Raw genomic sequence first — 288,358 nt, forward strand, 5'->3', positions numbered from 1 at the left:
TGGTTTCTTATAAGGTTAAAGATACAATTACCATATAACCTAGGAAATACCACAACGAAATATTTACTCAAGTGAAATGAAATCTATATTAACACAAAAACCTTTTTGTGAATATTTACAGAAGCTTTATTTGTAATCACCTAAAACTGAAAATAACCCAAATCTCACTCAACTAGGAATACATAAATATGCTATATTACATTCATACAATGAAATATGACTCATCAATAAAAAAAAACACTTTACTGATACACACAACATCATGAGAAAATCTTAAATGTCTTTTCTAAGTGAAAGAAGGCAGACTCAAAAGACTATATGAACAACTCCATTTATGGGACATTCTACAAAGGCAAAACTAGAAGGACAAAAAATAGACAAGTGGTTGCCACAAGCTGGTGATGGAGCGCAGGGAATTCACTAGAGTAAACGAACTTTTGTGTATCTTGATTGAAGTGGTCATATGACTACACACATTTGTTTAAATTCATAGGACAGGCCACTAAAAATTGTAAAATTATACTTTAATTTTTTAATAAAAAAAGTAATGATTGTCTATAGAGTGAGGTGGGAAATAAAATGGAAAAAGCAGGAATAGAAGCAGCTAAACTTCCCTGAATATAACTTGTTTTGTGTATTTACTTTGGAACCATGTAAATTTTTACATAAATATAAAAAAAATTTTTAGGGGCACCTGAGTGGCTCAGTCAGTTAAGCCTCTGACTTCGGCTCAGGTCATGATCTCATGGTTCGTGAGTTCGAGCTCCATGTCAGGCTCTGTGCTGACAGCTGGGAGCTTGGAGCCTGCTTTGGAGTCTGTGTCTCCCTCTCTCTCTCTGTCCCTCCCATGCTCATGCTCTGTCTCTCTCTCTCTCAGAAATAAACATTAAAATATTTTTTAATAAAAAAAATTATTTTATTATTTTTTAAATATAATTTATTGTCAAATTGGCTTCCATACAAACCCAGTGCTCATCCCAACTAGTGCCCTCCTCAATGCCCATCACCCACTTTCCTCTCTCCCCCACCCCCCATGAACCCTCAGTTTGTTCTCTGTATTAAGAGTCTCTTATGGTTTGCCTTCCTCCATGGGGGAAGGAAAGGGGAAATAAAAAAATTTTAAGTTGCATAAAGCATTATCTAAAAATCTGTCAAGAGAAACTATTTGAAATTACTTTAAAGCATAGTAATTTAACTCTACACATTTAGTGAGATATTCCCCAAAGGCAAATATAACTCATATTGTTGATAATAGTGTTGGTACTTTTATTCTGAGACTATAAGAATAATGAGGTTAAGTTAAAACCCTATAGTCATGAATTAATTTGGGAACTGTATATGTTCACTTTTGGGTTTTTTGCTTCCATGATGCTTGATGCTTCAGAGATAGAGAGAGAGAGAGAGAGAGAGAGAGAGAGAGAGATAGGTAGAGATGGAGATATTAAAACTTGTCTTACCAGGTGGCATGTAGGATTGTGTCCTTAGACACAAGATGAACTTAGATGAACTAGGCCCTAAATTACAGAAGAGCTTTTAAAACTCTAATTCCTGGAAAGTTTATTAATAACTTCTCTTTGAGTATTCCACATCCAAGAAAGTTTCAGTGTTAGTTTATGTTTCTTCTTTTAATCCAAGTTATAGTTAAAGTAATCCTTTTAGGGAGCTTCATAACAATCTTACAATGACAGTGCTTATTATTATCCTTATTTTGCAGATGAAGAAACTGAGGCACAGAGCTCTTGAAACTTGCTCAATGAATTAGAACTATCTAGTGAATTAGCAAATCAGAACTATCTCAGATTTGGAAGATAGGATTCCGCATTTTTAGACTAGAATTTACTTATCCTGGGGTGTTGAATATTTCCTATTTACATGAAAGAAGAAACAATGAAATGCCATAGGATTTTGGTTAATGCTGTTGCATTCTGTTTAGTTTATCAATCAGAAACAGATAAACTTTTATGATGAGGACCTTTAATCAGAATTTATAATTTTAAGATCAGAAATAACTAAGCATTAAAAGTAAAAAAGGAGAGAGAGAGAGAGAGAGAGAGAGAGAGATACTGTAGAGCTCAGAAACAGGGGTTATCACTCCAATAAAGGGCTGTAAAATATTACCCCAGCTTCAAATATTTGGTTTCAGGAGGATTTAGTTCTCAGTGAGGACACCCTTTTCCCACCAGTTCCTTTCTGGTTCCTTTCTGGTTCTTTCCTTAATATGTAACCTTCTTCGTATATCACAAGGGATATAATATTTAAGTTACTATGCTTAGCATTTACAACTGCACCCAAAACCATAGGATACCTAGGAATAAACCTAACCTAAGAAGTGAAAGTTCTGTACCTTGTAAACTATAGAACACTTCGGAAAGAAACTGAAGAAGACACAAAGAAATGGAAAAACATTCCATGCTTATGGATTGGAAGAACAAATAGTGTTAAAATGTCTATACTACTCAAAGCAATCTACACATTTAATGCAATCTGTATCAAAAAACTACCAGTGTTTTTCACAGAGCTAGAACAAACAATCCTAAAATTTGTATGGAACCACAAAAGACCCCAGACAGCCAAAGCAATCTGGAAAAAGAAAAGCAAAGGTGGGAGCATCATGATTCCAGACTTTAAGCCATGTTACAAAGCTGTATTCATCAAGACTATGTTACTGGCGCAAAAACCGACACATAGATCAATGGACAGAATAGAAAACCCAGAAATGGACCCACAACTACATGGTCAACTAATCTTTGACAAAGCAGGAAAGAATATCCAATGGAAAAAATACAGTCTCTTCAAAAACTGATGCTGGGAAACTAAACAGCTACATGCTGAAACTGGACCACTTTCTTACACCATACACACAAATAAATTCAAAATGGGTGAAAGACCTATATACGAGACAGGAAACCATCAAAATCCTAGCGGAGAATACAGTCAGCAATCTCTTTGACCTCAGCCATAGCAACTTCTTATTAGACATGTCACTGGAGGCAAGGGAATTAAAAGCAAAAATGAACTATTGGGACTACATCAAAATAAAAAGCTTCTGCACTGCAAGGGAAACCATCAACAAAACAAAAAGGCAACCTACTGAATGGGAGAAAATATTTGGAAATGACATATCATATAAAAGGTTACTATCCAAAATATATAAAGAACTTTTACAACTCAACACCCAAAAAACAAATAATCCAATTAAAAATGGGTAGAAGACATGAACAGACATTCTCCAAAGAAGACATTCAGATGGCCAACAGACACATGAAAAGGTACTGAACATCACTCATCGTCAGTGAAATACAAATCAAAACTACAATGAGATATCACCTCATATCTGTCAGAATGGCTAAAATCAAAAACACAAGAAACAAGAGGTGTTGGCGAGGATGCAGAGAAAGAGGAAGCCTCTTGTACTGTTGGTGGGAATGTAAACTGGTCCAGCCACTGTGGAAAACAGTGTGGAGGTTCCTCAAAAAAAAAAAAAAAAACCACAACTACCTACAATCCAGCAATTGCACTACTAGGTATTTACCCAAGGTATACAAAAATACAGATTCAAAGGGGTACATGCACCCCAATGTTTATAGAGGCATTAACGACAACAGCCAAACTATGCAAAGAGCCCAAGTATCCATTGACTGATGAATGGATAAAGAAGACGTGGTATGTGTGCATATATATATAATGTATGCATATATATATATATATATATATATATATATATATATTAGCTATCAAAAAGAATGAAATCTTGCCATTTGTAACAAAGTGGATGGAGCTAGAGCTAGAGTGTATTATGCTAAGCCAAACAAGTCAGTCAGAGAAAGACAAATAGCATATGATTTCACTCATGTGGAATTTAAGAAATGAAACAGGTGAATATGGGGGGGGGGCGGTCAGAGAAAGAGAAAGGCAACCATAAAACAGACTCTTAACTATAGAGAACAAACTAAGGGTTGCTGGACAGGAGAGTGGGTGGGGGGGTTGGATTAAATGGGTGACAGATATAAAGGAGGGCACTAGTTGTGATGAGCACTGAGTGTTACATGTAAGTGATGAACCACTAAATTCTACTCCTGAAACTAATATTACCTTATATGTTTACTAAGTGAAATTTAAATAAAAACTTGAAATTACATAAAAAAGAAAGTAAACAAAAAGCAAACAAACAGAAAATGCCGAGATAAAAATTTCTTTAGTTGAACTAAACATTTTAATTAAACCATGTGCCTTATAGAAAAAAAGCCCGGTTACGGGGTTATATTCATGGAGAACCCCACCTAGTTATATTTTATCTTCATCTACATGACTCTAAGTAAAATTACAATTAGTTCAAATATTAGTACCAGTTGTATGATCATAATTTCAGTTATTTGAACAACACAGTCTCCCAAGTTCTAACTGCCTGACTTCATACTCTTTCACCTCCTCCCTCTTTCCCTGTCCCCTATATATATTCTTCTGCAAAAGCCATCCTCTGCCCCTTCTTTTTTTATTATTACTTATTTTGGGGAAAGCGCAAGTGGGAGAGGGGCAGAGAAAGGGGGACAGAGGATCTGAAGCAGGCTCTGCGTTGACAGGCTGACAGCAGTGAGCCTAACGTGGGGCTTGAACTCACAAACCGCAAGATCATGACCCGAGCCAAAGGCGAACACTCAACTTCGCCACCCAGGTGCCCCTACCCCTTCTTTCAAGAGGCCTAAACCACCAGGCTGGACTGCAGTGGCAGCCATACCTATGATGACAGCAGCATCAGCAGTAAGACTTTAGTCATCCGGAATTTAATCTCAGCCTTGTGTACTCCACTTCCACTATAAACCATTGGGAGCTATGGACACATATCCATGTGTTGTTTTGTTTTGTTTTCCTAGGGCAAGCCAATAACCACAGCATAGCAGCGCTTTTAATACTAAAACAACAGAACCTACAAGCTAACTTGTAAATTGAACTACCTTGAACTAACTTGTTTGCTTGTTTACACTATGATAATACAAATAGAATTTTCCTGGTAGTTGCTTCACAAAGAAAGAAAAAAACACCAAGGTAGAGTTACATTGTTACCATAAATAAATTTTTAGTACAGCTTTGTAAAACCTTATTATAGCTAATAGTCAGAACTAGGATAAAAATACCCAGCTATGAAGAGCTCTGCATTATAAAGAAGGCATTCTCTACAAATGTGCTTCACTAATACATCATTCAGATTTTATTTGTTCCTGTTGATTCACTCAGATGGACACATTTCCGCATGTTTTAGAAGCACCTAAATGCAAATTTGGTAACAATAAATGCCTAATCACTTTGAGACTCTTTAGATATTAAGCATTTCGTAACTTTATTTCATCGACTACCATTCACTGTAGTCTAGCTCACAGAGATGGTTATGTTTAACTTTGCTTCTTCATTAATGTGGAACAGAACTTTTTAAGCACATCCTTAGTCTTTCTTAAAAATTTTTTAATGTTTATTTATTTCTGAGAGAGAGAGAGAGAGAGAGAGAGAGAGAGCACGAGCAGGGGAGGGGCAGAGAGAGAGCAAGACATAGAATCCGAAGCAGACCCCAGGCTCTGAGCTGTCAGCACAGAGCCCAACATGTGGATTGAACTCATGAGCTTTGAGATCATGAGCTGAGCTAAAGTCAGATGCTCAACTGACTGGGCCACCCAGGTGCCCCAAGCATATCCTTAGTCTTTGAGAACATGTGAACATGTGACAGAAGTCATGGAAAAAGCTAAGATAATTTTAATCAACCTCTTTCTTAACTGTCAGACAAGTAAAGATGCATGGGCAGTATAAGAAGCATTTTTCACTGGTGTCATTCACAAGCCACACTGACCCCTACCTAGATTGTAAGATAGTATCACCAATAATGAAGTGTTCAGATCCAGTTAATACAAGAGCAGGGCCGAGACCAGAGTGAGGTGTATGAGATACCTAGAGTGGAAAATCTAAAGAGGTGCTCATTGCAGCACCCTGAGAGTGTGTGCATCCTTAAAATCTGCACCTATGTGTCTCATTTGTCTTACTCCAGTCCCTGCCCTACACAAGATCCCCAAAGTGATGTTGGCTGTAGGAACCAAGGGTGCCCGATCTCCACATTCCATAGCTGAAACTAAACTGCAGAATCAATCTTATCTCTGGTAGAAAGGGTTTACTCATCTTCAGCACAGTGCTTGGGAGACTCAGCCATTTCCCTTAAGTGACCGAGATCAGCCTGGTATGCTTTTCAACTAAGCTAAGACACTGCCTCCTTCCCCCCCCCCCCCAGTGCCTGTATGGTAAGACCCAGGAGTCCCCCTTCCAGATACCAGAGCCCTGCTTATAAACACTAGTCCAAGATCTCAGGCCTCGTCACCTTCCGACAGAATTCCTGATGCAACACACCTACTTAGATTACAGTATAACCTCTTCTTTGATTTTACCTCCTTGTTATTTGACTCTAGAGCCTGGTCCAAATCCCACTCCATGCAATTTCCAGTTCTGTCTGCTGCTGAGACCACCCTCTAGGTGGCTAATCTAGGCTCCTTATAAGTCTGTGGCTCGATGTGTCACCTTTCAATTGGCATCCAGTAGCCCTACCCCAGCAAAGTGAACAGAACTATCTATTTATTGTGACAACCAAAAATGCCTCCAGCCTTAGCCCTGTTGAGAATCACTGGAAGTAGAAGATAGGACCTATTTTCAATAAGAAACAGGCCAAGCATTTTGGAACCTGGTTCTTTCCAATCCATTGGTTCATAAATCTTGCTTGTGTCAAATTCATTTTGGGGAACTTCTCTTTTTATTATTTTTTAGTTTTTGGGAGAGGGTGCATGTGAGGAGTGGAGAGAGGCAAAGGAGAGAGAGAATCTTTTTTAAAAATTTTTTAACAGTTTTATTCATTTTTAGAGACAGAGAGACAGAGCACGAGCAGGGGAGGGGCAGAGAGAGGGGGGGACACAGAATCCAAAGCAGGCTCTAGGCTCTGAGCTGTCAGCACAGAGCCCGACACGGGGCTGGAACCCATGAACCATGAGATCATGACCTGAGCTGAAGTCGGCCACTTAACTGACTGAGCCACCCAGGAGCCCCAGAGAGAGAGAATCTTGATCTTGCTTGTGTCAAATTCATCTAGGGAACTTCTCTTTTTATTGTTTTTTATTTTTTGAGAAGGGGGGGTGGGGGGAGAGAGTGTATGTGAGCAGTGGAGAGGGGCAGAGGGAGAGAGAGACAGAATCTTGATCCCCCGGCCCTGGGATCATGACCTGAGCCAAAATCAAGAGTCAGACACTCAACCAACTGATCCACCCGGGCATTCATCTGGGGGAGCTTATAACTTACCCTTTTAACACACACTTAAATAGTGCTTACTATGTGTCTTAAACTATTTAAACACCTGACAAACATTAACTCATTCAATCCTCATAACAACCCTTTGAGTTAGGCATTATTATTATTCCCATTCTACAGATTAGGAAACTGAGGCTTGAAGGGTTAATGACTTATTTACCCAAAGTCACACATCTAATAAATATAAGCCTAAATTCAAGCTCAGCCCTTTGGGTTATAGGGTAAATGGTAAACACTATGTTATGCAGCAGACAACCATATCCCATTCCTAAAGATTTGTTTCAGTAAATCTAGGGAAAGGACTGAGATATCTGTATGCAATATGAACAAAATTTTGAGGTGACTTTGTATAGTTAGAAGGGCACCCACCACCAGCACTATTCCACACCTCATTGGGGAGAGACAGAAAGGAGACTTATGTGGCTAGAAATGTGTGTTATAATATACCAAGAAAGCAAAGAAAAACAGTGGTTGGGGGCACTATTCATTCAAAACCTTGGAAGACAAGGTAATAATACACCTCACTTTCATAAAATAGTCAACGGTGAACTATGTATTGTTAAATGGAATAAAATATATTAAGAATGTAGCATCAGAGGAAGAGAATAGCATTAATAAACATGAAATTATCTTGTTAAGTAGATATATGACAGCAATGGACTTAAATGAAGGAAGAACAGCCTTGCTGGTTGTATGGTGAGATACAGATAGTTCTGAACCAGTCAGGCAAGACAAATGATACCAGGTAACCCCAAAGTGTGATTTTAAGCAATGCAGTAATTATAGCAGCTGAGGGGGGGAAATAGACACGACTGGATATACATGAAAAAATAAGATAAAATGTGAAAGAACTTTGAAAGCAGTTTAGCACCATACTAATATAACTATCACCACTTTGTTTAGTAGTAGGTCATCTTAAGTGGCCCCCAGGAATAGAACACACACAACAACACCGAAACCAAAACAACAGAAATATCCAAACCAGGCAGAGCCATAAGCAACAATCCACCACCAAAAGGGAGTGAGCAGCTGTAGACCAATCAGCAGTATTTCTGACTACTCAGTATGGAAATAATTGAGTCAAAGAGTAAACTCAAACCTGAACCAGAACTTCTACTCTGCCAGCCACTGCCATAGAAGGTGGAGTACAAAGAAGACCAATATACTGAGAACTTGGTTTCTAGCATTATAGAAAAGCTTCACTTTTTCCTGCAAGCACAAATTAAAATCACACCCCATGTGTCAGGAAAGGTGTGTTCCCAGGTTCCCACCATCTCGGCTATATTAAACCCTAAAAGTGTTGGAGAACCAGCCAGGAGGTGAGTTAAAAGAATGCCAAATTTCAGTTTTTAATTAATATAATATTTGGTAATAAAAATTTTAAAAACTATTATCTGGAGCACCTGGGTGGTTCAGTTGGTTAAGTGTCCGACTTTGGCTCAGGTCATGATCTTATGGTCCATGGGTTTGAGCCCCACATCAGGCTCTGTGCTGACAGCTCAGAACCTGGAGCTTGCTTCTTTTTTAAATTTTTTTTTTCAAATTTTATTTATTTTTGGGACAGAGAGAGACAGAGCATGAACGGGGGAGGGGCAGAGAGAGAGGGAGACACAGAATCGGAAACAGGCTCCAGGCTCTGAGCCATCAGCCCAGAGCCCGACGCGGGGCTCGAACTCACGGATCGCGAGATCGTGACCTGGCTGAAGTCGGATGCTTAACCAACTGCGCCACCCAGGCGCCCCTGGAGCTTGCTTCTTATTCTGTGTCTCCCTCTCTCTCTGATCGTCCCCTGCTCATGCTCTGTCTCTCTCTCTCAAAAACAAGCAAACATTAAAAAAATTTAAAAACTATTATCTTGTGAATATGCCCTCAAAACTTTTTTCCCCTTCCCCTATGTTCATCTGTTTCATTTCTTAAATTCCACATATGAGTGAAATCATATGGTATTTATATTTCTCTGACTGACTTATTTCACTTAGCATAATACACCCTACCTCCATCCATGTCATTGCAAATGGCAAGATTTCATTCTTTTGATAGCTGAGTAATATTCCAGTGTGTGTGTGTGTGTGTGTGTGTGTGTGTGTGTGTGTACCATATCTCCTTTATGAATTCATTAGTCAATGGCCATTTAGGCTCTTTCCATAATGTGGCCATTGTTCATAATGCTGTTATAAATATCAGGGTGCATGTGCCTCTTCAAACCAAAATTTTTGTATCCTTTGGGTAAATATGTAGTAGTGAAATTGCTGAATCATAGGGTAGTTCTATTTTTCACTTTTTGAGGAACCTCCATACTGTTTTCCAGAGTGGCTGCACCAGTTTCTGTTCCCACCAACAATGCAAGAGGGTTCTCCTTTCTCCACATCCTCACCAACATCTGTTGTTTCCCATGTTGTTAATTTTAGCCATTTTGACAGGTGTGAGGTGCTGTCTCCTCCTGGTTTTGATTTGTATTTCACTGATGATGAATTATGTTGACCATCTTTTCATGTGTCTGTTAGCCATTTGGATGTCTTCTTTGGAAAAGTGTTCATGTCTTCCACTCATTTCTTAACTGGATTATTTGTTTTTTGGGTGTTGAGTTTGATAAGTTCTTTATAGATTTTGGATACTAACCCTTTATCAGCTATATCATTTGCAAGTATCTTCTCCCATTCTGTAGGCTGCCTTTTAGTTTTGTTGACTGTTTCCTTTGCTGTGCAAAACTTTTTATCTTGATAAGGTCCTAATAGTTCATTTTTGCTTTGTTTTCCTTGCCTCCAGAAACATGTCTAATAAGAAGTCGCTACAGCCAAGGTCAAAGAGGTTGCTGCCTGTGTTCTCCTCTAGGATTTTGATGGTTTCCTGTCTCACATTTAGGTCTTTCACCTATTTTGAATTCATTTATGTGTATGGTATATGAAAGTAATCCAGCTTCATTCTTTTGCATGTAGCTGTCTAGTTTTCCCAACACCATTTGTTGAAGAGACTGTATTTTTTCCACTGGATATTCTTTCCTGCTTTGTCGAAGATTAGTTGACCATATAGTTGTGGGTCCATTTCTTGGTTTTCTATCCTGTTCCATTGATCTATGTGTCTGTTTTTGTGCCAGTACCATACCATCTTGATGACTATAGCTTTATAATGTAGCTTGAAGTCTGAAATTTGATGTCTCCAGCTTTGCTTTGCTTTTTCAAGATTGCTTTGGCTATTGACTGAGATTCCACCAAAAAGTTGCTAAAACTGATACACAAATTCAGCAAAGTCACAGGATGCAAAATCAATATACAGAAATATATTGCATTTCTTTTTTTTTTTTTAATTTTTTTTTCAACGTTTATTTATTTTTTTGGGACAGAGAGAGACAGAGCATGAACGGGGGAGGGGCAGAGAGAGAGGGAGACACAGAATCGGAAACAGGCTCCAGGCTCTGAGCCATCAGCCCAGAGCCTGACGCGGGGCTCGAACTCACGGACCGCGAGATGGTGACCTGGCTGAAGTCGGATGCTTAACCAACTGCGCCACCCAGGCGCCCCAATATATTGCATTTCTATATACACCAATAATGAAAGATCAGAAAGAGAAATCACACCAAAATCCATAAGATTTACAATTGTACCAAAAACTATAAAACACCTAGGAATAAACCTAACTTAAGAGGTAAATGTTCTGTACCTTGTAAACTATAGAACACTTAGGAAAGAAATTGAAGAAGACACAAAAAAATGGAAAAACATTCCATGCCCATGGATTGGAAGAACAAATAGTGTTAAAGTGTCTATACTACTCAAAGCAATCTACACATTTAATGCAATCTGTATCAAAATACCACCAGCATTTTTCATAGAGCTAGAACAAACAGTCCTAAAATTTGTATGGAACCAGAATTTCTTTAATATGAGACATTATAATGGAATTTATTAATACTCTCCAGAAGTATGAAAACATTTTACACTCAGCAACATAGAAAGGCTATTCTGAAATATAGACACATGTAAACATAGAAAGCTTATAGCTTCAGTTTTACATCTCAATCCCAGGTTGAAAGCAAAACAGAAATACAAACCTTCACCAGCCCAGATCTCAAAAAGCAGTTCTATTTCCCAGTGGGCACAAAGTTCTTAATTAATTTGAGCTCACAAAAGACAAAAAGACCATAAAACTGGATTCTCTTTCATCTCTCTTCTAATAGAGACTAGATCTCCATCATGCAACAGGTATCTTCAAATGTTTATACCATAAAATCAAATTCTCAATCACTGCTGCTACCAATGTATAATAACTTATCAGACATGCATTAATTAGAAACAAAAACAAATTTTAAAAAATCAGTAAAAAGTAAAAGTAGACAGTTAACTTAGTTCTATAACCACTTTGAATTTACTCTAAGAGCCAATAAAAGATACGCCTGGGCCTAAATAACTCTGAGGTGCACTTCCTTAGCCATACAATTTCACTCCCTCAGTTGAGTACACATCAGTTGGCATCTCCATGGAAGCTTGAGAGTTCCTATGTTGAAGTATAATTTTCAAATATACAAAATTATATCTCTCATGCAAGTATAAGATGAACATATGTCATATTACTCAATTTTATTCATTGTATTCAATCTAATTAATGAAGGAACAGATGTCAAAACAACAGTTTATTAAAAATTAGGCATATATTAATAAATAAATCATTATTAACTGCAGAGTTAGATGTAAAACTGATTAATTTCTTACAGAACAATCAATCACAACCTGTGGCATTATCTGGTCCACCAGATAGAAATTATTTGCATCTCTGCCACAAAATTTACAAGTTAACCTCTGTTCCTGCATAATTGTAAAATAGCCCAGTCAATAGAAAATAAAGTTCAGAAAAGATATTAAACAACACCTCTTAATCTCTTGCCTGTTTACAAGGTTTGGATAATTTTTCTCTAAGGAGACACTGTAAATATTGCATGCAACATACTTATACTAAAAATTTATTCATTTATCAGAAATTTATATTTAACTAGGCATCCTATATTTATCTTTTAACCCTAATAAGTAGTTAGCAAAAATTTTACCAAGTCTGTAGCGTTCCGTTGCCAAAAATGTTATTTATTAAATCTATGCCTAGTTTCATATCCTTCTTTGCCTAGATAATAAATAGGAAGTGGTATTTTTACCGCTCTTCTATTCTTTATATTTACCACTGGGGGGCGCATATAACTCACAATCCACTGGATTCCAGCTCGTGTGGTGGCCACAGGAGCTTTTCCACGTCAGCTCCGCTAGGGGACCGTTCAGATACCACTCACATTTTACGAACGTCCTAAGCAACTGTGCGCACGCGCACAACTGCTCCCAAGACAGAGCGGGTTTGCGCAGGCGCTCTAGCAAATGCGCGGCCGCTATCGGTAAGACTGATGGGAAAGTGAAAGGAAGGGGGTGGGGGCCGCTGGGAGCGCGCATGCGCTGAATTGGAGCCTGTTGGGTAGTGGGAGCTAGTGGGGTGGTGTATCCTGAGTTCACCGCGCTCTGTGGAGATGCCCAGCCGTGGGTCTCAACCCGAGGAGGGCGCTGCGCTGTCCTCTGCAGATAACTCGACCCCGCACAAGGAGGATCTTAGCAGCAAGGTGAGTGTAGGACGAGTCGCGAAGCTTCGGACTGGGCTCTGCTTGACTCCAAAGAAGATCCACCGCGCCACATGGCCCGCCCTCGACTTTGCCCTGAGTCTTAGCACTTGGCAGCCACAGTTAAAGGGAGATCGTGAAATTTGCCCCAAGAGTAGACCCATTTGGCAGTGGGACAGAGGCTTGGTTGAGGTCTTTTCTCTCTACTCTTTGTAAACCATTAGAAATACGGCCCACCCCAGATCCGGATGCTACAGTATTTCCCATCTCAGAAAATGTCACCACTATCCATTCAGTTGTCCATGCCAATAACCTGGAAGCCATTCTTGACGCCCATCACCTACCAGTTCTACTTCTGAAGTTCATTTCAAATAGATCCCTTCATCACAGTGTACGCTCACCATCCTAAACGAGCCATCTTCATCCACCATCGGGAATCTTCCATAGGTTTCCTAACCACTCTCTCCGCATCCATCCTTACCTTCTTCCTATCTGTTCTCCACTGTAGCTAGAGCAATAATCCTGAAACGTGTATCTGATGGTCACTGTTCTACCCAAAAAGGTCGGGGCTGGGGGGGGGGGGGCGGGGGGAGGGCTAAGCAATGTAAATCTTAACTGCCATAAACAAAAATATACTGGAGATGGGAATGGTTATAGCCATTCAGGTATTAGATGTCCTAGATTTTACTTTAGTTTTGTCCTAAACTAACAGTAACATCTCAGGCAAGTCACTCATCTCTCCGTATCCGTTTCCTTGTTTGAAGTAAAGTGAAATGTATAATGTACGCCCGTCATTCCTAAAATGAATGGGGAAGCACTGTTCAAACGTAAGTCTGAAGGTTATACAAATTTGGTCTTGGAATTCAACTCAAATCTAGCCAGTTACTACACTGACTGGAGAAACAGAAGAGTACACACCCATAGGGAGTGCATTTTCTTTTCTTTTTTTTTTTAATATATGAAATTTATTGTCAAATTGGTTTCCATACAACACCCAGTGCTCATCCCAAAAGATGCCCTCTTCAATGCCTATCACCTACCCTCCCCTCCCTCCCACCCCCCATCAACCCTCAGTTTGTTCTCAGTTTTTAAGAGTCTCTTATGCTTTGGCTCTCTCCCACTCTAACCTCTCTTTATTTTTTTTTCCTTCCCCTCCCCCATGTGTTCCTGTTAAGTTTCTCAGGATCCACATAAGAGTGAAAACATACGGTATCTGTCTTTCTCTGTATGGCTTATTTCACTTAGCATCACACTCTCCAGTTCCATCCATGTTGCTACAAAGGGTCATATTTCATTCTTTCTCATTGCCACGTAGTAGGGAGTGAATTTTCAAACCACATACAACCTACTCCAATTGCTACCATAGCAAGCCATTTATGCTGATGTGTGACAGATCTGTGAGGTGTGTGAGGTAGGACAGAGTTTATAAAACCTGCTTTTAGAGGCACTGATAACACAATGTAATCAGTCATGTTCACAGTATAACTGCCCTTGCTGAAAAGAGTTAGAAATTCACTTCCACTTAGTTGTGCCCTAGCCTACTAATAAAAAGTGAGGCCTAGTTCAGCAGTGCCAGCCCTGTGCTAGTCTTTGAAATGTAAAGAGGAATAAAGCCAAGATGGAAAGTGATAACACCTTAACAGCCCCAGGTAGGTCATTTAGTACTACTTGTTTGTTCTGCATGTGTGGCTGCACTATTTATACATGAATCATGGAAACCATTGACATTTGAGAGGGAAGAAAAGTAGCCTACTCCTTATGACATTTGCTATTTGTAAAAAATAATAATAATAAAAATAAAACATAACCTAAAAGAAGTCATTAAAAATACTCTTGGTGCTTATTGTCTATTTTAAATAAAAGGTGTAAACTTAGTTTAGTAACTCTGGTCCTTGCATGAATGCTGGTTACCAACACTAAACCCTCTGTCTGGGTTCAGTGGGCTTTCTGACACCTATCAAGTATAATCACTGTTTCCTTTTTCAACTTTCCCCCAGGCACACCCTCACACATTGCTGTTGGAAAGAATCTATATGTTCACAGACTGCCCATTTGGATAGTCAGTAAATTATAATCCCATATCCCATCTCCAATTTTAAAGGGCCCTCAATTGAACATACTTGATAGCCTCTGATTTAAGAAGTTTTTCTTTTATTTCAATAGATTAAAGAACAAAAAATTGTTGTGGATGAACTTTCTAACCTGAAGAAGAACAGGGTGAGTTATTAGAGTAATTCTGAATTGTATGTGGGAGAGTTTGATTATATTAACTATATACTAAAGTTACAAGAATTATATCTAAGATTTATATTTACATTAAAATTTGCAAGTTGTCAGCATTCTTTTTAGTTACATTGCAAAAGTGAAAAGTGTCCAAGATTTTATACACATACATACTTATATGTTAATTATAGTTGATAATATTTTATTCCCATCATATACAATTCACATAACCTTTGAACCAAAAGGTACTAATTATACAACGTAATCACTAATGGTATTTATTTTATACTTGAATTTGGTGTTTTCTTTTGAAATAAATAACCTTAAAATATATTAAGGAGACTATTCCTGTAAGTGAATGTGGATAGTTGTTGAAAAACAAAAAGGATAAATTGCTTCTCTCTTCCTCACATTTTTTACACGAATCTGCCAAATATTTAATATGGTTATTTAATGACAATTCCATTAATGTATCTATAAACAAGCAAGCTACTGCTTTATGTGTAGTAATACTGTCAAAAATTACATTTTAAAGTTCAGGAAGAAATTATTTTGAGCCCTTTAAAATATTTGATACTGACAGGTTGGTTAGCCCTTTCTGATATTGTCACTTAAAGGAATTTTAGAACTTAAGTCACAACTGATACAAACTTTCTAGAGGGCAAGTTGGCAGAGTATATCAAAGCCTTAAAACTATGTAGCATTTTGACCCAGTAGTTCCCCTTATAGGAATTGATACTTATGAATCATGGGATTATACAAAGATTTAGTTACAAAGAAATTCATTACAACTTTGATTTCTAAAGTTGGTTATACCTTAAATGTCTAAAACATGAAGACTTAACCAAATAAACTGTAATGTTATACCCATACAATAATGTTGTAAAAGAATGTTTATTGATAACAGAAACTGTTCCCAATATGGTGTTCCTTGATAAAAGCAAGTAATAAATCTGTATTTATAATAAGAGCCTTTTTTGTTCAAGAAAACTGATATGGTATATACAGAAAAAAACATTTCACTTCGGTGTTAATGGTAGCAATTTCTAGATGGTAGAATAATGGGTGACTTTTGTTTACCTGTAATTTGCTAAGGTATTGTTCTGAATATACGTTACTGAAGTTTAGGAATACATACTAAAAGGATTCAGAGTTTCGACATAACACTTTTTAGATCAAATCATAATATTAGCCTAAATTATGTTTTGCAGAAAGTATATAGGCAGCAACAGAACAGCAACATATTCTTTCTTGCAGACCGAACAGAAATGCTTTCTGAAAGCAAAAGTAAGTTTATTTGGTATATTATATAGAAATGCATGGAAAGTCTTTTCTAGGCTTTCTGTAGAAAATAATAGTAGTGCCTAAATTATATTGTCTATCTGAATGTTTAAATCTATATCTGAAGATTGGATGGTGATATAGATATAAGTAAGATTAATGCTGTGGTTTAGTTTTCTTCAAGTTAGCCTAAGAGTGTTAGAAAGCTATAATTATTAATGTGTGCTGTAGAATTTTAGATAGATCTAGGTATGAAAATTTTCTACAACTTTCTCCTTTTATGACTTTGAGTGCATTACTTTGGGACTCAAAAGTTTTGTGGGATTTAAACAAGAAAGGGAAAAGAGAACCTGGGTGACTCATTTTGGTTAAGCATCCAACTTTGCCTCAGGTCATGATCTCATGGCCCCTGAGTTCAAGCCTGCGTGGGGCTCTGTGCTGATATCTTGGAGCCTAGAGCCTGCTTTGGATTCTGTCTCCCTCTCTCTGTCTCTCTGCCCCTCTCCCTCACTCTCTTCCTGTCTCTCAAAAATAAATAACAAAAGTTAAAAAAAATTTTAATTAAAGAAATAAATAGGAAGGGATGTATAAAGTTCATAGTCCAGTGCCTAGGCCAAAGTAAGCATTTAATAAATGGAAATTATTTTCCTAAAAGTTAAACATTGTCATCAGAAGCCTATTGTAAATGATTATTCACACTAACACAGTGCATATAGTCAAGTGCTTTGATCTTGGTAAGTAGCCTATGTTGCTCTATGAATTACTAGGTGAAGGTCCAAGAATTTTTATTTTACTTGATGTATCTTCTCCCCTCCCCCCACAGATATATTGGATGAACTGAAAAAAGAATACCAAGAAATAGAAAACTCAGAGAAGACCAAAATCAAGAAATAATATTTTATTTTATCAAGAAATAACTTGATTTCACATAACAATGTGTGGCATTTGCTGTTCTGTAAGCTTTTCTGTTGAGCATTTCAGCAAAGATTTGAAAGGGGATTTACTGTATAATCTTAACCGACGGGGACCCAACAGTAGTAAACAGTTGTTAAAGTCTGATGTTAGCTACCAGTGTTTATTTTCTGGTCATGTCCTTCACTTAAGAGGTGTTTTGACTGCCCAGCCTGTGGAAGATGAAAGAGGCAATGTGTTCCTGTGGAATGGAGAAGTCTTTAGTGGCATAAAGGTTGAAGCTGAAGAAAATGATACCCAAGTAATGTTTAATTATCTTTCCTCTTGTAAGACTGAATCTGATATTTTGTCACTCTTCTCAGAAGTCCAGGGTCCTTGGTCTTTTATATATTACCAAGCATCTAGTCATCATTTATGGTTTGGTAGGGATTTTTTTGGTCGCCGTAGCTTGCTTTGGCATTTTAGTAATTTGGGCAAGAGTTTCTGCCTCTCTTCAGTTGGTGCCCAAACATCTGGAGTGGCCAACCAGTGGCAAGAAGTTCCAGCATCTGGAATTTTTAGAATTGATCTCAAGTCTCCTTCCATTTCCGAATCTGTGGTTTTAAAATTGTACCCTTGGAAATGTATTTCTAGGGAGAATGTTATCAAAGAATGTGTTAATAGCCTGACTCAAATTTCAGCAAACTTGCCAACATTTGTATCAGTGGTAGCAAATGAAGCCAAACTCTATCTTAAAGAACCTGTTGTTCCTTTAAATATGACGTTGCCAGAAGCTCCATTTGAGATTCATTGCAGTAACATTGCTAGTGTCCCACCTACCAGGGAAACGCTTCAGGTCTTTCTTACTGATGGACACAGGAAGGAAGTAGTTCAGCAGTTCATTGATGTCCTGAGTATCGCAGTGAAGAGACGTGTCTTATGTTTACCTAGGGGTGAAAACCTGACACAAAGTGAGGTTTTGAAAAGTTGTGATAGGAAAGCAAATGTTGCAATCCTGTTTTCTGGGGGTATTGATTCCATGGTTATTGCGGCCCTTGCTGACCATCATGTACCTTTAGATGAACCCATTGACCTTCTTAATGTGGCATTCATGACTAAAGAAAAGACCATACTAACTGGTTTTAACAAAAAGAGGAAAAAACAGAAAAATCACTGTGAAATGCCTTCTGAAGAATCCTCTAAAAATGCTGCTGCTGCTGCTGCTGCTGCTGCTGGTAACAATGATGATAGTTCTGATAAACAATTCAGTGTACCAGATCGTATCTCAGGAAGAGTGGGACTGAAGGAACTACAGGCTGCTAACCCTTCCCGGACTTGGAATTTTGTTGAAATTAATGTTTCTCTGGAAGAACTGCAAGAATTAAGAAGAACTCGAATATGCCACCTGGTTCAGCCCTTGGATACAGTGTTGGACGATAGCATTGGCTGTGCAGTCTGGTTTGCTTCTAGAGGAATTGGTTGGTTAGTGACCCAGGACGAAGCAAAATCATATCAGAGCAGCGCAAAGGTATGGCACAGAATGTCTACTCGAAGAATTTCTGAGACCTAATTTTTACCCTTTAAAGCTATTAGCATTTAGATTGCAAGAACATAGCGTATTTTAATTGCATTTAATCTACAATGCAACATAGAAGACTTTTTTAAAAATTGGGCATATTTTACTACTTTATGACTTGCCGTGTGTTTTTTGTCTGAAGATGTTATTTTTGAGATTATAATTTTTTAAGCTTTGCTTTTGTCTTTATCATATATCATAAATATGGATTTCTGTAAACCGTTACAGGTGGTTCTTACTGGAATCGGTGCTGATGAGCAACTTGCAGGTTATTCTCGTCACCGTGTCCGCTTTCAGACCCATGGAATGGAAGGATTAAATAAGGAAATCGAGATGGAACTGGGTCGAATTTCCTCTAGAAATCTTGGTCGTGATGACAGAGTTATTGGTGATCATGGAAAAGAAGCAAGGTAATTCAGATTAAGTGTTGTGGGTAATTTTGTAAACAAACAAACAAACAAAACATTAGCCTGTGGAGATTATTAGGGTCCTTTCTTTGGAGACCACTCAAATGAGTAACAGTAGCAACAATAATATGTTGGCTTTATATTACAAACACCGTCAGTCAGAGGGAGAGTGGGGTGGGCGGGGCAGCCAGAAGAGCACTTGTTGTCCAGAGCTCATTCTGAAAGGAATGTCTTGGCATGACTGTTATTAGTACCACAGCGAAAAAGACTATAAAACCGAGGTAGTGAAATGCTGAGAGAAAGTATTTAATGGGTTTGGTTTTGTTGTAAATGTTTACTTTCCTCCCAGCAAGAGCATAGGCCCTACCTCCACGTTTTGCCCTCCAGTGTTAGAGAACCCAGCTTTGTCTCTAGGGACATATATGCATGCTAGATCCATGCTGATGTAAATGCTGGTTCCAGAACTGGATTCCCCTCTGCTATGTGTGTTTTGAACTCAGTTTGGTCATATGTTGCAGGTTACCTAAAACTTGCCAAGAGATCAAGGCATTTACATATGTATACTTTTTTTTTAAATTCAGGGGTTTATTTTTACCTAACAGTATATTTATGGTGGTAGTGAACAAGTGCTTGAGAATAACTTTTTAAATTATTAAGGATAAAGAAAAATGTATTATAGTTATAAAAAGCAGAAGTTTGTTCAAGTGGGTTAATTTATTAAGTGGTAGTTTATTAAAAGGGTACAGCATGCAAGAACAGGGAGTCCAAATCAGCTTTGTGAGAACATCATAATACACCTACTCTAACACTTCACCATTTCTTACCTCTATTTCAGTTTCTTATATATATATATTATATAATTTAAATATATACCACAGTATTAAAACTATAAAAATATTTTCCTTTTGAAGGATGTGTATATTTGAGAGAGAGCAATATTCAGTCCTTTATTTCAGGTAGGTCAGAGAAAAGGGAATTTATTTAGTTGAACAGTTAATTCTAAAGGCCCCATATGATACCCTCAGGTAAAAGTGCATATGAGGAATGTTTAAACAGCTAATAGAGAATTGTGATTTAACAAATACCCTGATAGTGGGTGGATATAAATAATTTATTACTAAATTAGTATACTTTTATTTATTATTTATTTATTATTTATTATGCATTTGGCATGCTGTTAATTCAGCAATCAATTGATTAGATTATGCTATATATAGATTTGCTTTTGCGATTAATTCATTTTTATAAAATATTTCATATGACGAATGCCTTACCTTTTCCAGTCTCTCTACTGGAGCTAGGATAAAATTTAATAAAACAGAAACACTACTGTAACAGTATTGCATATTAAGGAATTGGCAGGAGAGTATTAAAGTATTTTAGGGGCGCCTAGATGGCTCAGTAGGTTAACCATCTGACTTCAGCTCAGGTCATGATCTCAGTTCGTGAGTTCGAGCCCTGTGTCAGGCTCTGTGCTGACAGCTCAAAGTCTGGGGCCTGCTTCAGATTCTGTGTCTCCCTCTCTCTGTGCCCCTCTTCCACTCATGGTCTATCTTTCTCTGTCTTTCAAAAATGAATAAATGTTAAAAAAAATTTTTTTAGAAAAAAAAAGTAAACAAAATAAAACAACACAGAATTTTCTAGGAAATCAGGGAAGCCAAAGGGCAGAAAGTTAGTTTTTTAAATCTAATACTTTATTCTGTTATACAGATTTGTCACCATTTAAATGGGTTGAATGTAATTAAATAATTTTGATACTGTAAGATTTTACCATAAGTAAACGTTTCACAATTTCAGGATTATAGAGTGCTTCTATATTGATCTCATATTCATTCTCTTTTTTTATGATAAAGAACAAACACAGATGGAATAATTGACCTAAGACCATACTTGTTTTCAAGGCACTGCTAAAGATTCCTTGTGAAACAATTTGAGATTATTTCTTACCATAGGCCTAATGTATTTATTTTTCCAGGCAAAATTTATTTTGTAGTATATGTATTAAAATTAGTCACATGAAACATTTGTCAGTGTGATTAAATTTTAGGTGTGAAATTGTGTAAATAACCAGAATATTTTTAATTGAGAAAAATAGTGCCATAAAAAATTAATTTGATGCTATAAATTTTAACATTGAATAAAATGCAAAAGAAATAATGATAACAAATTGGGTTTTTTTATGTAGTGGTTATGTTTATTTATTTTAGATTTCCTTTCCTGGATGAAAATGTCGTCTCCTTTCTAAATTCCCTACCAGTTTGGGAGAAGGCAAACTTGACTTTGCCCCGTGGAATTGGTGAAAAACTAATTTTGCGTCTTGCAGCGGTGGAACTTGGCTTAACAACCTCTCCTCTTCTGCCGAAACGGGCCATGCAGTTTGGATCCAGAATTGCAAAAATGGAAAAGAATAACGAAAAGGCATCTGATAAATGTGAAAGGCTCCAGGTCATTTCCTTAGAAAACCTTTCTATTGAAAAGGAGATTAAAACATAATATTTCACAATGTAACAACATTTACTGAATGATGATTATGTAAAAATAAAACACTCAGCTGCTTTATTATTATATAATGTAATGGTTTTAAGGTTCATTACATGAATTTATATTTAACTATATAGCTTAATATAACCAAGTTAGTCAAATTGACGAGAAAATGAATACTTGAAAGAATAGTTGGGATGTTTTAAACTGTGATATCAACATTGCTTTGAGCTCTTACATGGTAATGTCCCACCAGCAACAAAAGAAGGCAGCTTTTACTGACTCTTGTCATGGTAGCTACACCCAGAAATAACTCAATTTGTCATTGTCGTCAGGGGCCTGGCTTAAACAGGGCCTTCTTTGGCAGAAGAGAGAACTCAGGTTTACAGAAGCTAAGCAATTTGCTTGAGATTCACACTCCTGAGCAATACTTGGTACTTCTGTTACATCTCTTTAGGCAGCTCATTTTCTCAGTCAGAACTTGTGACTGTTTTAAGCATTCTGTCCCACACATCTGTGCCTTCCTCTCTTTGCCCCATTCTCAGCTCATGACCTGAGCTTTTCACAGATCAAAGTCATCAGGACAAGAAATGTGTCCATCCACCCATCAAAAAGCTGTGCCTCCACCTGCTTTCTGTATCCCAACCCTTGCGTGTCTCGTCAGCCCCTCTTTTATAGGATCCTTCCTATCAACGTTTAAAGGGGTCTGGTCTAACCAATGTAAAATGCACATACCTAGTTCTATATTTTCCTCTGCTTACCATCTCTTGCCTCCTATCCATACTCCACCCTCTCCACCTTTTCAGCTCCACTCCAGCCTTACATCTGCCCACATTAGTTGTGACCACCATACCAAGGTCACTGGCGTCTATCCCCAATTAGGGCTGACACCCTTTCTGGATCTGTTCAGAGTTCTTCGATTCTTTTAATCTTAATGGGAAAGCAGTTTCAGGATACTGACAAACAGAAGTCTGTCGGACACTTTCACATGCCCTGAATTTATCCCCTGGTAAATGCAATGTCTAAACCATATTTAAATACTACTTTAATGGCTTTCATCCCTTTACCTGAAGGCAGACAACTTCCAGTATCTATGTGGTCCTGAGCACCAAACTGACATTGCTCTTTATCAGAAGTAGATAAACTAAGAGGTTTGCCTAGTGGCCTAGATTTGAATATAGTAACAATTTTTAATAGTAACAATATAGTTCAACACTAAAAACATCTATCTATATTGTGATGACTATGTAAGCAGGCACTACTTTATGACCTTTACATGTATTGATCCAGTTGAATCTGTAGGGAATTTCCAGGTCATCTCCAGCAGAATACTTGTGTGTAGGTGTTTTGTTTTGTTTATTCCTCAGAGGGCCTGATTTCTTTTTAGAACCTTCTTACTACTAAATTCCCTAAGCCTGGGATGAGGATCTGTGTTAGTCCTTAAACAATTTTTCCCAAGATTTGAAACAGTTGGAACAAACCATCTAGGTACCTGAGCAAAAAAACTTTTAAGTAGAAGAATTTACATACATTGTTCATAAGTGCAAACATGCAAATCTCTTAAAGAAGCAGTGATTTTTTCACATCCCCTGCCCTGAACAGCAATCATAAATTTTTAATACTACCTCCATAGCAGCTGAAATAATGGCATGGTTGGACTAAGAAATTCTGCCCCCAAATGTTATAAAACCACCTTGTTGGCAAACTCTGTGGAAAAGTTGAAGTTATCCCCCTTGAGGTAGCAGCAACAGCCAATGAAGTTGGGCATTCCCCTATTCACAAAACACTTCTCTTGGCTTCTGTGACTAATCTTGGTTTTCATGACAGCTGTCTCTGTGTTCTTTGGTAACTCCATCCTCTCCACCCAACCTTTAAATATTAAATTTCTCAGGTCTCCCATCCTAGGTTCTGAGCTTTTTTTCTCAGTTCTTTCCCTCAATGATTTCAGCCACCCCCTTGGCTTTTGTCACCATAAGACTGCCCAAATGTATGCATCTACTGCAGGCTGCCATTCTAACCCCAGTTGTATATCTACAGCATATATGGCATCTCTACTTGGGTTCTCTTAACAAATATATCAAGGTCGGTATGTCCACAGCTGAACTCTTAATCTTGCCTTGATCTCCCATTTCTCCTGACAAATTTGGGTGCCACCTGGACAACCACTCTCTTTTTGAACACTCAACCCCCATTCAGTCTGTTGCCACTTCATTATTTCTCGAATCCATCCACAGCGCTGCATCTCCGCTGCCACTGCGCTAGTCTGTACCTAGCATCTACTGCCACCAACCCAGCCTAAACTTTTACAATGAAGCTCAGAATCATCAACTCAGCGACCCGGGTGATCTGGCCCTCATCTGCCTCTATGGCCAGTTTTGTGCCCACGACTCTCTAGTTCTTTAACCAAGGTTTTGTTTGGTTTCTCAAAAAGTTCAACTTTCTTCTCAACTGGATTCTTCATCACCTGTTGTGCCCCGTATCTGGAAAGCTATTTCTCCAACTCCACTTGGATAGCTCTTTTTCATCTTCCAGGCTCAGCTTAAAATATCACTTCCTCTGGGCACCCCTTCCGAGCCCCTGGTCTTGGTTAGCCTTCCTTCATGTGCTATCATTCCATCTCACATTATCACCCTGTTTCAAAATACTTGTATGATCATCTGTGTAACTGGAAGCACCTTGAGGTTTTGTGTCTGTCCTGCCCTCCAGCGGTCTCCAACTCCTGGCACAGTGCCTGGATCATAATAAACGTTCCATAAATACTTGCTGACTGAAAGAATGATGATGGAGGTAGGATTCCAACTCAGGATTCCTTCGGGGCCTGGAGCCTCCATCTCTGCCACTCTGGTTTTGTGTTTTCATAAAGACAAATCGTGAAAGGGAAAAGTAATGGGGAAGCACGGTGCCCAGAGCACGCAGCGGGACTGAGTTTTAAAGAAGGGAGGGGCCGGGACACCTGTACGGGAAATTTCAGCAGTGCCGGGAAATTTCAGCAGTGCCGTGTGACCGCCCAGCGGGGGAAGGCCCTACGCGCGGGCAGGCCCTACGCGCGGGCGGACACGGGCGCCCCCTTGCGGCGCGGCCGGGCTATCCTCGCGCCAGAACTACCGGCTTCCACACGCAGATCTCCCGCTAGAAGCAGAGGACGCCCGGGAGGGTCGACAGAGTTCGCTGGGCAAGCAGCCCTCCGCAGGGAGTCTCTTCAGGGAGAGTGCCTTCAGATCCCACCCGCAGCGGTTCCCCCCTGCTCTCGCCCACGCGGGGCTCCGGACGGTGGATTCTGGCCCAGGGAGAAGCCATTCGAGACGGCCACCGTCCCTGGCCTCCAGGAATATTCTAAGGACCAGTGTGGACGCAGTCTCCCTCTCCTGGACAAGGAAACAATCATTTCAAAGTAGGTTTCTTCCCTTCCCTTGTCCTTGCCTTTTTCTCGCGTCCATGTGGGCATAGGTCTTGGACAAACCTGGCTTGGCTCTAATTCCGAAGGTATGAAACCATAGGCACATTCTGTAAACTTCCTAGTCTCCATTTCTGCGTCTACCTAGTGGGGATACCAACGCCTATCTCAAAGAGCTGGGTTCTCCAAGTGTCCTGCCCGAATTAGCAGTATCGACATCATCTCTAATCTTTCAGAAATGCAGATTCCCTGGCTCACTCCAACCGACTGAATCAGAAATTCTACAGCAAGTTCCAACAACCTGTTTTAACAAGCCCTAGAGGTTTCGATACAGGCTAAATATTGAGAATCACTATATAAGAAGGGCCAATTAAATGAAATAAATAAAATACTATGTAGAAAGAACTGGACAAATAGTAGATGCTCAAAAAATAGTGCTTATGATCATTATTTTTCCAGGAACAGAAAGGCATTTAGTTACATAGAAGCAGAAAGTTAAGCAGGCTCTTCTTGTCTTTCCTTTTCTTTTAAGCAGGTCTTTATTTTCTTGCTTTAAAAAAAAAACTGAAAACAAAACAAATCTACAAAAAGCCTTCTCCAACAAAAAAGGAATAGATACGCAACAGTAGCTTCTCTATCAACATTTCTTTTTGACATACTTCTTAGTGTCTTTTGACTTCTTTTGAAAAGCAGAATATGATTAATGTTAAAGGCATTTTCTTTTAATGTTTATGTGTTTTGAGAGAGAGAGAGAGAGAATGCGTGGGAAGGGGCAGAGAGATAATGGAGAGAGAATCCCAAGCAGGCTCTGCTCTGATAGCACAGAGCCCTACATGGGGCTCAATCTCCCAAACCATGAGATCATGACCTGAACAGAAATCAAGAGTAGGATGCTTAACTGAGCCACGCAGGTGCCTCAAGGTTAAAAGTTTTATTATTTTATTTTAACTCAAATTTCAACTTTCTTATGGTGCAATTAGCTTAAGATTGAAAATTGTAATAGAACTACCATATGACCCAGTAATTCCACCTCTGGGTATTTAACTGCAGAAAATTAAAACACTAACTCAAAATGATATATGCACCCCCATCTTCACTGTAGCATTATTTACAATAGTCCAGATATGGAGACAACGTAAGTGTCCATCAGTAGATGAATGGATAAAGAAAATGTGGGTAGTGTGTACAACAATATTCAGCCATAAAAAAGAATGAAATATTGCTATTTGCAACAACATGGATGGACTTTTAGGGCATTATGCTAAATGAAATAAGACAGAAAGACAAATACTGTATGATCTCACTTATATGTAGAATTAAAACACACACACACACACACACACAAGTTCATAAATACAGGGAACAGATTGGTGGTTGCCAGAGGAGAGGGTTGGGGGGTAGGTGAAGTTTGAAGGGAGTCAAAAGTACAGACCTCCAGTTATAAAATAAATGAGTCATGGGGATGTAATGTACAGCATGACAACTACAGTTAATACTGCATTGCATATTTGAAAAGTTCTGGAGATAGCAAATCTTAAAAGTAGGTATCACAAAAAACAATTTTGTAACTATGTATGGTGTTGATGTTAGCTAGACTTATTGTGATCATTTCAAAATATCTACAAATATTGAATCGTGTTGTAGACCTCAAACTATTATAATATTGTATGACAACTGTACCTCAAATGTTAAAAATGTTATTAAAACAAGACTGAAAATGTAATGGTTGATCATGAAACAACCTAATAAAGGTGCAGATTTATTTCTTGAGAAATCTAGCTTCATTACCACGACAAATTTCATTGCCTTTTTCTTTTTAGTCCTTGCAGAAACTTCAGAAAGGACACCTACAATTAATTAGAAATGTTAAGATTGCCCAAAAAAGGATTACCTAGATTTGATCAAATTCAAGATGAAGAAACCTACCTGGAAAACTTATCCGTACAGAGAAATGCTTCTGTTTTTTTTGAAAAATATGATCGGAGTGAAGTACAAGAGTTGCTAACTACTGCCTTAGTCAGCTGGTTGTCTGCCAAAGATGATGTCCGCTCTCAGTTGGACATCCCATGTGGAATTATGAGTCAAATGAATAATGTCAGTTTCTCCACTGCAATCCTTCTGACTCCTGTGGACCCTGTTGCCCTCTTAGACTATAGAGAAGTTCATCAAATTATAAGGGAGTTGGCTGTTGGAATTTATTGCTTTAATCAAATTCCCTCAATCAGTTTAGAAGCTAATTATGATCAGAGTTCTTCTTGTCAATTACCACCAGCTTATTATGATACCAGAATTGGGCAAATTCTGATCAATATTGACTACATGCTGAAAGCACTGTGGCATGGAATATACATGCCCAAAGAAAAACGAGCCAGATTCTCTGAATTATGGCGAACTATCATGGACATTGATCCAGATGGGAAGCCTCAAACAAATAAAGATATTTTTGCAGAGTTTAGTGCAGCAGGTAAGAGAATTTAATATGTTTTATTAGAAGCCATCTTTTTAATTTAGTAATTTATCTTTGGCTCAGTTTTACGTATTTAGTCACATTTCTTAAAAGAGATATTTTGAACTCCAAAGAATCTTTTCAATAAACCTTTCATTTTTTTCAATGGCACCAAAATTATGTTTAAGTCTTGTGTCTTTCATCTTAACCTCCAACTTCTGCAGAACAGATCAGATTTCAAATACTTGATAAAGAGTTTTCAGTTTATACCTTTTCTTACACAGCCTAAGTAGGAAAATCAGTAATAGAGTCAAGAGTAGAATTGGAATGCAATGAGAAAAATCTCTGAACTTGAAAACAAAATGATTGCCAGTTTGGTTAGTCATCTATAATGCCATTTTTGTAAATCTCAAAAATGAATGATATTAAAGTTGAAGTTAAGGATCAATGGATCAATGTGCATCAATGATCTAAGCTTTGGTATTTTAGTAGCATTTGGTTTAATAAGTATTTTTGGTTCACCTAATTTTTAAATTCCTTCTTTTTTTTTTATTTTTTAAAATGTGTAGTTATTTTTGAGACCGAGAGAGGCGGGGGGAGGGGGAGAGAGACAGAGCAAGAGGGAGACAGAGTCTGAAGTGGGATCCAGGTTCTGAGCTGGTGGTACCTGTGCATCTCCTCAGCATATGTAAATTTTTTATTCTTAAAAAAAAAAAAAATCCTGTAAATTCCTTTGTAGCAGGCCAAATGGAATGGAGAGTAAAATGGAAAATGTGTGCTCCAGACAGTATTCCCAACTACTTTCGCTGATTAAATATATCTAATCATTTTCTAAATAGATTTCCAGTTTGTGGGCACAGGCTTAAAGAGAAGTCTCAATTCAGTTAAAAATGTACTAGAATTTCACTTGACTGGAGGAGAGAGCACAGTAATAGATTTTATATAGATTTTAATCTCATTGGAAACTGGAAAAGGATGACAATTTGTCTTCAGGAATAAAATGTCACTCAGACGCTTCCTTTCTTGACTATTCTGAGAACAAATTTGTTGATTTGTGTATTGCATGTAATTGTTTGCACTTTATGGGGTTGATATTCAAAATATAAGATTTTCAATCTTTATTCAGTGTGTTTTTTTATACATAATGTTAATATGGCAATAAGTTTCTGCATAACCTTACTAAGGAAGAAAAGAATATTCTCCCCTAATTAGCCAGATTTCCCTTGGCTAAAAGATCTAATAACAGAAGCTTTTAATGGTCAATTAGGTGGAAAAGAACCACTTTTTATCTGAATTGTACATGTAATTGAGGAGAAAATTACCTGAAAAAAAACTTTAGTTTGTCAATATAAATCTGGTTACTAAAGCAAATGCCCTGAAAACAAAATTTATTGTTTCTTAGCGTCTCAATAAAATGTGGAAGAATTGTGATCATTTGAATATTTAATACAGTTAATGGTAAGGTAGTTTCATGGAGTTTTCTTATTTTTCCTTCTGTCATTGATAGCTAAATAAAAAATTATACATACACATACAAAATATACATATATATGTTCATAAAGGACTCTAGTTTGATTTATTTGTTTTACAAATATTCACTGAGTTTTTATTTCTAGCTTAGACACAAAAGTAAGTCTGATGTCAAGAACAAGTAAACAGGAAGCTTACATACACATAAGCTCCATGAAAAAGAAGACCCTTACCTGCCCTGTTTATCCCTATATGTTTTGTGCCTAAGATAGTCCCTGATACAAAGTAGGCATCAACAGGGGCGCTTGGGTGGCTCGGTCGGCTAAGCGTCCGACTTCGGCTCAGGTCATGATGTCAGTTCGTGAGTTCGAGCCCCGCGTCAGGGTCTGTGCTGACAGCTCAGAGCCTGGAGCCTGTTTCAGATTCTGTGTCTCCTTCTCTCTCTGCCCCTCCCCTGTTCACGCTCTGTCTCTCTCTGTCTCAAAAATAAATAAACGTTAAAAAAATTAAAAAAAAAAGTAGGCATCAACAGATATTTGTTGAATTGAATTAACTGAATTGAGTTGAATTGAATCAATGAAGAATTAAATGGGAACAGGGGTGTTACACAGCTTGAGGGGATTTCTACCATTACCAGTTGATCAGATTGGAAATTAAGTCTAGCATGGATGTCCCAGAGGGATTTAATAACTGAACTGAGGGAGCAAGTCCTCAGCAAGCATGTCACAGATAGATAGATCAGCTCAAAGTTTTGACTAAAGTGTCCAATCAGGATGATGTACAATGACTACAATTGGATGGTCATTCCCCAACCACCACATTCAGAACTATACACCACTGAACACTTCTGAATTTGGGCTAAGATTTAAACCACAGAAGTGTTTGTTTACTACTTTTGCTACTTACTGTATCTACCACTGGACTGCTGTGAAGTTCAAGTGCCTGAGAATAAGATTTGCTTGATGGCAGTGAGGCAGCCTGACTCACCTGCTCTGGGTTGGGTTTTCAGAGATGTTTCAGGCTCTGTAGCCTTACTGTACTAGCAAGCAGTACAGTCTCTTGAAGATGGTATTTCTGTGTCTCAAAGGTAGTTTAGATAGCTAATAGCTCTCATTTCCATGCAGGGTAATCAACTTCTGTTGAGAGCAGTCTCCAAGAGTAGTGAGTATAAGGCAGAAATTCTCCTCCTGTGGGTGAGAATTATTCAATCTGTGGCATTGGTGGAGTAAGGACTAATGCCACCTGGCTTGGTGCAGAGTACCATAGGATTGGAGGGTCACTGGCTTCTGAAAGATTATAGCTATAACTGGAACTAACAAATCCCTTCTTGTTGTTCAAGTATTTGAAGTGAGAAGGCTGAAGCAATGAAAAATATTGCCAGTAATATCTAGTGAATTCCATTCATTTCTGCATTCCCTTGACAGTTCCCTCTTAAAGAACACTGACACTTTGGCATGACGTAGCTGCATTGTTGAAGAGAATATGACATGGTCAAAGTCTTAAAAACATATTTCAGTGTTTTCCTAGAAGTACTATCATTGCTGGTAGTTTACAATCTCCAAGGCTAGATCAGGTAATGTAAATTAAGATGTCATTTTGGTAGTTGATGACACTTCTATCCTGGAAGTTGTCCACTAATCCATTTGCTAATCACTGGAAGACAGCAGGGAACATTGCACAAACCAGATGATGTTTCTCTGTAATTGAATTGGCCAAGGTGTGTCTGGGAAACTAAGTTGCACGGCTTGCCTTTCCTGATCGAGATGATGGCAAGAGCTTTATGAAGATTTGAGCTCTACAGATGTTAAGGTTCAGCAGGAATTGATAGTGGTTTCCAATGATGTTTGAGACTTGACAATTCTGACAAAAATTGGGTTTGCTTTTCTTCCCTTTTTACGAAGATTACTTGGAATCATCATTCCCACCTGGCATTTGTCAAGCAAGGCAAGGGCCAGAGCTGAGAAATTTGGTAAAGAAACAACAAGCCCTTTTGAGAGTCACATATTTAGGTGGAAACTTTCATCATAGAAGTCAAATTCTGGAGAGTGATCTGGGTTAGAGGTACATACTAAGGAGTCATTCACATATGAAAGTCTGAGAAGCCTTTGGATCATTTGGTGAGAATATCAATAATAATAAGGGACAAGGCCATGATAGGAGGGAGCATACATCCTACTGTGTAATTAAGAACAGAGGGCTTCTGCTTAGTGGATGACAAAATTGACTATTATCATGTGACTTCATAGCCCACCATCTGGTCTCTTCAGCCCAACTATTGTACCTGAGGCTACCCCAATAAGGATCCTCTCACAGTGATGCTCCTGGTTAACAGGATCAGAGACAGGTAGGGACGTTCTAATCAAGTTGTAGGGGGAGTGGGGGAGCACCCAGAGACTAACTGCCTACATTTTCAGGGATGATATTAAAAATACTTAACCACCAGTACAGCATGATCACTGAGCAATAAGAACAGACATCAGCCATAATGTTGGAGTAGGATCTCAGAGACCTCTTGTTTGTCATAGGTAGCCTTTGCTGGATCATGAAGCTTTCCAGGAGATCCCAGGGGAGGGAGGTATTCAAACAGCTTGGGGCTATAGCAATTCAGTTTACCAAACAATAAGAAAGGGATCAATATTTTTACAACCGATGTGGCCATATTGATACATGTCAGCTAAATATCAGCTCCAGACAGTTCTACTTAATTCTCCTTTCCTGGCTGGGAACCCATGTCTAGACTAGTTGTGACTCTGATCCCTTTTTCACTGTATATGAGTGAAGCTGGAAATCTTTCCAAATTCAGTCACTCCACCACCATGTGCCCTTGGGGAAAGTACTGTTACGTTAAAGCACTTTGTAATATTGGCTGTCAGGCCATCAAAGATGAGCATCATACCAAGACGGAGATTTTTTTCTCCCTTACTATGCTTGGGAGTCTGCTGAAGCACCAGCAGCATTAGCATGCTTCAGGCACTGTAACAGTGGTGTAGTGCAAACAATGGTATATGACCAAGCAGAATGCACACTAGACCTTTACGGGAACAGGAACAGGTACGGGCTCCCCATCATGCGCCACATTTGGAACATCGCTGTGAAATCTTGCACGGCCCAAGTGTCAGACTTGGGGAAAGGAACCCAGACTCTTAGACTGTGGGGCTTTTTATACTTCATGATCAGGGAAACAGCAGGTCAGAGGCCAGGTACAAAGGCAATGTGTATTAGCCTAGATTACCCCAAAATTAGAGCCTGAAATGGGGGCTTAAATCAGGGTAGATTATAGGAAATAACTCTAAGGAACAGAAGTGGGGGGCAGGAAAAGTGAATAGAAAAGGAGGAAACATCAATCCAAGGATGTGCTGCTGAGCTTTCATTAAGATCCATTTTGTAAGGACTCTGAGGAATCCCATAGAATACACTTCAGAATTGTCAGCCCAAGGGATGGAAGAGGGCAGTGTGTATCTCCTGACTCCCCCTCCTGGATTGGTCAAAGCTTGCTCCCTCACTTTCCAGATTTGTTCTTGCACTGGAATGACTGGATGGGTTCCATCAGAAGTCTAACACAGCAGTGGTAGAGAAGTCCCAGGGTAAAAATAAGAGCCATGTGGTGCATCTGAAGCAAAGCACAGTTACATCTTTGTGAAGCTGGTTAGGGCAACAACAGCTAGAGTGAAAAATACAGTCTGGGAGGAAGTGAGGTAGAAGTGTCTGATAAACAGAGTGACTCATGGAACCTTGGCCCCAGCTCTATCCTCAATGTTTGAGGTAGAGAGGGAATGCCACTCCTCCACTGACTTGACCAGGAAACTGGGGTCCAAGCCTTGTAGTTGTGGCTATACAAGGGCAAGCTAGCAGCAAGAATTTCTATATCATCATGCATATTTGGGGAAGTGGCACCTCCTCTCTTGGCATGACTGAGAGACTGGGCTCAAGTCTTGCAACTGCCCATGTCACTGCTCTCAGAAAATGATAGCAACAGCAATAGAGAAGGAGAATACCAAACTCCGGTCATATTATCTAGTTTTCTGTAGGGGATTTTAATTTCTTGATCTGAATAATTCTTGGATTCTTCAATGTATTACATAAGGTTTGTAGGATGAGAGGAAAGAAGGAAAAACATATGTTTGTGATAGAAAAATGTGGGAGTGACTTTTAGTTAAGACACACACACACACACACACACACACACACACACACACACAAAAGACCTTGTTTAATACTACAACTGGAAGTGAATTGGGTTTGTTTTTTTGGTTTTGTTTTTTATGCCTCTGCTTATTCCCTGCCCTTTTATCTGTAATGCCCTCCTCCTGCCACTTTACCTCACCCTTCCCCATTCTTCCCCAGGTCATTGTTTCCCCCTTGTCAAGACTTGATTCAGACACAGCCTCCTCTGTCCTATGCACACTGTATCATTTTGTATTGAAATTACTGATTTCATCTCTGTCTCCTGTACTAGCCCTTAAGCTCCTCCTCAAGAGCACAGAAAAATGTCTTTTTTGTTTTTAAATTCTCAGCACCTTATAGCGTGCTTGCAGATAGTAAACTTTCAATACTTGTGGAAATTAAGTGGTTAATAACAATAGAATGTGAAAGAAAAGGTATTGAAGGAGACTCTTGGGCTTCTAGTTTGAGGAACTGATAAATAGAATCATTAACCATGGCAGAGAATGAAAAGAAAAGCAGATTGGGGGGAGATCAAGGATGAATTTAGTTTGGGAGTGCTTCTGTGACGTTCAGATAAAGATAAGTACTAGGCATTGAAAAAGAATTGAGTTCAGGAGCAAAAAGCAGGGCAGGAGATAAGATTAAATTAGCATAGTATAGAGGTTAAAACAATGGAATCTTGTGTTTCCCCTCCCTGTCCTCCAAATTCAGTTATATCCAATTTTTCTATTAAATCCTTTTTCATTTTCTACATTATGACTTTGTACATATCTGATTTGTATAACATGCTGTGATCACACTTCCTCTAATAACTTTTTATTTTTTGTGGCATGAACTGTGTCATTAAAACAAATTAGTTCAGTTTTCCGATTCAGCCCCAAACTTTCGAACAGCAATATCGAACTCCTCTCAGTACAGCGAAATACCAGGTAGCGCAGCAATTCCATTTTTTCCCTTAGCGATGTCTCAGTCCACACCTTCCTTCATTCTCCTATGTTCGCGTGAACTGACTGGTATCTTTTCCAGGCAATTTCTCTTCCGGTTCTCCAAAATCCTTTCTCCCTTTCTCGACCCTCGCAGCCCTGCCCGCCCGCCCGCCGTCCCGCCTTTCCTCCTCCCCTCCCCCTTCCCGCTTCCAGTCCCGGTCTTTCACCTGAGAGGTTTTCCTCATCTGTGTGGAAACACTTGCAATTTGTTCTCATTTAGAAGTGGGGCAGGAACAGGGCTTGCTGACTGCTACCACTGCACTGTAGTGATCGGGAAGAAACCCTGCCCCTTCACTGGGGAGCTTCTCCCCACATGTTGTATTAGTAGGTCTTTTCTCTTTGATCCATCGGTTTCCCGCAGACTCCCGCCTGGAAGGAGGGCGAGACTGGGGCCAGAGGAGGGGGAGGGGCTGAAGATGTCCCCCTTTCAGCGCGCAGACTCACTTTGCCGGGTTTTCAGCTCAGCCTCTCCTCCCGGCCTTCAGCGGTGCTGCTCAAACCTTTTAGAGAGGAAGGGGAGGGGCTGTGCTGTCTGGGGAAGACGATCGGGGAGTTTCACTGCATCAGTTCAGACTTCGAACCAATCTTTTTTTTTTTTTTCTCTTTTTTTTTTCTTTCTTTTTTTTTTTTTTTTCTGCGGCTGCTGCTTCTGTTTCTGCTCCGGGGCCCCCCTCCCCCTCCCCTCCTCCTCCCCCGTTCTCCCCCTTCCCCCCGTAAATCTGACGTGACGATCTGTTAGAGATTCTACAGGCTTCCAATTTCTAAGCCTGTGGGGACTTTCTGTGGGGAGAACTGACTTGCTGCCTGTGCCACCTCAGGCTACAAAGTTTTAGGCGTGTCAACAATATTCTGGCTTATGTTTAGATTTTTTTTAAGCTGTCAGAAATACTTTAATTTCTTTATAATTTCTTAAATTTTGCAAAAAGGAGGTGAATCATAGTGGTCATTTAAAAATCCAAGTGAGGTGTGCCTGGGTGGCTGAGTTGGTTAAGTGTCTGACTCTTGATTTTGGTTCCAGTCATGATCTCGCAGTTCGTGACTTCCAGCTCTGCATTGGGCTCCGCACTTTCGGATCTTCTGCCTCTCTCTCTGTCCCTCCCTGCGTGGGCTCGCTCTCTCGCTCTCTCGCTCTCTCGCTCTCTCGCTCTCTCTCTCTTTGAAAAATAAATAAATATTTTTTAAAAATAAAAATGTAAGTGTATTCTGCTTTTTTTTGGAGGGTTTTTTTTTTTAATAGATTTGAGGAAGGAAAAAAAAAGGCAAATTGATGTCTCATTTACACGTCTAAAGCACGTATGTTACAAACGCCACATTTTCTGTGAAGTCATTTTGTGATTCTAAGCAGTTTTCTCAAGCTTAGATTAAGGGTAACATTCTAAGTGTAATTGTCTTTAAGAAGACAATTTGGCAGCAAGGAAGTCCTTAATTTCACCATAAATGGGAAGAAAATGTAACAGGAAATTTGTCATTGATAATAGAGAAAAATCGAGTTTTAATTCTTATTTATTTCATCACGATTAGTTAGCAGGAAAGTTCTTATTGTATATGTTTAGCTTCTGTTATCAGCAAAAACAAGAAATGTGTAATAATATAAAGCTTGGAAAAGAAAATTATACTTTTGGCCAAGTGAGAAACTGATGCCCTGTTTAAAGGGAAATCACATTTTCTTGTTCTTCCTTAGTTAACCCTGATTAAATATGGGACTTAGGTTGTTTCCATGGTATGGTGTTTCTTTCCTCCAAAGACAACGGAAATCTATTCTAATTCTACAAGCTTCCATCTTTCTTTACTCTGCTTAGTTAGCACCAATCAACCTGCTTTTCATCTTTAATAATTTTTTTGGCATCTCATCATCACTTTGTCACTTTAGTAGGATTTCAAGATGAAACCCAGTGTTCAATACACTCTATTTATCCAGAAGCCACATATGATGTTTTCACTATCCAAAATTTTTCTTTTTTACTGTTAAGGTTTGGTTGATATTACAAAGGATCCGGACTTTAATGGAATCTATGATGAAGACATGAATGAAGATCCAACATATGATCCCAACAGCCCTGAAGAAAAAGCTGTTTTTATGAAATATGCTGAAAATATTATGCTAAAATTGACATTCAGTACCATACAAGTTCAACAGTGTGAAAATGTTTTTATATTTGAAACAGCCTATTGGCTTACTAATGCTATAAAATGTAATCAGGATTATCTTGATATTTGTACCTATCAGAGACTACAGCAAAGATTATATCTTCAGAAAAAGGTTATTCAAAAACACTTTGAGAAGAAAACAGACCTCAGAAAAGGGATAGGATACCTAAAGTTAATATGTTTTCTGACCCCATTTCTACTGAGTTTGAAAAAGAAGATGAAAGTTCCATATTTAGATAGTCTGCTTCCACTTTTTTCAGGTAAAAGTATCACCACAGATCAAATATAAAATAATTATATGTGTGTGTGTATATATATATATGTTAAATTTATATTTAAATTCAATTTTGTCTGTAGTATTTGAGTCCACTCATGTAACCTAGCTGTAGCCTGTTAGAAAGAAAAAACAAAATTTAATGTCTCCTAAGTAGTTAAAAATATTTGGTATATGTACATAGTACTTGGTATACATTTATACTAATTATAAGGGCTATTGGAAGACTTTAAACATGTTCTGAGAAAAATAGGGAAATAGGCCATGTTCATGATGGAACAACACTGTGAATGTATCATATCTGATTCAAATTACTCTATCAATTCAATGTACTTCTTTTCAAAATCCGTATTGTGTTTTTCACGAAAGTTTAGAAATTGATTCTGTAATTAATATGGAGCAGTACAGGATCATGAATGGTCTTACATTTCTGAAAAGGAGCTGAAAACATATTTTAAAACTTTACTAATGTGTCAGCACTATTATACACAAATAAACCAATGTAAGAGAAGAAAGCTGAAATAGGACCATACTTACATGGAATTTGACAGGACTGCAGGGCATACTGTTCCTCCCACCCAGATTAACACACAATTTATATATTTTCATTGGTGCCCAAATGTGCACCAATTATGGGAGCAATTATGGGAGGATGTCAGCCATATCTGTAATGTTTTATTACTTAGATTATTGGAAGCAAATATGACTGTTAATAGTTAAATCTAGGAGGTGGTATTAGGGTGTTATATTATTCCTTGTACTTTTCTGTACCTTTTACCTTTCTCAAAATGCATTATATACTTTTCATTAATGAAACCATATTCTGCTAACAAGTCAAAATATTGAACAAATCTAATCCTTACTGGACTTTTAGAAAATTATTATTATTTTTTTTAATAAATGTTATATGTGGATTTTATTACTTTCCAAAAAAGTGAGCTGGTTTGATTTTTTTTTTTTTTTTTTTTTTTTTTTTTAGTGAGAGATACCCACCTATTTCTCATTAGTGTCTCTTTTTGCCTAAACTAGCTCAGGTTAAGTTTTTATTTATTTAGCCAAAGATTCTCTGAGGCAGAGTTTCAAATCTTTTCTGACAATTGGAGGTAAGATACTAGTCTTAAGCTCACACATAGAATAATGTTTTAACTAGTCTCTTGAAATGTCTGTACAATGAAACTACAGAAAATGCCCAAAATGTATGATATATTTTCATGTTTAAAATATATACTAAGACTGATTTTATAGACTGTAACTGCCAAGATTTTCAGTTAATATGGAGTTTTCTTCAGTTGGTTTATGTAAATGAGAATCCAGATCTCCAAAATATGATTGTTTATATGCTGTTTTCACTTTTTAAATAAAAGTTTCTTTTTATTTTGGAGATGACAAGGTCAAGACAGAGCGAGAACTGCCTCCATTTATTTATGGGCGAGATTTTAAATGCCAGCATTTTCACTACAAAGAGGATCAATATTTTCATGTTCATGGAGGAATTGAATTTGATATCAGCACACCTTCAGTTGAGAATGCTTTGGAAGACTTTAAGGTTTAAATTATTATTGTTCCTGAAATGGTTTGTCATTTCCCAGCGCTTTTATCTCATTCTCCATCCATAAAGAGTCTCTTGCTGGCACAGGCACTAGGCAGCTCTCCAAATGATTATCTTCCTAACTCACTAGTTTTTTCATACATTATGTAACACACATGAATTAAGTCCAACTACCCTAAGGTAGTATGTGAGGTGTCAGAGATAAAATGACAGATAAGCTAGGTACAGCTATCTTCATAGAATTTATAGATCTCAAATGGACTATATTTGCGCTAAAATTGTTGATCAAAGAATACAGTAGAAATCCCTCAACATTCACTATACACTTTCCTTGAAGAAATCTTCCATTTTCCTTGAAGATTAGTATTAGAACAGAGATCCTCTAGAGTTTAAGAACAATAATTTCATCTAGAATTTAATATAAACATTATACATTTGAATTGTCATTGCTTTTCTACCTTCTTTATATTTTCTTTTGTATTTTTTCCTCCCTCCTGAAGTAGGAACTGGATACATGCAAATATCATTAGGGTTTTATGGGATATTATATTAAAAATTTATCATTTACGTGTACAAAATTTCATCTAAAATAAGCCATAATTTTTTTTTCTTTAATTTTTTTTTTCAACGTTTATTTATTTTTGAGACAGAGCATGAACGGGGGAGGGGCAGAGAGAGAGGGAGACACAGAATCGGAAACAGGCTCCAGGCTCCGAGCCATCAGCCCAGAGCCTGACGCGGGGCTCGAACTCACGGACCGCAAGATCGTGACCTGGCTGAAGTCGGACGCTTAACCGACTGCGCCACCCAGGCGCCCCTAAAATAAGCCATAATTGATGGGGCACCTGGGTGGCTCAGTCAGTTGAGCACCTGACCCTTGATTTTTGGCTCAGGTCATAATCCCAGGGTCGTGGCAGGCCCCATGCTGGGTGTGGGGTCTGCTTAAGGTTCTCTCTCTCTCTCTCTCTCTCTCTCTCTCTCTCTCTCTCCCCCCCCACCCCATCCCCAACTTGTGCATGCATGCATTCTCTCTATATATCAAATTAAAAAGAAAAAGCTATAATTGTTTAGACTTATTTAAAGATATGTTTTTAATAATATAACTCATATTTTAGAATAATTTAGAAAAAATACGGGATTGTGCTGCTAATACATTTGTAGAAGATTTAGGATACAAAGAACATTACTCAATACCCGTCATGGAACTTAACGGAAAAAGGTAAGGAACTTTTCAGTAATTATTCACAGTAGTGACAACCTGTTGAAAGTTAGGAGAAAACAAGGAGAGTGTCAAAGTGCAAAGGCTAACTTAATACCTCAGCATGGAGATCCTAGCACAATAACGCCTGTGACTGAAATAGAGAGTCAACAAAATAAATAATATATTTATTACTTCATGCACTTTGTTACATTCTGTGTAATAATCTTTAGAGATAGTGATTAGTTCTTATAATTAACATCGTTATTATATGGGAATGGAGGTGAGGATCAAATCCTATGAGCCTACTGAAAAGCAGTGGACTCAGCAAATACCCCTTTAGTTCCATAACAGATATGATTTAAAATCCTCTTCCTCTGCTGGGTCTTGTTACTCCTGCCAATTTTTGAAGCAGTGTGTTTTTCTTAGTATTGCTAGGATCTTTATGTCTTGTGTTCTTGGGTTTCCATGTCTTGGATAACTTCAGTATCCAAGTTTTTTTTCAGTTTTATTTCAGTTTATGGAAAGTAGAGTAGGGGCATTACTATTAGGAGGTAGAGACTTGAGATTTAAAAGCATATAGGAGAGGTTTTTTTGTTTTCTGTTTTTTTAACACATGGAAATGGTTTAGAGACCAGGACCAAGTCTGGAACTCTGGAGAATAGCATCTTTTAAATAGGGAGATGCAAAAGAGAGAACAAAGGAGTTGAGAATGATATAAGGAGGAGGACCAAGAAAGTACAATAGCATGGAAGCCAAATGGGGAGGAATTTTTAAATATGGAAATAGATTAAAAGCATCAAATTCAACAGAGAAAAAGGCCAAGTCAACTTAAGGCTGAAGACAGCACTCTAAATTCGGCAGTGACTTGGGAAGAGGATTAGTTCTGGCTTTAGGCTATGTTTAGTGAGCTGAAGGGTGAAGTTGGGGAGAGTTTATGTGATGTGAAGAAGACAAAGATTACACATTTCTCCAAGATGCATGGTCGTGAGGAAAATAAGAGAAAGGAGGCAAAGGGAGAATCAGGATAAACAATGAAAGGTGGGTCTTTTCATTGAATACTGTCTGGATGCACACATAGTACTAGAGATGAAGTCAAAGACCATGTGGCTAATGACTTCCATGATTTTGGAGGGAATTAAGTAGTAGACATCATGCCTCTAGAATGGACAGTTGGTGTGCATCTCCCTCGAGAAGGAATCCCTCATTCAGGGATCCAGCAACTGCTGACACATTCCATGTACAACACCTGCCAAAGTAAATAGTATTTCAGAAGCACCTCTGAATAACACTTTATCCCCCCAGGCTCCAGTGACTAGCTGGACACTAACGATCCTGAGGATGCAGGGAGGCAGCTGAGATAAAAGCTGTACTTGGTGAGAGGTTGTTATAGGTTAAGGAGTATGGTTGGCATAAGCCCACTGTCATTGAACAGTAAGAGATCCAGTCAAATTGTTTCAATGGGATACTATAGTAGAATGGTTCTCTAGTTTCTGACTAATGCACAACATTGGTCATCAATGTTGGTGAATTACAGATAGATGGATTTGAATTTGCAGACTTGCAAAGGCAGCATGAGCTTGTTTCCCAGACCCAGGCAGCATGGAGTAAAAGTAAAAACCACAAGTGGAGTAATAATCAGTGTTTTCTTGGTTCCTGTAACAATTACTAGAGAATCTTCAGTTCCATAATATCCACCCCTACATAGTTATTTTAGGAATCTCATATGCCAATGGATCAGCTCTCAGGTACTGTGAGATATCTTCAGTTTTCCTCTTTCCTGTCTGAGCAATCTGTAATGATCCACTCCTGGGCCCCTGGAGCTCAACAGACCCTATGAAGGCAACTCAACATTAATGCCATTGTTGTCTCTGACATCATTTCTCCTGGTTGTGGATCTGGGGTCACTTCTGGAGCTGGCTTCTCCCTATGCCTGCTAAATACCTTGTATCAACTGTGAGGCATGTTGAAGCCAATCCAGTGAAGTAAGTATTTCTTTCCCAATTTTATTGGTTTCAAGGAAGTGCTACCTTGAACTCCTAATAATTTGATGCAAAAACAGCTCTTTTAGTCATTTTGCTAACAGTTCTTTTCTGTGATGTAGGGATCATTTCGTGAATGATTGAAAACATGCCATGTTAAAATCTCCCCTCTTTGATTTTAGGGGCATTGTTAGTGGACTGAGGTCTTGAGTCTTGATGTTCTCTTTCCTCAGAATGGTTTATCTCCTAGGAAACCCCTGGTCCATTATGAAAATAGGGTCAGTTCCACTGGCCCTCCAGGCATGCCTGAAAACATCTAAATCCTAGATTCATTTTGGTTCAGGTTGGGCCCTCCTACCATACCAGAATCAAAAAGTAGGGGCCACAGTCAGATACCCAGGATTTGGGTATTCCATTAAAATACAAGAACTCATGAATTATTAAGGTGACAATGACTGGAGCAAAAAGATTAATTTATATCAGTACCAAAATGTCCTATTTTGGGGACAGTATACCAGCATCATGATGTTGCTGTGATTATTAGGAGGCAGGTCAGAAATCAACTTAATGTGACAATGGTGTATCAGGGAAATGTGGTCCTAGAAGCTCCTCAAAAACTGGGTGCAGATTCCCAGGTAGAAGAATCTGAAGGGAGCTGTTTTAAAAGTGAGGCCCCCTTATAGTTCCTGCTAATATCTACACATAGGTTTTGAGTAAGAGCAGTGAGATGTCCCTATGCAGTACTTGAATGAATTCTCCCTCAAAGCACTGGCCATCTGGGCTTTCTATGCTTCCATAGAAAGGGGGCCAGTGCAGATAGTGTATCCAATCTTGGGGGGAAGGGGTCACAAAAGTCTGTGGCCAAAGACTTTCTCAGGGTATAGCCACCTTCACCACCTCTTGCTTCTCCAGTTTCTAGGGTAAGATAGCCCCCTGCTGGTTCTGGAAGCTTGATTTGTATTGGATAAGTAAATTGAATTTCTAGAAGAAATCAACCCACATTCCTTTGGTATTTGTTAAATTTATACATCTGTTCCATTGCCTGAGCAGTGATCTAAGAGTACATCACTAAGTACCAGAGCCCCCAAAGGTAGTCAGCAGCTTCTGACCCCATAGCAAGTTACCACAGCCAGAGGCAGCTCCCTGAAGTACATGAAAAGATAGAGGTTGCTGGCACTGGGGCTCTATGATGTGGAGCTGGGCCACTGAGAGACCAAAGGACATCCTTAGTGTGATCTCCTGGGCCTGTATCCGTGGAGGCAGTCTTATGAGACTTGGGGTATCTGTTTGTGGTGTCCACTCTTAGCAGCATGTGTGACACCAAGGGAAGGTGAGCTGTTTTCTTCTAGGTATTTAGTTTAGTCATCCAATGTGAATCAAGCATCCGGGTCTGATTCAGACAACCCCTTAAGGTCCTAGAGCCTATCATTGCTGTGATGTGAAAGCCTTCAAATCTGAGTAAGATTCAGAATACCTGCTCCTCGATTTAGAAGCAAGTCCCTAGTGATGAAGTTGGCACCTGTACAAGTTGAGGCCCATGACAGTTCCACCACCTGGACTGGTGCTGTCTCTGCAAGGTGTGGGTAAAGATGGCCTTTAGTTTATATTTTTATGGTCTAGTTTCTCTTGGGGCGAGAGGATGGTAGACAGGAAGAATGACAACCTCAAATAAATGCAAACAGGTCCTCAAACATGCCTTCATCCGTGCAGAAGTCTATATTATTCAGAAAACTGAAGTGGAAGTAAAGGTCAAGGAAGAGAGGATATTAGCCTCTGACCAGTTCATAACATAGCATTTCCCTAAGACTTTCTTTTTCAATCAATACAATTTAAACTACATTTTTGTACTTAATTATTATAGAAAAATAAAGTTTAGCTAGCATAGAAAAAAAGTAGCAAATTACTTCAAAGTCAGAAAGATTGATCTTTTTTCTTTATTTTTTTTATAGCTACTATGTGATCTGTTTTGAACTTGAAACTTTCTATCATCAACTATATAAGACAAAGTGGTGGGGAGCCATAAATGAAATCGTGAACAATCTGAAACCAAAAAGACTTCCACTAACAGATGCTCAATTACATGAGCAATTTAAGAAAAAATTTGGCTTCAAAAAAGCTATGAAATGCAAGGTATTTCAGTAATCATTACATAATTTAGTATAGGAGGCTATTATAGATAATATGTTATTATAGGTAAGTATATGTCTCAAATTTTTATTTTAGGGATAACTTGGGTTAAATGAAGTTTTCAATATGAAATAAAAATTCCACATTTTAGCAGCTTAGAAGCCATACAATTCTGGATAATAAATTTCTGGTAGGGTTGCAAAACAATCTGTTAATGAACTGGATTGTGACCAATCTTAATAAAGGTTAGTATTTATTGAGTGCTTATTTTATATGCCAGGCGCTTTATAAATCCTTTTAACAAACTTTTTCAAGGTACTAGTACTGCTGTTGTCATTCTGGTTTTACAAATGAGAAATTTGAGGTGCAGCCAGGTAAGGATCTTTCCCAAATTACACAGCTAGTAAATGGCAGAGTCTGGCTTCAGTCCTGGGAACCTAACCTGAGGAACAAAACCTGGCATTCTGAATCAAATCTTTGTATCTGTTTCAACAAACCTTGATGCACAGCTTCTGGAACTGATAAATGAAGTGGTGAGCTCACCAGTTTCAAAGGACACACTGGCATTTATTTACCATTTATTTGTTTCAATGTCCATAAATTTAAGAATTGAATAAACTGTTCATTTAATTTTAAAATATTAAGTGGTCAGAATGTTTCAAAGAAGAGTGTAATATTTTTACCTCTCTATTCTGAGAACTAGAACAAAGAAGACAAATTGTATTTCTGTAGCTATGTAATTTTAGTTTCTAGATTTCTAAATTAGATTGTTCTTAAATCAGAAAAGGAACCCAGGGATCTTCATTTGCTTAAGTATTTCAGGAAGCAAATTTTCCCATTTTAAGCATCTACAAAGAAGGAGCTATAATTTCTCCCTAAAAAGTGGGGGGTGGGGAACTTCCCAAAAATATTTTTTAAACTTCTCAATGTTTCTTAATAGTTCTAACAACTTTAATCATTGCCCAGTGAGACACTTTCAAATGGAAAGTGAAAATTCTACTATGACTGAGCACCAATCATGTAATTATATCAATACATACTTATTAATTATATATTAGTGTTATATTTATTATAAATATATTAATATATGTTTATCGTCCTTTTTTTCCTTAAACCAAAGTTTAAGGAAACTTATTTTAAAGAAACTTATTCTGGTGCTCTTAATCCTTTTAGAGCATCCCATTTGGTATGAAGTCTGCTGTTGAAAGAGGATTATCTGCTGTTTTCCATACATTTAGCCGTAAAACCTCAAGCTTGACCATCAATATTTCAGATGAGGCAGGCTATGCCATTTTCCATCATGCTGCTTTACACAACAGAGTTTCTATTATATGTCAACTGTGCAATGCTAGCTTCAACGTCAACCAAAGACGCTTTGTTATGTCTAGCCAAGGTACCATAAAGTTTAAAACATCTAAACTGTTTTTCTTTTACCTGCTCCTACTCAGAGTTAAGAAGACATGTTGATTATAGAGCAAGATAAAAATTTGGTATTGTATCTAGAGCATAGTTGAGGTTTGTGTTTCCCTTATTTCAGAGAGGCTCTTTTCTAAGTGTCACTTATTGCTCTCTCATATAGTATTATTTATTTCTTTATTGTGTCTCCCTCACTTGAACATAAGCTCTGTAAAAGGCAATGATTTGCTTTACTTTGTTTGCTATGGTATTTGAACGCCTAGAAGAAAGCCTGGCATTGTAGGTGCTCAGGAAGTAGTTGTTGGATGAATGCATGATTGGATGAACACAAGGTAGCATTTGATAATCACTGGCATAATTAAAACACAGTGGTGCACTATAGAAATTCACAGAAAAGGTAGATAAGTAGAGATCCCAGTAGAAGATCCATTTTTATCCCAGAGTTCTCAAGCAGGGAATAACTTCTTCACAATATATAAACTTAAATAATATTTAATAACAAAAAATTCTTATAATAATAATTGTTTTTAATTAATGGCCCCTTTAAAGCTAACCCTAATTTTGACTTTTAAAAAGCCACTTTTTCCTGATTCTTAGGTAGGAATATATATATATATATATATATATATATATATATATAAAATATATGTTTATATATATATTCCTATTCACTGGAATAAATTTAACCAGTATAAAAATAATACTGTTGAAAATGAAAGCAGAAGTTCTCTATAACTGAAAAGGGAAATACAGATTAAATATCAGGAATGGCCGATAAGAAAATTGTGATTTTATGTTTTATCTTATATTTTATATCTTATATTGTATCTTATAATATTTTATATCTTAAAAAGCTGTGTTATATTTTCACACACCAAAACATGTTCTGCTTTAATCCTATTGGCTACTAATAAATTATGTACTCTTATCAGTATAATTAATATGTTTTCATATTAAGATACTTCTATTACTTGATTAAAATAGCACAAATTCAGTTAAATTTAAATATAACAAGTAGCTTATTGTTTAAAGATACATAATATTTTAAGCCTTTCTTGGTGTGAAATAAATCTTTGGTAAATTAAAGTCTCTCATTCATCCTGTGGCTTGGATTTCCATTTGCTAAGAATTGGATAGATTTTGACATTTGGAAAATGTATAACTCTACTGGCAACATCCACATATGATGACTTACCCAACACAAAACTGCACCAATTGTTAATTTTGACCAGACTCTAGAGATGCAGCATTCCAGGTCTGCTCTGCCATGATGCCGGCTGTGTGAACCAAGCCCAGGTGGCTTGACCAAAACCTCCACTCAATCCTGTCGTTGATATCTAAATATAGCAATTTTATTCTTATTCATATGAATCTATTTTGACTAATCTAGGGAACTCATATATGTTAGTAATCGTACTTCTGTGTGTATTCCCCTTTAAAACAGAGTCATCAAAAATGGATGTGAAAAAAGAAAGAAATGGTAAGATATAAATAAAATATTTGGTGCATTTGAAAAGAATATTGCATGTATCAAAACTCTTCTATAGTATATAATCTCCAAAATGTTCTGTTACATGAAAATGTCACATAATGATATTTTCTATATATTTTGAAGTCTAAATTTTTTCTACCCATGGTTGTTTATTCATATTCCTCTTAAGTCTTGTTTTTTTTCTTTTTTCTGTTTTTTACTGTGGAATTTACAGTTACCTCTACTTATTTTTTAAAAATCAATCCCCAAAGTAGTTTTTATGCCAAAAAAAAAAAAAAAAAGCAGTTAATATTATTTAGATATGCTGCCACCTAGTGACAGTAACAATGTATTATGAGGACTGAGGAATGAGGCATTCTTGACTGAGGTGAGAGATTTTACCTAAGTAGTTTTTGTTAAATGTTAATTTATTTAGTGTGGGGGGGGGGGAGGGTCTGGTGCTGAGAGAGAGGGAGAGAGAAAGGATCCTAAGCAGGCTTCTCACTTTCAGCACAGAGCTGGACACAGGGCTCCATCTCACAAACAGATCATGACTGGAGCAGAAATCAAGAGTCAGACACTTAACCGACAGAGTCACTCAGGTGCCCTTGACCTAAGTATTGAATATGGAAAATCAGAAAAATTTTTAAAGGCTGTACCTTCCATATCTGTATCTAAAAGACTATATACCTTCATACTCTATATAGGATAATTCAAGGAGGGTGTTTTTTTTTTTTTCCTTCAGGTTTTAGGCATGTTTAATAGATCAACGACAACCAACTTCAGCTTGATTTATCCCCAGAATATTCAGCTAGCAACACAATGAACCTGACATGAAAGTGGTGAATCCTAGCATGATTTAGCCATTCTTCCATGTCAAGAGTTTAACATCTTTTTTAAAATTCCAGTATAATTAATGTACAGTGTTATATTAGTTTCAGGTGTACAATACAGTGATTCTACAGTTCTATACATTACTCAGTGCTCATCATGATAAGTGTACTCTTTAGTCTCCATCACCTATTTCACCCATTCCCCCCCCCATCCCCTCTGGTAACCACCAGTTTGTTCTGAATATATGAGTCTATCTTTTGTCTCTTTTTTTCTTTGTTTTGTTTCTTAAATTCCACGTATGAGTGAAGTCATATGGTATTTGTGTTTTCTGATCTACTAATTTCACTTTGCATTATATCCTCTAAATCCATCCATGTTGTTGCAAATGACAAGATATCATTCCTTTTTCTGGCTGAATAGTATTCCATTGTGTATACAGTAAAACCTTGGTTTGCAAACATAATTTATTTTGGAACCATGCTTGTAATCCAAAGCAGTTGTATATAAAAGCAAATTTCCCCATAAGAAATAATGGAAACTCAGATGATTTTTCCACAACCCAAAAATATTCATACAAAAATGATTACAATACTGTAATAGAATACAAAATAATAAAGAAAATATAAAATTAACCTGCACTTAGTTTGAAAACCATCGTGGCTGGTGTGAGCGAGATAAGAGAGAGGAAGGTTATTGTGTAGGACAACTTTTACCATCACTAATGGAATCACTGCTATCTATTGACTCAATGAAATCTTTTTCTTTTCATGCAACTTTAACAAGGAACCTATCCAATGACACTTGATTTTGCCTCCTTTGAGAATTTTGTGGAAATGTGATGTTACATTGTTGTTAAACAGATTCATCGGTGGTACTCTTACAGCCTTATTCAGGTGGTGGTTTTCTACATAATTTTGCACTGTTTCCAACACTTTACACATCTCCCTAATCTCATTTGAAGTGAGGGATTCCTCTGCCTTTTTCTCCTCCTCTTCACATGAGATGCAGGCATAGACTTCTTATAAAATCTTACAATTTTGGCCACTCACATACCTCATTCGTACTTTTCGATGATTTCCTTCTTAACTTCCACCACAATCATCTCCTTCTTACCGCCTTTCTTTTCAACATTTTTCTGCACAGGGACCATTGTATATGCTTACACAGATGTTGAATATAGTACAGTATTAATAAACTTGTCATATACTGTATTTAATGTAACTGGCAATAAGGCAGCAGAGGAAAGGGTCTATATCTGCAGGCAGGCTGACCTAGAATGAAGCAAAGTATCCATAAGCTTACTATTGGATGGAAAAGCAAAGGACTGTCCATAGGTGCTTTGAAGTGACAAAAAAATACACTGTTGGTGCCAGTTGTGGGCACCTTCCAACGTTCTGAAAAATCACTGATTTCTGCCAAACACTGCAGCCTGAGACTGAACATTCGAGCATGGGAGATGATCACCCACAATCCCACAGAGGGAGAGAGAGAGAGAGAGAGAGAGAACCATTGGCTTAGTTGTGATCATGTGATATTTGACATCACATACTACTCGTATTGCAAGACATCACTTGTTTATCAAATTAAAATTTACTAGAAACGTTTGCTTGTCTTGTGGAACACTCACGGAACAAGTTACTCCCAATCCAAAGTTTTACTGTATATGCATACCACATATTCTTTATCCATTCATCTATCAGTGGAGACTTGGGCTGCTTCCATATTTTGGCTATTGTATATAATGCTGCAATAAACATAGGGATGCATGCATATTTTTGAATTAGTGTTTTTGAATTCTTTGGGTAAATACCCTGTAGTGTGATAACTGTATTATATAGTAATTCTATTTTTAATTTTTTGTGGTTTTCATTTGCATTTCCCTCATAATTACTGATGTTGAGCATCTTTTCATGTGTCTTTTGGCCGTCTGTATGTCTTCTTTGGAGAAATATCTGTTCATGTCTTCTGCCCATTTTTAAATTGGATTATTTGTTTTTTTGGTATTGAGTTGTATATGTTCTTTATATATTCTTTTTTTTTTTAATTTTTTTTTTCAACGTTTACTTATTTTTGGGACAGAGAGAGACAGAGCATGAACGGGGGAGGGGCAGAGAGAGAGGGAGACACAGAATCGGAAGCAGGCTCCAGGCTCTGAGCCATCAGCCCAGAGCCTGACGCGGGGCTCGAACTCACGGACCGCGAGATCGTGACCTGGCTGAAGTCGGACGCTTAACCGACTGCGCCACCCAGGCGCCCCTGTTCTTTATATATTCTGTATATTAACCCCTAGATCAGAGTTTTCAACCAGACAATAGTTTCTTCAGACAACATAAGCCCCTCCAGAACTTCCCTAATTCTAGTATGTCTTAGGCCAGTGTTTCTCATCCTCAGCACTGTTGACATTGTGAGCTGGATAATTCTTTGTTGTTGGGGGCTTTCCTGTGTACTATCAAATGTTTTGTAGTATCCCTGACTTCTCTACCCACTAAATGCAGCAACCTCCACCCCAGGTCTTACAAACAAAAATGTCATCAGACATTGCAGATGTTGTGGGGAGGGCACTTCATCCTACTATTCTGGGATAAACTTTCAAGTACAAAGGAATCATCCAGGGATCTTGTTAAAATGAAGATTCTGTTTTAGCAGCCTGGGTGGGTGCCAAGATTCAGCATTTCTATTAAACACAATTTCAAGTAGTAAGAGGGGGATATAGGATAGTACTCCTGCCCCTGGATTGTGCTGAAATATTTTTTGGAGGGAGGTGGAGAGGAGAAGGAGAGGGTGAGTGGGGAGACTTCTGTGTGTGTGTGTGTGTGTGTGTGTGTGTGTGTGTGTGTGTTTAAAAAAACAAAAAAAATGTTGAGGTCATTTTGATTTTTTTAATTTTATTTATTTATTTTGAGAGAGAGAGAGAGAGAGAGAACAAGCAGGGGAGGGGCAGAGGGAAAGGGAGATAGATAATCCAAGCAGGCTCTACACCTTCAGCACAGAGCCCTATGTGGGGCTCAAACCCACAAACCATGAGATCATGACCTGAGCTGAAACCAAGAGTCAGATATTTAACCAACTGCACCATCCAGGTGCCCCTTGGTGTTTCTCTTGCTGAGAGCAACCAACAGCCTTTCATTGACTGAAATAAACCAACATATTCTATAGTCCTATGATTAGGTCTCAGTCTTTTGTGAGAGCCTGTGCTCCTGGACTGTGAACTTCACATGTCTTTGTTAGTCCTCTCCCTGACCTTAGCTGTGTCAGGATGGATGAAGAGTGGCTAGAGTTGGGTATTTCCCTTCCCATAGGTAGGTTAGGCTCTGGTATAACAGTTTCTCCCGAGGCCAAGCCTTGTTAAGGAAAATGGAATGCTCTGCTATATCTCAAAATGGTTCCTTTTTCCCTCCCCCTGCTAGAAGCATGAGGGGATTTTTCTCCAATATCCATTGTGAGATCCTGGTCAAACTCCAGGAGTTAAAACTCACTAAAGCATGGGGACCTCCTGGGACTGGGGCCCCCAGAGTTTTAAACTCTCAGACTTATCACAATGAGCTTCCAGCAATTCGTCAATTATAGTTCAGATTTCCCTACTGTTACTGAAACCCAAGTTCAGCTGCCTGCTGCTCGAAAAGCCAATACTTGAGGGACACCTGGGTGGCTCAGTCGGTTAAGCATCTGACTCTTGGTTTTGGCTCTGTCATGATTTCAGGGCTTGTGAGTTCCAGCCACACATTGGGCTCCATGCTGACAGTATGGAGCCTGCTTGGGATTCTCTCTCTCTCTCTCTCTCTCTCTCTCTCTCTCTCTCTCTCTCTCTCAAAATAAGTAAATAAGCTTAAAGGAAAAAAAAGCCAATACTCAGAGACAGTTTTGATTGAAAAGGAATCTGAGCTTTATTCAGGAGGCCTGCCACTAAGAAAGCAGACTCTTGTCCCCCAAGGCCAACTCTGAGGTTTCTGCCTCACCCAGGGATTTTTTTTTAAGGAGTCTATGGCAGTTAATCAGTAAATCAACTACAATGGTCCATAAAAGTTCTTAATTACACACAGACACAATGGTGTCAGTGACAGATGTTATCTCAGTGCTTGAAGGTTGTGCAAGGTAGTTGTGCAAAGGGGTCTGGTTCCTTACTGCTCAGGGGTTGTACAGGAGGGTCTGATTTCTGTTTTGTGATGTGCAGAAGCCTCTGTTTTTTCTAAGAAAGAATGCATGATCTATAGATTACAAAGAAATGGCAATCACTCACATGGGCTAAGTAAGGGTGATTGCTAAAGCTTAAAGACTACTTGGTTGGCTGGAGGGGCCCAGGGGGCTTTACTACTCAGTGGTTCTCGTGGAAGTTTCTTTTCAGTAAATTTTGATTCTCTGTATCAGCCTGTCCATATCTTCATTTTTGGAGGCAGTGTTTTTGCCCTGAGACCTCACTTCTCTAAAGGATCTAAGAAGCATTGTTGATTTTTCAGTTCGTTTAAACTTTTTACTTGCTCTTAGGACATAGTGATGATTTATGCGCCTTCCATGCCTGACCAGAAACTGGAAGACTAAGCAGTGACTTTAGGTAGATAGATCAGAGCAAATACTGTAGATTACCAAAGGCTGTGATGTAAAGCTTAGATGAATAAGTCAGGCCAGAGGTCATTGGAAGTGTCTTGAGTTGGGAGAAAACAAGTGCTTCACTGAGGAATTACCATTTAGGCTGAGAAATAGGAGTTAGCTGGACCCTGGTCAGAAAAGCATGTGGGAGAAGGAAGCTCTCAGACAGCAGGAATAGCCCAAGGTGACTGGATCATTCATCATCCAAATAAGGGAGACTTGAGAATGGAAGAGGCACTGTTAATCATTATGCTCAGGCAACAGGCATAGATGAGTACTTTCCTGGGCAAGCTGGGTCGTGTGGCTGATTACTCCACATTTGAAGAGAAGAAGAAGGCCCAGATGAAGAGAACAAGTTGTGTATGTCATGGGTGTTTTGGGGTGAGGGAGGTAGCTGTTGGTTCAGGTGAATTGGAACCAGTGGATCCTTTTCCTGTATTCATGATCAATGACGTTTTGAAACCTCTGAAGCGTTTTAAGCAAGGAGGTAAAAAGATCAGATTTATATTTTGAAATAATGGATTGGTGAAGGGCAAGAACAAGGTGGGGTACCAGTTGGGCGGCTTGGAGTGGGGAGGTGGTGGCAATAAAGATAAGTTCTAGAGATATTTGGTCTTGGCAATGGACTGGTTATGGAGATGAAATGAGAAGGAGACACTAAGGAGTCTTTCAGGTGTCTGATTTGTAGAACTGGCTGGATAGTGATATCCTTCACTGATTTAGGCAGCAGTGAAAGAGGACCAGGTTTGGAGGGGAGTTCAATTCAGAACATGTTAAGTTTGACGTGGTGTGTGGAGACACCTCGTAAGAGGTTAGAGATAAAGATGTGGAGCTTGGAGAAGAAACACATCTAGAGACATAATCCTGGGAGTCACCGACTTATAGGTGGTAAATGAAGTCACTGCGAAGATAAAAAGGCCAGAGACAGAGCCCTAAGGCTCACGTAGGCGTCAGGATAATGAGAACGTCCCAAAGGAGACTCTAAAGGAGTAGCCAGAGAGGTAGGAGAAAAATAGGAGATTATGGTATCACAAAAGCCAAGGGGGGGGGGGGGAAACATTTTAAAGAGGAAGAAACTTACTGTTGAGAGGTAAGATGAGAATTGAAAAACACCCACTGGATTTAGTGACATGGAGGGCTTTTGTGAACATATTTTTCTTTGAATTTCAAAGGATTTTACCTCTTACTACAAAACATTTAAGTAAAATGGAAAATAAACAAGAAATCACTTATTTGATATCACAAAACTATTTTACACATTGAATTTTTCAAATATTTAATATTTTCAATGTTATTTATTCTTCATTTATAAAGAAGTACTAATTTTTAATGGTCAGACATCCTGAATTAAAGAAATCTAGAATTGCCTAAAATTATACTTTTTAATGCTTATCTTGCTTATCTTTTATGATATAAAAGCTCCAGATAAGCACTAAAAAGCTCCACAGATGGATATCAAAAAGATATGTTTTTAGATGGACATTTTAGATCTTGACCACCTAAATAATTGTCCATACATTTTAGGTCCAACACCTCTACACCTGGCTGCACAGGCTTGCTCACTGGAAACAACCATCTGTCTCCTCTGTTTCAAAGCTGATTACACACTTTCTGAAAAAAGAGGTTGGATGCCGATTCACTTTGCTGCTTTCTATGACAATATTGGCATCATCATTGCTCTCTGCAGGAAGGATCCTAGTTTGATAGAAGCAGAGGCGACAGCTGAGTAAGTTATTAAGCATTTGTAAAAACATAAACCTCTGCTTTCATGGCTTGCCCCAAACACTGACAGTAAAAGGAATGGTTGATATGATCCATGTGAAAGGCTATGTAAGGCTTACCCTCTGGTCCCTATCTTCTTCATCCACCACTTACCTCTACAATGTATAAAGAGAGAACTGCCATTGACCTATCCATGCTATCTGAAAGAATAAGAAGTAAACCCTAGGAAGTTTTTGCTAAACTTTTCTTAGTGGTTTGGTTCCACAGACCAGTTTATCAGGTTAATTACTTAGCGCTCTGGAAGAAGCCTGAGACTAAGGAGGAGAAAAGTTGCTCTAAATTGGAATCAACCCAACCAGGAAACAGCACAAGATTATCAAAGGCTGTAGATTACCAGATTATCCAGACCAATGTGGATAGGCCTCAGATAACAGGAGAAACATCTAATGGTATACAGAAGAGAAACACATTAAGAAGAAGAAAATAACTACGGGGGCACCTGGCTGGCTCATTTGGTGGAGCATGTGACTCTTGATCTCGGGGTTGTGAGTTCAAGCTCCACATTGGGTGTAGAGATTACTTAAAAATAAAATCTTAAAAAACGTTTTTTTTTTTTTTTAGAAGAAGAAAATAACTTTGAAATAGAGAAACACCCCAAATACAATTTCACAATTTAGCTTCTATTTCGCAATTCTCTTTCATAATTTAGCAGAGGACCAAACTTTAAGATGGAGGTGTAACTTCTCCTGAAGGGTACATTCTTGGTTATAATTGAAACACAAAGTTATCATTTTGAATCTGAACATGGTTTAGGCATAGTTTCATTCAGATATTTCTGGGTTTTCAGATAACCTGGCCATTATGATTAAGTGAAGAAATTAATCCTCCCTCTAGGTTGGGGCAAAGATGTATGTAAAGAAAGCTTTCAGGAAACAATGGTCTCTGGCTAATAGTTTCTCTAAGAGACTCTGGAAAGAGCCATGGAATATAGAGACCCGAATCAGCTCTGCTCAGTCATATTGTGACAATGTCTTTGAGTGGAGCGGCATAATGATTAGTGGGTTGTAAAAGCTCAAACAATTGGATATCAGAGGTGGAAGTAAGAAGCTATCTGTGAACATAAGGAAAAAGGAAAGGATTCATAGAGAGGACAATTACCAAGGTCAGGATCTGTGTGGAGCTAATGAAGAGTGCGACCACGCAGGTGTGTATGAATATGGAGCCCAAATGAAGGTATGACAAGGAACTGAGAGATCAGAACACAGATGGTAATTAGCATGGATGTTAAAGTCACAATCCAAGGGGCATGTTGGTGAGGCAGTTCAGGAGCTAAGATGCTGGAAGAGCACCCTGCAGGGCAGGGGGAATGGCAATATGGAACTGAAAAGAGAAATACAATTTATTGGGTAGTATGCCTTTCATGAGGAAAATCAGAGTGATAGTGTTAAAGTAGAAGTAATCTTTATTCCTACCACTGAATAGGATAAATAAAGCAATAGAACAGTCTTATTAAAGAACAAAAGGGAGAAAGTGAAGAGATGTTTACTCATAAAAGACAAGAGTTTCTCTAGGACCCAGGGAAAATGAGATAGAGGAGAGAGAGAGTTTTGGGGCTAACTGGGCAAAGGTGAAAGAAAGTTCAAGGACAGGCAGCAAGAGAAAGAGGGCTTCACAAAGAGAGAGGCATGGGTATAAGGATAAAAAGTAGGCATGTGACAGTGAAAAGAGAATGAGAGGGAAACTATGTATCGAGACTGTGCTAAGCACCTTATTCATCCCTTACACTAACACTGTGAGTTGAGTGTTGTTATCCTCATTCCTCGACAGATGAAGACAATAACCCAATTTGCTTAAGGTCAAACTGCTAGTGAGTAGATCTGTTAAGATACAATCAAAGCCACTGTGACAAACATATGCCAAAATATTGTAGTTTAAACAAGGTACACATGTAACCTTCCTCTTGTTGCTTCTTCACATGTGGCTTCCGTATCCTGATTCAAAATGCCTACTCTTGCTTTCATCGTTATGCCTGTATTTTAGCCATGAAGAGAAACAGAAATGCAAAGTAGTGGCACATTCCTTTTCTCTTTAGGGAATTGCCCAGGTCACTTCTACTAACATCACGTTGGCCAAACTTAGTCATTGGCCAATAGGCATCCATAAAGGAAGCTGGGATGTAATATTTGGCTGGACAGTCATGTGCCCAACCAAAGATCTTCAGTATCTAAGAAGCAGATAGTGGGATTTTTGAGAAAATCTGTTAGTTTCTGCCATGATGAGGAAGCTGGGATTTGAGAACTGGACATGAAGAAAAAAGAAGTGGCTTGGAACACTCCCTGGGCTCAGTTTCACTATGTGTACAATGGGCTGATGATACTTGCCTTGCTGTTTCCTTCGCTCATAGAGTTGTAAGGATTAGATGAGGTGGTGTATTCTAAGAACTTTGAACGTTATCAACTTCTAAACAAATTATAAGGTGTGATAATTAAGTTGGGAGGGAAAGTAGGGGCAAATACTAAGGACAGCCAAGGCAAGGGAGGCAAATCTATTTACATGTGGAATATATAGAATAATACCATGTACTGAAGAGAAGGTGATGATATAAATCAATATAAATCAGCCTTCCTCCAACAGCAATGTGAATGGCTTCGCAAGAAGTAAATTTGACACTATACGTGTGCTTAATTATCATAATATGTTCCTTGATTTTTAGGAATCAGTGTACTCCACTGTTGCTTGCTGCCACTTCAGGAGCACTGGACACTATTCAATACCTATTTTCTCTTGGTGCTAACTGGAGAAAAACAGATATTAAAGGAAACAATATAATTCATTTATCAGTGCTAACCTTTCATACAGAGGTTCTCAAGCATATAATAGAGTTAAATATTCCTGAACTTCCGGTTTGGAAAACTTTGGTAGGTGAGTGCACAACACATAATCTCTTTATAAAATAAATGTTCTCATTATTATTCAGCTTAATCGTTGATACTCTGAAATAGAGCAAATAAAATAATACATGCATCATATTTTAAACAGTTAAAATCAAAAACTGTTTAGTTAAAAGCAGAAATACAAATAATACTGAACTATATTTTGTGTGTTCAAAAGTACTTTTTTTTTTTATTTTTTTTTAAATTTTTTTTTTCAATGTTTATTTATTTTTGGGACAGAGAGAGACAGAGCATGAACGGGGGAGGGGCAGAGAGAGAGGGAGACACAGAATCAGAAACAGGCTCCAGGCTCTGAGCCGTCAGCCCAGAGCCTGACGCGGGGCTCGAACTCACGGACCGCGAGATCGTGACCTGGCTGAAGTCGGGCGCTTAACCGACTGCACCACCCAGGCGCCCCACTTTTATTTCTAAATTAAAATCAAAGAATAATAACTCACACTGTACTTTACACAATTATATTTATTTTTATTTTCCAACTTCCTCCAAAAGTCCATCTATCCTCCTTTCTGTCAAAAAAGCAAATTAAAACAAACAAAAAACAAGGAAAGAGGAAGAAAATTAATTAAAGTGAAGAAAACTCCCTCCGATTTATTCCTTCCTAATTTAAAAGACAGATTCAGGGGCGCCTGGGTGGCTCAGTTGGTTAAGTGTCAGATCCTTGATTTTGGCTCAGGTCATGATCTCAGGGTGATGAGATCAGGCCCTACATCAGGCTCCATGCTGAGTGTGGAGCCTGCTTAAGATTCTCTCTCTCCCTCTTTCTCTGCCCCACCCTGGTTTGCATACATGTGTGTGCACGCTCTAAAATTAAATAAATAAATAAATAAATAAATAAATAAATAAATAAATAAATAAAACATAGAGTCAGCAACATTTTCCCTCATATATTGCTATATGTTTTGTGAAAATTTTTGCTTGAGATGTTGCTCCAGATTTTTGTTTGGTCTAGCCTGAAATATTATAAGGATAAGGGTCTCTAAGCCAATTGAATGCACAAATCTGATTTTACTATCCCTCAAAACCCCACTAAAATTACACGGAGCTTAACTAATAACATTAGCAACAGTAGGAAATAAGCATTCAAGAGAAAACAGGAAAGGAGAAACTAGCAATAAAATGTTGGAAACAGGCAAGTCTTAGAATTTAGCAGACTGGACAAATCATCCCAAGCTGACAGTGGGAAATCTGAGGACCTCTCAGACTTACACCATAAATCCTCACTAGGGACTCTGACTGAGAGCACCAGCCTAGGCCAGAAAGACCGAAAGATGCCAAGGCAGGAATTCTCCTCAACAAACAGGAAACTGGGAGTCTGCACCAAGAGAAAAGCAAAGGTGATTTCAAAGATGACAGCAAATGAAGTCCCCGAATGGAAACTGTGTACCTGGGCCAAAGGGATGTGGGAGGAATTACCGACAGGTACAAAGAAAACTAGGCAGATGGAATAAAATAAGGTTCCCAAGAAAGACAAAAGTAAGAAAGGAGACAAAACTGTAGTACGCTGCAATGCTTACCTGTGAATAATACCTGCATAGGCATTATAGTATAAGTATGGAATATTCATTTAACTAAATACTATAAATGTGGGGAAGGGGAGGGAGAGGGGTGGCAGCACAGTGGTGGAAGAGCTTACTTCTCATTTACCATAACATGAAGTCAGTCGATGATGTCCAAAATTGACAGAGCAAATGGTCATAGTGTATATAAGCATTTAGAAATATGGAGGTATATTGAAAGTCCAAAGTGGTTATATCTGGAGAGATGAACTCAGAAAAGCAGAGGGTAAAGAGAGACCAGAAAAGGATACTTCAATGTGGTTTCTTCTTGTACAATAGACGTTGTTTAGAAGGATATATATTTATTTGCATTACCTCCACATGAATTTATAGTATAAACGCATTTAGGATTTTTTGAAGTTATCTTCTTCATACTCAGGAAATGTATAAAGCTGCCTATATGCTTTAATAGATACTAAATTTTTATTGACAATAATGTAGTTTACTTTGCCATTCTTGAAAGCTTACGCTTAAATTTTATTGAACAACTGATTTCAGGCAAGAGAGAAGTGTACTGTTTCCCAAGTAAATTTGAACCATATGACCAGTCAATCCAAGTCATTCAGACCAAGTATTAAACATTTCAGAATTTTTCTACTAACTGTATAGATTATAAACCTCAGAGATTATGGGCATTTGCAACCTGTTCAGCACCCCTCAGAAGGCCATGCACAGAGGGAATTTAATGAATGCATTTGGTGTAATAGTCATTATCTCAACTCACAGCTTCACTTGGCCTGTACAGAAGCAGATCAATCATTCCATTCCCTCTTCTAAAATTACAATATGCGTTTTTCTGTTGAATGCTTGCCAGAAATGTTGCAGTGTGAAAGCTATAAACGAAGGATGATGGCTGTGATGTCCTTGGAAGTAATTTGCTTAGCAAATGCTGGATACTGGAAATATATTTTGGATGCAGGTGACGTAAAATCCATTTACTGTCTTTTGCTTACACTATTTTATGTAGAGCTATAATTATATTCAATCGGTTTAAAATCTATTTTTAATTGTAGAGAAAACTTTTTAGTTGATTTTAAGTTTCTATTTTTCTTTTTTCTAAGGTTATTACCTTTACCTGACGATATATGTAAAATTTTTAATTCGAGTATATTTGACACACAGTGTTACATTAGTTTCAGGTGTACAACATAGTGATTCAACAACTCTATACATTATGTTATACTTACCACAAATGTAGCTACCATCTGTCATTGTGCAATGCTATTACAATACCATTGACTATATTCCCTACGCTGTGGCTTTTATTCCTGTGACATATTCATTCCATAACCGAAAGTCTGTGTCACTCACTCACACCTTTACCCATTTTACCCATGTCTCCACCCCCTTCCCCTCTGGGAACCATCAGTTTGGCCTTGTATTTATAGGTCTGATTCTACTTTTTGTTTGTTTTGTTTTTTAGATTCTACATATAAGTGAGATCATATGGTATTTGTCTTTCTCTGACAACCTTATATTTTATTTCTCATGTGGAAACTGCACACAATCAAAAAACGATATAAATTCTACTTCTCTAAAACTTTGTAAACTTAAAAATGATACTAAATTACTGTACTACATTTTATATTTACTTTCAATTAGAAATTATCCTTATTCTGTATTTACACAATTTATTTTTTAAATTAAAATGGGGCAGCTGGGATGGCTCAGTTTGTTAAGCGTCCGACTTCAGCTCAGGTCATGATCCCACGGTTTGTGAGTTCGAGCCCCGCATCGGACTCTGTGCTGACAGCTCAGAGCCTGAATCCTGCTTTAGATTCTGTGTCTCCCCCTCTCTCTGCTCCTCCCCCAATGCAATCTGTCTCTGTCTCTGCCTCTCAAAGATAAATAAACATTTAAAAAAATAGCAGGGTTTTGTGTATGGGTGTGTGTGTGTGTGTGTGTGTGTGTGTGTGTGTGCTGAGCACCAGGTATTGTATGGAAGTGTTAAATCATTCACTATATTTACAACTGAAACTAACATTACACTGTATATTAACTAACTGGAATTCAGATAAAAACTTTAAAAAATAGCAGTTTTTGTGTCAACCCTGGGTTTGTCACTAGCTCTGCATTTAGAATTTAAGTTAATTGCTCGCCCTCTATAACCCTAATTTCCTTGTTAATCAAATGATTCCTACCTCATTTGGTTGTTTTGAGAATAGCACTTTCCAATATAACTTTCTGAAATGATGGAAACGTTCTATCTTCATTGTCTAATATGGTATCCACTACTCTAATGTGGATATTGGGCATACATAAGATGCTCCATAAATATTTGTTGAATGAATAAATAAATGAATAAAAAAATTACAAGTAGTACCCTAAAACTAACCTTTAGTATTCCTAAAAACATGTACAAAAATCTGTGTCCAAAAGGTAAACCATAGATAAATAAGTCATGAGGGAGGTATCATTTCAGGTAGATAAATAAATAAAGCCCTGATTATACGGTTATATTTTCCAACATTTCTTGTGTCTCCAGATTGTGCTCTTTTCTTTCACAGTGAACTGATATAACAAACATCCGACTGAAGCCAATTTTCTTTTTTCACCATGCCCAGTGATTTCCATCCTTGAACCAATTATAATTAATGAAGCTAAGGTTGCTTTTTACTAGATTCAGCACTTTTTGTTTTTCAGTTGCTTGTAAAAACTATAGGTAAAATATAATAAAATGCTCAAATAATTGTACAAATGCTGCCACACAAATTTAAAGAAATATCCAAAACTGAACTGTATCATGTGGTGGCTCAAAGAATTTATTCATCTATCATTTGAAGCTGAAAATCCATGGTTCCAAGGTGGCTTAGCGTTACCAACATGAAATAATAGGCTTGTGTGCTGTGTGAAAATCAGACGTGTGAACATGAGAGCTGCTTGAATTATGGAAAAGACAGACAGGTGAATTCATATGGTTTCAAATTATAATTTTATAAACATGTTATAGAATTATTTGCTAATTGTTCATATGGCGATGACCACAGCCATTATTTAAATCTTATGATAAATTAACTATAAATGGTTACAAATAATTCATGCTTTTTCTTGATTTCTTTATTGCAGGTACCATTCCTGCCTTAATTAATCTATTAAAATGTTCCAAAATAAAATTACAGTGCAAAACAGTTGGGTTATTGAGTAATATCTCAACACATGCAAACATAGTGCATGCTATAGTAGAGGCGGGAGGCATTCCAGCTCTGATCAACCTACTGGTTTCTGATGAACCTGAACTACATTCTCGCTGTGCTGTCATTTTATATGACATTGCTCAACTTGAAAACAAGGATGTTATTGCCACATGTGTAAGTTCTTTTCATAGAATATAGTTTTGACTGACATTCCCTGGGTGTCTCAGTCGGTTAAGCATCTGACTTTGGCTCAGTTCATGATCTCATGGTTTGTGAGTTCCAGCCCTGTGTCGGGTTCTGTGCTGACAGCTCAGAGTCTGCAGCCTGCTTCTGTTCTGTGTCTCCTTCTCTCTCTGCTCCTTCCCTGCCTGTGCTCTGTCCCTCTGTCTCTCAAAAATAAACAAACATCAAAAAAATATAAAAAAAAAAAAGAAGCTAGAAAGGTACATACCCATGTATTATGCAGTGGTGAAATTCCCAGGGAAGAAATCCAATCTCAAAGAAGATGGCAAAGAACAAACCTGCCACAATCCCATGAGTGCTAAAAGTAAACAAGAGCAAGATAGTACCAGAGCAAGCACAGCAAAGGACATGAGCTTCAGCAGAGGTATCCGGGTCCCCTCTCCCTTTCTCCCAAGCAACACAGTAGGCCCCAGTGGATGCTATCCACACATTGGGTTTTTGATGTACCTGAACAACCTCGAGCCTGAGAAACCTATCACTTTGGTAGCAACCAGTAAGCAAACCTGTTGTTTGTCTAAAGGGAAATGTTATCACCACACCTTTCAAGGTTACCAGCTACATAAAAATCCTGAGGCTTGGCCTAGGTGAAAGAGCTGGCATAGTCTTGATACGCTCCAACATGGGTAGGAATGCAAGAGGCCCAGGGAGGACTATTTCTCAACAGAAATGATCACCCGAGATAACACAGAAGGCAGGGCAAGGGCCTACTTAGCTCTAGGGTGTGGTTGCTTCTTTTTGTTTATGAGAGGGTATTATAAGAAATGCTACCACTTTGGCTATTTCTGTCCTGGCTGGAAAATGCAGTCCAACTGTACCAGAAAGTTATTTTTTGTGAACACCAAGCAATCTTTGCCATGCTGCATTTCCTCAAATGAAACCCACTATATTGTGTCTGCTTATGCTTGATTTAAGATCTTTTATGAGATATTTATAAGATTATTTTTATTGTTTTCTTCAGTAGATGCTTCTTCACCATGGATTGAATAATTTAGCATCATAAAATGTACCTTTTTTTGTCGAGTGTAATACTTTTTCCCTGAATTCTATATTGTCCAGAATTATGTTTGTGATGTTTCCTTTGCACTCTCATGTTTAATTTGGCTCTGCCCATCCTTTTTAACTTTTCTGAGTCATTTCCTGTTGGTTGGTTTGTTATCTTTGGGAAATATATTGGAAATATAGACACCCCAGACTCACCTCTAGAGTTAGTCTTTACTTTTTTAGAATTTATAATCTCCGGTTAATCTAATAATTACCCAGAATTGGGATAAATGTGTCCCTTGAATCAGCATATTTAGGTTATGCTTTGCCACTCACTTTGTGTTGAGTGTATGTATTGAGCTCATTTATACTCATTGACATGACATGGTTAACCTTAGTTCTGTCATAGTTTGTTATTACTATCTTTTTAACTTTAATCTATTGTGTGGTCAGTGTTTTCCTTCTCTTTTTATCTTTAAAGTGCAGGATTTACATGTCAACATTCATTACCTGTATTTCCTGGGACTTGGTATAACTTTTCAACATGTATATTCATCTTCTTTTATTTTTATTTTATTTTATTTTTTTTTTCAACGTTTATTTGTGGGACAGAGAGAGACAGAGCATGAACGGGGGAGGGGCAGAGAGAGAGGGAGACACAGAATCCGAAACAGGCTCCAGGCTCTGAGCCATCAGCCCAGAGCCCGACGCGGGGCTCGAACTCACGGACCGCGAGATCGTGACCTGGCTGAAGTCGGCCGCTTAACCGACTGCGCCACCCAGGCGCCCCTCATCTTCTTTTATTTTTAGAATGCTTTCCTGAATTCATATCTTTAAGTATTTTTTTTTCTGTAATATTCTTTTAGTCCATTCACACGAGGACTTTTTGTAAGTTTATTAGATGGCAGATTCTATTCTAGATGTTGGGGTTATAACAGTGAACAAAACAAATAAAACCCCAGTTTCATGGAAATTGTATTCTACTTGGGAGTAGCAAGACCATGAGCAAAGCAAATAAAACAAACATATATGTTAGGTGAAAATAAGTGGTAAGGGGGGCAATAAAGCAGAGAAAGGGGAGAGGGGAGCGTGGTGAAAAATTCTTCAATAAGTATTTGCATTTGAGTGCAGACTTAAAGTAGATGAGAAAGTGTGTCATGTTTTTCTGCTGGAAAGAGTATTCTAGGCTGAGGAAACAAGTGCAAAGTTAATGGCAGTTGGAATGTGCCTGGTATGTTCAAGGAGCAACAAGAAACCAAAAGTAGCTGAGGGGAGAGATACAGGAGATGCTCAGCTGGGTTGGGTAATGGTGGGCCACATCACGGTTGTGGGGGCAACTGTCAGACACCTTGCTTTTGCTCTGAGTATGTTAAGCCATTGAATGATTTTGTTCTGGGAAGTTCCATGAAGAGATTTAGATCTACCCTCTATTGAAATAGGTGGGCAAGAGTGGATGTGTCAAGACTAATTTAAAGCTATTATAGTAATCCAGATGACAGATAAAGGTATCTTGAACCAGGGTAATAATAGTGAAAATGGTGAGAAGTGATCACATTCTGTATTATATATTTTTTAATGTTTATTTATTTTTGAGAGAGAGAGAGAGAGAGAGACAGAGTGTGAGCAGGGGAGGGGCAGAGAGAGAGAGAGACACACACAGAATCTGAAGCAGGCTCCAGGCTCTGAGCTGTCAGCACAGATCCCAATGCGGGGCTTGAACCCAAGAGCTGTGAAATCATGACTTGAGCCAAAGTCGGACGCCCAACCAACTGAGCCACCCAATCGCCCCTACATTCTGTATTATATTTTGAAAGTTAAGTTCACCAGGATCTTTGGGAAAGTTGAAAGATATGGAGGGACCTCAAAGGAGACTAAGAAGGAATGGCCAACAAGGTAGGAGGAAACCTGAAGAATCTGTATCAGCCAAATGAAGAAAGTGTTTCAAAGAGGAAAGAATGATCAATAGTGTCAAAGCTATTGTCAGGTGAAAGTCAAATACTGACCATTGCATTTATTTGCCTGAATTAAATGACCAGCTCTCTTTGGGAACACTAATTATTTGCATATTATATTACCTTTTCCTGGGGCGCCTGGGTGGCGCAGTCGGTTAAGCGTCCGACTTCAGCCAGGTCACGATCTCGCGGTCCGTGAGTTCGAGCCCCGCGTCGGGCTCTGGGCTGATGGCTCAGAGCCTGGGGCCTGTTTCCGATTCTGTGTCTCCCTCTCTCTCTGCCCCTCCCCCGTTCATGCTCTGTCTCTCTCTGTCCCAAAAATAAATAAACGTTGAAAAAAAAAATTTATTACCTTTTCCTGCCTTACATAGCTATCATTTTTTCTCTCGTCCTTTTCCACTCATTGTTTCATTTTATTTCATTTTTTTCCTTAATCCTGTCCTTGTCCCTTGCTATGTTTTTCAGCATTGTTTATTTTTGTGTGGATTACAATTTGGCTTTTATATTTCTCCACATCTTTCCTGAGCTTTTCCAGCTCTCATTTCTTCTCCCCTATTTCAAAAATATCTTCCCTGAGCTCTGATGTATCTCCTGTGCACTCTTGTTTTATAGAAGTGATTGTTTCATTAATTTTTTTCATTGATAATAATGTACCACTTTAAGTTAAAATCTCATCTATTTTTGTGGAAATATTTTTTTGATGAACATTAACCATTTGTCGTAAATTTTTCTACTTTTTTTCTTAAATATATTTGGACAGATGCTGTTCTAGTTCTGTTTTGATCATTACTCATTTTTGAATTAGGTAAGTTCTTTCTCGTCCTGCTACTTGCAGGAAGTATATGTGGGAAAGGGTCCAGTTCTAGGCTAGCAAGCATATGACTTATGCCACAGAGTTGTATGCATGGGTTCTTTCAGCTTTACTTTTCCCTAAGCCAACAGAGACTGGTGCATAGTACCTCACAATGTAAGATTCTATTTCCTCCACAATGCGGAGTCCATCTCTTCCTTTTTACCTCACCGAGAGTCTACTTCTTCCAAACATATCTTGTCAGTATGATTCCTTGTCAATCCTTGCCTTCCTTCATTTTTGAAACATTATGCCAAATTGACCCAGGAAAGAGCCTGCTTCCATCCTGTATATACCCATTCCTATTATTTCAGACAGGGAATTGTGTATTTCTTTTTCTGCCCCTCAAGGTCAAGGGGCAGAAGGTCAAGGTCTGCCCCACAGACAACTGTGGTCTGCCAGCATTTCCTATGGACAGTGGCCATGGGAGAGCTCTCTAATTCTTGCTGGTGATTCACACAAACTTATTGTGGTTCAATATTACAGATGTCTCCTAACTTTATTGAAAATGAGGTTACATTTCTGTTTATCTTCCTTAGTGTTCTTGCATTATTTCTGTTAGTAGAGAGAAATGCCACCTTTATTCCATTTAAAATTAGGAATTTATATTTAAAAATATTTTGTGTTGCACAAATATAATTACCAATTACCAGTACGATGTTTACAATGGCAAATATTTCCAAATTGGCAGTGTATTTAATTGATCTTACTCAATTGCTTTACTTTTTAGACATTTATTAAATGTTACAGTGAACTTGTAGCCTTAACTTATTTTGCTGTAGAGGAGACTATTTTATGCTCAGAGTTAACTGTCATTTAATGTGACATGCCAGTAGAGACATTTGTTTATGGGCAACCATTCTCTCCTATGTAAGCAGATATTTACAGCAAGACAGATTATAGACTTACATTTTTAAATAAAGATTGCATAAATCTTAAATAATTCTATTGTAATTAATTTTTTGTTTCCTTATCTTTAGAATGGAATCCCAGCTCTGATAAGTCTCTTGAAGTTAAACACAGAAAATGTGCTAGTAAATGTAATGAACTGTATACGGGTATTATGTATGGGAAATGAACAAAATCAAAGAGCAGTGAGAGACCATAAAGGCATCCAATATCTTATCACATTTCTGAGTTCAGATTCAGGTGAGCCTCGATTTCTATATTATTTTTAAGTGGCTGGATATACTGAGTGAAGCAAATACAGGTTGGACTTGCCTTATATGAAGACATGTCCTGTTATCTTAGAGTGCATCTAGACATATATAATATAAACTAAACATCTCACTCAAATTCAAACACCAAATTTATAAAAGGAATTGACTCTCAAAGGTATAGTTTTTATAAAAAAAAAGTTTAACTGGATTTCTCTATAAATGGAAATACTGGCATAAATAATGAAAATCATGCAGTTAATATGCCCAGGGACTTGAGTAGATGACTCCTTGTATGAAAAATACATATATTGATCATTGGAACGTTTTATAAGTTACAACAAAAACTTCAGGTTTTCTGTGAGATATTGGTATCAAAATTCAAAGTCATCACGTCTTTAAGCTAATTATCAGACTCTGAAGTACATATCAGTTCTAAGAACATCACAGGCTATGATGTACTGCAGGTACTCTTGCAGGTACTGCAAATGATCTCTTAGGTTCCATAAGTATTATCTCATCCCAGTGAGCATACACATAACAGGGTAAGCTTCAAATCCATGGTTTTCCCCAAATTTGAGAGGATAAAAAATTGGGGAAAAGCTTGTCCTTTTTTTTTTTTAAAAAGGAAATAGAGCTTATTGGGGAGCCTGGGTGGCTTAGCTAGTTAAGCATTTGACTCTTGATCTTGGCTCAGGTCATAATTGCAGTGTGTGAGTTTGAGCCCCACATGGGGCTCTGTGCGGACAGTGCCGAGTCTGCTTGGGATTCTGTCTCTCCCTCTCTCTCTGCCACTTCCCCACTTGCTCTCTCTCTCTCTCTCTCTCTGTCTGTCTCTCTCAAAATAAATAAACTTTAAAAAGCTCTTTTAGAAAAAGTTTATTGAATACACCATAAAGGAGTGGCGGACAGGACAGCAAAGGAGAGACTGTCTGCCAAGCTTGCCCGTTTGTCTTCCTGCTTAGTTTATCATCTTTCTGGTCTAGTTCTCTAGGAGTAAATACAGAAAAAAAATACGTTGGTTGATATGTAATACAAGGTTATGGATAAAGGGGTTGTTGCAGAAGACTTTCTTTTACTTTAGAGCTTCAAAGTTAAGGAATTATCATCTTCTAAGAACCTCTCTCATATAGGGAAATCATTTGAAAGTCCTTTCCCTTCATCACAAATTCCTAAGGTCATAAGCTTGCCCTCCATCAGTAACTATGCTCTACTTTATCATTTTTAAGAATAGCATTAGAGATTATGTATAGAATCATCCAATCACTATGCACTATGTTGTACATCTGCAACTAATATAACATGGTATGTCAATTATACTTCAATTTAAAAAAGAATAGCATTGGGGCGCCTGGGTGGCGCAGTCGGTTAAGCGTCCGACTTCAGCCAGGTCACGATCTCGCGGTCCGTGAGTTCGAGCCCCGCGTCAGGCTCTGGGCTGATGGCTCGGAGCCTGGAGCCTGTTTCCGATTCTGTCTCCCTCTCTCTCTGCCCCTCCCCCGTTCATGCTCTGTCTCTCTCTGTCCCAAAATAAATAAACGTTGAAAAAAAAAATTTAATAAAAAAAAATAAAAAAGAATAGCATTAAAGAGAGCCAGCTTTTATGCATATTTTAGCCATAGAATTTCTACTTGTTTATAATTACTCTTTAGTTTATTCTTTGTGTTTTATCACCTAAAATTTAAATACAGGGACTACTTTTTCCCTATCCTTTTTCATCTTCCCAACCCCAGATGCTAGAACAAAGCACAAACTGTAGAGAGAATTTGAATGAATAATAAATACATTCATGAAAGAAACCTATAGAAATAAATTGTTGAAATTGTTTCTTTTGGTGCTCTTGCCTTATCTAAATGAAAGTAATTCATCCTACACTATAATCTATATTATCTCCGCATTCCAAGGAAGATAATTTTTGGGAAAAAAAGGAAATTATTTTTTTCTCTTTGTTTATAACTTATAAGTACTTCATTTATAATTTTAGTGCTTCAACAAGTAATTCTCCTGACTGTTAGCTGGTTTGGCAAGTTGTAGGAGATCACAAAGGAATTTTGTTAATTCCAATATCCTCTTAAACATTCTCAACTACTCTAAGATCTCATGCATTAAAGTAAAATGGCCCCAAAGCAGAGTCACATGCAGTTTCTTGAGACTATGGATTCATTAACATCTCCTTAGTCTTGACCCCTACCTCCAGGAGTTCCTCAACCTTTGCTGAGTTTGGTTTAAGCCTTTGCTTCACCCATCTTTAGCTGCTTATTTCACACTCTTCCCCATATGTGTGTGCCTGCATGTATATTCTCATTCCTACAATGTGTCAGATTTCATCTTTTCTGTGGCACACAGTTTTCCTGTTCTGTGTCATGAGGCCACCATGGCAATTGAAATATGTAACAGAAAGTATACAAAATACTTTTCAACTGCCAACTATCTGAGCAAAACTTAAAGAGCACCTCATCCTTCTTAGAATGGTTATTCACACATTTCACTGCAGAAATGTTTTCTCCAGACTCTCCCGGATGTAATACATAATATATGCACTCATTATCTTCTAAAATCTGAAAATTTCGGAATTCTGTTTGCAAGAGTTTTAGATAAAGATTGCCTCTACCATTAAGCTTCTTGCACCTCTTTTTTTTTTAACATTTTAAAAATGTTTACTTATTATTTTTGAGGGAGACAAAGCACGAGCGGGGGTGGGGGGGTGGGGCAGAGAGAGAGGGAGACAGAATCTGAAGCAGGCTCCAGGCTCCAAGCTGTCAGCACTGAGCCAGACGGGGGGCTTGAACCCACGAATTCATGAGATCATGACTTGAGCCAAAGTCGGACACTGAACTGAGCCACCCAGGCACCTCTTCTTGCACCTAACTGTTAACGTTGGCAGTTCCTTGGGCATCTGTTCTTGGTTTGCTGCTTTTCCTTTTTCTTTTCTTTTCTTTTTTCTTTTCTTTTCTCCTTTCTTTTTTCACACAGCACATTCTCTCAAGCAATTCTATTTACTCTTCAGAATTTTGTTATGGTTAGAATCTATTCTTTCTAGTCCTGTATCCAAATCCCTGACCTCTCTGAGCTTTAGAGCTAGTTTGGATTATTGAGGAGCTAAGACAGCTCTTCTTCCTTTAGAAGAATTGATAATAAACACATGAATCAAATAGAGATCAAAACTTCAGACTTATTGCTTGCTTTGAGAAAATAGCAAACAAATAAAAACAGTGCCCAAAAGAACCCAAGGCATGCATTTGCAATGACTCATTTTCCAAATTAAGAAATTATGTAACTCACTATTCCTTTTATGGGGGAAATGAGTAACATGCCTGAGCGGGATGTGAGAGAAGTAATTTCCACTTTTTGAACTGACATAGCAGTAAGGGGTAAGAGAAAGAATAATCCCTCCACATTCTCTTAATTTTATTAACCTATTGGGCTTAACAACATTCCAAGTGTTACTAGAGTGATGTATGTAAAATGCAAATTGATCATATCTTTTCCCTCCTTTATTTTTTTTAAAGTTTATTTATTTATTTTGAGAGACAGCATGAGTAGGGGAGGGGCAGAAAGAGAGAGGAACACAGAGAATCCTAAGCAGGCTCCACATCACCAGCACAGAGCCTGATATGGGGCTCGAACTCATGAAACTGTAAGATCATGAGCTGAGCTGAAACCAAGAGTCTGACACTTAACTGACTGACTGAGCCACCTGTCCCTCTTTACTTTCTTTTAAGTCATTCCCTAGCTCTTTGTCAGCTAGGATAAAGTTCAACTTTCTATCATAGTCTATAAGTCCTTCTAACCTTCCAATTCCAAAGGGAAATGATCTTCCTATCACTCCCTTCCTGTCTTATTTTACTCTAAAGTAGTATGGAACCTATTGCTATTTCATACTTCTGGCTTTTGGCTTACTCCACCAGGTCAAGAACTTTTGTCTTGTTGGTTCATCACTGTTTCCCAGTGCCTAGGACAGTGCCTGGCATATAGTAGCTCCTCAATAAAGTATTTGCTGAAAAAACAAATGACTGAATGATGAAAATATTCATAGCAAAAAGTTAGTATATTTGATATAAGTGATATATATAAATTGATATGAACAATAAGGGCTTACTAGAGAGAGAAAACTAACCCAAATAGTCTATGAAAGAACAAATGCTGGATTGAGTCTGCCTGTTTGGATACAAAAATGACTTCTGTACATTTTTTGACTTTTTGAAACATATGTCTTACATATTAAAACACACACACACACACACACACACACACACACACACACACAGGATCTATAAGGCTACCAGGGGGAAACTAAAATTGAAACCAAACAGAATCAACTGTATTTCAAATTGATGACATAAAGATTTTAAAAGAAGAAAAAAATGAATACAAGTGAATTTTGACATAGCACTTCACTATATAGCCTCAGTCTAGGGGAATAAAAAAAAACCTGCAAACATATCTTGAATTCTTCTTAGTGGATTTGTATTTCATAGTGATATGGATGAAACAGCTCTGAACTGTTAAAGTATTAAAAGTATTGTAGAAATGAACATGTGAATAAATATGTTGATAGTTTTGGGTTCTCACTGTGAAAAGAACTGTAAGAATGTAGGAAGGCAATAAAGAATCCTGTGAGGTTGGATTGGAATTGGAACATTGGAAATACATACATTTTCCTAATCTTGTCTAGTAAGAGTCTAGAAGAAATGATACTTAAGTAGCAATGAACACATCTAATACTCAAATCTTGATTTCTAAGTACCATTCCTAATTAAAAGGAACCAGAACTTCTTGGAAAAATGGTTTATTTCAGGGGTAGAGCAGAGCAGGAATTGGTGAGTCTCAAACATCATACTGTGACAGAAAGTAAAAAAAAAAGTTTAAAAAAATGATGGATGTCTATCAATTGTTGCTAAATCTTGAGAGAGTTCTCAGATTTATTCTTGAAACTTTCCTGTAAGTTTTAAAGAGAACAAGTACAACTGGTTAAAAAGCATATATGAAATTGTGTAGTCTCACCAGTAACCAAAAATATGAAATAGGAGATACATTTTTTTGCCTATCAAATTAGCTAAATTTATGTATTTATTCTTAATGATAATATCTATATTTAAAAAGATACAGCAACATTGAAACGCTCATACTCTTGATTATGAAAGGCTAAGATGCAATGGTCAATTTTGGAAAGTAATTTAATGTGATATATTAAATTACTCCAGGAATTCCTGGGACACTATACTAAGGGAAGAAACAGGAAGGAAAAATACCTTATGTGCCAACATTTCTCCTAAACATTGTTTAAAACAGTGAAAAGTTGGAAACACCATGTATTTTTTTTTTTTTTTTTTTTTTTTTTTTTTTTAATGTGAGGTTTTCCTACCACTCAGTGTGCCTGACTGGCTCAGTCAGTTAGGTGTCTGGCTCTTGATTTTGGTTCATGGTTCATAAGATTGAGCCATGTGCTATCAGTCAGGAGCCTGCTTGGGATTGTCTCTCTTCCTTTCTCTCTGCCCCTCTCCCATTCACACTTGTTCTCTCTCAAAATAAATAAATAAACTTAAAAAAATGTGAATGGCTAAGGAAATGTAATACATTCATTAATGAATATTTGGGAGACGATGTTCATAAAGAAAGGGAAAATGTTTTACTTGTAAATTAAAATGCAGGATATTGTGCTTATAGTACAACTATATAAAATATGTCCAGAACATTATTTAAATATGTCTTTTCACTTAAAAAGTGAATGAGAATAGGGCACCTGGGTGGCTCAGTTGGTTAAGTGTCCAACTCTTGAACTCTGCTCAGGTCATGATCTCAGCGTTTGTGAGTTCGATCCCCATATCAGGCTCTGTGCTCTTAGCACAGAGCCTGCTTGGACTTTTCTCTCTCTCTGCCCCTCCCCTGCTCTCTCTCTCTCTTTCTCGCTCTCTCTCTCTCTCTCTCTCAGAATAAATAAGTAGGCTTTTTTTAAAAAAATAAAAGTTAATGAGATAAACAAAATATTTGTGTTTGGGTGGTAAGAATCTGGGTGGTTTTATTTCTATTTTTCTTTATTTTCTAAATTTTTACACACTCTATAAGTTTGATTCTATAATATGAGAATCCAATGATAAGTTGCATTTTTAAAATATTTTTAAAAGATTTATTTAACTGTTCCTTGGATTGATTTGAAGATGTGTTGAAGGCTGTATCTTCTGCAACGATTGCTGAGGTGGCACGTGACAACAGGGAAGTTCAGAACGCTATGGCTTCAGAGGGAGCCATTCCTCCTCTGGTGGCCCTTTTTAAACGGAAACACCTTAGTGTCCAAGTGAAGGGTGCAATGGCTGTGGAATCACTGGCGAGTTACAACCCATGCATACAGAGAGAATTTCTGGAAAAATCATTAAGTAAATATCTTTTAAAACTCCTCAAGGTAGGAATTTTTATGATTACTTGTCATTTTTCTTAGACAAAGTATTCAATATTGAATTTTGTAAAGTGAAAAGAAAACTAAAACCAATTCTAGAATAAACATTTTATAAAACATTCCTATAGTGTTCAATCGATGCTCATTGAAAGAATGGAATATATTTTTTTAATAGGCATTTCAAATAGATGTTAAGGAACAAGGAGCTGTAGCCCTTTGGGCCTTGGCAGGACAAACCCTGAAACAACAGAAGTATATGGCAGAACAGATTGGATACAACTTTATAATAAATATGCTTTTGTCACCATCAGCTAAAATGCAGTATGTTGGTGAGTTCTTTTCTATGCATCCATTTGCACAATGTAAAGCAGCACACTGAAGTGTCGGACATGTTTCTTGCTTTTCTTTACCAGGAGGTGAAGCAGTCATAGCTCTAAGTAAGGACAGCAGGATGCATCAAAATCAAATATGTGAAGGAAATGGAATTGCACCATTGGTTCGCTTACTAAGGATCAATAAAATAGCTGAAGGCACACTTCTGAGTGTCATCAGAGCAGTGGGGTCCATTTGTATTGGTTTGTAATTATTTCCTCAATTTTTAAAATATCAATAAGATTCTTCCCTTCCTCTCTGTTCCCATTGATAGAGCCCTAAATCATATTTAATTTATTCAAGGATTACCATTTTTTTTTATTTCTCCAAGACCTTAATGAGTAAAAGTGGTATAATTAATAATTTTATATCCATTTTTCCCTTTAACTCTGGTTATAAAGGGTAATGAGGACAATGATCCTTGGCTATTTTTAGTTAAAAGAATCTCATTTTTTTTTTTTTTGAGTGTAAGAGAAAAATATTTCTTCTTTTGAATTTCAAGAACTGTATGTTTTATACGGATTCTTAATGTTGGGGCACATTTTTCAATTCCAGTCTTTTTCCATAATGATTCTTTCTTTATAAAGTGGCCAGTAGGTCTAGTTCCTTTCATTGCAAAGGAGTTAACCTTTTGGGATATCTGTAAAAGTGCTGTCAGTGGTTGATCAACCAAAAATAAAAAATTTGGGTTCTTTGCTGACCTTCATGAATGTGTGGGGCTGACTGTAGACTGTTTCTTATAGATAAGAAAAAAAGCCCTTTTTTTTTTCTAGTTGATTATATTTCCTCAAAAAATAGTCTAGCTGAATGAAGAATGTAGGAATTGGTTCCAAAAAGATTTGTTTCTCCTCACTTGAAAAAACTACCTTGCAGAAATTCATTAAACTCCAAGGCAATCAGTCAGACAAAATAATGTGTCTTTTTTCAGTCCAAACCTCTGGTATACATTATAGATCTTTCTAAAATTTTAATAGATGATAACATATATACAAAGATACCTTGTGTGTGTGCGCGCATGTGCAATTGCTTCTCATTAGTTCACTTCAAAGCTGTCTACATTTGCCATAGACAAAGGATTCTCCAGTAGAACTACAGAAGAAAACTCATTTCAAATTTACTAGTTTAGACTCGTTATATACACACACACACCTTCTTTTTTCTTCCTTATCATGTTCATGTTTTCTTCTATGGTCTTGAACATATGTAATATATTTAAAATGGCTGTTTTAACTTCTCTGTAACTAGTTCTAGCATCTATATCATCTCTGGGTCTCTTTCTATTGGTTGATTTTTTTTTCTTGATTATGAACTATATTTTCCTACTTCTTTACATACCTAGAAAAATTTAAATGTGGGTGTTTAAATATTGACATAATTTACATACAATAAAATATTTAAATAAAATATATAATAGCATAAAATATAAAAATACATTCAACTGGGGGTGTCTGGGTGGCTCAGTTAGTTAAGCGTCTGACTCTTAATTTTGACTCAGGTCATGATCTCACAATTTGTGAGATTGAGTCCCACATCAGGCTCCGTGCTGTCAGCACAGAGACTGCTTAGGATTCTCTCTTTTTCCCTCTCTCTGCTCTTCCCCTGTGCATGCTCTGTCTCAAAATAAATAAATAAACTTTAAAAATACATTAAACTGTACAATTTGATGAATTTTGACATATGCTTTCAGCTGTATATCCATCACCACAATCAATGAACATAACCATCACCCCCAATGGTTTCATTGTGTGCCTTTGTAATCCCTCCCTCTTTATACTCCCATTCCCAGAGAACCACTGATCTGTTTTCTATCATTAGAGATTAGTTTGTATTTTCTAGAATTTTATGTAGATGGATATACAGGTATACTTTTTTTCTTGCTTCTTTCACTCAACAGTTATTTTGGTATTTATGCATATTATTTTGTATACCAATAGTTCACTTTTATAATGCTGAGTAGTATTCCATTGTATGGTATGATGGATAATTTTATGCCTTATGATATACATACTTATTACCTACCTACCTAACTACCTACATACATATCTTGTTGGTTCTGTTTTTCTGGAAAATCCTGATTAATAAAATGGATATTCTGTGATTTGTTTATCCATGCACCCATTGATGGACATTTAGATTGTTTACAGTTTCTTGCTATTGTAAATAAAATTGCTATGAACATTTGTGTATAAGTTTTTGTACAGACACAAATATTTTCATTTTTGGGGGGTAAACACCTAAAAGTAGGATTGCTGGATCATATGGGAGGTGTTTGTTTAACTTTTAGAGAAACTGCCAGATGGTTTTTCAACATTGTGTTTTAACTTTGCATTCCTCCTAGCAGTGTGTGAGAATCCAAGAGCTTCACATACTTGCCATCACTTAGTATTAGGATTTTAGCCATTGTAGTTAGTGGGTGTGCAGTAAATCTCATTGCGGTTTTAACTTGCATTTCCCTAATGATTAGTGATGCAGAACATCTTTTCATGTGCTCATTTGCCATTTGTATATCCTTTTTGGTAAAGTGTTCAGATATCTTGCCCATTTTAAAAATTGTGATGTCTGGGGGGCGCCTGGGTGGCGCAGTCGGTTAAGCGTCCGACTTCAGCCAGGTCGCGATCTCGCAGTCCGTGAGTTCGAGCCCCGCGTCAGGCTCTGGGCTGATGGCTCGGAGCCTGGAGCCTGTTTCTGATTCTGTGTCTCCCTCTCTCTCTGCCCCTCCCCCGTTCATGCTCTGTCTCTCTCTGTCCCAAAAATAAATAAACGTTGAAAAAAAAAATTAAAAATTGTGATGTCTTATTGAGTTGTAAGCATTCCTTATATATTCTAGATACAAATCCTCTGTTAGATGTATGTTTAGCATATATTTTTCCCAGTCTGGGTGGGTCCTTCCATTTTTGGGACAGGGTCTTTTTATTTTTTTATTTTTTTTAATGTTCATTTTTGAGAGAGAGAGAGAGAAAGAGCCTATGTGAGATGGGGGAAGGGCAGAGAGCGAGGGAGACAGAGGATCAGAAGCGGGCTCTGCACTGACAGCACTAACAGCAGAGAGCCTGAAGCAAGGGCTCAAACTCATGAACTGCGAGATCATTACCTGAGCTGAAATCAGACGCTTAACCAACTGAGTCACACAGGTGCCCCTGTAACAGGGTTCTTTGAAGAGCAAAAGTTTTTAATTTTGATTAAGTCCAGTTTATTGATATTTAAAATTTTTTAGTTCATAAGTTTTGTGTTCTCTTTAAGAAACCTCTGCCAAACTCAAGGTCATAAAGGCTTTCTGTTTTCCTCTGTTTAGCTATATGATCCATGTAAGTTAATTTTTGCATATGGCTGACATTTATTATTATTTTTTTTTGCATATGGCTATCCAATTGCTTTAGCCCACTTATTGAAAAGATTATCTTTTCCTCCACTGAATTTTTGTGGGTCTATTTCTGGACTTTTTATTCCATTCTATTTACATATTTGTCTATCTTTATGCTATACTCACTCACTGTCTTAATTATTGGAAGTTTCCAGTAAATCTGGAAAGCAGGAAGTATAAGTCCTTCAACTTTGCTATTCTTTTTCAAAGTTGTTTCAAAGTCTCCCAATCCATAAACACTTGCTTAGGTCTTCTTTAATATATCTCAGCAATGATTCCTAGTTTCCAATACACAGTTTTTGTACACATTTTATCTTAGGTATTATTTTTAAATCATGCATAATAAACTTTGATTGAATGCTGGACATTGTGAGTTGTAAACTGATAGATGCTGGATTTTATGGTCTTCCTGTAAACAGTTAGGTTCTGTTCTGGCATGTGATTATCTTACTTGGGATCAGTTTGGTCCTTTTTCAGCTAGCTTTCAAGCTTTGTTAGCACAAGTCTAGAGTAGCCTTTACTCTGGAACTAACCTAACTCCACTATTAGGATGATATAGTTCCAAGGACTCAATTCCTTGTATAATCCCTTGAGTTATGACGTATCTGAACTCTGGCCATAGAGCACAAACCATTCTTAGCCCTGTGTGAGCTGTGAGAATTGTTCAGCTTACTTCTTATAGTGGTTCTTTTCCCAACCTAATGGAGTTTCATCTCACTATTAATATGTGAAAATTCAAAGATTTGAGGGTATTCTTCTTTTCACACCACCATCATCTTATCATAATCATTATTATTAAAGCTATTCATTCTGAGGGGACCTAGCTACAGAACCTTAACCCTGGGAAATCTCCCTGCTTACTCCTTTTCCACCTACTCTGAAGTGAGCAATCCCCTTTCTGTGATTCCAGTGTATTTTTCTCCACCTCTGCTAAAGCACTTACCGCACGTATATAGTTGCTTCCCCTATAAACTCCTTGGGGGCAGACATTCTAATTTCTCTTTTTAGTCCTAATTCCTACTTCAACTCCTGGTACATTAGGCATTCAATATCTGCCAGCTGAATCAAGAATATTCATGTGGGGCCCCTGGGTGGCTAAGTCAGTTAAGTGTCTGACTCTTGGTTTCAGCTCAGGTCATGATCTCAGGGTTGTGAGATCTAGCCCTGCATCAGGTGCCATGCTGGGTGGGGAACCTGCTTAAGATTCTCTCTCTCTCATTCTCTCTCTCTCTCTCACCCTCTTTCCCTCCCTCTACCTTCCCCCCTACTCTGCTCACAAGTGGGCTCTGTCTCTCTAAAAGAGAGAAAGAAAGAAAGAAAGAAAGAAAGAAAGAAAGAAAGAAAGAAAGAAAGAAAGAGAGGGAGGGAGGGAGGGAGGGAGGGAGGGAGGAAGGAAGGAAGGAAGGAAGGAAGGAAGGAAGGAAGGAAGGAAGGAAGGAAAGAAGAATATTCATGTAATCAGTGTCTGTGTATATTCCTGGGTGGTCAGTGGGGGACTAGGGACAAGGAAACAAACATGTTCTTTGCTCTTTCTATTACCTGCAGTTCCTTCAAACTTCCCCAGATGATATTAAGTAGGTGACTTCCTTCATTGTTCAGAGACAGGTCTGATCTTGTATTTATATTTAAGTATATAAACCCTCAGTGTATGTGTTGTGATTTTTGATGGCAAAATAAAAGAATTACAATTATTTATACATGTTCACTAGACAGAGATGACTTTTAAATTGAAATTAGGCCTACAATTTAAAGTATTATGTTATAAAAGGAGACAGTAAGGTTATCTTTTTAGTATGTGTATTTAAGGAATCTAGAATTTTTAACCAGGTGATTTACTCTAGTCATTTTTATAAAAATAATTTTTTATGGAATACAATAGCACCTGTAAAGTACTTTGCAAATAAAAATCTTCAAAAAGTGATAGCTATTATACTTTTATTCCTTGATAGTCTAGCATTCTTATTTCTTTGTTTTGTGACTATTAGAAAAACATCCACATTTCTAATAGTAATTTTTCCATGTTTATTCATTCTGCCTTTTAAAAAAATTAATTCAGGGGGCACCTGGGTGGCTCAGTCCGTTAAGCATCCAACTCTTGATCTCGGCTCAGGTCTTGATCTCAGGGTTATAAGTCTGAGTCCCACATTGGGCTCCATGCAGGGTGTGGTGCCTACTTAAAAAAAAAAAATAATTCAGGTAAAATAGTGTTGACACAGCATTTCCTTTTGTATCTTAATAACCATATTATGCTAGAACACTTTATCAGCCAAATACACCAAGCTATTTTTGACCTTACCATTTCTAAGATAGAAAGAAATATTATCTTATTGACATGTATGTTCTTATAGGTGTTGCCCATACAAGTAATCCCATCAGTCAACAATTTGTTGTAGAGGAAAATGCCTTTCCAGTACTTATTCATTTACTGAGAAATCACCCTTCTCCTAACATTAAGGTATATAAATGGTTTTAATATTTTTTCTGATACAGTAAAAATTAACAGAAATATGACTTTCTGAGAATAAACTGTATCTTCATGCAAGTTCACAAGTATACTAGAAAAATTTAACCTATCCTAAAAGTTTAAAATAAAAGAGTTGCTTTATAAATATAGTAGTAAAGATAAAGTTAATTTTATTAAAATAATAAATTTTCAAATAATTAAGTCTTGTGTCCTTACTCATCAAAATTTTATTCCTCAGATATTTGGTTATTCACAGAATTTCTTCCCTACTTCCTCAGATATTGATTGCTAAAACTGGGTGGGGATGATGAGGATATGTGATTTATGTAGCAAAAATTCTCAAATTTAAGTGATTCCTGTCAATGTTAACCATCAAAACAGTCCTACCTCTACCAACGTGAACATTACAAATATCTTACAAGCTGTTTAAGAGTCATTCACTCTTCTATTTACTTCTAGTGAACTGCCTTTAATAAAATGACATTTGCATATATTCAAATCCTTTGGAGATTTATGACATCTAGAGTTGGCCAGGCAGGAAATTATAACAACAAAAAATACATTTTCTCTTCAAAATTAGGTATGAGTTCTGCTGGAAATGAGAAAACAGAAATATGTAAGCAAATACAGAATTATTTCTTTTAAGGAATGTGTTATCAGAAAAGATGTTAGAAGTTATGCAGCTTTTCTGGTTATGAAAGAGATTATTCTATTATAGGAGTTGATTAGGGAAACGGAAGGAACATATTCTTGCAATTTTTTGGCTTGAATTATATGAAAAACTACACTGACTTTCAAAGTACAAATAAATTTCAGAAGACCATGGAATTTGCCACATAAAAATACATTTTTATTTTAAAACATGCATTTTCATGTTTTAAACAGTTTACTTTTATTGTGCCCATCCATATTTCAGTATATGCTTTCAATGAGTTCTTCAACTTGTTAAAAACATAACATCAATACATTTCAATACTTTTCTTCAAATAAGATGCGATAGTAAACAAAATACTTTTGAAATAATAAGCATGCTGTTCAAATTCATAACATTTTTCATAGAAGTGCATAATGTAATCTTAAAAAACTTATCTTGAGTCCCGAAAATAAACAAAGTTCATTTACATCCTCCTAAAAGGCTTCAGAATGTGAATTAAATGACCCTGGAACTAGAGCAAAACTATTCTTCAGGACTACTTCCCAGTCTTGGGAATTTTTTCCTTAATTGATAGGCCTTCCATTGAAGCTTTAGAATTCAATGGTCAACAGCTAACAAGCAGTTCAAAACAGTTTTTTATTCCAGGCCAGGATTTAAAAAAAAAAAAAATTCTCTTTTAGATGTGGAAAGGATACAACTATGCACTTAAGATAATACCTCCTCACATTTCCTGCTGGCTCTGGTTGCTCCCCCCACCTCTCAAACGGAGCTTTGTGTTGGTGATGGCACACTTAGGAAGGATATTTTCCCAGCTGTTAAAAATTGCTAGGGACATTGCTTCGGACATTGTAAATGCCTCTCTATTATTAGAGAATTGGAATCAATGAATTACACAGTTGAATTAGTATATCCCATACAAATGTTTGTATAATGAAATATGTCATTTGACAAACCATGAGTGAAACATAAACTAATTTCTACATACTTAGGTTGAAGTGGCATTTTCCTTGGCATGCATTGTCCTAGGGAATGATCTGTTACAGAATGAATTACAAGAAAATGAAGGATTTAAGTATGCCGATGTCCTTCATCTTCTTCACTCACAAGATAAGGTAATGCTTTTACAAAATGTTAAAGCTCATGTAGAATGGTTTTTAGACCATATCCTCAAATTATGTCTTTTGCACAGCAATATTTAAATATATTACATAAGAAATGTAAAATCTCTTTGGTAGATCATTAGTTTGTAATAATGAAATATTGTTCCATATTTTTCATAGTTGACTTATTTCATCTTTGAAAGGTAGCAATTTTTTTTCTATCTATTTATTTATTTATTTATATTTTATATTTTATTTTTTATTTTAAAAAATTTACATCCAAATTAGTTAGCATATAGTGCAACGATGATTTCAGGAGTAGATTCCTTAGTGCCCCTTACCCATTTAGCCCATCTCCCCTCCCACAACCCCTCCTGTAACCCCCAGTTTGTTCTACATATTTATGAGTCTCTTATGTTTTGTACCCCTCCCTGTTTTTGTTATTTTTGTTTCCCTTCTCTTATGTTCATCTGTTTTGTCTCTTAAAGACCTCATATGAGTGAAGTCATATGATTTTTGTCTTTCTCTGACTGACTAATTTCACTCAGCATAATACTCTCCAATTCCATCCAATTCCATTCCATTCAAATTTCTTCACCGGATTATTTGTTTTTTGGGTGTTGAGTTTGATACGTTCTTTATAGATTTTGGATACTAACCCTTTATCTGATATGTCATTTACAAATATCCTCTCCCATTCTGTCGGTTGCCTTTCAGTTTTGCTGATTGTTTCCTTGTTGTGCAGAAGCTTTTTATTTTGATGAGGTCATAGTAGTTCATATTTGCTTTTGTTTCCCTTGCCTCCGGAGACATGTTGAGTAAGAAGTTGGTATGGCCAAGATCAAAAAGGTTTTTGCCTGCTTTCTCCTCTAGGATTTTAATGGCTTCCTGTCTTATATTGAGGTTTTTCAATCATTTCGGGTTTATTTTTATGTATGGTGTAAGAAAGAGGTGCAGGTTCATTCTTCTGCATGTCGCTGTCCAGTTTTCCCAGTACCACTTGCTGAAGAGACTGTCTTTATTCCATTGGATATTATTTCCCGCTTTGTCAAAGATTAGTTGGCCATTCATTTGTGGGTCCATTTCTGGGTTCTCTATTCTGTTCCATTGATCTGAGTGTCTGTTCTTGTGCCAGTACCATACTGTCTTGATGATTACAGCTTTGTAGTATAGCTTGAAGTCTGGGATTGTGATGCCTCCTGCTTTGGTTTTCTTTTTCAAGATTGCTTTGGCTATTCGGGGTCTTTTCTGGTTCCATACAAATTTTAGGATTATTTGTTCTAGCTCTGTGAAGAATGCTGGTGTTATTTTGATAGGCATTGCATTGAATATGTAGATTGCTTTGGGTAGTATCGACATTTTAACAATATTTGTTCTTCCTATCCAGGAGCATGGAATCTTTTTCCATTTTTTTTGTGTCTCCTTCAATTTCTTTCATAAGCTTTCTATAGTTTTCAGCATATAGATTTTGGTTAGATTTATTCCTAGGTATTTTATGGGTTTTTTTGTGCAACTGTAAATGGGATTGACTCCTTGATTTCTCTTTCTGTCACTTCATTGTTAGTGTATAGGAATGCAACCGATTTCTGTGCGTTGATTTTATATCCTGCAACTTGGCTGAATTCATGAATCAGTTCTAGCAGTTTTTTGGTGTAATCTTTTGGATTTTCCATATACAGTATCATGTCATCTGCAAAGACAGAAAGTTTGACCTCCTCCTGGCCGACCTGGATGCCTTTTTATTTGTGTTGTCTGGTTGCAGAGGCTAAGACTTCCAATACTATGTTGAATAACAGTGATGAGAATGGACATCCCTTCCTGACCTTAGGGGGAAAGCTCTCAGTTTTTCCCCATTAAGGATATTAGTGTTGGGTCATTCATATATGGTGTTTATGATCTCGAGGTATGTTCCTTCTATCCCTACTTTCTTGAGGGTTTTTATCAAGAAAGGCTGCTGTATTTTGTCAAATGCTTTTTCTGCATCTATTGAGAGGATCATATGGTTCTTGTCCTTTCTTTTATTGATGTGATGAATCACTTTAATTGTTTTGCAGATATTTAACGAGCCCTGAATCCCAGGTATAAATCCCACTTGGTCGTGGTGAATAATTTTTTTAATGTATTTTTGGAGCCGGTTGGCTAATATCTTGTTGAGGATTTTGCATCCATGTTCATCAGGGAAATGGGTCTATAGTTCTCCTTTTTAGTGGGGTCTCTGTCTGGGTTTGGAATCAAGGTAATGCTGGCTTCATAGAGTTTGGAAGTTTTCCTTCCATTTCTATTTTTTGGAACACCTTCAAGAGAATAGGTGTTAACTCTTCCTTAAGTGTTTGGTAGAATTCCCCTGGAAAGTCATCTGGCCCTGGACTCTTGTTTTTTGGCAGATTTTTGATTACTAATTCGATTTCCTTACTGGTTATGGGTCTGTTCAAATTTTCTATTTCTTCCTGTTTCAGTTTTTGTAGTGTATATGTTTCTAGGAATTTGTCCATTTCTTCCAGATTACCCATTTTATTGGCATATAATTGCTTACAATATTCTTTTATTATTGTTTTTATTTGGTTGTTGTGATCTCTCCTCTTTCATTCTTGATTTTATTCATTTGGGTCCTTTCTTTTTTTCTTTTTGATAAAACTGGCTAGTGGTTTATCAATTTTAATTCTTTTAAAGAACCAGCTTCTGATTTCATTGATCTGTTCTACTGGTTTTGTTGTTGTTGTTTATTTGTTTCAATAGCATTAATTTCTGCTCTAATCTTTGTTATTTCCTGTCTTCTGCTGGTTTGGGGTTTTATTTGCTGTTCTTTTCCCAGCTCCTTAAGGTGTAAGGTTAGGTTGTGTATCAGAGATCTTTCTTCCTTCTTTAGTAGGGTCTGGATTGCTATATACTTTCCTCTTATGACCTTTGCTGCATCCCAGAGGTTTTAGGTTGTGGTGTTATCATTTTCATTGACTTCCATATACTTTCTAATTTCCTCTTTAACTGCTTGGTTAGCCCATTCATTCTTTAGTAGGATGCTCTTCAGTCTCCAAGTATTTGTTACCTTTCCAAATTTTTTCTTGTGGTTGATTTCGAGTTTCATAGGGGTGTGGTCTGAAAATATGCATGGTATGATCTCGATCTTTTTGTACTTACTTAGGGCTGATTTGTGTCCCAGTATATGGTCTATTCTGGAGAACGTTCCATGTGCACTGGAGAAAAATGTATATTCTGCTGCTTTAGGAGGAAATGTTCTGAATATATGTTAAGTCCATCTGGTCCAGTGTGTCATTCAAAGCCATTGTTTCCTTGTTGATTTTTTGATTAGATATCTGTCCATTGCTGTGAGTGGGGTGTTGAAGTCTCCTACTATTATGGTATTACTATTGATGAGTTTGTGATTGTGATTAATTGATTTATATATTTGGGTGCTTCCACATTTGGTGGATAAATGTTTACAATTGTTAGGTCTTCTTAGTGGATAGACCCCTTGATTATGATATAATGCCCTGCTGCATCTCTTGATACAGTTGAAAGGTAGCAATTTTAATGCTTAGAGAGCCAATAAACAAATCTCTTCTGTCCTGGACGCATCAAAATTTTTCTTTTTGAAATTTTATGAAATTTGAAATTTTATGACCTTTCAACTCTCAGTCACCCACTATTCTAGTGGTGCTTCTCAAACTTTGTGATAAAGGAAAGCCTTCCCCCAGCAATCTGTAATGGGTAGGATAATTAAAACAACAAAAACTTTAAATTTTGCAATAATTTTAGGTTTTCCAAAATTTTGCAAAAATAGTAGAGTGTTCTAGCATATCCTTCATCCCACTTTCCTGGATGTCAACCAGCAATTAACATTGATACCATACTATTAACTAATCTGCAAACTTTATTTAAATTTTGCCAATTTTCTCAGCAGTGTCCTTTTTCTGTCCCAGAATGCAATCCAGGATCTCACATTACATCTATTTGTCATGTCCCTTTAGTTTCCTTCAATCTGTGAAACTCGGTCCTTTGTTTTTCATGATTTTACATGTCTTCCATGATTTTGACATTTTTGATGAGTCCACACCAGTTACTTTGTAGAATGCCCTTCAATTTGAGTTATCTGATGTTTTCTCATGATTAAATTGAGGTTATGCATTTTGGCAAGAATACCATAGAAATGATGTGGTCTTCTTCATTCACCTGCCTAGTGCATCATTTCAGGAGGTACATGGTGCTGTTATGTCTTATAACTGGCAATGTTAACTTTGGGTACTTGGTTAAGGTAGTATCTGCCATATTTCTCCACTGTAAAGTCACTGTACTTCCCTTTTTTAATAAGTATCTTAAGGTGAGACATTTTGAGCCTATGAAAATATTCTGTTTTGCATGTACTTTTGCTCAACAATTTTAGCATCTACTGATGCAGCAATGATTACTGTGGTATTTGGCTAACGACAATTTTTTTTAAAAGTTCTCCTTTTTTTTTTTTTAATCAAATTTATACTTAAATTCCAGTTAGTTAACATGCAGTGTACTATTAGTTTCAGGTGTACAATGTAGTGATTCATCACTTACGTACAACACCGGTCCTCACTACAAGTGCCCTCCTTAATCCCCATCATCTACTCAACCCATCTCCCCACCCACTTCCCTTCTCATCACGATCAGTTTGTTCTCTATAGTTAAGAGTCTGTTTCTTGGTTTGCCTCTCTCTTTTATTCCCCTCTATGTTTGTTTTACTTCTTAAATTCCACCTATGAGTGAAATCATATGGTATTTGCCTTTCTCTGACTGACTTATTTCGCTTAGCATACTACTTTCTAGCTCCATCCACATCCTTGCAAATGGCAAGATTCATTCTTTTTATGGCTGAGTAATATACCATTGTATATATACATATACACCACATCTTTATTCATTCATCAGGCAATGGACATTTGGGATCTTTACATAATTTGGCTGTTGTTGATAATACTGCCATAAACATCTTTCTAGATTTATTAGTTGGTATTTAACTATAAGGAAGAGCTGTTCCTTTTAAATTCGAATTCCCAGTTTTTGTAATCCTGATGTCAACCATTTTGTCGACTGTCATTGGTCCATGGGCCATACTTTGGATACCACTAACCCTAGAGAAATTTGAGAACTTTTGTTGTCTATAGTGCATTTAGCAATTAGGGAAGAAAACTGCCAACTGTCAGTTTTAGATTTGGGAGGAAGAAAAGAGGGCTATGGGGGAGAAATGAACTCAAAGCATTATTTATTAATATATAGATTTCTACTGTACTGTGGTATATGAAAAAATGGAGATGTGCTGCTGTAATAATATGGGGAATATAGGGTGAGGAGACTGAATTTGTGTCTGACTGACTCTTTAAGCCACCTTTCTTCTCTCTCTGTTCATTCCACATTTTATTCTCATTGCTCATTCCTCAGGGACACCCTTCTCCTTTTTCTTCTACTACTCATTCTGCTCTTAATCATTCTCCTTTTCTTCTCAGCCTGTTCCCACCTGCTTCATTCACTGGACCCTGTTCTTTTGTGTATTCCTAATACTTTTCTTCTTGCTTATGGCCAGGTGACTACTTTGTGTGTACATAATTTTTATTATGGAAAATTTCAAACACATACAGAATAAAAAAGTAGCACAATGAACTTAAATATTCCTATGACCCAGTTTCAGCACTTATCAATTCATGGCCAGTTTTATTTAATCTATATATCCACTTGCTCTTCCTATATTATTTTTCAAGAAAATCTCAGGCATCATATAATTTTATTGGTAAATATTTTAGTATGCACATATAGCACTTTTATGTAATGATTAACACCGAAAGAAGAAAACTCGCTAAGATTAATGGTTCTCTCTGTACTATACTGTTCAAGCAAAATATTAAAAATAAGATTTAGTGATAAAGTTCTATCTTTTGGGTCTTTCTGGAAGATCTACCATACTTGTTCATCTTTGGCAAGTGAACAGACTCTAAGAATTGGCTTTTGCTCTGTTTGCCAAGTCCCAGAAAATTAAAATGTGATTTTTAAATCATCTTTCTTTTGTCTCCCTCTTAGGATATAGTACAGAATTTTACAAATGAACTTATTTTGAGAGATGATAGAGACCATCCCACAATGCATAACATGTAATATATAGTATGCTATACAAGGAAGTTTTGACTTATCAAATTCTACTTTGAAATGTTGAAATGAAAATAAAAATAGGTTAAAACAAAAAAGTTGAGGGTTAGTGAAATTATGGAATTTCCTATTGCTGTTTAGGTATTTATTTGCACAATTATTAACATTCCCTCTGAATATGAAAATTACTTCTCTCTTCTCCCTGAAGCCACAACTTACTTCTCTATTTAATCTGTTCAATGACATCCTGGGTTGACTCTATTACCTGTTTTCCCCAATGATGTCATGTTTTACTCCCAGAGATAAGAATGTAATGTATTTGGATGGGCGAGAATTCAAAATCTGTTACCTTGAGTAACATAATAAATGAACTAAGTTAAAGATAATGCATGTGGGGCACTTGGGTGGCTCAGTCAGTTAAGTGTCTGACTCTTGATTTCAGTTCAGGTCATTGTCTCACCGTTCGTGAATTTGAGCTCTGCATCAAGCTTTGCACTAACAGCACAGAGCTTACTTGGGATTCTCTCTCCCTCTCTTTCTGCTGGCTCTCTCTCTCTCTCTTAAAAATAAATAAAAATAAATAAACCTAAAACCTGCCTTTTTGAGTTAAAAAAAGAAAAAAAGATAATGCATGTTTCTCCTATTTCTAGGATGTTTGTTTAAGAGCAGGCTATGCATTAACCCTTTTTGCCTTCAATAATCGCCTTCAACAATACTTAATATTGGAAAGTGGAATAATGACCATATCAATTTTTGAACCTTTTCTTGAATCAACAATTGAAACTGAGAAGGCAATGGCAGCATTTCAGGTACAAAACTGAAGTTAAAACTTCAAATCCATAAGTGTCTTTTTAGTCAAAAACTTGAAAATTAGAAAAAATTTTAATCTGGAAAAGTGTTTACTGATTTGTAAAATTTGCAGTATTTTTCACACCAGCCCTTTCCACCTCATAAAATCCCTGTTATTTATGAGGATATCTTCATTTTACCAGCACTTTTTGCCTTTGTACCTTACCTGATGCTTATAAGAACCCTGTCAGGTTGATGGGCAGATAGTATTATTTTTATCATCCACATATTACAGGCAGAAAAACATGGTAGTATCCAAGACATGTTTTCTAACTGCAGATCTTTACCTGATCACACTGGTTCTTCAACCCATGACAACTAGATGTATATGGGTTCTTCTTATTCTCTCTCTTCTTTTTCTAGCCTATAACATTTAGGAGAAATATTTTCTATGAACCCATACTTCAAGAATGGAAAACCTGCAAATATTGTAGGAAGAATGCAATGGCCTACCATGTTCACTGCAGTAATCAGATAGGGACAAGCACTCTAACTCACACCCCTGCCACTTGCTTTTCTTCTACTGAATAATACCAAATTACCCCTCTAACCTTCCTGAGAAGTAGCCAAAAAACATTAAAGCTTAATTAGAGAAGCCAAATAGAAAACATTCAATGATTCTATGCTTCTTTTTGTTTTCAGATTATTATATTAGCTAAAGTCATTATAGACATGGACCATATTACTTTGTCTGCAAGAGGTGTCACTATTTTAGTGGACAGTCTGTATTCAGTTCATTCTACCACTATTGTCTTGACAGGTAAGAAATAACTGGAAGGTAGTTACATAAAATAACTACATAAAACTATTTTCAAAAATAATTTTTTGTAATCTGAGCAATAATAAAATAATAAGCCTGATACTATGTCACATGGTTTGAAGAATGAGCTGGTACAAATCTACATGAACTCCACAGTAAGCCTACATGGAACAATGGGAGTCTACTCTGCACCCCAAAAAGCAGCAGGGTAACTCTGAACATGGCCTTTTTGATTTCTTACTTTTTCAAACCTCTAATTATTTTTTCCAGAAAGAAAATGAGAATTAAACTATGAGCTACCAACAACAAAGTTTACACACTGATTTATGAAAGTAATGGCAGATTTATACTGCTATACTTCTGTCTGGTTTTCTTTTGATCAACTGTTCACATTTTGCTAACATTTAAAGAGTTCCCTTTGTTGCTATGCAATATAGCAAAGCAAAATAGTCCAACAGAGTTCTTGGCACACTTAACGCTAGTTGTGTAACTGTATCTCCTCCAGAGCTAACTTTCAAAATTAATAATAAGCTAATTGACTTGATATATCACTTTTTTTTTTAAACGTTTATTTATTTTTGAGACAGAGAGAGACAGAGCATGAACAGGGGAGGGGCAGAGAGAGAGGGAGACACAGAATCTGAAACAGGCTCCAGGCTCTGAGCTGTCAGCACAGAGCCCGACGCGGGGCTCGAACTCACGGACCGTGAGATCATGACCTGAGCCGAAGTCGGACGCTTAACCGACTGAGCCACCCAGGCGCCCTGATAGATCACTCTCAACACAACATGAAACAGTATCAGGATGACAACCATGTGGAGTGACTACTACCAAAAAATAAATAGTTTTTTTGTTTGTTTGTTTGTTTGTTTGTTTTAACTGAAATGGATCATAGAAGGTAGGAAAGGAAATCATACTTGCTGCCATGGAATTATATTTTTACTTGAGATGGAAGGAAAATTCATGCAAACACAAACTTTCTGATGGAAACTAGGACAAAAACATGTTTAAAAGAAATTATTAAATACTTTTTATCTAAATAGCATTCTTAATTCAAGTCATAGTAATTCTATGGCTCTGAGAAACAACTGTAGTGGGTTTAAATTTTACTCCACAAACTCTTTTGTGCAAGAAATACCATATTATACTAGCTTTCACATATTGTCTCAGGCTGGTAGGAACTCAATCTCAAAAATTACTGGGCCTTTCTCTGCACTCCACCATCAGAGTCATATGCATCTCCAGAGTCTGGGGTATCTCAAGCAAAGCAGGATATTCAGGCTGCAGATATAATGTAAAATAAGTGTCGTGCTAAAGGTCTAAGTCATGGTTCCCAGAAGAAGCTCCAAAGGCACAGAAGTTTTGCAAAGACTAGGATTTCTGTTGCCAACTGTCCAGTTTTCCTATGTGCACTACATAACCATTCTCCACTCAAAGCTCCTGTTCCTATCATCTCCTTCTTAGTCTTAGAGTCTCTGACTGCCTCCATTTGTTCCCCATTTCTTACTCCTCATCTTCAGAGACACCTCTCTTCCTTTCTCCTTTTCACCTAAAATAATGCCTTCTATACACATAGATTTTAAAAATATATAAGCCTGAAAAAAAGGTTATCTTAAGACAATTTTTGCTCCAAGCCATACAACCCATCCCTCCCCATCCTGAAACAATAAATACAAAGGCCTTGGTTTATAAAGAAGGCCAGAAAAAAAAAAATACAAGATCAAAAACCCAATGAATACCTCAATAAAGTATCCATCCACATTTATATGGGTGGATGCCTTTATATCTTAAAATTTGTGTTGTACTTTTTCCAACACAGCGACAATATTGTGAAAGAATATCACATGAATGCTTTAAAAATAAAACACATATTTGAATGAAATGGTTGTAAGCTGGTAGCTGCACATTTATTTTATTACTGAATTACCTTATTTTCAACCCCCAAACATTTGTTTTTATGGCAAAAACTTCAATGATTTTAAGTTTAAGTTAGTAATACATTGCTTGGTTTTAAAATACCATTAAGCTCTTAACTCAAAGCAATCTGGACTACAAAGAGGACATACTAACTTTTTATGGTAGTTCAATCATTATGTTCATAGTCATTAAAAAAGTGCTAAACCTCAGGGGTGCCTGGGTGGCTCAGTTGGTTAAGCTTTCAGCTCATGTCATGATGCCATGGTTCATGAGATTGAGCCCCACATCAGGCTCTGTGCTGACAGCAGAGAGCTCTGAACACAGAGCTACTTGGGATTCTCTCCCTCCCTCCCTCTCTGCCCCTCCCCTGCTCATATGTGCTCTCTCTGTCTCTTAAAATAAATAAACTTAAAAAAATGTAAAAATGCTAAAGCTCAAAACAAAATATATTCTGAAGCCATGGGGATAAAAACCTCTGATTTTCAAAATTCCCCACTCTTAGATAAAGCTAATTAATTTTTACTGTTTGTGACAGAAAACCAAATCACAATTTGGGGGAAAAATTTCCACATTTAATATATACATGCTTCTTCTCAGATCTTCTTCATTAACAGAGATGTCTTGTGACTCAATCCTTTTTAACAATATGTGCAAATGAACAAAAGTACAGTATATCAGTTTATATCATTTAAATAACACAAGCATTTTTTTTCTTATTTGTAGGAAATTTAATAGCTAGCCTGGCTCATTCTAGAGCTGGTATTCCAGAAGCATTTGCCACATTAGGGACAATCCAACGGCTCTGCTATCATTTGTATTCAGAAAAAGAAGAGGTAAAAACAAAAGTCTTTCTATAATTGAATATTCTAAAAATGTAAGTTGCCTCTCACTTTTGTGGGCTAATTTCTCCACAGGTTAAGTATGTTATATAATAGTTCATGTTACTAATACAAAATTAGAGGAGTTTTCTAGTACAGTATCTGCCATCCACAATTCTGTTCCTACAACATGTGCACATTTAACTTCAATAACTTAAGATTCAATCTACAAATAAGTACACTGATGATATAGAAATTGGTAATAAAATATTTATAAAATCTCTCACAAAAACTGGTTAGTTACTAACCAGTGATATCACTAAGTCATTTCTATGATTATTTGGAATGCATGAAAATGGAATCCATTGGAGTTTTCCTTATCTGCCAAACAGGATTAGAGATGACAGTGTGAAGAAGGCTGGGCTGGCTGTAGTAGTGGTTTGCCTCTAAGTATTCCCCTGCACTTCCCCCCTCCAGGTCTAAGGTAGTGTTTCTCCAACTTCAGGGAATATAGGAATTACTTGGAAGACTTGTTACACCATAGATTGCTGGGCTCCATTCCCAGGGTTTCTGATTGAATATATCTGGTATAGGCCCTACAATGTGCATTTCTAACAAGTTCCTAGAAGCTGAAACTGATGGATAGGGACCATACACTGAGAACCACTGTTCAAGGTATGGAAGTTATATGGGCATATAAAGCAGTCAGATGCCAATGTAGAGACCAGTATATGAATCCTCTGTTACCCGGGATGTGTGTGGTTTTTGTTCATTCTATGACAGTTCTTAGGCCACCACTAACAGATTTTCTAAGAACTGCCCAGGAATATAATTTAATTAATCATATGAGTAACTTAATTACTTCAGGGTCACAGACTGAGGGTATTCCCTTTAAGAAAGGAAAGATCTACTTTTTCTGTTTTTGCCAGTGGAAAATTGAATTGCTTTCCTGAGTGTCTTATTTTAAACTTGTTTTTATCTTATCGTCTCTTATCTGGTTTCCTATTATAATCAACTGAGCTGTTTTAAAAAATTCCAGTGTCCAGACTGCACTCCAAAATAATTAAATCAGATCTTCTAGGGTTGGTACCTAGGCACGAGTAATTTTCATAACTATCAAGGGGATTCCAATGCACAATCAAGACTGAGACCCACTGTCCTATTTCAAACTCAATGGTTCTTACTGGCTGCATATTAGAATCACCTGTGGCACTTTTAAGAAACAATACAAATGCCCAGATTCTACCCCCAAGCGAGTCTGATTCAGTTGGTGGGTTTTTGTTGTTGTTGTTTTTAACTGCTGGCGATTCTAAAATGCAGTCCGGACTGAGAACAACTACTAGTAATTAGTGGCAGTTGACATCTCTCTCTCTGAAAACATCGTTGTTATGCGTCCATGTATAGATTGCCATTGGTTGACACACGTTTGTTAAACACAGCTGCAAAGACTTTCTTAGGAAATGTTTAATGAGAATATGTGTTAGATGTTTTAGCTCAATGGAGGAACTGTTTCTTCACTTAGGTTCGCACAGCTTGCTCCTGTGCTCTTGGCTACTTAACTTACAACGCAAGTGCTTTCCGCATCCTATTAAAGGAATGCAGAAATAAGCCTAATCAGTTCCTTCGATTAACAAATAATATCAGCAGAGATGCAAGTATTAACCCAGCATTTCTAAAGGAATTTCAGATGCAACAGCGAGTGGGACTTCCTGCATTAAGGTATTGTGTCTGTATTTGTGAAGTTGAAATTATCGATAAAGGAACTTGTAAGAAAGTTTAAGGAAGCTCAAACAAGGGGAACTATTTTTGTGCCTTGTATACCAAGAGATAAACTTCATTCTAAATGTCCACTGCCAAAGCCTGTTTTAATTCTGATTTTGCAACAGAACTTCTTGTGCCGGCATGAACACAACCAGATCTTGGGGATCCTGTTTGGCCAAGATTATTCACATTTCAGAAAGCTTTTTGGGATTCTGGTTGCCTCCAAGTCTGATCCAGGAAGCCATTTTGGGGATATACTTGAGAGATTTGAGCTGACCAGGAATACCACCATGACCTTGGCATCAGATGGGACTTTGGAACCTGATTCAAAGTTAGGCCAGACTCCCAGGATAGAAACAGCTAAATCAGACTCGGTGACTGGAGTTATGGCAAAGTCTGAAAGGCATTTATTTACTTGGAGGATTTTGCTTCAGTGTTATAGTTTCATTATAGCTTAAGCTTCTGCAAAAGGGAGAGGAGAATCTCCTTAGAATGGATACATTTTCTTTTCTTTAGTAGATGTAGCTGCATTACAAGTCTCTGCAACTAGCACTATTTATGTGTAGGAAACAGAACTATTCAAGGTACAGTATTAACTCTATAACAATAGAAAAGAATAAGATCCAATACATCATGGTTCTATAAACCAATTTTTAGTACATCTTCATTTTAAGTCTTTGAAAAACTGAAAACCCAAAACTGAGTACCTAATTTTATATAATAAGCCAGGGAAATCTAAATTAAATTGCTATAATTGACATTTTTAAAAAAAAATTTTAATGTTTATTTATTTTTGAGACATAGAACATGAACGGGGGAGGTTTAGAGAAAAGGAGACACAGCATCCAAAGCAGGCTCCAGGCTCTGAGCTGTCAGCACAGAGCCCGACGCAGGGCTCGAACTCAGGGACTGTGAGATCATGACCTGAGCCGAAGTCAGATGCTTAACCAACTGAGCCACCCAGGCACCCCTATAATTGACATTGTTAAAAATAATATTTACTGGCTCAAAAATCAATTTAGGATAAATAATGAAAAGTATTATTTTACACAGTAACTCCCCCAACTAGCCTACATAGCAACTTTTTGGGAATTACAAAAAGATGTCCCTTCCTTGGGTACTTTACTGTCATCTACTGGAAAACAGGTGTAAAAACCATACCAATCTACAGTGACCGAGGATGAATGGCAGCCCCTGGAGCTGTGAACACCCAACTTTTAGGATTCTACATGTGCTACCGAAGCAAGCACCCAACTTTTAGGATTGTAAGTAGTGACCAGTGGTCAGTAAACTTGTAAGAATGATTAGCAGGTGAGGTGAAGCTAGTAAGCAAATAATAATTACTCCCATAACTAACAGTGTTAAGAACTCTCCTTAGAGTATTTATATGGGCTATTCCCTTTAATTTTCATAACAACTCAGTGAATGAGTTTGGTTAAATGAAACTATAGGAAATGTGCTAAAAGATTATTAAAATCAGTTTGGAAACTTTGGGATAGACAATACCCTTCCACAAAATATTCCTTGATACCACTACTGGAAAGTATAATGATTGTGGTTGGGATCATGATAGCATTTTTTTGGTGTACATATCACTTCTCTATTCCCATGCCCCCATCCAGCCCCAAGAGTAGCAGATTAGAAAAGTCTTTGTATATGGAAATTTTGAAATATGGAGAGACATAATTTTACTGGTGTTAACTGAACCTGTATGGAAACACTCTGAGCCAACATGCTAGCCTAAATGTTACCCTGTAGCCATCAAGTTGGCATATGGACAGATTGAAGCCTATGCCTCATTAAAGTGGACAGCAGCAAATGTTCCTCATCAAATTGGCCAGTTATACATTTGTGATAACCACCTTTAATATATTAGCTTTAGGCAAGACTTAAATATTATTACCAGGGAAATTCTGTAACTATGTTACACATACAGGGTGATGATTTAAAATAATTGCTTTTAGGGGTGCCTGGATGGCTCAGTCGGTTAAGCGTCTGACTTCAACTCAGGTCACGATCTCGCGGTCCGTGGGTTTGAGCCCCGTGTCGGGCTCTGGGCTGATGGCTCAGAGCCTGGAGCCTGCTTCCGATTCTGTGTCTCCCTCTCTCTCTGCCCCTCCCCCGTTCATGCTCTGTCTCTCTCTGTCTCAAAAATAAATAAACGTTAAAAAATAAATAAATAAAAAATAAAATAATTGCTTTTAAATCCCTACACACACACACACACACACACACACACCCCTATATTAACTAGGTACACCTTGTTTGGCTTGAAACACTTCATTGGTAAACCATTGCTTTGAAAATAAAGTTTAAATTTTGTGGTATTCTTAATAGCTAAAATGACCTTTCTCCAACCTATCTTCCATCATATATCTCTAGATACCTTTAATTCCAACCATGCTAGACTACTTAGTATTCTCTGAACATGCCATGCTGTTTTATAGTACTGTAATTTTTCATATCCTATTCCCTCTGTCTCATTCATTTGAAGACCTATTTTCTTCAAAACCTAGCTGAAGTGTCTCTTTTCCCATGAAGTTTTCACTGATCACTTCAAGCAGATTTAACGTTCCAAATGTTTGAGTGATAAGTGGGTAAATGAGTGACTGAATATAAAATACCTACAGGTAACATGCATAGTTAGTACAGGTAACATATAAATTAGGCCACTGGGTATGGAATTTATTGCCTGGGTGTACTAAAGTCTTTATATATTCCTAGTTTTTGTGATACATGTTTTCCTTTTAGTCTAGAGAAAAATGGAGGACCATCCATAACTCCTGTCTTTAAGAAAGGTAATTGATTTTTCTTTCATCTCTGAGGTACCTCCTAGATGTGACACTTTACAATTCTGTGTTCCATTTCTAAAAATTCAAACTGTAGAGGTTTACCCCCTAAAAAGTTTACCTGTAAACTCTGCTTTTGTCATTCTGTATACTTAAAATACCTTCCCATTTATAAGACCATGTTAATCATTTCTTTCAAGGCCTTTCCTACTATATCACTTGACATAAATCCTTCTCTGTTTGCTTTTTCTCATAAGCCATGCATAGAAATAGGTCATTATTGAAACAACATGTAAGTATGGCTTAAATTACAATATTTCTATTGTTTTGTTTCATGTACAACTTATCTGTGGGTTCTTAGGGCAGAGATCACATTTTTTCCACTGATTACAGTTTTTTTTAATTTTTTTTTTTTTCAACGTTTATTTATTTTTGGGACAGAGAGAGACAGAGCATGAACAGGGGAGGGGCAGAGAGAGAGGGAGACACAGAATCGGAAGCAGGCTCCAGGCTCTGAGCCATCAGCCCAGAGCCCGACGCGGGGCTCGAACTCACGGACCGCGAGATCGTGACCTGGCTGAAGTCGGACGCTTAACCGACTGCGCCACCCAGGCGCCCCTCTACAGTTTTATATATATTTGGCAGATGATGGCTGAGTGACTTAGGCCTGTAAAATCAGAGCCCAGATCTTATAAGGTTACTATTAGATATGAAAGAGGGAAAAGAGGGGCGCCTGGGTGGCGCAGTCGGTTAAGCGTCCGACTTCAGCCAGGTCACGATCTCGCGGTCCGTGAGTTCGAGCCCCGCGTCGGGCTCTGGGCTGATGGCTCAGAGCCTGGAGCCTGCTTCCGATTCTGTGTCTCCCTCTCTCTCTGCCCCTCCCCTGTTCATGCTCTGTCTCTCTCTGTCCCAAAAATAAATAAACGTTGAAAAAAAAAAATTAAAAAAAAAAAAAAGAGGGAAAAGAAATTTACTTTTTTATTTCATTTATATACTTAGTGCTTGTTCATGTGTGTTTAGTGTAGGACCAATATCAGCCTTGGTATATTATCCTATAATCAAAAGCAAGGATAGAACCATTCAAAAGTCACAATCAGTTTGTAGGTGTCACAAATGGAAAGGGAGAGAAAAAAAGAGAATACAAGGACAAGAGAGAACTTCACTTCTTCAGGGAGTTTCTGAGGAAACCTAGATGTGTGGGGGAGGCTATATTTCTGAATATCATGGGTAGAAGAATATTTTTTGTATAGCTTCTTTAGTGTAAGAGTAATTTACATAAAGGAATAAAGTCAATCCCATTTTTTTCTTCACTTTAATATTGGTTTCTAAATAGCAATCTGTGTACCAATAATGGTCTGATAATGTTTTCACGGGTTTATGATAACATAAGAAAAAATAAGGACAATATAGCAAGTTTCTGATAAAGTTAATTTCATTCAATATTAAATGTGTCATTTTGAGATAGCGCCTTTTATAGTTTCTTTTGGGTATTAAAATATCTCTTGTTTTATAAAATTGTGTTGCTATTTGTTCTTTTATTAGTCTCAACTTGGCATAATAACAAGCTGGAACCATATTTTGGCCCCCACAAATTTTTGCACTCTGACATCCACAAGTCTGGAAGCTACTGATCCATTCTCTTACTATGTTTTAGTGATTTGGACAGAATAGAACTATACAGAACCAAGACCAATGAGAATGTATCTAGGGCTCTTGGGCTTAAGAAAGAGACATTTAATTGTGCCTCTCTCATTTTTAGGGAAAGAGCACCGAAGAAAATTAAAACCTAAAATTCAACCAAGAGATTCTTTGACTTTGATACCTCCTGTAACAAATTTCATGGGACTCTTCAACACAACAAAAAAGACCACTGTTTCTCACAATGTTTTTTCCTTTTCATCTGCAACTTCATCAGATATCACAGAAGTATCAAGACCAAGAATAGTGTTCTTGAGCCAACTAGGGAAACATGTGCAGAAAGCTAATCCAGAGCCTACTGAAGGCTAATAAAAGCATTAGAATGAACGTATAGAAGAATTCCTGAGCAATCTTTTTAATTTTTTTTTTTTTAAGATTTTAAGTAATCTCTATATCCAACATGGGGCTCAACCTCACCACCCTGAGACCAAGAGTCACATGCTCTACTGACTGAGCCATCCAGATGCCCCCCAATTTTTTTACCTTTAATTTTAATCTAATTGTGGTAAAAAACATATAACATAACTGAGTAAACAGAGTATTTCAGCGAATTGCCTTTTACCTGTACTATTAGCTAACTTTGGTAAATATGCTTGCCCATATAGAGTTCAACGTTTTTCCCTTCCTTTTCCTTTTCACCTTTTCCCTTCTTTCCCTTCCTTCCTTCCCTCTGGCCAAGTACTTATTGAGAGGCCTACAGATATGGAATGTTTCTAAAAATTGCTTTTTCTTTATCTGTAGTTTCTCTTATTTATATCATGAACTCAATGTTAACAAGTATGCTTGTATTGAAGCACCCGTAGCAGTTTTGATACTTAAAAATTTTAAGAACTTAGATTATAGATATCCCCATTTTATAATATTTGTGACAGCGGGAAGAAATTTTGGTCAATTTCTTTCCATAGTTTATATGCACTCTGATTGTGTTAGCCACAGGAAATACTGATACTGCTTCTTTGTGAATTCAGGTTCATATGATACAGAATACAAATTTAAATGAAAACTGTGAATTCACAAACTAATAGTTTCTTCCAAATAATATTTACAAACCAATTCTATCATAGCTATACTTCAACAGCAAAGAATACAAAGTTGTATAAATATTGACTGTTTCTATATGTTCCCTCATATAAAGTATATTTTTTTATTCTCGAATGGATGATCCAAAAGCAGTATTCTATGATTATAATTCTTAAAAAAAAAAAAAAAAAAAAGGAATTACTTATGGAATTTCCCAAGAAAGAGGTCACCTTAAGGCAGGATTAAAGTAAGAAATCTTTTCATTTTCGATTTTTATCCTTACCCCCTAGTTTCTGAACAAAGCAAGTCTTTGAGTAGAAAGCTAACAACCTGGTCCAGTATGGATGATGTGACATAACTCTTTACTGGTAAAATCTCTCAAAGGACATTAAAGTCAGCAGCATCATCTTTATGTTCAAAGCACAGGACATTTAGTTACTTTAATCTAGGCAGAAAAAAAGTGATAAACTGGTATAAAGATTCAAAATCAGAGGAAATTATCTAAAAACAAAACCAAAAACCTTTACATTTCATTTACTTTCATTGATTAAATACAATTTCTAAAATAATGGATATAAGGGGCGCCTGGGTGGCACAGTCGGTTAAGTGTCCGACTTCAGCCAGGTCACGATCTCGCAGTCCGGAAGTTCGAGCCCCGTGTCAGGCTCTGGGCTGATGGCTCAGAGCCTGGAGCCTGTTTCCGATTCTGTGTCTCCCTCTCTCTGCCCCTCCCCCGTTCATGCTCTGTCTCTCTCTGTCCCAAAAATAAATAAACGTTGAAAAAAAAAAAATTTTTTTTTTTTTTTTAAAATAATGGATATAAATATATGTGGTCAACTAAAAAGTACAGTACACACTAGAAGGATTACTTAAAATCTCAGATGGGTTTTAAGAAATGTATAGATATCCCAATTGCTCCAGGGAATATACGTAATAACATATATTTTCATAATTAATAACATGCATTCTGTTAGAGTCACCTTTTGTCTTCATTTAGAATTCTCTGATTTGACATGACTTTGACCTGGCTACATTTCTAAAATTTCTCTCTCATTAGTAAAGTTAGGCTAATGTTTCAGCAGGAGTCAAAAAAATAGCTTCTACTGGTAACCACCTTTTTGCCAGGGGTGAGGGTAGGGGCAGGGTACACAGAAAATGGGTGAAATAAGTGAAGGTGATTAAGAGGTACAGACTTCCAATTATAAGATAAATTTGTCAGGGGATGAAAAGTACAGCCTAGAGAATATAGTCAATAATACTGTAATAACTTTGTATGGTACAGATGGTAAAACTATACTTATCATGGTGTCATAATACATATCGATGTTGAATCACTATGTTGTACACCTCAAATTAACATAATATTGTATGTCAATTACAGTTCAATTAAAAATAAATAAATTTAGGGGCACCTGGGTGGCTCAGCTGGTTAAGCGTTCAACTCTTGATTTCGGCTCAGGTCATGATCATAGGGTTGTGGGATTGAGACCCACGTTGAGGTCTGTGCTGGATATGGAGCCTGCTTAAGATTCTCTCTCTCCCTCTCCCTCTGCCCCTCCCCAACTCACACGTGTGCTCTTAAATAAATAAATATATTTAATAAAATAAAATAAATAGAATATAGTGTAAAAAAATAGCTTTTAGGGGCGCCTGGGTGGCGCAGTCGGCTAAGCGCCCGACATCAGCCAGGTCACGATCTTGCGGTCCATGAGTTCGAGCCCTGCGTCAGGCTCTGGGCTGATGGCTCGGAGCCTGGAGCCTGTTTCCGATTCTGTGTCTCCCTCTCTCTCTGCCCCTCCCCCGTTCATGCTCTGTCTCTCTCTGTCCCAAAAATAAATAAAAACGTTGAAAAAAAAAATTAAAAAAAAAAAAAAAGCTTTTAGTATCCTGATATGAGAAGATAGAAAGATCTAGGCCTGTATAATATGGGGCCAGGATTTAACAGAATCATTGTATATCGTCCAAGGTTTTCTTTCTACCTACCAATAGCAGTACATTCTTTTCCCCACAAGATGTTTAATTTACTTTTGATAATAAAAAACCTATACTACCTTATAAGACTATAACATATTATTTGTCTCTCAGAAGACCAGGTTAAACATCAAATATAAGAAAAGGAATAACATAAGAAAGTCTTGATGAACAATTAATATTATGTATCTTCCACAATTTGATATACAAAAAAAATCACAACTTAATGTTGAAATCCTACCTTAAGAGATTGTTTGAAAAGCAAAAATCAAATCTTCAATTTTAATCGTGGTACTTTTATGGCAGCTTCTCCAACTTCTTTTGATATATCTACTCCAAGAGGACATCTGCATCACAATCAGGTAAATCATATTATTTCAAATATTTGCATCCTGATCTGTCACTATTTGCTTTGAATTCTGACAAACAGTATACATATCTAATGTACAGTTAATCATATGTGATGATGGTTCTTGAATATAAATACAGCAGGAATAATGGGTGAAGAAAAGGCCAGTTTCTTTAACAAGAACTCTAAATTTCGTAATTTTTTAAACCACTTTGAGGTATAGTTGACATGTGAAAGGCTATACATCTTTAATGTATACAATTCAATGAGTTTGAGGATTGAGAAGTTTTTGAAAGAAATAGTTCTACTCTCACTGTAAATAAATAAAAACTTGAAATAAAAAACAACAACAAAAATACCTTATAATTCTCTACAAAGCTGAAAGGGTAAAAACAGTTCACCATACAGCTAAAGTCAAATCTACATCCATTCCTACTTTAGAAATTCTCCAGGTTTTTACTGATTCTTCTTTGAGGTTTCAAAAGCTGGGTTGTTTCTTTTTCCACCTTCCTCTGTCGCTACCGGCAGGAGAGGTCTTAGATCCAACCCTCTTTCTCTGTGCTTTCCCAGTAAATAATTTTGGCCTCAGATTTCTGCTTTTTAGCAACGTTGCCCAATGTAAGGCTTCAACTGGACCCTAATGTGAAAAAAGTCATCACCTCCAGCCTCAACACTGCCACAAGAAGGCAACACTGGATCAGACATTATATTCTACCTGAGGGTAGGCCATCATCATAGGAGATTCCTTCTGACACAACTAATTAAACTCTGTTCGTTTATAGTCTTAATACTCTGTGGTTCATGTAGCAATAGTTATGGACTAAAATACTGAAAAGTTTTAAAACATTAAATGAAATCATATGGAAAATAGAATTATAGATTATGAAACATAATCATCCTTTACTATTTTTACTATTCCAGAAATAACTTAGACCAGAACTTGATAACAAATTGAAACACTGTGCTATTCTTTGGAACTCTGATTTGGTAGAGGAAATAAGGCTTTCAGAAAGTAGCTATCTCTTGGCCATTTTTCAGCTGCCTGTGGAGGAACATACTCACAACCCAGTCTCAGACCTGACTGCTTTTTACACATTTTTCTGAAGTTTCCCAGCATACCAGCTGGTCCTGAGATTGCTTTGATATTACAAAAGTCCAGGCCATGGACATGGTTTCCATTCTGCTAGTAAATGAGGGTATTCATCATCCCTACCCACCCACCTATTTCTAACCTATGATTTGTCAAAATGTTTATGATTTGATACTGTAGCAAAAATATTTATTAAGAAATTTCATGAAATAATATAATCTTTATTCAGGTACCACCAGAATATTGATGAAAACCTCATATATAAAAGGCTTTGAATTTTATACTGCAACTTGCATAGAGATTATAAACGGTACTACATACTTTGGTTCATAGCGGATGCCTTCTGTGTTGTGTAAAATGCCCAAGCCAGCACGCAATCTTTCAATACCATTCCTAAATAAGAATCATTAAAATAAAATAAATAGACCAGGGTTTAAAGGAAGAAGACTTAACATGATGAAATAGAAATTAATATTTACATAATTATGAGTGAAGCACATATATCCTGTGGCTTACCATGCGATCATAATGCCATTGTCAGTGCACAGTCTGGGAGGAGGACATAACAAAGTGCATTGTGTTGCATTTGTTACAATTTCCAGAGCTTTTCGGATATATAGGTTACTTGCAACGCCTCCAGATACAACCTGAAGGAATTGGGAAGACCCAAATCAACAAATACTACATAAGGATATGAGCCAAACTGTTAGCTAAACCTGGGGAAAATACAAGCATTATACAATAAGAAAATATTACATTTTGATAGGTGGGGAACAGGCAAGTGATATAGCTATATGATAAAAATTTGGAGGAAAAGAAAATCAATAATTTCAATACCAGCATCACTATTATTTTTATATATATTCTTCTAACATTTTTCTAATTATAATCATAGTACAACAATATGTTAGACCCTGTTGTTTTTACTTATAAGCATTTTTTTCATTTTATATTATTCTTAAAAAGCTATTACCTTTGATATTCACATAATATTCTATTTTGTGAATCTACCATCATTTAAATATTTTCTCATTTTATAAGTTTCAAAAGGATGAAGTTTAAGATACAGTTAAACAGGAAGTTTACCAAGGCTTACATGCAGATTTAAATGGATTTCATCAAAGGAACATAAATTTCAAGGAAACTAGCTTATTTTTCTAAAATAAGAGTAACAGTTACTGTATTTCATTTCTTATTGCAAACCCACTTTTAAATTCATTAAGAGGCAGCCTTGGAGTTTTTTGCCACACAGTCTATAAAGATGTCCCATAAAGCTGACATAGAAGCTGTACGAGAAATGGCTGTTAGTTTTTATTCTGCATAATTTCATTCTGTCAGGGCTAGCACAGGACATAAAGATATCATATTCTATGCACAGGATCAATTAAGTACCTAGAAGAAAAATAACATACTATAAAGTGTTACTATTATTGTTAGAGGCGATAACAAAACTTACCAGCACTGCATTACTTTGAGATAACAAATCTCTCTGCTTGCAAAACAGAATGGCACGATGTGTTCTTTTTGCAATGTGGCATGCTGTTGTGTGCTGTACTGCAGCAGCAATGTGTGCAGCTGAAGACAGGATTTGCCCCTTCTGGATCCCTGCAGAAATGAATAGGTGTTTTTAGGCACAATCCAGGATTACTTATTTTTCCAACTCTACAAATTAGAAATATACCTTCCTCTTTTTCCTTTTGTGTTATTATCTTATCAATAACATGTTGAAGTCCAGTAAAAGAAAAATCACAATTTTTAGCTCGTTGCATGGGAGGTTTGAAATCAAAATGCAGTTTATTTCCTTGTTTGGCCAAATGTTCTATAGCTTTCCCACCACTCATGGTAGAGCACTCGGGATGTTTTATCAAAGAAAGTCTTCTTGCTACCTTTCAAAAACAAACAAAAATTTTGTAATGAGTCATAAAATGGCTCATTGTGAAACCAAGGTACAAAGGAAATGAAATTTACTAAAACAAAACAAAACAAAACTGGATGAATAAGACATGCTATACTTGTACAAATATGGACTATAGCTAGCAAGCCAGTAAAGACAGACTTACTCCTGACAACCTTATCAATAGTGGCCAATCACTGCTTCCCTATCTACCCCTGCTCTTCTATTGGGGATGAAAAACAAGTTTGAAGTTCACAATGACCGCTTAATGATAAACTTCAAATATTAGAACCTGCCCATTTCTTCTAATCATTTCTGCTGTTGGCAGCAGGATTTTTGCATATAGCAGTAGGCTCTGTACAATCCAGAAACAAAGAAAAAAGAAACCTGCTTGGTAGTGGTGTCAACAACTGTGATGTTTAATCACAAAACTTTGTGCATCTTTAATGTCTTTATGTTATCTTTATGTATCTTATTTCACATTTTTATAGTACTTTACTTGGCAATTTCTTTCACGTCTTTTTTGATTAAAAACATAACTGCATCTGCAAACTATTTGAGCCTTTATGTACTAATCTAAACCTCTTACCATTTTATTAATAATGGGTAAGAATCTTTTATAAAACTATGTACTACTCTTTTTCTTTTTTTCTTATTGCATATAAATTTTTTTCAGTCTAATATGTTTATCAGAAATATTTAGATAAATGGCAGTGTAGTGCATCTCTTAATATTTGATTGAAACAGACACCGTAACAGAAAAGAGAAATTAATTCTTTAATAATTACCTTGTCAAGCATGTCACCTGGTGCTATGTCCAAAGATTTTCCCAGAAGCAGAAAATCTGAAACTCCTCTAACTAATGCCAATAGACAATGACCTCCAGAAATCAAAAGAACTAAAAAGGGAAATTCTACTTTATTTAATAACCTAATAGTAAGTGCATGAGCCTCCATATGATGAATGGGAATAAAGGGTTTTTTTAATTGGTCTACCAGTTGTAAGCTAAATGATAAGCCTACGCCCAAGCTTAAAGCAAGTCCTGGTTTGACGGTAGTTGCAATTGCTGAGAGTTCACTTGGAGAGACTTTACTGGTAGAAAGAGCTTCTTGCACTATTCGTTGAATATTTTCTCTGTGAAGCTGTTGCGCTACTGGAGGAACAATTCCACCTGTTCTGGGGAAAAAACAAACAAACAGCTTTTTGTAATTTTAAGATTGTGAAAATAGACTAAGAAAAGTTTTGTATTAGGGCTGAAGGCATGTTTTCAAATTAATCATTATATAGCTAAAAATGTTAGTCATACATTCAAATATGTGTGCCTTATAATGCAACACAATATAAGAATTCAATATGCAGGGATTAAGGGTGTAATGTCTCTGACTTCAAAATTGTACACAACAAATTCCTATGGATTTGTTAATATACGGAATCACCAAAATAATCTTAAGAAGCATTCTAATGAAGATGTCTTGAACAAGAAAAGGCCAGGATAAAATTGGATTTTAGAAAAATTATCTCTCTGAAGACAGGGAGATTTTTTTTTAAGGTTATTATAAAAGTATTTGTGTAAGATGATTACATCTTATACTATGTGATCATGGGAAGTGAAAGAATGGGGAAGAGAGCCTTGAAAACTGTTAAGTTAGACTGTATATAAGGGGAAAGGGGACCAAGGCATCCAAGATGATTCAGATATTGAGCTGGAATGACTGGGAGAAAAGAAATACTAACAGAGAGAAACATGAAGACAGTTTTGTAAAGAAGGTGAGTTTATTTTTAAACATGTTGCACTTGATTAAGGTCATGGCAGGACAGTAGACAGCTTGCAACCTTGAAATACAGTGTGGGAATCTAGTGCTTAGAGCTGATCGTTTTGATTTTTGGTCTATGTAGGACAAACAGTGGATAACCACTCCAAATGTCAAGAGTAAATAAGTAGTTGCTAGAAAAAGTTTGCCAGAATGAGACTGACTTACAATCATAAAGGCAGAGCAATAAAATATAGGGTCTACAAAATATACCTCTAACCTCAAAAAAATCTTTGAATATTTGATGCTGCTAGTTCTAGACACAGAAGTGAAAATCCTAGGGTGCCTGGGTGGCTCAGTCAGGTAAGTGTCTGACTCTTGGTTTCGGCTCAGGTCATGATCTCATGGTTCATGGGATCAAGCGCTGCATTGGGCTCTGTGCTGACAGTGTGGAGCTTGCTTGGGATTCTCTCTCTGCCCCTCCCCCACTCTCTCCTGCATGTGCACACTTTCTCTTAAAATAAATAAACTAAAAAAAAAAAGAAAGAAAATCATCAGTAAGAACATTCAATTAATATTTATTTAACTGGGGTGCCTGGGTGGCTCAGTCAGTTAAGCATCTGACTTCAGCTCAGGTCATGATTTCGTGGTCCATGAGTTCGGGCCCCACGTCTGGCTCTGTGCTGACAGCTCAGAGCCTGGAGCCTGCTTCAGGTTCTGTGTCTTCCCGTGTCTCTGCCCCTCCCCCTCACGCTCTGTCTCTCTCTGTCTCCCAAAAATGAATAAACGTTAAAAAAATTTTTTTTTAATTTATTTAACAGTTATAATATGTATGTATTGTGTCAGGTAATGAGGGAAACAAACCATCTTATTTCAACACATCCACATAGTAATACTATTTTCTTTAATTTTTTTTTTTTTTGCTGGTTGTTTTTAGTTTGTTTGTTTTTAAGTTTATTTATTTTGTTAGAGAGAGACAGAGGCAGGGAGAGAGGGAGAGAGAGAATCCCAAGCAAACTCCACGCTGTCAGTGCAGAGCCGGATGTGGGGCTCAAACTCATGAACTCTGAGATCATAACCTGAGCCAAAATCAAGAGTCAGACACTTAACCGACTGAGCCACTCAGGCGCCCCATATTTGCCTCGGTTCTTCAGAGCTACTTTTTCTCTTATATTCTTCAACTCTGTTAATGGCATCAAACCTCCTAATCACTTGGGTTTCAGGTTTCATCTTTATCTCCTTTATCTCACTGTCCACATTAAATATATCACCATTCCCAAGCTCAAAAACTCTCATTATCTCAGTCTATTCAAAGTCTACTAACTGCAGTTCCCCCAGACAGATTTTCTGATCCTTGGAGTCTATTCTATATTGTATTACCAGAAAATAAAGCACAATGCTGACCCCATAACTCTCCTACTCAAAAGTGTTTACTTTATTGAAATTTAGGTGACTTTAAGTGCAAATCCTCTCCCTCCCACTTCTTTCTTCCTTCTCCCACTTGCTTACCTCCCTTCCTTTCTGGGCATCTTCTATATATTTTACCTTCAAAGGATTATGCTAGCTAAGGACCAGAGACAAAAGAGATGAATAAAACCATGGCTTTATTCTCAAAAGAATTAATTTGTACACAGTATGGAGAGTAGGTAATTGAGTGACCAAAAAGCTAACAAAGAGGCAGGAAAACCATCTGGCCTCAAAGCTGGAGCCAAATGTTGCCAGGAAACTGTAGGATTTCAATAAATGCAGAGATGAGCTGTGCAGATGGTACCATAGTTTGCTTGCCTGTGTATTCCTCTCAAGTAACCTATGCACTAACTAAACTGAATGTCCGGTATTTTCTCACCTCTTTGCCTTCACTATGATGCTTACTTGTACAACAATATTTTTTTCATCTCCATTTATTGAAGGCCTATTTTTCAAGGCCACTAATACCTGCAACATATCAGATGCTACTCTGGGTATCAAGGCATGGTATAGTGATTAATACAGACACAGCCCCTGTCACCATAGAGCTTAGAGTCTATTGGGGGAAAGAGTATACATAAGTAAACAAATGTAAAAATTATCAAAAGGATGATGAAGAAGATAAGCAGGGTGAGATAACATGCAATTAACATGGTAGGAGTACTTACTTTAGATAAAGTGGTTAGGAGAGGCCTTTCTGTGCAGTTAACATTTCCACGTTCAAATGTCCAGAACTCTCAGAAATACTGAAAGAACCATGGAACTGGGGCATGGTAGTAACACTTACTGTTTGCACTGGTTTCATACTTTATGCTGTCTTGTACTGTATGTTGTATGTTTCCTTTCAGGTCTATATATGATGAGATTAGGTGAGGCTCCTTGAAGGTAAGGACTTTCTAGTACTTCACCACGCCTTATTAATGCCTGCTGCAGTCCCTTTTACATAGTGTGTAACTCTTAGAGGCCTATTCTGTCTCTTCACATATATTATTTCTATTATGCTCCCCACAATCCTGTAAGGGAAGCATTATCTTTCCCATTTTACAGATATGAAAACATAATCTGAGAAGGTAAGGAACTTGCCTAAAATCAGAGCCAATACCAAGCACCTAATTCATAATTCAAATACAGGTCTGTGATCTCAAAATACCAACCTTTTTCACTACGCAGATGTTATAAGTTGATGGCCTGAAGGCATATTTTATCTGTTCAGTATTTTAATATAGTTCAAGCTAGCTACTAATTTTAAAAATCTGGAGATATTACAGTTACATTCTGGATTTCCATTTTCTCTAGAAAATTCTGATGATCAAATAACACAGGGCCTACATTTCTGCATGGCAACAATTGGCTGGAGCTGAGTAGTGACCCCCTCCAGATATCTTCCACTTTATATCCAGCCCACTTATCTATATAACCCGACTAGTGGTCCTCTGCAAACAGATGAGTTTATAAACCTTGCACCATTCTGTGGTTTAATACAGCAGTATATTATTTATTTAAGTGTCAACATGAGTTTTATGTATACATGTGAATAGGAGTTTTTTTTTTCCAGTGATCAACACAGGTTAGAGGTAGGGTCATACTCTCCAAGGACTTCAGTCGAGACCAAGAAACATACAGGTGAGCAAAAGAAGAGAAATTACTGAGGAGAAATTATGGATAAATATCGGAGTTGGGAATGAGTTTAGGTTTTTTTGGCAACAGGATTAGCTAAAGTTGGACTTTATTGTGGAGAGCCTTAGAAACCAGGTTGAAGGGCTTCAGGTTTTCTACAGCAGTTATTAGAAGTTTTCACACAAAAGAAATGAGCTCTTAAAACTGAGCTTTTATATATACTGAGCTTTTAGAAAAGAATTATTTTATTTTACTTCCCCCCCCCCCCCAAATTGGGAACTACAAAGAAAATGTCTACTTACTTTAAATGAACTTCAGTTTGGGAATGTATTGCTTCTCCCAAAACATTTCCAGTTTCATCCACCACAGCAGCTGCCGTATCATCACAACTGGTTTCAATCCCCAATACTAGTTTATGAAGAAATACTTTTCCAGGACGAAAATTGAAACTTCTTAAAAATTCATAAATTTCCCTTCTTGATGGTTTAGAAAAAACTCCTGCTGCCTTATTCAATATTAGCATACTTACTCTATAGATAATTCCTGGAAAAGAAATGAAGAAACAATTATTGGGAACGGACATTGACCACTAACCCATTTAGGTAAGCAAAATTCTAAAAAACTTGATTCATTTTTCAATATAATAATTTTGCAAAATTATAGGAAAGTTTTGGAAAAGTTAGCAAAAATTTTTAAAGGCTGTAGCAACCCATTAATATCAATGACAGTAGGAATGAATATAATGTTCTTTAAGGGGGAAAACAGGGAAGTCAGATATAAAATTTTTTAGTATTACTATCACGCTGTTCTTAGCAAACTATTCATTATTTTTTATAAAACAGCTAATAGTCGCATGGATAGTTATCTGAAAAGTGCTATTATTTATTGTTTGATAGCTATTAACTAAGATAGAATTGGTTTTAAAAAATAATAAAGGCAAGACAGAACAGATAAAAATAAATGCATTCTATTTCCTGAAAATATCTTTCAAAATAAAATTTGATAATTTAGTTTGAAAACAAGAATTCACATTAAAGACACACATTTTAGTCATCTACTTTGGAAACAAGTGTTCTTATGAAGCTCATCTTAAAAGAACCACTTCTTATCTAAAACAACTGCAACCTAATACCCATTTTATCCATTAATTTCAATTTCCTTAACTCAATCTCCATTTTACCACAAGTTTATCACAATAAGGATCTCCCCCAAATCCCTTTTCCCCCCTCACATAAAAGCAGTCCATCACTAAAGCACCCTGGTATCTTCACACTTCCAAGTATCTAGTTTCATGACTCTAAATCATCTGTCCTAGAACTTTCTGGATGCTTAAGTAGGTCCTTTCCCTACACACTAATGGACAAAATGGGTAAATGAGAGAATATTGGAATTTTTATTGTTCCACTGGGGCAAACGGCATGCAGGGATGAGAGTGATGAAAAACCTCGCAGAGGGGAGTTGTGGGGAATGTAGCACAGAAAGACACACCTGGAGAACTTTGCAGTCACAAAACCCACGCAAGGCTGCCTGTGCTGAGCATTTGTCTTTGGGCCAAGAAGACTCCCAAGTGAACCCAGGGAACTCGGCCAGTACAAATCTCTGTTGTAGGAAGGCGAAGGGCTTCTACTGGAATCGTTCTTCCAGGCACACGAAAGAACCAGTAAGAGAGGGGTGAGCAGTTTCACCCACCTTCCTCGTGAATGACAGTAGCTAGTAGAGGCGTCCTTTTCCTAGCAAAGTCAGTCGCTGCGTTATTGCAGGAGGCAGAGACCGACCTTGTCGCCCCGGAAGTGATGTCATCAACACAGTCCCGCGTCTCGTCTCCAGGACTAGCTGCTATAAACCTAGAGGGCGTTACACTTAATTCAGTTAAAAAAAAAAAAAAAAAAAGTATAAATGCTGTCTTTGTCCAAGATTCAGTGCGTGTACTCACGCGCTTCCCTTAGATTTGTAGTAACAAGACTTTTATAACATCGCACGGCTAATGACCGATCTAGCGGAGGCCGAACGCAGATTTGTCTGACTACACAGCATTAAGTTCTAAACACTACGCTACACTAAAAGACAATTTTGTTTGTCTTTGGCTGGAATTTGGACGCCACTGTGAGAAAAGGATGGAGATTATTCGTCATTCCATTTTAGAGGAACTATCATCAAATCTAAAAGTTGTGGCCTGAAACAGCTAGTACTTTCAGAAGCAGAGTGGAAAGTAGGGACGACACCAAGGACTTGATTGTACAAGGTTCCGAGGGAACGGAAGCGCTTCTGATCGGATAGTCTAAACCGTTACTCCCGCTTTTTGGAGTAAAAGGTGTGGGGCTAGTCCGTTTTTCTGATTAAAAAGAGGAGGAGATGGTACATATTCACTTAACATTAACAAATTATCCTATTTTCGCAATGCATTGGATGGTTTTTGCTTACTATGTATGCAGACTTCAGAGTAATATGTACTCATATTCTTGGACCTTTTTCAATTTTTTTAAATTACTATTATTGGTATGTGAACTTGTCATTTGTATGAATAGATTTATCTCAAAAGGCTCTCTTCTTCCCTGCTAGACCTTAAGTTTTACCAAGCAAGGACTTCATATATGCAAGGTTCGATAGGCTGTCACGTATATCTGCATCTCGAATGGCAAGAAGCTCTTGGTATAAAAGAAGTGAATCATGGTTGGGAAGTCACAGTTAGAGTCTAGCAATAAGACACACACACAAATATATATATTCATAATTACCAGAATGTTATTGAGGTTTTTTTTTTAGGTGGAACTGATGCTTTCAAAAATTTCACTTATGGTAATAGCAGCTAATTAACAATATAAAGTGGCACTTTTGTTGTTCCAGGCAGTGTTGCAGATTATTTAATCCTCACTACAATCCGGTGAGGTAGCTACTGTCCTTATTTTATAGATGAGAATTTGATGATTTGCAGATCACACAGCTAGTAAATGCAAAGCTAAGAAGTTAGGCCATATGGTTCTGGAAACTTGTTTCCTTAATTTCTAGAAGAAAAAATAACCCATGTTTTCTCTAGTATATGTGGCTGACCCACAAAAAGGAAAAAAGAAAAATTAAGACCAAAAGGTGAAGAAAAATTAGTTATCCTAATTGCAAATGATTTGTTAGAGGTTATTTTATATGCTGAAATCTAGTCTGAACATAAAAACTTTCACATCTGGCATTTTTTGCAATTTGAATTATGTTCAGCAAGTGTGTCTCAATGCCCTCCTGTGCAAGAATGTGTCAGGAGTTATCCCTTTTGTATGTGTTGGAATCACTGGTAGATTCCTCATCCAGGAACTTGTGGCTAGTGTTGAGTCTTAATGCTGCATTATGTGAAACAGCAGAGCTCTAGGACACAGTAGGGAGGAATTTTATTCTTCCTTTGATTGATTTCATGTGAGTAGCAGAAAGAAAAGGCACTTATACTAATACCACATATTTGGCAAGTGAAGGTATACATTTTCCATCTTCTTTATTGTACTAGAGGAAAAATTATTGGTGGAAAGGCACTTATGCTCTCTGAGATCTGAGCTTCCATACAGATCATTTCATAGTTTGAATGCCACTGGTGGACATTCTCAACAAAATATGACCTAACTACTGTAACTTCCACTTGAATCCAGAGTTCCAACTGAATTGAAACATGCTATTTTGTCAATGCTATTGCCCAAGTTTTCATTTGTAAGCTTTTGAGGAAAATTAGATACAGAAGAACCTTTACAATATTCATTTCCTAATTATGTATTACTAAATTGGATTTTATTTTCATTTACCATGTATTTATTGGGTTCTTCCCTTTCAGCTGGGAACTTTATTAGTTGTTGGGGATAAAAGATAAGATTCACTCCCTATCTTCAAGGAACTGAGTCTAATGACGTAATTACAATACAGCATTATTGTATGCATTGAGAGTGGGAAGTTGCTGGGAGAAGATGGTGTAGCTTGCCACAGATGTATCCACAGCCTAGCAGGACCTGGGTGTGATTACTGGGTTTCAACATCTCATTGTCTTCTAGGCTTGAAATTGGTTTATCAGATCTGGAAGTGACTGGACTCTGGGGTGCTGAGTCCCATGCTCCATCTGCTAAGAAACTGCAAAAACCATAACACTAATGTGTTAATGTATGAGAAATGTAATGATGGAGCTAGGTTACCTAAGCTTGCTGGTCCTTACTTTCTCTGTATTGAGCAAATTACAATGAAAGCAGAATCAAATTACAATCAGATTGTTTGGTAAATATGGAATGAATGCAATAGAAATGAGTTTGGCGCTTCTAATGGTTAATGTTTCAGGCCCGATGCATGTTTCCATTTGAATCACCTGTCTTACATGCTTCATGGGTTGGATTGTGCTAAAAATACGCTGTCATTTGCTTTCTTTCTTTTTAAAGAGCTTTTTTTGTTGAAAAATCTTTGATGTGGAACATTCTTTCATTAATGGTAATACTGTCAATCAGGTCTCATCCTTGGAAGATATTTTGCTTTTTACCTTAGTTGCTTAGCCACTATGCTTATTTTACAAATTTACTCAGCTGATTTATTTTATTGTGGTGAAATACATGCAACAAAATTTATAATTTTAACCATTTTTAGGTGTACAGTTCAATGGCATTAAGTATAGTCACATTGTTGTGCAACCGTCTTTACCATCCATCTACAAAACTTTTTCATCTTCCCCAACTGAAACTGTACCCATTAAACACTAATTCTCCATTTCCCCTTCTTGCCAGCCCCTGGAAACCACCGTTCTTTCCCTCTGACTACCAAGTACCTCATATAAGTGGGATCATACAATATTTGTCCTTTTGTGACTGGCTTATTTCACTTATTAGCATTAATGTCAAGGTTCAGCCAATGTTGTAGCATGTGTCACGATTTCTTTTAAAGTAGACTAATATTCTATTGTTTGTATATACCACATTTTGTTTATCCATTCATCTGTCAATGGTCACTTCGGTTCTTTTCACCTTCTAACTATAGTGAATAATGCTTCTACAGACATGGATTGTATAAATATCTTTTCAAATCCCTGCTTTCACTTCTCTTGGGTACATATCCAGAATTGGAACTACTGGATCATATGGTAAATCTGTTCAATGTTTTGAGAAATTGCCAGATCCAAACGGTCTCAGTTTTCAAGTGTGTGGGGTATGTATATTTTTGGCAGGGGAGGGAAAGGGTAAATTTTTTTGTTACTCCCATATGTTAAGTGCCGTAACAGAAACATAGGATTTGATAATTCATAGGAGGGACCTATGTTTCAAAGCAGAATCACTGTATAAGGTTTTTATGTAGTATGTGGTATACTGGTATTTTCTCAGAAATGCCTGTTAAGTCATCTGGCTTTTCTGTTCCCATTTAAGAAATTGTAACATGAATAATGCATGCTTATCTTCTTGATAATATGCTCAAGTTTTTCTTTTTGGTTTTTTTTTTTCAGAATCTGAATGTTTTCCAAAAAGTGTTGTCAATAGAAATTTTTTAATACATTATTTGGAAAATCAGAGATTTAAATACTATAAAATTCCTGTCATAAGAAGAGTTCATTGTACAGTGTTAATGCAGTTTACTATAGTTCTTATAATTGATAATTTATTTTTATCAATATAATTATACAGTTAGAGTGAACATAGTGATAAAGTTGGCCTATCTGCTAAACTTAGAATTGTATAGAACTTCAGTGCTACAGGCTGAGCCACTTCCATAATGATTAGTTGATTATTAACGGCTTAAACGAGTTAAGAAATGGAACTAAACTACTATGCTTAACATAGAATCTGAATATATTTCTACTAAACTGTTTTACTTATGAAATATTTCAGATTATGAAAGTGTCAAGAATACTATAATCAACTTCTGTGAACCCAACCCTCATTCAAGAGAAAAAATATCACCCAAAGCAGTTGAAGCCTTCTGTATGCTATTTACCTAAGATATTCAGTATTCTAAATTTGAGTTTATAATTCTCCTGTGTTCATTTGAAGTGAAATGAAAAATTTTAAACCCCAAATATGAAACTACCTGCTGAATCATTTTTAACTGGAACTGAAATTGTGGACTAAAATAAAAACCTGAGGCCTTTCATAGCTCTTCTTTTTGACATTAGGCAAAGTGAAGGTTTATCTTTGCTATTCTCTTACCTACCTTCTTTCCCTGCCCAGTGCTACTCCAAACTCCCTTCTAGATTGTTTTACTTAGACCTGTCTTCCCAGTACTGCATCTGTTTACATTTTCTACATCAACATGTAATATCCATGAAAGTAATTTTAAAATTACTTTTATATCTGTCCTATTAGAAGGATTACAAAACTGCCCTGGTCTATACTGGGTTGCTGTATTTGTCTTCTTCAGGATTAGCACGAGTATTCTGGCGTCATATTTACTGGTAACATATTAATAAAGAAGATATAGGAGAAATATATTGCATGGCAGTCAAGATTCAACTTGAGCTAGACAAGATAAATTAACAGGTTAAAACCTAACAAGATGGGGTTCCACAGGAAAAAGAAATCTTAGACTTGGCTTAATAAATCCATTAAGTATGTGAAGGGAAAGCCATCATTTAATGATACTACATGTTGGAGAGTTGAGGTTTCGTGACTGTAAGGTGAATCAGTGGTATGTGGCTGTCAAAATAGCTAAAGTATGAAGTTATATTAAAAAGGGCGGGGGGGGGGCGCCTGGGTGGCTCAGTCGGTTAAGCGTCCGACTTGGGCTCAGGACATGATCTCGCGGTCCGTGGGTTCGAGCCTCGCGTCGGGCTCTGTGTTGACAGCTCAGAGCCTGGAGCCTGTTTCAGATTCTGTGTCTCCCTCTTTCCCTGACCCTCCCCTGTTCATGCTCTCTGTCTCAAAAATAAATAAATGTTAAAAAAAAAATTAAAAAAAAAAAAAAGGGCAGGGGGGAGGAAGGGAATCCAGAATACGGAAAGTGGTACTGTTGTAGTGACACCACATCTTATCACCTCCTGTAGTTAGCTCTAGTGCCATATAATGAACTGCAACTCAGAACAGCATTACCAGGATAGCAGGAGAAATTTGAAACAGTATCAGTTGGAAAATGGTGAAGGCTCTGGTAATGTTTATTCAGTGCTGCTGATAACAGTTTAAAAGTTAAACAATTGAAGCCTTATGTAGAATAAGGATAGATTTTGGCTCAATTTAAAACAAGTTATAAATTCCATTACAAAAATGCAGCCTTGTAAGTTTAAATCCTCTTTTATTAGCATTAATGCAGAAATGAATGGTGGTGTGGCAGTTAATGAAAACTCAAGGTATGGTAAGGGGTTGAAATTACATAGCCTCCTAGGTCTTTTCCAACTCTTAGCATCATGTAACTCCACAAGGGTAATTCATGCAAACATTAGTTCAGGAGATATTATGCCCTTTAGGATCCTTATAGTTTAATAGACCATAGTGCCATAAACCTAAGAAATACAGTCCTATGCATAAGAAAAAAAGAGGGGAGGGAAGGTGGGGCAGGTCAAAAAGACACAGAAGCCAACTTGGAAATTACCATTGCAAACTCGGACTTCCAAAGGCCAAATATGGAGGACAATTTAAACAACAAATTAATAATGATGATAATGGATTGTAAACCAAAGAATAAGATATCTGTAGGTCCAAAATTATATAAGTGATTGAATAAATAAATGGAGAAGAGAAAAATCTTCCTTACAGAATCCAATAAATAAATGTAGGGGAAATGAGGCAAATAGAAAATCACCATGGAACTCAACAGTGATAGATGTTGCAGGAAACATTCATCAATGAACGCTGAAATTAGTGGTACTTCTGAGCTCATGCATATTTAGAAACTGCCACCGTTTCCTGACTTGAAATTAGGAGCAATTACAGCATTAGCAGTTAGTTTTGTTCCAAATAACAAGTCATTATGGAATTTTTTTTTTAAAGTTTGTTTTTTATATTAAACTGTTTAAACTTGTGAAATTGGGAAGTTTGCATATTTAACACAACCATTCACCTAGTGTTAAGACCAAAAAAGCATATCCCAAATTTGACCACTACTCACCACTTCATCAGCCATTCCCCTAGTCTGAGCTACCTGTTGTATGTAGTTTGCCAACTATTCCTCCTGCTTCCTATTCCTTTACACTCTATTCTCAACATTAGCCAGTAACCTTTAAAATAAAATCAGATCCCTTTAATCTCTAATATAAAACCATCCAATGGCCTTGTCAAGCTTAGAAAAAATTTGCTTATAACCTTGGTCAATACAGCTCTATATGATCTGACCCACACCTACTTCTCTGACCTCATTTGTTAGCATTCTCATCCTCCTTGTTTATTACTCCTTGCTAGTCCCAGTGGCTGTCTTGTTTTTCCTCAAAAACACACCCTTATTCCTGCCCCAGAGCTTTTAATATTATCATTACCTACACTGGGAAGCCTCTTTCCCCAGATGTTTGTACTGCTTGCTCCTTTAGGTCTAAATATCACCTTACGAACATTAGGGAAGACCTTTCTGAGGTAGACTCCCCTGCCTTTCACCTGCTTAATTTTTTTCCCATGGCATTTATCACTACATGAAATGATATGTATTTTTGACTCATTTATTATGTTCTCCAATTTGAATATAAGCTTATTAAGGGAAAAGATTTTAATAAGCTTATATTCAAATTGGAGAACATATAATAAATGAGTCAAAAATAATGTCTTGCTTGCAAACTGTATCCACAATACCTAAAACAATACCCACAACAGAGTGGGCCCTCTGAATAAATATTTTTAAAACATTATAGGATGAAGAGTGGGGGAAGCAGAAGGCCTGCATTAACAGAAGATTTCTATCTCTGAAGTCTGTGCAAAAAGTAAGCCTTTTGAGGTAAACTTTAAAATGAAGAAAAAGAGGAGCACCTAGGTGGCTCAGTCGGTTAAATACCCAACTTTGGCCCAGGTCATGATCTCACGGTTCACGAGTTTGAGCCCCGTGTCGGGCTCTGTGCTGACAGCTCAGAGTCTGGAGCCTGCTTCAGCTTTTGTGTCTCCCTCTCTCTCTATCTCTCTCCTGCTCGCACTCTGTCTCTTTTTCTCAAAAATAAATAAACATGAAAAAAAATTAAAATGAAGAAAAACAAAGCAACATTTTTAACTACCTTAATGAAATTCAGTTGCTTAAACACAACTTGAAAAATGTGACATTGCTGACTGAATTTGGAGATTTACAATAATCTTACACCAAAGAAAAGTTTTATTCAAGTATAGATTACTAACTAAAAAATACATGGGTAAAAGACAAACATACAAAGGCATATCATACAATGGAGTTCTAAACTCAATACTTTTGAAATACAAAACAATGATCATTACCCCCATAAGTCAGTTTATTGAAACAAATTGATTTTTCAGTTGGTCTATAACTCTTGTCACTCAGTTTTGTTTACAAATGTTACTGGATATTTCAGTCTCATCCCATATCAGAACTTTGGTTTTGACATGTTTACTTCTCAAAGTAGTATGCAGTTATTTTTTGCAACTAATTAATATCAATTATAGGAAGCTTCTCTAAGTCACAAGAATTCAATATGGTTGCTGTTTTGGAAAGAGTTACCACTTTGGGTTATCTACACCAAGACCCATGAACTGAAAGGCCAAACATTAATGAGCAAAATATGGGGAGTGAGAGCAGGGGGACTAAGGAAAGATGTTTTCTTTTGCTGTAGACCTGCTAAAGAAGACTCCATTATTTACTATGGTACTACTGCTAGAGAAGCAGTTTCTGCCAGACCACAGGTTGGCTATATAGTTGTCCACTTTATGTTTCCTTTTCTAAATAACAGCAGACTTTAACAATTAGATTGATCAACCAAATAAGCAGAGACCTCTAAATTACCATATACTCTAACTGTGTGAAATAAATTATTTTCTTAATTGGTTTAGCAGCCTTGTGTCTGGAAAGGCAACAAAACCCATTCCGTTCCAAAATTAGAAGGTTGATTCAGAGGCTGTTTGTAAGATGCTGTCTTCTGTCACCAGTCATGAAGGTGGACCTTCATGAACTCATTAACTAATAAAGGTAACTCATTAATTAATAAATGTAAAAATGACCTCAGTCTATCAACACAATGTTGAGCCAGCAAAAGCAAAAAAAGTACAATCATAAGGTAAGGATTGGATTGTATAAAACAAGAGAGAAATATCCTCCTCTACAAAACAAGAGGAACATGTATGGTAATAAAAACAATCTATAATAAACTTGTAAAGAGATGATTCTGGTTTACAGGTTAAGTCTGCTTAAACTGACCATGACTGAATGATTGGAAATATTCTTCTCCTAACATAATGCCCATTCATTATAAGCTAAGCTGGTCTTGTTTTCTTATAAATCTCTCATTTCTTTGAATTCATCTACTAATCCTTCAGTGTACAGCCATTTAACTTATAAGCTGGGCCTGCCCAGCCTGCCTATAACACCTCTCTTCAGAAAGATACCAGATGCATTAAACAGAGGCATCTTCTAGTAAATACCTGCACTTCAAAACAGCATGTGAAGAACCAGCAACTGGCCCTTCAATGTAAATACTTCTCATTTCACAATATCACGGAAACAGTGCAGTTTACTAACCACTCCTTCCTTACAGAAAATTCAGTAGCTGTAAAAATTTTCTGTTCCATTTCAAAACATTTCAATACTTATTAATTCCAAAGATCCGAACACCATGTAGCTGTGGCATTTTGGGAATTAGTACACTCAGGAGAGAAGCTGTGTTTAGGATGAAGTGAGTTGGATCATACTTCGTATAGAAACTTGCCAGAAAATATCTGTAGAAATAAAAGTTAAAATATATATAACATCTAAAAATGAAATTAATTAGAATTTATTAAAAAATTTAAAGGTAAAAAAAGCCACTGAAACATAAATACCTAAAAACAGGATCACTTTTGAGCACTAAAACAGGAGGGACCAGATGGGGGTCTAAATTCATTCAGGATTTAAAATTTTATTTAATGGAGGCATATATGCACATTTTGCATTTCTGCAATCATGTGAAATGCATTTAAAAGAATGTGTTTGCTACTTAGCATCCTTTAAAGAAGTCTTTCAAACTAGGATTCGTATACTCTGAAATTTCAGGTACAGTTTTGTATTTATGTGTATGTTTCTGAAGAGAAGATCCAGACCCAAAGCATCTATCATAGTCTCAAAGGGTTTGTGACCCACCAAAAGGTTAAAAACTACTGCTATAAAGTTGTGAAAATGGGGTGTTAGTACATTAATACAATTCAGTATCTTTGAAAGAAAACAAGTACTTGGTTGCCTTTTTTTGATGTTTATTGTAGCCAAACAGGTTGATAACCAGTTTAACTGGAAATCTGGAAAACACTGTTGTAACATTCCAGCTGTTTTGCTGTAACTGACCATATGTACACATTCAAAGACATCCAATATCTAAGAATTTGTTTTAACAAGCCTAAGCTACCTTTAGGACCATAAAGCATCAAGTCAGAATGTCTAGTTTTACCCAAGTGCACATCAGAGTGCAGACACATCATTTGGACACTGAGAATATCCTAATATAGACAGGATTTAAGAATAAAACATTGGGGCATCTGGGTGGCTCAGTCGGTTAAGCGTCCGACTTCAGCTCAGGTCATGATCCCGCGGTCCATGAGTTCGAGCCCCACATCAGGCTCTGTGCTCACAGCTCAGAGCCTGGAGCCTGCTTCAGATTCTGTGTTTCCATCTCTCTCTGCCCCTCCCCTTTCATGCTCTTTCTCTCTCAAAAATAAACATTAAAATAATAATAATAATAAAAAATTAAAAAGAATAAAACATCATACTCTACTTGATCACGACTAAGAAGTTAGTCTATGTATGGGTGTTTGTCTAATTGGTACTTTTACAGTACACAGTAAAGTATTCTAGTAGCCTTTCCTCTAAGTATGGTCATTAATTTCTAGTAAGAGGAGATAAATTATCTTGTGTAATATGGTTAGAAAAGAATAGTTATTTTGAAGTATGACTAAAAACATCACACAGAGCTGTATACATCATTTTCAGAGCCATCTATATTGAGAAATTCTATAATCTTCCACCTATTTCACAAACTATAATCAGAAAATTCTTCAAGAATAAACCATATTCTTCAATCTCTAGTTTAAACCCTTTCTTCCAGCTTTCATATATTTGAAGACTGTGTTTATACTTCCTACCACTTGCATTTAGTAAGCTCATTTGATTTCCTATAATCAATATGGGTTAACCCATAACTTGACGTGTTGGAAATAAATATTTTTGGAATGGCTCCTCCTCATCATACTGTAGCATATATTGTATGCATCATACTGTCCCCTTTGTCGTTTAATAGAAACTAATTTTATGTGTAAATTACATGAAAATTACAGGTTCTTACAAAAACCTAGACAACCCTCTGAGGGGATGCTAAACTGAGGTGGGAGTCATGTAATAGCATTTATATGCCGAAGTATATACTGGAAAGAGACGTGTATTAGGCACTAGAAGTTTAGGATTTCATCTGGGCTCTTGACTCCAACCAGTTGCAAGATCTGGAACAAGGTAATGCATTTGAGTCTGTTCCTTTATCTAAAAATTTGGGATAACACTGCATATCCTACCTACCTGACAAATGATCAAATAAGAAAATGTGAAAGCACTCTGAAAAGTATCAATGCTATATAGATGGCTTTAGTGTTGTTTCTTCAGTTATATAAGGAATTTAATCACAGAATATTTGAAATCATGCCTGTGGGTCAAAAATATATTTTTAGAAATACGGATGTTGTACACAGGTACATCTTAGTTGACAATTTTGTGATAGCTGTTACTGAAAATTCAGTATACATGTCAGGCTTTTTACATTAATTATAATGCAATCCTCAACATTTTACAGATGAGGAAATGAGGCTTCAAAGAAATGGCCAAAAGTCACAAAGTTAGAAAGCAGTCCAAATTTAGGGCTGTTTGAATAACTATTATTCCTGTTACTGTGTTTATCTTTGTTAGATCATACAAATCATTTCTCTTTTGACATTAATTTTATATAGGGCTCAAACAAAAATTTAAAAAATTTCCTCAAAGTCCTAACAACATAAAAAAAAAAAAATCTACCACTTTATGATCAACTTATTCTTTTCATTTAAAAATGCCTTCCTTTTTCTGAAATCTACCTTCCCTAAGTCTCAGTTTAAGGAATCCTAATTTAGTCTCCAAGGAGTCTTTCCACTTACTCCAGACTGCACTGATTCTAAATCATGGATATGTTATTATATATGAGCTATATGGTATACAGTGTTTGCTTAAAGTAGATGTAAAACATCCATTATATGCATGCAACAATACTGAGTGTGGAATTCAAAGCAATCTACACATTTATAAATTCTTTGCAGAAATAAAACATTTATAATAACAGAAATAATGCAAAGTGGCATAAATAAGGGATGTGTAATAACTACTAAAGGAGTTCAAAACAGGCATTATTTCTTAAGGTTGGGTGCTAAGGGGAAGACCGCATGAGAAGGCAGAATTTAAATACTGAAAGAAGAGTAGGATAAATTAAGAACGGAGAAGGTATTTCAGGTAGGAGAAATGATTTGAACAAAGGCATAGAAATAGGACTATGCACGAAGCATTAAAAAAAAATGTTGCTTAGAAGAGCTTGACCAGGTGGGAGTTGGGTGGGGGTAAAATATTCACATAAAGGAAAAATAAGGTAGGAACCATTTTGTGGAGGGCCCTGAATGTCAGGCAATAGGAGGAAATTTAAGGTTAAATGCTTTACAGACAGATATTATCTCATTTATTTCTTAAGGCATCCAATTGAATTATGTAGTATTGGCTAGAATTTTATCCATAAGCAAACCAAGTAGGTGGTGCGATAAACAGGATTCAACCCAGGTCTGTCCTACGATGAAAGCCTAACTTCTTTTATCTATAAACTATACAGCAATCTCTCCCAAGGAGCTTGAACATCCAAACTGGGGGAGATGGGTGGTCAATGAAATTCATCTGAAATCACCCAAATCCTTGGTTAGGGTGATTAATCTAATAGTGGAATATAAAATAAGATTATGCATTTAGCTTTCTTGTAAGTAACTTAAGGATATGAACTACAACATATTTGATTTGTGTATCCTAGGTCTAAACATACTGATGAGCACATTATTGTTGTTGTCTCCATGTATTACTGACTGACGTAAAAACAGTTTATCACCAGCTTGTTAAATTTTGTCTGTATTTTATGCTCTGAGTTAGCTATTTATTGGCAGAGGTTTCAACAAATATTCTGTTTCTAACTGAAATTCAACCTAATAAAAGGACAGCTTCCTCTTATCCAATCTTCTTCATACCTAAAAATTTCCATCACTTACAGAATTATTGGAGAAATTGTGAAAAACTTCCGTGAAGATGTAAACTGTACTCCATAGTCCAGCTGTTCCCAATGAGTTAGGAGCCGTGCTTTACCCTGGTCAGGAGTTTCAAAAGGTGTTCCTTTTACTGCATGCAAAAATACATACATCCCCTGAAAAACAAGCAATATCAAATATAAAATTAGTATTTGTCAGTAAGCATTAAGATAGTTCCAGACTGCTTATGGCAGTATGGGTGATTTAACTTAACAGTTCAAGTTTTAAGCTTTCATTACTATTTGTGAAAGACCAGTTTCTTCATAGTAAAATAAAACTTTCAGGGGCATATAAAAAATCTTTGGGGAAAACCAGTAAAAGGTCAACCAAAAAAGTAACCTGTTTTCATCTCCTATTAAATTGAAATGCACACACACAAAAAATGAGGACAGCTTTACATCATTACATTTAGATTTTCTAATTCCCTTCTTATTAGGAAATAGGATTATCTTATCCTTGATGTATAGGAATGTTCAGTGTCACATTAGTAAATCTGATGATACTTCTAAAATGACAAAAACATACAAATTGGTAAATAATAATAAACAAAATTTCTGTATCGGGGAAAATGGGTTTGATAATACTTAATATTAGGACTGTGTTTGTCTCAATGGTTTTCTTCTAAAGCGAGAAAGATGGTTATGTAGTAAGAATAATTTTCAACTCAATTTGCTTTTAAAATCACCACTGTGCCTCAATGGAGTTTCTTTTGTAGTTGTGTTTTTTGTTTTTGTTTTGTTTTCTTTTTTAAAGTAAAAAGTCTTACTAAAAGCCATTCTGTTCAGGGATATGTTTGAACATCTAATTTTGTGATTAGGTAAAAACCAATATATACTAGACTTGTTTCCTTGAGATTATGATATCCATTCAGATCACTGGTAGTACTACATTGCAGGATCACTGTCTGAGGCACCAGTAACAGAATATTCCTGCCTAAATATTATCATGAAACAGTTTTTCCCACTAGAAGTCATAACGAGGTATCATTTTTTTCTATTTCAACTTTCAATAAATGTATGGGAAGAAAAGAAAAACTTGTGATTTGAAATTTTATATTATTAACTAGGTTAAGACAGCCCTCCTTCTCAAAGCTTAGCCTACTTACTAGTTATTCCACTAGGCAATTAAAAAGTTGTTTGGCTGCAATAACACCTAAACTATATAGAAACACTCATGTTCAAATGGATTAACTCAACAAATTTATCAAGTGGCTTATGTGTATAGGACACAGGACATGTATGCATTTATGAAATTGAGTAAAACATGTCCACAGTCTTGAAAAAAACTCAATCTTCTAAGAGACAATGAGAAAAAAAAAAGATATGCATAAGCAATTAGAATGTAGATCAGAAATTGCTATCATAGGTACAATCAGAGTATTCAGCAAATACAAAAGAGGGAAAGGTTCCTTGTTGCTGAGGCAAAAGCTGTGATGCTACCTTGTCAGCTACCTCATTCTTGAAGGTTCAGCTCAAATGACAATCCTTAATGAGGCCCTCCTCGTTAGTAGTAGCCTATGTGCTTATATAGAATTTTATTGAAAATATTTTATTTATAGCACAACATATTGTTGGAATTGTTTACATGTTTATTTTTCCATTAGCCTGAATACCTCAGGAACAAGGGCTGGTATATAGCAAGTATTAGACATTAAGCCAAGATGAAGGTAAGCTAAGGGATATTTATTCTGTAAGCACAAAGAAACCATATTCACATGGGCTTTATGGGAGACAATAAAACAGAAATTACACGCTTTTAAATTCTGAAGAGTATGTGACCCAAAAGGCAAAGACTGTGTTTTTTCTAACCAGGGATAACAACCAGGTCTACTTTCCCATTTAAAAGCATTCAGAATATATTTCACATTTTTAATTGGTTTAAAGTGGGCTATCTTCAAAACAAACTTAAATTTGGAGTCATGTAATTGCTTACATCTATGGCTGGTACGTAGGTCTTTAGTGTGGTGAACTAATAAGTCAGAAGTTTGCTTCTCTACTACGTGTTGTCAATTACCATGTGGCCATATGTTGTGTTTCAAGATCAGTTAGCCAATTGAAAACATAGGGCGGGGGAGGGGGTGACTTCTAAAGTACATTTAATACATGTCTCATTGGAGAAGAGAAAATTACATGACAATACAGACTAATTAATTCAGCAAACATTTACATAAGTCTTTAGAGATATGGAAAATAAAAAGATAAATTCTTAATTATAAAACTATGATAAATAAAGGATAAAAGAATGTAGGATGGGAGTTTTGTAGTTTTCTGGAGGTGATATTTGAGTAGTTTTCCTGCACTAAGAATCAGCCCGGCAGAGGGGGATGGAGAAAGGGGTATTAAAATAGTGGAAAAAGAGCCTAAGCCAAAGCAAAAAAAGGTGAAAGCAAGATCATTTTCATTATTGTTAGAGAAAAATTCCTGTTTGGAGATGAGCTGATATAAGATTGAGTCCTTTTCTTGCCTCTATATTATTCAACTGGTCTTATATGCCACATAATAAACTTGTTATTTTATTATGAATGTAATGGGGAATCATAAAAGAACTTAGAGCATGACTTAAGCATATATGCATTTTATTTATTTATTTATTTTTTTATTTTTTAATTTTTCTTTTTCCAACGTTTATTTATTTGTGGGACAGAGAGAGACAGAGCATGAACGGGGAGGGGCAGAGAGAGAGGGAGACACAGAATCGGAAACAGGCTCCAGGCTCTGAGCACTCAGCACAGAGCCTGACGCGGGGCTCGAACTCACGGACCGTGAGATCGTGACCTGGCTGAAGTCGGACGCTTAATCGACTGCGCCACCCAGGCGCCCCTATGCATTTTAAAAATAACTGTGCCAACTTGGAATGGAGGAGAGTAGAATAGAAGAACATCAAGGAGACCATTTGATCTACTGGAGTAATCCACCTGAGAAAAAAATAAGGGTATAAATTACAGTAATATCTGTGGGGATCAAGTTGAGAGACAGTAAAGCAGAACAGACAGGGCTTTGACTATATGGATATGGAAGACAAAGGAAAAGCAGTTAACCTAAAACTAGAGTGACCATATATCCTAGTTGGCACGGATGGTCCTGATTTATACCTATTTTCTTGGATTAGTTATTACTAGAGTTCCCTTTTACTCTCAAAACAGACTCAGTTTCGATAATACATTATATGAATCACTTTACCTTTGAAGCTATCTGGCTTGACTTATTGGGCATACAGTGGTGCCTTTAGATTAGATAAGGAATAAAGCCAGAGGAACGGGTCATAAGTGGTAAGAGATCAGGAATGAGTTCAATTTATATTTGTTTGTTCTAGGGTAGAAACCGAAAATATGGATAGATGAAGTACCCTAGGCACAATACATAGAATAAAAAGAGATGAAAAAACGAACCTTGGAGACAGCAATATTTAGGAGACGAAAATAGAAGACTGTACAAGAAACAAAAAAGGAAAAATCAGAAATATCTAGGAAAAAGTGATCCCACGGAAGCCAAAGGAAAGGAATTCTAGTAAAAGATATAATTCTTGTCAAATATTTCAGAGAAGTTGCTACTTAAAACTAGTGTTTGCCCTATCAAAGTCCATTGCATAAAATGTACTAAATGGACATTCACTTATTTTTACCACATTATCCTGCTCTCCTCCAGTCAAATTCAAATACTCTTCAGAAGACAGGGAATAAAGAAATACATAGTTAATCTGGATTCAATTAAAAATTTGAATTAATTGTATTTCTCCCCTTTCATTCTGCTTTCATAGGCTGTTAAAGATAAGAAAAGTCACTATCAGTTGTTCTTTTTTTAAACAGATAATTTCCAGGCCTGCATCATATGGTCAATAGAGTCAACTGAATCTCTGATACTTTGTAGAGCTATCCTATAGTACAGAAGACCCACAGTCAACATGAAGAAGCTAAGGCACTATTAAGATCCTCAATAATGTATGATTAAGCTCAAAATTTCTATACTGAACCAGGAAAGTATATTTAAACAATTTAGAAAAGTTTCTAACAAGGATTAAAACCGAAGATGTTTATTAGACTCCAGTTAATCAAAAACCATAACTTCTTCTGAAGCATTCTCTTTAATACTATAGTAGCCTGAATTACAGTATCTTGGAAGTGTTGCTAAAATGGCCTATTTTCTAGATCCTATGAAAGCAAAAGGAGAAAAAAAGGCTTAGAGAAAGGGCCGATGTTTAAATATAAAGAATTAATAGATAACCCTATCTATCCCACATTAGATATGGATATCTTCAAAGTTATCATATATACTAAAAATTACTGAACTGTACACTTTTAAGTCAGCAAATTTTATGTTACATACATTAAAAATTATACCTCAATAAAACTTTTAAACTAAGTGGTGTTTTTCTTTTTTTTAATTTTGTGGTAGAAAAACAAAATTTTTTTTAATGTTTATTTATTTTTGAGAAACAGAGAGTGCGAGGAGAAGGGCAGAGAGAGAGAGAGGGAGACAAAGAATCTGAAGCAGGCTTCAGGTTCTGAGCTGTCAGCACAGGGCCCAATGTGGGGCTCAAACCCACAAACTGTGAGAGCATGACCTGAGCTGAAATCGGAAGCTCAACCGACTGGGCCACCCAGGCACCCCATGTTTTTCTTTTCTTTAACATAAAGATTTAAGCTTTTAGCAAATTGTTTTTAAATACACATAACATAAAATATATCTTAATCATTTTTTAAGTGTACAGTTCAGTGGCATTAAGTACATTCACACTGTTATGCAACTATCACCACCATCTATCTCCAGAACTCTTTTCATCTTGCAAAACTGAAACTGTACTCATTACAGCAACTCCCCATTTCTTTCTCCCTCAGCCCCCGATAAGCACTAAAGCATAGGCTTTTAACCGCTTTATATAAGGTGAAATTCTTACCAGATTATGTATCACATTTGTCAAGGTCCAAGCAACAGGAACACTGAAGAAGGGAATACTAAGTAGAACAATATGAAGCAAGCCAACTCCCAAGGCATATGTCAGCCACATACCCCGGCTGTTCATTACACGGGTATTTGGATTCACCTCACTGTGGGCAACTCCAACATTCATGTTTGCTCTGTAGGAAAGCAATGAAATGAATCAACACTGACAGAACTGGAAACTTAAATACTCTACTCTCACATGACAAAATAAGTGTGTTACTAGGATCATTTTTCTCTGGTTGTTCTGAAATAAAATAAACACACTCACCAAAATATGCTATTTGCAGATCTGCTAATAAAAGCAGTAAATAATTTTTAAATCTGACTTCATGATAAGACTAACAACTTATTTTTACAGTTCTTATTGATAAAATAAGCAATTAAAATCCGTTTCCTAAAGCTTGTCTTCTAGCATGCTGGTTTTACTAAATGAAATAACGGACAGGAAAACTCAACTGAAAGAAAACCTACATTTTCTTATGAGACCAAAGTGAAAGCTCAGGAGCTAAACATACCAACAGAAAAGACCAATATAAAAAAAAGACCAAAGCTGCAGCATTATTTATAACAGCCAAAATATGGAACCAACCCAAGTGTCTATCCACAGATGAATGTATAGAGAAGATGTGATGTATGTATATAATAGAATATCACTCAGCCATAAAAGAGAATGAAATCTTGTCATTTGCAACAACATTGATGAACCTAGACAATATACTGCTAAGTGAAATAAGTCAGAGAAAGACAAATACCATACGGTTTCACTTATATGTGGAATTTAAGAAACACACACACACACACACACCAAAAAAAAAAAAAAGACATATAAACACAGAGAACAAACTGGTGGTGGTTGCCAGACAGGAGGTTTGTGGGGAGATGGATGAAATAAATAGAGGGGATTAAGAGTACACTTATCTTGATGATCACTGAGAAATGTACAGAATTGTTAAATCATTATATTGTACACCTGAAACTAAATAGAAAACTGTATGTTAATTACACACTTGAATTAAAGATGACAAAAAAAAAGTAAAGTAGATGCAGCTAGTCTATTATGAGTAGCCAGACTCTTACATATAATGTAATGTTGTTTCCAAAAAGAGTGGTCAGGTTCAATTCACTTCTTTTTAAATACTGAACCTGGGAGGAACATAATGTGGTGAAAAATTTATATGGTCAAGGGATAAAGCTTGTTTCTGTCCCCTGGTACAGTAAGGTTACAACAATGATTCCTCCTTTAACTTGTCAACTCTCCTTAAATTTTAGTTTTTTTTTCTTTCATTTTCTAAGTTTTTCCCTTTATTGCATTCAAGTGGAACACCAAAGGAGAAATGGATTGCTGGTTCCCAGTTAATTTAATGCTGGCATTTACTTGGTTCTAAGAATCCCTTGAACAAAGTATAACTGTCTTGAAGAATACCTATCATCCCAGTAAAAACCAACCAGTGAGACTGAAAGGGGGACATGGTGAAAGTATATTTGGAACAGCTGATTTAGAAATAAATGAACCCTTTCCATAACAGAGTTGGCACTGAGAGAGGAATTTCCCATAACTGCATGCAACAAGTGTTTCCAGAGTAAAATGCCTCATTCTCTTTCCAAAAATCTATGGAAAACGCACGCATCAAGGTTTATGGTGATGAAAGTTGGTTGCATAAAGAAGCAAAAGTCTCGGGGCGCCTGGGTGGTGCAGTCGGTTAAGCGTCCGACTTCAGCCAGGTCACGATCTCGCAGTCCGTGGGTTCGAGCCCCGCGTCGGGCTCTGGGCTGATGGCTCGGAGCCTGGAGCCTGTTTCCGATTCTGTGTCTCCCTCTCTCTCTGCCCCTCCCCCGTTCATGCTCTGTCTCTCTCTGTCCCAAAAATAAAATAAACGTTGAAGAAGCAAAAGTCTCAAATTTACGTGTGTAAATACTTCTTCTAACCTAAACACATCTACTTTGCATCGTACATTATTTTCATGAGCTATAGGTTATATTTAAAAGATACCACAACTCAAGATACCTTTCCATTTTTCTACAGGATGGAGGGGGAAAAAATAAAGCTCGAAAAAGGCTTAAAATTTATATCTAGCCTGGAAGGCAAAGCTGGTGTGGTACGGACCCTACCCCGGTTCACAAAATCTTTGCAAGAAGGCGGCCGCGCCACTTCAGGACAAAGACTTCCGACATTGTCTGCCTACGCGAGTGCCCCGAGGGCTGCGACCCGCTAGGACCCTCTTGGGGACTCCATCGCCAGCCAGACAACCACGGGCAGCTTTCCCCGAATGCTGGAGCGCCTGGCCAGTGAAAGCTCAGCAAAAGCCGCTGCTGCTACCCCCGCAGGGCCTCCTCCACCCTCCCCGTCCTTCTCAGAGCTACACATCCCGCCAGTACCACGGCAAGACGACGAGAATGTGGGGGCAAGCCTCGGTGGCCACTAGACCCGCACGGCCAGACTGGGAGCCCCGGACGCAACCATAGTTCACTCTCTCCCCTCAAGCCTACCCTGGCCGGCTAGCAGCTCCCTACCTAGCAGCACATCCCCTACAGCCGTTCGTGACCACTCACCCGCCGCCCTACTCCTGGCGGCCAGCTGGGAGCAGAACTAGCTCCGCGGCGACGGCGTCTCTCCCAGGGCGAATGCCAATGATCAACCCCAGCGCAGCGCAGCGCAGCTTGCGGAAGCTTTCAGAGCCGAACGCGCCGTCAGGGGATTGGCCGCGGACAGCGCCAATCCCACGTTCCTCGGGAAGGGCGGGACTAAGTGCTGCGCGCCTAGGGCCCACCCCGCCGCGCGCGCTGGGGGCGAGTCCGAGATCCGCGAGGCTGGGCCCGTGAACCTTGTGGGACGCTGTCAGGTCCGACGGTGGATGGTAATTGCCTGCCTCCCGCGAGCAAGAAGGTAGTGTTGTGTGCCTAACGGGCATTCATTCTTATCTTCTCGTAGTCTCGGGAGTCCCTTCTCCTCAACTTGTCCCGGTCGGCGTGCAAGCGCCACTGGCCGCCGTGTGCCCTCCTCCCCTCCACTAACAGAGGGGCGGGAAGCGGCCGAAGCCAAGCTCCTGGGCGCGCACGCGTGGAGGGCGGTCTTTGAGCAGGTCTGGGCTCGCTAATGTCTGGTGTGGCCATTCCTGACCAAACCGTGTTTAGGCCTTTGTTGCAGCCCATTTCCCAGATCCTTCTGAGTGCAGGACTTAAAGTTGCCTGCCAGGCAGACATTTTAGCCCCGGACAGCCGTAACTCGTGAGTGTGGTTTAGGTTGTATATTGTGGCGTCCTACAGCTGAGGCAAGCAAACTCTCACTTAACCATGGTTTTTACTGGTGTCATTCTGGGTGTATCCACACGTTGAAGACAGGCACTTGTAATACCTGCTGAGGAAATGTGAATTTCAAAAATTTATCTTCTTTGAGAACGGAGAGGAAAAGTTAAGATTATTTGAAATCATCTCTGACAGCGAATTTCATTACCTCGTCAGTTCACAAAGTTTGTGATTTGTATTCCTGAAGTAACTTTCAGTAATATTTCAAAATTAGTGTAAAAGAAGGTTGGTTATAGCTATGTATGTATCTTGCATTTCTATTGGTTCTATGAAACTATTGGGTTATATTTATTATGGTTCTTTTTCCACTTTAGTTTTTCCTTGTTTTTAAAAATGTGTATTTATTTTTTTTGAGAGAGCTGTAGTGGGGGGGGGGGCGGGGGAAGGGAGCCGAGAGAGGAAGATGCCAAGCAGGCTCCATGCTCAGTGCAGAGCCCCACGCTGGCCAGATCCCAATCCAGTGAGATGATCAGAGCTGAAATCAAGAGTTGGAGGACAAACTGACTGAGACCCCAGGTGCCCTACATTTATCATATTTTCAAAGTAAATTATTTCACTGTGTTTCCCTTAAGCCTATTAAGTTCTCTGCTTCTTTTTTAGGTACTTTGTTGTCCTTAAATGACTTTCCTGGAAGTAGTTTCAGGAGTGTTTGATTTCCTTCCCATTAAATATGGAAGACTGATTCCTGATAATTTCACACATTCTATGCTGTGATGTAAGCCTGACTGCAACTCTTTCACTTTTCAGAATGTGTCATTTAGCATATATACGGTGGAATGCTGGCTGTGTTCAACAGGTTATGCTGAGGATATGAGGTTAATATAAAATCTCTGTCCTCAGAGAACTCTGAGCCAGGAGGAAGAGACAGAAAAACAATGGTTAGAATAGCCTATGCTGAGTTTCCGTTAGCTCTAAGGAAAAGGTGCTATGGGAGTACAAAGAAATGCCTAATCTGTTCAGTGGGAGAGGGTTGATGTTGGAGTGGTTAAGAAGGGCTTCCTTGAGGAGGTGATACTTGAACTAAATCTGGAAGGATGATTATAAGTCATTCGTATAGAAAGGGAACCTTGTGAGCTAAGGAACCAGTGAGTGCCACCACATTAAGAGAGACAGGTTGCAGTATGACAGGCTTACTGTGCATTTGTAGAACAGTGGGATGAGGTTAGAAAGATAAAGGTCCAGTTAAGGATTTTGGACTTTACCTGGTTAGCAGTTGGAACTCTTTTTTTTTTTTTTTTAATTAAAAAAAATTTTTTTTAATGTTTATTTATTTTTGAAGGAGACAGAATGCGAGTGGGTTAGGGGCAGAGAGAGAGAGGGAGACAGAATCCGAAGCAGGCTCCAGGCTCCGAGGTGTCAGCATAGAGCCCAACTCAGGGCTCAAACTCATGAGCTGAGAGATCATGACCTAAGCCGAAGTTGGATGCTCAACCGACTGAGCCACCCAGGCGCCCCAGCAGTTGGAACTCTTTATAAAATTTTAAGTAGGGTAGCAACATGATGAAATGTAAATATAGAAAGAACCCTATCATTGGTTGAGATTGAGGCAGAATATCAATAAGGTGGTTATTGCAGTGCATTAGGAGAGAAATGTTTAAGGGCTAAACAGAGGTCATAGGTATAGAGAGGACTAGTATGAGAAATATTTAGGTAGTAGGATAGATAGGACTGAGTGGCAGAATATAGAAAAAGTAGAATTTTTAGGATGATTTCAGGATTTTTAATTTTTCCATGTGAGACTGGATGAGCTGAGCATTGCCTTTGAGTGAAACATGCCAAGATATGCAGGTGTGTATCCATCACAGACTAGTTTTGTGATCATGAATCTTCTGATCTTGTTCTTATAAAACTTTCAAATTTCATTTGTAATAGAGGAATGATAGGGTTGTTGTAAGGACTAATGGGAATTGTGTGTGTGTGTGTGTGTATGTATATAGATATATACATATATATACATATCTATATGAAATTGCTTATGGTAGCTGTTTTTATTACCAAATATGGGAAGATAGTTTTTTTTTTTTAATATATGAAATTTATTGTCAAATTTGTTTCCATACAACACCCAGTGCTCATCCCAAAAGATGCCCTCTTCAATGCCCATCACCTACCCTCCCCTTCCTCCCACCCCCCCACCAACCCTCAGTTTGTTCTCAGTCTTTAAGAGTCTCATATGCTTTGGCTCTCTCCCACGCTAACCTCTTTTTTTTTTCCTCCTTCTCCTCCCCCATGGGTTTCTGTTAAGTTTCTCAGGATCCACATAAGAGTGAAACATATGGTATCTGTCTTTCTCTGTATGGCTTATTTCACTTAGCATCACACTCTCCAGTTCATCCACGTTGCTACAAAGGGCCATATTTCATTCTTTCTCATTGCCACGTAGTACTCCATTGTGTATATAAACCACAATTTCTTTATCCATTCATCAGTTGATGGACACCTAGGCTTTTTCCACAATTTGGCTGTTGTTGAGAGTGCTGCTATAAACATTGGGGTACAAGTGCCCCTATGCAGCAGTACTCCTGTATCCCTTGGGTAAATTCCTAGCAGTGCTATTGCTGGGTCATAGGGTAGGTCTATTTTTAATTTTTTGAGGAACCTCCACACTGTTTTCCAGAGTGGCTGCACCAATTTGCATTCCCACCAACAGTGCAAGAGGTTCCCGTTTCTCCACATCCTCGCCAGCATCTATAATCTCCTGATTTGTTCATTTTAGCCACTCTGACTGGCGTGAGGTGATATCTGAGTGTGGTTTTGATTTGTATTTCCCTGATGAGGAGTGATGTTGAGCATCTTTTCATGTGCCTGTTGGCCATCTGGGTGTCTTCTTTAGAGAAGTGTCTATTCATGTTTTCTGCCCATTTCTTCACTGGATTATTTGTTTTTCAGGTGTGGAGTTTGGTGAGCTCTTTATAGATTTTGGATACTAGCCCTTTGTCCGATATGTCATTTGCAAATATCTTTTCCCATTCCATTGGTTGCCTTTTAGTTTTGTTGATTGTTTCCTTTGCTGTGCAGAGCTTTTTATCTTCATGAGGTCTATGGGAAGATAGTTAATTAGAGAAGGTCTGAGGTCAATTTGGGACATGTTATCTAAATGATGATATTTAGAAAGTTCTTGGAAATAAAGTCCTTCAGTCCAGAAAAAAGTCTGATTAGGAGATACAGGTGAGGTAGGGGATGATATGGAAGCCAGTTAAAATAGAGTGTGACTTGCTAGGAAGGAGGACACTTTTCCTAATGTTTACATTGGCTTGCTGATAGAATTATTCTTTGTGGCCCTTGATTAGTATTCTTCCAAGTGCTTGCTGTGAGTGAAGTACTATGATTGTTCTGTGCTGCATCCAGAAATACATAATATATGATTACCTGCATTCAGAAGTTGTACAGGTCAAGACAGGTGTGATAAACATCCCATGAGTGATGCAAGCCAAGTTCTTTAAGAATGTAGGGGGAGGAAAGGATCATTCTTGGATGAGTGATCAGAAGGGACCATGTTACAAATGACTTTGGAACTGAGTCTAGATTGATAGATAGGATCGCACTAGGAAGTAGAGATGCAAATAATGGGATTGATGGCAAAAGAAGATTGAGGTTTTTGACTTGAGTCACTAAGAACAGTGTGTTACTAAGAGAAACAGCAAAGTGAAGTAGAGGGCATGGGAAGGGGCGCAGGATGATAAATTCTGTTTTACAAGTACTTATCTTGAGGTCACTTTGACACTGATTATTAGAAAAGGCTGTTTTGGGGGTGCCTGGGTGTATCAGTCAGTTAAGCATCAGACTTTTTATTTTGGCTCAGGTCATGATCTCACTGGTCATGAGTTTGAGCCCCATGTTAGGCTCTGTGCTGACAGCGAGGTGCCTGCTTAGGATTCTCTCCCTCTTTGTCTCTCTCTGCTCCTCCCCTGCTCACTCTCGTTCTCTCTCTCCCCCTCAAAATAAATAAGCTTAAAGAAAAAAAAAATGCCTGTTTTAATGTGGGAAGAGAAGAGAGATCTCTGTTGTGGTTATAGATTTAGATGTTTGGCATCATAAAGAAACAAGATAATCATTGGGGTAATAGGGTTGAGGGAAGAATTTTTTTGCTTTTGCTTTGAAGGTCAAGATGCCTGTGGGAGGACTGGATAAAGAAAGTAGATGAAAGTTCTTAGGAAGAAGAGACATTGACTTGGGAGTTAGGGAAGTAGAGTATGGGCAAAGGTGTAAACATTTTTAAGAAACCAGAGGACATAGTGGGGTGGAGGAGGTAAGATGTGTGTGAAGATAGAAGAGTGCATGCTGTGGTCTGCCTTGACCTCAGTAAACTGGAAGATTGGGATGAAATTAGGGACTTGGGGAGAAAAATATAAATTTGGTAAGACAGATTGTAGAGAATGAGGCAAAGATGCTGAGGATTAATAAGATTGCCCAGAAAGAGTAAAAGGTGAGGTGATGCTAAAGTTATACCCCAAAGTTTGATTTGTTTTTCTTAGATCCTTGGGATTCTCAAACTAAAGTAGAAGACCTCTTGAACCCAAGCCTGACCTGATTCCAGGCCATGGATTAACCTCTGTGGAAGTAAGGATTCGAAGGTGAGGGTAGGGATGGTATTCATTTAGGTGTTTGGAGGAACTCAATGTAGTCCAAGTATCCTGGGATCTTTAAAATGTGTATGTGAAACGTTGTAATAAGTTGTATTCATTATCTTATTTACTTCTCACCAAAACCATATATTATTATCTTCTCCATTTCTATAGATTAGGTGATTGAGTTCTAGATTTTAATTTTATTAGCATACGAGCTAGGATATAACGAAACCTGCTCTGTTTCGTTATAACAGATATAACAGAGCCTGCTCTGTTAACCACTACTCTGTATGTCTCTGTCCAATAGAACTATAATGTATGCCATGTATAATTTTAGATGTTCTCATAATCACATTAAAACAAATTTTAAAAATGAAGTTAATTTTAATACTGAGGTAAGCCAGTATATTCAGAACATCATTTTATCTTAAGGTCCATATAAGAACTTAATAAAAGTGTATATTGTATATGTTTTTTTATATTGAGTTTGAAACCCAGATTGTATTAGAATATCTTAATTTGGAGTAGCCACATTTCAAGTGCTCAGTAGTCACATTTGCCTAGTGGCTACCATGTTGGATAGTGCGGCTCTATATCCTCAGACCTGTGTCCAGTCAGAACTTTGGGTAGAGTGCAGAGGGTGCCTTTTGCTATGATAGCACTAATTTGTCTGAATGGTATGAGAGTGGAGTGGCCTAACTGTCCACACTGTTTTCCAGACTAGAATAGCCTCCCAGCCCTTGAGAGCCACAAAAAAAATTGAGAGATGGTTGTTTACAAAGCCACTCTCCCTAAAACTATGTACCCCAAAACTAAATCAAATATGCAGCTTAATTAGAAGTTAATTGTTAGTATTAAAAATTCCCATCATTCCATTCCATAATGACCCCATATCACAATACTGTACATTTTCTGTAGCCTTGTCATTTACAGAAAACTTCATATAGCTTGCTTATTTGATCCTCACAACAAACCAGTGAGACACTATCCCCATTGATACAGGTAATGAATTGATTTTATACAGAAAGGTGTGATTTGTTTCACTTAACATGTAATAAAGATGAACCTCCAAACACGTTTTTTAAAGACTCCAATCTGGTATGTTTTTCTGCTGTGCTAATCAGATTTGCCTTGTACAAAGCATAATATAGTTCTATTTATTAACGGTGATCAGTTAATATTGCTCAGAACTCAGTATGTTGGCCTCTTCCCATAAATGCATCCCCTAAATTCCTATGTAATTGTTCTAGTGGCTACTCTCCATTTCTTGTTTACCTATTCGTTACATGACTGTGCTGTTTATGTTTTAATTTGCCTGAGAAAGGATCCTAAATGGGTATCTTTTTAGTTTGTTTGGCATTGCTGGCATTGCTTTTGTTTGGATTTAGATTCCATAGGATCAAATCATGTGAGCATGTGAATCATGGTAAATTAAAGAAGTACCTAGGGTTCCCCTCTTTCCCATTTTTGGGTCTTGCAATAGAAGAATTGCACTCTTTCAAGTTAGTGTTTTTTCTTTTCCTGAAATCTCTTCTGAAATTAAGCATTAAGGCAGATGCAAACCTTACTCCCTGTATGCTTTACATATGGGATTTCCATATGAGGTTTTTTTTTTGTTTGTTTCTTTGTTTGAAAGGGTTTTATTAGACAAAGGGTTTTTTAAATTTATTTAAAAAATTTTTTAGTGAGTAGGGGACAGCGGCAGAGTGGGGAAGAGAGAATCTCAAGCAGGTTCCATGCTCAGTGTGGACCTTGATAAGGGGCTCAATCTCACGAGCCTGTGATCATGACCTGAGCTGAAATTAAGAGTCAGGCACTCAACTAACTGAGCCACTCAGGTGCCCCTAGACAAAGGCTTTTTTAGCTAAAACATTTAGTGGCAAAGAGATTTTGGATATATAGGTTCGACTGTATGTAAAGGACCTTGAATGCCAGCATAGAGATTGGAGCTTTGTCTTGGGAAGCTCCATGATTGGAATGATGTTTTAGGCACGGTAGTATAGAAGATAGCTATCTGATATGTCTGAGATCTGAGTAGTTTATATTAATGGTAATGCTAGGGTCTAAGTACCCTAATTGCAATAGAGCTCAGTAACTGAAAAAGGCATTGGACTCATCATAATGTATAGATGATTAATGATGTTTGAGAATGCCATTAAGGCTTATGACTGACTGATGTCATCCACATCCCAAGGATCCACCTGGTCATTCCTAGCTTGGTAGATCATATACTACACGCATTATAGCACAATTCTTCTTATTGTTGTTTAATTATTACCATAGTGTGATATACTAGCTAACTTCTCTGTGCCTCAGTCTCGTAAGATGGAGGTGAGATTTCTATTTTAAAGAATATTGTAAGAAATAAATGATTTAATACTGTGTGCTTAAAATAGAACCTGGCATACTGGGAAGTTCAGTAAATGTGAGCTGCTATTAATTATTGTTACTATCAGATCTGTTAGGAATGTTTGATAATGTTTATTTTTATAACTTACATTTTATCTTTAGCTACGCTGCTAAAAGCTAGAATGAAACAGTTGCCTGCAGCAACAGTGCGCCTCCTTTCAAGTTCTCAGATAATCACTTCAGTGGTCAGTGTTGTGAAAGAGCTCATTGAAAACTCCTTGGATGCAGGTGCCACAAGCATAGATGTTAAACTGGTGAGTGTCCCTGAAAAGCCAAATACCTTTAAAGCAAAAAAGGGCTGGGCAGATGAGTTCTCCTTACAGCTGTTATCTTTCTCTTTCTACGTATTAGAGAATTATTCTTAGGACATTGCATGTTTTACTTTCTTAAGAGTAAATTCTTAAAAATAAATTTTAACTTAAGTCAATATTACAGTAACACTAAAGGAAATTTTAAAAGAAAAGTTATTCTTTAGGACTCCATCACCAAAAACATGAATCTAATTTGTCCGTATTTTCTACTATTATTCTTTGGTTATGCTTGGTTATTTACTTGTTTTATGCTCATTTGCATTTTATCTTTTCCACAAACCTAATTTCAAAACTATTTCCCTTGTTGTGTCATAGTTGTCACATTAAAAAATTTTAAGTGCTATATATTAAATCGTGAGTTAATATGACTTACGATATTGATTTATTACAATTAGTTTGCATGTCTATCTCCCTTATTATAAACTACTAGCTCATAGAGGTAAGGTATATATTTTTTCATTTTTTGTGTGCTTCATACCTGGCCAGTGCCTGGTACATAATGGTGAATAAATTGTTTGAGTGAATGTAGGAATACATTTTTATAATCTTCTAATTATCAGGTATTTACAGTTAGTATGACAGCATAAATGATACTGATAAAAATCTTTATAGCAAAGACTTTCCTTTTTTCATATATATATGTATATACATATTTTATAGTTTGTATGTGAACTACATATACATGTAGTTGTAATTGCTCCTTATAAAAACTCTGAATTATCTACTACTATACCTGTTTTACAAGTAATTAAGGTTCTGAGAACTTTCCCAAAGTCCTATAATTAGTAAGTAGTGAATCAGATTGCAGTTCAGATCTTTCTTTTCTAAAACCCATTCAAGATCTTTGCTCTATGCTAGTGGTTTTAATAATGTTTGGGTGCATCAGAATACTTTAGTTACTGGGCCCTAGAATTACATTTGTAACAAGTTTCTAGTTGATGCTGAGAACTGCTGTTATAAGCCATTTCAAACCTGTATTAAAGTTTTTTTTTTAATTTTTTTTCTACATTTATTTATTTTTGAGAGACAGAGCACTAGTGGGGGAGGGGCAGAGAGAGAGAGAGACAGACAGACAGACAGACAGAATCCAAAGCAGGCTCCAGGCTCTGAGTTGTCAGCACAGAGCCCAACGTGGGGCTCGAACTCACAAACTGTGAGATCGTGACCTGAGCCGAAGTTGGACGCTCAACCGACTGAGCCATCCAGGTGCCCCAAACCTGTATTTGTTTTCAACAATATACAGTTGGCCCTTGAACAACACAGGTTTGAACTGCATGAGTCCACTTTGATGTGGATTTTTTATTTGATAAATATAGTACAGTACTGCAAATATATTTTCTTTTCCTTACGATTTTTTTTTTAATTTTTTTTCAACGTTTTTTATTTATTTTGGGGACAGAGAGAGACAGAGCATGAACGGGGGAGGGGCAGAGAGAGAGGGAGACACAGAATCAGAAACAGGCTCCAGGCTCTGAGCCATCAGCCCAGAGCCTGACGCGGGGCTCGAACTCACGGACCGCGAGATCGTGACCTGGCTGAAGTCGGACGCTTAACCGACTGCGCCACCCAGGCGCCCCTTTTCCTTACGATTTTAATAACATTGTCTTTTTCTGAATTTACTTTATTGTAAGAATATATAGCATATACTATATGTAACATACAAAATGTGTGTTAATTGACTTTTTGTGTTATTGGTGAAGCTGCTAGTCAATATGAGGCTATTAAGAGGAGGCTGGGAACATGGCGGAGTAAGAGGACCCTAAGCTCACCTAGTTCCACAGATACAACTAGGTAACACTCACATCAGTGTAAATAACCCGGAACAGACTTGAAGGCTGGCAAAACAAACTCCACAGCTAAAGAGAAGTGGTAGACAAGAGGCCACATCAAAGACGGTAGGAAGAGCAGAGACTTGGTGGGGAGTGCTCCGTGGAGGGGAGAGAACTGCAGATATGAAGAGGGAGGAGAAATAGACTATATTGCACTAGGCAACCTGCATGGGGAAGTTGAAGCCCCAAATATGTGGCTTTGAAAGCCAGAGGGGCCGAATTCCATGAATTCTTAAAGCCAGCAGGACCTAAAGCATGGAATTTTAAAAAGCCACATTCTGGGAGAGCCTGGATAACAATAGGAAGTGGAGTCCCTGCCCTTAAAGAGAGCACAACCAACAGCCCTTGGAGTTACAGCATAGAAACAGCAGTTTGAAAATGGGGGGGAGAGTAGTTTACTCATTTCAGAGCATGTCCCGGACAGCAGGGATCACTGTGGGTCTCCTCCCGGAAAAAAGGAATGGGCAGATACCATTTGTCTCCCATATGCCCCAGTGCAAACACATGGCCACATGTGAGAACCAGCATGGCAGTGACACTACCTAACTTGCTTACCCCATGACCCCTGCCCCAACACTGCACTTCAGCAGATCCACACTTCCCAGTCACATATGCCTCAGTTCTGACATTTTGAGTCCCCTCTCCCAGAAGACCAGTGCAAACCTTCCCAACACTGTATCTTCCAACCTATGCACTATGTGGGGCTTCAGTCTAGCAGCGGCAGCAGGTCTCATTTTGCAAGCAGACCAGCACTCATCTTGTTAAAACTGTGTGCCCCACGGCAGCCAGGGACCAAATAGTGCCCACAACAGTCAAGGAGAATCTCTGCAGGGTACTGCAGCAAAGGAAAAAGCAGCCAGGATACAACAGCAGGCCCAACACACATAGGAGACACTCCTGAAGTGACACGTTCTGGTGAATAGGGGACACTGCACTGTGGTTGACTTTCCTAACACACAGAAACAGACACAGAGAGCTAGACACAATGAAGAGACAGGATATATGTACCAAATGAAAGAGCAAGGCCAAACCACAGCAAGAAACCTAGGAGAAACAGATACAAGTAATATGCCTGATAGAGAATTTAAAGTAATGATCATAAAGATACTGAACTTGAGAAAAGAGTGGAGGACATCAGTGAGGTCCTTAACAAAGAGAGAAAAAAAGAACAAGCTATAAATAACACAGTAAATGAAATTTAAGAAACAATAGATCGAATAATAGCAGGCTAGAGGATGCAGAGGAGCAAATTAGCAACCTGGAGCACAGAATCTTAGAAAGTAATCAAGCCAAATGGTGAGAGAAAAAATTATTCAAAATGAGAATGGACTTAGAGAAGTCAGTGACTCCATCAAGCATAATATTTGTACTATAGGGATCCCAGAAGAAGAGAAAAGGGGGAAGAAAATATATTTGAAGAAATAATAGCTGAAAATGTCCTTAATCTGGGAAAGGAAACAGAGGTCCAGATGCAGGAGGCACAGAGATCCCTCAACAAAATCAACCCAAGGAGGCATACATAAAGACATATAGTAATTAAAATGGCAAAAAGTAGTGATAGAGAATTTTAAAAGCAGTAAGAGAAGCCAGTTCCATATAAGGGAAACCCCATAAGGCTATCAGCAGGTTTGTCAGTAGAAACTTGGCAGGTCAGAAGGGAGTGGCATGAGATAGTCAAAGTGCTGAAAGGAAAAAACCTACAGCCAAGAGTACTCTATTCATCAAGGCAGTCATTCAGAACAGGAGAGAGAGAGTTTCCCCATTCAGAATAGGAGAGAGAAAAAGGAATTCATGACCACTAAACCAACCCTCCTATAAGAAATGTTAAAGGGGATGGGGCACCTGGGTGGCTCAGTCGGTTGAGCGGCCGACTTCGGCTCAGGTCACGATCTCGCAGTCCATGAGTTCGAGCCCCTCATCGGGCCCCTGTGCTGACAGCTCAGAGCCTGGAGCCTGTTTCAGATTCTGTGTCTCCCTCTCTCTGACCCTCCCCTGTTCATGCTCTGTCTCTCTCTGTCTCAAAAATAAATAAACGTTAAAAAAAATTTTTTTTTAATAAAAAAAAAAAGAAATGTTAAAGGGGAGTCTTTGAGTGGAAAGGGAAGAGCAAAAGTAGGAGTAAAAAAAGTGAGAAGCACTAAAGCAGTAAAAATAAGTATCTCTTTAAAAATTGGTCAAGAGTGGGGCACCTGGGTGGCTCAGCCAGTTGGGCAGCTGACTTCAGCTTACGTCATGATCTCACAGCTTGTGAGCTTGAGCTCCACATGGGGCTCTGCGCTGACAGCTCAGAGCCTGGAGCCTGCTTTAGATTCTGTGTCTCTCTGCCTCTCTGCCCCACCCCCACTCGCATTCTGTCTGTCTTTCAAAAATAAATAAACATTTAAATAAAAATAAAATAAAAATCAGTCAAGAGATTCACAAAAGGATGTAAAATATGACACCATATACCTAAAACATTTGGAGAGAGAAGAAATGGTTCAGACTTAAGTGACCATCAATCAGCTTAATATAGACTGCTATATGCAAAAACCCAAAAAGCCAGTAATAAAAATGCAAAAAATAAAGAGAAAAGAATCCAGGTATATAATTTTAAAGAAAGCCAGCAAACCTTGAAAGAGAGCAAGAGAAGAAAGTATCAGAGGACTACAAAAACAGCCACAAAACAAGTAACAAAATGGCAATAAATATCAATAATTACTTTGAATGTAAATGGACTAAATGTTCAAATCAAAAGATGTAGGGTGATGGAATTGATAAAAACCCAGGACCAGTCTATTTTCTGCCAACAAGAGACTCATTTCAGACCTAAAAACATCTGCAGATTGGAAGTGGGGGATGGAGAAACATATTTCATGTATATGATGTCAAAGGAAAGCAGGGGTAGCAATGATTTATGTCGGACAAAATAGACTTTAAAACCAAGACAGTAACAAGAGACAAGGGCACTCTATAATTGTAAAGAGGACAATCCAGCAAGAAGATGTAACAACTGTAAATATTTACGCACCCAACGTAGCACTTAAATGAGTAAAATAGTTAAAAAGAAACAGGAACTAATTGATAGTAATAAAATAACATAGAGGACTTTAACACTTCACTTACATCAGTGGACAGATAATCTAGGAAAATCAACAGGGAAACAGTAGCTTTGAATGACACACTGGACCAAATGGATTTAACAGATATATTTAGGACAGTCCATTCTAAAACAGCAGAATAGACTTTCTTTTCATATTCCATCCTAAAACAGCAGAATACACTTTCTTTTCAAGTGCTCATCACACATTCTCCAGAATGGATCACATATTAGGCCACAAGACAAGTGTCAACATTCAGAAAGAACAAAGTCATACCATGCATCTTTTCTGACCATAATGAAACCAAATAACCACAAAGAATCTGGAAAGAGCCCAAATACATAGAAGTTAAATAACATGCTACCAAACAATGAATAGGTCAGCCAAGAAATCAAAGAAATTAAAAAAAAAAAAAAAAGAAAAAAAACCATGGAGACAAATGAAAATGCAACAGTCTAAAATTTTTGGGATGCAACAAAAGTGGATCTAAGATGGAAGTTTACAGCAATACAGGCTTACCTCAAGAAGCAAGAAAAATTTCAAACAACCTAACCGTATACCTAAAGGAGCTAGAAAAAGAACAAACAAAACCCAAAATGAGTAGAAGAAAGGAGATGTAAAGATTAGAGCAGAAATAAATGACACAAACTAAAAAAGTAATAAAATATCAGTTTAGGAGCTGGTTTTTAGAAAGGATCAAAAAGATTGGTAAGCCTCTAGTTAGACTAATCAAAAAAGAAAAAAAAATCACAAATGAGAAATAACCAACACCACAGAAATACAATTAGAATATTATGAAAAAGTATATGCCAACAAATTGTAGAACCTAGAAGAAACATAAATTCCTAGAAATTTATGAACTACCAAAAACTGCAAAAAGGAAGATATAAAAAATTTGAATAGACTGATTACCAGCAGTGAAATTGAATCAGTAATCAAAAAACTCCCAACAGACAAAAATTGCAAATGAACTGGCTTTACAGGGGAATTCTTCTAAACATTTTAGGAGTTAATACCTACTGTCAAACTATTCCACAAAAATAGAGGAAGGAAAACTTCCAAATTTATTGTATGAGGTCAGCATTACCCCGTCACCAAAGCCAGATAAAGACATCACAATTAAAGAGAACTGCAAGCCAAAATCTCTGATGAACATAGATGCCAAAATCCTCAACAAAATATTAGCAAAGAGAATCCAACAGTACATTTAAAAACATCATTCACCATGGGAGATGCCTGGGTAGTTCAGTTGCTTAAGCATCTGACTTCAGCTCAGGTCATGATCTCCACTTTGTGAGTTCAAGCACCACATCAGGCTATCTGCTGTCAGCACAGAGCCCACTTTGGATCCTCTGTCCCTCTCTGCCCCTTCCCTGACCTCAAGAATAAATAAAACATAAAAAAAAAATTTTTTTAATGTTTTATTTATTTTTGAGACAGAGAGAGACAGAGCATGAGCAGGGGAGGGGCAGAGAGAGAGGAGACACAGAATCTGAAGCAGGCTCCAGGCTCTGAGCCGTCAGCACACAGTCCAACACGGGGCTTGAACTCACAAACCGCGAGATCATAACCTGAGCCAAAGTTGGAAGCCCAACCGACTGAGCCACCCAGGCGCACCCCCCCTTTTTTATTTTTATTTTTTTTAATGTTTTATTTATTTTTGAGACCGAGAGTATGAGCAGGGGAGGGGCAACATTTAAAAAATTTATTCACCATGATCAAGTGGGATTTATTCTTGGGTTGCAAGGGTTTTTCAATATTTGAGAATCAATGTGATAAATCAATGAGAGGATAAAAACCGTATTATTTCAATAGGTGCAGGAAAAGTATTTGACAAAATACAATATCCATTCATGATAAAAGCCTTCAACAACAACAACAAACCATCACTAGAGTAGGTTTAGACAGAACATAACTCAATATAATACCACTGACATAGTAATGGAGAAGAACTGAGAGCTTTTCCCCTAAGGTCAGGAACAAGACAAGGATGTCCACTCTCACCACCTTTATTCACATGTTGCTGGAAGTCCTAGGTATCAGACAATAGGTAGTCAGACAACAGAAAATAATAAAAGGCATCCAAATTGGTAAAGAGGAAATAAAACTTTCACAATTTGCAGATGACATGATACTATATTTTAAAAACCCTAAAGACTCCTCCAAAAACTGCTAGAACTAGAACTACCGTAAATGAATTCAGTAAAGTCACACAATACAAAATCAACATACAGAAATCTGTTTCACTTCTGTATACTAATAATGAAGTAGCAGAAAGAGAAATTTCAAAAAATCCCATCTACAACTGCACCTAAAATAATAAGGTACCTAAGAATAAAGCTAACCAAGGAAGTGAAAGATCTATACTCTGAAAACTGTAAACTCTGTTGGAAGAAATTGAAGACATGAAGAAGTGGAGAGACATTCCATGTTTATGGGTTAGGAGAACAAATGTTAAAATGTTCATGCTACCCAAAGCAATCTACAAATTTAATACAATCCCCATCAAAATAACAACACCATTTTTCACAGAACGGGAATAAACAGTCCTGAAATTTGTGTGGAATCACAAAGACCCTGAATAGCCAAAGCAGTCTTGAAAAAGAAATACAAAACTGGAAGGATCACAATCCCAAACTTCCAAGTTATATTACAAAGCTGTAGTAATCAAAACACTATGGTACCAGTACAAAAATAGACACATAGATCAATAAAACAGAAAACCCAGAAGTAAACCCATAATTTTATGGTCAATTAATCTTCCACAAAGGAAGCAAGAAAAATGCAATGGGAAAAAGACAGTCTCTTCAATAAATAGTGCTGGGAAAACTGGACAGCTATATGCAAAAGAAACTGCACCACTTTCTTAAACCATACACACAAATTCAAAATGGATTAAAGATCTAAATGTGAGACCTGAAACCATAAACTCTTGTAAGAGCACACAAAGTCAGACATAATTTGTCAGACTTTGGCTGTAACATTTTTCTAGATAGGTCTTATCAGACCAGTGAAGTAAAAGCAAAAATAAGCTATTAGCACAACATCACAATAAAAAGCTTCTGCACAGCAAAGAAAACAATAAAACTAGAAGGCAACCCACCAAATGGGTGAAGATATTTGCAAATGGCATATCCAAAATGTATAGAGAACTGCTACAACTCAACACCAAAACCCCAAATAATCCAATTAAAAAATAGAATACATGAACATTTTTCCAAAGAAGTACAGATGACTGACAAACATGAAATGATGTTCAGCATCATCAGAGAAACGCAAATCAAAACTGCAATGAGAGATCACCTCACACCTGTTAGAATGGCTAAAATCACCAACACAAGAAACAAAGTGTTGAAGGTGTGGAGAAAAAGGAACCCTCTTGCACTCTTGGTGGGAATGCAAACTGGTGCAGGCACTGTGGAAAACAATATTGAGGTTCATCAAAAAGTTAAAAATAGAACTACCCTATGATGAAATAGGTGAAGGGATTAACAGCACACTTGTCTTGATGAGCACCAAGTAATAGATGAAAGTACTGAATCACTGTATTGTACACTTGAACATATAATGCTATGTTAACTCTGCTAGAATTAAAAATTAAAAAAAAATAGGCTATTAAGTTCTTGAGAAGTCAAAAATTATACATGGATTTTTGACAACGTGGGAGTCAGCACCCCTAATTCTTGTGTTCAAGGGTCAACGTATTGTAACCTTTATAAACATGGAAAATATTTATTAAACCCAAAGAAAGGCAATTTATGTTTTTTAAGGTATTTTGTATACTATAGTGACTGATTCTGATTAGAATACAATTGATAATAAATAGGATTAGATAATTATATTTGACATATTTCATTCCTGAATCTTAGGCAGACATACTTTGTTCTTAAAGCTCTCTGGAAGAGGGGCGCCTGGGTGGCGCAGTCGGTTAAGCGTCCGACTTCAGCCAGGTCGCGATCTCGCGGTCCGTGGGTTCGAGCCCCGCGCCAGGCTCTGGGCTGATGGCTCAGAGCCTGGAGCCTGTTTCCGATTCTGTGTCTCCCTCTCTCTCTGCCCCTCCCCCGTTCATGCTCTGTCTCTCTCTGTCCCAAAAATAAATAAACGTTGAAAAAAAAAAAAAAGCTCTCTGGAAGAAAAGCACGTTTTTAAAAATAGTGTTAGGCAGCCCACAGAAGTCTTCTGATAAAAGTAAAGTACACATTTTTATCTGGCTGTATATTTTAGTATCTTGATATTTACCAGTTTCTGCTTTGTAGAGTTTGAAAATAAATGACTGTGTTGCTGTACATAAGACTTGTTTTATTATGATTTCATACAATAATAACTATCCTGACTAGGAATGTTTTCATAATTAGTTAAAGTTGATCTTATTTTAAAAATTTAAACAGATCTTTGTATTATTTTACTCACATGTCTGGAGTTGTATTTGTATTGCAAGATTAGTTTTCTGTAGTTAATGATTTTTCTATAAAATGAAGCAGCCAAACTGTTTCTAGGGTGTTAATTGTGGATTGAGAGAGATTAGGAACTAATTCTCAAGGGTCTCCCTCCAACACCTTACATATGTAATTTACCTAGAAAGTACTTACACAGTATTACTTAAATTCAGGTTATTAAAAAACTGTATTATTTTAAAATACTAGAGTGATTGTAATTGCAGGAAGATCTCTATAGGGATTTAGATTTTGTTTTTGAACCTTTTTTAAATGTTTATTTTAATTTAAAATAAAATAAATGCAATGGGTGGGGGGGGGGCAGAGAAAGGGAGAGAGACAGAATCCCCAGCCGCATCATGGGGCTCGAACTTGCAAACTGAGATCATGACCTGAGCTGAGATCAAGAGTCATACACTTAACCAGCTGAGCCACTCAGGTGTCCCTAGATTTTGTTTTTGTTATGTATGCATACTTTTAGTATTAGCCTACAAATACTAAGCTATGAATTGAGTTGGGTTTTTTTTCCTCATTTTTCAAGTAAAGAACTCACAGAGATTGCCAAATTTAATGTATTTTCTCAGCATTTTTCTGTTCAGTGATTATTTGCAAAAAGAACTTTAGAAAGTTATACTAAATATTTAAAATTCTTATGAAAGCAGTAAATAAAGGGAGAAAGTATTGAAAAGTATTAAAAGGCTGAATAAGGATAATTGCTAGACTCTTGGTGGGTAGAATCAGCTGCTGTTTTTGAAGGTGATAGTATTCAGTTTTGTTTTTTTGAGAGATTATATATGCAAAAGCATATATAATTTAGTAGAATTTTCTTAGTCAAGTTTAAATGTAAATTTAAACACAGACATCCAATGGTGCTGAAATACTTCAAGGGAACTGACTTCTTTATTTTACAATTAGACTGACTTCTTTATTTTACAATTGAATCTGAGTTCAGGGAAAACAAGGGGCTTCCCCATTGTACCATAGTTAGGAATTGATAGAGTTAACAATTTGAACTCTTACTTTCTTAATATTAAGATTCCACAAAAGGTAAATAAATGACACAACTGTTTCTCTTATGTTGCTTTCTGTTTCTGTGACAACAGTTTACTGTATGTACTAAAAGTATTCTTTAACTTTATAGGAGAACTATGGATTTGATAAAATTGAGGTGCGAGACAATGGTGAGGGTATCAAGGCCACTGATGCACCTGTAATGGCAATGAAATACTACACTTCAAAAATAAATAGTCATGAAGATCTTGAAAATTTGACAACTTACGGTTTTCGTGGAGAAGCATTGGGGTCAATTTGTTGTGTAGCTGAGGTAAGGTAATTTATATTGACTTTTTTAGTGATTTCACACTCAGAATGGTAGCATTAAGAGAAAACTAACCCAGGATTTGGCAGAGTGTAGTTTTTTTTTTATTGTAGTAGAATATACATAACATAAAATTTACCATTTAAGCCATTTTTAAGTGTACAGTTCAGTGATTTTAAGCATGTGTAGCCATCATTGCCATCCATTTCCAGAACTTTGACGTCACTCCAAACTAAAACTCTGTGCCCATTTAATGGTTAGTCCCCATTATCCTTCTCCACCTCCAATCCCTTGTAACCACTATTCTACTTTCTGTCTCCATGAATTTGACTAATGGAGTCATATAATATTTAACCTTTTGTGTCTGGCTTATTTCATTTAGCAAAATGTCTTCTACATCTTATAACATGTATTGGAATTTTATTCCTTCTTAAGGCTGAATGATCCTCTGTGGTATGTTTAAATCATGTTTTTGTTTATCCTTTTATTTGTTGATGGACATTTGGGTTATTTCCACCTTTTGGCCATTGTGAATAATGCTACTGTGAATGTGGGTGTGCAAATGTCTGTTGAAGTCCCTGCTTTCACTTCTTTTGAGTAAAAATCTAGAAGTGGAATTGCTGTATGATCTTTTGAGGAAAGGCAAAGTGTGTTTTGCAACGTTAATATTTTGTTTTAAGTTTATTTATTTTGAGAGAGAGCACATGTGCGAGTAGACGAGGGGCAGAGAGAGAATCCTAAGCAGGGCTCGAATTCACTAACTGTGAGATCGTGACCTGAGCTGAAATCCAGAGTCAGACGCTTAACGGACTGAGCCACCCAGGAAGTGCTACAATGTTAATGTTTATAAAAAGAAAAAGTACTTTAATGACCCATTGACTTTGAAAAAATGTATTAAAATTAAACTGCTATCTTAATTATAAGCTCTTCTTAGAGATTTTACTGTAGTAAAGTTCATTGTGAATCTCTAAGAGTGGTGGCTTTATAGTAGTTACATTTCCCTATGCGTACTTGACTATGAAATCCTTTTATTGGTAAGCATTTCACTGTTTTGTTGTTATTGTACTGTGGAACCCACTCTGGAAATACCTCTCTAGTAAATACAGATAGATTGATTCTAGAGATGTGAATTGACTTGTTCTAAACCCTAGCTAATCAGAGGCAGACTGGATCCCAGAACTTTGCTCTCCTGATCCTGGTTAGGTGCTTTCAGTGTTGGTAACCCCTCATTTCAGTGCCTGAGCAACTTGTTTGCGTAGTACCATTTATACTTCTCTGCCTCTGCACTAGATTTCATAACTAGTTTGTGGCAAAGCCTATCTAAAACTTTGATCTGTTCATTTCCATGTGTCTCACTTACATTTGATCACACTACTCTGTACTAGGTTCTTTGTGCTCTACTGTTACTCTGTATGTCAGGCTCTGTTTTATAGTGTGATGGTATGTTTCCCATGTGTGCTCACTGGCTGTGTATCCCTCCATTTGTGCTTTGGCTTGTAGACTCTATTTGGGTGAGAATGCTCAGGTACAATTAAATGATAGGACTTTGTACCTCTTGTCCCAGAAAAGTGTCATGTATATGAGATAATGTTGCTCTTTTGTCATCCATTCTTTGGGCATCTGTTAGGTAGCCAGCCTCATCTCCCTGGCAGTCATATAATCTCCATGCTTATTGTGGTCTTCCCTTTTTCCTTCTGCCCTTAGAGTGCTGGCATAGTGTAGATTTTCTCCATTTTTTTATGAAGAGTCCCAGCACAGTATCTACTTTTCTCTTTGACTTTGGGGCTCTGTAAAGTGATACCTAACTAACAAAGAAAAATTGTGGGTAGAGGACGAGGTAGAGTTTAAAGTGGGAGAGTTTACTCTTCTAGTACTAGGGGTAAGACTAGAGGCCCTTGTGTGTTAGAATCTAGATGTTCACACATTGGTAGAGGAGAAAAGGCCTTGTCCTTCCTTACGTGCATTCTGCTTAAAACCTTTATCCAAAACACTTTAAGTTCACTGAGTCTCCAAATATATTTTAGGGAAGAGCAACTAGAGGGTACAACTAACTGGACATTGCCCTTCTTCCTCCCTAGAGACTGTATCTGGGAACCTATAGCCCTGGGATCTTGTAGAAAGTGTTTGTTTCTAGAATGGGGTCAGATTTGTATTGGGGAACCTCTCAAACTCCCAGTACTAGCACATACTATTGTTTGAGCTTTTGGTAGCTATTTTAGAAATCATACAATTTATTTGAAAACATAATTATTTGATTTTTTAGCTGTTGTCCAAACGTGGTAGTCTTTAAGGTATATTTTGGCAGAGTATTGTTGAATAATATACAGCTTTTCTGGGTTTTTAAAAATTAATTGATTTTTTTATTTGAGTATAGCTGATGACATTAGTTTCGGGTATGCAGCATAGTGTTTTGACAAGTTTATAAATCATGTTGTCTTCACTACAACTAGAGCTAACATGTCTTAATGTATCGCTATTACAGTATCATTGACTATATTCCTTATGCTGTGCCTTTTATTCTCCATGACTTAATCATTCCATAATCGAAAGCCATTATCTCCTTTCACTCAGAGGTGGAATCTAAGGGATAAAAAAACCCACAAATGAATAAACAGAAAAAAAAAAAGGCATTTCTGTATTTCCTATAAGATATATATAACTTTTTAGAACTGAAATTGGTTATTATCAGCTTTGTCTACTAGGTGGCAGCACTATACTTAGTCTTTTAAAATACATGGTAATAAGCCATATGATTTACTCAAATCTTTACTGTAGTTCTGATTTTAAATGGCAGTTTTGCAAGTCTGTGTCCAGTGGTGTTCTCTATTTTGTTTCTTTTTTTTGATGACTTAGGCCCACTTGATATCCAAGTTTGTCATTTTGTCTTTTGTTTCATTTTGATGCATTTTAATGCCTTGAGTATAAATACTTGAAGTAATTTGTATACCAAAATTACAAGAGAAGTAAAGGAATTGTCCAACTATCAGCATAACCTAAAACTGTAAACTTTTTAAAAATTATATTCAGTTTACACATTGTAATGTCAGGTGTTTATTTTATAGAATATTAACAGCATTTTATGTAAATCTCTTTTCTTGTAAATCTTTGGGAAACCCTCACATAGGTATGTGTGTGTGTATTTTACATACTCCAGGGCAAGATATATACTATAATCAGCACCCCTGAAGGTTCTCTCATTCCCTGTCCCAGTTAGTATTTCTCAGAGGTAATAGTTGTTATGACCTCTGTCAACATAGATTAGTTCTACTTGTTCTTGAACTTGATCTAAATGAAATCTTACAGTGTATATTATTTTGTCACAGATGTTTTGATGATGATTTGAGCTTGTTTCTGAAAGCCAAAGCATCACCAAAAAATCTAGAACTGGAAGGGATCTTGGTAGTAGTAGAGGCCCCTGGTTCACTGGCAGATCCCCCATGACAGGACTGAAAACTCACCCCTCTAGCTGCCAAGCATTGGTAACTGAATGCTCAAAGCTGTGTCTCTCTCTGGCGATTGCCCTTACCTCATTTGTACAGCAGTAACTTACCCATATTGTGCAGGGCAACCTGCATCCAGTGACTGACTAATGAGGGGTTATAAAGATTCTATTCCAATTTAGAACAACTCTGCCATGCTATCTCTGGTCCAGAGTGGCTGCCCCCCCCCCCCCAACTCCCATCAGGGTCAGCCAAGTCCCTGTTTGTGACTACAGAGCCCCACTTCTTTTTCTGTCCTGCCCTCACAGGTGATCATCTCGGGAGCACCCCCAGTGAACTTCTGCTCACTAGTCTCCGTCTCAGTCTGCTTCATGAGTAGCCACCCTAAAATGTAGGTCTTCTATGGATCTGTCTTCTCATATTATTGATAAGGAAACTGAGGTCTTATGTAGCCAAATGCTAGGTCTTCTTACTCCAACTTCAAAATATAGTCTAATAATCAGTCAGTTACTGTTTCATTGTGTGTTGTTTGCAGGGTGCTTTGCTAAGTAGTTCACTTTACAAGAACTGTGCACAGTGCAGTAAATGGAATATGAAAATTGTGACCTATTTAGGGACATATAATGTGTCCATGGCAAAGCCAAGAATTCATTTCCAATATCATGTCTCCCAGTACTGAATTTTCCACAGTAGGTCATGCTTCTGTCTTACTAGCATGGTTAGAGAGGTATCTGTTAGTTTAAAATTACTTCATATTAAAATAATAAATATATCCAGGCCTGCAGTGGTAGGCTCAGTAGATGGTATCAAGGAGTAGTCAAGTTGAAACTTACGTGAAAGGATTCTGAACAGTATTTCAGAAATACAGAAAGTAATATATGCTTGTTAAGGTCAATTAGATTTAAAAAATTGTTATTCAGGATTTATTGTTATTAATTATTAATTAGTGCTTTTTGGAGAAAAAAGTTTACTTTTTAAATGTAATGAGTATTCTTTACCACTCAGAAAGAATTGAAGTTTTATGTATAGAAGTTGCATATTTATTTTTAAAGGCTCCAATATATTTTGAAAATCTTTGGACAGAGATTATAGTTACATAATAAAAATTAGTATTTGGTTATTTTATCTGCCAGATTAACTGATGCAGACAATTTTAAAGTCATAAAGATGTAAATTATCTCAGGCTCAGTAGATTGATAATTTGTATCTGGAATATAGTTTTGTCACACTATTAAATGGCCATCACCGAAAATTCTGATTGTTGAAAGTATTCTTATTAAAGATGTTAATAATTTTAGTTACAAAAAGAAAATTAAGTAGGTTTTTAGCAAAATTGGAGGAATTTAAAACATATCTTATTCTATATTCTTTATTGACACACTTTAAAAGAATGGGCAGTTTTCCTAATTTGTCAATTTTAAAATGACCTCCAGTCTTAGAATTAAACAGTCCAAAGGAGTAAACCATTGTTTTTATACCTTCAGAGTATCCTGTTGGCATTTAAAAATGTAATTACGCTTGATAAATCCATGATGAATGTATCAGTTACTGACACAAATTGATATGGTTTTCTTTAAAATCTTGAAATTTATTGTTGTTTGTAGAGCAATAATTTGGAGATACTTGTTTTCTTCAGTGTTAAATTCCTGGTACTGATTAAAAAGCATACTGACTAAAATGAGCTAGAGGTAGTGAAAATTCTGTTTTGAGCTGTTCATAAAATTTTTTGTGAAGACTTTGTATATATTCTTATCACATAATAAAACACATAATAAAAGATTTTATTTCTTTTTAGGTAGATATTTTATATATTTATTAAAAAATGATCTTTTTCCTTTCCAGAGAAATGTTTAAGAAAGTTATACATTTTTTGAACCAGATTTTAAGTGGAGGCTAAGTTACATACACTTCAGTTTTAGGAGAAATACAGAACAGTTTTGTTTTCTTAAAATCAAAACAAACTCAATGAAAAGTCAGAACCCTAATTCTCAAGTGTTTGCATAAGAGACTTGGCCAAAGGCATAAAGCAGGTTAACTTTTCTGAGAGTCGTGTGAGGATAATGATTTGAGAGTCAATTGAAATAATATATATTAAAGTATCTTTAATACGGTCATGTGCCATACAAATGAAAGTTACTTTCAGTCTGGACTTGAATGTGAAAAGTAGTATGTACCTTTACCATAAAGTTGATAATATCATCATACTTGCTCATTTTCTTGTTGACAAGCAGTATTTCACCCTTTCAAAGTTTATTCAGACAACTCAACATTTTTGGGAAATCCTTTCTAAAGTTTAACAGACATTCCTACATAAATTCCTTCTATTTCTCACAAAAGGTCTTTATTCTGTAGCCTAAGTTCATTATTTTCTCTTGTTTATCCCTCCAAGAACTAACAGAGGTGCCAGCCATCCTTTGTATAACACTAATGTTTATGGATTCATTCCTCCATTTTTTAATTAGTTACAGTGTGCTGGGTATTACTCTGATCTACCAAGTTTATTTTACACAATTTTGTGATGAGATGACATCATGTGTGGGTTTGTTTTTTAAAATTTCATTAAACCTCCATGGCTCAAAAGGGGTAGAATGAGAAGCTATGTCATTCTGTTTTAAAGATGAAGGTTGGGACTTCCTTAATTGTGGGCCCCCATAGCTGTAAAAAGGTAGGAGGAAGCTGCTAGCATCATTTTGATGTTTTCTGCCTCCTGTTCCACAGTGTAGATAGAGTACCTTTCATGTTCTTTAGAGCCATGGTGACAGAGCTGTAATTAAAATAGGCACAGGAACTTTTGAAGAGTAGGGTAGGTATCCTGCTTTCTAAAGGGTAGCCTCCTCACAGGTAATAGAACTCTAAGGAGAAAAGCCAGGGCCAAGATTTTCCTATTGCTAGTCTCCCTCAGTGAAGTATCTGGGAGAAGGTTATGAAGTCAGAGCTCTTATATTAGTGTACAACTATGCATAGGCAGGCACACTCACAGAAAGAAAGACATTTCAGTGATCCAGGCAAAATTGATATTTCAGCTGAATCATGAAGACCATTTACCTTAGTTTTCAGACTCCTGTGTCTGTGCCAAGGTATTCATCCAAAAATCAGCAAAAAATAAAAATAAAAAATAAGAACAAACTTTATTTTTTTCAACGTTTTTTTTTTATATTTATTTTTGGGACAGAGAGAGACAGAGCATGAACGGGGGAGGGGCAGAGAGAGAGGGAGACACAGAATCGGAAACAGGCTCCAGGCTTCGAGCCATCAGCCCAGAGCCTGACGCGGGGCTCGAACTCCCGGACCGCGAGATCGTGACCTGGCTGAAGTCGGGCGCTTAACCGACTGCGAATAAGAACAAACTTTTTTTTTTTTTAAATTTTTTTTTTCAACGTTTATTTATTTTTGGGACAGAGAGAGACAGAGCATGAACGGGGGAGGGGCAGAGAGAGAGGGAGACACAGAATCGGAAGCAGGCTCCAGGCTCTGAGCCATCAGCCCAGAGCCTGATGCGGGGCTCGAACTCACGGACCGCGATATCGTGACCTGGCTGAAGTCGGACGCCCAACCGACTGTGCCACCCAGGCGCCCCAAGAACAAACTTTAACATAATTGTCTTAAGTGAATTTTTGTCAAGAAAGGTTTTTTTGCATGAATTGACAGGATGTATCCTAAAGTTTTAATTGAGTTTTATCTAAAACATTGAGAAAACTTATGCTTATCTAAAGTTTAGATGCTTTTATGAATTCTGTGAATTTTAACTTTGTATTAGTATTATATAATTTTTGAAACTCAGTAACTCGACCAAAAAGACAGTTTTTCATAACTGATAGCCAATATAATCTGTAAGGTTCTCTGAGAACTCTTAAAACTTTACCTTTTAAAATAAACTTCTCCTTTTAAAATTCTTTAAATAAATTTTAGTTCTTCCCTTGACACCACTAGATTCATTCTGCCATAGTTCATTAGTGTCTCTAGTAAGAAGCGCAAGTAAAAATTTGTAATATTAGAGATGCATCTGATGGTGGAGTTACTGCAGGTTCAAATATGTTAACTGCTGCAGAGCTAACACATTCTAAGCCTGTGCCTGGTCCAAAAAAAAGGTTTGCTGTCCAGGACACAGGGTCATATGAAATGAACTCTTGAAATACAGTTCCTTCCTCTGAGGAGCACATTGTATTTAACAAATTTGTGAAACATGCTAACCTGTGTTGTCCTTCGCTGTCTTTAGCAGTGAATTGTGAAGCATTTCCTATCAAGATAAATTTTCACAGTACCCTTACACATTCTAATTCAAAAAAAATTAATATTGGAAAACAATAGTGTATTTTTTTTTTACTTTAATACAAATGTTACATTTACGACCAGTAAGGTCCTATTTTACTTTTTAGCACATCAGTTTATTCATCTAAGTTGGGGTATTTTGCTATTAACTAATATGTTTAAAGGATGAACAAGTTAATATTTATAAAATGCTTTGAAAGTAGTTAAAACAAAAATCCATATAACCTTGTGGAGTATTAGTATCATTTTCATCTTATCATTGCACTTCCTTAAAGATGATAGAGTAATCATTTATTCAGGACCATCTAACAAGCCACTGGCTTAATTAGTACTAGAACTCAGAGTTCTAGGACTACTTTTGCTTAATAACACCAACTTTAGGTCAGGTGGCTAGCTCTTTGGAGAATAGAAATAGAATTCAGTTGACCTTGGCATTTTTGAAAAATGGTTGGTTAAATGTAGAATTGTTTTTACAGGGACAATCATAGAGTAAATTAAGAGACAGGAAAGAAATTTTCTGTACTCTTTGTTTTTAAACAGAGTTTATTAGAGAAAATCACTGCTGGACAAAATAGAGTTGGGGATGTAGCAGGGAAGATTAAGATTGGTTATCAGGAAAGCTTATAAAGTTATACAACTTTTGAACCACGGAATATAATTTTGGAAGAAGTAGAAGAATCAAGGTTATACAGAGGCTCACAACTTTGATTTAGCTGTATGTTTTTGGAAAACAGCTTAAGGCAGTGCTTCTGGTAAGGAATTTTATGGACATTACCCTTAGAGTCTAATAGATTCTAATATTGTGAGCTAGAGAAGCTGTGTGTGTGTGTGTGTGTGTATGTGTGTATGTGTGTTTTTGTGTGTTTGTGCACGTAATGGTGACTCTGCTATTCCCTGCCTGGTATCTACATGTTTTATAGCCATATGGCCTGCTGTAAATTAGTGCATGTTTAGGGCAGGGTGTCAGAACCATCAAATCCAATGTAGATCCAACTGGACCTAGATGAGTTCCAGCAGTGGAGCTGGATCTTTGTGGGTTCTTTCTTAAATATAAGTTTCAGATAACTCTCCTGAGTTCACAGATGGCCAAGAAAGATTGCTCCCAATTTTGGATCATTATTGCTCACAAAAAGTGTAAGGAGGGCATCCTTTTCTGAATCCATTGTGCTTTCCTGAAGAAGTATGCCCACTCCCTGCCTGTTATTTTCTGACAGTGGAATGGTTTTCTATTGTCATGCTCTCCCACTAATCTCACAGAGTAGGTAAACAGAAAGCCAATGGTGAGGGTAGCTCAGAAGAATGCAGACATTCTTAAATTTATATTTATGTGACTGTAACACCTTAGGAAATATTTTCATGCTCAGTGAAATCCTTTCTTACACATAAATGTCTTAGTGCTAATATCTTCTTCATTTAACAAAAAAATTACATTTAAATAGTTCAGGTTTTAAGCATTTAAACTACATTTAAATTACATTTAAATAGCTTGGTTTTAAGAAAAAATTGTCCACAAATATATGTGTGTATGATTTATATTTTTTTATTCTTTTGAACCATTACCTTGAAATACAGAAAATACATTACCTTTTTATACAGATTATAAAAAGAACGATTATTTTACAAAAGGCTTTTTCACATTACCAACAAATTTATGGAAATTGTCTTTTAAAAAGCAAGTTTCCCAGAGTGCCTGGGTAGCTCAGTCATTTGAGCGTTTGACTCCTCATTTTGGCTCGGGTCATGATCTCACGGTTTGTGAAATTGAACCCTGCATTGGGCTCTGCACTGACAGTGCAGAGCCTGCTTGGGATTCTTTCCCTCTCTCTCTTTCTGCCCCTCCCTTGCTCGTGTGCTCTCTCTCTCCCTCTCAAAGTAAATAAACAAAAAGAAGTTTCCCTAATGCAGTTACAGTATTTGATTTTACAGATGTAAGTCATATAATACAAATAGCCATTTCAGTCATATATACAAATAACCAGTACATTTCAGATGTATAGATTTGTGTATGAGTATTTTAGTTAAAGTTAAATGCTCAAAATAAAAATCAGTAATTTGCCACATAAAAAATATAAAGTAGCCTAGTACTACTATTAGGCTACTAATTAGCCTATTAGTTACTATTAGTGTAACTCTAAGGGAATATTATAGGAGAAGTGGTCATAAGAGCTTAACAAGTAAGACTTTAAAAAAAAATTTTTTTTTTAATGTTTATTTTTGAGAGAGAGAGAGACAGAATGGGAGCAGGAGAGGGGCAGAGAGAAAGGGAGACACAGAATCTGAAGCAGCCTCCAGGCTTTGAACTGTCAGCACAAAGCCTGACGCAGGGCTCGAACTCCGAAACCTTGAGATCATGACCTGAGCTGAAGTCGGATGCTTAATCGACTGAGCCACCCAGGCGCCCCTAACTTTAATTTTTCTTTTTTTTTTTTAATTTTAAAGAGGGAGAGGGAGACTGCAAGCGCAAGCAGGGGAGAGGGGCAGAGGGAGAAAGAGAGCTGGAATCTTCAGCAGGCTCCACACTCAGTATGGAGCCCAACATGGGGCTCGATCTCACAAACTGAGATCATGACCTGAGCTGAAATCAAGAGTTAGATGCTTAACCAACTGAGCCACTCAGGTGCCCCAAACTTTTTTTCAATCTTAAGTAAATGTATAATCATTTTAAATTTAATTTGATAATGAGTCCACTGCAAAATCTAAAATCATAATTTTATTAGTTTTTTTATATTCCAGGTTTTGATTACAACAAGGACAGCTTCTGATAATTTTAGCACCCAGTATGTTTTGGATGGCAGCGGCCACATAATTTCTCAAAAACCTTCACATCTTGGTCAAGGTAAGAGAGTAGCTTTGTAGTTTTGCCTTTTCTTTCTTGTTTATTTTATTTTTTTCTTGTTTATTTTTTTAAAAATTGTTACATCTCAAATTCAGATGCATTACTTCAGGTTTGCTCGTGATGAAGGGTAGTTAACTTCCAAGTGAATATTCAACCCCTACTTTAGTCACCAATCTCTTAAATACTTAGTTTTCTAAAGAGAGACTGTTAAAAGACTATGGAGAGTATAGACATTTTAACAGTATTTATTCTTCCAATCTTGAGCATGGAATGTTTTGCTATTTCTTTGTGTCTTTAATTTCTTTCATAAGCTTTCTATAGTTTTCAGCATACAGATCTTTTATGTCTTTGGTTAGGTTTATTCCTGGGTATCTTACTGTTTTTGGTGCAGTTGTAAATGGGATCAATTCCTTGATTCCTTTTTCTGATGCTTCATTATTGGTATATAGAAATGTAATCGATTTCTGCACGTTGATCTTATATCCTATGACTTTACTGAATTCACGTATCAGTTCTAGCAATTTTTTGGTGGAGTCTTTTGGGTTATCCATGTAGAGTATCATGTCATCTGTTAAGAGTGAAAGTTTGACTTCTTCTTTTTCAGTTTGTATGCCTTTTATTTCTTTCTGTTGTCTGATTGCTGAGGCTAGGGCTCACAGTACTGTGTTGAACAACAGTGGTAAGAATGGACATCCCTGTTGTGTTCCTGACCTTAGGGGGAAAGCTCTCAGGTTTTTCCCCATTGAGGATGATATTAGCTGTGGAACAAACTGAGGATTGCTGGAGGGGAGGTGTATGATAAGATGGGCTAAATGGGTGATGGACTTTAAGAAGGGCATTTGTTGGGATGAGCACTGAGTATTATATGTAAAAGATGAATCACTGGGTTCTCCTGAAACCAATACTACACTGTATACTAACTAACTTGAATTTAAATAAATTAATTTTTAAAAACAGACTATGGACAAAAACATGGATTAGTTACTCTTCTGTAAAAACTGTAAGAGCAATTATTTTGCTATTGTTGGATCACTTAATGTCCTCTTTATATGTGAAGGATATTTTATTGAAATGCCTAAAACATTATTGATTTGGTAATTGTAATAAACCATATAATTAAGATACTATGATTAAATAATTAAAATATATCTGTTTATGGAAAACTTGAAATGTATGTTCAAATAAATAGAATAATGTACCCATCACTCAATTGCAACAACTCTTAGCTCATTGCTAATGTTACTTCATCTAATAATATTGCTCTATTAATTATTATTACAGTTCTTTCGTGTTTTATACACTTATGTAATTTTATTACATTTTAGTTGACATCTTATGTTTTTATGTTCCTTTACTGTCCACTTACAACAAAAAAGAAAAGCTTTTCAGGCTTGAGTTTCATGTATCTCCTTTAATTGTTTCCATACCACTAATTTCCGGTAATGAGTGTTTAAAGTTGAGAGAATGTTGAAGGTATGACCTCTTTAGTCATGTTCAAAAGAATTATTTGATCTGAAAGGATTTGTTGCTGGTTGGCCTTCTTTTCCAATTGAATTATAAATTCATTTTTTAATTTTGTGGTCCCTCATTGTAATTTATTGAAGTACTATATTTTTTCTTTAGTTTCTTCCAATTTTAATATTAAATTATTAGATCTATCTTTTTAATAATTACCATCTTTTTTCATTAAAATATATTTATTATGTCTTAATACTGATACCAAATTCACTTTTTCTCTTATTTTTTAATCTTCAAATTGCTGATTAATTTTCATATTAAGAATTTATATTTTTATATCCACACAAAGGAAAGAGTCAGTTGGAACTTCTAAGAAAACACTTTTTTTTTTTGGCATTTACTCAGTTAATAAAAACGAGCTCATCTTGTAGCTGTTTAATATGATGTATGATAATATTGTACATATTTTACTTAAAAATAATAGACTGTGATTCTTTTTCTTTTTTATGTACTGAAGGTTACAAAGGAGAAGGCTTTTTTTGTCTAGTATAGTCCCTTTCCAGAAATGTTCTGACCCCAATTCTGAGGAGTTCAAATTAGGAGGCCATTAGGAGATATTTGGGTGGCTCTCCAGTAGAGTACTTTGAAATAATCTAGTCACCTTATAAAACTTAAATGTATTTATTTTTATCTTAGTAGTAGCCAGTCTAATCTGGATGGCCTGTTGCTCTGCATCACTCATACTTCTCATGCTTTTCTGTGTTCATCACCATGGGAACTATGAAATAGCAATACTTAAATATGGAATCCTTCTGATCTCTGCCCATTTGTTGATTGATTTTTCTTTTCTTGCTGACCCAAGTCTTCTACTTTGAGTGAGACTAGGTATGCATATTAAGGAACTTCTGTAGTCAGTAAATGAACCTTATTTTCTTTAGCATATTCCTTTTATCTTAAGAAACAACATACTTGGAAGGTCAGTAGTTGTGAAACTAGTAATTGCCTTTCATGATTCATTTTTATCTCCTGATTATAGTTGGTTGGCTAGGAAAACAACAAAGAATCAAGCTCTTACTTTTAAATTTCGGTAGATGGACATATTATAGAAATCTACAGCACTTTTAAAAGCTTTTTACATTTATATTGCCTTAGTGCTGATAGTTTTTGAGTGATTGGATCACAGACTCACATTTCACCACCAGCTGTCATTCAACTTCCATTTAAATATTTTCTGTGTAAGATAAAACTACAGTACAACCATCCTAATTAGTAGCTGTGCATTTAGGGTTCTTGTAGATAAATTTCTGCAGTGGTGTGAACATCCTTGCTTCACAGTTACTCTTCATATCATCTGATCAGAAGATGACACCTAACTGTAGGTGCCGGGACAACTTAAAGCAAAATCTTTTTTAGACACTGGAAAATTTGTTACCCCTTTAATTTTTTTTTTTTTTTAACATTTATTCATTTTTGAGAGAGAGACAGAGTGTGAGTAGGGGAGGGGCCCAGAGAAAGGGAGACAAAGAATCTGAAGTAGCTCCAGGCTCCGAGCTGTCAGCACAGAGCTGGACATGGGGCTGGAACTCAGTGAGATCATGACCTGAGCTGAAGTCAGACACTTAACCAACTGAGCCACCCAGGCACCCCTGTTACCCCTTTAAAAACCATATTTAAGATGTTTAAAAATAGTTTACTAGAGATTTCAATTCTGGTTTTTCTGGGTGTAGGTATTCGTTTTGTGGATTAATTTAGCCCTTTAAAATGATGTATGTGCGTGTCATTTTAAATTACCCTTCTGTTCACTTCTGTTTTAAGACACTTAAAAATTTATAAGAAATGTAAAAATAATTTTAAATTATCTTACAATAACTTACTAAATTATTTGTCGTAATCATATCTTTTTTCTGTTATTACTTCCATTTCCTTTACCCTAGATAATCAGTAGTAAGCTTTCTAAATTGATTTACCCTCCTGGCAAATTCTTTTAACATATCCTAGTACTTCTGCCGTAGGAATTTCTCAGGTATCAAAAATAGTATATTTAAAGTACTCTGATCAGGGTCATTCCTTTCCTTACCCTGTTACTAGAGTAGAGCATCGTGTTCTTTGTAAATCCCTTTTAGGTATGATTGTGCATGCATTGGAAGATTTTTTTCATGTTGAGACTGAAACTTTATTCATTAAATAGTTTTTAAAAAGTTTGATATATTCAAGCAACCATACCTCTTTACATTAGGAATATAAATAGCTAGCTGCCTTTATAAGTGGCATAACACAGGGTCATGTAAAAATATAACAGGGAACATATTATAGGATTGCAGTTTAATTCTGGTGTTTGTAGAATGTGCTAAAGTTAGAGAGCTGAGCAGTTCTCTTGTAAAATATGATAGTATACTAGGGCCTCCTCCCTATTGGCCAATATTACTTGGTACTTTTTTTAAGGATACACATTTCACTTGGAATCAACATAGTTTTCCATCATTAAGTTTTATTCAAACATATATAATTCTTGGCTTATTGTTAAATCTCAATTTGCTCTAAGAGAACATTTTTAACTGCTGAAGCAATAATTTATCAGTTAATATATGGATTAATTATAGTGTGGTCTTTCACGTATAACATATTTAAAAATCAACAAGTACCTTTTCGTACATTTGTATTTTGCTTTATTGATTTCTGCCTGCCTTCTCACCATCTGTCCACAGATACACAGATATACACAGATATACTGTCACCACAGCTACAGTATATGCTATTATATTTGTCACAGGCTAGTGGAGAACACAGATGAGTTAAAGGAACTCACAGAGTAATGGAGAACACAGATGACTAAGTAATGACAGTAAAAAGAAGCCACCAGCTGCCTAGAGGAAGGTTAGGGAGTTTTTCAGAAAAGTGATCATTTGAGTTTGAAGATGGTAGGTAAGAAGGGGTGGGGGTTTAACCTTGTAGCAAGAGAAGAAAGATGAAGAGGAAAAGCACCAATTGAAGAACTATGTCACAAAGAAGACAAATACCATATGATTTCACTCATATGTGGAACTTAAGAAACAAAACAGATGAACATGGGGAGAAAAAAGAGAGGCAAACCATAAAACAGACTCCTAATTATGAAGAACGAATGAGGGTTGCTGGAAGGGAGGTGGGCAGGGGGATGAAATGGGTGAAGGGTATTAAGGAAGGCACTTGTGATGAGCACTGGCTGTGGTATGTAAGGGATGAATTACCAAATCCTGTACCTGAAACTAATATTACACTGTATTTTAGCTAAATAAAATCTAATAAAAACTTGGAGGGCAAAAAAGGAAGTTAAATGAGTTAGGTTCAAGAAAAAGATGAGTAGACAAGAAAAGTACTTGCATCCCTGGGAGCATTAACTGAGTCTGGGGGCATAGGTGGGCAAAGGAACAAGTCTGCCATGAACAAGGCATCTTTTATGGCCCTAGGAGGAACCAGCTGAACTTCTTTAACAGCCATATGTAAGCTGACATGAGATATTGGAAGATGGGATCCTCAGACAGAGTTGGTTCACCTCAGATGCCAGATCTCATCAGGACTTACGCTTAGTAAGCAGTGATAAAGAAAATTAGGACTGAGCTAGAGAGACAAAGTTTTGCAGTGCTAGAGATCCCAAAACCTTGCTAGAAGAAAAGACCCCATTCCATCTTTCAGACATTTGAAACGAGAAGTGAACTAGAGCTAAATAAAGGGGCAGCTCAGCTCCAACCCAGATACATTCCTAATTATATTGAAGAGATTCTCTCTTTAGCTACTTGACAGAGGAAATAAAGTGCCTTCTCTGGGGGAAAATACCTACTTACGTATCTATTTTTCTTTCATTTACTTATGTATCTATGCAATGTCTGGCAAAAATAAAAATATTAAGAAACAAAGGAAAATGGGATCTATAAGAGAAAAAAATAGTTGATATAAGAAAACAAACATGACCTCATATTTGAATTAGACAAAAACTTAAAACAACTATGTTAAAGAATTTAGAGGAAAAGATGGTCAAAATTGCTAAAAAGGTAGACAATTTCAGCAGAGAAATGGAACTCTAAAAAAGAACCAAGTGAAATTTCTAAAACTGAAAGTAAAAGTTTATTTCTTATAACCAGCACTGAGCCACTGAACCTTTTTAGGTAGAGGGTGAATGTCATGGTATTTATAAAATTAATTAGAACACTGTAACTCCTACCATAAACTATGTCTTATTATAAGAAATGTTATCTTGAACTAAGTTTTGAAGGAGAGAAAGGGACTTGACATAGATTTGAAAAAGATTTTTAGGATAGAACAGGCCTAAAAGACTTACACAATATTGGCAGTAAGAGGGAGAGGGAAGAATCAGTTAAATCTAGAGTATCTGCCTTTGGAAACTGTTGGATGTTAGTGTTATATGAGAAAGAGGATCAAGTGTAAGTATCAGACGTAAGAAGGAAAAGAATGAGTTCAGGTCTGGGTGTGGTTGATTTGAGGTGGCTTTGGGACATTCAGGTGATATTGAGTGAGCGTTTATTTATAACTTGAATGCTGTCAGTTTCATATGTATATCTTTAGTAAATTCTAAGATGTGTGTTTTCTCACATTTTGACGTCTCTAAAAACAGGTCGTGGCTTGTAATTAATGGCCTCCCCAAATCCTTTTTGGATGGGAAGTTTTGTGCATTATTGATAATTCATATGTTGATTGCAGGAATAAACAACAGTTTCATATTTTTTTTTTTGCAAAACAACAAATGCTTTGTGAGACCTAAAAAGAGAATATAGCCACAAGTGAAAAAAACTGGGTTAAGTACGAAAGGTTTGCTATCACATGCCAGGCACTGAAATTGAAGACACAAGAGGAAATTGCCATATCAGTGAGGATAGATAAAAGAAATATCTAAGCAGTGAGAGGCTGGTGTGGACCAATTCATGTATTGCACAGGACTGTTGTTAAGGCATTGTATCATGAATTATTTGGCATATATTTTCTTTTTCAGAGATTCATAAAAGTATAGTGTTTCTTATAACTTTGATCAAGAATCGTTGGCATACATGTAGTAGTTGAAACTTTGGGCGTGGAGGAAATATCTAGAAAGAACATAGAGTGAAATGAGAAAAAGGCATAAGAGGTCTCTGATGATAGGGTCTGATACACTCTGCTATGAGTGTGTCCTTTGTTTAGCAGGAAGGCAGAGTGCATACCTGTTGTGATTGCTGGGCATGTGCACTCCTTGATCTCTGTCAACTTCACCTCGATGCGAATTTGGCAGTAGCCTGTTTACTTTCCTAAGGCAGAAAATGTAGCACCACAGTGTTACAAGTGAGAAATACCATGGTGTTCCAAGGACTTTAATTCTGTGTGTGAAGGTGACATGTTAAATTTAGGCCAAAAAAATACCTACCTAAAAATGGAGGAAAGCAAAAAAAAATTTTAATTAAATTGTTAGTAACGTAATATGCTGATGAACTTACCTGATCAAGAGAAAAGAAGCAGGAAAACATCAAATGTGAACAAAATAGAAATACAGCTTTTCCCTTGTTTTTTTCCCCTCAAAGATCTTTTTTTCCTAAGATTAAAAAAAATTGTATATATTTATAAAATAAAGTTTCAAAAATTATAAAAACACCATGTGTCCCTTATAACTAACAGTCCAAACAAATTTGGGGTTTATTCTTATTACCACATTTGTGTTTTTTTCTTCTATGCATTCATTTCTGTGCATGCATTTCTATTTGTTATTCAAAACTTTTTTGTTAAATGCCTGTAGGTTATTAGTCATTGAGGTGCTGGGGCTGTAATGTCATACATGGTACATAATCATTTGCTCTCATGCTTCTTGTATTCTAAAAGGGGAGGCGGACACAAATTTTTTCAAATATTGATAATTTCTAGGAAGAAATAAAACATGGTTTCACTTTGGGAGAACCAGTCTTTGATAGGGCATTCAGGGATGGATTCTTTAAAGAGGTGATACTTAGGTTAGGATCTGAAAGTTGATAAAGGAGTTAGCCTTGCAAAAGGTAGTAGGGGGAAGACCATATGCAAAAGTTCTGAGGTGCAAATAAGTATGATGTGTTGGAGGACACACCAGAAGGAGAACATTGGTAGGAAAGGAAATTGCCAAAGTCAAGAATATATAGGTCCGTATAAGTTTTAGCCCTTTTTATTCCCAACCCCTTTACTCCAGTTATCCAGTGTTATTAATAATAGTGTAAAACAGTTTCATGCTACTGTTAGGCCCTCCCCTACATCTCTTTCATTTCAATAATTCTATTTCACAGTTATATTGCAAATGCCAGCCATGTTGCCATATTATGTTTACATTTGGCTAAAACTCTTTGCTTATCAGTTTTATTTTCTCATCTTCTTCTGTCATAAAATTTCTATTTTGATATAATTCTCATTTGGCTAGTGCTCATCCACCACTGTTTTAATAAAATGTACTTGGGGAATGAACTTCTGAATCCTTGCAGTGTCTTCATTTTATCCTTATACATAGCCCTACTGGGTGTAAGTTTCTTAATTACCCCTCAATCATTTGTAGATTGTATTCTAGTGTTATAGTTAAGAAATTTGATGCTAGCATTTCCTCATAAGGAACTTACTGTCTCTGAAAGTTTCTAAAATTTTTTCCTTACCCTTAAATTAATCCTAAAATTTAGGATTTCCAGTGGAAGTGTGGTGTCTCTTTCTCCATACACACACACACACACACACACACACACACACACATATACTCCTGCTTGTAGTAAGCTCTTGAAATTTGTACTAAAGACTTTAACTCAAGAAAATTTTCTTCTGTTTAGTTAAACCTGTATTTGTTTCTTTTTCTCTTCCTGGAACTCCTGATTTTATGCTAGGGTTTCTAAGTCTTATATTTTCCTCATGATTGCCATTCTGTTTTGTTCTTTTTTGTGAGCAGTAGGTCAAAGATTGACCTATTGCAGCAACTTTTAGCCTTTCTGACTTTTGTTCACATAGTACATTTTAATCATACAAATCTAATCAAAGCAAAAAATTCTTGATGCAGTATATACTCTTACTATGTGTGATGCACTCTATTTTCTGCTCTTGTTTAGTATATTCTAGACTTTATTTAATTTTAAAAAAATACTAGTTGCTATATATACTAAATCGGTGATTCTCAACCAAGGACAGTTTTGCCTCCCAAGAGACATTTGGCACTGTGTGGAGACATTTTTATTGTCATGACTGAGTTGGATACTGCTGGCATCTAATGGGTAGAGGCCGGAGATACAATTACACATCCTACAATGCACAGGACAGCCCCCTCAACAAATGTCAGTAATGCCAAGTTGAAAACTGTACACTAAATTGATTTTTTGACTTCTCAGTGCTTTGTTTCTCAACCCTGGCAGTACAGCATTAGAATCACATGAGAGGATTGATTTACTAAGTTGAGATTAGCTCATTACTGGTAGTTTTAAAAGTTCCTCAATGTTTAAAAAACACAGATTTATGGTATAGTAATGAGAAAATATCCAGGCCTAATTGTGTGTGTGTGTGTGTGTTTAACAAAAGCTGGTTATTAATCTGATATGTAAGCATTATAATATTTATACTTTTATTCAACTTTTTAGTTACTACACTAGTAAAAAGAAAATCTTTGTGTTAGATTATACTGTGTTTTGAATATTTGTTGTTCAGAAGATGAAATTAAACCAGACAGTTAGACATTATTTCAGATAAGAATTTTTAATGTAGTAATTAAGGTTATCACATTTGCTATATTTTAGCCTTATACCACCTATATATTGTATTTTAAGGTGCAGACTAAGCATCATTCCAGGTGGTTTGAATATCAGCAAATTATTAAGATACTACATTCTGGTGAGCCCATGTTTCTGTGTGGTGGTAGAAATCAGATTATTCTTGTTTAGATCACACAGAAGAGATAATACTTAGCCAAGTCAGTCCAGTTACAAATAGAGGAGTCTAGCAGAGGATCAGAATAAGTTGCAAAGTTGAGCCACCTTGGGTTCCCGGAGTTGGGAGAGGACTGGCCTTCAGTGATAGAAGGGGTTGAATATATTGTATATAGATTTGAAGATGTGTGAAGTTCTTTTCACATCTAAATGTGCTTTCCTCTTATCTGCCAACAGGTACAACTGTGACTGCTTTAAGATTGTTTAAGAATCTACCTGTAAGAAAGCAGTTTTACTCAACTGCTAAAAAATGTAAAGATGAAATAAAAAAGATCCAGGATCTCCTCATAAGCTATGGTATACTTAAACCTGACTTAAGGATTGTTTTTATACATAACAAGGTAAGTATTATTATGTTCTATAAGAGTTTTCGGTATATGATATTATAAAGGCACAATTTTATCAAAATCAGATATGTAAAGTCTTCTTGCAAAAATTTGTCCACATTAGTTTATTATATAAAGAACCTCTTTACTTTCTTATCTGACATCTAAATGAAATCTGATTGAACCTTTCGTAATTTCTGAGATCAGGGATTTTGCCAGTAGACATCCAAGAAATATTTGAGTGCTACCTAAATATGCAGATGTATAAGACTTGTTCTTTTCCTTTAAGGAGTTCACAATTTAGTGACATTTTTCACCTTCTATTACAAACTGTTTCTCCTTTGGAAGAGTTTTTTTTGTTTTTTTAAAGGAAACTACCTCATTTCTTCCCAGTTTTCAAGTGAGGCTGATTAAGAAATTCTTGTTGCTTGATGAATCTTGATAGAATGAAAGGTATTTTCTGATTATTCTGTTTTTCATAAAATTCCACATGTGCACTTGAAATATTTAAGAGAGGAAAGCAGAAGTATGGAAACCCAATGGGGAGTTGAGAGTTAACATTTATTGAGGCCCTACACAATGCTACATCATATCCTAGGTACGTTAAACTCCTATGATCCACAGCAACAACTGAGTGAAGTAGACATATCAATTTACCATTGTCCTCTGGACTGAACTCAAGAGAGGTTTAATACTTTGCTCTGTGTTGCACAGCTAGTAAATTGTTGAGATGGGATTTGAAACTTAACATGCCTACAGAGTGCAGGCTATTTCCACTCTGCTGTCTTGTCTTTTCATTTTAATACCTTATGTATATATAGTTCTTTTCCAGGTTTCAGAACACTTACTAATAACTTTGTAAGTTAAGCAGCATTATTTCTATTTGTAGGAGGAACTTAAAGCTCAGAGTAATCAAAGAAATTGTTATATACTTTACAGTAATTAGTAGTACTGGGGTCAGAATCCTTTTTCATCCAGCATTCTTTCTATTCTGTGTCTATTTACTTGTTATTAAGATGATTCTGTCTTAAACCAAACCATGGTGGAATATTTATGATCAAAATCTTTGGTCATTTTAAAAAAAACAGAAAAGAAAGAAAAACATTAAGATTAGTCAGCCACCTATTCCTGCTACCATAGAACTCAACCACATGATACCTTGAGATCTCTTCCTGCTCTACCATGCTATGATTCCTCAGGATGTTGATAGATGGAGGCTCATCTCGGTAGTATAAATAACCCTATGACCTCTTTATCCAAAGGACATTTAGCAATTAAAAGCTGAATATACCCAAGTTAAGAAAAGATCAAGGGCAGAAGAAAGTGATTGGGAAGGGAAAACATATGAAAAAGGTAAAATATGAAGATAGGAACTTCTTGTTTTTAAAGAAAAGCAACAATAAGGAGAAAATAGAATAAAACAAGATTTCTGCCTCATGTAATAGAAATGAGTATTTAAAGTCAAATATATATATTTTCTAAGTTTTGGATAAGTTTATATTATTTTCCAACCACTGTACGATCACCAGTACAGGCATTATCTTTTGAGAATGGAAGGTAGTATTTTATAATATGCTGCATTTTGTTATTTTTTGAGGACAGCACATCTGAACTTACATTGAATAAACACAAGTCCCTTGATAGCCTTCAGTAATTTCAGATTCAGTTCAAATCCTAAAGAGTATGCTGAGAGTATTTTACCATGAAAATAATGTGAGATTATCAAAAATCTTACAGTAAAATTAAGTATTAGTATTATTACACAAGATCAAGGACTGAATTAGAACAAGCACTCTGTCTTCAAGCTTCCTTCTCTTAATACAAATTATTGTGCCACTTTTTTCTTTCTTAGTAGTGCTGTTGTGCCTCAAATGCTGAAATATATTGTTAAACCTCCCAGAATGGCAGTGGCACATATCATAAATCTCTTTGAACATTGAGTCCTGCTCTCCTCTTAGCCTTTTTCTTTTAAACATGTTTATCATTCTTTATGTGCTTTTCAGAAGAATTTTTTGCCTTTGCTTGAAATTTAAACATGACTATATTGACATCTTTTCTTGAAATTTTTTTCTGCTTTATAAACAAACAATCATATTGCACATAATATGAGAAGTACTATTGCTATTTTGACATCTTGGATTAGATAGTGTTCCTTCTTTTTATGAAGGTTTAACCTGCCAAGACATTCTTTGAATACTGATAATGTTGATGTTCTTGCCAGTATGGTTATGTTAGAAAGAGGTATTTTTCTTCTTTCATCACCATGTTCCTTGAAAGCATATTGAATAATGAGACAGCCAAAGGGAAATAATTTACAAGTGGATTCAGTGACTTTATTTAAAGTAGATATTATTTGGAGAAATGTTAGAGCCATTCCTTAAACAAGCACTATAGTCTTCAGCTTTAGTTGTAATAACTGAATTCCTATGAAGTCCTGCTGTGTATATTTTCATTTATAATGTAGTTATTTCCTAGAACTAAAAAATTTTCTCAGTGTGATTATATGAAACCAATTTAGTATTCTAGCTCTTTCATATATGCATGAATAGTTCTGTAGACGACTAGTTTAGAATATAATGTTAAATTGTGATTTCAAATAAGGGGTACTTTCATATTTCATGGTTGTTGGTTTTTGTGAATGTTTTCTTCTGCCTAAAATACTATTTATGGTTGTAAAAATTGTTTTGAATTGAATTGTGTCTTGATAATTAGAGGCCCACAGGTATTGAAAAGCTGAATTGGATTATCATTGATACCAGAAGGTTTTAACTGTTACAAGAGAATAGTAATTAAGGAGTGACTTTCCATCTACCTACCCTACCTCCATGTCACATTAGTCTGAAGTCTTATTGGGATCAGTTTATTTTTAAGGTCTGGAAGAATGATGACACAGCTTTGAAGAGTTGAATATCTCTGGCATCAGTCAATCTGGGAAGAGGCAGGACCTTAGCTGGAAACAGAAACGCAGAAAACTGGCCATAGAGATTTGGTAGTGTGTGTAGTGGCTTCCTCTCTTGACATAGTTTTCTGGGTCACTAGGAGGGTACTCTTTTGTGGTGGTGGCTGAAGATGTAGGAGGAAGGGGGTGACCAAGAATGAGAAAGAAGGGACATGTTTATTAGATTATAAACTGAAGATTAAAAAGTAGTAGTTTATAATATGTATCCCCAACATTCATGATATTCTCTTTGTTCATTGTATTATTATTTTTTTTTTGTAACTCTTAGCCTTTTACACAAATATTGTTAAATGTCTCAGTTTTGTTTCAGCTGTACTATATGAGGAATCAAGAAAAAGTCCACAGTTGGGCCAGTATTACCCACATCCCAAGCAAGGTTATGGAGGCAGTATAGTCAACAGGAAATTCCAGATCAAGACTGTAGTTCAAATGCCCTTTCCTTAAATTCCCTTTCTTTCTTCTAGTTCCAACTTTGAAAGTTTGAGTGGGTTTTGTTTTTTGTTTTGTTTTGTTTTTAATTAATGAAGGTGGAGATCCATTCAGATATAGTTTTCAGGTTAGCTTGAGGTTGATTATCAGTCTTGATTGGTTGGTTGGGATTTTTTGGTGATGTTGTGTTTTGTTTTGTTTTTTTGCTGCCTGCAAATTAATGATAACTAAATTCTTTAAATGGTTCTGTTTTTTTCTTTATTATATTCTTTTACTTTTCACCTAGTTTCTGTTAACTATTATATAGAAAAGATGAAAGACATACATAAGTCACATTTTATAGTTTTTTTAAGCTTATTTATTGTTTTTATTTTTAATTTATTTATTTTGAGAGAGAGAGAGAGAGCACACACACACACACACACACACACACACACACACACACACATGAGTGGAAAGGGGCAGAAAGAGAAGGAAACAGGGAATCCCAAGCAGACTCCGTGCTGTCAGCACAGAGCCCAACACAGGGCTTGATCTCACGAACCGTTAAGATCAGGACCAGAGCCGAAATCAATCATCAGATATTCAGTGGAATGAGTCACCCAGGCACCCCTACTGTAGTTTATTTTTTATCTTGATGTTTATCCATATTATCCATATTGAAGGAATCTCTGAATTCTTCCCCTATCCCCAGCAAGACATAGTTATTCTTCGTCGTCTTCTGTAACATTATTTCATATTTCTGTTATGTCATTTTTGCTTTGTTGGCAATGATTTGTGTAATGTCTTTCCTTCTCAGCAGACTCTTGTGGGAGGGAGAACTGCATCTAATTCATATTCCCCTTAATACTCAGTGCATAGCACACAGTAAAATACTAAATGAAATACATGGTGCTAAAATCAAAATCACAAAAATTTATAAAGCTCCAGTTTTGAACACTCTGGCCTCTTTCAGAACAGGCGTCACTGGAGAATCCAATAGGATGAATCCTCAAAAAAGGATTCATTTTATATAATATGAGGATTCATTCTTTTAGATTCTTCAGTGACCTCTTAGGTATTTACAGAGTATATTCTCACTTGTATTCATATATACTGTTCTAGTCTCTTTTCTTGGCATGTAAGTCATTGATATGTCTTCATTAGAACTAGTTAGGAAATACATAAAGATTGCATGGAGGGACAGTGAGTGGGAAACACTTGACAGGGACATAGTCTTTAAGTTATCAATTTAACATATTTTGTTTCTATTAACTTAGTTAAATGGAACTATATGATTATTCCTTTACAAATTCTCTAACCAAATACATCTTACAGTTACTATTTATCCTAATACATTTCTCTACTTCAAAACAGTAGATTTCTCTTCTGATCAGTAATTTCCAGAGAATTCTGCACAAATCTAGCTTTTTGAGCTTAGGCCAGTAAAAGTTGATCACATGATCTCTAAGGCCCTTTTCAACTCTAAACCTCTTTGATTTTTAAGCATGTCTACATAAATCTTAAGCACTTCATTTCTTAAAAAATTGGAGCTTCACATTTCCATCACTTAGAAGTTCTAAGAAGGTGATTTATGTATCAAATCACAAAATATAAGCATTTATGCCTCCTAGATTTTTAGGTCTTTACATCTAGAAAAGACCACTGAAAATCTTTTTTGTCCTGTCTTAAACCTTTTAGCAAATAGAGTATTTTTATCTCTATGCCTTCCCATTTTATCTTCACGTGACCATGTGAGTGGATTGCCTAATAACTTAAATGTTTAATGTAGCATAAGATGAGCTAAAGTTCAATTCTCTTAGCTCTTAATGCAATATTTATTCTCCTTTGCTATAGCTTTTCCACAGCTACTAGATACAGAGCTTTGAGTATGTGCTATGGAATAATTATGTGATAGCCTATGGAATAATTACATGATAGGAGTTTACAAAATAAGTGAGGAAGATGTGAAAGTGTATGAACGTTTAAATAGATGAAAAGAATAATGAAAAGTTACTGATTATCAAATGATATTGGTAAATACTATGAAAAGGGAAAGGTTACTTCAGGCTAGAATAGTCAAGGAAGACTTCATGGTGGATGTATTTTGATCTGTATCTTTCTGTGGATGTTTAACAAATGTCTTGGCTGGACTGGAGCTGATGCTGGTGTAGATCAGTGTGTGGAGATAGGTCTGACCCCCATGAACAAGAGTTCTTTCTTGCTCTGAATAGATAAAATGTCACTTTACCTGTAACAAAATGTTTAGAGAACTTGCCTAAAGCCTAGGAGCTTCATGAAAATAAACTTAAAACCTCTTTATAGCTGGAATTCAGTTCCATACTAAATGTAGATGGTGAGGCAGGAGAGGGTCAGCAGAATTTCTGAAAAAAAACCCTATGAGTAAGTGAAGGTATCTGATCTGGACAGAAAGCAACACTTCTCCTTAGGTTTTTTTATTGATAGGAGCCAGATGAGAGCCCAGAGCAGTGAGGTGTAGATGTCCATTGGTAGTTATCAACAGGGAATCTTTAAGACCATCTCTCTCTCCTCCATGCTTTTATCTGTATGTGTCAGATGGTATTTCCAGAACTCTCAATCCTGGCAAGACCTCTCTAGTCTTTCCCTTAAGAGTCAAAGTCTTGCAACTGTGAAGTGCTTTGGGACTGCCAGCCCTAATCTCATCATGTTTCTATTCCCTTTTATGTCAATCAACTCAAGAAGGCTGAGTCTCTCAACTCATTCTTTATCACCCTGGACTCTTTTTCTCATCCAAATCATTTGTCTCTTACACATCCCCATGTCCTGAAATGTCCCATTTCATGATTAGTCACAAGTAAAATCCTCTGTGTCCTTAGCCTTTTCTTGCTCTGGAATCTGACTTTCCCTGAGAACACTATATCCTCTGCAGCCCTTTCAAATGGTGACTGATTTCTCTCATCTGTTTCTCACTTCCTTGTTCCTCATTGCAACTTCCAGACCATTCCTTTTTCTCTCCAACCCAAAATCTCATTCAGATTTTAATTTCATGTCTTTAGATCCCTAGATCACTATCACTCTGTGATTTCAGTATCCACATAGTCCTTTCTAGCTTCTCAAATCTTTTACCTTTTCTCCAGTGATTGTTCTTTCCACCCTACTGTAGCTATTAATTCCAGTGGCTGTACCATAGACTTTGTTATTGCCAAAAATCACTTCCTCCATAATTTCATTGTTAAGTATTTCACTCTCTGACCATGACCTCCTGTGTCCCCAGCTTATTCCATCCAGCAACCTTCAGACTCTACTGGATCCATTGATCCTACCATCTTTTAATTGTTTTTTATCCATTTTTTCCTCATTTCTCTGCTTAAATTATAAGGTCCATAATTACCATGCTGTCCTTGGGTACTCCCTTAGTTTCTTGCTTCTCTCTCACTGAACTGTGCTTGTTTGACTAACCAAATCCTGGTGAAAGCCATCTTTTTGTCCTCTTGGTGCCTGAACCAAGCTGAATGTTGTAGAAGAAAATACACACCCATCATGACTTTAAATTCATGATCACTAATTTTAGTGCTGCCTGGCAGTCATACTGTGTTTCTCTAGTGCATTTTTCTCTCCTGATCTCCTACATCAGTGCTTTAAACAGACTGTAATGTGTATGTAGATCACCTGGGATTTCAGGATGCAGATTCTGATTTAGTAAGTTAGAAAGGGCCTGAGATTGTACATTCTCAACAAGCCTCCAAATGATGTGGTTGCTGCTGTCCATGAACTACACATTGATTGGCAAGGTCCCAAATGGCCATTTCATCTGTCCTGTCCTCAGACAGCCAACACCTTCTTTTCCGTCTTCACTGTCATCTGACCTTACACCCTATTTTAGTGAGAAAATTGAGGCAATCAGGAAAGGACTTCCACAAATCTATCCACCTATCTGCAGCTGTGTCCATACATCAGCCTTCCCTTCCATCACTATGGATGTACTCCCCACGTTCCTAGGAAAAGCTGACTTGGGCACCTCTTCTAGAAATAGTTGTCTTTATTCATTGTCTCCAATTATTGTCCTCCCATTCTCTCTTGAACCTATTTTCTCAGTTTTTCTCTACCACTCTCCCAAAACTGCTCTTGTCAGGGACACCATTTACCTCCACATTGCTAAATCCAGTAGTCACTTCTCAGTCCTTATCTTAGTTAGCATTTGCCACAGTTGATCTCATCCTTGAAACACTTTTTAACTTGGCTTCTAAGTCTGCACAACTTGTTTTTTTCCTCTCTTTCTACATCAGTCCTCTAGTTGCATTTCATATCCTAACTTCTAAACTTTTAGTGTCCTACAGTTTACTCTCTTGTATATATGTGTGTGTGTATATATACACATTTTCATAGTGTGCTTATTCAAATGACTTTACATATCATTTATCCATTGATGACTCCTAAATTTTTATCTCCATTCTGTAACTCTCCCCTGAACTCCAAACTCCGATTACCACCCAGAAATCCTCTGCGTATTTGGTAATGATAATTTGATACATTTAACTTGTCAAAAACTGAGCTTTGTATCTCCTCTTCTGGAACTTTTTCCACAGCCTTTCCCATCAATATATGAGAATTCTGTATTTCTAGGTGGCAAACCAAATGCCTTAAGATTATCCTTGACTATTGATTCTCTTTCACTTTGATTCAAGAGTAAATTCTGTAGGCCTACCTTCAAAATATATGTAAAACCTAACCAGATTTCACCATGTCAGTGACTACCACTGTGGTTCAAGCCACCATCATCTCTCACCTGGGTTTTTTTAATAGTATCCTAATTGGATCTCTCCACTTCCTTCTTTGCTGTTTTAAGTCTGTTTACTGCCCAATAACTAGAGTGATTCTGTAAAAATGTAAGTCAGATCATGCAACTCCTCTTTAATGAGTTTCCATATCAGAGTAAAATCAAAGCCTTTGTAAATGGCCTATCAATTTTACATCCAGGTCAGTAAACTTTGTTTAAAAAAAAGAATCATATAGTAAATATTTAGGGGTTTGGGGGCTATACAGTCTCTTACAACTCTTCAGCTTTGCCTTTGTAGCATGAAAGCAGCCACAGACTGGAAAACTTCAAAAAGAAAATTTAAAGGCAGTCAGCCCCTTGGCCTGTAGTTTGCTTCCCTTTTGTAGATGATCTGATTCACCATTTCATCTGATGTCATTTATTTCTTTCCTTTTACTCACTTTGTTTCAGTTGAACTAGACTCCTTGTTGTTCCTTGAACTTGTTAGTCATACTTCCAATTCAGGACCTTTGTGTTTGTAGTTCCTTTGCCTAGAAGATATTTGTATACATTTGGCTCAATCTCATCTTTTAAAACTTCTCAGGCTTTCTTTAGCCACCCTAAAATTGCAGTCATTTCCCCTGTCCCACACACATTTTCCTGCTCTATTTTTCTTCTTAAAACTCATAACCATCTAATATGCTATATATTGTACTTATCTTGATTTATTGTCTTTCTCTTCTCTAGAATATAATTTCCATGAGAGGAAAGGTGTTTTACTACTGTCTCACTGCTGTACTCCTAGAGCCTACAGTAGTATTTCATGTAGGTGCTCAAAAAAAATAGGTGGTAAATGAATGTAATCAAGGGTTCAGAGCATGGAGGACAGGAGTGCTCCATCACATGAGTGGCACTAGTGCATACTAAATTGTGAATGTAGGTAGTTAAGCACTTATGATACAGGCTGATGAGGTCACTAAAGATTAAAGACAGCAACTGGAACAGAGAGGTAGCAAAATAGCAAGTATCGGCTCTTAGACCTGAAACACTTCCTTTTCCTTCTGGGGAACTCATAGAAAGTCTGAGAAAAGGGAGGGCTGACTTTGGTCTCTAGGCAGATGTGGATATTATTGAAGTAGACACAACCTGTAGTGAAGTAGACACAACTTGTAATTTCATCTAGGACCCCCCCCCCCCCGCCCCAGGTGGGTGAGTCTATATTATAGAATTTGCTAATATGGATAAATGGATCAAATCATTCTAGGTAGAGAAATAGTGTGAAGATAAAAGGTATAGGTAGGTAAGTACAGAGCACATTTAGAGGCAGTTAAATCAGTTTAGGTGAGTCAGGTATTTTATATAGAGAAGTAGAGGAAGATAAGTGAAAGATAATTTGAGGCTAGATTATAAAAGAATATAAAAAGAATATAAAATAATGCTAGGCTGAATCTTTTTTGTTTCTTTTTAATAGAAAATCGGGAATAGGGAAATGATCAAGGTGTTAACTCTGACATTAGTTTGGCAGTAGTGTGCAGGAAAGAATTGTAGGAGGCTTTGAGCAGTAAGTGTTACAGCTTTAAGCTGTAACAAAAGTCCAGGCACCTTGGGCCTGAATAAGGATAAATACATTGACAAAGAAAGCAAAGGGTGTCTGTGATAGCAATTATAAGGAAGAATCAATGAGACTGGTTGACTGACTGCATGTGGAAAATGAACACAAAAGATCTGAGGGTATCTGATTTATTTAATTTACATGCCTAGGAAAATGATAATGCTACATCCCTTTTATATCCCTGGATGGGTGTATCTGACTTTCACTTTTAATATGTAGTTACCTTCATGTATTACTCTGACATAATTTTGATTTCACTTTAAAAAGAATCTAATACAAACAAAAAATGAGGTTTTGAAGTGAAGTTATTGTTACCTCATCAATAAAGGTTTTGGTAACTAGTCAATTAAGAAAGGAAAGTTAATCATCTCTAAGTTGGATGTTAGTTGTTAGCTTTAAACCTTACTGCTTGTTTTTTTTTTTTTTTTAAGTGTTTTTTTATTTTTGAGACAGAGACAGAGCATGAGCAGGGGAGGGGCAGAGAGAGAGTGAGACACAGAATCTGAAGCAGGCTCCAGGCTTTGAGCTGTAAGCACAGAGCCCGATGCGGGGCTCGAGCTCACAAACCGCGAGATCATGACCTGAGCCGAAGTCAGACGCTCAACCGACTGAGCCACCCAGGCGCCCCAAAACTTACTGCTTGTTTTTAAAAAGAGGCACAGTGGGCACCTGGGTGCTCAGTTGGTTAAGCCTCCAACTCTTGATTTTGGCTCAGGTCATGACCTCACGGTTGTGAGATCAAGCCCCGTGTTGCACTGTGTTATGGGCATGGATCCTGCTTAAGATTCTCTCTCTCTGTCTCTCTGTCTCTCTCTGTCTCTCTGTCTCTCTCTGTCTCTCTCTGTCTCTCCCTCTCCCCCCTACCTGTCCCACCCCTATGCGGGCATACACTTTCTCTCTCCCTCTCTCTCTCAAAAAAAAGGCATAAAATTAGAAAATAAGGTTATCTATCACCAGGACATTTGCCTGAATAAAACAGGATGCTTGGGAAGAGAAGTACCATCAGGGAAACACCAGGAGCCAGCTGATGGGAGTATTAGAAGCTCAGAATCTCTGGATTTGGTGTTCATCTCTTTCTTTCTAAACATTATTTTGTCAAGAACACTTAACATGAGAGCTACTTCTTAATCTTTTTAGTATACGGTGCAATATTGCTGACTAGAGGTACAATGTTACACAGCAGATCTTTAGAACTTTAACTGAAATTTGATGCCCATTCATTAGTAACTCCCTATTTTCCCCTCCCCCCCATCCCCTGGATAACTACCATTCCATTCTTTGATTTAATGAACTTAACTATTTTAAATGCCTCATATAAGCAGAATCATGTATTTGTCTTTCTGTGACTGGCTTATTTCACTTGGCATAATATCCCCAAGAATCCTCCATGTTGTCACATATTACAGAATTTCCTTTTTTAAGGCTGAATAATATTCTATCAAATGGATATACTACATTTTCTTTAACCATTGATCTGTCAGTGGACATTTAAGTTGTTTCCACATCCTGGCTGTTGTATGTAATACTGCAGTGAATGTGAGTGCTAATACCACTTTCAGAGCCTGCTTTCAATTCCTTTGAATAAATACTCTGTCATGAGATTGGATTCCTAGATCATATAGTAGTTCTGTTTTTAATATTTTGAGGTACCTCCATACTATTTCCATAGTATTTGCATCCTCATGAATAGTATACAAGGGTTCCAGTTTTTCCACATCTTCCTCAATATTTATCTTTTCAGTTTTTGATAACAGCCATCCTGACAGGTGTGAGGTGATACCTCATTGTGGTTTTAATTTGCATTTACCTGATGATTAGTGAGATTGAGCATTTTTTCACATATCTGATGGCCTTTTATATTTTCTTCTTTGGAGAAATGTCTGTTCAAGGTCTTCACCCATTTTTTCGTTGGTATTAGTGTTTTTGTTAGGGAGTTGTAGGAGTGCCTTACATACTTTGGAGATTAATCATTAGATATATAGTTTGTACATGTTTTCTACCATTCCATGGGTTGCCTTTTCATTCTGTTGATAGCTTCCTTAGCTGTGCAGAAGCATTTTAGTTTGATTAGTCCCTCTTGTCTGTTTTTCTTTGTTGCTTGTGCTTTTGGTGTAATATCAAAGAAATCATTGCCAAGATCAGCATCATGAAGATTTTCTCCTGTCTTCTCTTTTAGGAGTTTTACAATTTTTGGTCTTATATTTAAGTCTTTAATTCATTTTAAATTGATTTCTATGTATAATGTAAGATAAGGGTCCAACTTCGTTCTTTTGTATATGGATATCATTTTTTCCAGCCCTGTTGGTTGAAGAGACTCTCCTTTCTGTATTGTGTGTTCTTGACACCCTCATCAGATATCAGTTGACCACATATGCATGGATTTATTTCTGGGCTTTCTACTCTTTTCCGTCTGCCTTTATGATTGTCTTTATGCCAGTACCATACTGTTGTGTTTACTGTAGTAATATATTTTGAAAGTAGGTAGTGTGATGTCTCCAGTTTTGTTCTTTACCTCTGGATTGATTTGGCTGTTTATGGTCTTTTGTGGTTCCATGAGTTTTAGAATTGTGTTTTTCTATTTCTATAAGAATGTCATTAGGATTTTTGGTAGGAATTGCATTGAATTTGTAGAGTGCTTTGGGTAATATGGACATTTTAATAATACTAAATCTTCTGATCCATGAACACAGGATGCCTTCCCATTTGTCATCTTTAATTTCTTTTGTCAGTGTTTTGTAGTTCTCAGCCTACATGTCTTTCACCTTTTAAATTTATTCCTAAGTATTTTTTTCCTTTTTGGTGCTCTTGTAAATGGGATTGTTTTTCTAATTCTTTTTCAGATAGCTCGTTGTTAGTGGATAGGAACGTAGCTGGTTTTGTATGTTGATTTTGTATCTCACAACTTTACTGAATTTATTAGTTCTAAGTTTTTTTTTAATATGATATTTTTGTTATTTTGAGAGAGAGAAAGAGCAGAGGAGAAGCAAAGAGAAAGGGAGAGAGAATTCCAAGTAGGCTCTGTGCTGTCAGTGCAGAGCCCAACATGGGTCTCAAACCCATGAACCATGAGATCATGACCTGGGCTGAAATTAAGAGTCAGGTGCTAACCCAACTGAGCCACTTACGTACCCCCTAACAGGTTTTTGATGGAGTCTTCAGGGTTTTCTATGTATAGGATCATGTCATCTGCAAACATGGACAATTTTACTTCTTCCTTTCTGGTTTGGATGCCTTTTATTTCTTTTTCTTGTCTAATTGCTTTAGCCAGGACTTTAAGTTGTATGATGAATAGAAGTGGCAGAAACAGGCATCCTTGTCTTGTTCCTGATCTCAAAAAAAAAAAAAAACTTTTAGTTTTTTACCATGGAGTGTAATGACTGCTATGGGATTTTCCTAGATGGCTTTTATTATGTTGAGGTACTTTCCTCCTATTCCTAGTTTATTGAGTTTTAATCATGAAATGGTGTTGAGTTCTATCAAATGCTTTTTCTGCACCTGTTGAGACAATCATGCAATTTTTATCCTTTATTTTGTTAATATACTGTATCAAAAAAAACAACTCTTAGGGTTTTTTTCTGCTGTTTTTCTATTTTCTCTTTAATTTATTTCTGCTCTGTTCTAATCTTTATTTCCTTCCTTCTGCTAACTTTGCTCTTATTTTATTGTTTTTCTAGCTCCTTCAGGTGCTAGAAAAGTTGGTTGGTTGGGCTAGTTAGGTTGTTTATTTGACATCTTTCTTTTTTAATGTGTTATTGCTCTGGATAAACTGTACTGCTTTTACTGCATCCCATAAGTTTTGGTACATTGTCTTTCATTTACCTTAAAGTATTTTCTGATATTCTTGTGTCTTTGACTCAGTGGTTGTTTAGGAGTGTGTTATTTAATTTCCACATACTGTGACTTTTCTACTTTTCTTCCTGTTGATTTCTAGTTTCATTCCATTGTGGTCAGAAAAAAATTCCTTGATATGTTTCAATCTGCCTAAATTTGTTAAGACTTGTTTTGTCTTAACACTTGATCTGTCCTGGAGAAAGATCCATGTGACCTTGAGAAGATGATGTATTCTGCTGTTGAGTGGATTGTTCTGTATAGGTCTGTTAGGTCTGTTTGGTCTGTCATGTTCAGGTCTTCCATTTCCTTATTGATCTTCTGTCTGGATTTTCTATTCATTATTGGTCTTTATCTGCGAAGAGAACTAGAGAACCATGTGGAGGATGGAGTTGCATTGCAGACGAGATGGTTGGGATAACTTCACTTAGAAGTATCAGCAGGTTTGGAGAAGAAATATCTCATGAAAAATAAATTGTAATAGAAAAGGTATTCTATTCAGTGAGAATAAAGAGGAAAAGCTGAAATCAAATAGTTACAAAGCAAAAGCAGCTTGATTTGCACATAACCTTTTCTGTAAAGTTAAATATGGATGGAAGAGATGGTTCAGGGTTCCAAGATGAAAGCGCTTTCAGAAAGGCTAATCTGAAAGATTATTAGAAAAACATTTCTAATAAGATTAATCAAATCTTGGAAATAATCTTTCTTGTTTTAAAGACCACAGAGAGTGTCTACAATCTTCCTTTGAAAGTTATGTAGGGGCGCCTGGGTGGCGCAGTCGGTTAAGCGTCCGACTTCAGCCAGGTCACGATCTCGCGGTCCGTGAGTTCGAGCCCCGCGTCGGGCTCTGGGCTGATGGCTCAGAGCCTGGAGCCTGTTTCCGATTCTGTGTCTCCCTCTCTCTCTGCCCCTCCCCCGTTCATGCTCTGTCTCTCTCTGTCCCAAAAATAAATAAACGTTGAAAAAAAAAATTTAAAGAAAGTTATGTAAAGATTAATTTCATGTTTTTAAATTTTTATTTAACTTTTTGAAAAATCCTATCTTTACAGGGTTCAAAAACCAAAAAAAAATAAGAAAAGGTACAGTGAAAAAATTACTCTTAATTAGCTCCTATAAGCCTCGCCTCCCATAGGTGAAGTTACTGGTACTAATTTCTTTGTAATCTTCAGGAAAAATTATTATGTATACTCTATTTCAAAAAATGAATATAAAATAAGAGACATTGAAGCTGAGTAAAAGTAAGGATAAGAGATACTAAATTCAGACTTGTGTTGAATAAATTTTACTCTTCCTTTTTTTAGTCTGTGGGTACGTAGCAAGAATCAAGTCATATGAATGTTTATGATGTTAATACAGTGTGATATTCTTTTAGCAGTAGTGATAATTATATTGGAAGTAGTTAAAGCTTTTTTAAAGAAATTCAGGTGGGAACTTATTAGTATATCTGTGCATATTATCTGTTTCAAAGGTTTGATTGCAGTCTAGGCCAATATGTATACTTTTTATTTCATATTCTAGAATGAGTCACCTTTGGTCAGGCAGTGTTAGTAGCAGTGCATTTTTTAGTTAATTGTACATCACCTGTGTGCAGCCTCCTTTTTCCTGCTATTGCAAATTGACTTCACAGTTGAGGCTTACTACTTTAATACTGAGTATCTCATCTAATCACTTCCTTCAAATAGTATATGTCAATGAAATAGGAAGAGTGACAAGATATATTTGGCTAATGTCAATCAATTACTTAATGTGCATGTAATAATATATTTTTTATTGAGGTGTTTTTGCACTGTCATCGTACTGACTAGAGTCAGATTCTTACTTGGCACATCCAGATGCTCCAACTTTGTGTGACCTAGATAGAAAACATATGGGGGTATGTGTGTGTATTTTTAGCACATGTTAAGCTTTCAGCCTTAGGGCAAAATATATGCAAAACTTCAAGAAGTGAAAAGAAAATCTCTTTTAGAAAAGAATACAGGATTGATGAAATGGTGGAGAAAACAAACTAAACTAAAAACTATTTGCTGTAGAAAATACAGTATTTAAAAATTGAGTTTCTTTAAAAACAAAGATCCTTAATTTTTAATTACCACATTTAAAAAATTTTTCATCCATTGTTTTCACAATGGGTTCTTTTTTTTGAAAATGAATTTTACTTTGCCTAAGTTGAAGTGAAGATTTAATTTGTTGGCAGACCTCTTTATCATTTATTGCTATCCCAACTGTAACTCATTTAGAAAATGCTCCTAAATTAGCCCCATTGATCTGATGCAATAATCGCCTACTGTGAAATGTTGTTCCAGAACTACTAGCCATGTTCACTTTAAGAAAAAATTCTACATTTAATGATTCTTATGTTTGATAGCTTTTTTAGAACCCATTTCTTCAAGTGATCTTTTTGCAATCCTGTGCACTAGCTATTTATCAGGTCAGGCAGTGAAATAACATGTTTGGATTAATCAGCAGCTAAGATTTATATCTTTAGGCATCACCTGAGGCAGCACTCTAATACAAACTAAAATAATATATTTACATTAGAAGTATTACAAGTTTTATGTGTATTCAGTGCAGGAAATTCAGAAATCTTAAAACATTAATTTTCTTGAAATGTTTTCTTGACTACTTTTTAAAACATCTGTACATGTATATATCAGAGATGTAGCTTTAAAGAGAGAAACTTTTTGTGAATAAATTGTTATTGCTCAACTGTTCCTTGTTTAGAGTAACTTGTGATATGGAAAGTTTGAAGCAGGAGCACTTCATTCCCGTACATTATTCAGAACTTTACCTACTTTCTGTTATTTTGAATATTGTTCCTTAAAACACCAGCTAATAGCTGGCTTAAAATAACAGCTATAATTCAGAAGCCAGCAGGGGCACTGGGGTGGCTCAGTTGTTTAAGCGGACCACTCTTAATGTCGGCTCAGGTCATGATCTCCCAGTTTGTGAGTTGGAGCCCCGCAACAGGCTCTGCACAGACAGCCTGCTTGGATTCTCTCTCTCCCTCTCTCTCTCTGCCCCTCCTCTGCTCTCTCTCTCTCTCAAAAATGAATAAAGAACATTAAAAAAAAAAAAAGAAAGAATCCAGCAGTTCTTTGTCTTTTTACGTGCAAACATACAGGAAATGTAAAGATTGCAGTCTGGCATTTCCTCAAAAAATAGTTACCATATTACCCAGCAATTTCACTTCTAGGAACATACCCAAGAGAAATGGAAACGTATTTCACACAAAAACTTGCACATGAATGTTCATACCCACATCATTCATAATAGCCAAAAGGTAGAAAAAATCCAAACATATATCATCCAGTGAAAGGATAGTTCAAAAATATAGCCATACAATGGAATATTACTTAATCATTAAAAAAGGAAGGAGAGTGCCACCTGGATGGCTCAGTTGATTAAGTGTCTGACTCTTGATTTCAACTCAGGTCATCGTTTCATGGTTTGTGAGATTGAGCCCCATGCTGGGCTCTGCTCTGCAGTGGGTATGGAACCTGCTTAAAATTCTCTCTCCCTCTCCCCCTAATACTCCCCCCATTCCCTATTGACACATCTCATGTGATCTAGGGGAAAATCTCACAGACATCTAAAGCCAAACATCGTGAAATCTCCTTCAAAACAACAACAACAACAAGGGGGCACTGGTACAACATGGATAAGCCTTGAAAATGTTACATTAAGTGAAAGAAACCACTCACAAAAAACTATGTATTGTATGATTCCATTTATATGAAAAACCCCAAGTAGGCAAATTTATAGAGACAGAAGGTAAATTAGTGATCACCTTGGGTAAAGGTGGCAGAGAATGAAGGGTGTTAATGGGTACAGGGTTTCTCTTTGGAATGATAAAATTGTTCTAAAATTAGTTGTGATAGTTGCATAACCTTGTAAATATACTGAAAACCATTGTCTTATACACTTAAAATGGGAGAATTTGTATGGTTTATGAATTGTATCTCAATAAAAGTGTAATATTTAAAAAATGAAAGAAAAATAGAGGTTCCTTTGGATTTCCTAAAGTAAATTAGTAGACAATGACTATAATTTCTTTCCTTTTTTTTTTTTTAAGCCCCCACACCCAGCATGGAGCTTAACTTGGGGCTTGAACCCACTACCCTGAGTTCAAGACCTGAGCTGAGATCATGAGTCAGATGCTTAACCTAGTGAACCATCCAGGTGCCCCAAAGACTATAATTTCTAACCCATGTAGTGAGATGACAACCCACAGTCTTAATTTTTAAAAATAAAGAAGTCGTTTTCAATTCCACTCAGGTTACTTTTCTCTAGAAAAATGTATTCTACAAATGTTCATTCCTTCAACAAATTGTTTGTTGTGCCCTATTGGGTATATGACAGTGTTCTTGATACCAGGGACACCGTTACATTCCTGATTCTTCTTTTCTTCCTCTCCACATGCAGTCAGTCACCAAGTCACATTAAGTCTCTTTCATGTCCTTTAGTTTATCCGTGTTCTCTTCCCCTCTTAGCAGTATGTGTGGTTCTATTACCTAGACCAGTCTCAACCACAGTATTAATATTAGTAAAATACCAGAGATTGTAAATGTTTTACCTTAAAAAAAAAACTAGAGGAATAATCCTGTAAATGTCATTTTCACTAACTTGTATTCCACTTTGTTTTTTGGTAAGTGGAAGAAAAATTGTTAGCTTTACAGCTAGTGTGCCAGGAATCACACACAGTCCTCAGGGCTTAATGGGAATATTTTATGAATGTGGACTTCATCAATTTTGCATGTCCTCAGTATAAGTTGAGACACTGTGAGTTGGATTAATACAATCACATTTTTAAAAATCCATATTACTTTAGTTTCAGTTCTCAATAAATCATTGTTATAAAAGATCATTTTGATTTAAATACAGTTTACCTATTACATAAATTTAAGATATATACAGCATGTTATGGGGCACCTAGGTGGCTCAGTTGGTTGAGCATCTGACTTCGGCTCAGGTCATGATCTCACGGTCTGTGGGTTCAAGCCCCGCATCGGGCTCTGTGCTGACAGCTCAGAGCCTGGAGCCTGCTTTGGATTCTGTGTCTCCCTCTCTCTCTCTCTCTCTCTCTGCCCCTCCCCCACTTGTGCTCTGTCTGTCTCTCTCTCAAAAATAAAATGTAAAAAAAAATTTTTTTTAATTAAAAAGAAAGATGTACAGCATGTTAAATGATACATTTATATATTGTAATATAGTTACCATTGTAGCAATAATAAGTATTTCTGTCATATTACATAATTTTCTTTAGTGGTTGGGATAATTAGGTTCTGCTCTCATAACAAGTTTAATGATTATTATGCAATACTGTTGTCAGTATTTGCTATATTATGCATTAGATCTCTAGGACTTATTTACTACTTGTTGCAAGTTTGTACCTTTAAACAACATCTGTCCTATTTCCCCATCCCCTAGTAACTACCATTTTATTCTGTGATTTCTACAAGTTTGTCTTTACATTCCATATATGAATGATATCATACAGTATTTATCTTTCTTTGTCTGACTTCTCTCACTTAACATAATGTCCTTAAAATCCAAAGATCTTTTTCTGATATCTATGTGTGATCAGGCATTTTCCCAACTAGATGTGTTTCTCCAGTGACTCTGCATTGCATGTAAGATAAACTATAAACTTGCTTCCATGGTATGATACTTCATTCAGGATCTTGCTCCTTTCTGTCCAGCTTCCATCCCCAGCAAAGGCATATTCTCTATGCTTCCATGTGTTGCATGTGCCCTTCTATCTGTCAGCATTGCCCTTCCCATGATTTGTGGATGGCCAGCTCCTTTCAGGTCTCACTGCACATGCATTTGGCTCTGTGAAGTAGACCTAGGTTTCTTCTACACTGCCTCCTCTGTGTTTTGTAATAGCGGTTTTTATAATGCATTATAATTTTTATTTATTTTTATTTAATTTACATCAAAGTTAGCGTATGGTGCAATAATGATTTCAGGAGTGGAATGCAGTGATTCACCCCCTACGTATAACACCCATTGCTCATCCCAACAAGTGTCTTCTTCTATGCCTCTTGCCCACAACCCCTCCAGCAACCCTCAGTTCTCTGTATTTAAGAGTCTCTTATGTTTTGTCCCCCTCCCTGTTTTTGTATCATTTTTGCTTCCCTTCTCCTGTGTTCATCTGTTTTGTATTTAAATTCCACATATGAGTGAAGTCATATGATACTTGTCTTTGACTAATTTCGCTTAGCATAATACCCTCTAGTTCCATCCACATAGTTGCAAATGGCAAGATTTCATTCTTTTTGATTGCCGAGTGATACTCCATTTTTTTTTAATTTTTTTTTTTAACGTTTATTTATTTTTGAGACAGAGAGAGACAGAGCATGAACGGGGGAGGATCAGAGAGAGAGGGAGACACAGAATCCGAAACAGGCTCCAGGCTCTGAGCAGTCAGCACAGAGCCCGACGCGGGGCTCGAACTCAACGGACCGCGAGATCGTGACCTGAGCCGAAGTCGGCCGCTTAACCGACTGAGCCACCCAGGCGCCCCTACTCCATTTTATACACATATACCACATCTTCTTTATCCAGTCATCTGTTGATGGACATTTGGGCTCATTCCATACTTTGGCTATTGTTGAGAGCACTGCTACAAACATTGGGGTGCATGTGTCCCTTCGAAACAGCACACCTTTATCCTTTGGATAAATACCTAGTAGTGTAATTGCTGGGTCGTTGGGTAGTTCTAGTTCTAATTTTTTGAGGAACCTCCATACTGTTTTCCAGAATGGCTGCATCACTTTGCATTCCCACCAGCAGTGCAAAAGAGATCTTCTTTCTCTGCATCCTCACCAACATCTGTTGTTGCCAGAGTTGTTAACGTTAGCCATTCTGACAGATGTGAGGTGGTATCTCATTGTGGTTTTGATTTGTATTTCCCAGATGATGAGTGATGTTGAGCATTTTTTTTCATGTGTCTGTTAGCCATATGGATGTCTTATTTTGAACAGTGTCTGTTCATGTCTTTTGCCCATTTCTTCACTGAATTCTTTGTTTTTCAGGTGTTGAGTTTGGTAAGTTCTTTATAGATTTTGTATACTAACCTTTTATCTGATATGTCATTTGCAAATATCTTCTCCCATTTCGTTGGTTGCCTTTTAGTTTTGCTGATTGTTTCTTTCACTGTGCAGAAGCTTTTTATTTTGATGAGGTCCCAATAGTTCATTTTTGCTTTTGTTTCCCTTTCCTCCAGAGATGTGTTGAGTAAGAAGTTGCTGTGGCTGAAGTCAAAGAGGTTTTTGCCTGCTTTCTCCTCGAGGATTTTGATGACTTCCTGTTTTATTTTTAGGTCTTTCATCCATTTTGAGTTTATTTTTGTGTGTGGTGTAAGAAAATGGTCCAGGTTCATTCTGCATTTGGCTGTCCAGTTTTCCCAACACCATTTGCTGAAGAGACTGTCTTTATTCCATTGGGTATTCTTTCTGGCTTTGTCAAAGATTAGTTGGCCATATGTTTGTGGGTCCATTTCTGGGTTCTCTATTCTGTTCCATCGATCTGAGTGTCTGTTTCTGTGCCACTATATAGTGTCTTGATGATTATAGCTTTGTAATACACCTTGAAATCCAGAATTGTGATGCCTCCAGCTTTGGTTTTCTTTTTCAGGATTGCTTTGGCTATTCAGGGTCTTTTCTGGTCCCATACAAATTTTAGGATTGTTTGTTCTAGCTCTGTGAAGAATGCTGGTGTTGTTTTCTTTTTTTTTTTTTTTTTTTTTATGAAATTTATTGACAAATTGGTTTCCATACAACACCCAGTGCTCCTCCCAAAAGGTGCCCTCCTCAATACCCATCACCCACCCTCCCCTCCCTCCCACCCCCCATCAACCCTCAGTTTGTTCTCAGTTTTTAACAGTCTCTTATGCTTTGGCTCTCTCCCACTCTAACCTCTTTTTTTTTTTTTTCCTTCCCCTCCCCCATGGGTTCCTGTTAAGTTTCTCAGGATCCACATAAGAGTGAAACCATATGGTATCTGTCTTTCTCTGTATGGCTTATTTCACTTAGCATTACACTCTCCAGTTCCATCCACGTTGCTACAAAGGGCCATATTTCATTTTTTCTCATTGCCACATAGTACTCCATTGTGTATATATACCACAATTTCTTTATCCATTCATCAGTTGATGGACATTTAGGCTCTTTCCATAATTTGGCTATTGTTGAGAGTGCTGCTATGAACATTGGGGTACAAGTGCCCCTATGCATCAGTACTCCTGTATCCCTTGGATAAATTCCTAGCAGTGCTATTGCTGGGTCATAGGGTAGGTCTATTTTTAATTTTCTGAGGAACCTCCACACTGCTTTCCAGAGCGGCTGCACCAGTTTGCATTCCCACCAACAGTGCAAGAGGGTTCCCGTTTCTCCACATCCTCTCCAGCATCTATAGTCTCCTGATTTGTTCATTTTGGCCACTCTGACTGGCGTGAGGTGATACCTGAGTGTGGTTTTGATTTGTATTTCCCTGATAAGGAGCGACGCTGAACATCTTTTCATGTGCCTGTTGGCCATCTGGATGTCTTCTTTAGAGAAGTGTCTATTCATGTTTTCTGCCCATTTCTTCACTGGGTTATTTGTTTTTTGGGTGTGGAGTTTGGTGAGCTCTTTATAGATTTTAGATACTAGCCCTTTGTCCGATATGTCATTTGCAAATATCTTTTCCCATTCCGTTGGTTGCCTTTTAGTTTTGTTGGTTGTTTCCTTTGCTGTGCAGAAGCTTTTTATCTTCATAAGGTCCCAGTAATTCACTTTTGCTTTTAATTCCCTTGCCTTTGGGGATGTGTCGAGTAAGAGATTGCTACGGCTGAGGTCAGAGAGATCTTTTCCTGCTTTCTCCTCTAAGGTTTTGATGGTTTCCTGTCTCACATTTAGGTCCTTTATCCATTTTGAGTTTATTTTTGTAAATGGTGTGAGAAAGTGGTCTAGTTTCAACCTTCTGCATGTTGCTGTCCAGTTCTCCCAGCACCATTTGTTAAAGAGGCTGTCTTTTTTCCATTGGATGTTCTTTCCTGCTTTGTCAAAGATGAGTTGGCCATACGTTTGTGGGTCTAGTTCTGGGGTTTCTGTTCTATTCCATTGGTCTGTGTGTCTGTTTTTGTGCCATGCTGGTGTTGTTTTCATAGGGATGGCATTAAATATGTAGATTGCTTTGGGTAGTATTGACATTTTAACAATATTTGTTCTTCCAATCCATGAGCATGGAATATTTTTCCTTTGTGTGTGTGTGTGTGTCTTCTTAAGTTTCTTTTATAAGCTTTCTATAGTTTTCAGTGTATAGATTTTTCACCTCTTTGGTTAGGTTTATTTGTAGGTATTTTATGAGTTTTGGTGCAATTGTAAATGGGATCAATTCTTTGAATTCTCTTTCTGTTGCTTCATTATTGGTGTATAGAAATGCAACTGATTTCTGTGCATTGATTTTATATCCTACAACTTTTCTGAATTCATGAATCAATTCTAGCTGGGTTTTTTGGTAGAATCTTTTGGGTTTTCTGTATAGAATATCATGTCATCTGCGAAGAGTGCAAGTTTGACTTCCTCCTTGCCAGTTTGGGTATCTTTTATTCCTTTGTGTTGTCTGATTGCTGAGGCTAAGACTTCCAATACTGTGTTGAATAACAGTGGTATGAGTGGACATCCCTGTCATGTTCCTGACCTAAGGGGGAAGCTGTCAGTTTTTCCCCATTGAGGATGATATTAGCAGTGGGTCTCTCATATATGGCTTCTGTGATCTTGAGGTATGATCCTTCTATCCCTACTTTCTTGAGGGTTTTTATCAAGAAAGGATGCTGTATTTTGTTGAATGCTTTCTCTGCATCTATTGAGAGGATCATGTGGTTCTTACTCTTTATTTTATTAACACAATACATCACATTGATTTGCGGACATTAAACCAACCTTGCATCCCAGGTATAAGTCCCACTTGATTGTGGTGAATAATTTTTTTAATGTACTGTTGGATCTGGTTAGCTATTATCTTGTTGAGAATTTTTGCATCCATGTTCATCAGGGAAATTGGTCTGTAGTTCTCCTTTTTAGTGGGGTCCTTGTCTGGTTTTGGAATCAAGGTAATGCTGGCCTCATAGAATGAGTTTGAAGTTTTCCTTCCATTTCTATTTTCTGGAACAGCTTCAAAAGAATAGTTGTTAACTCTTCTTTGTTTGGTAGATTCCCCTGGAAAACCATCCAGCCCTGGATTTTTGTTTTTTGGGAGGTATTATGCATTATAATTATTTTAATATTTTGTTTTCCTTTTATATTTTTAGCTTGTTGAGAGCCAGTTCCTTGTCCTTTCATCTTTGTATTCCCAGCTTTTAGCATGGAATCTGGTATGAAGTTAATGCTCAGTAAATATTTGCTGAAAAAATTCAAAATCAGTTTCTCTAATTAATTGGGATAAGTATATATTATATGTAATGAAATTAAAGATTAGAAATGTTCTTGTGATTCTTCATCCCATGTTTCCTGGAGCAGTGACAGTTTTAAATAGTCCAGTGTATTGTCCTTTAAGTATAAATGTAGTTATCAAGACATAATTTTTTGTTTAGAAATATACACATTAAACCTATACCTCAGTTTTTAATTGTTTACTATTTTTTAATACTTAGATTTCATGTAGTTTGTATATTTTTTTCTAATTCAGATCACTTCCAAAGCAATACATAATAGTGAGATGTTGAAATTTAGGATGGAACAATACCTAAATTGTCTTCCTCATTCTGTCATTTTGCTGTGCACTTTGGGCCTAATTACTGCACATCTATATTTATATGTATATTAATGAATGAAAATTATTGGAAATTTAGAAATCCTTAGGTATAAGGCTCTGTTATAAGATTAAGGTTGGTACTGACAGCTGTAGTCTGAAAAATACTGTGATATTTGTATTATAGGATAGTAATTCCCTATCTTTTTGGATTTCATTATTCTGGTATGTTCTTTTTTGGGGGGGACCCCAATTATTTACCTTTAAGTGAATAGATTAAAAATAATTTTGGTTTGAGAATACATTAATACCCTCAAGTTAATTAGACAGTAGATAGTTATCACATAGCCATGGAGGGTAATTATACATGAAAATGCATTTCTCTTTAAGAATTCCCAATTAGGGTCTGGCATTGGCTCTAGCTTATTACTGTTTTTAACTAGAGAGGGGAGGGATGTTAGCAAAGTAAAAACAGTGAGTTTGTAGCCATAAAAGTTGGGTATAAATCATGGTTCCATGACCTGCTATCTAAGTTTCTTTGGGTAAATCAGTCAGTATCAGCTTCAGTTTCCTCATTTACATAATGAGATAATAATACCTACATGAAATAGTTGTGAAAATTAACAGTACTTTCTATGATAGTAGTGCCAAGTAAGTTTTTCCTAAATCATAACTCCTGTTGAATTAGTATTAATAAAACCCTAGGAATAAGTTTTTCCTGTTAAATATCAGGTAGTTTGTCTTATTAAGTACTACCTGTGTTTTCCCAAGCAGGTTTGTCTTTAAGATTCTAAAAACAGTGCTTTACAGATGATAAACATCAACATGCAGAGTCAGTGCTAATTGTTATGTCCAGAAGAGCACTTTCCTTCATTACTATCCCCTAACCTGCCAGTTAGAGGACAACATGAATCTATTTACTTCACCTTTCATTTTAGTATATATAATATTGTTAGTACTTAAAACTACCTGTGTAAATTCCTGGTCATGTTAAGGAGCTTGTTTGGCCAGTCAGAAGGTCTCTCTTTTGGTCAAGTCAAAACCTCTCTTTCTCTTTCTGTCTGTCTGTCTGTCTCTCTCTCTCTCTCTCTCTCTCTCTCTCTCTCTCAAGCCTTCTCTGCAATCAGATATTTAAATCGGTATGTTTTCACTCACAACCAGTAACTTTTCTACATTACAGGGAAAAAAAAAAATAGAACAAAGAGGAACTTATCAACCTCCAGTCATTGAATCTATAAACCTACCTGTGTGTGTACCCATTCTTCTTCATTGCTTCTGATTCAAGTGTGTCATATTAAGACCCACCCTTGATCCACACTTGCCTCGATTATTCCTCTGCTTTCAGTTTATAGCCAAACTGTCTAAGTGTTTATTTATTTTGATAGAGAATGAGAGAGAGTGTATGCACGAGTGGGGGGGGGGGGCAGAGAGAGAGAGACAGAGACAGAGAATCCCAACAGGCTCCACGCTGTCAGTGCAGAGCCTGACATGGGACTCAGTCTCTGGAGCTGTAAGATCATGACCTGAGCTGAAATCAAGAGGTGGACACTTAACCAGCTGAGCCACCCAGAAACCCTACAGCCAAACTTTCTGAAATACTATCTAGGTTCATCTCTTTTTTTTTAATGTCCTCACTTTAATCACTATCCAGCCATTGACATTTGGCTTTATTTACTCTCCTTTCCTAGAACTGATTGTTAAATCCTGTGGCCACATCTTTGCATACTCTTGACATTGGACTCTTGACATTGGTCAAATATGACTACTTCTTAAAAATTTTTCTTGTTCTGTGTACCATACTGTTTGGTAGCTCTTCCTGCCTTTGTGGCCACTCCTTTTCAGTCTGTTTTTCCTCTGCAGGTCCCTTGAATGTTAATGTTTTCTCCTAGCCCCTTTACACATTTTTCTGAGGATTTAGGAAGTGCCATGTAAATATTTGTTGAGTGAACAACTTATGACTGTATTGATGGTCTCCAGAGATTTGACTATAATTGGATCTTGTTAACTGAAGAAATTGCAGTATATCATACCTGATGGTGCACTTCACAGTCAAACTTTGGTCAGTCTCTCGGGACCATGATTCTTTTAAACTACCCTACTACATATTTGCAGTGGAAAAAATCTGGGCTCGTTATTCAGCTTTTATGTCTGTGAGGTTCACTTAGCTTTTTGTAAGTGTTCTGTATATAAAAGGTAATTACAAAGATAATTTTATTTTATTTCATTTTTTTAATATGAAATTTATTGTCAGATTGGTTTCCATACAACACCCAGTGCTCATTCCAACAGGTGCCTTCCTCAGTGCCCATCACCCACTTTCCCCTCCCTCCCATCAAACCTCAGTTTATTCTCAGTTTTTAAGAGTCTCTTATGGTTTGCCTCCATCCCTCGCTAACTTTTTTTTTCCCCCTTCCCCTCCCCCATGGTCTTCTGTTAAGTTTCTCAGGATCCACATAAGAGTGAAAACATGGTATCTATCTTTCTCTGTATGACTTATTTCACTTAGCATCACACTCTCCAGTTCCATCCACGTTGCTACAAAAGGCCATATTTCATTCTTTCTCATTGCCAAATAGTATTCCATTGTATATATAAACCACAACTTCTTTATCCATTCATCAGTTGACATTTAGGCTCTTCCCATAATTTGCCTATTGTTGAAAGTGCTGCTATAAACATTGGGGTACAAGTGCCCCTATGCATCAGCACTCCTGTATGCCTTGGGTAAATTTCTAGCAGTATTATTGCTGGGTCATAGAGTAGATCTATTTTTAATTTTTTGAGGAACCTCCACACTGTTTTCCAGAGTGGCTGCACCAATTTGCATTCCCACCAACAGTGCAAGAAGGTTCCCATTTCTCCACATCCTCGCCAACATCTGTAGTCTCCTGATTTGTTCATTTTAGCCACTTTAACTGACATGAGGTGGTATCTCAATGTGGTTTTGATTTGTATTTCCCTGATGAGGAGTGACATTGAGCATCTGTTCTTGTGCCTGTTGGCCATCTGGATGTCTTCTTTAGAGAAGTGTCTATTCATGTTTTCTGCCCATTTCTTCACTGGGTTATTTGTTTTTTGGGTGTGGAGTTTGGTGAGTTCCTTATAGATTTTAGATACTAGCCCTTTGTCCGATATGTCATTTGCAAATATCTTTTCCCATTCCATTGGTTGCCTTTTAGTTTTGTTGGTTGTTTCCTTTGCTGTGCAGAAGCTTTTTATTTTCATGAGGTCTCAATAGTTCATTTTTGGTATTAAGTCCCTTGCCTTTGGAGATGTGTCAAGTAAGAAATTGCCGCGGCTGAGGTCAGAGAGGTTTTTTCCTGCTTTTGATGGTTTTTGATGGTTTCCTCTAGGGTTTTGATGGTTTCCTGTCTCACATTCAGGTCCTTTATCCATTTTGAGTTTATTTTGTGAATGGTGTAAGAAAGTGATCTAGTTTCATCCTTCTGCGTGTTGCTGTCCAGTTCTCCCAGCACCATTTGTTAAAGAGATTGTCTTTTTTTCCATTGGATATTCTTTCCTGCTTTGTCAAAGATTAGTTGTCCATACTTTTGTGGGTTCATTTCTGGAGTCTTTGTTCTATTCCATTGGTCTGTGTGTCTATTTTTGTGCCAGTACCGTGCTGTCTTGATGATTACAGCTTTGTGGTAGAGGCTAAAGCCTGGGATTGTGATACCTCCCGCTTTGGTGGTCTTCTTCAATATTACTTTGGCTATTCGGGGTCTTTTGTGGTTCCATACAAATTTTAGGACTGCTTGGGGCGCCTGGGTGGCTCAGTCGGTTAAGCGTCCGACTTCAGCTCAGGTCACGATCTCATGGTCCGTGAGTTTAAGCCCCGCGTCAGGCTCTGGGCTGATGGCTCAGAGCCTGGAGCCTGCTTCCGGTTCTGTGTCTCCCTCTCTCTCTGACCCTTCCCCGTTCATGCTCTGTCTCGCTCTGTCTCTCTCTGTCTCAAAAATAAATAAACGTTAAAAAAAAAAAAATTTAGGACTGCTTGTTCTAGCCTCGAGAAGAATGCTGGTGTGATTTTGATAGGGATTGCATTGAACGTGTAGATTGCTTTGGGTAGTATTGACATTTTAACAATATTATTCTTCCAATCCATGAGCACAGACTGTTTTTCCATTTCTTTGTATCTTCTTCAGTTTTCTTCATAAGCTTTCGATAGTTTTCAGCATACAGATCTTTTACCTCTTTGGTTAGGTTTATTCCCGGGTAGTTTATGCTTCTTGGTGCAATTGTGAATGGGATCAGTTTCTTTATTTGTCTTTCTGTTGCTTCATTATTAGTGTATAAGAATGCAACTGATTTCTGTACGTTAATTTTGTATCCTGCGACTTTGCTGAATTCATGTATCAGTTCTAGCAGACTTTTGGTGGAGTCTGTCAGGTTTTCCATGTATAATATCATGTCATCTGCAAAAAGTGAAAGCTTGACTTCATCTTTGCCAAATTTGATGCCTTTGATTTCATTTTGTTGTCTGATTGCTGATGCTGGAATTTCCAACACTACATTAAACAACAGCGGTGAGAGTGGACATCCCTGTCATGTTCCTGATCTCAGGGGAGAAGTTCTCAGTTTTTCCCCATTGAGGATGATATTAGCTGTGGGCTTTTCATTAGAAAGGGAAGGAAAACTTCCAGGCTTATTTTATGAAGCCAGCATTAGTTTGATTCCCAAACCAGACAGAGACCCAGCAAAAAAAGAGAACTATAGGCCAATATCCCTGATGAATATGGATGCAAAAATTCTCAACAAGATGCTAGCAAATCGAATTCAACAGCATATAAAAAAATTATTCACCGTGATCAAGTGGGATTCATTCATGGGCTGCAGGGCTAGTTCAATATTTGCAAATCAACCAATGTGATACATCACATTAATAAAAGAAAAGATGAGAACCATATGATCCTGTCAATCGATGCAGAAAAAGCATTTGACAAAATTCAGCATCCTTTCTTAATAAAAACCCTGGAGAAAGTCGGGATAGAAGTAACATAGAAAGATAATTTTATTTTATTTTTTTTTTTTATTTAAAAAAAATTTTTTTTAACATTTATTCTTGAGACAGAGACAGAGCGTGAACAGGGGAGGGGCAGAGAGAGAGGGAGACCCAGAATCTGAAACAGCCACCCGGCTCTGAGCTGTCAGCACAGAGCCTGACGTGGGGCTCAAACCCACAAACTGTGAGATCATGACCTGAGCTGAAGTTGGACGCTTAACCGACTGAGCCACCCAGGCGCCCAAAGATAATTTTATTTATTTATTTATTTTATTTTTTTATTTTATTTTTGGGACAGAGAGAGACAGAGCATGAACGGGGGAGGGGCAGAGAGAGAAGGAGACACAGAATCGGAAACAGGCTCCAGGCTCTGAGCCATCAGCCCAGAGCCCGACGCGGGGCTCGAACTCACAGACCGCGAGATCGTGACCTGGCTGAAGTCGGACGCTTAACCGACTGCACCACCCAGGCGCCCCCAAAGATAATTTTAAAGAGCATGCATTATCTCAAATTTTTATATGTTTATTTACAGAAATCATTTAGCTTAACAATTTAAATGTACTTTGAATTATATATTCTAAAGTTTAGGATTAGGTACTGGCCTTTGTGTTTGCCTACATTGTATATTTTCATCTTTCAACAATTCTGGGAGATAAATATTGTTAGTCATCTTGTAGAGAGAACACCGAGGTTAGGGGAAGTTAAATAGATTTTATGCTGTAACATATACAGTTGCTAAAATTCAGAACCAGAGTTCTGACTGACTGTATAGCCCATGCTTCTCTTCTAAATGATATTGAAAACACAAGCTGGGGATGAATGCTAAATACAGAAATAAATGGTGTAGTACTTGAGTTTAGTAAATCTAAATTGTATTCAAAGTTATCTGTGTCTTTTGTCCTTAGGCGGTTATTTGGCAGAAAACTAGAGTATCTGATCATAAGATGGCTCTCATGTCTGTTCTGGGGACTGCTGTTATGGGCAACATGGAATCCTTTCAGTACCACTGTGAAGAATCTCAGGTATACAACAAAGTGTTCTTTAATAATTCTGGTTTAACAATGAAACTCAATTATTTTTCTTCTGGGGAGTTGAGGTGGCAATAAGTTCTTGTAACATTTTACTTAAATATATGTATAGGTAAAAAAAGAACATAACATTTACAGCTTATATTTAACCCTCTCTCCCTATCCCTACTTCCTGTTTTTATCTTTGTATTTGTTTTTAATTTTAAGCATTGTGGTTACATTATTTTTTTTTATAATGATTTTCAATTAAGTATCTTATCTGTTTACATTTCAGTATTAAAGAAGAGTTGAGTTCTCTTACCTTTGTTTTCCCTTTCCTATTCTAAATAGATTCTGCATCTTTCTTTTCTTGATCTCTGGCTTCAGACAGTGCTTTTTGAGTTCCTATAATGTTAGATGAGGTTACGAACACTCCAACTCTTACTTGCTCTTCCCTCTCTCAATTGTGTCCACTCTACTTTTATGTTGTCAACAATTTGTTTTCTTTTGTAACCATTTTTAACTTTTCCATCTTTTGTTTGAAAATTGATTCTAAAAGTTGAAAACTTATATGGAGTATATTACTATGGCTACAAATAATTTACATTGTAAAGCCTAGTATTGTTCTAGGATCACATTTCTTAAGAATCCACGTTATGTATCCATGCCATACAAATGAGACTATTTCTATTGTCCCAATTAAATAGAATATCCTTTCTTGTCCTATTTATTGCTCAAAATGTCATGTTTTTCTTTGCTTTATCTGTGAACTCTTATATAGTTTCTTGCTTTTTCTGGAGTTTCTAAGATCTGGGTTTTTTCCCTTTTTTAAGTGAAGAAACTTTTCTTTGTCTTGTCAGCAATAAAAGCCAGCACTTTTACTTACTCCAACTATAGCTAGAGTTCCATTTTTTTTTTTTTTAATAATTAGATTTAGAACCCAATTTCTTATTTGGACTGATCGCATATCAGGCATTCTGCACAGATCTTATCCTGGAATGGAATTTTTTTTCATAGGAGTACTAGTTGTTTCCACTATTTTTTATATCCCATGCTTTTTTCTTTCTTAGTCTTTGTTATCATTTTTCTCATATACATCTTTAGTTAACTTCCACAGAAAGGGGATATGAGAGGTAGACTTTTATATACAAGAATGACTTTATTTTGTACTTCTCTTGATAGTCTGGTAGAGGTAGAATTCTAGGTTGAAAATAAGGTTTTTTTTATGTTTTTTTTTCAATATATGAAGTTTATTGTCAAATTGGTTTCCATAACACCCAGTGTTCATCCCAAAAGGTGCCCTCCTCAATACCCATCACCCACCCTTCCCTCCCTCCCACCCCCCATCAACTCTCAGTTTGTTCTCAGTTTTTAAGAGTCTCTTATGCTTTGGCTCTCTTCCACTCTAACCTCTTTTTTTTTTTTTCCTTCCCCTCCCCCATGGGTTTCTGTTAAGTTTCTCAGGATCCACATAAGAGTGAAACCATATGGTATCTGTCTTTCTCTGTATGGCTTATTTCACTTAGCATCACACTCTCCAGTTCCATCCATGTTGCTACAAAGGGCCATATTTCATTCTTTCTCATTGCCACATAGTACTCCTTTGTGTATATAAACCACAATTTCTTTATCCATTCATGAGTTGATGGACATTTAGGCTCTTTCCATAATTTGGCTATTGTTGAGAGTGCTGCTATAAACATTGGGGTACAAGTGCCCCTATGCATCAGCACTCCTGTATCCCTTGGGTACATTCCTAGCAGTGCTATTGCTGGGTCATAGGGTAGGTCTATTTTTAATTTTTTGAGGAACCTCCACACTGTTTTCCAGAGTGGCTGCACCAATTTGCATTCCCACCAACAGTGCAAGAGGGTTCCTGTTTCTCCACATCCTCGCCAGCATCTATAGTCCCCTGATATGTTCATTTTGGCCACTCTGACTGGCGTGAGGTGATATCTGAGTGTGGTTTTGATTTGTATTTCCCTGATGAGGAGCGACGTTGAGCATCTTTTCATGTGCCTGTTGGCCATCCGGATGTCTTCTTTAGAGAAGTGTCTATTCATGTTTTCTGCCCATTTCTTCACTGGGTTATTTGTTTTTCGGGTGTGGAGTTTGGTGAGCTCTTTATAGATTTTGGATACTAGCCCTTTGTCCAATAGGTCATTTGCGAATATCTTTTCCCATTCCATTGGTTGCCTTTTAGTTTTGTTGGTTGTTTCCTTTGCTGTGCAGAAGCTTTTTATTTTCACAAGGTCCCAGTAGTTCATTTTTGCTTTTAATTCCCTTGCCTTTGGGGATGTGTCAAGTAAGAGATTGCTACGGCTGAGGTCAGAGAGGTCTTTTCCTGCTTTCTCCTCTAGGGTTTTGATGGTTTCCTGTCTCACATTCAGGTCCTTCATCCATTTTGAGTTTATTTTTGTGAATGGTGTGAGAAAGTGGTCTAGTTTCAATCTTCTGCATGTTGCTGTCCAGTTCTCCCAGCACCATTTGTTAAAGAGACTGTCTTTTTTCCATTGGATATTCTTTCCTGCTTTGTCAAAGATGAGTTGGCCATACGTTTGTGGGTCTAGTTCTGGGGTTTCTATTCTATTCTGTTGGTCTATGTGTCTGTTTTTGTGCCAATACCATGCTGTCTTGATGATTACAGCTTTGTAGTAGAGGCTAAAGTCTGGGATTGTGATGCCTCCTGCTTTGGTCTTCAGAATTCCTTTGGCTATTCGGGGCCTTTTGTGGTTCCATATGAATTTTAGGATTGCTTGTTCTAGTTGCGAGAAGAATGCTGGTGCAATTTTGATTGGGATTGCATTGAATGTGTAGATAGCTTTGGGTGGTATTGACATTTTGACAATATTTATTCTTCCAATCCATGAGCACGGAATGTCTTTCCATTTCTTTATATCTTCTTCAATTTCCTTCATAAGCTTTCTATAGTTTTCAGCATACAGATCCTTTACATCTTTGGTTACATTTATTCCTAGGTATTTTATGCTTCTTGGTGCAATTGTGAATGGATCAGTTTCTTTTTTTTTTTTTTTTTAATTTTTTTTAACTTTTTTTTAATTTATTTTTGAGACAGAGAGAGACAGAGCATGAACAGGGGAGGGGCAGAGAGAGAGGGAGACACAGAATCTGAAGCAGGCTCCAGGCTCTGAGCCATCAGCCCAGAGCCCGACGCAGGGCTCGAACTCACGGACCGCGAGATCGTGACCTGAGCTGAAGTCGGACGCTTAACCGACTGAGCCACTCAGGCGCCCCGGGATCAATTTCTTTGTCTTTCTGTTGCCTCATTATTAGTGTATAAGAATGCAGCTGATTTCTGTACATTGATTTTGTATCCTGCAACTTTGCTAAATTCATGTATCAGTTCTACCAGAGAAAATAAGTTTAAAGGCATTTAATGTCTTTGACCATTCACTGTGGCTGATGGGAAGATGTATGCATTCCAATTCTTTCTTTCTAGCTGATCTGTATTTTTTTTTTTCTGAACATTTTTTAGGATCTTTGTGTTCAGTTTTTTAAGCATGTCTATAGATGTGTCTTTTATTACTCATTTGCTTTTTATGCTGAACACTTGGTTTGAGACTTCTTGAGTCTGAATAGTCATATATCTTTTTCAGCTCTGGGTTATATACTTCTAGCTGTCATAACTTTGATCATTTTTCTCTTTTTTTTGAGAGACAGAGCATGAGTGGGGGAGGGGCAGAGAGAGAGAGGGAGACACAGAATCCGAAGCAGGCTCCAGGCTCTGAGCTCTCAGCACAGAGCCTGACACGGGGCTCAAACCACAAACTGTGAGATTGTGACCTGACCCGAAGTCACACGCTGAACCGACTGAGCCACCCAGGCACCTCAATAATTTTTCTCTTTTAATTAAACTCCTTATTATTGATTTAGGACTTCCTCTTATTTTTCTCTTACTGTTTTTCTCAGGTTTTCATCTTTTTTCTGTAAGTTTTTGGAGATGTCTGACCCTCTTTTGCCCCTTCTGAATATTTTGAAACCTTTATGTTTAATTTCCAAGAGCATTTTTAAATTTACCGCTTTTTCACAACTTCTTACTGTTTTGTGGATACAAAATCTTGAATCTTTAGAGATGCTAAGTTTTGTTTCTATTTTAAAGTTGTTTGTTAAACTATCTATTGCTTAGGAGGTCAATTTTGCTTTGCTTTTCAGGTCTTTTACCTCCAAGCCATCTTTTTGTGTGAATAAGAAATCTAATTGGGAACTCAGTGTTTGTGGCTAGACTTATTGACTATTAGGCTTTACTTGACTATTAATTAATCAAGATCCTGTTCCTGTTCCCAGACTCTGGGGGAGTCACAAATACCATCATGGGGTGGGGACTTAGCACACTGCACTCATACTCACTGTTCTAGTTCTCAGGAAATTCATTTCATATCTTTCCCTTCCCTGCCCCCTCCATTCCCTTTCTTCTTCTTTTTCTTTTTTTTTTTCCTTTCTAGCACAAAATTAGATCAATTGTCCTTATTCAGTCTCTTTATAGAAGAGTCTATAATTATTCTTATTCAGTTTATTTACAGAGGAGTCTATAAAATAGAATCTGTTTGTTTTTGCTGCTCTGTTGACCTTAAACCTGAAGGCTGTCTGTTGTGCTGGGAAGTTGGTTTCTCTGTTCTATTCTTTCTTTTTTCATAATTTGTTGAAATCTCTTTTCTACTACTAGTTCTTCTCTTTTTCTTGCAGTATTGAGTTCTTAATTATTATCATTTTATTAGCCTTAGTTGGGAGTTTATACTCAGTTAATGTTCTCTGCCTGAAGAACAATTCAGGCCATCCTTACTGGCCAGCTATAGTACCTGGAGCATGGCCATGATCTGACATGTGTCCTGTTTTTCAGAGCTCCCTTAATAGTTGTTCAGTGGTTTCAATATAACCTAGTGCCACCTTAGTCTGGTTATGGTGGCTGACTTGGGATAGTAAAGGTACTGTCTTGGGCTAGTAAATTCCCCTGTGTTCCTCGTGGCTTCGTGGGACTTTGTTGTTGACACTGGTAACCCAGGAAGCTTATGACAGGAGATCCAGACTCCAGGTTTTTGGTATTGTGCTCTAGAGATTCTAGCTGCCATAGTTTGGTCTGAAGACCAGCAGCATTGGCGTTACTTGTATCCTTGTTAGAAGTGAAGGATCTCTGGCCTCGTCCCAGAATACTGAATCAGGATATGCATTTTAACAAGGTTCCCAGGTGCACATTCAAGTATGAAAAACAGATTTAGACCTTGGTCAGTTATGATTTCATGTGTGATTGGAACTATCCCCTTAGTTTTGCAATTGAGAATTTTTTCCCGTGATCTGTATTGAGATGTGTTGCCATATCTGTGCTTGCCCATTGTTTTTTTTAATTTTCTCTTTTTTTTAATTCTCTTTTTTTTTTTAAAGTTTATTTATTCTTGAGAGATAGAGAGAGACAGAGCATGAGCAGGGGAGGGGCAGAGTGAGAGGAGGAGACACAGAATCCAAAGTAAGCCCCAGGCTCTGAGCTGTCAGCACAGAGTCGACGCCGGGCTCGAACCCACGAACCGTGAGATCATGACCTGAGCCAAAGTCAGACGCTTAACTGACTGAGCCACCCAGGAGCCCCTTAATTTTCTTTTGAGATAGAATTGTGTGAGGACTGCTGGTAATCCATCTTGGATATCAAAACTTTTGCTACACCTTCATGTGATTATTCTTGCATGGAGGAATAGGGTAATTTAGAAAGCATGTGTTGCTGAATCGTTCCAGTTCCATGAGTTGTCAGAATAATAACGTTTTAAGTGTGTCTCTAGTGAGTGATCATCTAACCAAATCCCTGTTCTATTTGTGTACTGCGTATTTAAATAGGTGCTATATTTATGTTGCCAGTAGCCACCCATCACTACTCCATGCTTCCTGGGCTTGTAAGGAGGGTTGTCCTATATCAGAGTTTCTTTGACCTCTTCTCATTCCTGCCCAAAAGCAATCTTAAGTTGCTTGTCAACTGCTAATAGTTGTCCCCCCTCACCTCACTTCTATCCCATTACATACCTTCAAGTTGTGACACTTGCCACCAAGGCCCCTTCACTGTACTGGGATGGCAAACACATTGGTCATTGGGAACCTTGAGTATAGAGAATCTTTATATATCTCTTCCTACAATGTTGAAGGTCCGTTTCTTAACTACAGCCACTCCATGTTGTACAGTCTCTTAATTATGGGTGGTGATCCCAGCTATACTGCTGCTGTGGTAGCATTTATTAGGAGTTTCCCAGTGTGGCTTTGTTGGCTTAAGGGAACTCCTAAAGCTTTATTTTGTTTCATGTTTGTTTTTTGGCATCTGTCTTCTCTGGATATTTTTTATCTCTGCATTATTCCATGCCAAGTTCTTGGTGAATTCCTCAGTGCTGTCTGATTTTTATTCCCAAATCTGTGTATTTCCAGGATTTAGAATTTATTCATTTTCCTCTTCTCTTTTAAACTTAATTATAACTGTGGGGTTCCTGGGTGGCTCAGTCGGTTGAGCATCCGACTTCGGCTCAGGTCATGATCTCGAGTCTGTGAGTTCGAGCCCCACATTGGGATCTGTGCTGACAGCTCAGAGCCTGGACCCTGCTTCGGATTCTGTGTCTCCCTTTCTCTTTGACACTCCTGCTGCTTGCGCTCTATCTCTCTCTGTCTTTCAAAAATGAATAAGTGTTTTTAAAAATAAAAAAAAAAAAAGACTTGAGCTGAGATCAAAAGTTGGACGCTTTTGATACCTGGATGGTACCCCTGCTTTTTCTTCACTCTTAAAAGTATGGTACCATACTAACTTCAAAGTTCTTTTCATATTGTTGTACTGTTTCTACTTTCGTGGGAGAATGTTCTTTCATTCTCTGCTGTTTTATATGCTTTGAAATTTTAATTTGCACAGTCATCATGAATGTAAGTTTATTGTTTTTGTTATTTTGTTTTTACCCACTCGACCTTCTCCCTCCCTGTGGTTTGGCAGATACCATCAACCTCCAGGCCCCATTTTAAAACCAGGTAGTTCATGTCTTTCATCCTGCCAAGATTTTACAGACCTCTTTTCCTAGCTGACTTGGCTTAGCTTTATTTTTGATTTTGGAGTTATCCATGCTCTTTCCTATAATCCTAGCAAGCAGCTCCACAAACCGTGGTCACAGTATTTTTAAGCATTTTTGAAGGGGTGAAAGGGAGGTGTCTCAGCAGCCCATTTCATATGGAAAGACTGATTTTGATCTCTTGCCTTGTATGTATTTTCTGTCCCTGTTTCCATATCAGAATTTAAATTCTAACTGGCATAAATGGTTTCTTTTTTAAATTGAGATATAGTTGACATATAACATTATATTAGTTTCAAGTGTACAACAAAATTTGTATGTATTACAAAATGATCAACACAGTAAGTCTAGTTACATCCATTACTACACATAGTTACAAAAATTTTTTTTTCTGACAGCTGGTTTGTGATCCTAGAGCACATAGGGCTTTTGATTTCAGCCATCACTTTCTGTTATGGTTTGCATCCATAACATCTTTGTATTTGTCTTACTTTTAAATGGTTCAGTCTTTTGAAATTTTTGTATAAGTTGATTTTATCTATCACTGCTATATATTTGCAGTTGTGATGGGGTGGGGAGAAGGGAGTTCCTTCATGAACTTATTCCAGTGTTCTGAGCAGAAGTACTTAAATTATTACTTTAGAAATAGAACTCCCTTGTGTTCTTGAGGCTTACTGAAAGAGGAGACTACTGTTAGGACACCAGTCAGAGTTACTTGAACAGAATCAGAGTAGAGGAAAGGAGATAGGTTTGACAGATTGGATAGGTGGCAGGGCTCATTATCATGCTAAGGGAATATAGGAGAAACCATTTGTGCAGCAGGACAGCAATGGGGTGAAGTATTTTATCAAGTTTTGAATGTGGTGAGATTGAGAAGATTTTTGTGACAGCTAGTTAAAAATAGAAAGCATTTGGGGGTGAAATAAATACAGGCTGCACATCTTTATCTTAGTATTGCTGGTGTATCTATATAGATGTGAATTATATTACTTGGAGAGTAGAGACCAAGAAAAAAGGCTCTGATGATAGAACTCAGGACCATCATCATTTATAGGCGGTAAGCAAAGGGAGAGAAATCAGCAAACCAGACTAAGAGGAAGTGTTGGGGGGAAGCAGAAAGATGAAAAGAGAAGGCTGAAGCAGCGTGATGCTTCCCAAATTAAAGAATTATGGTGTCAAGATCTGCAGAGAGTCAAAAAGTTGACTGAGTGTCCATTGGAGATGTAGTAGTAGCCAGATTATAGGAGGTTGGAGATGAGGGTAAAGAGGGAGAGGTCTACAGTTGAAGAGTAATCAGGGGAGAAGTATTTATGTTTTGCTTTTCTTTTTCTTTTTTTTTTTTTTTTTTTTTTTTTTTTCTAGGTTGAGGAATATTTAGGCAGAGAGTCCTGTATAGTCAAATTTTTTATTTGGTTGCACTGATTTGGTCTAACAGTCATTCTTTTTCCATAAACTACCATGATTTTCATTTTTAGAGCACTTTAAGACTACTCTTTGATTTTACTTTTTTGTATAACTTAAATAATAGTTCTTAAGGTTATCCTAAGCCATTTTTAAAGCTCAGTATTTGGTAATAATAATAATTATTCAGTGGACAACTAAGATGGTATAAAAAGAAAACATTAGTAATATCACCAGTTTTTTCTTCATTTTATTTTTATTCTTACCTATTTGGGGAAGGTTTTTTTGTTTTAAGTCCACAAACCCAGTAAGTCTTTCAGAGACTAAACAGGTGCTTTCTGATGCTCAGCAGGTACTTAAAGAAGGGTCTCAAGTTACCTGGTATATGATACAACCATTTATAAATGCTGTGAAGTTTTACAGTTAATTAAGTAGTATTTTGTAATGGATTATCCAGCTTTATTAATTTATTTTTTAAATTGGCACAGTTTGGCACTGTGACAGTAATGCACTTAGTGTTCTAAAATTGGTAATGCAGCTCCTTAAACACTTACTTCCAAGGGTAGGGATAGCCATAGACTTAGATGGCAGCCTACTCACTATGTTAGTGAAGAGCCTCGTGGTTTCTGCTTACCTAAAAATAGCATCTCCACTGACAGTCTCACTTTCCTAAACCTAAGCTGAAATTTTACTATTAGTGGTTTTTTTTTTAAACAGGTTAATATAAATACATCTGTTTCTAGTTGTTCCATATAAGAGACTATAGGGCTTGTATTTTAAATAACTTGACCAAGGTCCCGTAGTTAGTAGTGGAGCTGGGATTTAAATCATGTCAGTCTGGCTCTATCCTGTATTCTTAACAATTCTCTATATTATCTTTAAAGGTAAAAAGTAGGAGCATTTTCCTTGCCTTCTATCTCCTCAATCTGTCTCTTTTCTCTGGTATTTTTTTTCTAGGATCCTTCATCATTTTCTGTCTCCTCTTCATACATTTGTAAAATAGAGAAAGCATAAAAATAATTGGTTTGATTGTAGATAGGTTCTCTAAACAAGAATGGAAATAAAGTATTGCAATCAGTGTCAAAGAGTAAAAGACGGTTTTTAATTGAGAAATGAAAACTCAGATTGACTTCACAGCCCACTCAGAATAAAGATATAAACCAGTCACTTCTCTACATGAAGAGCTGGCTAAAAAGGACAAACAGCTAAAAGAAAGTCACAATATGAAGAATTTTTAAATGTTAAAAGAAATTTTTAAAAGTCTAAAGAAGATAGGGTTGAACAGAGATCAGTATTTATGCTGTATGTCTGTGACAGTAAGGCATATGCTCATTCATGAAGCTTTTATGAATGCTAATTTTTCCTTAAAATAGAGTTGTAGAAAGAGAGACTGAGAACATCAATGTAATATATGCTTCAGTATTTCATTTAAGGTTAATGTTCAAGGCATGGTTATCAGCAAGTATATAACTCTTGAGACCATAAGATGAAAATCCATTCTGTTTTTTTATATCTCTTGTATATAGCCAGACCCCTGGAACCACAGTCATTGTTGACAATGCACATTAATTCTGTAATTATTTATTATAATTGCAGATTTATCTAAGTGGATTTCTTCCTAAGCAAGATGCAGACCACTCTTTTACAAGTCTTTCAACCCCAGAAAGGAGTTTTATCTTTATAAACAGTCGACCAATACATCAAAAAGACATATTAAAGGTAATCTATTTTGGGAAAAAAATATTGCTTGGATCAGAAATGAAAACTAGCTCTGTCATTTGTCAGCTTATTATGAGGACTACTTCTAAGGATTTGCTCTAAAATATAAGGAAAAGAAAAAGAGATACAGTAATATTTTTTAAGCATTGAGCTAGGTGTCTTACATAGGACTTCACAACAATTCTGTGATGAACTGTTATCCTTATTTATAGTGAAGAAACTGAAATGTTAGTGACTTTCTTAGCCCACTGTAGCCAGGAAGTAACAGAGTTTGGATTTGAAGCCTGGATTTTGATAACATCCATAACACTATGATCTTTTAACCATGAGGCCAGTTACATTGAATATTTGTACTTCCTAATGAATATACTTGTATTTCATGCAAGTTCAAGGGCTCTAAATGAGTATTACCATTTAAATACTGCTTTTCCTAACAAGAAGTTACATCCACTCAGTTTCTCAGCTGACTGTACTTCTTTTGGTTGTATTTAAGGATGGCAATACTATCCTTATATACATGGTATTTTTATTTCTAGCTAATCCGACATTATTACAATCTGAAGTGCCTAAAGGAATCCACTCGTTTGTATCCCATTTTCTTTCTGAAAATTGATGTTCCTACAGCTGATGTGGATGTAAATTTAACACCAGATAAAAGTCAAGTATTATTACAGAATAAGGTAATTTTGGACAATTTTTTAAAATTTATGTTATTTATAATCTTATGCAGCTCTAACTATTTTCATGTGTGAGAGTTTTTATGTATTTTTAAATATTTTAAATCTAGCTTATTTATTATTTTCATAATTTTCTGTAACATTTGTTAATTTATATTTTTAGGAATCTGTTTTAATTGCTCTTGAAAATCTGATGACGACTTGTTACGGATCACTACCTGGTACAAATGAAAATAATAAAACAGATGTTTCCTCAGCTGACATGGTTGTTAGTAATACAACAGAAACAGATGTGCTTTTTAATAAGATGGAATCATCTGGAAATAATTATCCAAATGTTGATACTTCAGCCATTCCTTTCCAAAATGATGTGCATAATGATAAATCTGGGAAAAACACTAATTATTGTTTAAGTCATCAGCTACATGTTGATGACCATTATGATGATCATTTTAATAGTGAAAATTCTAACATTGATAAGAACACTAGAAATACATTTCAGGAGATCCCAGTGAATAATTTATCATGTGAGGATGCTCAGAAGGAATGTAGTGAAACTTGTTTTGTAGATTCTGTTAAGCACACCCAATCAGAAAATGGCAATAAAAGCAATAGAGATGAGAGTGGGAAAAATAAGGAAGCAGCAGGTCCTGAGAAGTCTTTGGAAATCTGTGCAGATGACTGGAGCAAAGGAAATACACTTAAAAATTCAATGGGAGAAAACATTGAACCCGTGAAAATTTTAGTGCCTCAAGAAAGTTCACCGTGTAAATTAAGTAATAATACTTCTCCAAGCCCTGAACAAAAGAATCTCAGTGAAGGTTCTTGTAACAAAAAATCAAATGTGGTAGACAACAAATCTGGACAGCTTACAGCTTATGACTTAATTAGCAATCGAGTAATCAAGAAACCCATGTCAGCAAGTGCCCTTTTTGTTCAAGATCATCGTGCTCAGTTTCTCACAGAAAAGCTGGAGGATGCAACAGTACAAATTGAAGAACTGTGGAAGACATTGAGTGAAGAGGAAAAACTGAAGTAAGTTTCCAGAGCTTGCATGTGACCTGATGCTGAGATATTTCCATTCTATATGACTCACTGGGTTAAAAAAAAAAAAAATTAAACTTCTTATTTATGGAAAAGCAGAATGGAAAATACCTTTTGGTTTGGCTAGAGTACCAATTTTGGCATCACTTTTTTAAATTTAGAGGTTTTTAGTTTTTTGTTTTGTTTTTTGTTTTTGGTACAAGCCTTAACTACTGTCTTATTATTGAAATTTGAAGTTCAACGTTTTCCATTCTTCTTAATTTAAAACTACTATTTTCTTCTGTTTCTTATTTTATGTTAAACAATCTTTCTATGACAGGATTTTCTCTTTTTAAAGCTTATGCATTAAAACAGCTATAGCAGTGGCGGTTTTAAGAAATATCTTGACCATTCCCCTTTTTAAATTGGTCTTCAAAATATGTAACACAGTATAAAAATTACAATATTTTTGCAGATTCGGTTTAGTGGAGTTAATGCTATCCCTCTTCAGTATAACTCAAGGATTCCTTCTAAAATCTTTTATTTATTCGTTGCCAAGTAATAAACTGTGGTGAGGTTTTTTGGTAGGTAAATAGGTGGTTTGATCTGTCTTTGATTAAAATAACTACATATTACGTGCCATCTTTAGATCATATGATCTAAATAAGTATCATAAAATGATGAGTGTTTATAGTTGACTGAGGGCACTTACTATAAATACAAAGTACTATGTCTTAAGTGATCTAGCCCACCAGAAAATGAAAGAGTGGAATTATACTTCCAATTATGTATTCTTATTTGGGGCATATCAATATTACATGAAACATCTGGAAAACAATTTAAATGCAACTTACCATTTAGATTGACAAATTACGTGGATACTAGATCAGTTTTTTGTTTTGTTTTTTTACTTTTTCATTAACTTATTCAATCTTACACACCCTCAATTTATTTTTTTTTTTTTTTTTTTATTTTCTTTTATAAATTTTTTTTTTTTCAACGTTTATTTATTTTTGGGACAGAGAGAGACAGAGCATGAAGGGGGGAGGGGCAGAGAGAGAGGGAGACACAGAATGGAAACAGGCTCCAGGCTCCGAGCCATCAGCCCAGAGTCTGACGCGGGGCTCGAACTCACGGACCGCGAGATCGTGACCTGGCTGAAGTCGGACGCTTAACCGACTGCGCCACCCAGGCGCCCCTCACACCCTCAATTTAAAAGAATAATGATTAACACCAGTAGGCAAAGCCTCCATAAATTAGCTTCTCTCTTTACTTTTTATTTATTTTTTCTTTCTTTTTTGGTGGGGATAGTTGTATTTTTTCTTTTCCCAGACATACACAAAAATAGACTAAGCAGACAATGAACCCATACCTTGTTTCACGAACCATCATCTCATGGTCAGTTTCGTTTCATCTATACCTCTATGCACTTCACTTTTCCTTTTTACCATTATTATTCTGAAGCACATCCTAGGGTAGTATCATATATTTCATAAACATTTTAGCATGTATAATAAGATACTCTTATTTTAAATATAGCCCTACTACACTCATAATAATTTTTAAAACAAGAATTGCTTAATATCCCCAAATATTCAGTGTTTGGATTTCTGATTACTTCATAAATATCAAATTTTTAAGTTTGTTTATTTAAATCAGGCTGCAAATAAGGATCATACATTGTGATTGTCTTTAGTTTTATCTAAGTGATATAGGCATTTTAAAGATCAGTGCATTTAACTTTAGTACAGCAGGCCCACAAAAGTTGAATTGCAATGACCAGCAGAGAGATGATGAATTGAGTATTATCTGAGAATAGGGAAATAGATGCTTCCCTTTCCTGGAAGGTAGTGACAGTATAACAGCTTAGAATAGCCATTCCCTTACAACCCAACAGCAGGTATTGTTCCTGTTGACTTTTGGGGAGTGTGTGTCAGCATTGTTTCTTTTTGTAGGCCTCAAGGTAGAAGATTATGGTTAATAGAACTCATCTAAAAATATGTTTATCATCAGACAGTATTCTGGAATCCAGAATCTTTTCTGTCTTACTGCCATCAGGTAGACAAAAGAGGCAGTGTTGGTCAAGAGCAGACCTCTGGAACTACACCAGGTTTTAATTTGAGTTTCTTTCTCTGCTGACTTTTTCTAAAAATGTGTGGGCAGTATCTCGTGGGTTGTTGGAAGGATTAAATAAGATTTTGTGTGTTATAAGAAAAATGGCACATAGTAAATAATTGTTCATGATCTTACTCAGTTTTTAACCTGTGAACAGAAAACTTGTTACTGACATTATTTTTCACTTGCTTAATCAAGATTAATTTGGAGGCCAGAAATAGAAGAAAATACAGGTATTTTGGAATCAGAGAGCTACAGTGTGTCACAAAATGTTGTGTTAGAATCTTCCAGGGCCAGGGGTTTTGGGACCATGAGGGCTGTGTCCAAAATTATGATTAGTGAGAAAGTAGAGCAAAAATGAGATCACACTCAGCAATCACAGTAACTACCACTTTTTTGTAGTATTTACTTTGGAATTCTTTCCGTGATCCTAAATTCTGTAAGAAGTGCTAAGGGATATCAGAGTAGACTCCTCTTCTATGGATAAGAGACTTCTGTGGACTTTCCATCTATCCTCCCTTCATTTTTTGTCCTATTCCTTCTGTTTCTTTCCCTTCTTCTTCTCTTCCTCCTTTCCCTTCCCTTCTTTTTCTTGTTGTTTCTTTCCCTTACTTCTTCCTTCTCTTCCTCCTTTCCCTTCCTTTTCCCTTCTTTTCTTCTTCCTCCTTCCCTCCTTTCCTTCCTGTCTTCATTTAGAGTATTTATTAAAGACATTCTGCATACAAGGACCTATGTACTCTAGCTAATCATTTCAGATACAGTGATAAATAAAATATACATGATGCAGTATAGTGAGGAAGACACAAACAGTAATCATAGAAGACAATGAGTTTTAAAATAAACACAAGGAGTTATGAAAATACTTAGCAGTTGGGCTTAATGTCATCTATGAGACAGGAAATGAATGATTCCCTGAATAGAAATTAATCAGAAAGGTGTAGGGAATTTTCTAGATAAAATGGTACATAAGGCTCAGAAGCTAGAAGGAAAATAGTGTTATTGAGGAAATAAAAGATGCCACTTTGACAAGAACAGAATATGAGAGAGTATAGTAAAGTAAGTGGAGGGAAGGCAGGCCAGATTATGGAAGGTTCTGTAAGCCATAACACAGAGTTTGAATAAGGTCTAGGATCAGGGTTTTTCTGCTGAGAGCGTAGGACAGACTTTGGAGTAGGGGTACTTCATTTTTTAGTTCTTCCTTTCTGGATATATTTTCCTTTGCTTTCTTTTCCTTTCCTTTCTTCTCCTTTCATTTCTAAATATGGATTAGAAACCATATTTAGACCATGTGCCCTGTCACCGGGGTTTCAGTCAATTGATGTTAATTTGAACTTTTCGTTTGTAGTAGCTATGAACATATTTTTACCTAAAATAAAAAATAATAATATTTAGTTGGAGTATTGAAAATGATATACATAATTACAGGTAACCTGTAGTTACAAAAACATTTGAATTGATTACTGGTCAAATCAGAATTAATATTTTCCATTCAGGTTACTGAATCCCTTAATGATATTAAGTCAAAGGTAGCAGCTGTTTTTACTTAACATTTACTTAATATTCCTTTGGACATAGCTTTTTATATTTCCCAAGGAACTAATTAAATTGACTTCTTGAGTAAATCACAAGATTAGTACCATATGTGAAAATTTGCACATTATAATTAATTACAAATGGTGACCTTCATCTTGAACTCATTTTTCACTGTAAGGGAAAAATCTTGAATTCAAATATCCAAGAGCTAAAAATACTTATTTTTATAGTACCTATTGAAAATAAACTGTCAAAAATTGTGTGTATTGTATAGCTAATCCAGAACTTCAGATTCTAAGTAGAAGTAGGAAAAAATTAGGTACAAAATTTTATGAGTATAGCCTGGTAAGTAACCAGAGATAATTTTTTTTTAATCTAGTTTACAGCGTAACAAGGTCTTTCTTAACTTCCTATCCAGCTAACATTCCTGCATTTAACAAACATGTACTGAGTACAAACTACACAATATGTTGTAGTCTCTTATCTCTTAGTTTCACCTTTAACATTTAATATAGTTCTCCCAAGAATATCATTACTTGCTAACACATATCTAAATTTCTCCTTTAAAATGTTTCATGTATATTACCTACAATAGAACTTAGCCAGTTTCTTAAGAGTTACTTAAGATTAGAAATAATGTTAATTCTCCAGTCTCAAATTTAAAACTGCATTTAAAATTTTTTTAGTAGAGTTGCTTAAATAATTACCAACCTGTAGTCAGTCATGTTCCCCCATTCATTATAAGATGTATTTCTTGATAGAAAATGATAGCAAACATTTGTAATCCTTTACTGTGGTGCCAAGCATTACTGTGTAAGTACTCGACACATTGTAACTCATTTTATTGCTCACATCAAAACTGTAAAGTAGATGTAGGTTAATTATATATTACAGGCAATTATCTTGAGGCACAGAAAAATTAAATAATTTGCGTAGGTTTACAGAGCTACCAAGTGGCAGAACCAGACCAGAGAGTCTGTCTCCAGGGTCTGTGCTCTTGACTATTACACTTTGCTGGACACCAAAGTTCAGTTCCGGTCTGGGTGTGCATTAGAATCACCCATGGAGCCTTTTTTTTTTTTTTTTTTCTTTTTTTAATATGGAACGCTTCACGAATTTGCGTGTCATCCTTGCGCAGGGGCCGTGCTAATCTTCTCTGTATCATTCCAATTTTAGTATATGTGCTGCTGAAGCGAGCACTCATGGAGCCTTTTAAAAACAGTGCTATTCAACCTCAACCTAGGCCTGGACAATTAGAAAATCTGAGAGTAGGACTCCGTCATCTCATTTTTTTAGGAAAGGGTTATATAATCACAATGTTAGACTACCTTTGATTTGCTCTAGAAGTTTCATTTTATTCCTGCTATCATTAACCACCCCCGCCCCACCAAAAAAAAGATCTCTAGACATTTTACCCAGTATAATTTAAAATATTCATTATCTTGTACCTTTGAAATGAACTAAATTAAATGGTTTGGATGTGTTGAGTTTATTTGAATTTATTTTTTCACTGGTGACTCTAAAATGAGAAACAAATAGCAACTGAAAAAATTAATATTTAAGTATGAATCATTATAAATTTTATCATAAAATTTTTATTTTGCATGCTATCATAGTGAATTTTAATTTTACTAGTATCTATTTAGTACATGGGGTATTAAAGTGTATGCATTTTCTTACATAGTGCTCAGGGAATTGTTTATTCCATGTTGATATTACAGTAAATGTGTAAGGAACTCTTCAGATGTAGAATTGACTATTTTATTTAGTTACATCTTTAAAAAAATTGTTTTAATGTTTATTTTATATTTTGAGAGACAGCATGAGCAGGGGAGGAGGGACACAGAGAGCAGGAGACACAGAATCCAAAACAGGCTCCAGGCTCTGAGCTGTCAGCCCAGAGCACAACATGGGGCTTGAACCCACAAACCATGAAATCATGACCTGAGCCGAAGGTGGATGCTTAACCAACTGAGCCACCCAGGCACCCCCTAAAAAAACCTTTTTTTAGAGAGTAAGAGAGAGAGAGAGAGAGAGGGAGAACAACGAAGAGAGGGGCAGAGGGAGAGACAGACAGAATCTTAAGTAGGCTCCGTGGTCAGCGCAGAGCCTGATGGAAGACTTGTACCAGTGACCCTGCGATCATGACCTGAGCCAAGATCAAGTGTCAGACGCTCAATTGACTGAGCCACCCAGAATCCCTGAGAATTATATTAAAAGATCCTTTTTCTTTTTTACCTACATAGTTACCATTTTTTGGGGCTCATCATTTTTTCCTATAGATCAGAATTTCTATCTGGTATCAGCCCTTAAGAGTGCAATTATTGTTGGCAAAAGATTCTAAGCTTTTATCTGAAAATGTTTGTATCATCTTCATTTTTGAAAGACCTGTTGGCTTTGTAGCATTGAAGTCTATATTCTGTTGGCACTTAAAAGATGTTATTCACTGTCATTTGGCTTTACATTGCTTCTGATGAGAATTTATATCCATCTTTTGTGGTATTCTTTTTTGTATTGTCTTTTTTTCCCCTCTCAGTGCTTTCAGAATTTCGTGTTTATCTTTGGTTCTGAGCAATTTCATTTTCATATGCCTAGCCGTGGACTTTGTATTTATCCTGCTTGGGGTTCACTGACCTTGGATCTGTAAAAGGTTTCATTTATACAAATTACAACATCCATGCTATAATTTCTTCAATTTTTTTTTCCTCACTATTATGGTTTTTATCCGGGACTCCCAATTACATATATGTGAGGTTGTTGTGCCATAGGCCACTGAGATTTTTTTTTTTAATCTTCATTATTTCTTTCCATTGTTCAGATTGGATCACTTCTACTGATCTGTCTTCAAGTTTGCTAACCCTTCTTTTGCCATCCCTGATCTCCTAAGCCTACCCAGGGAATTTTTCATTTCAAATACTGTATTTTTTAGTTCTAGAATTTCCATTTCCATTTGGTTCTTTGTAACGTCCCTTCTCTGTTTAGATTCCCCTTCTTTTCTCTCATTATGATCTTCTTTTGCCTTAAGTCCTTAAATATTTGTTAAAACCTATTTTTAAAACATTTTTTTTTCTTTTTTGCAAATTCCAACATCTGAGTGAATGATCTTGAGGTTGGTTTTACTGACCACTTTTTCTCTTGACTGTGACTCTCATTTTCTTGTTTTATTGCTTGAATGGTAACTTTTGATTATATAATGGATGTTGTGGGTGATCTGTTGAAGAAACTGTAGGTTTTGTTATCTTCTTCTGAAGTGTATTCATGTTTTTTTCTACCAAGCATTTAAATTACTGACAGATCATGTTGAGCTTGTGGAGGCTGTTTTATATATCCTTAGAGAGAGAGTTTAAATTTCGCCCTTAATCCTAGGGCAAATACTAGCTTCCTTAGTTCTAAGACATAATTTTTTCCTTACCCTGGCCCTACTCCAGTTTTAATTTAAAATCCAAAGTGTTTACTAAGCTATCTAATTATGTAGAATTCAAACTCGAAACTCCATTTACCCTGGAGTGGTAGTCACTAAAATCTCTTTTTAGCTCATTTAACATTCTAGCAGTTGTTTTCCTCTGGGTTGCCACAAACGGGATTTTCTCCTTCAATTTCCATTTGTTTTGGAAGCAAGGAACTCTGTTCTGGTGATTCAAGCTAATAAGAGTGCAACTTATACTATTATGTCATATAAAAATAATTAATAAAAATCATAAAAATTTTTTTTTAAGTGCAGCTTATTTCTTGAGTTTTTGCCACTTCCCCTTAATGCTGGGGGCTGTCTTCTGTGTAACATCTGTATAAATATGGATATCTTTTTTTTTTTTAACTTTATTTTGGGAAAGAGAGAAAGCGTAAGCTGGGGAGGGGCAGAGAGAGAGAATCCCAAGCAGGCTCCCCACTTGCAGAGCCCAACATGAGGCTCAAACCCCAAACCATGAGATCATGATCTGAGTCAAAGTTGGACACTTGACCAACTGAACCACCCAGGCACCCATGGATCTCTTTTTTCAAATGTCGAATTTATTCCAATATCTGCCTGTTTTTGGTTGCTCTTCATGCCTATTTTAAATGGTTGTTTTCTGTATTTTGTCCAGAGTTTATCATAGTTATGTATGGGAGGGTTAGTCCAATAGAAGTTCTTTCATCATTATCAGATTTAGAATACCAGATCTTTACTTTTTATAAAATTTACTTCAGATGATTAATATATTTCTGATTATGGCCTCATTAGTTATATTTTATCTTTATTCATAGATATGAAGAGAAGGCTACTAAAGATTTGGAACGATACAATAAGCAAATCAAGAGAGCCATTGAACAAGAGTCACAAATGCCATTAAAAGATGGCAGAAAAAAGATAAAGCCCACCAGTGCATGGCATTTGGCACAGAAGCACAAATTGAAAACTTCATTATCGAATCAGCCAAAACTTGAAGACCTTTTTCAGTGCCAAATTGAAAAAAGAAAGAACCAAAATGTTAAAATAGTTCAGATCCCCTTTTCTATGGAAGACTTAAAAAAAAATTTTGAGAAACATAAATTTGACTTAGAAGAGAAGGACGAATTTTGCTTGATCCACAATCTCAAGTTTCCTGATGGGTGGCTAATTACATCCAAAACAGAGGTAATGTTATTAAATCCTTACAGAGTAGAAGAAGCCCTCCTATTTAAAAGACTTATTGAGAATCATAAACTTCCTGCAGAGCCACTGGAAAAGCCAATTATATTAACAGAGAGGTATGGTGAAATAATATAATTCTTTTTTTTAACTCTCAAAACATTTATCAATCCATACTAGATTAGAAATTGAAAGTAACAAGTTGGAAGTGTTTCTAGTAGGGAAAAGTTTCCTAGTAGGGAAAAGATTTATTTAAAGAAATCTTTTTAAAATTTGATTTTCTCATCTTTAATGGAATTGTTTTTAAATTACTAATTTTAGAGTATGCTAGATAGTTTACTTCTGCAATTAATAAATAACCTCAATTCTTCTGTACACAGTGACTTTCCTAAGGGTAATTTTGAAGTTAGGTTGCCATGACTCTCTTTCATTGTACACTCTTTTAACATTTTAAACATATACCAAAATTGAATTATACAATGAATGCCTTGATCAGCAATTATCAAGATTTTCCCACATTTGTCTACTTATCCTTTCAAATGTATATGTATGCTGTGTGTATACGTATGTGTGTTGTGTGTATGTGTACATACATATTTTCTTTCCTAAGTATTTTTTAGACAGTTCCCACCCAAACATCTTTCAGTATCTTTCTCTTAAAAATGACTTACCTAAAGGGCTTTGGAAAGAGACAAGGGATGATCAGCTGCTTTCTTTGGCCTCTGCAAAGACATGATAACTGGCTGGAATGGTCATGCTTTGTATGTACTGCTCAAAACAGTACATAACCGGTATCCAGCATCGAGAGGAGACCAATACCCCTGTTCAGGATCCAGTCTCCCTTCTCTACTTACACTTTCTCCTTCCCCTTCTTAGCTGTATGCATGGCTGCCCAGTCAGAGAATATGTTTCCAAACTCTGTCTCTTTGAGCCCAGGTAATTGAACTGGACCATTGAGATGTGAATAGACATGTTTACAAGTTCCGTGTTATTGTCTTACAGACAAAGCCAAAAAAATATAAAAATGACTTACCTAACTACAGTTCCTATCTTTCACAATATTAATTCCTTGAAAGCGTTCTTCATGGTCTCAAAATGTCTTTTTTTATAGTTTCTTTTTTTTAAATTTTTTAATGCTTATTTATTTTGAGAGAGAAAGACAGTGTGAGTGGGGGAGGGGCAGAGAGAGAAGGAAACAGAATCTGAAGCAGGCTCCAGGCTCCAAGCATAGAGTCCAACACAGGGCTCCAACTCACTAACTGCAAGATCGTGCCCTGAGCCTAAGTCAGACACCCAACTGACTGAGCCACCCAAACACCCCTCTTTTTTATAGTTTTTAATGTATCAAGTTTAATTTTTATCTAAACAAGGTCCAGCCATTACATTTTGTTATGTCTCTTAAGTCTCTTCTAAATATCACACCATTAACTTATTGTTGATAAGTCATTTGTTCATTAGAATATCCTGTTATCTCAGTTTGACCCTTTGCTTCCTCAAGGTGGTGTTTAACTTGTTTCTCCCTCTCCCATATTTAAACAGAAGACAGCCCGAGAGGATTGAATAGATTTAAATTATCCTTTTTAGTATCACAGTTCAATAGGTTGTGCTATGTGCTTTGTATTTCATCACATCAAAAGGCACTTATCACTGGGTTCAGCCATTGACAGCCTACTCTTATACCTTAAAATGCCCTATCAACCTTTCCATTTAATGGATTCATCCATTGATGATTGTTTCCTGAACTGATTTTATTATACTTTGCAAAATGGGGTATTTCCCTTTTATCCTACATGAGCAAAGTATTTTCTGTAAAAGAGACTAATAACTATTAACATTTGCCTTGTTTATATTTAATACTTCTTTTTTAGTCTGACACAGGAGAGAATCTTATGTATGATAAAGGAGATTAAAAACCTGAAATTAGAAAGATATTGAGGATTTGTTCTCTAGGACACATCACTAGGTAATTGTTTCAGAACTCCCAAGAATAAACTACAACAAAATCTTTTATACAATATATTAAAACGCTTGTGTTAAAAACCCTGCCACCAGAAGAAAAAATAGGGCCAGGACACAGGAAAACATTTGTCCCAAGGCTACCTTTTTTAATTAAGGCAATGGTAATCACATTCACTAAAATCCAGCATAGTATTCTTTCATAGTAGAATCCTTTCGTAGTATTCTTTTAAGATTGGCTTAGGAAACTGTTGAAGAATTAGAAAAAGAAATTAATACAGATTTGGGGTATATTAAACAGTTCAGAAATCTGATCGTACTTTCTCTTTTCTCCCCTTAAAAAGAGCTAGAGTGTATCTGAAATTTTAAACTTGATTGCTTTTCTAAATGGTATTTGTGAACTTTCATTTAAAGTTCAAAATTCATTTTGTGTGCTTGTACAAATTATATGTTTTAAAAAATATTTTCCTGTTACATTCTGTTTTTCAAAACCAAATACATTAAAAATTATTTTTGGAGGCCCATACTAGCCTGAAAAAAAGCTTTCTTATTTGAACATGAACTGCAACAAAGCTGAATTCAAAATTGTTTTCACCCTTCTTATCAAATGTGACATCCCCACCACAATGAATGTAAGTTTTTCATAACTGTGTCAAAGACAGGGTAGTTATGGGCTGGGCTTAGTTTTCTCACTATGGTTCTTTTTTTTTTTTTTTTTTTATGTTTATTTTTTGAGAGAGAGAGAGAGAGAGAGAGAGCGCGAGTGCCAGAGCTCGAGCAGGGGAGGGGCAGAGAGAGAGGGAGACACAGAATCCAAAGCAGGCTCCAGGCTCTGAGCTGTCAGCACAGAGCCTAACACGGGGCTCAGACCCAGGAGCTGTGAGATCATGACCTGAGCCGAAGTCGGCTGCTCAACCGACTGAGCCACCCAGGCACCCCTCTCACTATGGTTGTAATGCAGGAATGGAGTAATTTAGATTTCTATAAAATAAAAAATAAGAGCTCAATAATAGCAATAACAATGGCTAATGTTTGTTGAGGACTTACAAGAGCTTTACTAAACCCTTTGATTTTCACAACAACCTTATGATACAATAATATAGCTATGGCATTATTTATAAAGTTTTCAATTGTATGATTTGAGAGAGCACAGTTTTTGATTTCACATTTAGTTTGTCATGTTCTGAAAAATAGAAACTGTCTTTTATGACTAGTCTTCCTCCTTTCTGTTCACGGTATACAGTAGGTCTTCTAAAGATACAGAAATGTAAAAAAATAAAGTTTCTTACAGGGTTAGTTATATCTTTGTATTTTGGTTACTGATGATTTTTAGAGGGCCCTTGGGTTAACTTTTTCCCATAAATCCTATTTAATTTTACATGTTTAATAAGTTAAAAGACCATTAATTTCTTTTTCAGTCTTTTTAATGGATCTCATTACTTAGAGATTTTATGTAAAATGACCACAGATGATCAGAGATACAGTGGATCAACTTACCTGTCTGATCCTCGTCTTACAGCAAATGGTTTCAAGATAAAATTAATACCAGGTATGATAATGTGATTTAATATTTCCTGACTTGGAAATAAGTCTTGTTCCAGAAGTTACATTTGAGTTTCATAATGTACATATCATGGTATATTTTTATTTCATGAAAAGTACAGCATCAGCTATGTATGTAAAAAGTCATATTTCAAAAAGGTCACTTCTGTTGGAAACAAGCAACCTTGGCATCTCTTTCAGTATATTACCTGGCATTTGTGTTTTCATAACTAATCGAGTAGTTTCATTGTAATGTTTGACCTCTTTTGTCACAAAATGCAAATTGCCTACTTTGTTTAAATTATTTAATACTCCTTTAGATGGGAAAGATATACATAGTATATTGGAAAGGTCTAACAAAAGTGGACCTCTCTTACCTTTTTAAAAGGATTTTTACTTGTTTTGCCAGTTGGGTTTGTAACATCAGCAATCTTACTATTTGGAGAGTGAGTGATTTGATTCCATTGCTTTGCTAAAAAGACTGTGATAAAACTATTTACTTTGTATGGCAATTCACTGGGTGGAGGGAAAAGTAAATCCTTCTGGCTAGGAGACTTCAGTTTTCCTGGTTGGCCCTTTCTCTCTTCTTTCATAGCTTCCATATTTAACTTTTTTCTGCCCTAACTTCCTATGTTGGTCTTGTCCTACTACTTTCCCTTCATCTGGTATCAAAGGTGCTGCGCAGAGTCATCCCACTGTCCCCTCTCCTGTTTGTCCCGTAAAGCTGTCATGACCAAGGTGTAGAAAAATAAAGTTCAACCAAAACAGTGTTGAAAATTTTTACAGGAATGTTTTACTGAGACATAAAAAGAAAATAAGTAAAAACAATGTACAAAACTATGAAATTAGATATATGCAGAAAATGTTTTGGTGCAACAAACTTTAACTTCATTGACTTTTGCAGTTTTAGGAACACCTACTGTGAAATTTCTTACCTTCTACCTCAGTCTGGATATTTAGATTTGGAGTGAAAAGCTAGTCCAAATCTCAACTCTGCCATTTAAAGGGTTTTCTTGGGAAAGTCATTTGGCCTCAATATTTTCTCATTATAACAACTAATAATTATTGAATAATTATAATGTACAGGGCACGATTCTAAATATTAAATGTATTAATTTAATCTTCCTAATAGCCCTATGAAGTATGTTCTATTGCTGTCTCCATTTTATAGATGGAAAAAATCAAGGCACAATGAAGTTTGCTTAAGGATACACGGTTAGTGGTAGAACAAGGATTTAAACCCAAGCATCTTTATAGGCTACCTTTTAACTAATTTATTATATTGCTTCTTTTAAAGTGGAGATATTTACTTTATAAAGTAGTTAGCACTTAACTAGGTACTTACAGAAATCAATACGCATAGTATTTGACAGTGGTAGGTATTTGAATATTCTTTTTTCTTCCCATCTTCCAGTACCCCTTTCTGAAAGGACTTGTCCTCATTTCTTTTAGTCATAGAAATCTTTCTTCCTTGGGACCCCTAATATCTTTTTAAATTATTTGAAGTGTGAAGCTAGGGGTGTGTGTATGTATATATGTAGTTAAATATTTTTTTCTTAATCTATTTTTCTGATTAACTAATGTGGTATTGCTGGCAGGTGCCATTTTTTTTTTCATGAAAGATATTATCACAGCAATTTTTTTTTTTTTTTTTTGCATTTCTCATCCCTGAAATGCAGCCAAATCAACACCAAACACCAAGCCATCTTGCATACCTATAAAACTGATTTGAGGATTAACACAGCAATCTGCACAACTTGAACCACAGAACTCCACAGGTTCACAGCAATTTTTTTTTTAAGTTAGGATAGCCAACTTTTTATTTTTTTATTTTTGAGTTACCCAGTAAGTTTCTATCTGACAGATGCTCTCAGCTCTTAGCTTTGTGGAAGTGTTTTTTAAGGCCTTTGGAATACCAGGTACCTTGCATGGCACCAGAGATAAAAATGAATTAAGACTTATCTGCAAACTGACTTGATTTGATTGGAATTAACTTTACTTAGATTGTCATCAGCATTATTTATCTTACCAATAACAAACACATCAGATTAAAAACTCTCATATTCTTTTTTAAGCCCTTTTTTTCCCTTCATTAATTTTTATGTCATGTTTTCCTAAAGACCACTTCTTTTTTTAGAGTTTGTTGTCTTAGACTAACTTTGGATAAACAGTTTGCCAGTTGTCAGAAAACATCGTTGAATAAAGATAAAGACATTTAAAAAAGAGGAAGAATAATACATCTGGCTTTGAGGGAAGGTTCTGAATGTGATCCTAAGAATTTTGCTTGTTAATGGGAATAGCGTTTTGTTTTACATCAACAAGAATTCCATATTTTAGGAGGTGAAAACTTGTCGGGGCACCTGGGTGGCTCAGTCGGTTAAGCATCCATCTGACTCTTGATTTCGGCTCAGGTTATGATCTCACAACTCGTGGGTTTGAGTCCCGAGATGGGCTAAGTTTCCTATATCTGTTTCAAATCTAGAAATTAAAATATTGCTTAATTTCCTCATCTGTTGCCAAATACTTTATTCACATCCACAAGTAATTCTGTGAAATGTGTATTATTTTCCAGGGCAAATGTAGTAAGTATTAGACTTTTCAGTCTAATCATAGCATAAAAGGTACAGAACCAGCATAGTGGAAAGTCTCTTAGCTGATGTTTTTGTAATTTACTTATCTGTAAATATGTGTAAAAATATGTGAACTAGAATATTCTGCTTCTTCCTCTTTGCCTACCTAAACCCTGTATCAAGTCCCATTTAAATTCCCCTTTTATTTCCCTTCATTCAACTCTTGTGTTTTATCCCTTAATGTTTAATTATAGATCTTCTTCTGTTACTCTATAGTTGTTTCCAAGGAGGAACATAGGATGCCTCCTCTATTATACCACCACTGCATCTTATCCAGGTCAAGGAACTGATCTGTAACTGGAAGCAGATTAGGTATAGGATCACTGACATCTCAGGATCTGAAACTCTTCAAGCTACATCACTCCTTTTTTTTTTTTTTTAATCTGTTAACAGTGTTACATAGAGCCAAAGAAGACAATCTCTGCTATTTTGCAGCATTTTAAAATGCATTCTAAAGCCAAATTTGATCCTTTGGAATTTATATTGTTATGGGTATTTTACCCCATTATATATCCAATCTAGTTTTTAGTTTTATTTTAATCACTAAATTAAAGTAGTTTAATAAATAATATCAGCTTTAAATATCGTTTTACTAAAATATTTTAAAACATTTAAAACATTAGTATTTCATTTTCTCAAGTTAGTGATATATTAATAAGTTAGTATAGTGGTAATCATTTGTAATATATAAGTGTATCAAGTCAATACTTTGTAAACCATAAATTTGTATAGTGTTTATCAATTATATCTCAATAAAGTTGGAAAAAATAAATTACTATGAATATTTTTATAATTAAGTTAAAATAGTCACAGAGATAATTCAGGCCTTTAAGCTAGATATTAACCTAGTAGAATAGAATTTGAACAGCAACAGTTGTTAAAACACTTAAATCAATTTTATTTTAATAAATATCATGGGACTCCATTTTCTCTCCAAAGTAGGAAGTGTTCTACACAAATGGAGAGAACAGAAGTGCAATAACAGAGATACAAAGCACATGTGGTGTCTATGAGCACTTATGACTTAATGTGAAATCCTATGGGAAATTATCATTTGTTCTCCAACTAAGGAACAAAACTTTGTCCTGACTATATTAAATTCTAAGGAAGGTTCACTAAATGTTTTCACAGTGATTTTGTTTTTAATAGGCATTTTCTGGAATATAATTCAAACAAAACTAACTATATCTACATGTGGTTTTATTTATTTTTCTTTTAGGTGTTTCCATTGCTGAAGACTACTTGGAAATAGAAGAAATGGCTAATTGTCTCCCATTCTATGGAGTGATGGACTTAAAAGAAATTCTTAATGCCATATTAAACAAAAATGCAAAGGAAGTTTATGAATGTAGACCTCGTAAAGTGATAAGTTATTTGGAGGTATGCATTATTAGATTATGTAGGTTGTTTAGGTTTTAAGATACTTAACTGTTTATCAATAAAATAGTAAACATTCAAAATAGTAAAGTTTCTATTAGGTTTATTATATGTTTGCAAGAAGAAATACTACCAAAAAAAGAAAACTTCATTAAAAGTTTCACATCATAAAGTGGTTGTAGTAAACTCTATCATGGATCCTTACCATAACATTATTTCCTGAGTACATATTGAGGAAGAGCCCTATGAATGACACCCTTTATAGTGATGGTTTTTCTGAGGTGTTTTGTTTGTTTGTTTTTGTTTTTTGTTTGGAGTAGTTTTTCTGATTTTTAAGAAAGGATTCAAAATTTCTCCACTTTTACACCAAATACCTGTCTATAAAGGATTTTAAGCCCTGATCTCTTCAAGAGCAAAAAGGGAGAGTAAGTGAAAGATGTAGATTATTGAATAAATGGAAATTTTAGTTTTCTAGGAATATTTACCACAAATAAGAAATATAACAGTGGGTTAAAAAATGAATTCTAAAGTAATAGAGGATGGAAGAAGCTTATAAGGTTTTAAATGTTCAAGTATATGATAGTAGTGGGAAAACAATAGTGATTGTGTTTGAAGTTCTATCCCTTAGGTTTGGTATTTTAAAAACAAACCTGAATGTAAATAAAATCTGTTTTCTCCCTTTTAAAAAAAATGGGTCATTTTTGGTCAGACTCTTACCATGGTGTGTGCCCATTGCATTCTGAGGGTCAGACTTTTGGAAAGTCCACTTTTTACCCTTTCTGAAGATTGTATTCAATAGTATTCAGTGAGTCCTTCAAGAGCTTTGCCTTGTGGAACTTCCTAGCTTATTGTGGGAGCAATTTAACACGGATAGTTTCTAATGGCTTCAAAGGAATCTTTTCTTACAAAAGAGGTAGTATAAACTTAAACGAAGGTTGAAGGAGTTGAGGGGCATGTTTTGGGTATTGACGAACCATGCGGAAAGAAATACGATTTCAAAAATAACAAAAATGGTTGGATATTTAGATATAAATATTTTTACTAATATTATACTTCTCATTACATTAAGGCAATTGTGGATTGATTGTTAAGGAAGAGAGCCTGGGAAAAAAAGAACTTCCATAAGATCTACAGGCATATTTCCATTTAAGGTCAAGCTGAATAAGATGAATCAGAAATAAAAGATAGGAGAATAAAAGAAAAACCAAACAGAGGTACATATAAAAGTGAAGGAACGAAAGAAATTTAAAAATGAGTAATTAGTATCATATTCTCTATAGGGTAATAGTTGCTAGAAGACCATCAGGTATGGCTGCTAGATAGCAGTAATAATAGAAAAATAGTCAGGAGAAGACTTGCCAATGGCCGAACAGCGGAGCAGTGGTGAAAAAGTGTAGGCTGCAAGTCACATGGTGTTAAAAAAAGAGAGATTAGCTTGTCTGTGTTTCTGTGTTGTTGATGGGAAAGACTGACATAAAAGATTGGAGAGCGGATGTTCCAAAAGAGGCAGGAAGGAAGATGGGATAAAAGATATAAGCTTTAGAAAGGAGAAACTGTTCTCTTAAGAGCAGAAGAGAGGGAAAATGAAAGTAAAAATATTTTGAGGTAAACTTGAGAGAAGTGATGTATGTGATCCATGTGGGAAAGGAGTAGGAAAAGTTATCTGCTGAGAGTGAAGAGGCTGGGGAGGCATTGGGGATTTGAGTGTAGTAGAGAATATCTGAAAATAAGAGTTGTAGGTACTATAAGAGAAGGTTGATTAGAGAAGAATAAGATGTCCAAATGGCATTGAGGACTCATAAGAGCTAACACTGGTATTGGATCCAGCCAGGACAGTTTGGAAATTTTCTAACAGTGCTTGGTACAATTTATCCAGCTGTAGCAATTAGCAAGATGAATATGTAGAACAAGGGGGTGAGTGAGCAAATTTGAACCCATAGTGTATATACAAGAAACTGTGTTATGTCCTAGAGGAATAAATATGGTTCCTAGAGGAACCTAAAGATGAATTAGGTTCTAGTAGGAATCAAAAATGAATGCAGGAAGCTGGAGATAATATCCTTAATGTCTCACTAACTATTCAGGACCTTAAGTAGGGAAAGATAAGAAAGGTGCTGGTGAGGCAGAAAATTAAGGAGGGATTGAGGAGATTACAGGTCAAATTAAAGAAAAGAATAGGTTTAGTTAGAGAGGAGTAGGATGGTTGGAAAGATAAAGGGAAGAGGGTGTGTGGTTGCAGAGAATAATATTAGGCTCACCTTCTTTGAAAAAAAATTTTTAATGTTTATTTTTGAGAGAGAGAGAAAGAGTGTGAGATGAAGAGGGGCAGAGAGAAGAGGGAGACACAGAATCCAAAGCAGGCTCCACGCTCCAAACTGCCAGCCAGACTCAGGGCTCAAACCCATGAACCTTGAGATCATGACCTGAGCTGAAGTTGGACGCTTAACCAGCTGAGCTACCCAGGCACCCTTAGGCTCAAGTTCTTTGAAGTACAAGAATTTTTTTTAAATAAATCTTAAAAGAAGCTAGCTTTGCTAATACTATTTACCCCTAAACGCTCAGTTTTTCCTATCTCAGAAAACAGCATCACCATACTGAAAATGCAGACATTATCCTTGGGTCTATATCCATCATAACTAGTCCACCAGCAAGTCTTGACTCTACCTCCTGCTCGTGTCAGGAGTCTTTAAACCTCCTTCCATCTCCACTGCTATCACCCTTGTCAAAGACTCACCAGGACTGTAGTAATTGCCTACAAGACTGCTTCTCTTCTTGACCTGCCTCAAACCATACTTCACACAACAGCAAAACTTATTTTTTTAAAATGTGAAGCAAATATTAGGCTCTTGCTTTAAAACCCCCTGGTTATTTCCCTGTGCATTCATCCTGTCCTAAAGGGTGATCTGGCCCCTACTTAACTCCCTTTCTTGTTTCCCTTTTCTACTTAGTAACTATGCTACACCCACAGTAACCATTCAGGTCTTTCTGTTACTTCTGCCTGAAATGCTTTTCTTACCCCATGATCTTTGCATTATTTCTTATTTAAATTGAAATTTAAATGTCACCTTGAAGAAGCTTTCCCTAACCACACCATCACTCTCTATCTTGTTGCCTAGTTTAATTTTGCACACTATTACTTACTGAAATTTTCTTTGTCTTTTTATGTTTTGTTTCTCTGCACTAGAATAGAATATAAATTTCACAAGAACAAGGATGTTGTTTGTCTTATTCTTCTCTGTGTGTAGAACCTACAATAATGACTAACATAATTTGTGCTTCATATGTGAGTAAATGAGTAATAAAAAGAATATAATCAATTTTCTGCCTTCTCTCTTGCCAGAAATAACAGGTTTTCTGCTTCAGGGTGTATCATGGTAAAATGTATGGTTTTCTCTTCACAGGGAGAAGCAGTGCGTCTATCTAGACAGTTGCCGATGTACTTGTCAAAAGAGGACATCCAAGACATTATGTACAGAATGAAGCACGAATTTGGAAATGAAATTAAAGGGTGTGTTCATGGTCGCCCATTTTTTCATCATTTAATCCATATTCCAGAAGCTACCTAATTAAATATGTTTAAGAAATTTGTTCCTATTAAAATTGATAATAAAACGAGTCAGTTTTAAACCATCTTTGTATTATCATGTATTAAATGGTTATTTTATAAGTGAGGATTTACTGACTTGCATATTGAAAAAGGATTCAAAAACTGGAAAACTTAAATAAACTAACATTGACTGTTCATTTTAATCTGAAGAACCAGCTGTCATAATAATTATTGGTTGTAAACCCCAAACTCCAAATACCTAGTATTCTTGGGTGGTTGATTTACTAAGGGCTGTGGACTAAATCATGTCCCTAAAATTTATATGTTGAAGTCCTAACCCCTAGTGTGATGGTATTTGGAAATAGGGTCTTTTAGGAGGTAATTAGGTTTAGATGAAGTCATAAGAGTAAGGGCCCTCATGGTAGGATTAGTGCCCTTATAAGAAGAGACACCAGAGCTTTTGCTCACCCTCTCCTTTTCTCCTCCCAACCCCCATGTGAAGATACAGTGAGAAGGTGGCCCTTCATGATCCAGTAATAGAGATCTCACCACAAACCATGCTGACACCTTGATCTTGGACTTCTAGCCTCTAGAACTGTGAGAAAATAAATGTTGTGCTTTTAAGCCACCAGTCTATGGTATTTTGTTATGGCAGCCTGAGTGGACTTTTACACTGGGTCAGTCCCATGCAGAGAGAAATCACACAGACTGAGCTGGCATATCTGACAGAAGTTATCAATGTTGTTTAAAGTATGATGGGGAGACAGGGAGTGGGAGAAAGTGAGAAAATGAAGTTTAGAGGAAAAGAAGTTTAGCTTTCAAAATCCTGCCATTTACCTCTATTTTGGGGTAACAGTTTAGAAATTGCTGTCTCTTAAATGGAAATTATTGGGTTTTGGGGTCAACATTTGTCAGAGAACATGGGAAGATCCAGAGATTTAACAAAATTTAGGGTAACATTATTCATTGTGTTTGTGTCCTTTCAAAAACTAGATCCCCCAGTGTACCAAAACACTTAATTTGCAAAAAATTCGTTTTATAAAGTAAAACGTTCTATACTGGATACATGATCTCCGTATTCCATATCATCTCAAGTTTAAATTTTTTTTAAATTTTTTTTAACGTTTATTTTTTTTGAGACAGAGACAGAGCATGAATGGGGTGGGTCAGCGAGAGAGGGAGACACAGAATCCGAAACAGGCTCCAGGCTCCAGGCTCCCAGCTGTCTGCACAGAGCCCGACATGGGCCTCGAACTCACAGATCATGAGATAATGACCTGAGCCGAAGTTGGACGCTCAACCAACTGAGCCACCCAGGTGCCCCTAAAAAACTTTTTTTTAATTTTTATTTTTTTTGAGAGAGAGTGTGAGCATGGAGGGGCAGAGCGAGAGGAGACACAACTCAAAGCAGGCTCCAGGCTCTGAGCGTCAGCACAGAGCCAGGTGCGGGGCTCCAACTCACAAACCGTAAGATCATGACCTGAGCTGAAGTCAGACGCTTAACCAATGGAGCCACCCAGGCGCCCCAAAAAGTTTTAAATTTTTTTTTTTTAATTATTTTTCTAAGCAAAGATCACAAAGACCTTGCCTCATGTTTTATTCTAAATTTTTTTTTTAACCTTTTATTTGTTTTTGAGACAGGGAGAGACAGAGCATGAACAGGGGAGGGGCAGAGAGAGAGGGAGACACAGAATCCGAAACAGGCTCCAGGCTCTGAGCTGTCAGCACAGAGCCCGACGCGGGGCTCCAACTCACAAACTGTAAGATCATGACCTGAGCCGAAGTCGGCTGCTCAACCGACTGAGCCACCCAGGCGCCCCAAGAAGTTTTAAATTCTTAAGACCCTTGTGTTAAGAGGTACAAATTGTGATACCCTAGAAATCTACCTGGGTACAAATTGTGGTACCCTAGAAATCTACCTGTAGACAGTCCTTTTTTCCTGCCAGCACAGTCCTCTTACCCATAACCTAAATAGTATATATTTTTTCCATTACCTCCTTTCAAAGTTTGGGGCCCCTCTCTAGGAGACATTTCTGGTAGTAATCCTTTTTTTTTTTTTAATTTTTTTTTTAATTTTTTAACCTTTATTGACCTTTGAGACACAGAGAGAGCATGAACGGGAAGGTTCAGAGAGAGAGGGAGACACAGAATCTGAAACAGGCTCTAGGCTCTGAGCTGTCAGCACAGAGCCTGACGCAGGGCTCGAACTCACGGACTGTGAGATCATGACCTGAGCAGAAGTCGGACGCTCAACCGACTGAGCCACCCAGGTGCCCCAGTAGTAATCCTTTTTAAAACACTGGGTAAATTGAAGAAAGAGAGAAGCCTACAGAGACATAAAAGATGAAATTTGCATCATACATTTGTACCAGCAAATGTATGTAAGCAAAATTTAGTACTCATTTTGTAGCTGATAACAGTCAGTTGTTGCAAAAGGTCCTACAATGGCCTCTAAAACAAAGCTTTTTCTTCGCAGTTATGGGTCATGCCGGATGAGACTAGTAGTAATGACGGCAGGTATTTATTACCTATTTGCTAGATACACTATGCACTTACCTCGTATGATCACATTTAATCTTCACAACAAATTTAAGATTGTAAGTACTATTGAGACTCTAATCCTACCACTATTACACATCCTGCCATGAGAAATGGCCCTCAAGAGTCATTAGGGACAACAAAAACATAAGGGGTAAAATGAAAACTATAAAACATTTCCTGGCGCCGCTGTAAGGAATGCTACATCACCTTTGGGCTGCAACGCTTTCTCAGCTAGTCTGGTGGGTGGGATCGCGGTTGGTCCAAAAGAGACCCCTTCTCTGGGCATCTTAGGAGTCTGCGGAAGCCCCGCCCCAACGCACTGCCGGGCTTCCTTCCCCATCCCCCACAAGCCCTTGCGGCTGCCGTGGCACCACCGGACAAAATGGCGGGAGCGGGTGGCAGCGACAGCCAAGCCCTGGTTCCCAGGATGGAGGTAACGGCTGATTCATTTTGGTCAGCTGGCGCTAGGCATTACGGGCAAGGGGAGGAGATTTAGAGAGAAAGAAAAGCCCACCCCAAATTGCCCATTTTTCTCACTGGCTTGCGGTTTGGCCGCGGAGAGGGACGACCCTCAGGGAGTGAATTCTTAAAGTGCTCTTGAGACCCAAGGGCTTAGTTTAAGATCCCACCCATAGCTGGAGCGCAGAAGTGACGCCAAAGCCATGCAGAGGCGAGGCTTGCAGGCCTCTCTTGCTTGGCCCTTTTGCTTTGAGGGTAGCCACGCGTGGTCCGGCAGTGCCTACGACGTTTAGTTTAACCTGAAAAATGTTAGGCCCTAATTCAGATGGACAGGTTTTTGTTGTTATTTTCACTGGCTATTTGATTCTCTGTGATCTTATGCACATTTTCTGGCTAGAAATTGCCAACTATCTCACCAGCAGCCTGCATTTCTTAAGTAAAAATGTAAATATGACCTATTTATTGGGCCCCCAAATTTTGACCCACTAACTTAAAAACCAAAGTTGCCGGGCAAATTAAAAGACCAATAATATTAAGGTATTTAAATGAATTAGACTTATTCTTGGAATTGGAGCATTCTAGATTGACTATGGCAAACCAGTGTTGGTGGATTCATAGTTAATAAAAAGAATCTTTGAGGTGGCCTAATCCAACCCAATTTTGCAGACAAATAATTAAATGATTTGCCTGAGTGTCCATAGATGATCTAGTACTGTACTAGTTCTACCTCAAATGTCATTACCATAAACAAAACAAAGAAAGGTAAGTAGTGAAAGAAAAAATAAATTTGTACTGCAAAGCCAAATAAAAACTGATTTGATATTGTCAATTACTTCCTATCATAAGCATCAATAATTAAGAATTAACTGTTACCTTGGTCTAGATCTGTTGGTTGATCTCAACCTAAACTTAAAAATTTTTTAATATTCTAAACCTTTACTGTTTCCAGTAATACTAACAACACACCACTTAACTCTCACCACTATTGCCTTGAGATTGTTTTCTCTGCTTATTTTTTATCACACTTTTTATTACTCCTTAAGCCACTACAGATTCATGTAAGGATACTTTTTCTAGTTTTTAAACTCCTGTCCCAGTGGTGATCAAATTTGAGCCACACAAATTGGAACCACTACCCTATCCTATATCAGAGCTCTCCCAACAATCTCAAGTTCATTCCTTTTAGCTCCTTATTTTTTCATCTCTGTAGTAAAGATGTTGAACTTGACCCCCAAGTACACAATCATTTCTAACATTCTATGATTTTGTTTCTTTCTATGTTGTCTTGAATGTTCATTAGCAGGACCTGGAATAACCTTGTTGCAGTTATTTAATTGAGTTAATCCCTGTGTTACTATTGACCATATTTAAGTACCTCTGAACTAGCCCACTTTTTCCATAAAATATTTTAAATTAATCAGTGGCAGGGGTGAGTGGAATAGATTTCTTCCACCCTACTCAAAGTGGACTAGAAATCACTCAACAAATTCCTCCGTCTCTAATTGTATATTCATTTCCTTGTTTTTCAATAATATTTACCAAGTGTCATGCTCAGTGCTGAAAAGAGAAGACATTCTTTGCCCTCTAGAGGAGAAAAACTATTGCAATCTAATATGATGAATGATAGGAGGATATGTAGTATATACTACAGGAGTTTAAAGGGGCACCCACTTCAACTTGGAGAAACTAGTAAGCTGAGCCTTGATAAAGAATTAGCTGGGAGAAGAAAGAAAAGAAGGGTATTTCAGGCAGACGGTACAGCATGTGCCAGTGCATTGATGAATGCAAGGAATTCTACATCATTGGATCTTGAGTAAATGGAGATTTGATTAGAATAATAGGCAGTACCTTGATCATAAAGGGTCTGAGGCCTCTAAGGATTTGGGAAATTTTATCATAAGTGTTGTGAAAATCCATTAAATTTCAAAGCAGGTAAGTACACAGTAAGGTTCAGAAGACTTTAGCCAAGTTAAAACCAGATAGAGCAAGTTAGCGGGCTACTTCAGAATTCAGACAATGTGAGTGATCCAAATGAAAAGAGATCAAGGTTCTGTGGAGGCTAACAGAGTCTATTTGACAGGTATTGAGGCCCTCATAGCCTTGCGGGGGTTTTCAGTTTGCCCCCACATGGGATGATGCCATAATAGAATTAAAGTGGAAAAGAAGTCTCTCCTCATTTGGCTAATTTATGGTGATAACATTACTAGAAGAATGGAGTCTCCTTTGGCTTTCCTTCCTACACTAAGAAGTCAGAGTAATTTCAGCTAATCGTTCTGAGTTTCTCACGGACTAGGAAAATCATTCAGTATCTTTTTAAAAATGAAAAAAAAATTTTTTAATGTTTTATTTATTTTTGAGAGCAAAAGAAAGAATGGGAGCAGGGGAGGGAAAGAGAGAGGGGGAGATACAGAATCCGAAGCAGGCTCCAGGCTCTAAGCTGTCAGCACAGAGCCTGATGCAGGGACTAAAACTCACGAGCTGTGAGATCATGACCTGAGCCAAAGTCGGATGCTTAACCAAATGAGCCACCCAGGCACCCCCCTTTTTAAAAAAATTATTAGATCAGGTGTTTAAGTTGTAATCTAGGCTTGTATCTGGGGCCTTTTGGAAATCAACCTAAAGTTTCTAGTTGTTCCTTAAATGAAATAGTTTTACTTATAAAGGACTTCAATAATTCAAATATAATTTTCTAGAAAATTTACGTTCAGATGATTAGCAAAACAAAATAATAGTTGTCAAATTTAAAATTATATTTAATGCTGAACTGATTTGATTTTGAAGAACTCTCTCATAGGCATTTTGTTTTATAATTTAGATCATAGAAATGAGTGATGAGTTAAGAAGCAAGCAAGAAATTGTGAATGGATTGAATATATTTTTGGAAGAAAATGGCATGTTTTCAAAAGTTTATTCCTTTAAAAGACATTTTTGGTTTTAAATTTGCTTTCATTTTATCTAAAGATGTTGATAAATAACAGCAAGTTAACTTGCAGGACAATGATCCTATTCTGCCCCAAAATATATTTTAAGTAATTCACTAATAATAATATCAAAAAACATTTCTGTGTGTCGTTATATATAAATAGCTAAATGTACATAAGTTCCTTATTACCTATTTTTAAGTTCCTTGCACTTTTTTGGATCTGTCTCCTTAGCTTCCCTAATTACATAAAAAGAACTATCATAGATCAAACATTTTCCCACATACATAGTGACGATCCTTGATGTCCCACATAAAAAGTAAGATTCCCCTCCATACATGTAGTTTCTAATTTGTCAAAGATTTTTTATAGGCACAATCAGATTGTAGCTATTTTTTCCACTTAAAACCAAAATTGAATGTACAATACTTCTCTGCTTCCAAAGTTGGAAGAAGGATACTTCATATTTTCTAGATTTGTTCAGATGAGAAGTTTGAGGATGCCCTGTATATACTAGTGTAAGAGTATGGCCCCAAGTCAATACTTCTCAAAACTTTACTGTGCATTTGAATCTTTTGGACATCTTCCTAAAATTCATGTCTGATTCAGTAGTTCTGGAGTAGGATCTGATATTCTCACATTTCTACTGGCTCAGATAGTCTGGAGTAGGATCTGATATTCTGCATTTCTCACATTTCTATTTGTTAACACAATTTATGTGCACTGGGTTAATAAGAGTGCATATAATCCTTTGGCTAAATGCTAGATTCTTGAAATAGAATACAGATACATTTTTTAATACAAACATATACTGAAAATCAAATAATCAGAATTATGACTCTGTTTATGGTTCTCTATTCTCAATTTCCATTGGGAAGTTGGATTTAGATTTTCTTATGGGACATCATTCTTTATTTAAGAAGTTGGACTTCTATATTCTCAGAAATGCTACTGAGGTAGCTGGTTCCAAAATGGCCTCCATCAATTCTTACCTTCTTGTACCCACAAGCCATTCCCCCATTAAGAGGTGAAGAATGTTCCTCCACTTCTTTGAATCTGAGCTAGTTTATGATTACTTTGGCCATTAGATTATAAGTGACACTATATGCCTTCTAAGACGAAGTCATAGAAGCTTCGTAGCTTTCCTGCAGGCTCGCTTGAAACAGCTTCCCTGGGGAACTCAGAAGAAGTCATTCTTTCTACGTTGAGTCTGTTTTAGAAAACACAAGCTAGCCAGGTGGAGAAAAGATGCTTGACTACTTTTTTCCCAGTTGTTGAACCATCCTAAGCTCAGGTGTCAGACATTGAGGGAAGATGCCTTCAGATGTCTCTAGCCTCAGCTATCATCTGTTTACAACTATATGAAACACCCCCAGTGAGAACTGCCCAGCTGAGCTCTTCAGCCCTCAGAACCACAAAAGATAAATTGTTAAACCACTAAGTTTTCAGGTGGTTTTTAAATTTTTTTTAATGTTTATTTATTTTGAGGGAGAGAGAGACAGAGTGCGAGCAGGGGAGGGTCAGAAAGACAGGGAGACACAAAATCTGAAGCAGGCTCCAGACTGAGCTGTCAGCACAGAGCCCGCGCAGGACTGGAACTCATGAAATGTGAGATCCTGACCTGAGCCTAAGTCAGACACTTAGCCGACTGAGCCACCCAAGCGCCCCTGAAGTGGTTTATTATACAGAGACAGAACACTTATATTATGCCAGTTTGAGGAGACTTATTAAAATGTTCTGTTGATCTGTCAGAAAATGATCAATATAGGAGTTGCAAATTCATCTGAAATTTTCATACAAAATATTGTAGTCTTTTTTAATATAAATTTATTTATGAAATATCTGGCATTTTAATTTCTTCTCATAAAAATGTTCTAGCATTAAAGAATTTATATTTATGTTTTATGATCATGCTTTTGAGATTGGAGATAATACTACTTTTGAGGATTATTTAAATATCTGATTTTCAGCTCTTCCACATATCATGAGAATTTTCCATTTTCACCTGTCCATGTTGTCACCTATCCATGGGATCAAACTATGAGTGAGAAAAAGATTAATATTGTTTACTGAATATTAACTTTTCTTTTTTCTTTGATTCATGCTATGATTTGTCTATATATTGCTCTCCACAATAGTTTCTTAAAGGAATCTCCTTTGGGCACTTTACCACTTTCATAAAGAATGATTTTAGTGACATTTTAAATTTATTCACTCACTCCATTTTCATCAGACATCTGTCATAAACCACCTTAGGGAATTCAAGACCCAGAGGGATTCAAAATTAAATAAAACATAATCTCTGCCTTTAGGAAGATTTGGTCTATTAAAAGAGAATAGTCCACAAATAACTCTATTAGAATCAATATTTTTGAATGAGAGGAATAAAAATGCAGGGAAGTTCAGAATAAATGAAAATCACATCAGTAAGGGTGATCAGCTTCACAAAGAAAATTGCACAGCTGGGCTGTGGGCCTGGGAATTTATCTTGTTGGCATGGTTTTTTGTTTGCTTTATTTTTTCCCACTTCTCACTTTTAATGAAATATTTTCACATTCTTTCATCATGGGTTATATTATGTTGAGTATACTTTTAACATAATTTTTATTCCATTTATTTAAATTTTAAAAAAGCAGTTCACCCACTTTTCCAACTCCCCACCCCTAGCCTCTACAACCACCAATTTGCAATCTGTACCTATTAGTTTTTTAGATTCCACATATAAGAGATCATATGGTATTTATCATTCTCTGACTTATTTCACTTAGCATAATACCTTCTAGGTCTGTCCATGTTATTACAACTGACAAATGTTACAAATGTTTTTTATGGCTAAATAATATTCCATTATATATATAAACCACAATTTTTTTATCCATTCATTCATTAGTAGACACTTAGGTTGCTTACATATTTTGGCTTGGTAAATAATGCTACAGTGAACATGGGGGTGCATATATCTTTTCAAATAAGAGTTTTATTTTTGAGGGGATATATACCCAGAATAGGGATTGTTGGACCATATGGTAATTATATTTTTAATTTTTTGAGGAATCTCTATACTGTTTGCATGTGGTTGTACCAATTTACATTCCCATCAGCAGTGCACAAGGGTCCCCTTCTCTCCACATCCTTGCCTACACTTGTTATTTCTTGTCTTTTTGACAACAGCTATTCTAATACGTGTGAGGTGATTTCTCATTGTGGTTTTTATTTGCATCTCCCTGATGATTAATGGTGTTGAGCATCTTTTCATGTACACATGAGCATCTGTATGTCTTCTTTGGAAAAATGTCTGTTCAGATACCCTGCCCATTTTTTAATTGGTTTGTTTGCTTTTTAAAGGAAAAAAAATTGGAACAGGAAAGAAAAGGTGACTTGAACACTGTTTATTTCCAAAAAGGACTTGCAATGATTACCATTAAAGAACAAATAAAATGAGATCAAAACCATTAACATAGATGAAGACATTCAAATTAAATAGTAAAGGAAAAAGAAAGTGAAAGAATACAGAAAAGACAAGATGAAAACGCTCTCTGGGTGGACAGCACAGCCAGAGTCAATAGGAAGAAAGGAAGAGGCCCTTGGGTTGGAGGGAACCTGTATTGTTTGATCACTGCCAAAGTTCTTCCCTTTCTCCTCCTCACCCATACCTTATAGGACTCTGCACTAATAATTAATCCCAGTGCCTGGACATCCTTCAGCTGGCCAAAATCTCCTGTGTGTGTGTGTGTGTGTGTGTGTGTGTGTTTTCCAAAACAGTGAGGTAAACTCTAAACCCTAGCACTTATTTTGTTTGCCATTTATTTAATGCTTAGTATACTTAGTATTAAAGTCACTTAGTATTGCAATTTTTCTTGGGTATAATTTTATCTCTGCTTATCTTTATCACCTAGCATGGTGCCTAACCCACAAAGCAATCTATAATTATCTGTATATTTGAATGATGACATTTTATTTAGCACACTCTCCCTTTAATTTCAAGTCTGGAGGTATTGACAAACCAATACTATTCTTAATCCCCATCCAAAGGAGAGTCCTAGGAAATAAGATTAGAGGTTCATTTGGAAGCAAATTTTGAAGGGCCTTGAATATCAGGCTAAATATTTTCAACTTTAGTAAGAGCAGCTAAAATTTTTAAGCAGGGAAGTAACATAATCAGAACTGTGTGTTAAGAATATTAATTTAAAACATGTTGAAAATGAATTGGAATGGATAAGAATAGAGATGAGGAGGTTAGTTGAAAAAAATCACACTGCAAAATTCCATTTACATTATATCTTAAGTGTCTTAGTAATCTCATGTTCATTGTGTTCATTCAACATAGAAGAAGTTTCTTTAGAAGAGCTTGAAAAATTTGACATTCTTGAGGTATAAAAATACATTATTCAAAACTTAAATTCAATCAAAGTAAATTTTAAGGCATATATTTTTATTTTGTATTTTTCAGTTCTAAATGATTCTTTTTTTTTTCAAAACTTTATTTTATTTTATTTTTTTTAGTAATCTCTATACCCCATGTGGAGCTTGAGCTCATGACCCGAGGTCAAGAGTTGCATGCTCTTCTGACTGAGCCAGCCAGGGACCCCTTCATTTTTCAGTTCTAATATTTGCCAGTAAAATGTGTTCATTAGTGACTCTGGATGATGATCAAACCATACTTAACAAGAATGTCGAGTTCATGGTGCACATGGACAAAAAGATGCTTTAAATTCATTTAATTTACCTTGATTTTCATAATAGCAAATTTCTGATGTTTTGCCTGGGGGAAATGTATATTTTATTATCCTTCTCTATAGCCTTTCTGGGCTCCATATTCTTATTGTAGTCTCTATACTTTCTCCTGCGTTCTACAGAGGACTGAATATTTCCAGATCACCTCTTGTTTGTTCTTTTCTTTCCCAACTACCAATTATACTTACTCTCTTAATTTGGTTGATCTTGGCCAATTGTTAAAAAAAATTAGTTTGAAAGGGACTTGTATCAATGTGAATGATATAAAGATACATTCTATCATAACGGGAGAAAAACTATGGTGTGGATGACTAGGATATTTGGATTTTAAAATGAATCAGTTGCCCTGAAATTAATCTCTATAAATAATTGAATTTCAGGCAATTTAGGGATATACATTTTGGGAGAGAATTGCATACTCTCATATACATGTTAAGCCTGATCCTAATATGCATTTTTCTTTTCCCCAAAGGAGGAAGAAACAGAAACTATAAGTGAAGATGGTAGTTCAAAAGAAGCACATGATATGTCAGTGAAATACACAAATTTCTTTAAAATCTATAACTTTTATTCAAATATAAGACATATATGTCCTATATTTATGAATCACCAGTAGTGTAGAATGTGGGCCTTTGAGTTGGAAAGCTTCAGGTTTAAATTCCAGCTTTATCTTTTATTAGCTCTGTTACTGTAGACTATTCAACTTCTATGTGCATCCTCTGTGTTGTATAGGGAAAATAATTTACTTTGCCAAGTTTTGTAAAGACAAAATAAGGGAAATGTAAAGCAACTAGTACAATACCTAGGACATGGTAGATACTCAGTGAATATGAGTTCACATCCCTTATTCTTTTGTCCTATTTCTTAAGGGAATATAACAGTTAAAAACCAAAGCATTTTTTTTATTTTTTGCCTGTTTGCCTTGCCCCTCCTTCCTTCCTTCCTTCCTTCCTTCCTTCCTTCCTTCCTTCCTTCCTTCCTTCCTTCCTTTTTTTTAAAAAGTATTTTAAAAATGCTTAATCTTTCACTGTGCACCGAAGTATAACAAATGTTATATCATTTTTGGTAAGTAACTCATCATGACAGTATCTTAGAGTCAGAAACCATTAATGATTAGATGCTGACAATAATTTGATAGTATGAATTTACAGTTAATTTTCTACTAAGCTAATGAAAGAGAGCTCCTGTGTAGTTAAGAATAATTTATATTTTCATTGAAGTTTGCTGTACTATATGGATATTTTTGGTCTGATTATTCCTAACTCTTCAAAGAAAAGAAGAGAACATTTTGAAGGTCCATTTCAAGCATCTCTGGAAATGTATTGAATTTCTTTATCTTTTTCTTCTCAAATTCTTCTCTTACTGATAACTCCATTTTAGAAACAGATTGCATCAACTCTCAATGACATGAAGTATCTTTCTAAGCCAGATCTGAAACTACTGTCTCTGTAATAACCTACTTGGGGTGTATAAGTTTTATATATTTCCGGGAGCAAATCGACAATTCATGAAAGCTCTTCTTCCAGCTTCTCCTTGTTTTGAATAAGCAGATCATCTTTATTTCAACAAAATGCTTTAATTGGGTGACAGTGTTGAAGAATTTAAAAGTTACATGTAACCTAGAGATTGTACCAAATCTTTTGAACTCAGAATGGAATGAAGTAGAAAAGTGAGAGTAGGGACTAAAGCTCTCCAAGGGTAATAATAAAATAGTTAAAATTAATTCAAAACTTATATTTACTAGATACTATTCTAAGCCCTTTGTATATGTTTTTTTTTTTTAAGATTTATTTATTTTAGAGCACAAGCAGGGAAGGGGCACAGAGAGAGGGGGACAGAAGATCCAAAGCAGACTCTGCACTGACAGCAGTGAGCCTCATGTGGGGCTCAAACTCACAAACCATGAGATCATGACCTGAGCTGAAGTTAGACGCTCAACCGACTGATCCTCCCAGGCACTCCAAGCCCTTTATATATGTTAACTCATTTAGAGAACTAGACATTGCCTGAATTGTAAGTACAGCTTTTAGGTGACTTGAAGTGAAAATGAGGACTGCTTAAAAAGAAAAAAAAAAGAGGCATCCCCACAAACATATTTTTCCATCTGTTTCCATCTTTTCTTTCACATACACATTATATATACTTCATTTTATATGTTGTCTTCTCCATCTTTCTTGTGTGCCCACACACTTCTCTGTTCACATGTTTTGTCTTATGTATATATATATGCTTTTAGCACACATGCATCTGTATACATATAATCACTATTGCACACTGCGTTCAATCTCCCAAGTCAGGAATATGGCAGCTGTTTTAACATCTCCATGATCATCTTGTCCGTTCTACCTTCAAAAACCTCTTGAATTGCTTCACTCATCAAAACTACTGTTCTAGTCCAAACTCTAATCACTTTTGGCCTCAACCATATTGAAAGACCTCTTTTTTTCTGTAGTCCTACCTACTTATTCATATTTCCTGTTGCTACCAAAGACTCTCAAATACAAATCTAATCAAACCATTCTTCTTGCTTATAATCATTGTTATAAATCAAAATTCTTAGTATGATGTATCAAGCACGTCATAGCCTGGCTTCTATATTTTCAGTTCATTTCCAAATATTTTTTTCTCTTCTACCCCAAGTTTTGACATGCTAAATTGCTTGACATTTTCTAAAATACTCGTTGGTTTTCCTGCTTTTCTACACATTCCTCTCTTTAGAATATCTGTCTCCCAACTTTCTGCTACCTGCTACCTCCTGCTCTACTCTATCCCAGGTCAGTTCAGAGTCACCCATCAAACTTTGATTTATCCTACAACACTCAAAATTAATGTTAATTCTTGAGAATTAATTCTTGATCTTCTTGAGCAAATTGAGCATTCTCTCCTTATTATGTTTTCATAGCATCTTGTACCTATTTTACCATCCTTGCCACCTCACCTATTTTCACATTATACACTTCTTTATATATAGTTCCTCTCTCTGAATGTATATTTCCTCCTTTTTTACATGACCTTCCTTTTTTTTCTACTGTATAAAAATATATAGGTTTCTAAATACGTCAATATTGTTTACATGTATAATTTTATAATATATAAGATAAAAATTATGTGTCCATCATCCCCACCAAATTTTGACACCTGAAGGACAAGCCATATTTTGTTTTTATCTTTAGAGGCTTTAAAACATCCTGGTACACTGGAATCACTAAATTTATTTATTTATTTATTTATTTATTTATTTATTTTACAGTTATTTGTTAAGGGCTTTTATATACCAGGAGTGTTTTAGATGCTAAGAAATAGCAGAGAACAAACCACACCAAAGCTCTGGCCTTCAGAGACTTTATACTCTATGCTTAATGATCGTCTTAATCAATTGATGTAAACTTCCTAAACCCACATCTTCAAGTACAGAAAATATACAATTATTAAGCAGAGATTTTAGTGAAGTCATTTACTTATGTCACTTTACAAATTAATCTGAATTATTATATTCTAAATGTTAATCTGAATTAATGCTATTCCATTTTTCTAATAGTGTAAGAACACCTCAAAAAGTGTCCCTCAGGAGTATCTCATCAATGACAGATGAAGAGGTTAGGATTAAATTAACTAAGAAATTTGTCAACTTTAGTAACTAAATGAAAAAAAAGTAAAATTTTACCACTAATTAATTATTAATAATATATTAATGATTTTATTAATAATTAGTGTTATAAGAATTTAAGCTACTCTCCTGACATTTTTTTACAATCTCAGGTAATTTCCTTTTTTTATGTGTTTGTGGATTTGTAAACATATTGTCTGTGTCACAAAATGAGAACAGCCTTAAATGTATGTATATACAGTTGAGACAGGGATTATTTACTACTGCGTTGTGGTGCCTCAAGGAGGCTGCCAGAAGTTCTCTTCAACTTCATATTTATTTATAAGTTAATTCAAACATACCAAAATATAATAGACTTTTATGCTCACCATTTAGGTTTAATCAAGTTAGCCGTATTTTCTTTAAATTCAAGGATCTAAAGTGTGGTCCTTGGCCTAGCAGCATTAACATATCACCTGGGAGTTTATTAGAAATGCAGAATCTCAGCCTACCCCCCATTCCCAACCTATTGAATCACAATTCTGTGTTTTAACAAAATTCCTTAGCTATTTGAAACTTTGCTGTAAATCCTTTTTTTTTTTTTTAACTTTTTAAATTATTTTTCAACGGGGGCGCCTGGGTGGCTCAGTCGGTTAAGCAGCCGACTTCGGCTCAGGTCATGATCTTACAGTCTGTGTGTTCGAGCCCCGCGTCGGGCTCTGGGCTGACAGCTCAGAGCCTGGAGCCTGTTTCAGATTCTGTGTCTCCCTCTCTCTCTGACCCTCCCCCGTTCATGCTCTATCTCTCTCTGTCTCAAAAATAAATAAACGTTAAAAAAATTTTTCTTTTAAAAATTAAAAAAAAATTATTTTTCAACGTTTATTTATTATTGAGAGACAGAGAGACACAGAGCATGAGCAGGGGAGGGGCCGAGAGATGGAGAGACACAGAATCTGAAGCAGGCTCCAGGTTCTGAGCTGTCAGCACAGAGCCCGACGCGGGGCTCAAACTCACAAACCACGAGATCATGACCGGAGCTGAAGTCGGATGCTTAACCAAGTCGGACGCTTACCCGACTGAGCCACCCAGACTCCCTGTAAACCCTTTTTAAAAAAAGGTTTATTTAATTTTGAGAGAGAGCGCACGGGAGGTGCAGAGAGGTCAGGGGCAGAGGATACAAAGCGGGCTCCATGCTGTCAGTGCAGAGCCCAATGCAGGGGTCAGACTCAGAACTGTGACATCATGACTTGAGCCAAAGTGAGCCACTCAGCTGACTGAGCCACCCAGGTGTCTCTTCTGTAAATCCTTTTTAAAAGGAAGATATAGTTTTGTTGATGGTTTCCTTTGCAGTGCAGAAGCTTTTTATCTTCATGAGGTCCCAATAGTTCATTTTTGGTTTTAATTCCCTTGCCTTTGGAGATGTGTCAAGTTAAGAAATTGCTGCGGCTGAGGTCAGAGAGGCTTTTTCCTGCTTTCTCCTCTAGGGTTTAGATGGTTTCCTGTCTCACATTCAGGTCCTTCATCCATTTTGAGTTTATTTTTGTGAATGGTGTAAGAAAGTGGTCTGGTTTCATTCTTCTGCATGTTGCTGTCCAGTTCTCCCAGCACCATTTGTTAAAGAGATTGTCTTTTTTCCATTGGATATTCTTCCCTGCTTTGTCAAAGATTAGTTGCCCATACTTTTGTGGGTTCAGTTCTGGAGTCTCTGTTCTATTCCATTGGTCTATGTGTCTGTTTTTGTGCCGATACCATGCTGTCTTGATGATTACAGCTTTGTAGTAGAGGCTAAAGCCTGGGATTGTGATGCCTCCCGCTTTGGTCTTCTTCTTCAATATTACTTTGGCTATTCGGGGTCTTCTGTGGTTTCATACAAATTTTAGGACTGCTTGTTCTAGCCTCGAGAAGAATGCTTGATAGGGATTGCATTGAACGTGTAGATTGCTTTGGGTACTATTGGCATTTTAACAATATTTATTCTTGCAATCCATGAGCACAGAATGTTTTTCCATTTCTTTATATCTTCTTCAATTTCCTTCATAAGCTTTCTATAGTTTTCAGCATACAGATCTTTTACCTCTTTGGTTAGGTTTATTCCCAGGTAGTTTATGATTCTTGGTGCAATTGTGAATAGGATCAGTTTCTTTATTTGTCTTTCTATTGCTTCATTATTAGCATATAAGAATGCAACTGATTTCTGTACATTAATTTTGTATCCTGCGACTTTGCTGAATTCATGTGTCAGTTCTAGCAGACTTTTGGTGGAGCCTGTCGGGTTTTCTATGTATAATATCATGTCATCTGCAAAAAGTGAAAGCTTGACTTCATCTTTGTCAAATTTGATGCCTTTGATTTCCTTTTGTTGTCTGATTGCTGATGCTAGAACTTCCAACACTATGTTAAACAACAGCGGTGAGAGTGGACATCCCTGTCGTGTTCCTGATCTCAGGGGGAAAGTTCTCAGTTTTTCCCCATTGAGGATGATACTAGCTTTGGGCTTTTCATAAATGGCTTTTATGATGTTTCAGTATGTTCCTTCTATCCCGACTTCCTCAAGGGTTTTTATTAAGAAAGGATGCCGAATTTTGTCAAGTGCTTTTTCTGCATCAATGACAAGATCATATGGTTCTTATCTTTTCTTTTATTAATGTGATGTATCACATTGATTTGCGAATATTGAACCAGCCCTGCATCCCAGGAATGAATCCCACTTGATCATGGTGAATAATTCTTTTTATATGCTATTGAATTTGATTTGCTAGTATCTTGTTGAGAATTTTTGCATCCATATTCATCAGGGATATTGGCCTGTAGTTCTCTTTTTTTGCTTGGTCTCTGTCTGGTTTGGGAATCAAAAAAAGATATTTGCAAATGATATATCAGACAGAGGGCTAGTATCCAAAATCTATAAAGAGCTCACCAAACTCCACACCCAAAAACCAAATAATCCGGTGAAGAAATGGGCAGAAGACATGAATAGACACTTCTCTAAAGTAGACATCCAGATGGCCAACAGGCACAGGAACAGATGCTCAACATCACTCCTCGTCAGGGAAATACAAATCAAAACCACACTCAGATACCACCTCACGCCAGTCTGAGTGGCTAAAATGAACAAATCAGGAGACTGTAGATGCTGGCAAGGATGTGGAGAAACAGGAACCGTCTTGCACTGTTGGTGGGACTGTAGACTGCTACAGCTACTCTGGAAAACAGTGTGGAGGTTCCTCAAAAAATTAAAAATAGACCTACCCTTTGACCCAGCAATAGCACTGCTAGGAAAGTACCCAAGGGATACAGGAGTGCTGATGCATAGGGGCACTTGTACCCCAATGTTTATAGCAGCACTCTCAACAATAGTCAAATTATGGAAAGAGCCTAAATGTCCATCAACTCATGAATGGATAAAGAAGTTGTGGTTTGTATATACAATGGAATACTATTTGGCAATGAGAAAGAATGAAATATGGCCTTTAGTAGCAATGTGGATGGGACTGGAGAGTGTTATGCTAAGTGAAATAAGTCATACAGAGAAAGACAGATACCATATGTTTTCACTCTTATGTGGATCCTGAGAAACTTTAAGCCATGGGGGAGGGGAAGAAAAAAAAAGAGAGGGAGGGAGGGAGGCAAACCGTAAGAGACTCTTAAAAACAGAGAATAAACTGAGAGTTGATGGGGGGTGAGAGGGAGGGGAAAATGGGTGATGGGCATTGAGGAGGGAACCTGTTCGGACGAGCACTGGGTGTTGTATGGAAACCAATTTGACAATAAGTTTCATATTTAAAAAAAGAGGAGATATATATCCAGCAAAACTTGCTCCCCGCCCATGTTATTCACTTCCCTCTCTCACAACAGGTAATAACTATTCTAAAGTTGATATGTATCCTTTTTGTCCATAGTTTAAATTTTTATCACATAGTTTTGTATCACTAATTACACACATGCACACAGACTTTTTAAACTTTATATAATATATAAATGCAGAGTTTTTTCTGCAACTTTTTTCACTTGAACGGTATTTTTGAAGTTTATCCACGTCAGTCAGGAAATTCTTACTTGCCCCAGTGTTAACAAGATTTTCTCTCATGTTTTCTTTCAACAGTTCTTCTACTTTGTTTTTCATACTTATTAGAGTCACCAGAAATTAAAAAGATGATTTTATTGAGGGTATTGCAGGAGTGGCAACATTCATTAGGAACATCTCAAAAGAAGGGGACCTGAATTTTATAAAGGCAGGTAAACAAGGAAGTTATAGTCACTGAGGAAGGGTAGAAGTGGGTCATATCTAGCAATAAGTTAGAACAGAGTGATCTTTTGTAGTTAATTGGTTCTGGAAACACAAAAAAAGTGGAGGGATTTTTCAACTACCACTCCTTTCAGAGAACACAGGGTTCAGCTAAAGTTCAACATTGCCACACTTAAGAATTGAGTTCATCTAGAATTTATTTTGTATGTATTCAAATATTTTTTATCATACAGATTATCAGTTTTCAGTTATCCTAATGATATTTATTACTGAGGCATATCCTACCTCCACTGATTTTTGAATTCCCTATTCTATTTCATTGGTTTTGTTTGTCTTAGAGTTAATACACAGTTTTTAATTATTATAGCTTTAGAAAATAAATCTGTTACAAATGTTCTTGAAAAGAACATCCATTTGTTGAGTGCGGATTTATACACACACACACACACACATACACACTACACACACCCTTTCATTAGATCAGCTGAGGCTTGTTAATTGTGTTAACACAAACATGCATGAACTTTTGTTTTTTTGTTAGATATTGAGTACTGAAAGAGGATGTTAAAATGTTTTACTGTGATTGTGGATGTTTTTACTTTTGGTTCCAGTGGAAGGTTTTTGTTTGTTTGTTTTGTACTAATTTGAAAGTTACACTCTGGTTTTGTTTTGGTTTTATCCCCATTAAGTGCCTAGGGACCATGCACATTTAGATATTTAGTAAACCATGTTTATGACTTGGAGCAGAGGATGTAGCTGAAAATGCAGACTTGAAATAATTGTGTAAGTGAAGCCTCTGGTGTAGATAAGTTATTCAAAGAGCATACTGAGAGGAAGAAAATTTAGAACTACATTTATTTGTACATTTATTTAGAAAATAAGAATGGAATCCTGAGCAACACTAATATTTTAAGGAACAGGATGAGCCCATCTATATTGTTGAGATGAGGCAACCAAAAAAAAATGTTGCAGAGGCAGGGGAGATCAAGCAACAGTCATCCCAAAAGCCAAGGGAAATGATAACTTCAGGAAGAAGGGTAAAGTCAGTATTAAATGCTTAGGAGAGGTCAAATAAGACAAGGATTGCAGAATATCCTTTTTTTTTTTAATAGGTTAGAGACCATTGGTGAACTTAGCAGGAGTACTTTCAGTAGACCAGAAAGAATGTATATCTTATTTTAGAGGGTTGACAAGTTTATGAGAAAAGAAGAGTGTACACCTGAAGCATAATATAATGAGGATAGAGTGTGTTAGCCAAAGTAGGACACGAAGCCAAGTGAGAATTTTTGTTTTAAATATACCAAAAAAACCCAAAAAACACCCTTTGAACATGTTTATATATTAGGAAAGAGGCATAGAGAAGAATGTGTAAAAGTACAGAAGAGAGGGAATCATTAACAGAATAAGATAGACATAGGATCCAGCAGGATAGGAGGAAATAAAGATAGGAACTGATGGAGGGAATGGAGCATTAGGACCACTTTCTAGTGGAGGTCAGGTACACACCTTAGCTCTGTTTAATTGCAGAGTGATATACGTCATCTAGTACCTTTAATTTTGGGAAACATTTTAACTGCTGGTAGAAGAAGAACAGATTTCATCTTTTCTTCATTTTCTTCATGTCTGTCTAGCTTCTTGCGAGTGCTTGAAACTATTTCTCACTGCAAGGAGTGGAGACTTCCCTTTAGACCTCAGTCATTTAGTGTTCCAAGAAATTTGGATATTCTTCTCATAGACCATGATTCAGTGTGCCCATGTACATGAAAGTTACATTAGTTCTAGAGGATACTATTTACTGATTTTTCTTTGTCGAGAACTGGAGCATGGATATATATGTGTGTGTGTATATATATATATATATATATATATATATATATATATATATATCCCTGCTTCTGAAGGGTTAAAGATCTTCTGAGCTGCCAGTGTATTATCATCACCTATTTTTCATGTCAGGATGATCTGGGATTTCCTTGGAGACTTTTTTCTTTTTCCTTTGTCTTTTTTTTTTTTTTTTTTTTTTTTTTTTTTTTTTTTTAAGTAGGCTCCATGCCCACTGTGGGCCCCAGTTCAGGGCTTGAATCACAACCCCTGAGATCAAGACCTGAGCTGAGACCAAGAGTCAGACACTTAACCGACTGAGCCACCCAGGTACTCCACTTGGAGACTTTTAATTCAAAGACTTTATAGGATCCTGTAATGTATCTACATTGTATCTACAGTGTCAGTTTTGCATAATTGTTCCACCTTTTCCAATTTGAATTTTTTTTTAATATGGCAAGGGAAAGGAAGCAGAGCAGAAGCTTATCTATGTTGTTTTATCTAGGTCAACTTCCTCAGAGTTACATATCATTTGAAATAAACAGGTCTTTTTTGTTCACTTCCTGCTCTAAGCATATCTAAAAAGTTTCTTACATTGCCTCGATAGTTTTCATAAATCAGTTCTCATTCTGGGCTGACTTCAAAGACTCAGTTTTTACAGATTAGTAGTATCACTGCTGTAAATCTGAGCAGTTTACAAAGTACTTTCATATGAATGAGCTTAATCACTCTGTTTTATGTTCATTTCTGTCCTTCATATAGATTCTTGGAAAATATTAAGTCATATGTTTCCTGAGCCATGACATTATTATTTTTATTGAGATCATTGGTAACTATATTGTCAGAAATAGGGTAATAAGTGGATTTTTTGCATCCACTCTTTTTTTTATCTATAATTGTTCAAGGGTCTTTGACCATGGATTCAAACCTATTTGTATAATAATTTTGAAATATTTTTTTTCTATGGTCCAAGCTGTGTGTTTTCCTTTGTTTGGCTATTGCTCTTTCTCAACCCTGGTATCTGTGAATCTACTGTCTCTCTTTTTTATTCATCTATTACCCCATTGTCTATTACCTTCATTCTCTCTCTCCTTTATAACCTGTTATTATAAAAGCATTATCTGTATTTGCTTCTCTCCTTTTTACCTCCTGTTTGTTTTTTAGATTAATTTGTGTAAGTGTTGCTATTCATTTTAGAGAAGGTGAAAAATTCAAAACCAAAAGGGAAAAGGTTACCTAAATTCCTACCCAGGCCCAATTTCTGTTCTTTTAAAAGGTCTTTTTTTTTTTTTATGCACATAGACAGCATTCATGAAATTAAAATAGTATTAAACATGGGGGTCTATGTCTTGCTTCCCTGATCAGTAATCGTGAACACATTGTCGTATCAGTAAATATGTGTTGCCATTTCAGTTACCAGTTCAGTAAATATGTGTTTACCATATTTACTGATTTACATATCAGTAAAGATTTGTGTTACCATTTAAATCATAGCATAGTATATCATATAGATTTGTGTGAACTTATTTAAACAATATCGAATTGTTGCATTTTTGTTTGCTTCCAGTTATTTCCCTCCATTATAAACAATGCAGCCCACAAACTTTTTTATAAAAATATGTGCCTATTTATTTGCTTAGGATAAATTTCTAAGATGTACAATTTTTACACCTAAGAATATGACTATTTTAAAAAGGTGTTTTATACGTTACCACATTTACTCCCAGAAAAGATGGTAGTAGTTAACTCTCACATCAGCAGTAATTGTCAGTGGAGATTTTACCACACCTTTGCCAATGCCAGTTATCTTTGCTCATCAGGCAAGTAAAATATCTTGCTGTTATTTTAGTATGCATTTTATTGATTACTAGTGAATATGAAATATTTTTGTATATTAATTGAGCATTCTGTGTCTTCTTTTGTGAATGCCCTGTTCTGTTTTTTACCAATTTCTTTTTCTATTTAGAGTACCAGTAGTTTTATTATTTATAAAACTACTCTGCTGGAGAGAGTAAAACTTTGTTCTATTTTGTTGAAAATAATATTACCAGTTTATTATTTGTATTTAACTTGATGGTAGTATATTTTGCCACAGAGATGTTTTAGGGTTTTATGTAATCAAATATTGTAGAGGCTTTTTAAAATTTTTTTCCCTTGGTATTCTAACAAAAATAATCACAATTAAAAATTATATAAATGTATATTATTATTGTTTTCTGCTACTTTTACATTATTAATGAAAATCTTTATGAAAATTCATTTGGTATGAGAAATGACATGGATATCTACTTTTCTTTTCTAAAATGTTAGCCATTTGTCTCAATAATTCATGTTTACCTGAAATGCCTAGATCATATACTAAATTATTATGCACTCAAGCATATTAGCTCTATGCCCTTGATTAAATTACTTAACCTCTGCGCTTTTTTATCCATAAAATGGAGATAATAAATTTTTTTCAAGAGCTAAATATGTCATTAAATCAAATGTAAATATGAATAAGACATATATACCATTTAACACATTGATTAACTTATACTATATTCCCAATAAATGAGTTATTATTATTTTTGGTTGGCGTTGTTGAGTCTATTTTGTTATCAGATCTAAACTTTTTATAATTATTGCAATATGAGAAATTTTAATATATGGTAGGCCAAATTTTCCATCTTTATGATTCTTTGAAGTCTAAGAGATTATATTCATCTTAATCTGTGAAAATTGTATATTTCTTTACTATTCTCTACATATCATATAGATATCTGACTATTCTAAATACTGTTCTTAATTATTTTATCTGTTGTTTTTCCTGAGAATTATTACTAGGAATATTGTCTTTAGTTATCTTTTGTTTCCAATGTAACTACAGTTTCTTATACTTATAAAATATTTTATTCATTTTCAGAGACTTAATATGAGAATTAAGAAGTTTGGTATAATTACAAATGAAGAATTCAGAAAACCACCAGAAAATTCTTGGTAATTCCTGCCTTCAGAAAACCACCAGAAAATTCTTGGTAATTCCTGCCTTTCTAATCTAAAAAGTCTTTTTTTTAATGCAAAATCTGAAATACTTGCTACATGATAGTTGCATAGTTAGAAATTTCTCAAAAAGCTTTTCTTTATTTTTTCCTTAAAGCTTTGGATTCAATATGTCAACTGGTATGTACTGTCACTATTAAAAGTGAGTGCTTTCAAAATGTTAAAGTAGACATGTGTAGGACATAAACACAATTTATAAGTAATAGGTATCAGAATTATCTTTTTCTTCGGTCAGCCATGGAAAGTCCATACTTTGGTGTTCAACTTTTGCTATCTCTTTTTTTCATGACCCAAAATTTTTGTTTGAATTTAGTCAGTAGGGAAGACCAACAATAGGAAGGATATCAGTTTTCCTGCACATCTTAGCAGCACATATTCTCTTCCCTTTTCCTTGTTCAAGTGAATTAAATAAAAATGATTCTTTGTTAATTATTTCTTGAGATGATAAGATAAACTGAAGAGAAAGAAACTAATAATTGGGGAATGAGGAAGGAAGGAAATAGCATGGTTTAATAGAATTATATTACAAGGTACTGTAAAATAGGTTTTTTTAAGGATCTTGAGTATAAGAAAAACTGGAAGTGTAAACTATAGAGGAAACATTTATAAATGGAAAATCAGCAAATAAAAGTTGAGCAAGATAGCTGCATATGTTACATAACTGTATATTGTGTTGCATAATTTTCTTTGAAAGATATAAAAACTTTACATACAGAATATATTACTGGGTTTAATTTTAATTATTGTGGGAGGTTATATAGGATAAGTTTAATCCAAAATAATAGAAGAGGGATGCCTGGGTCGCTTAGATGGTTAAGCATCCGACTCTTGATCTTGGCTCAGGTCGTGATCTCACAGTTCCTGAGATTGCATCCAGTTCTGTGCTGACAGCACAAAGCCTGCTTGGGATTCTCTCCCCCTCTCCCTTACCTTCCCCTGCTTGTACTCATGCTCTCTCTCAAAATAAAAAAATAAACTTAATAATAATATTAACAATATGGAAAATAATATGATTGCATTTATTAACTTATATTAAACACACTTATAAATTAAATTTCTAACCACAAGTCATAGATAGCTGAATTATTATTAAAATACTGCACAATAATTTGTATACATAACAATAATTCTTAGAGCAAGGGAAGATCTTGAAGAGAAGTTTCTATCATTTAAGGAAAATTAAGTTTTTTTATTGTAATTTGTGTTAAGTATATCTCATTCATTATATTTTAATTCTTTGAGAATTGATAGTTAACATCACCATTAGAGTCAGTAAATATTTGAATGCCTTTTATGTGTAAACATTAGATTAATTCAAATTTTTAGATCATTCTATATTGGAAAAAGAGATGATACATTGCCTGTTAGGACACACTTCAGATAATAAGTGATGAGACTGATAATGTATATGATTTATAGAAAGTAAACTTAGCATTTTAGAGTCATTCTTAATATGTAAAAATTTTAATTTACAAGTAATATATGTAAGTGAAAAGATCATTCAAGATTTGCTTTCTTTTATTTCTGTACACTTTTTAGTAACTCTTGTATAGCTTAAAATAGGTTCAACTATATATTTTGATTAAATGGTGGTTAGTATCTGCATTAGGCAATACATGAAAAAATCATGAATTCTGTTTTCTTACATTTATACAGTGCTAGATGCCTTACAAATTGCCATCATATACATTTTTATGTAATTCTCACAGATATACTATAGGTCATTACTCTGTTTTGCAGACGAAGCACAGCATGTTGAAGTGACTAACCCAAGGTTTGTTCCCGGCGGATCTCTTTTCTCTTGATTCACCTCCCTTCCCACCATGCTAACATTCTGCAGAGTTGTTTACAAAATTATGGTTACATTTATACTTTGTTATAAGGACAAGTTATTTGTTTCTTTTAGTCATCTCTGAATATATGAAAGTTGTTAACACAGAATGGGAAAAGATTACCTAACTGGATTCCTTAATGAGAAATGCAAAAACAATTTCCTAGTGAGTCATCTTGGCCATGTTGAGGCCAGAACCTGTTTTTTAGAGTCACTTTTGGGAAAATATATTTGAAAATAAGGAATGGTTTTCTAAATGATGGTGCAGTTATTAACATTAGTAGACTTGGCATTTAATCCTTGCATTTACACAAACTACCCTGAGAGAAAATATGGCACAGAAGAAATGATTTTGTATACTACAAAGAACACTGTTTAGAGTGAAAAGACCTGTGTTCAAATCATGGCTCTGGTGCTTTCTAGTTCATTGACCTAAAGAAAGTCATTTATCCTCTTTGAACCTTAGTTTCTTACTTAAAAAAACGAATACTGCTATCATCTGATAGGATTGTCCAGGTGAAACAAGATCATATATGTCAAAACACTATATAGAGTTTTTTTTTTTCATTTATTGCTTCTAAAAACTATACTTCTGTGACTCTGTCATTTTTCTCTCCAAAAGGATGAGATTAAAACTCCTCTCTGATTTTAAAACTCTATCACCAATAAGTAAGATTTACAAATAAAGAAATTCAGGAATAAAATTTTCACCTAAAAGAAAGTTTGGTAAAGTGTTTGATAAGAGTAAGATACAATTATGTCATAATTTATTTGTCTTCTAAATCTGGATTTTTAGTCTTGTGAAGCTAAGGACTGCTGCAGTTGTATTTCCTAAGAAGTTGATGGTTTGTTGTAAGTACATGGTGACTCAGGTTTCCATTTGTCTCCGTGCTTAGAGAAATATTTTGAACTGTATTATTTATTTTAGAAGTGTGAAAATGAAGACATTTACCTAGCTCAGGGGCTGAATGAATAAAGGATATAGCAAGAATCATGCATTTGTCATAAGACTGATATTCACAATTCCCATACCTGCCACACAATAAAATCTGAAACTCGACATAATGGGAAAAAATCCTGTAGCACATAAGGTAATTTTAGATTCTTCTAGTGAAAGAAAATTCTTATCTTTTGTCTTTAATATCTATAGTCTACAATTAAAAAACCTTGAATCCTTGACCACTATTAAAATTTTAGGTATTTATTATGTTAAAAGTGCTTCCATCCCAGTCTATGGTCAGTTGATAATTATCTGTTTAATTGAATCAGTACTGTGTATGAATTTCCAAACTCTCATCAGCTGTGGGAAATTGTGCTTCAGTGACTTTCATTCAGCATCTGCTTGAACAAATGTGGATTTGAATAAGTCCTCTCTAGCATTTACATTTAACTTTAGGAAGAGAGGATTTTAGAGCAAAATTTGAAAATTTTTTTCCAGTATAAGGGAGGACTTTACACAGACAGATGCCCCAAGGAAGGAAGGTAGCAATTTGGTTTGCCTTTTATATTAAATTTAGAGTGGTATGTTTTTGTCCAATTTGAACTGGATTGCAGGTAAGAGTGAACAGAGTGAAAGAATGAATAACATTTTTCACTTGTTTTGATTCAGGTCTTCATGGGAGAGTTTGCATTTTACTTGAAATATGAATTCTCAGACCATTAGATTTTTGTATTTCTTTCAACATATTTATCAAGCATTGAATATGTTAGGAACTTTGTGAGTGCACTCATGCATATACTCTTCATTCTTTGAATGTGAAATTATTCTCATTTTTAAAGGGAGGAAATGAATATTTAAGAGAGAAATTAGTCTAAGAAACAACTGGTTAGTATCATATAAGTCATTTGAATTTATCTTTCAATTCTGTGTGTTTCTTAATTTTTGCAAACATGAAACTTTTTAAATTATAAAATTAATTCCAGTTCACTGTAGAAAATTTGAAGAATGCAGAATACAACAGAAAAATACACACAAAAAGAAATAGAAAATTTGAACAGATGGATAACCAGCAAAGAAAATGAATCATTGATTAAAAATAAAAAATCCCAACACACAAACGTCCAGGACCAGATGACTTCACAGGCAAATTCTACCAAAAAGAGTTAATACTCTTTTTAAGTTTGTCTAACAAATAGAAAAGGAAGGAAAACTTTCAAATCCATTGTATGAGGCCAAACTTACCTTGATATCAAAACCAGATAAAGACACCACAAAAGAGAACTACGGACCAGTATCCCTGATGAATATAGATGGAAAAATCCTCAACAAAATACTGGCAAACCATGTTCAACAATACACTTAAAAAAGTCATTCACCACTATCAAATGGGACTCATTCCTGGGTTGTAAGGATGGTTTAGTATTCTCAAATCAATCGATGTGATACATCAATTGCATCAATATGAGAAAGGAGGGGCGCCTGGGTGGCTAGGTCAGTTGGGTGTCTGACTCCTGATTTCTGCTTGGGTCGTGATCTCATGGTTCGTGAGATCAAGCCCCACACCAGGCTTGTGCTGACAATGTGGAGCCTCCTTGGGATTCTCTCCCTCTCTCTCTGCCCTTCCCCCATGTGTGTGCTCTCTCTCTTTCTTTCTCTCTCTCTCAAATAATAAAGTTTTAAAAAAAAGAAAGAAAGGGTAAGGACCATGTGATCATTTCAGCAGATGCAGAAAAAGCTTTTGACAAAGTACAACATCCATTCATGATAAAAAAAAAAAAAAAGAAAAACACTCAACAAAGTAGGTTTAGAGGAAACATACCTCAACATAAGGCCATACATAAAAAACCTACAGCTAACATCATTCTTAATGAGAAAAAACAGAGCTTTTCCTCTAAGGTCAGCAATAAGACACGGTTGTCCACTCTCACCATTTTTATTCAACATAGTTCTAGTAGACCTAGCCACAGTAATCAGATAACAAAAAGAAATAAAAGGCATACAAATTGGTAAGGAAGAAGTAAAACTTGCCCTATATGCAGATGACATAATATACACAGAAAACCTAAAGACCACAAGAAAACTAGAGCTGATAAATGAATTCAGTAAAGTTGCTCAATACAAAATCAGTGTATAGAAATCTATTGCCAATAGATTTATTACCAATAATGAAAAAGAAGAAAGAAATTAAGAAAATAATCCCCTTTATAATTGCACCAAAAATAATAAACCTAGCCAAAGGAATAAACCTAACTAAAGAAGTCAAAACCCTGTATTCTGAAAATAATAAAACATTGATGAAAGAAATTGAAGATGACACAAAGAAATGGAAAGATATTCCATGCTCATGGATTAGAAAAACAAATATTATTAAAATGTCTATACTATACCCAAAGCAATCTTCTGATTTAATGCAATCCCTATCAGAAATCCAACAGGAGATATAGCTGAGAAGATGGTAGTGTAGGAGGACGCTGGGCTCACCTCGTCCTGCTGATTGCTTAGATTCCACCCACATCTGCCTGAATAACCCAGAAAATCGCCAGAAGTCTAGCAGAATGGACTCTCCAGAGCCAAGTGTAGACAAGAGGCCCACAGAAGAGGATAGGAAGGGCAGAGAGGCAGTGCGTGCTACAAGAACTGGCAGGAGGGAGCCGGGGCAGTGGAGGGGCAGCCCGCCAGGCAAGCCAGAGACCCGAAAGTCTGGCTTGTGAAAGCGGAGGGGCCAGACTCCGTGAGTTCTGACAGCCAGTGGGACTAACATCTGGAATGTTAAAAGTCAACAGCTCTGCTCTCAGAGAGCGGGGAGGGCAAGAGGACACCGGAAGGGAGGGTGGTTGAGTCCCAAAAGGACAGAGATTGATGGGGGAACAAAGGCGCTGGCAAGTGCCATTTCCCTCTCCCATCCCCCAGCCAAAATTCCAAAGGGAACCAGTTCCTGTCACCGAATTTGTTTGCACCGTGCAAATGCCCAACGCTGTGCTTCTGTGGATCCATCCCTCCAATGGGCCTACTTCCCTCCTGGTGCTGCAGGGCCCCTCCCACAGGGGACCACCAGTGGCAAAGCTAGCTCTAAGCCTGCCTTTCCGGCCCCTGTGTACCTTGCGGATCCACCCCATCTAATACACCCTTAGCCAGATCCCATCAAAGCAGCACCACAAGCCTGGCAGTGTGCAAGCAGCCCCGACAGGGACCACACCACTCCACAGTGAGTCCTGCCCCTGGGAGAGGGGGAGATAAGGTACACACGAGTCTGACTGTGGCCCCAGAGGTGGGCTGGGGGCAGACATTGGGTCTGACTGCAGCCCCGCCCACCAACACACGTTTCTCCAGACAGCACAGGGGAAGTGCCCTGCAGTTTGGAGCTACTGCAGGGACCACCCAAAATGACAAAACGGAAGAATTCTCCTCAAAAGAAACTCCAGGAAGTAGCGACAGCTAACAAATTGATCAAAACCGATTTAAGCAATATAATGGAACAGGAATTTAAAATAATAGTCATAAAATTAATCGCTGGGCTTGAAAAAAGCATAGAGGACAGCAGAGAATCTATTGCTACAGAGATCAAGGGACTAAAAAATAGTCATGAGGAACTAAAATATGCTATAAATGAGGTTCAAAATAAAATGGAGGCATCCGTAGCACGGATTGAAGAGGCAGAGTAGAGACTAGGTGAATTAGAAGATAAAATTATGGAAAAAGAGGAAACTGAGAAAAAGATTAAAAAAATCGAAGAGTATGAGGGGAGAATTAGAGAACTAAATGATGCAATCAAACGGAACAATATCCGTATCATAGGAATTCCAGAAGAGAGAAGGGGGCTGAAGGTGTACTTGAACAAATCATAGCTGAGAACTTCCCTGATCTGGGGGAAGGACACAGGCATTGAAATCCAAAACGCACAGAGAACTTCCTTCAGATGTAATTTGAATCGATCTTCAGCATGACATATCATAGTGAAACTGGCAAAATACAAGGATAAAGAGAGAATTCTGAAAGCAGCTAGGGATAAATAGGTCCTAACATACAAAGGTAGACACATAAGTGTAGTCGCAGACCTATCTACTGAAACTTGGCAGGCCAGAAAAGAATGGCAGGAAATCTTCAATGTGATGAACAGAAAAAATATGCAGCCAAGAATCCTTTATCCAGCAAGTCTGTCATTCAGAATAGAAGGAGAGATAAAGGTTTTCCCAAACAAACAAAAACTGAAGGAATTCATCACCACTAAACCAACCCTACAGGAGATCCTAAGGGGGACTCCATGAGTAAAACGTTGCAAGGACCACAAAGTACCAGAGACATCACTACAAGCCTGAAACCTACAGACATCACAATGACTCTAAACCCATATCTTTCAAATAATAACACTGTAAATGGACTAAATGCTCCAGCCAAAAGACAAGACCCATCTATTTTCTGTCTACAAGAGACTCATTTTAGACCTGAGGAGACCTTCAGATTGAAAGTGAGGGGATGGAGAACTATCTATCATGCTACTGGAAGTCAAAAGAAAGCTGGAGTAGCCATACTCATATCAGACAAACTAGACTTTAAAGGCTGTAACAAGAGATGAAGAAGGACATTGTATCATAATCAAGGGGTCTATAGACCAAGAAGAAATTAAATAATAGGTTCTTTTTCAAAGAACTTTTTCCTATTTCAAGATCAAATATAAAAATATTTTCTTTGTGTGTTTTTTTCTTTTGGGGTTTTTATGTCTGTCATTCACTTATTCCCCAAGTCTTCCCAAGTGTCTAAATTGCTTTTCAGTACATTTACACATATTATGTAATCAATCATTTTTATTTTCTTAAAGTTACCTCACTGGAGGCTTCTGACCTGCTGTACTTTGAATTGGTCATTCTCTATGCCTCATACCCAGCTGTTTCCCAGGGATCTAACATCATCTGGGGCTTCATTTTACATCTCTCTGGAGTTCTATATAGTTTCATGAATTCCAATGTCTTTCTCTTTCCTGTTTTCTACCTTTTTTAGTGAGGCATGTCCTCCAGTCATTTCTTGAGAAATGGTACATAAGAAAGTTTTTCAGACCTCCCATGCCTGAAATCACTTACATCTGATTGCTTTTACTCAGCAGGATATAGAATTCTAGTATGGAAAAAAAAAAATTCTCACAGAACTTTAAAGGCATTACTTTTTTTTTTTGTCTTAGCTTTTAGTGGTGCTGTCTGAAGCCATTTTAAGTCTTAATCATTTTTGTATCTGACTTGTTTATTCTCTCTTGAAACTTGTAGGACCTTTTCTTTATTCTAACCATTCTGGAATTTCCTGGTAATGTGTCTTGGTGAGGATTTGATTTTATCATTGTGCTGAGCACTCCATGTGCCTTTTCAGTTTTAAATTTATGTTCTTTAGTCTGAGATATTTCCTTATTTTTTAGTTGGTTTCTTTCTGTTTGTATTCTCTTAAATTTGTTTTATGAAATTTTTCTTCAATTGATGTATAGATTGATAGATAATGCATGCACACATATACACATGTGCATATATATGGATAATTTTCTGTCTCTTTGCCTTTATGCTGTATTTTCTAAATTTTCTCAACTTTATTTTCCAACTTTAAAAAGATTTGTGCTAATCTATTATTAATATCAACTGTTCATATCCAAATTTTTCAAATAATTTATGAACATTTTTAAACATATAGAAAAACTGAAAGAACAGTACTATGATTACCCATATTCTCACCTTCTTGACTTACAGTTGTTAACATTTGCCATATTTATCCACATTTGTATTTTTTTTCTAAACTATTTGAAAGATGTAATCCTCACGATACTTGATCTTGAAGTACTTCAAGATGTGTCTCCTAATGGAATGCATTTCCTAGAAATAAGAACATTATTCAAAAATAAAATTGGTGTCACATGTAAGAAAATTAATATAAATGTCTTAAATCACCTATTATCCATCCATATTCAGATTTTCCCAATTCAAAAATGTCTTGTGGAACTGATTTTTTAGGATTCATGTCCAGTCAGATTCATTCATTGCATTGGCTATTTTATCTCTTAGTTTCATTTCATATTGAACAGTTCTCTCATTTTTTTATATGGCTTTGCCCTTTTAAGGAGACCAAGAAAGTTGTCTTGAGGAAAGAATTATATCCTGGAATTGTTTGTTTTCTCTTGGTTTTCTTCTACTTGTTCTATGCTTTGTATTTCTAAGCTCAAATAATTTGATTAGATTCAGGTTAAATCTTTTTGGCAAGAATACTTCATAGGTGATACTGGGTATTTCATCTTACATATAGCAAAAGGGTGTAATACCAGGTTGTTCCACTTGATGGTAAGTTTGATCGTTTGGTGAAGGTGGTGACTACTTGACCTCATCATTGTAAAGATAGCCTTTCCCTTTGCAATTAGTGAGTAATCTGTGGGAAGATAACTTTGGTATTGTGCAAATATTCCTAAATGGGTTATTACACTGGAGGTTCCAGACTGGCAATTTCTTTTTTTTTTCTTTGAGACAGAGCACGCATGAGCAAGGAGGAGGGGCAGGAGGATGAGAGAGAGAGAGAGAGAGAGAGAGAGAGAGAGAGAGAATCTTAAATAGACTTCATGCTCAGTGTGTATCCTGACATGGGGCTCAATCCCATAACCGTGGGATCATGATCTGAGCCAATAGCAAGAGTCAGATGCTCAACCGGCTGAGCCACTCAGGTGCCCCCAGAATAGCAATTTCTAATTGGATTGTTCTTTTTATATTTATTAGCTGATTTCTTTTTTTTCTGTAAGGTAGAGCTCTCCCTCATAAGCTAGGGTAAAAACAAAAAACAGGATGAATATCTAATTCTGGAACATTTACCAATTTTCACTATAAAAGTCATATGATATTTCTCTTCTATGGTGGCAGATGAGGGGTTTTTTCTTCCTTTCCCTTTAACTGGTACTATGGATTCTTGAATGTTTATTAATTTAGTATCTTAGCGCCAACCACAAATACTCTTTTCAACTAAAATGGTCCCAAACCTAGCCATTAAAAGTCCTTTCAAGCTGGTTTTATGTCCTTCTGACATGTCCTGTTATATAGTCTTTGAGCACATTACTGTTTTTTCACATATATGATGCCCAGGCTCATCTTGTACTTCCCTCGCCCCTGTAAATCAGCCATGTTTCCTGGTTCTTTTTGTTCAGAATGGCATATGGAACCTCATGGCAGGTGTTTTAGATGTACTCCTTCACTGGGATGATCTTAATAATTTTCGGCTTCCTGAGTGGCAAGGATGGATAGAGATACATACCACCCATGTCTTTTTTAAAAAAAAACTCTTGAGTTCAAATAAATAATTTCTAACTCAACTAAAATATTTCAGGGTTTTATTTTACTGCTTTGTTTTCATATTTAATTTTTTTCTTACCCTAAAAATATGAGTTCTTGTAACATAACATGTTATTTTGTTTTATTTTACAATGTATGTAAAATTACTTTTAGAAGTCAATACCAAGGTTATTGCCAACTGTGAAAGTGCTGATGGAAATTTAAGACTTTTTCACGTTTTGTTTATATCTAAAAGAAAGTCAGTATTGTAAGAATATTTGATATGACTTTTGTGTGGTTTTACAGGTGGTTTTGTAACAGAGTTTGGGATTTTTTGTTTTTGTTTTTTTTTTGCTTCAATTTGCTTTCAGTTTCACAGTTTAATTTTATTTTAAGCTATATAAAACATTTTTTTAATATTCAAAGTCAAAACCTAAATTAAAAATATATTTAAAGAAGTCTTACTTCCATTCCCTCCCCTCCACCATCCCATTCTTATAGACATTGTTATAGAGAATCATTTTTATTAGTTTTGTATATTTCCATTGTTTCTCTTTGCAAAAATATCCAAATACATATATACATATGTGTAATTTATTCCTACTTGCTGAGTAAAAGGCAGCATATTTTATTCACTGTTCTGCACCTTGATTTTTTTAATTGAAGTATAATATACATACAATATTAGTTTCAAGTGTACAACTTATTGACTCAGTAATTCTGTACATTGCTCACCATGATAAGTGTAGTCACCATTTGTCACCATACGTTATTATAATAATTTTGACTGTATTTTCTATGCTGTATTTTTCATCTCCATGACTTCTTTATTTTATAACTGCAAGTTTGTACCTCTTACTCCCCTTTACTTATTTCACCCATCCCTCCATCCAGCTCCCCTCTGGCAACCACTAGTTTCTTCTCTGTATTTGAAAGAAGGTTTTGGGGGCACCTGGGTGGCTCAGTCAGTTAGGCATCCAACTCTTGGTTTTGGCTCAGGTCATGATCTTATAGTTCATGGGTTCGAGCCCCACGTCAGGCTCCATGTTGACAGTGCGGGGCTTGCTTGGGATTCTCTCTCTTTCCTCCTGTCTCTACCCCTCCCCTGCTCGCATTCTCTCTCTTTCTCTCAAAATAAATAAAAATAGCTTTTTATTTATTTTTTTAAATGTTTTTTTTTTCAACGTTTATTTATTTTTGGGACAGAGAGAGACAGAGCATGAACGGGGGAGGGGCAGAGAGAGAGGGAGACACAGATTCGGAAACAGGCTCCAGGCTCTGAGCCATCAGCCCAGAGCCCGACTCGGGGCTCGAACTGACGGACCGCAAGATCGTGACCTGGCTGAAGTCGGACGCTTAACCGACTGCGCCACCCAGGCGCCCCATAAGATCTCATGTTTTTAATGGCTAAGGAATGTGTGTGTGTGTGTGTGTCTGTGTGTTTACCACATCTTCATTATCCATTCATTGACACTTGGGTTGCTTGCATCCTTGGCTATTGTAGCTAATGCTACAATAAACATAGGAGTATATATATGTCTTTTTGAATTAGTGTTTTTCCCCCCTTTGGGTAAATACCTCATAGTGGAATTACTGGATTATATGATATTTCTATTTTTAATTTTTTGAGAAACCTCCATAGTGTTTTCCACAGTGGCTCTACCAATTTACATTCCCACCCATGGTGAACAACTGTTTCTCTTTCTCCACATCCTTACCAACACTAGTTATTCTTTGTCTTTTTGATTCTAGTCATTCTGACAGGTATAAGGTAATATCTCATTGTAGTCCTGATTTACATTTCCCTGATGAGTAGTGATAGTGAGCGTCTTTTAATGTGCCTGTGAGGAATGCCTGGGTGGCTCAGTCACTTGAGCATCCGACTTTGGCTCAGGTCATGATCTCACAGTTTTGAGTTTGAGCCCCGCATGGGGTTCTGTGCTGACAGCTCGGAGCCTAGAGCCTGCTTCAGATTCTGTGTCTCCCTCTATCTGCCCCTCCCCCACTCATGCTCTGTCTCTATCTCTCCCTCTGTCAAAAATAAATAAACATTAAAAAAAATTTTAATGTGCCTTTTGGGTCATCTGTATATGTTCTTTGGAAAAATGTCTATTCAGGTCCTATGCCCATTTTTTTAATTGGGTCATTTGTATTTTTGATGTTGAGTTGTAGAAGTTCTTTGTGTTTTGGGATATTAGTCATTTATCGGATATATCTTTTGCGAGTATTTTCTCCCATTTTGTAGATTGTCTTTTCATTTGTTGATGGTCTCCTTTGCTGTGCAAAAGCTTTTCATTTTGGTTTAGTCCCAGTAGTTTATTCTTGCTTTTGTTTCCCTTGCCTGAGGAGACACCTAGAAAAATGTTGCAAAGGACTACGTCAAAGAAATTACTGCCTATATTTTTTCTAAAAGTTTTGTGGCTTTAGGTCTCACATTTAGGTCTTTAATCCATTTTGAATTTATTTTCATGTATGGTATAAGAAAATGGTCCAATTTCATTCTTTTGCATGTAGCTATCCAGTTTTCCCAACACCATTTATTGAAGACATTGTCTTTTCCCCACTGTATATTCTTGCCTTCTTTGTCATATATAGTTGACCATATAATCATAGGCTTATTTCTGGGCTCTCTATGTGTTCCATTGATCTATGTGTGTGTTTTTGTTACAGTATCATATTCTTTTGATTATTATAGCTTTCTAGTATATCTTGAAATCTGGGATTGTGATGCCTCCAGTTTTGTTCCTTCTTCTCAAGATTGCTTTGGGTATTCAGGGTATTTTATGGTTCTATACAAATGTTAGTTTTTATTTGTTCTAGTTCTGTAAAGAATGTTGTTGGTATTTTGATGCACATTGCTTTGAATATAGCTTGCTTTGTGTAGTATATTTTAACAGTTTTCTTCCAATCTATTAGTGTGGATTATTATTCAATTTGTGTCATCTTTCATTGATATTTTACAATTTTCAAAGTACAAGTCTTTCATCTCCTTGGTTAAGTTATTCCTAGGTATTTTATTCTTTTGGAGGCAGTTGCAAATGGGATTGTTTTCTTAATTTCTCTTTCTGCTGCATCATTATTAGTGTATAGAAAGGCAATAAAATTCTATTAATTTTGTATCCTGTGACTTTACTGAATTCATTTATTAGTTCTAATAGTTTTTTGGTGGTCTTTAGGATTTTCTATGCATAATATCATGTCATCTGCAAATAGTGACTGTTTTACTTACTTTTTACCGGTAAGGATTATTTTCTTTTTACATTTATTTATTTATTTTGAGAGAGAGTGTGTACAAGTGGAGGAGGGGCAGAGAGAAAACCCCCACAGGCAGCACAGAGCCTAATGCAGGGCTTGAACTCATAAACTACACAATCATGATCTGAGCCAAAACCAAGAGTTGGATGCTTAACCGACTGAGCCACCCAGGTGCCCCAGTATGGATTCTTTTTATTTCTTTTTCTTGTTTGATTGCTGAAAGTAGGACTTCCCGTATTAAGTTGAATTAAAGTGGTGAGGGTAGACATCCATGTCTTATTTTTGATCTTAAAGGAAAAGGTTTAAGTTTTTTACCATTGAGGATGATGTTAGCTGTGAGGTTTTCATATATGACCTCTATGTTGAGGTATGTTCCATCTAGACCCACGTTATTGAGATGAATGGATGTTATATTTGGCAAATGCTTTCTTTTAATGTGACATATCACATCAATTGACTTGTGAATATTAAACCACCTTTGCATCCCTAGAATAAATCCAGTTTGATTATGGTGAATTTTTTTTTTAATGTTTTGTTGACTTTGGTTTGCTAGTATTTTGTTGAGGATTTTTGCATCTTTGTTTATTAGAGATATCAGCCCATAGTTTTCTTTTTGCATAGCATCTTTGGTTTCGGTATCGGTATCAGGGTAATGCTGGCTTTGTAGAATGAGTTTGGAAGTTTTCCTTCCTCTTCTATTTGTGGAATAGTTAGAGAAGAGTAGGTATTAACTCTTTCAAATGTTTGGTAGAATTCACCTGTGAAACCATGTGGTCCTGGATTTTTTTATTATTGGTAGTTTTTCAATTCCCAATTCAATTTCATTTCTTACAATCACTTCAAAATTATTTCTTATAATCTGTTCAAATTTTCTATTTCTTCCTGTTTCACTTTTGGAAGATCTGTTTTTAGGAATTTATTCATTTCCTTTAGATTGTCCAATTTGTTGGCATTTATCTATAGCAATCTCTTAAAATTCTTTGTATTTCTGTGGTGTCAGTTGTTCTGTTTCCATTTCTGATTTTATTTATTTGAGTTTTCTCTCTTTTTTTCTTGATGAGTTATGCTAAAGGTTTATCAATTTTGCTTATCTTTTCAAAGAACCAGCTTCTTGCTTCATTGATCTTTTCTTTTTTTTTTTAGTCTTTCATTTATTTCTGTTGTAGTATTTATTATTCCCTCCTTCTAGTAGCTTTGGGCTTTGTTCTTTTTTTCTAGCTCTTTTAAGTATAAGACTAGGTTTATTTGAGCTTTTTTTTTGTTTCTTGAGACAAGCTTGTATTGCATCTTGCTTTTTTTCATTTAACAATATATCATGGGAATGGCTCCAAATTAGCACATAGTTTCCTCGCTCTATTCTTATGGCTGCATATTATTATATCGAGATTTTACAGTTTATTCAACTAGTACCCTAATATGTTTATTTGTATTGCTCTGGTCTTTGTTATTACAAATAATGCCTTAATGAATAACTTTGTGCCTATGTCATTTTTTACTGGTGGAGATGTATACTCAGGATGGATCCTTGAAATAGGAACACTGGGTCAAAGGGTAAATACATTTAAAATTTTGTTAGATCTAGCCAAACCCTATCAATAGGGGTTCTACCATTTTGCACTTCCGTCAATAATAAATGAATAAGCATCTTTCTTCATAGGCAATTTGAGTTCTTTTGAAGGTTTCATATCCCTTTGTTCCTTCTGAGTTCCTCTTTTAGTTTGCAGTTCAGTTTTTTATGTTAGTGTCTTTTCTCAGATGTCTTCTTATCCTTGGCTGCCTGTTTATACTAAGAATAAGAGACATTAAATAGCTGGTTGGGTCGGACTTGTTTATTGAAGGCTTCGTTAAATGGTTATTTGACAACTGTTCCTTTGTGGACCAGGCCAGAATTCAGGTCTTTTCTTTGGGCTGGTCATATTCCCAAGGAAGAATAGTTTAATTTCCTTCTTAAAGGGTAAACCTGGCTACCAGCATTTTGGAAACCCAGTTTCCAATATAAGAGATCTTTAGGGGCGCCTGGGTGGCGCAGTCGGTTAAGCGTCCGACTTCAGCCAGGTCACGATCTCGCGGTCCGTGAGTTCGAGCCCCGCGTCAGGCTCTGGGCTGATGGCTCAGAGCCTGGAGCCTGCTTCCATTCTGTGTCTCCCCCTCTCTCTGCCCCTCCCCCGTTCATGCTCTGTCTCTCTCTGTCTCAAAAATAAATAAAACGTTAAAAAAAAAATTAAAAAAAAAAAAAAAGAGATCTTTATATTCAGTTTGGGAGATAGTGTTTTGGTGAGGATAAGAGAGGATAATAATATCTTAGAAGAGCATCTGTACCATCTTATACTTAAATTATTTTGTATAAAAGATTGAAACCAGGTGGCAGCATGGTTTCTCTCTATCTCCAGTCTTTTAGCAATATTGGGGATATAACTTGTGAATCTCCTTGACAATATGATATTGCTAATGGGTGAATTTAAATAATTACATTTATGGGGCACTTGGGTGGCTCAGTAGACTAAGTGTCTGACTTTGGCTCAGGTCACAGTCTCGTGGTTTGTGAGTTTGAGCCCCGCACTGGGCCCTGTGCTGACAACTCAGAACCTGGAGCCTGCTTCAGATTCTGTGTCTCCCTCTCTCTCTGCCCCTCCCCTGTTTATGCGGTCTCTTTCTCTTTTTCAAAACTAGATAAACATTTAAAATTTTTTAAAATAAATAAAAAATAAATAATTACAAAAAAATAATAAATAATTATGGGGATTACTGATGTATTTGGACATATTGCCATTATCTTATTTTATGCTTTTTGTTTTGCGTGTGTGTGTGTGTGTGTGTGTGTGTGTGTGTGTTCTTTCTCTTAATTAATGCTTTCTGCTTAAAAGAATTAAATTTACTTTCCCTTTTTCAGTTTCCCTTAGTTTGGAAGCTATGGACTTTATTTCTGTTTTTTGTTTGGTTGTTGTTCTTGGTGTTTGTTTGTTTTTTTATTTTTAATGGTTACTTTTAAATGTTTAAAATATATCCTGGACTATAAATTTTTTTAACAAAATTAGTCAACATCTCTCCTCCCCCTGAATTACATAAATTTAACTTTACCCATAGAGCCCCCAAGGCTGTTTCTTGTTAAAATATTTTATCTAGCATTTGTTTCAGTATTTTAACACAAAACTTAGTAATGTTATATCAGTTGTTAAATTAACCAACATTTTATCAGCTTCTGTGTTTACCATTCATACTTAACAACTGTCTTTTTGTCTCATTTTTTTTCAATTTTTGTTTTTTTCTTCAAATTTGATTATCTTGATTGAAACTTTAATCTACAAAAATAAATAGACAAAAATAGCAAGTATAGAAGGAGTAGTAGGGCCAAGTAATAATAACATAGTTTCAGTAGATAATATATTAATAACATGGGATTAAGCAGATATCAATGGAATGAAATTGGTGACTCAGATTTAACCTACGAGAATGAAAAAGCAAGTGCTATAAATCATTGGTGAAGTAATGATTTATTCAGAACCATATTCAGGCATTACATTATTAATTTGGACAAAAAAGCTTAGAATCCTATCTCATACTGTGTTTCAAAGTTCTGGGTGTATTAAATTATATATATATATATATATATATATATATATATATATATATACACACACACACATATAATGTCAAACTAGAGCAAAACTAGTAGAAAATAAAAATGTATATCAGACTTCTAAGAGGACTTTTTAAGTATAAGAGTTATTGGTTGAAGTGAACAGGTAATATATAAGTATACCTTTAAAATCAAAGGGTATATGAATGTGAAAATGTTTGGAAAAACATAAAGCCTTAGAGATACAAATTATTTATGAGTTGTAGGTAGTATGTATAGTGATTAGAGGTGAGGCTTCGAAAGCAAATATGACAGTTACCTGCTCTGCAAAGTCAGAGTGCCCTTCCCATTAACTAACATACTGTGCAAATTTGTTCAATAAATGTCCATTGGATGTATTTTGAATGAGTCTGTCTGAGGCAGTTTCTTCATTGGTATGGTGACCATGTATTGTAGTTTTCCTAGAACACCTGTACTCCAAGCATAACTATGCCTTTTGCCTTTATTCTGAGAAATGTACCAATTTTTTCAGTTAATCTCATGGTTACCTTATTTATACATTTTGGAAAATGCCAGTCTTGCAGAGATGACCTAAAGGTTACAAATAATCCAGGTAAAGACTTATATACACAGCACTTGGCACACATAGATAGTGCTCAATAATGATAGCTACTGTAAGGAACAGCTTAGATTGCTTATGTAAATATTGATGTATTTCTTCCAGTTTTTATTTTTATTTATTTATTCTTTTTTAAATTGAAATCCAAGTTAGTTAACATATAGTGTAATAATGATTTCAGGAATACAATTTAGCAATTCATCACACAACATTCAGTACTCATCCCAACAGGTGCCCTCCTTAATGCCCATCGTCCATTTAACCCATCCCCCCATCTTCCAGTTTTTAAAATTGAATCCACTATCTGACAATATTTAATATCATTTGATATCTGAATTAACTTTTATTTTTAGACCAAGAGGTCAATATCGACATGGTAAGCAATGATATTTATATACAAAAAATTATTGATATTAATGGTTATTAATATGTTTTGTATGTACCTCAAACCCTTTATGAAAGCTACTGATTTCAATAGTGATAGTTATAAAACTTTTACATTTAGAGTTGTGTTAAAGGTGTTTTTTCATGTATAGAAATGTTTTCTGTAACACGGGTCCAATGTCTAGCTAGAACAAATATGTTTTGCTTTAGCTCTATGTTTGAATTAGCCCCCTATGAATAAATTATTCTGAAATTGGGCATATTTTGAGTTTAGCTTTCTGATACAAATTTTATTCATTTAAGAACTTATCATTTGAAATGGATAGGGCATTTACCTTTGAATTATGAAATTTTGCTAAATAAATATTACAGGGGCGCCTGGGTGACTCAGTGGGTTTAACATCTGACTTCAGCTCAGGTCATGATCCCACAGCTCTTGTTTCGAGCCCTGCATCTGGCTCTGGAGCCTGCTCAGAGCCTGGAGCCTGCTTTGGATTCTGTGTCTCCATCTCTCTGCACCTCCCTGCACTTGCTGTCTCTCTCAAAAATAAGCATTCAGGGGCGCCTGGGTGGCGCAGTCGGTTAGGCGTCCGACTTCAGCCAGGTCACGATCTCGCGGTCCGTGAGTTCGAGCCCCGCGTCAGGCTCTGGGCTGATGGCTCGGAGCCTGGAGCCTGTTTCCGATTCTGTGTCTCCCTCTCTCTCTGCCCCTCGCCCGTTCATGCTCTGTCTCTCTCTGTCCCAAAAATAAATAAACGTTGAAAAAAAAAATAAGCATTCAAAAAATAAATTAATCAATATACAAATGAAAGCTATTTTAATGACTTAAAAAATTTTTTAAGGTTTATTTACTTTTGAGACAGAGAGAGAGAGACAGAGACAGAGCATGAATGGGGGGGGGGGGCAGGGCAGAGAGAGAGGGAGACACAGAATCTGAAGCAGGCTCCAGGCTCTGATCTGTTAACACAGACCCTGATGCGTGGCTCACACTCAGGAACCATGAGATCATGACCTGGACTGAAGTGGGAGGCTTAACCAACTTAGCCACCCAGGTGCCCCTATTTTATGACTTTAGAACATTAGAGGCACTGTTTACATAAAAGCCATGGTAATTTATAACCTCTACTTTTTATATAGGGAATGTTTGAGAATAAGAGAATGTTTTTGGTAACTAATTTTAACAAGGTTAAAGTTAACAGTTGCAGCCTTATCCCAGCATTGGTTACAGTGTATTTCTTTATTGTTTTTTGTTTGTTTGTTTGTTTTGGCTTCGTAGTATCACAAAAGTCTTGATTCACAGTGTCGTTACACTCACCTGAATACTCTCTTAAAAGTGGACCTAGGCAGGCCAATTTGAATTTAAGCCAATAGCTCCATAGTAAACTATACTTTCCCAAATTGTACTATCATAAGAATTTGAAATGTATTCAGAAATCACCAAACAAAAAAAGTTTACTCCAAGGTCTGTATCTGTTCCCTCCATCTGTCTGTTGATCTCTCTCTTAATCTATCTCTATTCCCTCCCTTTGACACCCAGACTAATGCATTGATGATCTTTCAGTTTGTGCAATAAATATGTCATATACGACATCTGAGTTTATATTTTTAATTGCTTTTTTAAAAGTTTTTTTTTCAGTTTTATTTATTTATTTTGAAAGAGAGAGACAGCATGAGTGGAGGAGGGGTAGAGAGAGAGGGAGAGAGAAAATCCCAAGCCGGTTCCATGCTGTCAGCGCAGAGCCTGATGTGGGGCTCAAACTCACAAAACCATGAGATCATGGCCTGAGCTGAAACTGAGAGCTGGATGCTTAACCGACTGAGCCACCTAAGCACCCCTAAAGTTTTTATTGAAATTTCACTTAGTTAAGACATAGTATAATATTAATTTCAAGTGTACAATATAGTGATTCAACAATTCCATACAACACCTGGTGCTCATTACAAGTGCCCTCCTATATCCCCATAACCTCTTTCACCCAGCCCCTCACCCACCTCCCCTCTGGTAACCATCAGTGTGTTCTCTTTAATTAAGAGTCTGTCTCTTGGTTTATCTCTCTCTCTCTCTGTCCCTTTGCTGATTTGTTTTGTTTCTTAAATTCCACATATGAGTGAAATCATATGGTATTTGTCTTTCTCTGACTTATTTCGCTTAGCATAACTCTGTAGCTCCATCCATGTCATTACAACCACCTTACCAATTTGAAAAATTAAGGATATACTTTATGAAGAATCACAGGTATTAATATAGAAAAATTTTAGTGGAGGCTGATCTGTTTTGAATTGTAAAAGGCATTATATACTGGAGCGCTTAGATGGCTCATTGGTTAAGTGTCCGACTTCGGTGCAGGTCATGATCTCACGGTTTATGAGTTCGAGCCCCGCATCAGGCTCTGTGCTGACAGCTCAGAGCCTGGAGCCTGCTTTGGATTCTGTGTCTCCCTCTCTCTCTGTTCCTCCTCTGCTCATGCTCTCTCTCTCTCTCTCAAAAATAAACATTTAAAAAAATTTTAAGGCATTATATATTAACAAGTATGTAAGAACATAAACACATTTTCACTTAATTTTGGCCATGTATCACCATCAGGGCAAGATATTTTACATGAACCAAACTTTTAGCCACACTAGCATATTATGTTCATGACTTTATTCATTGTTCTGTCTACAGAAGTAATAAAGGCTCAGTATTCATCCACAATATATGCTTTGGTCAGAAGAATCGTTATGACAGTATTTGGAGCAGCACTGGCACAAAACAGGCCCTTAGAAAGGCCCTTAGAAAGCTAATAAATACCTGTCAGGACACCTCAGCTTATTTTGGTACTACAGGTTGGTAATGGGGAGGCATTACTCTGTGATCAGCAGACCACTCCATGTCAAGAAGTTGATGATTATAAAAATATTTACATAAGTGCATCATAATAGCAACTCTATAGTTTTGTTGTTGAGTTATGTCATGCCTTCTCTTATTTAATGTCATGCCTTATTTTTTTTTCTTTTATTTAAATCCTAGTTAGTTAACATATAGTGTAATAATGGTTTCAGGAGTGGAATTTAGTGATTCATCACTTACATATAACACCCAGTGCTCATCCCAACAACTGCCCTCCTTAATGCCCACCACCCATTTAGCTCATCCCCTCTCCCAATACCCCTCCAACAATCCTCAGTTTGTTTTATCTAAGAGTCTTTTATGGTTTGTCTTCCTCTCTGTTTTTATTTTATATGATTTTTTAACCTGGAAAAATTCAAATGACACAGTCATAGAACAATTTGAAAATCCCTTTTGATTTTTAGTAGGTAATATTTTCACCTATTCTGATACTGTATACTTAACAGTGAAATTTTAGTTCTTTAAAATTCACTTATTGACTACTAAAAATAGTTGTCTTTGGATTAATATGTATCAGTAGTCTGTTATATTTATGAGTGTCTTATTTTATTTAATTATAACAATTAAAGCATAATTAAATTTCCTTTACTGTTAATCAGTATTTAATCAATATTGAAATCAGAAACTAAATTGCTAATATGGTAGCAAATAAAGCTATTTATTTAAATTTTCAGTGAAAACAAAGACACGGCTTTTGTTTTGGGATATAAAACAAGGTGATATGTAACATATGTAACTTTTTGAATGGTACTTATAAGCAGTATTTTGTAATTTACTCTTTTCACTAAAGATTGGAGGTAATCTGACATAAACTATATGTACCTCAATCTCTGTTTCCTTTTTAAGAACTGTTCACATCTCAAGTAAAGGCAGAATTAATTCCATGCATTTAAGTTAAGGTTCTAATATACCCTTCCAAAATGAAGTCCTCTATGTATTACTCTACATGGATTTATATAGTGATGCAAACTTTTGAGTCTTTGAAAAACAGAGAATGAATGGGAGGAAGAATTTACTTCATCTGAAGAAATAATGGCATAGTAAGTAGACGGAAAGCACACTAGTTAGACTTAATAATGCTCTCAGAATTTACAATGGATAACCACATCATAGTTTTAGAAATAACAATCAATACTTAGGGATATTTTAAAAGAAATTGTATAGAACAAAGAAGTTGAGCTTTGCTAGTCTTAACATACCATTTTATTAGAACCTAGTTGAACATCTGATTCTAATTATGTATTTGTTACTAATTTGGGAGCAAATATATTAGTTTTTAAGATTGAAGTAGGAGATACATGCAGTAAGATTATTAAATTATGAAAGAGATTTAGAGAATTTATTGATTTCTTACCATCCTGAAATTTTTCAAGCCACAGCTGTAACTCGCTACTTGATTGTTAGGTGAAGTGCAGTGGCTACTCAAGTGCTATGTAATGTAACCCCCATGCTGGGATCTTATGATTCTCCCCATACCTATACCTAATGTAGAAATTTGACTAAATTTATACAATATGGCTTTTTAAAATTCAGTAGTTTTTCATTGTTAGAAACACTCATTCTGTAATTTCTTTAAAGGCTAATTCTTTTTAAGGCATTGAACTGTCATTCCTACTGTCTTTAATGAATTGACAAGTGATTTTGTTGGAGACAAAATGGTGTTAGGTCACCTAACTGCTTTAGCAAGTACTTTAAAATCTCAGTTTTCTAAGAGAGGCTCTATTTGATTCTTTCCTCTCATAGTTTTTCTTTTATATCTATATCAGCTGCTTCTTTTATTAACACAAATTGGTCGGTCCACAATTCCTTATGAACATAATAAGACTGCAAAATAAATATGTAATTATTAGAATATAATAATTAAAATTATTATAATTAAACAATTTAACATAATCTTGTATGAGAAAGAAATTTAAAAATTCTTTAAGGTATACATTGTGCTTTTGTATTTAGTATACCACAGCATATACTTCTATGAAATTCCAAATAATAAAACCCTTTCTTGATAATTAAATATGATAAAGATTAAGATAGCTTGGATAAATCATTATATACAGTAACTAAATTTATGAAGACTGAGAGCCTTATGAAATGTATATAAACAACTCCCGAATATCATTATCATATGATTTGGATTATTGACTATATACTTTGACTTATTTTACAAATCAGAAAATCCCGTGGTATGTTTCTACGGTAACATGATTTTACCACATTATAGACAGAGTTAAGCTTTGTTAGATTCTGCAGTAAAATTGATGTTTTTCTGTATTCTTTTGATGTAAAACTTTGCTTCCTGTGTTTCTTTTCAAAACTTAAGCAGCAAACTAATAGAATTTTCACTGAGCATAACTTGTTTCCAGAAGGACCATAAAGCAGTTGTAACTAAATGACCTGACTGAGGACACTTTATGACAAAGCTGTAGAGTATTTTGTTTAAATTTGTAACTTAGCTAACAAGGAAACAGAACTATTGGAGAAAGATCTGAAGTCTTTATATAATCTTAAATAATTAAAATGTATATATCTTATATGTTTTTCCCTAGGTGTATATCTCAAAATATAGACATAGTCTCAAGGACTCTCTTAAGTATTTGTAAATGTTAGTGAACCTCTTTTTCTGAAGCTAATTTGACAAATGTCTTTATTTTAGGAAAAGAAAAGAAAGAGATTGGAATGCTTTGGACTTCTTTAATATCCTATGTTAACATTTCCTCTCCAAGTTTTATATATTAAAGTAAATATAATAACCAAATTAAAATATTTCAGTGTTCTTTCTTATCACCAATACGTTAGTATTTTCATTGACCTTGATTTTGTAATTGTCCCATAATGTCACCGTTATAATTTATAAAATCTAAAAATTAATTATCCATGTTTATTAAATTCCTAGAATAAAGTTAGTTCTTTTACTTGAGATATTTTAAGTTGATTGTGGCATATGATGTTTTAAAAACGAGCAAACAAAAAAATAAAAAAACTATTTGGTTAATGTTATGTGGTATTCACAAACTTTGGTTACTCTGACTTGCTTTAGGTGAGTGATTATTGAGAATTTATTATAAAAATACTGAATTTCCTTATGTGGCCTTGGATTAAATATATATGGCTACAGATTAGCTGAATACTTGTCAAAATAAATTATAAGCTCAAGCTTCATTATCATTTGTAGTTTAAACATAACAAATCTGATACAGTGTTACTTCATAATTTTGATGCTCTTTGCAGTAAATTTGATATAGAACAGTTGCTAAAGAAACCCTGTTCAGATGTGTGACCATTTTTATGGAAAACATCTGGGGTAATTATAATTAGTTCAGGATGTGTATTGTTTAAAAATAATCTTGAATTCATGAAGAAAGAAGTGTATCTTTTCCACAATGACTAGAATGATCCAAGTTAGTATAAAAAATTCTCTAAGTTATTGGTAGCTGTTCTTACAGTATAATTTTAGAGTATTCCAAAAGGAAATGAGGAGTAACTTTTATGTAAAATGCCAAATTGGCACTTTACACCTGTTAGTGTGTTTCGTTTAGAACAGCTGTGTCTTTTATTATCAGTAAACAGATGCAGAAAGTAATGGAATGTTTTAAAGCAATATGTTAATCCTGTCTTCCACTACTGAACTGTCTCACAATATAGTGATTAAATATTGACTGTGCAGCTGTTACTTACAATTATAGAATTTCTTAGTTAATTTCTCCTTCCCAGGCCCAAATGAGATCTAATTTCTAATCTTAAAGTATTCATAATGTAGTTTGTTTATCACAATTTGATTTCTAAAGATCAGTTCAGTTTGACTGTTAAGGAGACTGATTCATAGATTCATATGTTTATAAAATTCTTACTCTCTCTCTGAATTGACTAATATTCTAGGTAGCATAAATAATTTTTAAAAGTTTTTTAAATAAATTGTTGAATATGAAGATGATTATTAAATAAGTAGCAATTTGTTTAAATTTTATGCTTGAAAATTGCCATCAATAAGCTAAAAAGGAAATTATGGTTCTTTTATCAAATATAAATGGAGCAGAGTACATAATGCTTTCTTAGAATAATGACCATATTCATGCAAAATCACCCTGAAAATTATTTCAGTTCTAGTGACCCTTGTGTAGTTTGTGTTTTAATCCTTACATCTTACCTTGTCAGAAAGGATATTTTAGATGCCACAATAGTAATTATCACTTTTATACTTAAGCAGTTGTATTAGGTAAGATTGTTTTATTATTAATAATAACATTAATTTTACTCTTAATATCTGAAGGTATTTATTTATGCAAAGAACTTTATATATACTATGTATTCTTGCCACTTTTTGTAGATGAGGAAATTCTACTGTAGAGATATGATGTAAATTGATCAAATCTTACAGCTGGGAAGTGGTGGAGACTGGATTTAAACCCAGGCATTTTCACCCTCAGGCCCCTTGTTCTTAACAACTTTGCATTTTGCCTGCCTTTAGCATCTAACACTAGCATTATATAGAAGGGAAATTATATGCAAAGTAAACTTTGGTTCCTTTCTTTGAAGCCACTCTGTGTGTACTCCAAAGTGATAGTTATCTCATTTAGTCCTCTTGCCTAAAAAGAAGACATAACTAAAACATGCATGGAAAGAGGAAGAGTTCCAGTTTTTGGTTTCTTACCACACGATGACTGTGTCAGTGCTAGTGAACATCATGAGGAGTGTCACAGGTATTGTGACATAGTCTACACTAGAAAAGATTTACAAATACCTCCTTATGATTTTACTCTAATTGGGCTAGTTTGTGAAGACAACTCCAACAATCTGATCCCCTTCCCAAAAAGGAAACTTTATTTGGTTCAAGAGATTTTAAAAAGCAGCATGATATAATTTATACCTATGTTATATTATTTATGCCTTACCCCAGAAGTATCAGCTATTATTAAACTTTATTAAATGATTGTTCCCTGTGAGATATTATTACTAACCACTTCTATACTTGTAGTTTATTTTTGTCATTTGTCGTAAGAAGTACCCCATATTATAGTATGAAGAAACTGACACTCACTCAGTGGGCTTAAATTAATTGGTCAAGATCAAGGCTAGCAAATGGTGTTTGTATGCAGTTGATTAAAAAAAAAAAAAAACTCTAGAAATCTAAAAGTGTCCCGCTAATTACTTTTGTAGAGAGTTTTAAGATTTCCATTTCTAACAGATGGTTACTTCAGTGTAGTTTCCCTTGACACTGATGAGAATGCTTATAAGATTAACTAGGATCAGCAATGTCATGAGGTATTGCTGGTAGAAACTTAATATAATAGAGGCCCATTATAAGGTGGTTTTTAAGGGGAAAAATGTTCTTGCATAAAAGTCTGAAATATGAGAAGAAGCATAGACATATCTTTTTGCCTACAAGACTATGAAATATCATTTTTTATGTTGTCAGTTTTAAATGAATATTTTACATATTTTGCTAAATTTAATCAGTTATGCTATATTCAACATTGGTATTTTATTCAAATTATTTTTTATTTGTCTCCATCAAAATTAATTATCCAACACAGAGAATAAAAGATAATAAAATTATCATTTTATATAGTACAAAGATTTCTTAGGCAGAAGTATTTTGTCGTTTGTTTTTTTTCTTATTCGAGAAGTGAACATTTATTTTGAGATAATTGTAGATTTACATGTAGTTTTAAGTAATAATACTACCAGAGAGTGTAACTTTTACCCAGTTCCCCTCAATTATAGCATGTTGTGAAACTATATAGTACAATATCCTACCTAGAACAATTGATGTTAAAACAGTCAAGATACAGAACATTTCCATCACTATAAGGATCCCTCATGTTAACCTGACACAGCCACAGCTACTTCGTTTCCCACCGCCTTCCCGTAACCCTACCACAAACAGCTAATCTGTTCTCCATTTCTGCAGTTTTGTCATTTAAAGAATGTTATATAAATGGAATCATACAGTATGTAACCTTTTGGGAATGTCCCCCCCCCCCCCCCACACACACAGCATAACCCAGCATCCGGATTCATCCAGAGAGTTGTTGCATGGATCAGTAGTTTGTTACTTTTTATTGCTGACTAGTATTCCATAATATGGATGTGCCACTGTGATTGTTTAATCTTTCACCCATTGAAGGACGTCTGGGTTGTTTCCAAAACAATGTAAAATCTGGTTTATTCAATGGCACTGAAGTTTTATAGCTTTATATTTTACACTTAAACCCATGATTGATTTTGATTTAATTCTTGTATGAGGTGTGAAACTTAGATAAATTGGTGTTAATGGACACCAAATTGGTCCAGCATCATTTGTTGAAACAGCTATCTTTGCTTCATGGAATTGTTTTTACATTTTAGTCAAAAATCAGTTGTGCACATTTGTATGGTGTGTTTCTTGGTTCTTATTTGTATTCCATTGATCTATCTGTGTATCCGTCATCTAATATCATAATGTCCTGATTACTGTGTCTATATAATGCCTTGAAAATGGGCATTCTATTCCTCTCACTTTATTTTTACAAAGTTGTTTCAGTTTTTCTAGTTTCTTTACTCTTCATAAAAATTTTAGAATAATCTCACCTATATCTATAAAAATTCCTGCTGGGATTTTTGATAGGAACTGAATTAAGTTTGAATGTCAGTGTGGAGACTATTGAAATTGCTGCTATATTGTGTCTTCTAATACATGAATACAGTGTGTTTCTGCATTTATTTAGGATTTTTATCTCTTATCAGCATTTTGTATTTTCAGCATGCAAGTACTGTATGTCTTGTTAGATTTATAACTTGTTAGGTTTATACATTTTTCTTGAATGGTTATAAAAGGTACTGTACTTTTTACATTTTGTGTCTATGTGGTTATCTCTAATATATAGTAGTACAGTTGGTTTTTGTGTGTTTATCTTATATCTGCAACCTTGCTGAAATTATTCTGGAAGTTTTTTTTGTGGATTCCTTGGGCTTTTCTATGTAGACAATCATATCATCTGGAAATAGAGACAGTTTTCTTTCTTTTTAGTTTCTGTGCATTTTGTTTTTTCTACCATTCCACCGGCTATGTTAAATAGAAGTAGTGTAGAGAAGACATTCCTTTACTTGTTCCCTGTCTTAGGGATTTCTCACTAAGTTTCTCCCTTCTGTTTTATCATTGACTGTAATGTGGGCTGTAGGTTTTTGTATATATTCTGTCAAGTTGAAGAAGCTCCTTCTATTCTCATTTTTCTGAGTTTTTTTAAATTATAAAATGAGTATTGAATTTTGCCAGATGTTTTTTATGCATTGACCATTATGATCTAGTGATTTTTCTTTATCTTGTTATTAATGAAGGAATAAATTGATTTTCAAATATTGAACCAGACTTGTATCCCTGGAATAAACCCCATTGATCATAGAGAAAAAAACCTGTTTATATATTGCTGAATTCTATTTACTAATACTTTAAGGATGTTTGCATCTATACTCATGAGGGATAGTGGTCTGTAGTTTTCTTTCAATATACTGTTTTTTTTTTGTTTTGGTGTCAGGCTATTATTAACTTCATTAAATAAATTGTAAAGTGTTCCATCCTCTTCTCTTTTCTGGAAAAGGTTGTGCAGAGTTTGTGTCAATTCTTATTTAAACATTTGGTAGACTCCTGCGCCAGGAGATTTATTACATTTGGAGTTTTTTAAATGATGGGTTATTCAGTCTAAGGTAATTATGATTATGTTGGATATTATCTATTTCATATTATGAGTTATGGTAGTTTGTGTTTTTTGAGATATTGCACCATTTTATCCAAATTGTCAGATATGTGTGGGCAGGGTTCTTTGTAATATTTTCTTATTATCCTTTTGATGCTTGCAGGTCTGTTATGACATCACTATTTCATTTTGGATATTGGTAATTTTTGTCTTTGTCTATTTTGTCTATTTTTGCTTTGTCAGTTTTGTAAGAGGTTAGTCAGTTCTATTGTTCTTTTTGAAGAACCAGCTCACAATTTCTTTAATTTTTCTCTATAGTTTTCAACTTTTTATATCATTGATTTCTTATCTTTATTATATCCTTCCTTCTGCTTGCTTTGGACTTATTTTGATTTTTTTCTGGGATCTTGAAATGAGAACAGATTATTGATAAGAGACTTTTCATATAAATATATTTAATGGGTAAAATTTTTGCTTTCAGTACCTTTTTATCTGAGTCATGCATATTTTGATGTGTTTTATTCCCACTTCATTCAGTTCAGTGTATTTTTTTAAATTATGTTCAGACTTGTCTTTGACTTATGGATTATTTAGGAGTATGTTTTGTTGTTGGTAGGTGTTTGAAGATATTCCCATTATCCTTCGGATATTTGATTTCTAGTTAGATTCCATGGTGATCAGAGAACATACTCTATTATATTTCAATTATTTTAAATTTGTTGAGGTTTGTTTTACAGCCCAAGGTATAGTCTATGTTGGTATATGTTCTATGGGCATTTGAATAGAGTGTGTATTCTACTTTTAGGAGTGGAGTATTCTGTAAATGTTTGTTAGATCTTGTTTATTGATTGTGTTGTTCAGATCTTATATCATTCCTAATTTTCTGTCTAGTTCTATCAATTGTGGAGAGAGGGGTATTGGAATCTCCAACTGTAATTGTGGGTTGTCTATTTCCTCTATTCTGTCAGTTTTTACCTCAAATATTACAGCTTTGCTGTTTGGTGTGTACACATTTCAGATTGCTATATTGTCTTAATGGATTGACTCTTTTTCATCATATAATGTCACTGTTTGTATCTAGTAATTTTCTGCAGTCTACTAGAGCCACACTTGCTTTCTATTGATTTATGTTTGCATTATACATATTTTCTATCCTTTTATTTTCATCCTGATTATATTACTATATTTGAAGTTGTATTTCTTTATATATATATATATATATATATACACACACACACACACACACACACACACATACACATATATATATACACTTTTTTTTGAGAGAGAGAGAGATCACATGCATGTGTGCAAGTAGGGGAGGGGAAGAGAGAGAGGGAGGGAGAGAATCTTAAGCAGGCTTCATGCTCAGTGCAGAGCCTGATGTGGAGCTCAGTCTTACAAACCTGAGTTCATGACCTGAGCTGAAATCAAAAGTTGGATGCTTAACCAACTAAGCCATCCTGGCACCCCTGAAGTTAAATTTGTTTTAGACAGCCACTGTCTAATTATGAATATATTGGACTTAAGTCTGCCTCTTTTTTCTGTTTAATGTGTTTTTTCATTTTTATTTTATTTTCTCTGATTTTCTCTAGGTCACCTGAATATTTTTTAGAATTTTGATTTATCTTTAGTGTTTTTGAGTTTCTCTTTGTATAGTTTTTTAGAGTGTGCTGTACACACACACACACACATACACACACACCCAACTGCTCTTGTCATTTTACCAGTTCAAGTATAGAAGCTTTATTTCCCTTCTGTTATTTTATCTTTTCCCATTTATAATATAATTGTTTGAAGTATTGCTCTACATACATTTAGAGACATAGTAGTTAATGTGATAATTTTTACTTCAGCTGTCAAATATAATTTAGAAACTCAAGAAGTAAAGCGTAGTGTATTTACCCATATTTTTTGCTTACCATATTCTTTCTTCCTTCTTAATATTGCAAGATTTCTTCTTTTATTATTCCCTTTTTGTTTAGAGGATTTCCTGTAGCTTTTTTATACAGTGGGTCTGTTGATGACAAATTCTGCTAGTTTTTCTTCATCTAGGTATGTTTTGATTAATCTGTCATTCCTGAAGGAATTTTAATGGATATAGAATTTTGGGTTAACAGCTCTTTACTTGTAGCTCTTGAAAAATGTTATCCCACTTCCCTCTAGCCTCCATGGTTTCTAATGAAAAATCTACTGTCATCTGAATTGTTTCTTGCTGCTTTCAAGATTTTTTTCTTTGTCATTAGTTTCAGAAGTCTGACAATGCTATGTATTGGTACAGATTTATTTGGGTTTATGTTTGGGGGCTTACCTTGAATATGTAAGTATATGTCTTTTGCATTTCCTAACTAGGGTGCTTGGGTGGCTCAGTCAGTTCCAACTTTTAATTTGAAGTAATGTTACACTTACAAAAATTTGCAAAAGTAGTACAAAGAATTCTATACCCTTTACTCAGATGCTCCAAATATTAACATTTTACCACATTTGATTTAGTATTCTCTCTTACCTTTCTCTGAAACACTATGAACCATTTAAGCTGCACACATAATGCCCCTTAACCTCTAAAAATTTTACTATTATATTTCTGAAAATTAAGGACAGTCTTGAAAACTTAATACAATTATCAAAATCAGTAAATTAACATTGATACAGTATCATTGTCTAATCTATATACTTGTGCTTTCCAATATGATAACCACTAGCCATGTGTGGCTACTTAAATTAATTAGACATTGGTTCCTCAGTCACACTATTTAACATTTCAAGCACTTGGCAGTTCAGTGGCTATTGTATTGGAAAGCATAGATTTAGACCATTTTCATCATTGCATAAAGTTCTACTAGACAGTTACGGTCTAGAGATTCTAATTGTGCCGCTTGTTCCACTAATGCCCTTTACAGCAAAAGAAAAAGAGTTCCAAATTTCACTACACATCCTACTGCTCTTACTTTGGTTCAGGATCCCTTATTATATTCAGTTTTGAGAAGAGGTTTCATATAATTAGCATTATTTCCTTTCTTTTAATCAATTCTTTTTTTCTTTCAGTTTTATTGAGATATAATTGACATACAGCACTAAGGTGTGCAGCATAATGACTTTTATATATTATGAAATTATTGCCACAATAAGTTTAGTTAATATCCATCATCTCATATAGATATTAAAAAAATAAAAGGAAAAATATTTTTTCCTTGTGATGAGAACTCTTGGGGTCTACTGTCTTAGCCACTTTCATATATACCATGCAGCAGTGTTAACTACTGTAATGTGCATCCCTTATTTATCTTATAATTTGAAGTTTGTCCCTTTTAACCCCCACTTTCATTCAATTCCCCTACTTCTACCCCTGCTAACCACAAATCTGATCTCTTTTTCTAAGTTTGGGTTTTGTTTGTTTTTTAGATTCTACATATAAGTGAAATCATGCAGTATTTGTCTTTCTTTGACTTGTTTCACTTAACATAACGCCCTCAAATTCCATTCATGTTGTCAAAAATGGCAGGATTTCCTTCTTTTTTATGGCTGAATAGTATTCCATCACACACACACACACACACACACACACACACACACACAGACACACACACACTATATTTTCTTTGCCTATTCATCTGTTGATAGATGTTTAGGTTGTTTTCATGTCTTCACTATTATAAATAATGCTGCAGTGAACATGGAGATGCAGATATCCTTTCGAATCATCAATTCCAAACACACCTTTTTTTTTTTTAATATTTTAACATTCTGGAAATCAGGAGTATCTTACAATGAATAGTGAATTATAATCCCTGTATGTCAAGCATCTGTTCTCATGTATTTATACTTGTGGAAACATGCAGGAATTTACCCAAACTAACTCATATCAACATCACTTTGGTTGGGTTATATGTACTGTTGATATTACATTTGTTAAGTTCAGTTGTCATTAAAAAAGATTTCAAAAATATTATACCATTATTTGCCATTGAAATGAAAAAAAATTATTTTATTTGCAAAAAGCCCAGAGAAGCAAGGCATAAATTAAAAAAAAAATTTTTTAATGTTTATTTATTTTCGAGAGAGAAAGACAGAGTGTGAGCAAGGGAGGGGCAGAGAGAGGGAGACAAAAAATCCGAAGCAGGCTCCAGGCTCTGAACCGTCAGCATAGAGCCCAGTGCAGGGATTGCACTCACAAACGGTGAGATCATGACCTGAGGTGAAGTCGGGCACTTAACCAACTGAGCCACCCAGGCGCCCCAAGGCATAAATGTTTTATATTAATGAAGGTTTAAATTCTTCTTGTAGGATAAAGAAGTGCCAGCATCAGAACTTGCATAATGGGTGCCAATGGTTTGGGAAATCCCAGAGACAATAGTTGAGCATTAACCAGTGCAGCATTAGAAACTCTCTAAGTGGGACGCCTGGCTGGCTTAGTTAGTTGAGCAAACATCTCTTGATTTCAGCTCAGGTCATGACCCCACGGTTCATGGGATTGACCCCAACTTGGGTTCTATGCTGACAGTGTGCAACCTGTTTGGGATTCTCTCTCTCTTCCTCTCACTTTGCCCCTCACCTGCTCATGTGCTCTCTTTCTCAAAATAAATAAATAAACATTTTTAAAAAAACCCTCTAGGTGACACAAAGGATGATAATGTTTAGAAAAACCTGCAGCAGCAAGAACCAGTATATGAAATTGGTATAGCTACCAAGAAGAATATTTCCCCAACTTCCTCTTTGTATATTATCATGGGGAACCATAGACAAAAAAGAAATTCCCAAAGAGCAAAGATAGGCCCCTAGAGGATGGTAGTGATAGTAATTCTCCCCATCAGCAAAATCAGGGCAGTCAGTCTTTTCAAGGAATTTAATCTACTGTCAGGGGTAGGAGTCTTTGCAATATCTACTAAGTGGGTTTAACAGCTGATACAGATCAATGACTGTTAGTGTTTCTAACTCTTCCTTTTTCCAAATAAGAGTTTCATTATGGTTATCCTTTCCCACATTACCATTGGATATTGGCCGAGAGGGAACAGATAATTTGTCTTTTTTTTTTTTTACAGATATATATAGACCATTAGGAGGCACAGTTACTAAATTTTATTCCTCTTTCTTCCATAATAACAGAGCCGTAACTAAGATATGGTTGCCTGGCCTGGACTAGATTTCCCAGTCTTCCTTGCAGCAAAGCCATGGTCATGTGGCAAAGATTTCACCAATGGAATGTGAGCAGAAGTGATATAACTTCAGATTCTTTTGCTTAAAAGAATTTCCCTGGCCCTGAGATTTTATTATTTAAAAAAAAATTTGTTTTTAATTTTTTTTAATGGTTACTTATTTTTGAGAGAAAGAGACAGAGCATGTGCAGGGGAGGGGCAGACAGAGAGGGAGACACAGAATCGGAAGCAGGCTCCAGGCTCCAAGCTGCCAGCCCAGAGCTTGATGCAGAGCTCGAACTCATGAACCGTGAGATCATGACCTGAGGTGAAGTTGGACGCTTAACTGACTGAGCCACACAGGCACCCCTATTTTTTTTAAATTTTAATGTTCATTTATTTTTGAGAGATCAAGTGCAAGTGGGGGAGGGGCAGAGAGAGAGTGGGACAGAGAATCTGAAGAGGGCTCTGCTGCTTGAACTCACAAACTGTGTGATCCTGACCTGAGCCAAAGTTGGATGCTTAACGACTGAGCCACCCAGGCACCCCTGGGATTTTATTATTATTATTGGGTT

General features: G+C 36.3%; 6 protein-coding genes and 1 non-coding gene across 15 annotated transcripts; 4 read left to right on the plus strand and 3 right to left on the minus strand.

Moving 5' to 3' along the window:
* The first annotated feature begins 12,742 nt into the window (after positions 1-12,742).
* ASDURF (ASNSD1 upstream reading frame) lies at positions 12,743-17,314 on the plus strand. The gene is made up of 4 exons (XM_030325171.1): positions 12,743-12,919; positions 15,080-15,133; positions 16,351-16,426; positions 17,244-17,314. Exons 1-4 carry the CDS (start codon positions 12,830-12,832, stop codon positions 17,312-17,314), a joined length of 291 nt encoding a protein of 96 aa, XP_030181031.1. The 5' UTR covers positions 12,743-12,829.
* A 25-nt stretch (positions 17,315-17,339) lies between these two features.
* On the plus strand, positions 17,340-21,854 carry ASNSD1 (asparagine synthetase domain containing 1). The gene is made up of 3 exons (XM_030325168.1): positions 17,340-18,839; positions 19,116-19,297; positions 21,502-21,854. The coding sequence occupies exons 1-3, from the start codon at positions 17,355-17,357 to the stop codon at positions 21,785-21,787; spliced, it is 1,953 nt and encodes a 650-aa protein (XP_030181028.1). The 5' UTR covers positions 17,340-17,354; the 3' UTR covers positions 21,788-21,854.
* An 83-nt stretch (positions 21,855-21,937) lies between these two features.
* On the plus strand, positions 21,938-97,716 carry ANKAR (ankyrin and armadillo repeat containing). Its single transcript, XM_030325167.1, has 23 exons — positions 21,938-25,166; positions 26,990-27,633; positions 36,206-36,643; positions 38,040-38,203; positions 39,322-39,425; positions 43,336-43,516; positions 44,687-44,906; positions 53,343-53,544; positions 56,254-56,462; positions 58,865-58,969; positions 61,117-61,358; positions 66,191-66,359; positions 72,526-72,767; positions 72,937-73,090; positions 73,175-73,336; positions 78,843-78,949; positions 80,603-80,725; positions 87,466-87,624; positions 88,307-88,424; positions 91,065-91,174; positions 92,682-92,878; positions 95,672-95,718; positions 97,469-97,716. Exons 2-23 carry the CDS (start codon positions 27,033-27,035, stop codon positions 97,714-97,716), a joined length of 4,302 nt encoding a protein of 1,433 aa, XP_030181027.1. The 5' UTR covers positions 21,938-25,166; positions 26,990-27,032.
* Positions 78,371-110,760, minus strand: OSGEPL1 (O-sialoglycoprotein endopeptidase like 1). 2 transcript variants are annotated; one of them, XM_032594453.1, is made up of 9 exons: positions 110,055-110,760; positions 108,869-109,109; positions 104,520-104,907; positions 103,519-103,723; positions 103,294-103,442; positions 102,354-102,484; positions 102,159-102,230; positions 100,640-100,745; positions 78,371-78,664 (listed from the first exon to the last, which is right to left on the minus strand). In XM_032594453.1, exons 2-8 carry the CDS (start codon positions 109,087-109,089, stop codon positions 100,667-100,669), a joined length of 1,245 nt encoding a protein of 414 aa, XP_032450344.1. In that variant the 5' UTR covers positions 109,090-109,109; positions 110,055-110,760; the 3' UTR covers positions 78,371-78,664; positions 100,640-100,666. The 2 variants fall into 2 exon arrangements, with proteins under 2 accessions (XP_032450344.1, XP_030181029.1); XM_030325169.2 differs by having other exon boundaries at positions 78,626-78,667.
* Positions 110,761-117,761: 7,001 nt separating this feature from the next.
* On the minus strand, positions 117,762-130,903 carry ORMDL1 (ORMDL sphingolipid biosynthesis regulator 1). 2 transcript variants are annotated; one of them, XM_030325355.2, is made up of 4 exons: positions 130,444-130,903; positions 127,847-128,027; positions 122,918-123,069; positions 117,762-119,350 (listed from the first exon to the last, which is right to left on the minus strand). In XM_030325355.2, exons 2-4 carry the CDS (start codon positions 128,018-128,020, stop codon positions 119,215-119,217), a joined length of 462 nt encoding a protein of 153 aa, XP_030181215.1. In that variant the 5' UTR covers positions 128,021-128,027; positions 130,444-130,903; the 3' UTR covers positions 117,762-119,214. The 2 variants fall into 2 exon arrangements, with proteins under 2 accessions (XP_030181215.1, XP_030181216.1); XM_030325356.2 differs by having other exon boundaries at positions 130,405-130,538.
* Positions 130,653-231,058, plus strand: PMS1 (PMS1 homolog 1, mismatch repair system component). Of its 7 annotated transcripts, XM_030325348.1 has the most exons (15): positions 130,696-130,777; positions 131,797-131,911; positions 135,672-135,770; positions 138,276-138,427; positions 148,965-149,147; positions 159,584-159,686; positions 169,256-169,419; positions 199,588-199,704; positions 209,727-209,849; positions 210,386-210,529; positions 210,690-211,561; positions 219,440-219,922; positions 223,178-223,308; positions 227,151-227,311; positions 230,710-231,058. In XM_030325348.1, exons 4-15 carry the CDS (start codon positions 138,296-138,298, stop codon positions 230,872-230,874), a joined length of 2,778 nt encoding a protein of 925 aa, XP_030181208.1. In that variant the 5' UTR covers positions 130,696-130,777; positions 131,797-131,911; positions 135,672-135,770; positions 138,276-138,295; the 3' UTR covers positions 230,875-231,058. The 7 variants fall into 7 exon arrangements, with proteins under 7 accessions (XP_030181207.1, XP_030181213.1, XP_030181210.1 ...); XM_030325347.2 differs by lacking the exon at positions 131,797-131,911 and having other exon boundaries at positions 130,653-130,777; XM_030325350.1 differs by lacking the exon at positions 131,797-131,911 and having other exon boundaries at positions 130,682-130,777; positions 135,672-135,756.
* On the minus strand, positions 216,291-216,397 carry LOC115522511. The gene has a single exon (XR_003971417.1). It is a non-coding gene; the product is annotated as a U6 spliceosomal RNA (small nuclear RNA).
* Positions 231,059-288,358: the final 57,300 nt, after the last annotated feature.

This window comes from Lynx canadensis, chromosome C1, assembly GCF_007474595.2.
Source record: "Lynx canadensis isolate LIC74 chromosome C1, mLynCan4.pri.v2, whole genome shotgun sequence".
Classification (NCBI taxonomy): Eukaryota; Metazoa; Chordata; class Mammalia; order Carnivora; family Felidae; genus Lynx; species Lynx canadensis.

Coding starts and splice junctions, on each gene's coding strand:
- ASDURF (XM_030325171.1), top strand. CDS start 12,830: ATGCCCAGCCGTGGGTCTCAACCCGAGGAGGGCGCTGCGCTGTCCTCT. Junction 12,920..15,079: donor AGGAGGATCTTAGCAGCAAG/GTGAGTGTAGGA, acceptor TTATTTCAATAG/ATTAAAGAACAAAAAATTGT. Junction 15,134..16,350: donor CTAACCTGAAGAAGAACAGG/GTGAGTTATTAG, acceptor TATGTTTTGCAG/AAAGTATATAGGCAGCAACA.
- ASNSD1 (XM_030325168.1), top strand. CDS start 17,355: ATGTGTGGCATTTGCTGTTCTGTAAGCTTTTCTGTTGAGCATTTCAGC. Junction 18,840..19,115: donor CATATCAGAGCAGCGCAAAG/GTATGGCACAGA, acceptor AAACCGTTACAG/GTGGTTCTTACTGGAATCGG. Junction 19,298..21,501: donor GATCATGGAAAAGAAGCAAG/GTAATTCAGATT, acceptor TATTTATTTTAG/ATTTCCTTTCCTGGATGAAA.
- ANKAR (XM_030325167.1), top strand. CDS start 27,033: ATGTTAAGATTGCCCAAAAAAGGATTACCTAGATTTGATCAAATTCAA. Junction 73,091..73,174: donor AGCTAAAATGCAGTATGTTG/GTGAGTTCTTTT, acceptor TTTCTTTACCAG/GAGGTGAAGCAGTCATAGCT. Junction 95,719..97,468: donor AACTCCTGTCTTTAAGAAAG/GTAATTGATTTT, acceptor TCTCATTTTTAG/GGAAAGAGCACCGAAGAAAA.
- OSGEPL1 (XM_032594453.1), bottom strand. CDS start 109,089: ATGCTAATATTGAATAAGGCAGCAGGAGTTTTTTCTAAACCATCAAGA. Junction 103,443..103,518: donor ACAAAAGGAAAAAGAGGAAG/GTATATTTCTAA, acceptor TCATTTCTGCAG/GGATCCAGAAGGGGCAAATC. Junction 102,231..102,353: donor AATGGCATTATGATCGCATG/GTAAGCCACAGG, acceptor ATTCTTATTTAG/GAATGGTATTGAAAGATTGC.
- ORMDL1 (XM_030325355.2), bottom strand. CDS start 128,020: ATGAATGTTGGAGTTGCCCACAGTGAGGTGAATCCAAATACCCGTGTA. Junction 123,070..127,846: donor CAAATGTGATACATAATCTG/GTAAGAATTTCA, acceptor CTTGTTTTTCAG/GGGATGTATGTATTTTTGCA. Junction 119,351..122,917: donor ACAATTTCTCCAATAATTCT/GTAAGTGATGGA, acceptor TTATTTCTACAG/ATATTTTCTGGCAAGTTTCT.
- PMS1 (XM_030325347.2), top strand. CDS start 138,296: ATGAAACAGTTGCCTGCAGCAACAGTGCGCCTCCTTTCAAGTTCTCAG. Junction 159,687..169,255: donor ACCTTCACATCTTGGTCAAG/GTAAGAGAGTAG, acceptor ATCTGCCAACAG/GTACAACTGTGACTGCTTTA. Junction 209,850..210,385: donor ATCAAAAAGACATATTAAAG/GTAATCTATTTT, acceptor TTTTATTTCTAG/CTAATCCGACATTATTACAA.